A 220660-nucleotide genomic window follows, 5' to 3' on the forward strand; every position below is an offset into this window, starting at 1 on the left:
CACTATTTTGGCACCTGCCTCTTCATAAGCTCGGCACAATTTCCCTCCAGCATTGGAATGGCCCTCTGCTTTTCCGGTTCAGTGCTAGATAAAGGAAAAGATGTTTGTTCTGTCGGGAAATGAGACCAAATGTGATTCATGATGTCCCTGATTCTTGCTTTAGGATATATACTCAGTGAGTAGAATATCAGACTGAATTGATTGCATCATTTATATGCTATTTTTCTATTTTGTCTATTTCTTCTCCTTTTTTCTGTTTACCAAAATTTACAGAAATGATTGAAGTCACTGAAGTTAAATGCGCCCTCTGAACATTTAGGAGTAAACTGGGGCCTCTTGGTCAGCAAGTGCTATCTTTTGGTCCGTAGTTTCTATGACTATTCCCTGGCCCCTAGAGATGCACTTTGTTTATCCAGAACCCTCCTTTCTGGGAAAGGCATCCCTTCTTTAGGGGAATAACCCTCCACTTTACAGTCGGTGATTCTAAGGTGTTCCCAACCAGTGTTTCACTGGCCACCCAGGTGGGCATGTGGCCTAAGCCCGGCCAACCAGAAGTCTTTGCTGGGATTTCTTCACTTACAACCAGACTGTAGCTCTCAGTTGTCTTCCGAGGGCAAGGCTATGCCGCATCTTGAGCCTTCACCAGCTGTGTACCCAGACTCTGGTGTGAATGAAGAAAACAAGCAGAGAGAGGCAGTGTTGGGAAAAGGAGACTCCTAGCTCCATTCTTGTTCCCCTTCCAGTGATCTCTAGGGTATGTAATCTCTTTGCCCCTGCCCTTTTTGTACTGGTTCAATAAATATCTTCTTTCTGCTTCATTGAGTTTACATCACCTGCAATAAAAAGAATTTCAATACAGCCCTCAAGAGTTTGCTTCACTGACCTGTATCAATATTTATGTTTTCTAGGCAAATGAGAGAGTACACAGGAACAGGCTTGGGTGCCGGGCCCCAGATGTGTTACAGCACACATTTAGAAACATGTTCACTTTCAGGTAAGCTCCATAGAGCCCTACCAAATGTGAAGAGCCATTTTTGATTCTTTCAAATCATTCAGATTATTTAAGGCAGGCAGGCAGGCAGGCAGGCAGGAAGGAAGGAAGGAAGGAAGGCAAAAAGGAAGGAGAGGGGAGGGGAAAATTAAATAAAACCCTGTCTGTTAATGAGACGCTCTGCTTTTTGCCTCTGTCTTTCAAAGACATGTGGGGAAATGCTCTCATTCAACCACAACAAACATTTATGGAGTGCATATTAGGTGCCAGATGCTGACATGGAGTGGAGGATACTGCAAATGAATAAATGTAGTCCCTGCTCTTGGGGGGTTAAATGCCTAAAGAATTATAGAAGTTTGAACCTCCTCAAAACGTCTCTCTTTCCCCCTATTTATCAGAAGTTGAGATAATTTGATATTTCATATGATTCTTAAGAGGCAAGCTCCCACCCTCCCCTAGGATTACGTACACACAGACACACACACAAAACCAAAATAATCATCTTGCCATTTCTGAGGGTTGATAGATATTTCCTTATAACTTAAATAAATTTCTCATTTTAAAAGCTGTCCCTCTGGACTAAAAAAAAATCTGAATTAGAAACTTTACCACAGTCAATTCATATCATTTACTTTGTAAGGAAAAAGTCTTCACGTTCCACTTCTATATGCAGCCCTTGTTCTGCTGTAGCCACAATATCCCGGTGAGGCTGCCGGGAGGTCATTCAATCCACCTCCTTTCCATGGGGAACGGCTGGGAAGCTTTGGTTAAATGAGTGGTCCAAGGTCACATGGTAACAAGTTCCGGTCCAGGGTCCTAATCTGAAAACCCTAGCCTTTTCCTCTCTCTGCTAGCATTCACAGGCCCTCATTGGTCTGAGAATTAGCAGAACAGAACCCACGCTGAAGAAATTTTCAAATCATCAGCCACTGACTACAGCCTCAACATCCCCTTAATATATTTAAAAGAAAAAAAAAAAACACCCTAAGCAATTCAATCAGGAGAAATTCTTTAAGTTTCATTTGTATGGATAAGAATCCTAAATCTTATCTATCTAGCACATCATGTCAAAAAATTACAAGTTAGCCAAGCAAGAATTCTGTGAAGCTACCTGGTCAGACCAGCAGAGCTGAGAACAGTACCCTGGGCATGCAGGGTTAGGGATGTTCTGTACTCGGGATGCAGTATTACCACCTGGGATGGGGAGGAAGTGAGCCTTTTTAGACACTCTATCTTTGATAGTCCAGGTGATTTGCCTACACCCATCCAATGCCAACTGCATGTAAACTGGGGTGACTTGTTAGTTCCTGGATGACAAGGGTATGATCCAGGACGGGCAGACACACGGACTCTTTCCCACCAGTGCCCTTGGCGGACATTTTCCATTTATCAAAGCTCAGAGTAAAGTTCTTTTACAACAGACAAGACCAAGCAGTTGTCACTGAGAAGAAACTTGATTGCTATCCTTGCAATGATCCTTTCAGCACTAAATATCTAATCCCATTGTAAGACAGAGAAAGTCACCAAGTGTGTTGTATCGGAGCAGGAAATCTATTGGAAGACAGTTTTAATAACAAGATAAATAGAAGTTTCAAAGGGTAGGAAAGGATTTCCTTAAGTGAGAACATAAATAACTCATCATTAAAATCTGGGTATGATGGAAGTTTGGCTGAAAGCAAGACTGTGGATTGGCTAGCTCAGAGGGAGTTCTCAAACCTCCCTGTAAAACTTTTTCACAGATTTCCTGTTCATGAGACTTGAGCTGGGATTGGAGGTAACAGCTATAGTTTATGAAAGGATGCAGGATCAGAAACTTAGAAAATCAGATCTGGAGACCCAACTTAAGTGTAGTTATTGGCTAGACTGTCCTCAGGGACTGCACTTTTTGTATACACCAGGACTTTGTGTTTCTGTAATGTGCTTATTGCATAATATCTATTAGCTGGTGATTTTGGTTGCTTTTTTTTTTTTAAATCATGCTCCTATTTTCATATATTATGAGCAAAGTGCTGTTACCTGAGCGTATCAGCTGACTCAGACCATTCAGTTCAGCGATTCCTCCAGGCTCCTGAGTAGGGGCTCAGATAAGGTAAATTCTAATGGTCTTGCAAGGGAACCCCAGTCCTTCATGCCATAAGAGCATCTCTGCCTATAGCTTCATCTGATCTCAACACAGAGAACTAATAGGGTAGGAATATGGCATGATTTGGACTTCAGAAATATTACTTTCCTAGTTGGAAGGATGGATAATAGGAGCAATATTACAGTCTAGAAAACATGTTACAAAGATATTGCAATTGACCAGGCTAGAGAGGAAGAGGAACTGAACAGGAGAAATGATGGAGAAGAGATATACATTTGAGTAATAATAGGACGTAAAGTCAGTATCCTTGGTGATTGACTAACCATAGTGGGTGAAGGAGCAGAAAGACTCTGTGGTGACTTCAAAGAAGGACCACAACCCACTTTCCCTCTAAGTCTCTCAGTCTACTGCTAGTTTCACACACTAACCAGACTCTCAATCTCTCTCATTATCTTTGTTTTATTATGAAGTATCATTTCTGGTTATTAGATATGGCTTCGCATGTAATCATTTCCCATGCCAGGCCCTGTGTCGACAGTTGAGCTTTCTACCCACCTGGAGTTTGAGAACACATCAAGACCAGCTTATGCCTAATATCTCAAATTAATTACTTACCTCCTAAAATAGTAACAGGCAAGTGAGACTGATAAGTCTATCCTAGCTTAGAAGAAAGACCACCTACTTGACTTCTCAACATGACTTTAAATAATAAAATTAAATTTGGCAATAGGAAGTCTACACCCAGACAAGTCTCAGCTTGAGTTTATATAGTTTTTAGACATAAAATCCAACACTGACTGATACTGCAAACCAAGAAACATTAACCAAGAAATCTTTCATATCCTCTGCTCTATTGGAATAAAACCCAAGCCACTGAGGAGTTTAAGGGCAAGGGACAATTAGAAAACCTGGAAGCAATGGTCAATGTGTTCATTAGAAGTTCTAAAGGAAATAATAATAATTATAATAACAATAACATTCTGAAGACCAGAGCCCAAGGGAGCCTCAGAGAACAATGGAAATTTCCACTGTGTTGAAAATCATGGAATCAGCCTCTCTTCTCTTGTTTGGTTTTCATTTTCTTCCTTCCTTCCTTCCTTCCTTCTTTTCTTTTTTTTCAGACAACTCATTATGTCATCCAGGCTGGAGTGCAGTGGCACCATCCTGGCTCACTGTAGCCTCAACTTCCTGGACTCAACTGATCCTTCTGCCTCAGGCTCCTGAGTAGCTAGGACTACAGGCACATGCCACAATATCCAGCTAAATTTTTTTTTTTTTTTTCTGAGACAGTCTTGTTCTGTCATCAAGGCTGGAGTACAGAGGCATGATCTTGGCTCACTGCAACTTCTACTTCTTGGGTTCAAGCAATTCTCCTGCCTCAGCCTCCCGAGTAGTTGGGATTACAGGCTTCCGGCACTATGCCTGGCTAATTTTTGTATCTGTAGTAGAGACAGAGTTTGACCATTTTGGCCAGGCTAGTCTCGAACTCCTGACCTCAAGCAATCTGCCCACCTCAGCCTCCCAAAGTGTTGGAATTACAGGTGTGAGTCACCGCACCTTAACTTTTTTTAACAAATGGGGTCTCACTATGTTTCCCAGGCTGGTCTTGAACTCCTGGGCTTAAGTGATACTCCTGCTTTGGCCTTCCAATGTGCTGTGATTACAGATGTGAGCCTCTACACCCAGCTTATTTTCTTTCTTGAGCCAAGTATTTTCTCTTCTATCTTCCTTCATTGTCTTCTTCTCTTTCCCTATATTTCATTTTTAATTTTAATTGAATTTTACATGTTTAATATACTTATTGAATAAAGTTTCATGCTTCATATATTATTGAGATGTAATTCACATATCATAAAATTAAATCTACATACTATAAAATTCACCCTTTTTCATTGAATAGTTCATTGGCTTATAGTATATTTACAGAGTTGTGCAACTAGGACTGCTATCTAATTTCAGAACATTTTCATCATCCCAAAAGAGACTTCATATCCACTAGCAGTCCTATTCCATTCTCTTCTATACCAAACCAGCCCCTAGCAGCCACTGATCTACTTTATATTTCTATGGATTTCCCTGTTCTGGGCATTTCATATAAATGGAATCATGCAATATGTGGCCTTTGGTGTCTGCCTTCTTTCAGTGAGCATGTTTTTCAAGGTTTCTCCACATTGCAGCATGTATCAGTACATCATTCCTTTTTGTGGCTAAATAATATTCCATTATATTGATATACCACATTTAATTTATTCACCATCAGTTAACAAAAATGTGGGTTTCTCCACTTTTTGGCTATCATGAATAATGCTACTATGAACATTTGTTTGGATGTATGTTTTCATTTTTCTTGGGTATTTACCTAGGACTGCAATTCCTGGCCACATGGTAAGTTCATGTTTAACTTTTTGAGAAACTTCCAAACTGTTTTCCAGAGTGGCTGAAAATTGTTATTATGCTTCATATTTTTTACTTAAACCAGTGAATGGCTTAACATTTTTTCAGTCAATTAAGTTGCTTTTTGCTTCCCTTTAGGCTTTGATTTATTTTAATGTAGGTCATTGGTCCTCAATAAACTCAAGAGTTCTACCCCTACTCCAGGAACTGTAGCAGCAGAACATCTTAAGTGATAAGTTAATAACTATAAAACGTACGTCATTTTTTAAAGATCAATGTCTGACCCATATAAGAAAAATCAAAGTCCCAAGTCCTCTAGCCTCCTCCTCTATCCTCAGAATTTTCTCAGTGCCTACCAGCTAAGGTCAGAGATATTATCTCTGCGGGCATTTGCTAATGACAATGATGTCATTTTCTTTTAAAGGCTTTTCTGCCACAATTACCCAGTTCTTGCTTCCTGCTTAAAGCTTACTACCAGTAAATGCGATCAGTGAGACAGAAGTATTATTTTTTGGCCAGGCACAGTGGCTCACGCCTGTAATCCCAGTGCTTTGGGAGGCTGAGATGGGTGGGTCACCTGAGGTCAGGAGTTCGAGCCCAGCCTGACCAACATGGTAAAACCCCGTCTCTACTAAAAATACAAAAATTAGCTGGGTGTGGTGGCAGGTGCCTGTAGTCCCAGCTACGTGGGAGGCTGAGACATGAGAATTGCTTGAACCTGGGAGGCAGAGGTTGCAGTGAGCCAATATCATGCAAGCCCGGGTGACAGAGCAATACTCTGTCTCAAAAAAAAAAAAAAAAAAAGTATTATTTTCTCCTCAAACATTAGAATTAGAACCAGCAACCAGCTTCCCCTTCTCCCACACTCAGCCTGAACAGCTTTCCTTGTGGTTAGCTGGCATTGTCTCCCTTTCAGAGTCTAAAGCATACATGCAAAACCTCTGATAGGGAGTCATGAAAGGCCCAACAGTAGAACAGTTCCACGGAGGGACCTTTGAAGTCAAAGGAAAGGAAGGATGAGTCTTTGACACAAAGTTAACCTGCTGCTCCCACTCCCAGATGGAAGCTGGAAGCCCTGTATCCATGGAGGGTAACTTAGCACCATGGCAGGCCTGAGATGGGTGGCACGGGGCAAGCATCAAAGCATTTCACAAGATTTGTTCGTGCAGATGTGGGTGCATTCCACAGTTTGGGTACTTTTATGACATTGTCAAGGAAGCTAGTTATGATCCAACCCACCTTGTTTCTTTCCTGTATTTCAGCAAAACACTAACTATTTTCTACCCTAGTTCTTCCTTAAAGCTCACCCCAGTTGGTCATACCTTGGGTCTGTGATAAGGCCTTTACCAAATTTTCTGCTAACTGTCCCTCTGTGGGAGCACCTCATCAAGTTGAAAGAGAAATGTGTGATTCCACACTCACTGCAGTATCTGATCCCTACCCCAAGTCCCTTAGGGCCAGGTTAGTGTTTCTTTCCCCTTTCCATCCCTAATCATTTTGGAAGTAATTTAGATAGTAACCGCCAAAAAGGCCACCAGTTTAAAGGTTAAAACATTTTCCCTCCTTGTCTCTTGATCCCCAAGCACCCTGCAGAGGGTGTGACCCCTAAAGCAGGTAGAATCCTGGGAAAGTAAAGAAGCTCACATTGTGGTAAGAAAATGGCCCACATTCCAGATCTGCCAGTTTCTTCTGCTGCTTTCTTTAATGATTTTCTGCTCTTACCACTTAGCAGGAAGAAAAGAAAAGAAGGAAGAGGATCCTCTCTGAAAAACAAGACTCCGTTTATAACCTGCCCTCCTTCCTCTCCTCTGGAGGTCCCCTCTGCTTTGGAATCTCAGGATATGAGCCCAATGCCATTTCAGTTTCCAGTTGCTCAAGTCATGTGGCATCCTCAGAATCATTAAACATCTTCTTCCTGGTACTTGTGTCAATTTCCTTCTAGTCTACATGTCAATCCTTTAACTTGACCTTTGGCCCTATCTTTTTTAGCCCTTCCATTCTACTCCCACTGCCTCACTTAGGTCAACTTCTGCCTGGAAATCCCCAAGGTCCCTGAAGAAAGAATATCTTTCTTTTTTTTTTTTTTTTTTTGAGACTGAGTCTTGCTCTGTCGCCCGGGCTAGAGTGCAATGGCCAGATCTCAGCTCACTGCAAGCTCCGCCGCCGGGTTTACGCCATTCTCCTGCCTCAGCCTCCCAAGTAGCTGGGACTACAGGCGCCCGCCACCTCGCCCGGCTAGTTTTTTTATATTTTTAGTAGAGACGGGGTTTCACCGTGTTAGCCAGGATGGTCTGGATCTCCTGACCTCGTGATCCGCCCGTCTCGGCCTCCCAAAGTGCTGGGATTACAGGTTTGAGCCACCACGCCCGGCCAAGAATATCTTTCTATTTAGGCCTCATGCCCACTTCCTCTGGCCTCAGGTTGAAAATCTCCTGAGGGTTGCCTCACCTGTATCTCAGCTGGGCCCCTGGCCTCTTCCCTAGGGATCTTCAGAACAACCTTCTTTAGATTCTAAGGACAGATCCCTCACTCCGTTTCTGCAATGGGGTTTCCCATCTCACTTCATGGTCTGTCTCCCACTTTCTCACCACCCTTTTCCAGCCCCACCTGGCCAGGAGTGACCAGCTCCAACCAAGGATCACAGAGACCAAATCCACAGATCATCAAGATTTCCTACTATTGTTTATAACTGGAACATATTTGAATAGACTGGCAACACATGGGTGTTTTATTTGAAATTTATTCCCTGGGACAGCACTACAAAGCCCCCATACTGCAAATCCTCCCCGATCCTGGAAGACAGAAGTTGTTTTTATCTTGTAAAGCACATAGCTGTCATTCTGCCAGCAAGACCCCTGCTTATCACAGGTGAAAACTTGAAGGGTATTTTTCCAAGAAGCAGTAGAAGTGATAGAAAAAACCTTGGAGAAATCGTAGGCGGAGGTGTTGTTGAGTGGTGGCTTCAGTGGATGTATTGAAAGAGTAGGGCAATTCCGATTACAGCGATAGAAGCATACTTCTAGGGACATTAAACCTTGGCCTCACAGAAACCACTAACAGCAGGTAGTGATCTTAAGTCGTCTAGATCTTTTACTTTATAACATAGTGTAAATTAAAGAATACCGTCTTACCCTGCTGGTTTTAGCAAATGGCAACCAAGAGCCTTATCTTTTGCTGCCACCTTGTGTTTAGGAGAAGAAAGTCTAAAATCACAGTTGCTTTGGCATTGATAATTTTTTTTTTTTTTTTTTTTTTTTTCAGCTGGCGTTTCCCTCGTTGCCCAGGCTGGAGCAGGCTGGAGTGCAGTGGTGTGATCTCGGCTCACTGCAACCTCCACCTCCCAGGTTCAAGCGATTCTCCCACCTCAGCCTCCCGAGTAGCTGGGATTACAGGCGCCAACTACCACTCAGCTCACTGCAAGCTCCGCCTCCCGGGTTCCCGCCATTCTCCTGCCTCAGCCTCCGGAGTCGCTGGGACTACAGGCGCCCGCCACCTCGCCTGGCTAGATTTTTGTATTTTTTAGTAGAGACGGAGTTTCACCGTGTTAGCCAGAATGGTCTCGATCTCCTGACCTCGTGATCCGCCCGTCTCGGCCTCCCAAAGTGCTGGGATTACAGGCTTGAGCCACCGCGCCCGGCCTAACCCTCATACTTATGGTCAACTGATTTTCAACAAGGGAACCAAGAAAATTAAATGGGGAAAAGAATAATCTTTTCAACAAATGATGTCAGGACAGCTGGATATCCACAGATCAAAGAAAAAGCTGGACCCTTAGCTCATACCATAGACAAAAAGTTAAAATATCAAAAAAACCTGAATGTACGAGCTAAAGGTATAAACTTACAGAGGAAAATATTGGCATAAATCTTCATGGCCTGGAATTAGACAATGGTTTCTCGAGTATGATTACAAAAGCACAAGTAATAAAAGAAAAAAAATTGGACATCATCAAAATTAAAAACTGTGTTTCAAATGACAACATAAAGAGAATACAAAAAACAACCCTGATAATGGGAGAAAATTGTTGTAAAGCATATATCTGATAGGGGCTTGCATCTAGAATACAAGTCTTAGAATTCAATAATAATTCAACAATAAAAAGACAACTCAATTTTTAAAATGAGCAAAGAATATATATAGACATTTCTGATAAGAAGATATACAAATGACCAAAAGTGCATGAAAAGATGCTCAATATCATTAACTATTAAATAAGTGCCAGTCAAAATCACAATAAGATACCACTTTATACCTACTAGGGCAGCTATGACCAAAAAGACATAATAACAAGCATTGGTGAAGATGTAGAGAAATTGGCCCTGCTGATTAGAATGTCAAATGGTGCAGCTGCTTTGGAAAACAGTTTTCTTATAACCTGATATAAGGTCAATGTTCGCATGTGTTATTTGGTCAGATGAGTCTATCTGGAGACACATTTGAATTTATTTATTAAATTGTTTAGATACTTTATGTCCTTTTTAGTTTTCCTTTGCTTGATCAGACATGGACCAACAAAGGTGACTAAAGCCTTCTCCTTTTATTTCTTCTTCCTTGTTGCATAAAGTTATGTGATAACTCCATTATCAATGTAAATTATAATCTTTTTCATTATAAATTTTTTCTTTGCTTCATATAAGATGAGTTCAGTCTTATTTGACATTAATAATGTGAAACAAGGTTCCTTTTTTTTAGTATTCACCTTTTATGCCTTGGTCCATATTTTTGGTTATTATGGAGAGGACCAAATACACAAAATAGAATAAATTATTTTTACATACATGGGATCATAAATGGGGGAAAGGAAGTATGGAGGGAGTACTATAAGAGAGCTAAACATTCATTTTCCATAATAGAAAGTCAATAGGTAATACCTACATATGGACAAAAACAATTAAGAAAATCCATAAAACAAGTTATTAAAAATATGATGATAAATACAAAAAGAAATAGTTGAGAGTTGAGTGGTTGCTGCAGGGAATCAGGAATGAGATAGGATGGGATTGGGGAGGAGAAGGTACTAGTATCTGCAGCCACTCTGTTTTGGGATACTACATCCTTCATACCCTTCCCTTTCCTTTGGCTTCACCATTAAGATGATTGATACTAAACACGGATAACATTTATTGAGAGCCCACTATGTGCCAGGCTAAGATACATCCTGCAGTATCTCCGAGGGATTGCCCAACTCCCACTTATGAGTGAGAACATGCGGTGTTTGGTTTTCTGTTCTTGTGTTAGTTTGCTGAGAACGATGGTTTCCAGCTTCATCTATGTCCCTGCAAGGGACATGAACTCATCCTTTTTTATGGCTACGTAGTATTCCATGGTGTATATGTGCCACATTTTCTTTATCCAGTCCATCATTGATGACATCCTTCCATATACTTTAAATCATCTCTAGGCTGAGCATGGTGGCTCACACCTGTAATCCCAAGCACTTTGGGAGGAGGAGGCAGAAGGATCACTTGAGGCTAGGAGTTGGAGACACAGTGAGACCCTATCTCTACAAAAACTAATAATAATAATAAATTAACCAGGGATGGTGGCATGAGCCTGCAGTCTCAGCTACTTGGAAGGCTGAAGTGGAAGGATTATTTGAGCCCAGGAGTTCAAGATTGCAGTGAGCTATGATCATGCCACTGCACTCCAGCCTGGGCAACAGAGCTAGACCCTGTTTCAAAAAATAAATAAATAAATAGTCACAAGACCTAATGCAAGGTAAATGCTTTGTAAATAGTTGTTATACTGTATCATTTTAAAATTTGTATTATTTTTATTGTTGTATTATTTGTTATTATTTTTCCCCAAATATTTTCAATTTGTGGTTGGTTGAATCCACAGATGCGGAACCCACAGGTACAGAGGGCCAATTGTATGTATGGATGTATAAAGTAGGGGTACAGCCAGGAGAAGGGATGTAGTTTTGGGTCCCAGAGCTGAGTCAAAACAGAAGTGTACATCTTTAAAAATGCAGAAAAAACATATGATAAAATTCAATACCTATTTATGGTTTCAAACAAAATCTAGGAAAGTAGGAATGGAAGGGAATTTCCTTAAACCTTTAATCTCCTCAAGAACCTTAGTGAGGTGGGTACTATTGTTACTGCCATTATCAGATAAGGAATCTTAAGTTCACGGAGCTTATAACTGGCGACATTGTGCCTGGCTGTGTGACTTGAGATCTTCTACCTATTGTGTTACCGTAGGTTAATGGGACATGGGTACACAAAGTAATCCTTAAAATGAAAAGAACTTAAAGCTATACTCTTTGTACATTCTCTCATGTCCACAAGAGGGCACCAGGATTCATTAAATTCAAGCCCAATAGTCAAATGTTGAAGTAATTGTAGGGTATCAAACTGCTTAAATATTAGTAAATTTGAAAACCCACAAGTGTGTATTCTCCCAGGTACACCTGCAACTTGGGTCGGAATTGACCAGCTCTGCACTTTTCAATGATAAAATCCCATTGCCAGTTAGAGTCTTCACACAATTCTACCTACCCCAACCATCCTGGGACATCCAGATGACAGTAATGATAGATTGCATAACCAGCTTATCTGCCCCTCCATCATGCAGTGGTGTTGTATGCAGATGCTATTTCAATGAATTTCAATTAGGAGAAAGTGAGGGAGAAGAGTACCCTTTCAGGGAGGATGTATCGGACTTTAGGGGTGGGGGATTATAAAATGTGTAATTTTCTTTTACACATACTACATTATTAATCTATAATAAGGGTAATCTATATCTACAAGTTCAAAAAGCTTAATCAATATTAAAATTTCTATTTGGAAAATAGTTTATTGGTTCCATAATACATATATTAAACAAAGGTTTGATGTGGATTTTTTATGTTTATCAAAAGGAGGTAGAAGTTTAAAAAATTGGTAAGTTGGCTGGGCATTGTGGTGCACACCTGTAATTCCAGCACTTTGGGAGGCTGAGGCAGGTGGATTACCTGAGGTCAGGTGTTCACGACCAGCCTGACTAACATGGTGAAACCCTGTCCCCACTAAATACAAAAAATTAGCCGGGCACGGTGGCACATGACTGTAATCAAGCTACTTGGGAGGCTGAGACAGAAGAATCGCTTGTACCTGGGAGGCGCAGGTTGCAGTGAGCCAAGATCGTGCCATTGCATTCCAGCCTGGGCAACAAGAGTAAAACTCCATCTCAAAAAAAAACACACACACAAATTGAGAAGTCGGCTTCTCTCTCAACACATTGGGACTGTACAAAACATTTATATTGTGGAGCATCAAAATCTCTTACAGTTGTCTCTTCCTTTCCAAGTTTACTGGCACTTCTTTGGTTCAGGTCCTTGTTTGTCCCTTTTTGTTCATGCAGTTTTTGTGAATGTGGGGATAAAGCCAAGAGCAGGGAAAGGGCTGGAGAACTGGGTCCTAGAGCTGAGTCAAAACAGGATTGGATATCTTGAGAGATGGAAAAGCCTTTAATAAAAGTCAGCACACATTCATGGTTTTAAACAAAAGTGTAGAAAAACAGGAATAGAAGATAATTTTCTTAAACTAATAAAGGATCTACCAAATGCCTTCCACAGATATACTTTGCTGAGTTTACAAGATCACTAGACAAAGGGTGAACATACAAAAATCAATTATATGGCCAATCACTGTGGCTCACGCCTGTAATCCTAGCACTTCGGGAGGCCAAGGTAGGCGGATCACCTGAAGTCGGGAGTTTGAGACCTGCATGGCCAACATGGTGAAACCCTGTCTCCACTGAAGATACAAAAATTAGCTGGGCATGGTGGTCCAGGTCTGTAATCCCAGCTACTTGGGAGGCTGAGGCATGAGAATTGTTTGAACCTGGGAGGCAGAGGTTGCAGTGAGCTGAGATCCTGCCACTGTGCTCCAGCCTGGGTGACAGAGTGAGACTCTGTCTCAAAAATATATATATAATGCAACAAGCAAAAGACAACATTTTAAAAAGAATACTATTTACTATAGCAAATCTAACACAAAGGAATAAATCTAATGAAATATGTATAAGAACTTTACACTGATAACCACAAAATATTACTGGGCAAAATTAAAGAAGACCTAAACAAAGGGAGAGGTACATAATGTTCATGAATTGAAATGTTAAGATGTTAATTTTCCATGAATTTATAGATTCATCACAATCTCACCAAAATCTAGGGGGGTGTGTGTGTAAATCTTGTGTGTGTGTGTGTGTGTGTGTGTGGAAGTTAACAAACTATTTCTAAAATACATATGAAAATGCGAAGGACCAAGAACAGCTGAGGCAATCTTAAAGAACAAAGCTGAAAGATTTCCACTTCCAGTTATCAAGAGTCATTATAAAGCCATAATAATCAAGATTGTATAACATTGGCACGAGGATAGACAAGGTGACCAGTGGGATAGAACATAGCATACAAAAAAAGAACCATATGTATAGAGTCACCTGATTCATGAAAAGGATGACACTGCAGTGAACTGATGGAAAAGAGAATCTTTTAAATAAAAGGTTCTAGGTACACTGGATAGCCATATGACAAAAAAAAAAAAAAAATGTATCAGGACTCTAATCACATCACACACAAAAATCAATTCCAAATGAATTGCAGATTTTAAATAAAAGGTTCTAGGTACACTGGATAGCCATATGACAAAAAAAAAAAAAATGTATCAGGACTCTAATCACATCACACACAAAAATCAATTCCAAATGAATTGCAGATCCAAATATTAAAGATAAAACCAGAAAGCTTTTAGAATAAAGCAGAGGAAAACATTCTTGTGATATTGTAGTAGCAAACATGCCTTTTTAAAAACCATACAAAGCCATGTAAGAATATAGGCAAAACCAATGGTTCTTCAAATCTCTACTCTGACACAGTCGTTTAACACTTCTGATGCCAGAGTGTGGGGGATTTTCCCCACACATCAAGCAATTCTCTGGCAGATTCCACAATGGACGTGAGCTAAGTGTCCTCTAATTCAATTGAATTCTGTCACTATCTGCCTGGAGATAGTGTCAGGTCCCACAAGTTGAGGGTTCAGTCCCACAAGACTGTCCCGTCTTCAGATGCCAGTCACAAGCACAGGATGTGGCCTCTGCTTCTGAATAACCAGCTATCCATTGGATTTCCATAACTGCCACTTTGGTTTGATTAACTTGCTAGAGTGCCTCACAGAACTCAGGTGTCTTAGTGCATTTTCTGTTGGTTGTCACAGAATATCTGAAACTGCATAATTTATAAAGAAAAGGAAATTATTTCTTACAGTTAGGGAAGCTAAGGAGCCCAAGGTGTAGGGGCTGCATCTGGTGAGGGCTTTCTTGCTGGTGGGGACTCTGGAGAGTTCCGAGACGGCACAGGGCATCACGTGCCAGAGAGCTGAGTCTCTTTTCCTCTTCTTATAAAGCCCCCAGTTTCAGTACCGCGATAACCCATTAATCCATTGACCTATTAATCCATCAATGGATTAATTCATTCACAAGGGTAGAGCCCTCAAGACCTCTTAAAGACCCCACTTCTCAATACTGCCACATTGGGGATTAAGTTTTAACATAAGGTTTGGAGGGGATAAACATTCAACCCATAGCATCAGAGAAATACTTTACTTATGTTTACTGGGTATAATAAAGGATACAGAAGAACAGTCAGATGAAAAGATACATAGGGTGAGGTGTGAAAGGGTCCCATGTGCAGGAGCTCCTATGCCCATGAAGTTGGGGTGTAACACCCAGCTGGCATGCAGATGTGTTTGCCAACCCAGAAGCTCTCTGCATCCCATAGTTTAGGAATTTTTATGGAGGCTTTATCATGTAGACATGATCAATGATTAACTTTATTTCTAGCTCCTTTCCCTTCTCTGGAGAATTGTGGCAAGTTGGGGGTAAGGGCTGAAAGATCCCAGCTTATAATTATGGCTTAGTCTTTATGGTGACCAGTTCCCATCCAGGAGTCCACCAAGAGCTACCTTATTAAAAGATGCTCCTACAGCCCAGGAAATTCCTAAGGACCTTAAAAGCTCTAAAATTCCTAAGGACTTTAAAAGTCAGGAACCAGAGTCAAAGGTCAAATGCTAGAACAAAAGGTTCTCCCAGCATCCTTATTGCTTAGGAAATTACAAGTGTTTTAAGATCTCTGTATCAGGGACTGTGGGCCAAGAGCAATATGTGTATTTCTTATTATTTTTACAAATAGTAGCATAAAGAAATAAAATTATAGAGTACATTAAAATTAAGAACATCTCTTCATCAAAAGATATATGATTAAGTGAATGAAAAGGCAAGCCTCAGAGTGAAGATATTTGTAATACATATCTCTGCCAGTGGACTTTACTCATAATCCATAAATAACTTCATAAACCAATAAGAAAAGACAATCTAATTTAAAAATGGGCAAAAAAGGCAGGCACAGTTGCTCATACCTGTAATCCCAGCACTTTGGGAGGCTGAGGCAGGATGATTTCTGGAGGGCCAGGAGCTCAAGATTAGCCTGAGCAAATAGCAAGGCTCACCACCCCCCATCTCTACAAAATAATTTTAAAAATTAGCCAAGTGTGGTGGTGGGTGTTTGTAGTCCCAGCTACTACAGAGGCTGATGTGGGAGGATCTCTTGAGCCGAGGAGTTTGAAGTTACAGTGAGCTGTAATCACTCCACTGCACTCCAGCCTGGGCAATAGAGAGACACTGTCTCAAAAACAAAAACAAAAAAAGAGAGAGAGGGAGAAGAAAGAGAAAACAAAAGAAAAAGAAAGAAAGAAAAAGGGCAAATGATTTGGATACTTTACCAAAGATATTCAAATGGCCAAGAACACATGAAAAGGTATCCAACTTCCGTCGTTCTCAGAGAAATGAAAACTGAAATCACAAATGAGATACTACTATATACCCACTAGAATGGCTAAAAAGAAAAGGACAGAAAATACCAAGAGTTGGCAAAAGGGGGAAGCAACTAGAACTTTCCTACTGCTAGAACAACAACAACAAAAAAGTTATAACCACTTTGGGAAACTATTTGGTAGTACCTACTAAAGCTGAACACAAGATTATCCTATAACCCCCAAATTCCGATCTTCACTGAGACAGGGACAGGGTTAAAGGAACCAACAAGAGATGGTGAAGCATTCTGAGGCTAGCATTAGCTGTCCTAGGACAAGGAGACAGAAGAATTTTGCAACACAGGGAGACCTGTAGCTGTAGGAGCGGCTGGCCAACAGGAGCTGTGTCCTCTAACAGAGGCATGCAGCCCTGGCAAACCTGAGGCCCCATCTCCCATTTCCCTCCATTATTATGACGGGAAACCAGGGCCAAGGCAGCATGCTGATAGAGCCCAAACAGCTCAGCTCCCTGGGGCCCCAAGTGGCAGGGAGAAGAGGAGGTTATAGACCTGGAACGGCTAGCAGAAAAAGTCAAGCTCACTGTCTAACGTCCAAACTGGAGCATGGACTCTGGAGTCAGATGACCTGAGTTGAAGTTTGGTAGTGCTTACTATCTGTGAGGCCTTTAGGCAACACACTTAACCTACCCATGCCTCAGTCTCCTCGTCGCAAAATGGAGGTAATAATCTATCTCACAGAGTTGTACAACAAGCAAAAGAGTGAATACATGAGTGAATTCCATAAATGGTAGCTATCATTTTTATTTTAAGCTTTGCCCTTCACATATCCCATGCTCATTTGAACAGAGGAGTTGGTTAAATCTAAATATACTTTGTATTTGTGATTAAGGGGCCCCCTTCCACAAGAATGTCCCTCAGTCTGTTTTTCTAGACCCTTCTAAAAACCTCACGAATGTCACTTTCTCCATGAAGACTTCCCTGAGCTCCTCGTCCAGGAAGAACCTCTTCTGTGCACCCAGAGACCCACGTCCCCTCCTCCTCAGTGGCCAGTTTCACAGCCCTCACTGAAAGGCAGTCCAGTGTGCATGTCTACTCTCACTTCCTTGAAAGCAGAAACCGGATCTTGTTCTTATTTTTGAACTAACTCTAGTGTATAGCACAATATTTTATATAAATATGTTTGTTTCCCTGAATTACATTGAATTTCAGTATATTGAAAGTTACTTCAAACAAGTTTGCCATCGGTTGACATTTTAAAATCCTATTGTTATACTAAATATTTGCTGAGATGGTTTTTATTCTGTATTGTCACTGGCAACAAAATGGAGCTAATCATAACTACTATTTATTAACTATCTACTTTGTGTCAGGGCTTTATGTTTTACGTCATGTGATTCTTACAACCAGCCCATGAAGTAGGGACAGATGAGAGAAGGCTCAAAGAGATAATATAATTTGTCCAAAGACCACAGCAGCTAGGAAGTGGCAGAGCTATGATTCCCACACAGACTTCCACAAGGCCTGTGGTATTTCTGTGATGCCACGTTGCTTTCCATAATTAGTATATACTCAAGTGGTGTGAACAGGTACCTCTGAGCTTTAGTTACTTGCTTCATTTATATAATGAGGGAGAACTGGATGCTCTCTCAGATGGTTTCCAACTCTAGAATGTATGATTTTAAAGAAGCACCGCTGTCTGTTCCTATCATGTGCCTCTGCTGATTACTGCTGCAGACACTTCTTTTTTCCATGAAATTGGTTAGAAAAATACAGCTGTTCTCAGTTTCCATCACATAAATCCAAGAGGCAGGACTGGTGAAACTGCCCTCTATAGGACTCAAATTTCCCCTTCTTCAATTTCATGGGTTACAGTGAAATCAACACAAGTGTAATTTGTGTTTGCTTAAAACCAGAACACATAGGAAAAGAGCCAGACATTATTGAACATTCAGGAAAGAAAGAGTCCCACACCAAAAGGGCAAAGTTCAGTACTGTGAGCTACTCTCATTATTTAGCAAATATGCCTCTCATCTGCTCGTAATAGCACAGTGCCAGCTCTCTCTAGCTTTCCCATTGCCTTTGGGAGATAAGAAGGGATTCAGTTTCTATTTTGTCAAAATAGAATATATTTGATGATTAAGGTGGCATTAATGAAACCATACAACTTCTAAACTCTGTGATTCACAAAGAAAGAAAAAGTCAACCAGTCCTCCTTATACACTGCCTCAAAGAGGACGATCTCTCTCTCTTCCTCCTATCATCATCCATCTATTTATCTGTTATCCATCTGTTAATCTAACCATCCATCCATCCTTCCATCCATCCATTTAATCGATTCTTTCTCCCTCCCTCTCTCTGTTAATCTATCTTCCTTGAGCCATCTATCCATCTGAGCCTCAGTCCAGCTCTAGGAAAGCAGGCATACAGCATGACAATTGCAATTAGGACAAAGCAGTCACCCCATCTGTGTGAACTCCCTGGGAACTGAAAGTTCAAACTCTTAATCTACAAACATGAAATAAAAACCTGCCCAAAGCAACAGCCTATCTCTGATATATCTCTGATACAGAATTAGATTTTTCTGTCTCACAACTCAGGGAAATACAACTTTGCATGACTAGAGGCAAGAGAACAAACTAGAATTGACACAGAGGGAGAGGGCTGATTACTTCAAATTGCATTGCTTCCCTGCTAAAACCATCCAAGGGTTTCCCATTATATTCAGAGGAAAAGCCAAAGTCCTCACATTGGCCAGGGGCTCAACACACTTTGGGTGCTCTGCTCCAGCCATGCACGACCTCTTTCCTGATGTTTATTTTATTTTATCTTTTTATTATTTTATTGATTTATTTTTGAGACAGAGTCTTGCTCTGTCGCCCAGGCTAGAGTGCAGTGGCGCGATCTCAGCTCACTGCAACCTCCATCTCCCGGGTTCAAGCGATTCTCCTGCCTCAGCCCCACGAGTAGCTGGGATTACAGGCGCCTGCCATCACGCCCAGCTAATTTTTGTAATTTTAGTAGAGACAGCAGTTTCCCCATGTTGGCCAGGCTGGTCTCAAATTCCTGACCTCAGGTGATCTGCCCACCTCGGCCTCCCAAAGTGCTGGGATTACAGGCGTGAGCCACTGCGCCCAGCCTTCTTTCCTGATTTTAAAAAACATGTCAGGTATGCCCTGCTGTAGGACCTGTGGATTAGCAGTACCTCTGGCTTGAATATTCTTTTCCCAAACATTGCACAGTCTCTATGTCATGTTCCTCTGTTTTTATTTTTCTATTTTATTGATTTCCACTCTGACCTTTATTATTACTTTTTTCTTGTTTATTTGAGAGAGTAAATTATTGTTTTAAGCCACTAACTGTGGGAATTATTTTTTACTTAGCAAGAGATTACTGAAACACAAGGAAATATAGTTTCTCTAGGAACAAGCTACTTTAAGAAGTTCCAGATGAATGCTTTTAGTCAGCCCAGACATACTGTTGGGGTTAAGAGTTGTTAAGGTGTTTGGCTGATAGACCGTGAAATCAGAAATCATACGACGTTAAAGTGAGTAAGAAGGCATTTTGCTCAAAGAGCTGAAGTGATTTGTCCAAGATCACACAGCTAAGTAGAAACATGTCTTAAAACAGAGACCCTCAGTTCCATATACATCTCTTACTTGTTCTACAAATATTTATTGAGCACATTCTTTATGTAAGGCACCATGCCAGCAGCTAGGGATAACACAGACAGCCCTTATCCTTATAAAGGTTACGTGCCATAAAGTCAAATAGACCTTAAGCAATGAAATAATTTTTTGTTTGCTTAATTACAATTGTGATAAGAGTCACAAAGGGGAATGAGGTGCTTTGAGAGTATATAATACAGGAATGGACTCTGAAATACTCTGGGGAGAACAGACAGAGACATTTAAGCCAAATGGAAAGGATGAGTAAGGATTAACTGAGGTTGGGCACGGTGGCTCACACCTGTAATCCCAGCACTTTGGGAGGCCGAGGCAGGCAGATCACGAGGTCAGGAGATCGAGACCATCCTGGCTAACACGGTGAAGCCCCATCTCTACTAAAAACACAAAAAAATTAGCCGGGCATGGTGGCGGACACCTATAGTACCAGTTACTTGGGAGGCTGGGGCAGGAGAATGGTGTGAACCCAGGAGGTGGAGCTTGCAGTGAGCCGAGATGGCACCACTACACTCCAGTCTGGGCGACAGAGCGAGACTCCCTCTCAAAAAAAAAAAAAATAATTAACTGAATGACGAAGGGAATAGGGAACAATCCAGGCAGAAGGAAAAGCATGACCCTGTTTACTACAACAAACTGCTTCTCTTACAATATCATGGTGCTCTTCATTCTTCAATGCCTGGGTCACTGAGATGATTATGAGATAAGGACAGCAAGTCAAAATACATAGGAGGATAATGGGGCAAGATCCAATAAGGGTGGAGCTCTCCTGACTGGGAGATTTACCAGGAGGGTCAATGAGTCCAAGAACACCTACATCAGCATGAAAACAGAAAGATGGGAAATATTTAACCTGCTAACAAGTGGTTTGGTTTCTATACCGCCAAAAAAGGGAGTGTTTGGGAAATTCCATACCTCCAAATCATTTGTCTTTGCCCACCGCCTTCATTAGGGACACCTGCTCCACAAAGGCCTGACACAGGAAGTGATGGCACCTCTGTGATTTGGGGCAGGTAACAGCTGCATGTTCAGTGTGAATTCCTCAGGCCACTACTGCAGCTCAGTGCTGGCAGTGTCCAGGAGGATGGCCCATCCAGCTCCCCAATACTGCAGTTCCCTGCCCTCCTCACCCCAGAAACATCCCCTCCAATTCACTCAGGCACCTGTGCTGTGACATATCCTAGACCTGTCATTAGGCAGAAATACTCTAACCCTCAAATCTTAAGTTCTCCTGTTCCAAACTCTGAACACACTAGCCTAGCCTCCTAATCTTGACACGTGTCATCTGTGTTTTGCTCATCACACATATCCTTCCATCATATGAACAGCTTTGGTCCATTGACACCTCCATTTTCTCTCAAACTAGTCATTCCTTCCTATTGTCAAGTCCTTTCTTATCGCGCCTGCTTCCCTGACTTCCTGTGGCATCCACCTGCCAGAACTACAACCTTGTGTCATCTATGTCTGTGTTTTTATACCCCAGGCTGCTGAGTGCTGAAGAAAATGACACCACAATACAGACTGGTGCCATACACAAATGGTAGTCTCTCACCTAAGTTGATATCAAACACTGCTCCCATTCCCCACATTGCTCACATGCCTCACATCAGACCTTCACCAATGTTCTCAACCACTTCATCTATTCCCTCTCCCTACATCAGGAAAAATGAGCCCTTAACACCGGGATAGCTCAACTTTTGCTTCTCTGCTATCAGGGGTTTCCTAGAAGCAGAGTCAGAGACAGAGATTCATTATGAGTGATGTATTGAGGGATGTTCTTGGGAGAATCCTATAAGGCAATGAAGGAAGCAGGAAGGCACAGAAGTGAAAATGTGGTTCCAACTGAAGTCTGTTCTCAGCCTTATCTCATCAGATCTGGAGCAGAAAGGGCACACAGAGTTGTCCGCTTTGAGGCAAGAAGGCCAGATTTTTGTGCTTTCATATTGATCAGTCATTGGCTCTAGGCTCTAGACTATCCCTGGGGGGAAGGTACGTAACCTCATTTTTTGCTCCTTTCAGCAGAACACAATTTTCCACAAGAGAGTGCAGCTGTGAGCCTCAGCAGCCAATACAGCAGCTTAGAGCTGGGGACACCAATCCAGTTAAGGGGACCTGGGCATGGCACCAACAGCAGCTTTTACAGTGTCCACACTTACAATCTACCTGTGTCTATAGGCTTCTCTCTTTGCTGAAGTCCTCAGTGTACTGTACCCCTCCAGCAGGCTCCTAACCCAGTGTGATCTATCACCACACCTCTTGTTACACCGCATTTTAATTATCTGCTTAATTTTGTAAGCTCCCGGATGGTGGGGCCATCATTTTCTTTTTAGTAGCCTTGGTGCCTAAATAGAAAAAAGCTGTTCTGAGTAAATGTTCTGCATTTACTCATGGTTCAAGTAAAAGAAATTTCAAGTCAGGTAGGTAAGAGTTTGTTTTTTAACAGAACAGGCCTTTGAATTACATTGCATAGATGACAAACTTAGGCAGCCCCTTTAGAACCAACCTTGACAAACGACCTCTATTTGCCAAATTCTGTATCTTGCACATTGGACATCAAAGGCTACAACACAAGGACCACAGCAAGCACCATACAGAGGGCACCACAAATAAGAATTAACTGAGGTCGGGCGCGGTGGCTCACACCTGTAATCCCAGCACTTTGGGAGGCTGAGGCGGGCAGATCACGAGGTCAGGAGATCGAGACCATCCTGGCTAACACGGTGAAACCCCGTCTCTACTGAAAAATACAAAAAAATTAGCCGCTGCCTCCCACTACTCACCCTCAAGATAAATAACTAAAATACCAGGTTTTGTGGCAGCTCTCAACTTGCCAATATTTGGAGGGGATATCCCCGTACAATCAGGCACCTACCTCAGCAATTTCTTGTGCCACGCATGTGTCAGTATCAGTATGTTCTGTCTGATTCCCGTTCATTCTCTTGCTACTTTTAATATAATGACCTTGTGCCCTAAAACATTTACCATCTGGGAGAGGTCTCCTCCATTGCTCAAGCTCAGAAGTCCTCTCGCTTCACCGGAAAGCACGGTTACCCAATGCAGAGGTGTTAAGTGATCTTGTTTGACAAACATGAACAAAACTAGTAGCGCATAATGTTGACTCTGCTTCTGAAGTGCTCCATACAACTACATACCAGAGTAAAACCCTTCTGCAATTCTTTTACTTCCTAAAGATGTGCTATGTGAGCGAAGAATGTACAAACAACTGAATGATGAGCATAAATAAAACCTGAAAAGGTTCAGAAGTTTAGAAAAGAATTTCACAAATTTGGCAATCATTTTTCTGTTGAGAAATAACTAGTCCACAGAGGGCAAAAAAAAAAAATCAATCTGGGGCACACACCAGCAGATATTAATTGAATTAGGGAGGGGGCCATGAGCAGGGAGAATGAGAAAAATAAGGCCCACCCACTCATTTCAAAATTAGGAACAAGGATGGTAAAAAGATGCCAAAACGACAGCCTATCATAGAAAGTTAATATTTTCACTTTATTTCTCTATTTTGATTCTGAGTTTCACTCTTGTTGCCCAAACTGGAGTGCAGTGGCATAAACTCAGCTGACTGCAACCTCCGCCTTCCAGTTTCAAGCGATTTCTCCTGCCTCAGTCTTCTGAGTAGCTGGGATTACAGGTGCCCGCCACCAGGCCTGGCTAATTTTTGTATTTTTAATAGAGACAGGGTTTCACCATGTTGGCCAGGCTGGTCTCAAACTCCTGACTTCGTGATCTGCCCACCTCAGCCTCCCAAAATGTTGGGATTACAGGCATGAGCCATTGCACTCGGCCAATACTTTCACTTTACGTTGACGCTAATTAAGGGTTATAAAAGGAAAGTGGTTAGAAGGGATACTTAAAAATGTGTGAGGAAGAAAGGAAGGAGGGTTCTTGTCCTAGCCAGGCTCCTAATATGTATCTTAGTCCCTTTACTCCCCTCACTTTAGCTGAACCTACTCAGCCCCTCCCAGGACACCAGACCTATCAACACCTAAGAATCCTCTGCAGCTCCTCCTTTGCTTATTCTGAGCAATTTAGGCTCAGGCCATTACCATCGATTATTCTTCTCAGAATCAGGGTTGCCAGAGTTAGCCAATACAAATACAGGACTCCCAGCTAAATTCAAATTTCAACTAGACAATGAATAATGTTTTAGTATAAATATACCACATACAATGTTTGGGACATACTTATACTAAAAATAAAATTCTTGTTTATTTGAAATTCAAATGTAACTAGGCATCTTTTTTTTGTTTTTTTGTTTTTTTTTGAGATGGAGTTTTGCTCTTGCTGCTGCCCAGGCTGGAGTGCGGTGGCATGACCTTGGCTCACTGCAACCTCTGCCTTTTGGGTTCAAGTGATTCTCCTGCCTCAGTCTCCCGAGTAGCTGAGATTACAGGTGCCCACCACCATGCCCAGCTAATTTTTGTATTTTTAGTAGAGACGGGGTTTCACCATGTTGGTCAGGTTGGTCTTGAACTCCTGACCTCAGGTGATTCACCTGCCTCGGCCTCCCAAAGTGCTAGGATTACAGACGTGAGCCACCATGCTCAGCTACATCATCTTTTATCTAGCATCTCCACCCAGAATCCCACGATCAAAACAAAATTTTGTTGAGATTATGCCTCTAGCAAGAGGCTTCTTTGCCGGCTCTCTGTCTGCAGGAGTGTTTTCTCAGAGAGGAGCATAGGAAAGACCCCCAGCCCAACACCATGTAGAATATGAGAATCTGTGTCTTACCACAGAAAGTTTAAGTTCCCGTGTATAGGATCTCATGCATGATTTATTCAAACAATTTTATCAACCACAATGGGAGCTCAGAAAAGTTGAACAATTTGCCCGATTGAGTGGCAGTTATTAATGCAGAGTCAGGACAAGAATCTATGTAGCATTGGTGTTTTTTTTTTTTTTCCTTCTCATGAGAATTTATCATAAACTTTGCATGTATATAATACATCAAGCTTCAGGAATCAGATGGTGAAGTTGGTACTAAATTCTAAAATAATTTTGTAAACTTAAAAAGGATAAAATGAGCGAAAAGAAGAACATGACAAAGCTGGTTTTTGTGAAATCTAGTTTGTAATGTACCTTTTGAATCTCATTTTGAAATTCTGCTATCAATTACTTTTCAATCAACCAGTCATTCAGCCCTTCAGAGTAGCATACTTGCTCTGATTGAAAAGCTCCACAAAGCAGGCTAATTCTGGTTAGTGCACATCCATCACTGAGCTGAACATGCCTTCCTGCCAGCAGACACCAGTAAATGGCAAGGAAGGTGGGAGGAAGCAAGTGAAAAGAGCAGCAGTTCTGAAAGAGGAAAATACTTCTTTCGCCCAGTTTGTATCTAGGGGCTATGGGAATGTTTCAATTTTACTAATCGGCCTGTTGTCATTTGAGAAGCACATTGCACTACTGAAACCTAACAGAGGCTCTCACTTAGCAGCAAAGTGGGCCTAAGATCTGGGCCAGGCTGTTTGGCCTTTACAGACTTGTTAAAAAGCCCTCATTTTCGCTGAGCGCTGTGGCTCACGCCTGTAATCCCAGCACTTTGGGAGGCCGAGGCGGGCAGATCACGAGGTCAGGAGATTGAGACCACGATGAAACCCCGTCTCTACTAAAAATACAAAAAATTAGCCGGGAGCGGTGGTGGGGCCTGTAGTCCCAGCTGCACGGGAGGCTGAGGCAGGACAATGGCGTGAACCCAGGAGGCGGAGCTTGCAGTGAGCCGAGATTGCGCCACTGCACTCCAGCCTGGGAGACAGAGGGAGACTCCATCTTAAAAAAAATAAAAACCCTCATTTTCTAGAAATGGTATCGAAAGTGCGTTCTTTCTCTCTCTCTGGAACTCCTATTATTTTGGAGGCTTCAGTGGACAATTGTGAGGATCATTTCCCACATGGTTTTTCCAACATTAATATCCAAAATAGATAACATAGCAAAGCTTGAATCAAGGTGATCTATGACCTGCACAAAGTCTGCATCAATTTGGATGCTCTGGCTGCAAATCACAAAATACTCATCTAAAAATGGCTTGACCAGGGTTGGGGGGTGCTTTTTTCACATAAGAGAGGCAGATGGTCCCCCTGGTGTTGTTTCAGGGGCTCCCCAATGTCAGGGCTCTGAGTCAGTTTCCCCTCATTTTTCTTGGTCTGTCCCTCAAGATTGCAAAAGGGTTGCAGCAGCTCCCTGCATGACATCATGGTATCCTTGCATTTGAAATCCAAAGCAGGAAGAGGTTTTTCTTGCTAGACTTTTTATTATCGGAGAGAAAAATCTTTCCAGTAAGTATCCACCTGTGCCTCATGACCAGAACTCAGTCACATGCAAGGAGTCTAGGAAAGCAAGCATCCAGCGTTTTAAGCTTCTGTGTAGTGAGACAAAGGCTCCGACAACAAAGAAAGAGCTGCCACATTTCCCACTAACCGGTATACTTTGTGGGGCAGTGCCCTGCCACCAGCACAGGCCAAGAAGTCTTTCCAAACTGGCTTAATCTCCTATTTTCCCATTTCTATTCATGGCACAAGCATTCTAACACTACAATGGCGATCTTGGATTCATCTTTGACTCTCTCTTTTCCCTAATTCCCACATCTGGTCAGTGCCCATGTCTCAAGGATCACCCATTCCTCAGGGAGTCTTCCATCTTGTCTCTCCTTTTGACTCTAATTGAGCATATTAATTCAGACCCTTATCACCTCACAGCCAGACCACAGTTCAAAAGCTGCCAAACCATCCTGCCTTCCAACAGAGATACCACTTTTCCGTGACTTTCCTGTTCAGAAAACTTTCAAGAATTCCCCCGTTAACCCCAGAAGATATTCCAAAGCCTTATTCCAACCCCAATGGGCCACAGTGGTTAAGAAAGCTGACTCTGTAGTTAAAAGACTTGTGTAATATTGGGCTAGTGATTTCACCCTCCAGCATAATTCTTTCCCGCATAAAATGGAGGTGATGCTAGTCCAGGGCACACATGGTGTCAATAAGTTGTAACTACTGTTTTTTGCTATTGTTATTTTTATATATAGGCATTCTACATATTAGGAAGGGTAGGTGGGTAACATATATGAGGTGTCTGTCCTCAATTAGCTGATTTCAATTGCTGAAATACAATTCAACTGAGGCAGGAGAATAGGGTCTGGAGGTAGGGAACCTAAGGCTGTTTCACACAAACTTCCTAGAACTAAGTTGAAAGGAAAACCCTAACTTTTCATGCCTAAGTAACAAAAGGACCAGAAGTCCTCCCTTTGCAAACCCCCTGCCTTTTCTGCATGTCAGAAGGGAAACTGGCTGTCCACAACAAATCAGATTGATTCCCTGTCCAGTCTTCATTTGTAACTTTGTAACTTCACTGCAGCCTCTGAATGGTTGCTGTCCACAACCAATCAGACTGATGGCGGGCTAAGTCTTCCTTTGCATAGAAGTATATCTTTGTAACTTCACTCTAGCCTCTGATTGGTTGCTGTTTGCAACCAACCAGATGTTTGCACAGGAGTGTGACCTTTGTAACTTCACTTCAGCCTGTGGTTGGCTTTCTGCAACCAATCACACTGATCGTGGGCTACCACTTCATTTACACAAAGTGAGCATGAAGTGGCCAATGGGAAACTTCTAGGGAGTATTTGGACCCAAGAGGATTCTGTATCCATGCCCTTGAGCTGCTGCTCAGCCCACTCCCACTCTGTGGAGTGTACTTTTGTTTTCAATAAATCCTTGCTTTTGTTCTTTTGTTGCCTTATTCTTTCTTTGCTTTGCTGGGTGTTTTATCCAGTTCTTTGTTCAAAACATCAAGAACCTGGACAACTTGCAGTTACGACCATCTACTGGTGACACAACTATGCCCGTCTAATCTGCTACTTGATATCCATTTTATAAACAGGTCGTTTGTCTTTTACTACTTGACAAAAGAGAGTCCCAAGTGTAGCGCCATTTTTGGTTGTGCTCATTCTTTAAGAAAGCTTCCTCCAAAACCCCATGGCCTCATTTTGTCATCAGGAAAACCTCGACTTGCTCTAAGGCCATAAACCCTGGCTTGAGCCTTGACTCACTCTTTCAAAGCACATTATGCTTCCAGAAGCTGTTAACAGTATTTATTTATCTTCATCTGACATCTGCGCAACTTCAAAAAGCAGAAAGAAAAAAGATCTGGTGGTCTTTGTTTCATTATGACACAGTTAAGATTGCATCTGTAATTTTTAAGTAGCAGACATTGAAGGTCATGCCAGGGATTAAACAGACACACAAATTACCTTCTTCTCACTCTACTTTGGTCTTGTGACTTAACTTTTTCATCTTTAAGATTTAACTGCTCTTAATTTGACTTCTTTGTCAGTTTCTATGAACCAGCCATCATAAAGGACAATATTGTATACAGGAGCACTCATTATGTTAAGAAAAAAAATCGCACATCTTGAAAGATGAGCTAGATCTGTGCCTGTTGATATCTTCTAGCCACAAAGCAATTTCACATGACTGGGCTTCCTTTGCCCTCTGAAATTATTCAGGCAGCAAAGGTCATGACAGTGCCTCAGTTCACCAGTTCATTTTGGCAAAGTGTTGGCAGGGACCTGGGCGTTGCCCTGCCTACTTCCTCCAGAGTCCTGGTTAGGCACCATAGGCAGGAGTTGGAGTGTCTCCAAGTTTCTAGTAATCTGCACATTTAGTGGTTAGTACTTACTCTGGAACTAGACCACCTGGGCTCACATTGTGGCTGTGTGACCTTGAGCAATTGCCTTAACCTATTTGTGCCCTAATTCCCTCATCTAAATTGGGGATAAAAACAAGCTGACCTCATAGGATTGTTGTGAGAATCACATGAGTTAGTACATGAATGTGTTTAATGCAATGCCTGACATATGATTAAGAGCTATGTAAGGGTAAGCTGTTGTTATTACTAATGCTTTTTTCCTGGGCTTGGCCACCTGTCAACAGTCTTTATGGCTTCCTGGAACACTTCTTAAACATTTTCCTCAAAGCTCTCTTTTCAAACCCTCAGCCATGAATCAATCAATTTCATTCTGTGGAAAAGAGTCCAAGAAGAATTAAATGGAGGATGCTGGAAATGGTGGAGCTAACGCTTTATCACATTCTCGAGAAATCTGGCCAACAGAAATGCAAACCGCCTTGCTTAAAGAGAAGTCCATATTTTATTCCTCTCCAATGAAACAATGTTCCCTTTAAGAGTCAAACAGCATCATTCTCATTGTCTACTCTTTATAACCTTCTACTCAAGTATACATGCCACTAAGCAAATTGTTAATGCATGTACAGTTTAAATAGCTTTGGCTCATTAAAAATCAGCCTTAAGTCCATTAATTCTAGGACCTCAATTCTAAGGTGATATTTATTTTGCAAAGTCATAACCACGACAACCATGTGTAACGTTGCTAAAAATATGGTCTATTTAAAAAAATCTTTCTGATGGTCCTTATTCTCAGTCTCTTAGTGACCCCCCTTTAAAAAAAAGTTATAATTTACACACTTAAACAATTTGCCTCCAATACTACACACTCTTTTTATCATCCTCAATAATAACTCCAATAGCACAATACTAGAAGCTAAGATTAGGTGGAAGGAAGTCAACTGTAGGTTCTTCATAGTTTCAGGGTAAATGACATAATTTACAAGGGACACAGAAACCAAGATGACACACATATTAAAAGTTCTTTTCGCCTAAAGACTATAAAAATACTTTGGCTGAATTATATGTGTTCTCTTAGCTCTGTAAGTGACACTAATGAAATGCAAAAAGGCCAAAAGGAAGAAGGATGGCAAGCATCTAAGAGAGCAAGAGTCCTAGAATACTCAGAAATTGTCTCCATCCATCCTTTGAGAGTTGACTAATGAAAACAGGGAACCTCTGTTTCTAGTCTATAGTTCCAATTCTTAGTGAATACTGTCTGTGTTCCAAGTGCAGTAGCAAAATAATAAATCAGAGTGAATTCAATGTAAGTATGACCCTGTTCAAAGAGACTAACCCAGTATAGTACATTTCAATTTTCTGTGGTTCACCTACCAGCTCACAACATGGATGGGGATTGCGGAGTGGAGGTTTGGTGCAGGACCCAGAATTACCAGCCAAGCCAGATATATACCATTAATAAGATGACTTTAAATATAAAAGCTAATAATGTAGAGATTTCTAAATTAAAATTGCCTTTCTCTACAGCAAGTTCACTCCTACATATATGCCCAAGAGAATTAAAAGCTTATGTCCACACAAACAAATGTACATGAAATTCACAACAGCACTATTCATAAGAGCCAAAAAAGTAGAAGCAACTCAGATGTCCACCAACTAATGAATGAATAAATAAAATGTGGTATAGCCATACAATGGAATATAACTTGGCAATAAAAAGAAATGAAGTACTGATATATGCTACTTCAACATGGATAAATGTTGAAAACACTATGCTAAGTGCAAGAGGCTGGCCACCAAAGGCCACACAGTATATGATTCTATTTACATGAAATGTCCAGAATCAGCAAATCTGTAGGGACAGAAAGTAGATAAGTGGTTGCCAGGAGCTGGGGCAAGGGAGGAACAGAGAATGACTGTTAATGGGCATGAGGTTTATTTTTCTGGGGGTGGGGTGGTGATGACATGTTTCAAAATTGATCGTGGTGATAGTTGCACTACTCCATGAATATGCCAAAAATCATTGTATACTATAGGCAGGTGAATTTTATAATATGTGAATTATAATATGTGAATTTTATAATATGTGAATTTATAACATGTGAATTTTATAATATGTGAATTATGTCTCAAAAAGGTTTTTTTTTTAAGTTGTTTTTCTCTTATTTTAGCACTGAATAGATATTAAATAGTTACTCAGCACAAGTTACAGGGTTAATAATGAAATATGCAAGATACACAGTAGACCTTTGTCCCTCACAAGGGATACTTCTGGAAACATTTCCAGATTGCCAAATAAATGATTACCACTAGGGTTGAGATTGTACAACTATAGAGAGCCTCATTCCTTTGGGAATCTATGTGAATGATGGCCCCAGGAGTCATGCAGAGTACAAACTACATGTCCACAGAGGGTGGTCCTGGCTGCCACTAAGACACCAGCATGTAGCTTTCTTTCCTGGGACACTTTGTCCCTCCACCATCAAACAAACAGTTCCCTCTCCCTCTTTTTCTTTTTACTTTATAAAAATTATTGATGTGCTAGTGGATTGGGATATAGACATCAGTTGGCCAGCCAGGCTACAGGGTTTATTCCCAACAGGTATCACCAACACTCATGAGAATTGACAAGGTAAAGCTCCATGATCAACTTTACTGCCTTGACCCCATCTTATTCAAATATTTATGAAAGAGATTCAATCCATCATCTGATTATAAATTATTAATCTTGTTTATAAGCAAATAATCTTTTGTCTGCATATTTTAAACATTCTTTTCAAACTATATTAGCTGTCATCTACTGTTTGGCCTTTCTGAACTTTCAATTAAATATACAACTTTCTGTGTTTTTGAAATCGGGATGGTTAGCATTGCAAATATCTGTGCTTATTGACCAAATACATTGCATTCACTTCCTTCCTGGCCTGCAGAGATGGAAACTGATGATCTTTAAGCAAATGGCAGTACGCACTTATTTTTTTCTGTATCTCAAAAAAGGTGGGAAGCAACTAGTCCTATCCAAGATTGAAAAAGGCAAAAAAAAAAAAAAAAAGAATAAAATTATTTCCACTTGTGTTTAAGAAGTAGAAAAACAGAAAAAATGGAAATGGCCAAGCTATGACTATATTAGGATCTATGCAAATGAGTCATATGACTATGTGGGACTAATTCCCAAAACTATTTCTTCTGTTTAGTTTTTTAAAATATCATTTAATTATTATGACACATTTCAGGTGTGCAAGACATAAAGAATAAAGAAGCATCCCTGTATCTACTACAAACCTACATAAGCAATAAATACAATTAGAGCCCCTGATCACATTATTCTCTCTTATATTTATTTTCAAATGACTAGGGAAAGGACAAAGAGGTGATGCACAAAGCCTCTTTAGGGAGTGCAAAGCAAAGCATGAGTCACAGCCCAGCCAACATTCTGTAAAGGCGCTCCCTTTAATAGTCTGACGTGCAGAGATTACCTGGCCAAAGCTAACTCCACCCTCCCAAATCCATACTGCCACTGCTACTACTTCCTGTCAAAGCCTCTACAAAGAGGTGAATGAACACATCAAATGCATTCATAAGGGAGTTCATGAAAACGCCATGAATGGCTACATCCCTAAATATTTATTTCTAAAATAAAATGTTCTAAGCAACTAAACATGTAACTCTTCTCTCATAAATGTTCCACGAGTTTTTCTATTTGTATTTAGAGACAGGGAGAGAACCTCAATTAGGAACTAAGCTACTTTCTAATCCTTCTTATCAACTTTAGCCAAAAAGAGCTCAAAATCCTTCCTTTCACATGAAAAAAAGTACCCACAGTCCAGGTTATTTCCCTTCCCCCAGGTGCTCTGTCCCAGGGAGATGGGAGTTTTATTTATAAGCCCCTGCCTGGGGCTTCTGCCTTTCCTTCAGAAATGTCCTGCCCAGGAGATCGAGACTATCCTGGCTAACATGGTGAAACCCCATCTCTACTAAAAAATACAAAAAAAAAAAAACCTAGCCGGGTGAGGTGACAGGCGCCTGTAGTCCCAGCTACTCGGGAGGCTGAGGCAGGAGAATGGCGTGAACCCGGGAGGCGGAGCTTGTAATGAGCTGAGATCCGGCCACTGCACTCCAGCTCGGGTGACAGAGCGAGACTCCGTCTCAAAAAAAAAAAAAAAGAAAGAAATGTCCTGCCCAAAGAGGCAGAATCTAGAGAGGCAGTCTGGCTACAGTGGCTTTGTGAAACTGCAGTGGGCTCTGCCCAGTTCAAACTTCCCAGCGGCTTTGTTTACACTGTGAGAGGAAAACTGCCTACTCAAGCCTCAGTAATGGTGGATGCCCCTCCCTGCCAACAAACTCCAGTGTCCCAGATGGAGCTCAGACTGCTGTGCTCACAGTGAGAATTTCAAGCAAGTGGATCTTAGCTTGCTGGGGTCCATGGGGGTGGGATCTGCTGAACTAGACTACTTGGCTCCCTGGGTTTAGCCCCCTTTTCAGGTGAGTTAATGGTTCTGTTTCACTGGTGTTCCAGGCACCACTGGGGTATGAAAAATAAACTCCTGCAGCTAGCTCAGTGTCTGCCCAAACAACCACCCAGTTTTGTGCTTCAAACCCGGGGCCCTGGTGACATAGGCACCCAAGAGAGTCTCTTGGTCTGTGGATTGCAAAGACCGTGGGAAAAGCGTAGTGTCTGGGACAGAATGCACTATTCCTCACAGCACAGTCCCTCATGACTTCCCTTGGCTAGGGGAGGGAGTTCCCCATCCCCTTGCGCTTCTCAGGTGAGGTGATGCCCCACCCTGCTTCTGCTCACCCTCCATGGGCTGCACCCACTGTCTAACCAGTCCCAATGAGATGAGCTGGGTACCTCAGTTGGAAATGCAAAAATCACCTGCCTTCTGCATTGATCTTACTGGGACTTGCAGACCGGAGCTGTTCCTATTCAGCCACCTTGCCAGCCACAAAATCACATCATCTGTTCTTTACCATGTTCTTTATATCTCACTTGTTTCCAAAAGCAATATAGGTAAATGTGTATAGTTTCTCTATATATGCACACACATATATCACCTATACAAATAATACATATGTATATATGATTAAAAATCATGACAATAATTCCAAAATTTAAAAATTAATATAGTCACTGTGAACATTATGACTGGCTTTGAGCATCTGGGCAATTCAGGCAAAAACAGAAAGAGGATTATGTTATGTGCAGTCTTGAGGCAAGGGGCAATGGTATGAGTTTCCTAAGGGGGTCTGTCCTTGCTCTTACCACATACAAAGTTGAACCAAATCCTATTTTGGTTAGGAAATGTCGTTCCCAGTCTCTCTGTCTTATTTCAGCCATAAGAACTAGTTAAGATATAGTTCATGAACATTCTCTTATATCCTTTAATATGTATTTCTCCACACTCATAGGAACTCCAGCCTTAGAGAAATCATAGCCGAGCCTATCCCAGCTCATCAGCAGTCACACACATTGTTGAAACCCATAGCACACTCCCAAAAGCATTATCTTAATGCAACAGGTTATATGAGGGATTAAGAGAGGAAAGGAGAGACTGCATATTCTAATTCTTAGTCATTTGCTATTTCTGCTTAAGAAAAAGGAAAATGTTTCAGTAGACAAAAAATGAAATAAATTACACACAGCAAATATCTAAGAACAAAGGTTATACAGTCAGATCTTTTGACAGTCAGTAAAACTGATAACCAAATAGCTCCACAGACCTATTTGCAGCTCTTCTTTAACCAAGGGACAGAAAAATAGAAGAGCTCATCTAAGAAAACCCAATGTCTAGAGATGAACTGGATTTTGTTGCCACTAAGCTGATTTACAAGAAATGCAGTAATCTGATGCTCTGAAGCCAAGTCTCTTAATAATGAATGGATCAGCATTGGGAAGAGTAAAGAAAACATATCATACACCAGACCTTGAGTGCTTAGTGGAGGTCATATAATTAACATAAATGGCTTTGAGAGTCCAGGAAAAGCACAGAGATCATCTCTCCTTGTGTACAAAGCACACAAGCTTCTCTAACCTAATTAGGTAACCAAATCCTTCAAAACAAAGGATTTTCAAATTATTCTAAAAAATTGCTGCTGCCTCCAGATTCATTCCCCATAGTCCCCCAAGTCTCATTTTCTCTCACCTGCTAGTTCTCAGCATATTGTCTGATCATAGACATATTCTGCTGGCACAGTTGCCCTCATATTGTGTTGTATGCTCATGCAGTTCATCAGATTTAAATAAAATAAAATACAATTGCAGTTACAGGTAGGATTGTTTCATGTGATTTCTAGAACAGAATTTTTTTTAAAAAAACAGTATTGTGTTGTGATCCACACAGATCTCTTGCAATATTGTAGAAAACACCAGGATAATTAATTACAGAGTGTTTTCTCACTCATTGCAAAATTTTTTTTACCCACTGTGGAATGTTACATTAACGAAAGCTATTGTAAACAATGAATCTGCAGTTAACACAATTTACTGAAACTGTCTTCTGAAGAACTGTGTTGAGAAAATTGAGTGCTTGGTATAAATCAAGTGATTTGCTTTGGATTTCCTTAATATTCTTTTTTAGCTTGTAGTTTTCAATCTAAAGAGCCAACATTTGCTATAGGCTCTCAAATGTCCCTTAAGCATGTATTCAAAGAGCAACGTGAGAAACAGGTTTTATGCAACTTCTGCATTGAATATTTTATTTTACAATACATTTATTGGAGCTTTCAAGTACTAATTTGATTACATTTCTAAAAATTATGTAACTAGCTAACTCTTCCAATAACTAAAGCAGAAATCAACTGTGATAAAATGCAAAAGGCCTTTATCTCTGACCCAAAAGTCTTGTGTCTTCTACCAGCATTCATGAAACTATGGCAGGTTAATTTCTTAGCTTGCTGTTAAGGTCAATTCTCAGATCGTTCACAGTCCTTGACAACCCTTAGTGTATTCTTCTAATATAGCATCCCGTTGAGACTTAGACTGATACAGTTTTGTTTTCCCTTCCCAGTTCTCCAAATCAGGAATGTGTATTAGTAAACACAACCAAAATCTCACTTTTTCTCATTTTATCTATCACCTCTTTCCTATGAAACGAAGTAATGCTTGTATATATTCATATACTTTGTATTATTATAAAAGGACATATAATTCAATTTACCAGGCTAATATGATCCAGTTCTTTGAGGAAAAATTTCTAAAATCATATGTATTCCCTAAGACAAAACTAAGCTACAAAGTACATAATCACTGTCCTCTCTAGTATAAAGGCTAGGAAAGATGGAGAGATGTGCAGAGATGAATCAAAATGATGCTAAATTTCTTGAACCACACTCTAATCACATTCCTCACTTTCTCAAAAGCCTTTTTTTTTGAGCCAGAGTCTCACTGTGTCACCCAGGCAGGAGTGCAGTGGCATGATCTCAGCTCACTGCAACCTCCGCCTCCCAGGTTCAAGCGATTCTCCTGCCTCAGCCTCTCAAGTAGCTTGGATTACAGGCATGTACCACCATGTCCGGCTTTTCTTGTTGTTGTTTTTTGTATTTTTAGTAGAGATGGGCTTTCACCATGTTGACCAGACTAGTCTCAAACTCCCAACCTCAGTTGATCCACCTGCCTCAACCTCCTAAAGTGCTGGGATTACAGGTGTGAGCCACCACGCCTAGCCTCAGAAATCTTTAATGGTTCTCTACTGACAGCTTCCCACTAATAAAGCCCTTTATAATGTGATTTCAATTTATATTTTAAAATTTATTTCCTATTACTCTCTTTGTACAATCTATAATTTAGTCAAATATAACCATTACAAAACATGGAACTATCCCATACTTTGTATTTTATTTATTTGAGATAATAGTTCACCACCAGACTATTCAGCTTTTTAGAGTATACAAGTCAGTGTTTTTTAACATACTCAGTCTTACAACCATTACCACTATCTAATTTCATAATATTTTTAAATCACACTAAAATTAAGTCCTGTACCCTCTAGTAGTCACTCTCCCATCCCTCCTCCCCCATAGTCCCTGACAACCACTAACACACACTCTGTGTTCACGGATTTGCCTATTCTGAACATTTCTTATACATGGAATTATACAATGTGTGGCCTTTTACGGCTTCTTTCACATAGCATGATGTTTTTAATGTTCCTCTGTGCTGTAGCATGAATCAGTACTTCATTCTTTTATATGACTGAATAATATTTCATCAATGAGTACACCATATTTTTCCATCAGTTGATGAAAATTTTTTTCTACTTTTTTGTTATTGCTATAAACATTAATGTACAAGTTTTTGTGTGGACTTATGTTTTTATTTTTTCCTGGATAGAAATGGAATTGCTAGGACATATGGTAATTCTATGTTTAACTTTTTGAGGAAATAGCCAATCGTTTTCCAAAGTGGCTATACCATTTTACACTCACACCTGCAATGTATGAGGGTTCTAATTTCTTCACATCCTGGCCAACACTTTTTATTGTCTGTCCTTTTGAGTACAGCCATCCTAGAGGGTATAAAGTGATACTTTATTGTATTTTTGATTTGCATTTCCCTGGTGATTAATGATACTGAGCATCTTTTCATGTGCTTATCGACCATTTATATATCTTTTTTGGAAAAATGTTTATTCAAACCTCTTGTCCACTTTAAAATGCGGTTGTCTTTTTTTTTTTTTTTTTTTTCTTTTTTTTAAGGCAGTCTTGCTCTGTTGCCCAGGCTGGAGTGCAGTGGCATAATCACAGCTCACTGCAACCTTAAACTGCTGGGCTTAAGCAATCCTCTCACCTCAGCTTCCAGAGTAGCTAGGACTACAGGTACATGCCACCATGTCCAGCTAATTTTTAAAATTTTTCATAGAGATGAGGTCTCACTATGTTGCCCAGGCTGGTCTCAAATTCCTGGCCTCAAGCAATCCTTCCACCTCGTCTCCCAAAGCCCTGGGATTAAAGGCGTGAGCCACCAGACCCAGCCTTGTCTTTTCATTGTTGAGTCATAATAATTCTTCATATAGTCTAGATACCAGACTCTTATCAGATAGATAATTTGCAAATATTCCATTCTGTAGGTTATATTTTTACTTTCTCAATAGTATCCTTTGAAGCACAAGTCTTTAATTTTAATAAAGTCCATGTTGTCTATTTTTTCCTTTGATTGCTTGTGCTTTTTTTTTTTTTTAACTGATAAATAAAAATCGTATATATTGTACAACTTGTTGCTTTCAATATGTATACATTGTGGAATGGCTAAATCAAGCTAATTAACATATGCTGGTTGCTTGTGCTTTTGGTGTTTTGTCTAAGAAACATTCCTGGCCAGGCGCGGTGGCTCACACCTGTAATCCCAACATTTTGGGAAGCTGAGATGGGCGGATCACAGGAGTTTGAGACCAGACTGGCCAATATGGTGAAACCCTGTCTCTACTAAAAATACAAAAATTAGCTAGGCATGGTGGCGCATGTCTGTAATTCCAGCTACTTGGGAAGCTGAAGCAGAATAATCGCTTGAACCCAGGAGGCGGAGGTTGCAGTGAGCTGATATCGCACCACTGCGCTCCAGCCTGGGCGACAGAGTTAGACTCCATCACAAAAAAAAAAAAAAAAAAAGAAGAAACATTCCCCAAGGTTTATTCAGGAATATCCCATATAGTTTTTAAAAATTGAGATACAAATCACTTACGTACCACAATTAAAGATATTTTTATTGTGACTATAACACATACACCAAAAAGTGCATATAATATAGATGCAAAACTTTATTATGATTGAACTGCCACCCAGGTCAAGAAATGGAATTTTGTCAGTTCTCCAGAAGACCCACCCCTTCCAGTGCCCCACCACTGCTTCCCAATCACAACATCCTCTCCTCTCCATGACAAGACTGTGGTTCTTTTTTTTTTTTTTGAGACGGAGTCTCGCTCTGTCACCCAGGCTGGAGTGCAGTGGCCGGATCTCAGCTCACTGCAAGCTCCGCCTCCCGGGTTCACGCCATTCTCCTGCCTCAGCCTCCCAGGTAGCTGGGACTACAGGCGCCGCCACCTCGCCCGGCTAGTTTTTTGTAGTTTTTAGTAGAGACGGGGTTTCACCATGTTAGCCAGGATGGTCTTGATCTCCTGACCTCGCGATCCGCCGGTCTCGGCCTCCCAAAGTGCTAGGATTACAGGCTTGAGCCACCGCGCCCGGCCAAGACTGTGGTTCTTGAAGGCCAGTCACAAATCAGATTTGTACTTGGGCTCATACAGCATTTGTTATAATATTTGATAACAAATATCATTGAATTAATAAAGAATGAAAAGTCAGTACATTTTACTAATAGCAACTTCTCTACATTTTTTATTTAAGAGATTTAAATTATTGCACAAAACTGTGTTTCTCAATCTGTTTTTAGTTTTTGTTTGTTTTGCCCTAATCCACATGAGGTTATATGACACATTCTGATCAATTACTGTTTCACCCTGGGTAGGAGAAGAAACATAATAATACTACTACTAATAAATGAGCTAATGTTTATTTATTGCATGCTCACCGTATGCCTGAAACTATATCAAGCATTATATCAGTCCATCTTTACTTAATAAGATAGGTCTATTTGTATCCATTCCCCCTTTCATTTTCACAAACAGAAGCACTAGACTTACTGAGGCTAAATAACACCCTTGATCATACCACTAACAAACAGCAGAGACAGGATGTAAAATCAGGTAGTCTGACTCCAGAGCCTGCAAAATACAACCCCCAACTCTTCCTAGGTAACTCCAATGCCCAAAAGAACTGAGAGCTGCTCTTACATCTAATGAGTAAAAAGATTCTCGCTGCATCCTTGGTGTCTCTCAGATGTTTCTTCAGATGTTCGGAGCCTAGGAACAGTAAGAGTTCAAAAAATGGTGTTTAGGGAAACACATTTTTCTTGTTGTTAGATGTTGGGCCCATTCTTAATACATTCACACGTCACTTTCTGACTGGGATGTCAGACTCCCTGAGCGGTAAGGCTAAATTCCCTCCCACTTTGAGTAACATTGCAAACGTCCCTGCTTTTAGATTTGCTACATTAGGGAAAGCATGTGGCCTTGAAAGAACAAACTGGCCGGGCGTGGTGGCTCATGCCTGTAATCCCAGCACTTTGGGAAGCCAAGGCGGGTGTATCACAAGGTCAGGAGATGGAGACTATCCTGACTAATATGGTGAAACCCTGTCTTTACTAAAAATAAAAAAATTAGGCGGGCATGGTGGCGTGCACCTGTAGTCCCAGCTACTCAGGAGGCTGAGGCAGGAGAATCGCTTGAAGTCGGGAGGCGAAGGTTGTAGTGAGCTGAGATCACGCCACTGCACTCCAGCCTGGGCGAGACAGTGAGACTCCATCTCAAAAAAAAAAAAAAAAAAAAGAAAGAAAGAAAGAAAGAACAAACTAGTCCTTATAAGCAACAGCTATCTTCAGAGCTAAGCAATTCCATAAAAAGACATACATTTCCAGACAAAGGGTAACTCAGAGGTACTTTCTTTCATCAAGAAATTTACCTGTTCTTTTTTGGTATGAAAATAAGTGAGGTTTTATAACAAAAGTGGAGTTGAGTATCATAAAGTAATCGGACTATTTTATGCATGCCTCTCCTCACAATCTCTCTCTCACACACACACACACAGTCCCTAATTTTTGGACCAGCTTTTAATGGGGGTATGATTAAGAGGAATTCACCATTAACATTAATTTCTGTTTATGGCATTACTGACAGCTGTCACCTGATCATAGGGTATTTGTCTCATTCATGGCACACAGAGATGAATTAAATTCGGCTTGAAATGTGGCATGCTAAATTGCCCATGGTTGGCTTCGTGGCAATACTCGAACAAAATAATGAATTCAGCCTGAGCCTACAGAACACACCCTTGGCAAAAGGCTTCTTGGCATTTTAAGCCTCATTCGTTAAGTGGGGATACATTTTCCAAGGGCTTCATTAGCAGTTGAAGGTAGGGACAATCTATTAGGCCATGTAATTATCCTTTGATAGCCAGGTCAATCCTGTTCCAGAGACTGTTCTGTAAAATGTGGCAACGCAATCACAGCTTTCAGCTCTGTGAAAAACTCTCACCTCATCAAAAAAGGCCATTTTAAAAATTACAATTAGTTTTGTATCTTGATTGTATGTCATTTTTTTCTTTTTATTGTTGTATTTTCTTAGTACTTATTTTGTCACCTAAAAGTGCTCCTCTAATTTGAGGTTAATTTTATTTTAGTTTTGACAGTAGCTTGCTTTCCAAGTCCTGTTTTTAAAGAATTGTTCCACAGAGTAGAGTGAATAACATTTTCTACCTCTTGAGAACTGGTTTTCAAGTATCAAATGCTTTGTGGTTTTCAAAGTACTTTCACACACAAAACTCACTTGATTCTCACAGAAACCCTATGAGGTAGACAGAGAGACACAGTATAGTGAATAGCTGTGCATCTGGGGTCAAATCACTTAGTGTACAGGCCTCGTTCCTCAACTTTATGTTAAATGGGGATTATAATAGGACCTACTTGATAGAGGTGTAAGAAATAAGTGAGTTAATGCATATAAAGCATTAAGTTTGGGCATATATTAAGTACTTATTAAGAGTTTAGCTATAATTTTTGTTTAAATTGTTTTTTAAAATCTGTCCGTATGTCAATGAAGAGTGAAGCTTTAAAGAAGGAGATCTGCTCTACCAGATAGAACTTAACTGACCCATTCTTGACATATTTCATCTCAAACCTCAATCTTCCTTCCTATAAAGCTCTATCTCTTCAACTGTCTTCAACTGTCCATTATCTTGTCCCTTCAAATCAAACCCAGCTCTATTCTTTGATTTACCAGATTTTTTTCCTGACCCCAATCCTCTCATCCATCTACAGTACTACATTAACACATTGGGGGCCGGGCCCGGTGGCTCACGCCTGTAATCCCAGCACTTTGGGAGGCTGAGACGGGTGGATTGCCTGAGCTCAGGAGTTTGCGACCAGCCTGGGCAACCCGGTGAAACTCGGTGCCTACCAAAATACAAAAAATTAGCTGGGCGTGGCAACATGCGCCTGGAGTCCCAGCTACTCAGGAGGCTTAGGCAGGAGAACTGCTTGAACCCGGGAGGCAGAGGCTGCAGTGAGCCGAGATCGAGCCCCTGCACTCCAGCCTGGGCAACAGAGTGAGACTCTGTCTCAACAACAACAACAAAAAAGACATTAGGAACAAAAAGGAAAAAAGGGAAATGAAACAACTGGAAATTTAAGTAGGGGGACTTAGGTGGTCTTGCTCCTAACAGCTTACTACACACCCCTTAACCTGTAGCCCTCACTGGCTCCCCATCTTCTAACATCCACATTACTCAACAGAAGTTGGCCATATCACTTACGGAAAGAGTTGACTAAGACCTATAGTCAAAACCAAACTTTCCTTAATTTTAAAAATTGAAATGCTTATTAAATGCTTTTCTTTTCTTTTTTTTCTTTTCTTTTGAGATGGAGTCTCGCTCTGTGGCCTAGGCTGGAGTGCCGTGGTGTGATCTTGGTTCACTGCAATTCCGCCTCCCAGGTTCAAGCAATTCTCCTGCCTCAGCCTCCCGAGTAACTGGGTTTACAAGTCTGCACCACCATGTCCGGCTAATTTGTTTTTTTTTTTTTTTTTTTTTGGATACGGAGTCTCACTCTGTCACCCAGGCTGGAGTGCAGTGGCGCCATCTCAGCTCACTGCAAGCTCCACCTCCCAGGTTCATATCATTCTCCTGCCTCAGCCTCCCGAGTAACTGGGGCTACAGGCACCTGCCACCACTCCCAGCTAATTTTTTTTTTTTTTTTTTTTTTGTATTTTCAGTAGAGATGGGGTTTCACAGTGTTGGCCAGGCTGGTATCAAACTCCTGACTTCAGGTGATCCACCTGCCTTGGCCTCCCAAAGTGCTGGGATTACAGGCATGAGCTACCGCACCAGGCCATCAAATGCTTTTGATATGGCTATATGCCTTAAATGAATCACTATAACAAATAAAATACTGTACCACATTAAACTGAAAATAGCTTTAACAATATAATCTTGCTTACACTAATGTGTAAATATTTAGATATGTGTATATATTTATATATAATATAATTTTTTGGCTTTATCATAATAATTGTGAATTAACCTAGTAATTTACAAATGAACTCATTAATTATAAAAATGATAGCTAAGTGGTAACTACTGAAAGCCCTATGAGGGAATTATAAAACCTATACAAAAATCCTAGTCAAGAGATAAGGAATGCCTATAATTTGCTCTTTTCAAGAATGCTGCAGTAATGTCTTTGTATATACATGACTGTGTACATTGAGTATTTCTACAAGTTCAAAATCTAAAAGTGGTCTTGTTGGGTTAAAGAAAATGTGATTTTGTAATTCCAACAGATAATGCCAAGATACTCTCTCTGTACGTACTGTATTAATTTACATTTCCACTAGCAATACGTAGGAATGTCCCCTGCATGTAGAATGTTACCCCCTCCCTCACTCTTGTCAAATCTTGGTCAAGAGGATAGGCAAAAATTAGTTCCAGCCCTTTTGATGAAGTCCTATTACTCTGACTTGTAGTTGACAGCACACTTTCCCAGTGGGCTGAATCTTGCCTTTTAGCTCTTAACCGGTCTGGCTCCCAACAGGCTGCTTGCCATTCTACGCCTCTTACATTAATTCAAATGTCATCTGCTGTCTATATTTCCTTATGTCCCACCTCCTAGAATAATGAAGCTAGTTTAAATCAAGACTGAACTCTTCATTCCCATTTCCAGTATCAGATATTAGAAAGTTTTATGCACCCCTTGGAATCAGCCTTATAACCAAGGCCTTTCTCTGAGTTCTGGTACTAACTTCCCTCAAACCCAGGCAACTGAGGGCTCAACCTGTCTCAAAGGCAACAGAAATTATTGAAGTTATACCCAGATTTATGAAAGTTGGGACTACTTATCTTCATCTTGAGTCTTTCCATGCTTCCTCCTTTTCCTCACTTAGTTCCTGAAAGATCACCAATTGCAGTTTCAGTGACTTCATTTATAAGGGGCTGTCAGACTCTGGTTAGGATTGGGAAAGTACATAGGGAGTGATTACCACCAGCCTGGGTCTTTGCTTGCCCTAGACTGTATGTACCTCATTATTTAGCTGTCTCATGTGTGAGTTAGTCTCTCTCACCAGTATTTGCTTATCCTTCACAGTTCCAAAATCATTCTTTATCTACAACTTAAAGTCAGACAGAACTTGGTTTGAATCCCAGAGGGACCATGAACACATCATGTGATTTCAGGCAACTTATTTAACTTATCTAAGCCTCAGTTTACTCACTGATAAAATGACATGGGAGCTGGCTATGGTGGCTCATGCCTGTAATCTCAACACTTTAGGAGGCAGAGGCAGGCAGATTGCTTGAGCCTAGGAGTTCAAGAGTAGCCTGGGCAACATGGTGAAACCTCATCTCTACCAAAAATTAAAAAAAAAAAAATTAGCTGGATGTGATGACATGTACCTGAAGTCCCAGCTACTCAGGAGGCTGAGGTGGGAGGATCACTTGAGCTCAGAGGGTTGAGGTTGCAGTGAGCCGTGACTGAATCACTGCACTCTGACCTGGGTGACAGAGTGAGACGCTGTCAAAAAAAAAAAAAAAAAGATAACATATCTTTCTGGGTTCTGGGTTCTGGGGAGGGCCAAGATAATATATATAAAAAGCATCCAGCACAAGGGTTAGCACATAGCATAAATGCAAGAAATATTAGTTTCCTTCATTTACTCCCCAGCAGAGAAACAAAATACTGTTTTATTCGTATTTTACTTTCTCATAAGCCTATATTTTCATTGCATCTTCAGCCCAAACCTAAACTTATTCCTTCCTTATTTTTTAATTTTGCTAAAATGTAAAATTAAACACATACAAAAAAGGGATTCCTTTATGGCCCTTAGGATTTGGTTTTTGTCATTGTTCTTGGTAGTTTTGTGTAGTCTGAGTATTTTTTGCCAGGTTTCTATTGATTTGGGGCTTAAACTTATTGTTACTATTATAAGGTAAATGTTTTAAATTCTCCCATGATTAAATGCATTACATTGAATGAAAGGCTAAAGAATCCAGAAAACAGCAGGGCCCCTACTTCTGCATTAGGTTAAAAAGTATTACAGAGTTGGCAGTGACTTGTTACCCGAGGCTTACAGACACCGCTCTTAGTTCCTGAGAAAGTCTCTCTACAAGGCAGAAGACATTTGGTTCATACAATGGTTTCTGTAACCAACCTCTCTATCTCAGTAATAACAATAAAATCATATTATGTCTTGAAAATTCACAGGGCAAGTTAGAAAAGAATATAAAAGAGGAAGAAAGTGGAGGACCAGATTTTGTGGGAGAGACAAAAACAATTTTGCTTTCAGTTTATCTCATTAGGCTGTGATAATGTCCTCTACAGAACTGTCCATCATGGCTTCACTTAGGTCAGACAAGAGTGACTCAAATGCCTAGGCAACAAAGGGAAAACAATGCCAAATTCAATTTTAGCTGATTCTTGAGAGAAGAAAAACTATTTTTCAAGAAGCCTGTTGAGAACATCACACCAACCCTACATTTTTCATTTTTGACACATTAACACTTTATAACATAAAGCAGGAAGCAAAGAGGGCAAGATAAAGAAAGCAGAGACCAGCAAACATGTAAATGCTGTTCAGGTTCTTAGTTATTGCCCTTAATCCTGGGAATTTAATATCTTCCCTGGATTCACTTTAAAATTTTATATTTAAAAGTGATACTTTCCCATTAGGGCACAGATGTTTTTCTAGGGAAAAACCTAAATCTTAGGCCCTTTATGCATGGCCTATTTAATTTTTAAAAAAGTATTTTCAATGATTAGGAAAAAGTGAAATTATGCTTCCCCAAGGCCCAGCAATCTTATATTTATCAACAATCTAATAGTCAGTGAACTTCAGGCTTTTGTACATTATTACTTGATTTCTGTGTCTGTTTAGGTCCTCAAAGATACAGATGCCAAGGTTGAACCAGATGTGCAAGAGATGTATTAGGAGAAACACCTATGGAGGATAAACAAGCGAGGTATCAGAAAGAGGAGAAGCGAGCTCTTTGACCACAATGTGGATCTGACACCTGTGAAAGGGGAGAGTGAAAGCCAGGAGGGACAGCAGGAGGACTCAGGAAAAGGAACTTTGGCCTGCAGTGTGATTCTGAGAAAGTCTTGGCTAGGCTGATAGGAAGTCCTGGAACAAAGACTGCCGACTGTAAGAGGCATCAGGCAGGATGGCATGGCTTTCATACCCCAATATGTTCAGCTATTGGCTAGCAGTATCCTGGGGTGAGCATGGCCTTGGCATAAACACTGCAGCAGATCCAAAGGTGTAACAGCTGGAAACTGTCTGACAATTACCTTCCTTGAAGCAGTTTCTCCTGAAGTAAGATCTCAGCAGTATACCACCTTGGCTACTACAACTTCTTAGATAAGTGTACACTTTAAATCAGTTTTGGAATAAAATAGGTATGCATACATACATATGTACACATATGCTAGCTCTCCAGATAAACAAATAATGTGGATTAACCTTGCTAATAGGATTCAAGTGAAATCTTGACCTTTTTATTGAGAGAAATTAAAGATTCTATAGATCCTTGAAGAATTCTAGATAATGGTTCTGAATGAATGCTACTTCAGGCACTCAAAACACCACCGGAGATCAGTAGTCAAAGAGAACATTTATGGTACTCAGGTGGTGTATTAGTCCATTTTCACACTGCTATAAATAACTACTTGAGACTGGGTAATTTATGAAGAAAAGAAGTTTAGTTGACTCACAGTCCAGCAGGCTGTACAGGAAGCACAGCTGGGAGGCCTCAGGAAACTTACAATCATGGCAAAGGTGAAGGGGAAACAAGTACATCTTAACATGGTGGAGCAGGAGAGAGCAAGAAGGTGAAGAGGGAAGTGCTACACACTTTCAACAACCAGATCTCATGAGAATTCACTCACTATCATGAGAATAGAAATGGGGAAATCTGCCCCCATGATCCAATCACCTCCCATCAGGTTCCTCCCCCAACACTGGGAATTACAATAGGACATGAGATTTGGGTGGGGACACAAATACAAACAATATCGTTCTGCCCTGCCCTCTCCAAAATCTCATGTCCTTCTCATATTAAAACACAATCATGCCTTCCTAACAGTACCCCGGAGGTTTAACTAATTCCAGCATTAACTCAAAAGTCTAAGTCCAAAGTCTCATCTGAGACTAGGAAGTCCCTTCTGCCTATGAGCTTGTAAAATAAAAAAACAAGTTAGTTACTTCCAAGATACAATGGGGGTACAGGCATTGGGTAAATGCTCCCTTTCCAAATGGGAGAAATTGGCCAAAACAAAGAAGTTACAGGTCCCATGCAAGTCCAAAACCCAGCAGGGCAGTCATTAAATCTTAAAGCCCCAAAATAATCTCCTTTGACTCCATGTATCACATCCAAGGCATGCTGATGCAAGAGGTGAACTCTCAAGGCCTTGGGTAGCTCCACCCCTGTGGCTCTGCAGGTTATGGCCCCACAGCTGCTTTCACAGACTGGTGTTGAGTGACTGCGGCTTTTCTGGGCACACAATGCAGACTGTTGGTGGATCTACCATTCTGAGGTATGAAGGACAGTGACTTTCTTTTCACAGCTCCACTGGGCAGCGCACCAGTGGGGACTGTGTGTGGGGACTCTGATGCCACATTTCCCCTCTGCACTGCCCTAGTAGAGATTCTCCATAAGGGCTCCACCCCTGCAGCAGGCTTCTACCTGGACAGCCAGGCATTTTCATACATGCTCTGAAATCTAGGTGGAAGCTTTCAAGCTTCAACTCTTGTCCTCTGCGCACCCACAGGTCAAACACCATATAGAAGCTGCTAAGGCTTGGGGCTTGCACTCTCTGAAATAATGGCCTGAGCTTTACCCTCGCCCCATTTAGCCTTGGCTGCAGCTAGAGCAGCCACGATGCAAGGTGCCAGGTCCCAAGGCTTCACAGAGCAGTGGGGCTTTGGACCTGGCCCATGAAACCATTCTCTTCTTCTAGGACCCTAGGCCTGTGATAAGAGGGGCTGATGTAAAGGTCTCTCAAATGTCTTGGAGACATTTTCCCCACTGTCTTGGCTATTAACATTGGGCTCCTCCTTACTTATGCAAATTTCTGCAGCTGGCTTGAATTCCTTCCTAGAAAATGGGTTTTTTTTTCGTACCACATGATCAGGTTGCAAATTTTCCAATCTTTCGTGCTCTGCTTCCATTTTAAATATAAGTTCTAATTTCAGACCATCTCTTTGAGAACACATATGAGCCTAAGCTGTTAGAAGCAACCAGGCCACTTTCTGAATGCTTTGCTGCTTAGAAATTTCTTCGCCAGATACCCTAAGTCATCTCTCCTAAGAGTTCCAGCCATCTCTAGCGCAGGGGCACAATGCCACCAGCCTCTTTGCTAAAGCATAGAAAGAGTGACCTTTACTTCAGTTCCCAATAAGTTGCTCATTTCCATCTGAGACCTCCTCAGCCTGGACTTCATTGTCCATATCACATATCACTATCAGCATTTTGGTCAAAACCATTCACCAAGTCTCTAGGAAGTTCCAAACCTTCTCTCATCTTACTGTCTTTTGAGCCCTACAAACTGTTCCAACCCATGCCCATTACCCAGTTCCAAAGTCAATTCTACATTTTCAGGCATCTTTATAGGAATGCCCCCCTTCTCTACCAATTTTCCATATTAGTCCATCCTCGCACTGCTATAAAGAACTACCTGAAACTGGGTAATTTATGAAGAGAAGAGGTTTAATTGATCCGCAGTTCTGCAGGCTACATGGGAAGTGTGGCTGGGAGCCCTCATGAAACTTAAAATCATAGTGGCAGGCAAAAGGGAAGCAAGCATGACTTACCATGGCAGAGCAGGAGAGGGACAGAGAGAGAGAGAGAGAGAGAGAACAAAGAAAGAAGTGCTACACTTTCAAACAACCAGATCTCATGAGCACTCATTCACTATCATGAAAATAGCAACGGGAAATCCACCCCCATAATCCAGTTGCATCTCACCAGCACCTCCCCCAATATTGAGGATTATACTTCAACATGAGATTTGGGTGAGGACACAAAGCCAAACCATATCAAGTGGTAAATTAAGTTTGGGCTCAAGTCTGTCTTATAGGATCTACCCTATAGTTATTTCTGTAGTTTTAATGTATTCTATATGTAGACTGTATGTAGACATGCTTTTTTTTTTTTTTTTTTTTTGAGACTGAGTCTCATTCTGTCACCCAGGCTGGAGTGCAGTGGCATGATCTTAGCTCACTGCAACCCTCCGCCTCCTGGGTTCAAGCAATTCTCCTACCTCAGCCTCCCAAGTAACTGGGACTACAGGTGCACATTACTATGCCTGGCTAATTTTTTGTACGTTGAGTAGAGACAGGGTTTCATCATGTTGGCCAGGCTTGTCTTGAACTCCTGACCTCAAGTGATCTGCCCACCTTGGCTTCCCAAAGTGCTGAGATTACAAGTGTGAGTCACTGTGCCCAGCCAACATGCTTTAAAAATGGTCTAATTTCCACACTGGGATGTACAGAAAGAGCTAATACTGTAGGAGGGCCAAGTGGAAGTCCTTGGAACTCCTTTTCTCCTACCCTAATGGTAAACTAAAAGCAATTATCACATCCTTGGAAGAATTGTCAAGATTAATGCCACCACCAAAGACTTAAAAGATACAGGTGTGATTCCTGACATTCCCATTTAATTTGGTCTGTGCAGATTCACTCATCTTGGATAGTGTGTATGGATATTTGTAAACTTAATAAGGTAATGCCAATTGCAACTGTTGTTCCAGATGTGATAACTTGAGCAAATCAATACAAGTATCTGGCATGTAGTATTTAGCTACTGACCTTAAAAATTTTTTCCCCTTCAAAAAATTCTCAAGAATTACCATAAGCCTTTTGCTTTCACCTAATGGGGACAACAGCATACCTTCACACTGCTGTCTCAGAACTATGTCAACTCCTGCCCTGTCATATTCTTGATCACCTTGACATGCCACAAACTATCATGTGTCTACTTCATTTAGAATATCATGCAAAATTGCATCTGGTAAGCAGGTAGTAGTAAATATCTTTATACTTATTCTCTGTATTAAATTTCCTCTGCTGAAACAACTAGTGTGAATTCTTGTTTTCATATTCTGACACAACCCCAAATTCTAATTTCCAAGCTCTTTATGGACTAAGCCAAAAATTATTGCTGAATATCCATGATTTTCCATGAAAGTCTGAGTTTCTCCATAAGAGTCAGATGTCTTTTTTATGATTGATGTGAATACCACATGAGATATTCAAATGAATTTTACTACTAGACTCACAATTGCCTTTGACTCTTTTGTATGACACTAGAGTCAATCCTGGTGCCTTGGCGAATTTTGCATTATCTGTGGAGTAGAGAGCATTATGTCAGGAGATGAAATGTGTTCTCCCAAAATTCATATGTTGAGGCCCTAAATTCCAGTACCTCAGATGTGACTTTTTGGAGATAGGGCTTTTAAAGAGGTGATTAAGTTAAAATGAAGCCATTATGATGTGCCCTCATGCAATCTAATTGCTTTTTCTTCTCTCTTTTTTTTTTTTTTTTCCTGAAACAGGGTCTCACTCCAATACCAAGGCTGGAGTGTAGTGGTGGCATCATTATGGCTCACTGCTGCCTTGACTTCCCAGAATCAAGTGATTCTCCTACCTCAGCTCTCAAGTAACTGGGACTACAGGTGCATACTACCATGCCTGGCTAATTTTTTTTTTTTTTTTTGTAGAGATGGGTTTTCACTATGTTACCCAGGCTGGTCTTGACTCCTGGACTTAAACTATCCACCAGCCTCAGCCTCCCAAGGTGCTGGGATTACAGGTGTGAGCTACCACTCGTGGCTTCTTCTCCTCTTATAAAAGGAAATTAAGGAAATTTGGATATACAGAGACACGGGAGATGTGTGTCTCCCGTGCACAGAGGAAAGACCTGCTAGGATACAGAAAGAAGGCAGCCATCTGCAAACTCAGGACAAAGTCCTCAGGAAAAACCAAACCTGCTCACTCCTTGATCTTGGACTTCCAGCCTCCAGAATTGTGAAAAAATATTCTGTTGTTTAAGCTACCCAGTCTGTGGCATTTTGTTTTGCCAGCTCTAATAAACTAATAAATAACCGATGGTGTAAAGATGTAATATGGATATAAAAACCTTAGATAGTAAGATACATAAAGGTCGCAACAGTGGCAGTGTCTTTGTCTTTGTGCTGTTTTGTTGTGTTTGTGCATCTGGCTCTACAGCTTGTGCTTTTAATCACTATGCTATACCAGATTATACATAAGAGGGAAGGATGCCTGTTGACGTAGCCAATCACAAATATGCTGTTTTTACTGAATTGAAGGCAAATGGGGAGAGCATTTTATATCTAATGCCTAAGTTAAAATCACTTTTAAACTTATATAGCCCTCAACACTTTCCTTTGGGCAAACAATATTAAAAAAGTAATCTCTTTTGGTAATGTCTGAAGTCCACACACACATAATCCAGAAGCGATCACATATATACAACTTCTAAATTCAAATATAAAAACTCTGATGACAAGGAATAAGAATCATGCCTGGATAATGTAACAAACGTTTTCATATACATTAATCCTATTTGAGGCCGGCGCGGTGGCTCAAGCCTGTAATCCCAGCACTTTGGGAGGCCGAGACGGGTGGATCACGAGGTCAGGAGATCGAGACCATCCTGGCTAACACGGTGAAACCCCGTCTCTACTAAAAATACAAAAAACTAGCCGGGCGAGGTGGCGGGCGCCTGTAGTCCCAGCTACTCAGGAGGCTGAGGCAGGAGAATGGCGTGAACCCGGGAGGCGGAGCTTGCAGTGAGCTGAGATCCGGCCACTGCACTCCAGCCGGGCGACAGAGCAAGACTCCGTCTCAAAAAAAAAAAAAAAAAAAAAAAAAAACCTATTTGATCCTCACAAGAATCTTGTAAATAAGAAGCAGCACATTATCCATACTTTGTAGACGAGGAAACTGAGGCTAGGAAAAACTGAGAAGTAGGAAGATTGTAAGGCCTTGGGAGGTTATTTTGGTATCAACTGCAGGGCTCCCAGCTCTTTTGTGCCACTCTCGCTGCTTCTCAGAGAAGTCAAGTAAGCTGCAATACTAATGTTAGCATTTTCTTGACTGTTGTAGCATTACTTTAGCAAAGGCACCAAGAATCCTGAGGGACAACAATGCAGTTAGGACCAGAAATTTACAGTTTTCTGTGCCTTAGCCTAGACTGCATCATGACTCAGCATTAGTGAAAGGAAAAAGTGACCCATGGCGCCATATCTGGCTGTGCGAGATTTTCCTCTGTTGATTTTTTTTTTCTCCGTGTACTGCTCCAACTTGATCCTGTTTCGTGAATGAGGCCTGACGGCAAATCGGCAAATCGAAGACTGAATAAAAAGCTCCCTGCCGAAGTGCTGTCACAGCGGCTCAACCTAGGCTCCCTGGAACTTTGGCAAGCGGAAGAATCCTTTGTCTTCAGACTATGACAAGAGGGGGAAAAAATCCCAACTATTCCGCTGTGTAGCATCATTCAAGCATGCCTTAATGGGGAAGGTCTAATGAGGAATGTAGTCTTTGAAAAACCTAGCGTTAAAAACTCACAAAGCATTCTCACTGTACAATTCTACACAATTATAATTAATAGGATTCAAACTACAAATCAGAGATTATGTTACCATTTTACCCAGTTTGATGGCCACGGATGCTTCCTTCCTTTACTGGTTATGTTCAAAGAGATTTTGGCCTGTTATAATTGAATGTAGGAAAAAACATCCCTATTCTTCCTGGATTCTATGGAGGTAGCAGGAATAAGAGAATAAAAGAAAAGCCAATTTTAAACTCCCAAATGAACCGCAGCTGCTCCAGGCCCTTTCCAATCCCCGCCCCCCTGCTGCTGTTGACCTATTAATAGATTCCTGCTCTTTAGCTTAACTCAACTTTCACAGGGAGCTGGACCTAAAACCAGTTTTGAACGGTTTTTGAAGGTACACAGAGCTCCTGTCCAAATACAGGATGCAGGTTTATGGTAGGTTAAATTCACATATCATTATTCTTCTATAATTTGTCTCCAATAAATTTAAGAACATTCACTTCCAACGTTGTACTTTCTGCCTGGTAAAAATGCTTCCATCAAACAAACAAACTACAAAGAGGGTCACAGAACTTCCAAATTGTATGTGTGATAGGATAATTGTATGGCATTTGATTTATATCTCAATAAAACTGTTCTTTTCTTAAAAAGTATATGTGTAGTTGGATAGGGGAAAAAAGATAAAATTATTAAATGTAGAATTTTCTTGATTTAAAACAATTATCACTAAAGGAGGGGGCAAAGGGGAATTACTGTTTAATGAGTACAGAGTTTCAGTATGGGAAGATGAAAAAATTCTGGAACCAGATAGTGGTGATGGTTGCACAACAATGTACTTAACGCTACTGAAAAAGTAATATTATTGTTTAACAAAAAACATGACTCTAACAAGATTACATGTTCATTGTAGAGACTTCAGAAAAAGATACAAAAGAGGAAAATATGAATCACTTAAAATCCCACTACTGAGATACAATCAGTTTTAATACTTTTATATACATATTCTCCCAAATTTTGTCAAAAATAAATATTTAAACATGTAAGTAAATAAAACTGGGATTGTACTAGGCGTGTTATTGGCAACCTACTTCTCTTACTCAAAAATATGTGAATATGAATGTATAATATCTTTCCATGTTGTATTAGTCCGTTCTTGCACTGCTATGAAGAAATGCCAGAAACTGAGTAACATATAAAGAAAAGCTGGGCACGGCCGGGCGTGGTGGCTCACGCCTGTAATCCCAACACTTTGGGAGGCCAAGGCAGGCAGATCACGAGGTCAGGAGATCGAGACCATCCTGCCTAACACAGTGAAACCTGGTCTCTACTAAAAAGACAAAAAATTAGCCAGGCTTGGTGGCAGGCGCATGTAGTCCCAGCTATTTGGGAGGCTCCAGCAGGAGAATGGCGTGAACCCGAGAGGCGGAGCTTGCAGTGAACCTAGATCGTGCCGCTACACTCCAGCCTGGGCGATCGAGTGAGACTCTGTTCTCAAAAAAAAAAAAAAAAAAAGAAAAGAAAAGAAAAGAAAAAAGCCGGGCGTGGTGGCTCACGCCTGTAATCCCAGCATTTTGGGAGGCCAAGGCAAGCAGATCATGAGGTCAGGAGATGGAGACCATCCTGGCCAACATGGTGAAACCCCGTCTCCACTAAAACGACAAAAATTAGCTGGGTGTGGTGGTGCATGCCTGTAATTCCAGCTACTCGGGAGGCTGAGGCCGGAGAATCGCTTGAACCCAGGAGGCAGAGGCTGCAATGAGTCAAGATCCTGCCACTGCACTCCAGCCTGGTGACACAGCGAAACTCCATCTCAAAAAAAAAATATATATATATATACACATATAGAAAAGAGGTTTAATTGGCTCATGATTCTGCAGGCTGTACAGGAAGCATAGCAGCTTTTGCTTCTGTGGAGGCCTCAGGAAGCTTCTAATCATGGTGGAAGGCAGAAGAGGAATAAGGCATCTCACATGGAAGGAGCAGGAGAAGGAGAGAGTGAGGGAGGAGGTGCTGCACACTTTTAAACAACCAGATCTCACGAGAGCTCACTCACTCGCTATCATAAGAACAGCACCAAGGGGGTGGTGCTAAACCATTCATGAGAAATCCATTCCTGTGATCTAACCACCTCCCTCTACCTCCAACAGTGGAGAATACAATTTGACATGAAATTTGGTGGGGACACAGATCCAAAGCATATCACATGTATATATATAAATCAATAATCTGCATCATTATTTTCAGTGGCCCCATAGTTGATAGAGTTTTTGAAGTTTTTGCTTTTTCAGATATATCGCTAAACATCCTTGTATATATCTCTTGCACAATTATTTCCTTAGCATAAACCCAGAGGTACACACAGTATGTTCTTCATGTGCATCAGTCCTGCATCCATGGATTCAACCAACCTCAAATCAAAAACATTCAGAAAAAAAATTCCACAAATTTCTGAAAAGTAAAGCTTGAATTTGTTGTTTCTACTATGTGTACAAGTACTATGTTGAATCCAAGCAAATGAAGTGATGTGTGTGCATTGTATTAGTATCATGAGTAATCTAGAGAAGATTTAAAGTATACAAAAGGGCTGAGCACGGTGGCTTATGCCTATAATCCCAACACTTTGGGAGGCTGAGGCGGGTGGATTATGAGGTCAGGAGATCAAGACCATCCTAGCCAACATGGTGAAACCCGGTCTCTATTAAAAATACAAAAATTAGCCAGGCGTGGTGACATATGCCTGTAATTCCATTTACTCAGGAGGCTGAGGCAGGAGAATCGCTTGAACCAGAGGGTTGGAGCTTGCAGTGAGCCGAGATGGCACCACTGTACTCCAGCCTGGCGACAAAGTGAGACTCTGTCTCAAAAAAAATAAATAAATACATAAATAAATAAAAAATAAGGTATACACAAGAATATGTGTAGATTATATGCAAATACTATACCATTTTATATAAGAGACTTAAGCATCCATGGGTTTCGGTACCTGTGGGATACCAAATGGAACCAATTCCTCACTGATACTGAGGGACAACTGTAATTGCTGGGTATGCACATTTTCAAGAGTTAATGCTTGGTGTCTTCCAAAAAAGACTGAACCAATTTTTATTCCTACTGAAAGGATATGAAATTACTACATTGAGTGTATTTTATCACTCTTCCTCATCTTTGTCAGTCTTATACGTTAAAAAAATCTAATTTCATTTTTTTTTTTGTAATCACTAGAGAAGATAAACTCTTTTCCTATATATTCCTTGACCCTTGGTTATTCTTTTTTATGAATTTCATGTTCATGTCCTTTGCCAATGTAGCTTTTATGTGTGGATTTTTCCTTATGTATATATAAGAGTTCTTTTTTTTACAGTATTAACGATCTTATCCCTATTTATTATATCATTTTAGTTAATGAAGCTTTTGCTATGTAGATATTTTCAATTTTGTATTGAGTTAAATCTATCATCCTTTTCTTTCCCTTATAATTTTTGACTTTGGTTATTAAGATTCTCTTCCCCCAAATGATATAAATGTTTATTTATATTTATCTGTAAATATGTAAACATTTATCCATCTTTTGATACTTTTATAGATTTTTTTAAAGTGTGACATAATAAAGATCATATATAAAAAATCCAGACCTATTATCAGACTCAATGGCTAAAGACTAAAAGCTTTTCCTCTGAAATCAAGAATAAGACAGGGATATCCACTTTTACCACTTGTATTCAACATAGAACTGAAAGTTCTAGTCAGAGCAATTGGCAAGGAAAAGAAATAAAAGTCATCCAAACTGGAAAGGAAGAAGTAAAATTATCTCCGTTGACATTATACGTAGAAACCTCCAAAGATCCCACCAAAAAAAGCTGTTAGAATTAATAAACAAATTCAGTGATGTTTCCAGTTACAAAATCAACACACAAAAATTAGCATTTCTATACACTAACAATGAACAATCCAAAAAGGAAATCAAAAAACAATTCCATGTACAATAGCATCAAAAAGAATAAAATGCTTAGACATAAACTTAACCAAGGAGGCAAAAAGCATGCATGAAAACTGTAAATCATTGCTGAAAGAAAGTAGACACAAATTGAAAGGCACCCTGCATTTGTGGATTAGAAGACAATATTGTTAAGATGTCAATAGTAACGAAAACAATCTACAGATTCAATGTAATCTTCATGATAATCCCAATGACATTTACTGCAGAAATAAAACACCTATCCTAAAATTCATGTGGAATCTCAAAGGACCCCAAGTACTAAGAAAAAAAATCTTTAAAAAGCCAAATGTGTAGGTTTCACACTTCCTTGTGTCAAAATTTACTTAGTACAAAGCTACAGTAATCCAAACAGTGTTATAACGGCATACAGACAGACATTTAGACCAATACAATAGAACAGAGAGTCCAGAAATCAACTCTGGCTATAAATGGCCAAATAATTTTCTACAAGCATGCCAAACCATTCAGTAGGAAATATGTGTTGAAAAAACTGGATATCCACATACCAAATAATAAAGTTGGATCCTTACCTTATACCATATAAAAAAATTAGGCCGGGTGCAGTGGCTCACACCTGTAATCCCAGCACTTTGTAAGGCCGAGGCGGGTGGATCATCTGAGGTCAGAAGTCTGAGACCAGCATGGCCAATATGGTGAAACCCTGTCTCTACTAAAAATACAAAAATTAGCCAGGCATGGTGGTAGACGCCTATAATCTCAGCCACTCAGGAGGCTGAGGCAGAAGAATTGCTTGAACCCAGGAGGCGGAGGTTGCAGTGAGCCAAGATGGCGCCACTGCACTCCAGCCTGGGCAACAAGAGTGAAACTCCATCTCATAAAGAAAACACACAAACACAAAAATTAAAACTAGACCAAAGTCCTAAATGTCAAAGCTAAAACTAGAAAACTCTTAGAAAAAAATAGAGGAAAGTTTCATGACACTGGACGTGGCAATGATTTCTTGAATCTAACATCAAAAGCACAGATAACAAAAGAAAAAGTAGTGTGCTTTATCCAAATTTAAAACTTTCATGCATCAATAGACACTATCCGCAGAGTAAAAAGGCAGCCCACAGAATGGGAGAGAATATTTGCAAATCACACGTCTGATAGGTGGTAAATATCAAGGATACATAAAAAACTACAATACAACAACCAAAAGCAAACATTCCAATTTTAAAAATGAACAAAGGGCTGAAACAGACATTTCACCAAAGAAGACAGATGGCCAATAAGCACAAGAAAAGATACTCAGCAACACTAAATATTAGGGAAATGCAAATCAAAATCACAAAATGAGATACCACATCATACCTGTTAAGAATGCTATTATTGGTTGGGCACAGTGGCTCATCCCAGCACTTTGGGAGGATTACTTAAGGCCAGGAGTTCAAGACCAGCCTGGGAAATATAGTGAGACCCCCGTCACTACAAAAAATGAAAACAAATAGCCAGGCATTGTGGTATGCATCTGTAGTCCCAGCTACTCTGGAGGCTGAGGCAGGAGGATCACTTGAGCCCAAGAGGTCAAGACTACAGTGAACCATGATCATGTGACACCACTCTAGCCTGGGCAACACAGCAAGACCCTGTCTCTTAAAAAAAAAGAAGAAAAATAATTAGAGAAAAATTAAGACAGAAAATATCAAGCTTTTGCAAGGATGTGTATAAATTAGAACCCTTGCACATTGCTGGTGGGAAAGTAAAATGGTGCAGCCACTGTGGGAAACAGCATGGCAGGTCTTTCTAAAATTAAACTTAGAATTACCATATGATTCATCAATGCCTCTTCTAGGTATAGACCCCATGAAATTGAAAGAAGGAACTCACCGAAATATCTGTACACCCAAGTTATTATTATTATTATTAAAAACATATATCTAGGCTGGGCACGGTAGCTCATGCCTATAATCCCAGCACTTTGGGAGGCCGAGGCAGGTGGATCACCTGAGGTCAAGAGTTCGAGATCAGCCTGGCCAACATGGTGAAAACTTGTCTCTACTAAAAATACAAAAATTAGCCAGGTGTGGTGGCAGGCACCTGTAATCCCAGTTACTCGGGAGGCTGAGGCAGGAGAATTGCTTGAACCCGGGAGGTGGAGGTTGCAGTGAGCTGAGATCGTGCCATTGCACTCCAGCCTGGATGACAAGAGCGAAACTCTGTCTCAAAAACAAAAACATATCTATATGACGACTTAAACTCAAATGTACATAGCTCACTATTCACAATAGCTAAAAGGCAGAGACAACCTACATATCCATCAATGGATAAATAAATAAACAACATATGGTATACAGATACAATGGAATATTATTCACCCTTAAAATAAATGAAGTTCTGACACACGCTACAGTGTGAATGAATCTTGAAAAACACTGTGCTAAGTAAAATAGGCCAATCTCAAAAGAAAAAATATTGTATGATTCCATTCATATGAAGCACCTAGAGTAATCAAGTTTATGAAGACAGAAAGTAGAATGGCGGTTGCCAGGGGCTAAGGGCTAGGGACTGGAAGGAATGGGGAATTGGTTTTTAATGGGTAGAGTTTCAGTTTGGGAAGATGAAAACTTCCTGGAGGTGGATGTTGGTGATAAGTGCACACAATGTGAATGTGCTTGATGCCACTGAACTGTATACTTAAAAATGGCTTAAACGGTTAATTTTATGTTATGTATATTTTACCACAAAAAAATTAAAATTTATTTGCTATAAAAGTCTCCAAACAATACAAAAATATATGAAGTAAACTTATTTCACTTTTTCTATCTGAATCTTTTATTCATCTGACCTAATTTTGGTGTTAGGAATGAAATGACTCCAGCTTTTATTCTTCCTGGCCCCAGTATTATTATTTAAAAATCCCTTTTTGCCCTCACTGATTTAAAATTTCTGCTAGACATGGTGGTGCACGCCTCTAGTCCCAGCCACTCAGAGGCTGAGGCGGGAGGATGGCTTGAGCCCAAGAGTTCAAGGCTGCAGTGTACCACGATTGTGCCTGGGAATAACCACCGCACTCTAGCCTGGGCAACATAGTGAGACTCTGTTTCTAAAAAATACCTTAAAAAATTCTTCTTTCATCCTATACTAAATTATTATATATCTAATGGGTCCATTTCTAAACTTTCAATTCTGTTTTGTGCTACCAATGGCCAATTTCTTCCTGTCTCTCACTTTATTTAAGGTATCAGATTTTATTTAAGGTATAACTTACATGTAGTAAAATGTGCAGAGCTTAAAGAAACAGTTCAATGAGTTTTTGACAAATGCATGTATCCACATAGCACATATCACTATTAAGATATAGAACATTTCCATCATCCAAGAAATTTAAAACTTTCATGCATCAAAAGGGCACTAGTGCTCATCATCCCTTGTACTCTAGTCAGTCTCCAACCACAGAGGCAATGATTGGTCTGATTTCTTTCACCAATGACTAGTTTTAAAATTTTACACAAATGAAATAATTAAGAATATACGTTGTTGTGCCTGCTTTCTTTGATTTGGCACAAATTTTTTGCAGTTTATCTATTGAATGGTGTAAATCACATCTTTATGATTCTTTGAATAATTAGGACTCTGTGACATTTTTTGGAGCTTTATTTTGGTTATTTTCCTCTACATTAAATTTCAGTTAATTAAATCAATACTGGCAGGTGCAGTGGCTCACGTCTGTAATCCTAGCACTTTGGGAGGCTGAGGCAGGTGGATCAACTGAGGTCAGAAGTTCAAGACCAGTCTGGCCAACATGGTGAAGCCCCGTCTTTACTAAAAATACAAAAATAGCCAGGCATGGTGGCAGGTGCCTGTAATCCCAGCTACTCAAGAGGCTGAGGCAGGAGAATGGCGTGAACCTGGGGGCAGAGGTTGCAGTGAGCCAAGATCATGCCACTTCACTCCACCCTGTGCAAAAGAGCGAAACTCCATTGCAAAAAAAAAAAAAAAAAATCAATACTAAATGGTTAATGTGGTGGGTAATAATTTACTTTATGGTTTACTATAATTTCTGTCTTTTTTTGCTCTTTCCAATTTTTGTTACCAGAATAGAAGTAGTGTTTTTCTTTATGATTCATTGATTTTTACTATATTTACAGAGTTGGCAACTATCTACTTTCAGAACACCTAGTTTCAGAACATTTCCATTATCTCAGAAAGAAAACTTGTACCCATTTATAGTCACTCTCTATTCCTGTCCATAGCCTTAGGCAATCTTTCATCTACTTTCTGTCCCTTTAGAATAACCTTTTCTGGGTATCTCATATATATGGAGTTATACAATACGTGTTCCTTTGTGTCTGTTGTCTTTCACTGAGCATAATATTTTCAAAGTTCACACATGTTGTAACTCAGTTCCTTCTTATTGCCAAATAGCATTCCATTATATGGCTATACCACATTTTGTTTATTCAGTTGATGGGCATTTGGATTTTTCTATTTGTGGCTATTGTGAATAATGAGGCTATGAACATTTGAGTATGAGTCTTTGTACAGATAGATGTTTTTATTTCTCCTGGGCATATACCTCGGAGTAGAACTGTTGGGTGACATGGTAACTCTATGTTTAACTTTTTTTTTTTTTTTTTTGAGACGGAGTCTCGCTCTGTCGCCCGGGCTGGAGTGCAGTGGCCGGATCTCAGCTCACTGCAAGCTCCGCCTCCCGGGTTTACGCCATTCTCCTGCCTCAGCCTCCCGAGTAGCTGGGACTACAGGCGCCCGTCACCTCGCCCGGCTAGTTTTTTGTATTTTTTTTTTTAGTAGAGACGGAGTTTCACCGTGTTAGCCAGGATGGTCTCGATCTCCTGACCTCGTGATCCACCCGTCTCGGCCTCCCAAAGTGCTGGGATTACAGGCTTGAGCCACCGCGCCCGGCCTATGTTTAACATTTTAAGCCATGGCTAGCTGTTTCTCCAAAGTGGCTGCACCATTTTACATTCCCACTTGCAATGTATGAAAAGGTATACTTTTAATCTCTCTGAAATGACAGCATAAATAGGACAAACCAAGGAATTTTTACCAAAAAGAAAGCATATTTTCCTCTGCGTGGGAGATGGAAGGAGAGGACATGATTTTCTTCTGTGCTGCTTTTTGAATCTCTTACTTCCTGTTCCACAGCCTCCCTGGAGCTAGAGCAGGCATGAATGTGTTCAGCAATCAATGGAGTTAAAACGAACACTAAGTTGCCAAGGCCTCCCTCATTATGATGAAATACCCCTGCCTGTGCTCACACACACATACAAGCTCAATTTTTAAAACCACTTGTTAATTCTCATTAATACAAAGAGTCAAACACTTATCTTCCTCACCTTCTAATTTTTAATAAAGCATATGTTTATTATTCACAGTTCAGACTGCTACAAAAATGTTTTAACTAAAAGAAGGAACAATGCCTTTTGCATTATTATATTCAAATACAAATTTAGAAAAGAGAGGACTGGAAGCATATTTAGTTTCTCTTTAACTGCCAATTTCATATAACTGACAACATGAATTATATGACACAAAATCTATTCATTATTCTATCCATTCAAGATCAAGCTGAGGTTTAAAGCAGACTAATGGCTGTCATATGAAGCTACTCTTTGTCAGTCTTCAGTGAACTCAAGCAAAAAACAAGGAAATTGGAAATGGACAACATAGTGAGTCAAAGAATATTCACATTGTGGGGAAGCAGCCCCTGAAGAAAAGAAGCTTCTTGTGTGGAATTTGGCAGTGCTACAAGTTATTCAAGGAAACGCATGTTAGTGTTAAAAAGTTATTCCGTTATTTCAAGGGCAGGGTAGTTTGGAAACTATGTCATATTCTATTGCCTGCTTAGGTGCAAAACTTCACACCACTACCACATTATATTGTCAAATATCCTGGACTTTAACAACAGTATATATCCACTTTTCTTTTTAGTCTATGTTGTAGTATGAATTGAGTAAGAAAATAAGCAATATACATAAAATTCTAGAAAGGAATTTCTCTCCTCAGAGAGCCCCAAATGAATAATTTTCTGTGTCTATTCTGTTCAGGGGGGTCACATTTTCCTAAACCATTAACCTATAGAACCAAAGAGAACCTATAGAACAAGAGAGTGGATCCTACTCTCAGAGGGGAGGGAGAAAATCTTGATTTCATTCAGAGATGCTTGATTCATTCAGAGAAATGAAGTGATAATAAAAGCAGAATGAGACTTTTCAGTCAATTCCATGGAGAAAACAGAAGACACACCCATTCCACGAGAGGGTGAAGGCCTAAATACAGAATTACAAAATATCCTGTCTGGGGATGGATTTCCACTTTTCTTAGCACCCAAAAAAGATTAGGTGTAAGATTCTATGGGATTCCTTCTGCTTGAAGTTCATAGTACAGTGCAATAGTCCAAAGATCACAGATTTTGGAAACAGATAGATGTACGTTAGTCTTTAGGGTCTGGCTATCCCTCAGTAAGCATTCTCTAAATGGCGGTCATCTTAGTTTGGATTTCCTCAGAAACAGACCCTGAGACAAGACTTCAAATGCAAGTAGTTTACCTGGGAGGTAAAGAAAGCTGACAGGGAAGTGGGAACATGAGGTAGAAAAGGGAAGGCAGCTGACATAGATGTTTGATCAAGCCAGCTACAACTGTGGGCAACTGGAGTTGGACTCTGAAGAAACTCTAGGTGATAGTGGAAAACATATACATGAGAGTCATCCCATCTGAGAGATGAAAGAACTAAGCTGCTTACGTACCAACTCCAGTTGGTCATGGAGGGTTGCTCTTGGTGTCATTACTGTGGCAAAGGGCTTCAGGCAAAGAATTGCAGATGGTGACAGCTGGAAGTGCAGCCAATGCGCACAGAAATGAAGGTGAGGAAACGTGGATGGGTCAGTTGCAGTGCTATAAGAAGAAAAAAGGAGAACATGCTCCTTTGGGGTGCAGTGACCTCATCTTCTGTTGTTTCCCAGTGCTGTCAGATTTTAGGCACTCAATAAATGATGTGTTGACTAAATATGACAACTAATGAGTGAAATGAGTTAGCCTTAAATCTTGGCTCCATCTTTTATGAAAAACCTCTTTCCTCGTATATAAAAACAAATCTCATTCTACAAAACAATAAATAAAAGAACCTAACATAGTACCTGACCCACAGCAGAGACTGAGTACATATAAGTAATGTTCTGTAAATAATTTTATTTGTTTAAATATAAATAATGAATTTTTTTCTTTTTTATACCACAGAATCCTCCTCTTTATTTTGCCTTCTCTGTTAAAGAAGCAAGGTGGCAGTAGTAATTTGTAGTGCCTGAGTTCAGAAATTTGCAATATGTGTTGGCCCACTGGAGGGGGTCTACACCCACTGTCCTTCTTAAAGGTCAGATTTATTGACTTACATATGTAGGGAAAACTGTGATAGTAACGCTTTCAAGGGAGTGCCAACAACTGATTTAATTGTAGACTTTGAGCCAAGAGTACCATGCAACTATGAATGTAGTCCTAAAGAATAACACTCATTCTCTTAACCTTCCTTCTGCTGTCTTATACTTAGATCAATGGCTGCCTTGTTTTTGCCCTGCTACTCTCTAGCTGATACTCAAAAGTAAAAATATAAAAAACAAACAAAAGCAAAAGCAAGGCATGAGAAAAAAGAGTCTATTTTCTGCCTTCTCATTCTCAAAAGTTTGCTCATTCTCCTATTCTTTTAATTATCTGTCTCACCACCCAACATGTGTATTTATTTCTGGAATGCAGCCAGATCCTGGATCTGAATTCCAGAAGTTCATTTCCCAGTTTCTATGAGACAAGGTCTAAAAAATGTGAAACTCTCAGAGGACACATGCAAGATGATAAAAGCTTACATTGTACCCATACAACTTCTTGCATTAAAAATTTTAACTTTTCAAAGGAAAAGAGAAAGGCAATTGATTCTAGAGTCCAATTTTTCTTCTTACCTTCTAGCAAATATGTGGCTCGGGATACACTTTAATATACAAAGTACTAGGCACGTTGACTAACCTGAAGAATGTTTATTTCTACTTAAATTGCCTGGGTTTTGACTTCAAATTCACGTCACAATGATTTTTAAATTTTGAGATCTTTAGAATGCTAGGATCTGTCTGTACCAGGTTTCCAGGAACCAAGAGTGAGTGAGAGATGAGGCCAATTGAGCCAAGAACCTAGCAGGTAGCAGTGGCTTTGAGGGTAACAACTGTGCGTGGAGTTCCCAGGATCGTGCCAAGAGAGTGTACTATTAGGAAAGCCAGAAAGTAGACCTTGCAGGGAAAGTGAATGCTAGTGACCATCATGAAACCAGAGCAGACAGATTGAGCGTGGACACAGCCAACTCAGCAGTAGATGAAGCTGGACAAGCAGAGCAGATATACTACACTGTGAGCTAAGCAAGGGCTAGAAAGGGACAATCAAAATGAGATAAAGTTTGGTGTAACGAGCACTCCTTCATAAAAGACCATCAGTTGTGTTGCCCAGCTCATAACCGGGGTTCATCAGCATGTCGGGAGGCATGAACCTAATGTGCCCCAGCAGATCATTGTTCTCTCAGTTTGCAACTCATGTCTGATTCCCTCTTTTAACTGGTTTCAGTCCCTGTCAGCTTTAAACCATCTAATGTTCGTCTAATGTTTCTCCTTGAGTACCAGGCCTTGGGGTTGAGGTTTTGTCATGGTCTATCCATGTGATGGGATATACCCCGCCCAAACAATCAGAGTGGTCAGAGCCTGGGAGAAGTAAAAAGCAGCAGGAAGCAGCCCCTGGGAAGATGTGGAGAGTCCAGTTGAACTCCCAGTGTTAACAGAAGTAGATGTGACCCCTATTTCACCGAGCAGGGCACCTTAAGGATGCCACCAAGTTGCCTGACGGTTGCACACAGTTCATGCATTTCACTTTTTTTTTTACTAGTTTATCAAGATATGGGGCAACAGAGATGGAAGGGTTCTTTGGCATCACAAAGTGACAATACGGTTTTTACTTTAAAAGAAATTTTTCAGGCTGAAAGTTAAAAGGTCTTAAATGTGTACCTTACTAGTTTTGTGACCTTCAGCAAGCTTCCAGTCTCTCCATCTATAAAATGGAAACAATAGTACGACTTCTCAGAATTTTGTAACGCTTACATTAGCTAGCATGCCTGTTACAGAGCGGGACCTCAGTCAAGCTACTCACAGTACGGTGATAAAAGCAACCCAGCAAGTCTTGTCAATTGAGAGTGAAAAATAACCCAAGAGATCAAGAGTCATGGGGTGGAGGAGGAAAACTCTCCCAACAGCAAAGAGAGTATTTGCTGTTTCTTTGTGCATCATTCCATAAGTTACAATGATGTAGACAGTTGTCTTTTGGTTAACAGTTGTCTTTTGGGAAGCCCTGTACTGTTGTAGACCCAGGAAGTGCCTTAGAAGTGTACATGAGAGGGAGGACGAAGGTGGCTTTAAGAGCCAGTACTAAAAACTTCCCAGGGTATAAGTATCTGCCACGGGTCTGTCCACTTCACCATGAATAGAGAAAGTCTCTTGGTGCAATCTACCCTCACACTCTGCATTGAGATCCAGTCCAAGGTCCTTTCCACAGCCTGCAAGGCCTTCTGTGATCTGATCTCGGCCTACCTTTCCATTTCTCATACTACTCTCTTGCTTACTATACTCCAATAACACTGATTTTTTGTTTCTAGAACTTTCTAAGATTCTTCTGCCTCAGCCCAACTTAAAACCTCCTTGCGTGTCTGGCTTCTTATTTCTTATTAGGTCTTGGCTCAAATGTCATCTCCTCAGAAAACCCTTCTCTAATCACCATGTTGCGTACCTCTACCTCATAGACACTATCACTCTGGAACATATCATATTGGGTTTTTTTTTCTGAATAATACTTACCACAACCTGAAATTATCATATACAAACATATTTATTGCCAGTCCCTTTCTGTTGGAATATAAACTCTATGATGGCAGGGAATGAGCTGTTCAGTGTTTCAGTGTGAGGTAGCAACTGCTGGCCATGATACAGAAAATCAGCCAAGTATCATCTTTGCCATATGAGTTGCCTACTTATGCTGGATACCTGCAAAGCACTATTGCATAGCTTATACTATGTTGGATACTTACAACACCTTCATTAGGTAAGAATGTTCCTTTTTTTTTTTTCTGAGTCAGTGTCTGGCTCTGTCACCTGGCTACAGTGCCGTAGCACAATCTTGGCTCACTGTAACCTCTGCCTCCTGGGCTCAAGTGATCCTCCCACCTCAGCCCCCTGAGTAGCTGGGACCACAGGCACACACCACCATGCCTGGCAAAGTTTTGAACTTCTTGAAGAGACGGGGTTTTGCCATGTTGACCAAGCTGGTCTTAAACTCCTAGACTCAAATGATCCACCTGACTCATCCTCCCAAAGTGCCAGGATTACAGGTGTGAGCCACCATGCCTGCTGCCTTTGAAAGATTAGGAAACTGGCTGGGTGTAGTGGCTCAAACCTGTAGTCCCAGTATTTTGGGAGGCCGAGGTGGGCAGATCATGAGATCAGGAGTTCAAGACCAGCCTGACCAATACGGTGAAAACCCATCTCTACTAAAAATACAAAAATTAGCCAGGCATGGTGGCCCATGCCTGTAGTCCCAGCTACTTGGGAGGCTGAGGCAGGAGAATCACTTGAATCCGGGAGGTGGAGGTTGCAGTGAGCCAAGATCATCACGCACTGCACTCCAGCCTGGCGACAGAGCAAGACTCCGTCTCAAAAAAAAAAAAAAAAAAGAGAAAGAAAGAAAGATGAGGAAACTGGAAACTGAGGTTCAGGAAGGCTATTACTTGCCATGGTCACATAGCCAGTAAAAGCTACAGTAGAAATAAAACTTGTTTATTTCCACTCTGAGCCCTGTATTGTCTGGGATGTATGCTTTTTTCTATGCTGGAAAACCTCACCTAAAATGAAAAAAATATATACACACACACACACACACACACAGACACACATTCATATATACATATATGTGACATATATATAACATAGAAATTACAAATATAAATTAATATACATGTACCAAAGAGCATTCAAAAATAAAGGTTTAGGCCAGGCATGGTGGATCACTCCTGAAATCTCAGCACTTAGGGAGGTTGAGGCGGACAGATCACTTTAGCTCAGGAATTTGAGACCAGCCTGGGCAACATAGCAAAACCCCACCTCTACAAAAATTAGTTGGGTGCGGTGCTGTGCAACTTTAATCCCAGCTACTCAGGAGGCTGAGGTGAGAAGATCACCTGAGACCAGGGAGGTCAAGGTTGCAATGAGTTGTGATCACACCACTGCACTCCAGCCTAGGTGATGGAATGAAGCTTTGTCTAAAAAACAAAAAAGAAAAATTAAACAATCTCAAAAATCTCCAAGAAAAAAATACAACTCAAACTGGAGAAGAAGAAAACAAATAGATATTGAGGAATGAAAAAGTGTAGTTGACATAAGAGCAAATTCAGGCTCAGATACCCAGGACAGAGTGTTCTGCACATCAGTCTGCCAAGTCAGGAAAGCTTCCTCTGAAGGCAGAAGAGAATCACTTCCATTCTACAAATCAAGATCCACAGTGTACCAATGTAGCCTTTGTGGAGAAAGTCATTAGAAGAGGGGCAGAAACAGTGCTTAGATTTAGTAGAGAATCTTTGCCTCATTTTGTTTCATTGAGGAGTGCCTGGGATGTCAGAGCACAAGAGATGGATGGACTCCTGGGATGAACCAAGTCGGAGAACAAGGACTCTGCACCACAGCCCTTTGGATAAAATGTTCACTGTTTGGAACTACATCAAAGGGAGAGATGTGGAAGAGTCTGCCTATGGACTAGTTAAGATCCAGCATGTCCTTTGAGGTTTTGTTTTTTCAAAAATTGATAGAAAGTCTCTCATTATACCTCTCCAATCATACTGTGGGCTCACTAAAATGAGATGAATATTTCTTAAATTAAATTGTGCCCCCTGCATAGGAGGCAAAGCCTTAGGAATCTATTAGCTGTGAGAGAAAGCAGAGTTCTTACTGATGCTAAGACCCATTTGGTACAGCATGTCAGCTTGCTACTTGAATAAAAGTTATTTCCAACAACATTCATAGGAAATACCAAAATTAATTTGTCTAAAAATGTGTAAGACTTTAACTAAAATTTAATTTTTAAAGGTTTAAAAATTAAAGAAAAACATGAGTTTTCCTTTTTTCCCAATCTAATTCAACTCAACAAACATTACATTACATATGTGCATATGAAAGACATGGTCAAACTCAGCCCAACTTAACCTGCTTGCCTTATGTTTCTAAACAGGTTTTTCTAGTAACCTGTGTGTACACTGGCCTAGATAGCTTCTAACAAAGATTTGTAAGAATATCCTCTCTAATACTTATCTTCCTCTTTACTCATCCACATTTTCATTTTCATAATTGTTATGCATAGTTTAAGCACCATGAATAATGAAAAGGAGGAAGGAAAGAAGGGTAGGGGAAAGAGAGAGAGAAAAGGAATCAATGAAGGGTTAACTTTAGCTTCTGAAAGGTAACAGTCTAACAGGGGAGCTAGTATTCATAGAAAAGTATAAAGGGCAGGGCTGGGCGCGGTGGCTCACGCCTGTAATGCCAGCACTTTGGGAGGCTGAGGCGGGCGGATCACAAGGTCTGGACCATCCTGGCTAACGTTGTGAAACCCTGTCTCCACTAAAAATACAAAAAATTAGCTCGGCGTGGTGGCGGGCGCCTGTAGTCCCAGCTATTCGGGAGGCTGAGGCAGGAGAATGGCGTGAACCTGGGAGGCGGAGCTTGCAGTGAGCCGAGATCGCACCCCCACACTCCGACCTGGGCGACCGAGCAAGACTCCATCTCAAAAAACAAACAAAAAAAAAGTATAAAGGGCACAATCAGAGAAAGCAATTACTTCCTTGCTAGTTGGGGCTTTACATACACACAGATACATACTCTCAATTTGCTAAGACTGAAGCCATCTTCCATCTTGGCAAATAAGCAAACTTTTTTGCATCTCAGTTTTCTCTCTGTGTATGAAGGAAGTTATTACATAATTGGTAGTATTTCCTATAGCTGTACAATCCTATTAATCATTTAACATTTATTGAGCATTTGCTCTGTGAAAATGAGAAAGATTTTGCTAAGAGAAGGATATACACCATGAGTAAAACCCATCTGGCCTCAACAACGAGTACAATTTATTGGCAGGATGCCAAATGCAAACAACTACCTTTATAGGACCTTTATATACCTGTATAATCAAAGGCCACTGGGGAGCTGGGTGGGGAGGCTCACACCTGTAATCTCGGAATTTTGGGAGGCTGAGGTGGGCAGATCACCTGAGGTTGGGAGTTCGAGACCAGCCTGACCAACATGGAGAAATGCCGTCTGTACTAAAAATACAAAATTAACCGGGTGTGGTGGCACATGCCTGTAATCCCAGCTACTCCGGAAGCTGAGGCAGGAGAATCGCTTGAACCCAGGAGGTGGAGGTTGTAATGAGCCGAGATCGTGCCATTGCTCTCCAGCCCAGGCAACAAGAGCGAAACTCCATCTCAAAAAAATAAATAAATAAATAAATAAATAAAATTAAAATAAAAAATAAAGCCACTGGGGAGATAAGAAGAAAGAAGAATGAATGCAAAGGCAGGACAAAGATAGATTGAACAATGAGGGAAGAAACAAACAAACTAGCTGAAAAGCAACAGAGAGATGAGGCTACCCTAGCAGGAAGGGCAAAGGATGTTAAAGGAAAAAGCAAGAAAGGGAAAAAGTCAGAGAGGATTGTCTGTTTTAAAAGGTCAGAATAACAAGTTGATCTAATGTGGTAGTTGGAAGGAGACGAAAAAGATGACTTTGGGTTATCAACCAGATCCAGGTCTTGGGGAACTGCCTAAAAATCCATTTCAAATTGAACTCAGGAGTTCTGAAGAGTAGGTAAAATGAGCCTTAAGCACCTCCCCCTCACCTCCATAAATGAAGAATGGAAAGTTGTTGATGAAATAGAGTCAGTGAGTCAAGCCTTGGTGGACAAAGAGGCTAAGATTTGGATTGATAGGAAAAGGGTGGTGATATTGCAGGTGGAGGAAGCAGTTTTGGAGAAGGAGGGGTGACAGTGTGGAAGATGGAACCAACAAGATTTATAATGAGATGGCACAGAGATAGTCCAGCTAGAGCACAGATACCTGTCAGGGGAGTAGAAATCAGAAATATAAGCACTGATGGAGGAGTGTTTCTACCAGCACATTACTGCATTACTGAGTGTTGATGATGTAAGAGACAAAAGAGACCAGGGCTTGCTTTAAATTCTGAAGTCCACGTTTGAAAAGCACAGAGAAATGCCTCTACAGGTGGAGACACCATGAACATACTTGCCAAGAACAGCAGGTGTCCCCTTATTTTATGGGTCTTGAACTACTTAAAGGGGATGACTGAGCAGTAGTCAGACCTATTTTATGGAACCTTATTGGATTATGTATTTTTTTTAAAAAATTTCCCCAAATAGATTTAAAAACTTATATAACGAAATATCAATCCCATATTTCACTCAGATAATAATTCTAGAATCTAGAGAGAGTCAAATGTTTAGTAGGCAATGGAGACTGAATGGCATAGGGTGTGAAGCGCATGGACTCTGGAACCAGAATGCATGAGTTCAAATCCTGACTTTATCACTTAGTAGCTATGAGAGCTTCAGCAAGTTACTCAAATTAATTCTGGGTCCGTGTCCCACATATAACATTGGGATAAGAGTGTTACCCTCTCCGTGAAGTTGTGGAAATTAAATGGGTGAACATATGTAGATCTCTTGGAATAGAGCCTGGAACATCATAAGCACTAAGTAAGTACCGGCAGTTGCTGCTGTTGTTGTTTATTGTTGTCACCTGGCTTATGAGCCCTGGGAGCAGGTGCATCCACTCTGCAGGTGGAACTGCTTTTCTGAGCCACAATACAGAGTAAGTGAGTCATCATAAAATCATGCCACCAACTTCCTGGACTATTGAATTACCTGAGCATCCATTTACAATGACAATTTTTTAAAAGGTACCCTTTCTTTTTGAAGTTCACAGTACAGAGGCTCTTTCTACAACCCCACCTTTCCTTTCCAAGGATATTAAATCCCAAAGAAACCAATTCAAAAATGATTTATTCTATTGTTACCCTTCGTAGATCCTTTATGCCCATTCATTCTCCTGCTTCATTTATATCTAAAGAAAAATGATATTTCATTTATTATATTGTCATTCATAACCTGGCAGTTTATAGCTGCTTTGTATAATGCGTATGTGCCTTTCATAAGTGTGACTCAATGTGTACTATCCCTTCCCTTCCCCTACAATGGAGGGTCACTCTAACTTGGGAGAATAGCAGACATCTGGTTAGCAGTGTATAAGCTAATGTGCATTTTCTTTCATTGTCTTAGAGAGAAGATGTAGTATATGCATGACCAGCCACCACTTTAGTCTCATCCCTGGTACTGCCTTAATTACACAGACTTCTACCAATGCTCAAATCCCTGGTGGTAGGCAAAATAATACCCTGTCTCCCCTAAGACGTCTGCATTCTAATCCCTGAAACCTGTGAATATGTTAGGTTATTCAGCAAAGGTGAATTAAGGTTGCAAATACAATTAAGGCTATTAACCAGCTGATTTTAAAATAGGGAGATTATTGAGGATTATCCTGGTAGGTCCAAGGTAATCACAAGATGTTTTAAAAGTGAAAGAGAGAGGCAGAGTCACAGGTCAGTTGCAGGGTGAGAAGGACTCAACCTGCTGTTGCAGACTTTGAAGACAGAGGAAGGGGACCATGAGCCAGGGAATGTGGGCAGCCTCTAGAAGTTAGGGCAAGAAAACACATTTTCCCCTAGAGCCTCCAGCAAGGAACACAGCCCTGCTGACACATTGACTTTAGCTCAGTGAGACCTGTGTGAGGTGTGTCACCTACAGAACTATATGTTGTGTTGTTTTTAAGCCATAAGTTTGTAGTAATTTGTTACAGCAGCAACAGGAAATGAATACATGCCCCAAGTGGAGGTCTGCCTGGCATCCTCATGGGTTCTGTCTTTTGCTTATTAATTCAGTAAAAGTTAGTGAGTGCCTACTCTGTGCCAGGCACTGTGCTAGATCCTGAAAATGCAAAATGAGTACGACACAGCCATGCCCTTTCATTTACTCAACAAATATTTGTGTACCTAGGCTCTGATTTAGATGCGATAGAGATGGAAAAAAAAAAAAAAGTCCCTGCCCTAGAAAGGGTCACAGACTTCTGAGAAGGCAATCAATAGAAATAAAATTTTATGATTCAATGTGATACATGCATAATATAGAAGTGTAGAAGGGAGACCAAGGAACTCAACTTGGGTGACATCAGGAAAACCTCAGAGAGAAGAAGAAATGGAGCTTTAATGAGTTTGCTAGACAGACAACATGGGGGAAGATGTTCAAGAGCTTCCGAACAATGCAACTCTTGGAATGCAACAAGTGCAAATTAGGAACATTTAAACAGAGTTGAAAATGTTTTACCTCATTTTAGTTACCTTTAATTGAAATAGAAATAGTCACATGTGACTGTGGGCTACCATATTGGACAAAGCACATTGGACCAGATTGGATCCTTGAAAGAAAGGAGATTGCCTTCTCTTTTCCCTCTTCCCTGCTTCTTACTGACTGGAAAGCAGATGTGGTGGCAAGTCACTTGGATGATGCAGATGAGATATCACTCCAGGATGGAAGTAAGAAAATAGAATAAACTTGGCTCCCTGACACCATAGAGTCATCTTTTGGTTTGGCTTATGTTCAGATTGTTATGTTAGAGATATAAATTACTATATTTTTGTTATTTTGGATCTCTTTACAGCAGCCAGACCCATCTCCTACTACACATGTCTGCTAGAATAATGAAAAGCAATAATCATAATCTTTGCTAAGATTTTTTTTGAGCTCCTTCTACGTACCAGGCACTAAGCTAAATGCATGGTTGCATTTAAACACAATCCATTAAAGTAGATAGTAGGATAGCTCCATTCTGCAGGTAAAATGGAGGCTTAGAGAAGCTGGCTCATTCGTGGCAGGATTAGACCTTTCTGACAGCAAGCTGTCAAATACTATATAGTGTACAGATACAGAATATTTCATCATTAAGGGCCAGACAAATTGTGTACAACTAGACTTTTTAAATGCCGAGACAATATTTATGTTCATTGCAGAATTCTCAGTTGTTATGCAGCAACCATGCCCTCTTTTTTCCTGCAAAAAGAACCTCAAATCATTCAAACAGTGGCCAACGATTCCTTGACTTCAGGAAGAGTAGGTCCTTATTGCAGAACCTGTGAAAGAAATCCTAATCAGTCTGTATTAATCACTGGCATTTTTTGCCAGTGATTGGCCTAAAGATAGGCATAGGGTACAGTTCTGGTTAATGAGATATAAGCAAAGGTCTAATGAGAAACAAAAAGCCAAAAACCTGTCTGGAATGAAGAGGCAATGCTGGAGTTGTGGGATCCATCACGCAACCATGAAGACAAAGCCAACATCATAAGAATGGCAGAGTGGAGAGGTAAGTGGGGTCCCTGATCACATTATTGAGCTGCTGCTTTCCTTGCCTGTAAAATCTACCTCCAAACTTCTTGTAATATGAGAAAAACAAACCCCAATTTACTGAGAGCCACTATAAACTCGGTTTTGAATTTTTTCACAGGGGGAGGGCTTCCTAACTGACACATACGTATGCACATCCTTTTGTTTTACTTAAGAAAGTTAAGGAAAAGTCATACAACTTACAATGGTGTCCTTTGCACTCGTGGCTTACCTCTGTGAAACTCAGTTCTCCCTGGCTCATCCACAGTAAGAATTACTTCAGTAATTTGAAAACTAACCTTTTGGAATTATTTCTGGGGATATGAAAAATAACGTGAACCGATAACAGAGCTCAAATGCAATCCATGTTACCTTCTTCTCACCCTCAAACTAGACATTTTTCTCCCTTAATTACAAATGTTTCTTGATGAATGCACATGTGTGAAAAGCCATTATAATCTATTGTATCAGACTATTAAATATTCTAAAAATGTAAAAGTAATATTAGAACAAGTAATGTTAATCTGTAGTTTAAGAGAAAAATAAAAATATTAACCCTAGTACATAAAAATTTCATTGGTATGACTATCCACACCAAAAGATAAATGAAGAATTGAGATATGCTGCAAGATGACTAAGGTTTAAAAAGGGATTCAAATATACAGATAAATAAGAGGGGTAGAAATGTTTTGATCTTGAGTTATGCTGAAAGCTGATTTAATTCTCCTTTCTGAGTGTGGGGAAAAAAGCAACACATGGTATTTACGCGATCTATTATCCAGAATTATAAGCAAATTTAAAATATTTTTAGATGCTGTTTTCAGTTAAAGAGAGAAAAAGCAGATATTTTTGTATGCACAAATATATACCATGCCATCATCTTAATCATGTTATTAATCTTTAATCTGATTTATAACTGAAAAGCTCATGTGGTAACTGATTGTATGCGATTTCATTCACAAAAGAGAAGATTATCCATCAAATAGGCACATTTTTCTTGGGATTTCACAGAATAAATGAGCTAGACACATTTTTCTTTCAAATACCAGGCTATCTAAAATATTTCCAGATAATCAGAAAGGCATGAAACAGCAAATTAAGTTATATTAAGGCAGTTATCATTATTTTGCATTTTTGACAAATCTGACAAATTGAAAAAAAATTTGAATAAAGGCAATATTGGAAAAAGAAACATACCTTAGAGATGATTAATGGTTCTCCGTGCTCCAGGCCACCTTTCAGAGTAAAACCCCAGGGAGCTCCTCCCTCCAGGAATGCCTCCAGATAAATGTACCTTCCCCTGGGGGCCGTGTTAGAGTTTAATGTGGCACTAGGCTTGTGGAAGTTTTCAGTGGTCCTCATCATGCCAACACATCCCTCAAGTTAAATTTAAAATGCCTGAAGCAAATTCAGGCAAGCAGTGCTTCTACAGCACAAATTGTCCCATCCTTCAGGATACACAATGGCCAAAAGAGAGGTCTGGAGAAGCAAATTCTTCCATACGTAAAATGTTCTTCCAAGCTGAACTCCAAGATGCTGAACCAGAAGGAATTTTCACTTCAATATTTCTGAATGTAAATCCTCCTTCAGGAATTCTGGGTTTTCACTGAAGCCCCCAAGTGGTATACATCTCTACTCCGTTCTTAAAAACTTCCTTCAGTGGCACTCTGAAGATTGCTTTTTTGAGCTCTTATTTCACACATACACACACTAAAACTATTTCTGCCTATTTTACAGAGAAAATTAAAGGCATCTTACAATATAGTAAGAAAATAACAAATACTCAAAGGAATACCTCATTTTTGATTGATTATCAACCCTTTCTTCCTCTCGGAGTGAAATTTACCATTACAATAGCCTCCTCCCTCCCCAGAAGTAGCTTAAAAAGAAAGAAAGCACTTACTATGCTTCGGATCACTTCAGAATTTTCTAACTTGTCCCAAAGAGACAGAGAAGCTGTGCTAAAACTTTTTACTTCTTTTTTTCAACAATAAGTTCATAGTTTGTTTCTTAGGAGAGAAAAAAAAGCTTTTGCAGGATGTAGAGAAAATGAAAAAGCACGGTAAATTAGTCCTTAATGGAAAAAATATGAAGGTGGCAGCGCAGTTCTTTTCTTTGGTATTTTCAGTGACAATCAGCCACCGCTGTTGCCGCCACAGCCACTTGCCTCCTCTGAGAGAAAGAGTAAGGAAGTTAGAGGAACATGGATTAAGGCAAAGTGAGGCACTGCAACCTTTCTGCACACTAAGCACTGCCATGCAGAATTCAGCTCACCACAAAGACCTGACAATCCAAACAGTCTTACAGTTGATAACACGTAGAAAGTTAAAAATACTATACGATGGCTAATTACCAAGGGATAGAAAATAGTTCCTAGAATAGCCCTGCCTGGTACCAATTAAAGGAGAATTTCAGGGAGTGAGAAACAGGCATTTGTGTGTTTAAAAACCCTCCAGGCAATTCTGCTGTGCAGCCAAGTTTGAGAAGCAATGCCTAAGTGATTTGGGTAAACATTTAAGTACATGTCAAGGTGGTGGCACAAGGGCTTTATTTTTTCATTAGAAGAAAATACTACCAAGTGTAATATATGAAATGGGACTTTCCAATAAAATTTCTGCTTGTTTGACTCGATAAAAACAGGAGGCAGGTTTTCTTTTTTCTAGGTTTTCATTGTTATCTACTCCAAGATTGTTATCCACTCTTTAAATGAAAAGAAATCTACAATGCCTTGTGGGTAAGTACTAGGTATTCGGGAAGGAATGTTGTTCTGATTTCATGTTATCAATGTAATTTTGTAATAATGTTACATAAAATTTAACATTCATATTTTGTATTAAAAATTTGAACAGTAGAAGATAACCATATCTAACCCAGAAGAAGCCTCAGCTATTTAGTTATTGGAGCAGATTAGAATTACTTCCAGGGAATATATGTACTAAAACTTTTTTCTGTTTAAAAGTATGGGATAATGAGAATTCAGTTGAAAACTGAAGTTAAAAACTACTGTGGGGCTTGATAACAATTATTTTGGTGTTTGTACTTACAATTAATGAAAGGCTGATACAGAAAAGCAGGTATATAATATTAAACTACATGATATTTAATTTATAACACTGGAGAGGTGTTGTTTGATTTTCAATGGTAACTCCACTTAAAGGGCTCAAAGACAAAAAAAAAAAAAAGTAAAACCTCATGTAATGGCAGTATGTGAGTGGAAACATGAGGAAACCTAAGGTGTACCAAATGAAAGTATGTGGTAAAAATTGGCTGATTCTTACAGGTAATTTATGCAATTTCTATTGTGGCTTTCTTTTACAGCTTAATTTGTAAATTAGAATAAATGGAGAAACATTAACTTTTCTTTCATTTCAAAGAACATATGTATTTCAAATAAAATTCCTAGGTAAATAAACGGCTTTTTTTCTGAAAAATTATTTTTTGAGGCTCTTATGTTACTCCTAACACATTTTGTAAAAACTGGGATTTTACAGAATCCACATTTAATATTAAAAGTAACACAGCTATACAAAATTTCAGTTAGACAGGAGGCATAAGCTCAAGAGATCTATTGTACAGCATGATGACTATAGTTATAATAATGTATTGTATATTTGGAAATTGCTAAGATTAGATTTTAAGTTCTCTCACCACAAAAAAGTTAATATGTGAGGTAATAGGTTAGTTCCTTGATTTAGCCATTTTACAATGTATACTGATATCAAAACATCATGTGGTACACTATAAGTATATATAATTTTTAGTTATCAATTTAAAAAATAATAAACAAAAAAAATCAGTGTAATGAAGCTAAAGGCAAAGGAAATAAGGAAAAGATAATATGAACCCAGTGCTTGTAGACTGATGAAACCTCCATTTTAGATTATCACCAAAAATATTGAAGAAACAAATATATAACTGAAATTGATACATAATCTGAAAAAAATACGTAAAACTTCATTTTATGGACCTTCAGTATAGCAGCTGATAGACCAGGGTTGGAAGAACTTTTTCGTCCATCTTCTTCCATTGATCAGATTCAAAGAATGTTAAAGCTGCAAGAGAAAATCCTCCTACACCCTTGATTTTAGAGGTAAGGACACAGAGGCCACCAGAAGGTTAAATGATCTGACCAGAGTGATCCTGCAAGCAACACAGGCAGGCATGAAATTTAAATCTTCAGATGTTTAGGAATGAAATCTCAGCTTAAGTCAGGTGTTTTGCATAGTTTATGGTGAAAAGACAACTTTCTTTTGGTACAGCATTGCTAATTCATAAGGAGAACTTCTGTTAGGGTATGTGATTTGGACGCAAACTCTTAATTACAGAATGCAATCAGACTCTCCTCCCCAAAAAGAGAAAGTCAACCCTATTGTCTCAGGATGCTGACAGTGGAAAGAAAGGTTAGGATTCTAATTGAGAACAGCATAGGATTCAGGCTGATAGAGGATGTCTTTTATGCCCATTCAACATCCCTCTAGGGAAGCACTTCTTCCTCCATCCTGTGGTGCTGGTGGGCTGTCCCTGTCCCGGGCTCCAGGGTGGACATAATGACCCAGGAATCAAACAACCCCTGGCTCAAATGACTGATATGTGGATGGGCAGGAGACTTAAGTGTGACCAATGTTATAACTAGAAATGTTACCAGTGCTGTCAAAAAAGGGCATTTTCTCCTATGGGTTGCTAGGTTGGTAGATAAAATTTTGGAGTTGCTGGAAGTCTTTTTTTTTTTTTTTTTTTTTTTTTTTTGAGACAGAGTCTTGCTTTGTCACCCAGGCTGGAGTGCAGGGTGTGATGGTGGCCTACTGTAGCCTCAACCTCCCAGGCTCAAGCAGTCCTCCCACCTCAGCCCCGCAAGTAGCTGGGACTACAGGTGCATGCCACCATGGCCAGCTAATTTAAAAAATTGTTTTGTACAGACAGGGTCTCACTCTGTTGCCCAGGCTGGTCTCAAACTCCTGGGCTCAAGGGATCCTTCCGCCTCAGTCTCCCAATGTGCTAAGATTACAGGTGTGAGCTGCCACGCCCCAGCTGGAAGTCATCTTCGATATCACATGCCTGAGAAGGAAACCAGCTCTGAGAAAAGGAGTCCATGATAAGGGTGAGACAGTTCTGGTGATACCATTGAGCCTTGTGCCCAACTGTACCTTACTTAAGCTGGCAATTCTCAAGCTTTTTGGTTTCAGGAACCCTTACATGCTTAAAAATTCTTGAAGACTCCAAAGAAATTTTATGTGTTTTGTATCGACCAATATTTGCTATATTAGAAAATAGAAAAGAACATTTTAAAATACTTATGTATTAATTCATGTAAAAATAATGATAAATCATTTACATGTTAAAGTAACATATTAATATTTTTATGAAACATAATTACATTGTCTCAAACAAAAAATATTACCTAGAAGAATGGCATTGTTTCACATATTTGCAACTCTCTTTAATGGTCAGGTTAGTAGAAGGTGGTTGGATTCTACTATCTGCTTCTGTATTCAATTTGTTCGATATCATATGGCATATAGCCACTGGAAAATTCCACTACACATTTTTGAGAGAGCAAGTGGGAAAGGTAAACAATGTCTTAGTATTATTATGAAAGTGGTTTTAGCCCTGAGGACTCTTACCCTCCCAAGTTCCTATGGGGTCATAAAACTGGTAATTGTAGGAGTGGGGTGGCTTTAGGCCACCATGGGCAGACACAGCCAGGCCTAAAGCCACCCTACTCCTACAATTACCAGTTTTATGACCCCATAGGTACCTGTTTATTTTTTCCTTAAACCAGCTGGGGTTGAGTTTCTGCTTCTTGCAACTGAAAGAGTTTGGAGTAACACACCAGGAAACCCCTTCATGGTTTTTCCTGGTTTGGGAGAAAATTTAGAGAAGCTTAGCACAGTATCACAAATGAAGCTTCACATTGTGTTTTTCTCTCCATTACTTCTCTCCTTCCTTCTGCCTTTAACTTAGAATTACTCCTACTTTCTTGATCAGATTATTCCCTTCATGACAAATAGATGCAATGTAGTTTACAACTTTATTTTCTGTCTCTATACGAAAAATTCCCACTGTGAGTTATTGAGCTCATATTGCTGTTATTGTGAATATGGCCCCAAAACAGAAAAATACATCAGTCATATTGACTCTACCACTTGTTGAGCATCCCTACACCAAACAGTCTGTTAAACATCATCTTCCTAATCACTGTTTTGACTTTTCAGCAATTATACATCATTGTATTTGTTAACAGCACTGAAGGAAAAATTAAGTAGATCTTTTAAAATTCCCATTTCTTATTTTAATTTGTCTTAGTATTCCCTAATGTTTTTCTCTTTATTTTTTGCTAAAACTTTTAATGTGATTATTAACTTATTGGATTTTTAAAAATGCTTCTAGATTGAATATTTGAGAGATTGAAAAGTCACTGGGTTATCTCTGAAAATAAAACCACAGCGACATCTACTGGCTATTCTGGCTCACTCACTAACAGTGAAGTAAATTAACTGTAGACAATAAATTGCTTTTTTTTATTATTTGTATTTTTTTTTTTTTTTTGACACAGAGTCTCACTTTGTCACCCAGGCTGGAGTGCAATGTTGATCTCGGCTCACTGCAACCTCTGCCTCCCGGGTTCAAGTGATTCTCCTGTCACAGCCTCCCAAGTAGCTGGGATTACAGGCACACACTGCCACACCCGACTACTTTTTTTTTTGTATTTTAGTAGAGTCCCAGCTACTCAACAGGCTAAAGCAGAAGACTCACTTGAACCTGGGAGGCAGAGGTTGCAGTGAGGGGAGATCATGCCCCTGTACTCCAGCCTGGGTGACAGAGTGAGACTCTGTCTCAAAGCAAAAAAAGAAAAGAAAGATTGAGGAAAACTTTCCCAGCTGATATTCCCTCATTTCTCAACACCATGAAGTGGATTAAAGGCTTTCTCTGAAAACAGTCACTCGGAAGAGGAATGAAAAAGCACAAAGATTAGACTTAAACGAATCAAGATCTACCTACTAGAACTTCCCCTGAAGCACAGGGCTCTGTAGAATGTTGTGTTCAATACCGGGGTTCTCGAGAAAGGAGGAAAGGGGGATAGACGCTGAATATGCAATTTATAGCATTTGCTTCACCAAATGTCATAAGTTGGTTGCAAAACTATAAAAACACAATCAATTCAAATTATTTGGGAGTGATCTAAATGCTCCATGTCTTGATTGAAGCAGTAGTTTCACAGGTGCATATATGTATGCCAAAACTCATCATATGGTACACTTTAAATGTATACAGTTTATTGGATGGAAATTATAGCTCAATAAAGTTAGTTTTTAAACAACTGAAGGACTTCATGGACAAATGAATAGATAGCCCAAATGTAGAATATACATGCAATGAAATATTATCCAGATTTAAAAATCAATGAAATCTGTGATCTATTGAAAGTCAGCCCAGGGCCGGGCGTGGTGGCTCAAGCCTGTAATCCCAGCACTTTGGGAGGCCGAGACGGGCGGATCACGAGATCGAGACCATCCTGGCTAACACGGTGAAACCCCTTCTCTACTAAAAATACAAAAAACTAGCCGGGCGAGGTGGCAGGCGCCTGTAGTCCCAGCTACTTGGGAGGCTGAGGCAGGAGAATGGCGTAAACCCAGGAGGCGGAGCTTGCAGTGAGCTGAGATCCGGCCACTGTACTCCAGCCTGGGAGACAGAGCCAGACTCCGTCTCAAAAAAAAAAAAAAAAAAAAAGAAAGCCCTTGACACAAGGATTTGTAATAGTTTTTTATTTATAAAAATGAATGAAATTCTGATATATGCTACTACATAGATGAACCCTGAAGACACTATGTTAAACCAGACACAAAAGGACAAATATTGTATAATTCCATTTATATGAGATACCTAGAGTAGTCAAACTGACAGAAAGCAAAAGTAGTATTGTGCTTTCCCGGGATGAGGGATGAGGGAATAAGGAGTTAGTGTTTAATGGGTACAGAGTTTCAGTCTGGAAAAATGAAAAAGTTCTGGAGATGGATGGTGGTAATGGTGGCATAACAGTATGCCTATGTGAATGCCACGGAATTATACAATTGAAAATAGTTAAAAAGATAAATTTTATGCTATGTATATTTTACCACAGTAAGTTTAAAAAGTGCCTGTAAAAGGTAAAGAAATGTTAAACATGACACTATGATTAATTAGATCATTATTCATCACTTAATCATGGCAAGCATGGTTGTAGTGAAAAGTCACAAAACTGCCAGATGCATAAAGATCCAGAAAATAATAATATCTGATGGCACATACTTGATATTAGATCCCTGACAGAAGTCATAACTGTTATAGAAGTCATTGTAGTAGGTTATTATTTTAAAACTGGTAGAAATATATCCATAAACTCACACTATTTCTTCCTAAATAGAAGTAAAAGATCTTAATAAGAATGTAACTCAGCAAAAGCAACGGTATTAAGATCTTAAACAAAAGATGGTTATGATAAAGGATAAGTTGGCTTCAAAGATGCTAATGACAATGATCTCAATGGCAGGAACAAGACCTAGAGGAGAACAGGCAATCTCCCTTTATTAGCTATCTGACTTCCATCTCCTACTTCTATCCTCTTTTTTCATCAGTCTGTAAAAGAGTTTGTCAATTAAAAAAAAAAAAAAAAGACTTGTACTTTTAAAAACCCATATCAGTGTTGGGGGAGAGAATGATTCCAAGGAACACAAGGAACTTTCCAGGGAGACAGAAATCTTGATTGGAGTGTTCGTTACTGGGTGTATACATTTCCCAAAATTCATCACTTAAAGCACACTTAAACTCTCTCCCAGGCTGGGATATCATCTTCTCCTGCCCTGGGACAGTGTCTCCCCTCGCTCTCAGGCCTTTAAATTTAGACTAAATTACAACACCAGCTTTCCCGGGTCATCAGCTTGTAGAGGGCATGTCATGGAATTTAGCCTCCAAAACTGTGTGAACCAATTCCTATAATAAATCCCCCTTCCCCATCTCTCTGTCTCTGTCCCTCTCTGTGTCTTTTTCTCTCTCTCCTCACTCTGTAATAAATACCCCCACCTCTGTCTCTCTCTCTCTCTCTCAATTTATATGCACATAAAATTGAGGGTCTTTCAGACCTTTGAAAGAAACAAACCACAGATTCAAAAAGCCCAATAAATTATAGACAGGACAGTAAAAATAATTACACACTAATACAACACAAAGAAAAGAACTTACATGTGTTTTCTTGCTTTATTCATCTGTTTATTTTTCGGTTGTTTACTCATTGATTTTCTTGTTATAAAACATGTATTTTGTTTGCTATTGAAGGTTTCCATCATGTTTATACCTCTACTAATGTTACCTTTATTTAAGCATTCCAAAACAATCTATGAATCAAAATTTATATGCTGTCAATTTGAATATTTTCCCTTCATAGAAAATAAATGGTTTATCTTGTACTACTTCCATTTTCTAAACCCATATCTAAAAGGGCATTTGCTGGTTTTGTCTAGGATTGTAAACTATACCATTGTGATAACAATATAAACGATTTTACTGAAGATTGTTATTTATTTATTTATTTATTTATTTTGAGACAGAGTCTCACTCTGTCACCCAAGCTGGAGTGTAGTGGCGCAACTTCAGCTCACTGCAACCTCCACCTACCGGGTTCAAGCAATTCTCCTGCCTGAGTAGCTGGGATTACAGGCACACACCACCTCACCCAGCTAATTTTTTGTATTTTTGGTAGAGATGGGGTTTCACCATGTTGGCCAGGCTGGTCTCAAACTCCTGACTTCAAGTGATCCAACTGCCTTAGCCTCCCAAAGTACTGGCCGGTATTATAGGCATGAGCCACTGCGCCCAGCCTGTTATTCTTCTTTTAAATTTTTATTTTTAAAAGAAAATAGAGACAGAGTCTCTCTCTGTTGCCCGAGCTGGTCTCAAACTCCTGGTTTCAAGCAATCCTCCTGCTTCAGCCTCCCAAAGTGTTGGGATTATAGGTGTGAGCCACTAGGCCCAGCCAAGATTGTCTTTAGCATTCTATTAAATATTTTGTCATCATATCAACAAGAAAAAAATTTGATTTTTATGATTTCCGCACACAAAAAGTACACTTAAAATGAATGAATTGGCTGGCTGCAGTGGCTCATGCCTGTAATCCCAGCACTTTGGGAGGCTGAGGCAGGCGGATCACGAGGTCAGGAGATTGAGACCATCCTGGCTAACACGGTGAAACGCCGTCTCTAATAAAAGTAAAGAGAAAAAAGAAAAAAAAATTAGCTGGGCATGGTGGCGGACGCCTGTAGTCCCAGCTACTCGGGAGACTGTAGCAGGAGAATGGCATGAACCCGGGAGGCGGAGCTTGCAGTGAGCCGAGATCACACCACGGGCACTCCAGCCTGGGCGACAGAGCAAGACTCAGTCTCCCCCCTAAAAAAACTGTATTGGAAGTGAAGTATAACTCAAAAAAGTTGATTTTTAAAACTGCAATCAGCTCCAAAGAACAGAAACATTTCTACTCTTTAAATTAAGATGGCATATGAAAAGTCTTCTTTTAAAACTAATTCAAAAGTAGTCCCATATTAGAAATTACTCACGCTGCCAAGATAGGTTCCCAGAAATACAATCACAATTCCTCCTGGAAATGCTGTTCCTCAGAGAGTCACGTGGCTGCTCCCCGTATCCTTCAAGGTTCTGCTCACACCTGGAGGGGCTCTTCTCTGCTCTGTTTGTTTCCATACTGCAACAGTGAAACAGCAAAAGAACTAACATGACTAACTCCATTTTTTATTTAAGGGGATACCCATTCCTGCACATGGGCTAGGATAATTTTAGAACACTAAGATACAATGCAAAAACTGCAATCGTGTAGTCTTGGAAACTAACCCTAGGATTAAAGACGAAGTATATAAACAACTATGTTTTGTTAAAGATTTGCAGAAACAAGGAGGTTTGGTTATTGTTACATAAGAGAATGTTACCGGAGGACAAAGAAGTTTCACAAACTTCCCCTGGACCCTTGTTGCTGCCCAGATGTCTGCGGTTCCCTGTCACTTAAACATAAAAGACAAGGCAAAGCTCGCATAATTCTAAGATGGTTCTTTAGGACATTGGTCTGCATCTTCTTTGTTTCCTGGCTCCCCAAAATAAAGTCGTTTTCCTTCCTCCACCTCCTTGTCTCTTGACTTATTGATGTCATGTGGCAAGAAGAACAAGTTTGGACTCAGTCACAATCCATCCCACACTTCCTCTTCTCCTTCCCTGCTTCCTTTGTCCCCATGGCATTTACCACCTTCTAGTACATTAATTCTGTCACAGTGATTATTTATGATCTGTCCTCCACCACTGAAATGTAAGTAACATGAAGGCAGAGTTTTGGTCCGTTTTGTTCACTGATGTTCCTGATACACAGTTGGTGCTCAATAAATATTTGTTGATTGAACTCAAGCTTTCTAATTAGATATATTTCTCTCCTTGTGTTGCTGGTAGAGAGAAGAAAGTCAGAACATTAACTACATGGTCTTTTAATATTTTATGCTCCATGTACTTGCAAAGTGTATTAGAGATGACTTGCCACTTATACCCTCCACAATATATAGTGATGACTTCTACATGTCCAACTCTGTACTGGGCACTGGGGAAAAGTAGTTGCCCAATAAAATGTACAACAGAAAGTTTTAAACCATAGTCAGGAAAGGAAAATATCTATCCCCCTAATCCAGGCTGCTATGTAACTCTGCTTTAACACTGTATTTAGTTTTGCAGATCTTTGGCCAAAGAAAGTTTCAAGGTCTAAATCATAAAGGAAACACAATGGTTAAAGTAATTTCATATAATCTATACCATATGCTAAATTAAAATGTTTTTTTCCTAAGTACCACCTGTTTACAAAGCTGGTTGTGTCGGGTGAACCAAGACTTTTTTTGAACTTAGCAAATTGCGAATTAAATTTTAAGTGAGCCTATATATGCATCATGTATACGACGTCTGAAGTACTTTTCTGACACAATTTTAACAGAAGTTTTTGTACTAAGATAGTTCTACGCTTTGATTTTATAGAGTCATAGGGTTTTGTGGGTTTTTTTCCATTAGAAAAGCCCCTTCTGGTATTTCTACATCTCACATTTTGCAGATGAAAATACTAACACTTTGAAAGTTCAAATGGCTTGCCCAAGCTAGTGCCAAAGCTCAGATCAGGCCTGGGTTCTAGGTTCCTGAGCCTTCCGTAAATTGACAGAGTCTTAACTGCATCCTCACAAAGCCCAGCCACCATTTGAATTGACATTAGGAGGGACACTGGTGCCTTGAGGGCAGAAACTGGAGCTTCTTTGTATCTCCCCATTGTCCAGCACAGGGTCTACTGCACAGTAGGAACCAGTGAGGGGAGACACAACAACCTTGGACCTAGGTGAGGACTCTTACTAAAAGAGCTCTTGGTGACTTGGGCCCTAAATGACCACAATGCCCCAACCTCTGCTTGTTCATCCACTCTGCTCAGTCCTCACTGGCCTCTGGGTTGATTTTTCAAACCAACCAACCAAATGCCTGAAAAGCTCTGTCCCACAATATCCACACAGATCCCTTTCCCCAGCCCTACAAGTCACTTTTGAACGTCCCTTTATCAATGAGGTCTTCTCAAGACCACACTATGAAATGGCAACTCCACACTCCCTAACCTCCTACCTCTGTCTCCACAACACTTATCCCCATCTGGCATATTTGAACTTATCTATTCGTGCATTGCTCATCTTCCTCTACAAGGATGTAAGCACTACTAGGGTAGGGACTGTATTTGTTCCCTGCTTTATTTTTGCAACCTACACATAGCGTGTTGTAGGTGCCCTATAAATATGGGTGGAATGAATGAATGAATGGAAAAAGACTTTGGATTCCTTTCTTGATCTTTTAATTCTTTATTTAAAAAGCTAAGAAGCTGTTTTTAATGCAATATTTAAAAAACCTTGTAAAACTGCAGGACACTTCAAAATGTGATGAATTTTATATTAAAATCAGGGGCACACAACTTTTCGTACACATATGTGGTTTTAGATAATTTCATACTACATTAATTAACACACCTTTTAATTAAAGACGTTGAAAAGAAAAAAAACCTTTCTGTGTGTGTCCAGGGTATAAGCACAAAATGAGACACCAATGGAAACCATGTATTAGGTATGGAAAATATTTTTATGTCATTGAACACTCATGTTTTGATATAAAAAAGAAAAAATTAGAAATTGCTTTTTGTGTAACCACAAAACCTAAATTATTTACCTTTCCATCTAATACTTATTGTTTTATTTCCTGTTAAAACGCTCGATTCTACAGGTAATCCTAGATCTCTCTGAGCCAATATATGGATTAACTTAAATTACAAAGATATGATAAACAATTTTTAATGTCATTTAATCTATTTTTATTAAAATTTGTAGCTACATTTAATGTAAAACTAATATTTCTAATTAACTTATACATAAAAAGTTATTTGCTGTAGGTGTCTGCACAATGTGATTGCTAGTAGAATTAAACGCCTCAGGCTGCATCTATCAGACACTGGCCTTTCTGGACGCGTTCCATTTGATCGATAATTTGGGCAGCAAAAATCTGATACATTTTATATTAGAGTTAACAACAGAGGGTAACTGTAGCACAGCGGAGGGAACAAGTCTCCAGAGGCAGAAGGGTCAGCTATGCCGAGAACACGTTTGAACTTGAAAAACATTCGGGGACTGAGAAAACAGAGCTGCAAAATGTGAATTCTGTTAACTTGAAATGGTCAAACTGGAATGCGAGGAGTGGGAATGGCAGGTGGGGGTGAGGAGGGGTGGGGTGGGGGTGTCAGAGGAGGAGGCCCGGTGGGCAACGCCAGATTGGGCTTGACTCTTAGGTAAGAGCTCGGACTGGTGCGGGTCAGTGAGTTATCTGGGAAGACGACGGTGGGGACAGCTACGACAGTGGCCCAAGGCGCTGGGGTGGGGGCAGGAGTAGGGCCGGAGACCAGTTAGGAGGCTGTGGGAGAAGCGGCAGAAGGCGCCGGGTGCAGGCCCGAACCCAGGGTAGTTTCTGGGGCAGGGCTCCAGGATTTGTCTACGGGCTGGGTCCACCCCCGCTCCTTAGGGCGCCCGGGCGGTGGTGGGGACTTTGGCGCTCGGTTGCCCCGGCGACGGCGTCCGGCGGGCGGAGTCGCAGGCGCGGGATGGGGTCACCGCCCGGTAGCGACCAAGAACCCCCCAAACACTCCCCTCCTGCCCTCCTCCGACTACGAAGCCTCGCAGAGCGTCCTAACCGTCGCCCACGCGGCTCGTGAAGACCTGGCAGCGTCCCGAGCGCCACAGCCGCGAGGAAGGACGGGCGCGGGGGAGGGGCGCGGACTGCTTCCGGCGCCGCAGCCGAGGAGGAGGAGGAGGAGCCGCCCCCGCCGCCTCCGCAGGTCTTAGGGGCGGAGAGTGGGGAGCCGCGGCGTCCCAGCCGCCAGGTCGACGCAGGTGGGGCCGCTGCGCCAGCCGGAGCCCCGCGGAGATGCGGCCGGTGTCTTAGGATTAGGTGTTGGTTGCAGGTACAAGCGGGGCGCGGCCCGTGAGACGAGGATGGTGGGGTGGGAGTGGGGTTCTTCTGAGGACCCGGAGCGACTCGTGTTCATTTTCTGGAATCTTCCAGTGCCTCGTGTTTGTTCTGCACATGGTAGATGCCCAATAAATTGTTTCTTTTTTTTTTTTTTTTAAGACGGAGTCTCGCTCTGTCGCCCGGGCTGGAGTGCAGTGGCCGGATCTCAGCTCACTGCAAGCTCCGCCTCCCGGGTTCACGCCATTCTCCTGCCTCAGCCTCCCGAGTAGCTGGGACTACAGGCGCCCGCCACCTCGCCCGGCTAGTTTTTTTTGTATTTTTTTTTAGTAGAGACGGGGTTTCACCGGGTTAGCCAGGATGGTCTCGATCTCCTGACCTCGTGATCCGCCCACCTCGGCCTCCCAAAGTACTGGGATTACAGGCTTGAGCCACCGCGCCCGGCCAATTGTTTCTTTACCGGAATGAACTGCTGTTGTTTTCGGGGATCGCAAGACCCCTGGGGACGGTGGCGCTGAAACCTGGACCTTGAAGAACCAAAATAATTTGATTTGTGGGGAAGAGAATCACTGAGTAACCTGTCCCAACATGACTGCCAGCTGTATCTGGCGCGCCGCCGCAAACAGGGGGAGGAGATGGGGAAGACTTGGCGGTAAAGAGGACAGCCTCGCATCCAAGACGGAATGGTGTTAAACGCCGGCGCGAGGTCCCTTAGAGCTTGAGCCTTGTCTATAAACCACATGTGTGGGTCAGAGCTTTCCCCCATTATCAGCATCAATCAGCAGCACAATGAATTCTGGAAAGTCTCCATCCTTTTCCACAGCACTCTGCTCCAGGCCCCACTCAGGCTGCTCCAGGTTTTGCTTGTGCCTCATGCTGAACTCCAAGGTCAGGGGAAAGTAGGTCGGCTGTTGCCCAGGTTTTTTGACCGGCAACCAGTTCTTGGTGCTTCTCTCAGCAGCCGATTAAAGTCGGGGGGGGGGGGGGGGCGCGGGGGCGGTCGGCGGGGAAGGACCAGGGCTTCCACATATCCCAGAGACGTGCTAGGTAGTACTGTTTCTCTGCGGAAACTCATCAGGTAGGGGTGGAGGAGAGATGTGGTCCTCCTATCTCCGTACTGCGCTGTTTTTAATCTTAGTATGGTTATCTTACTTGTGTTGTGGGTGAAATGGTTTCCATGCCATAGAGATAATATTATACTCCCAAAACAAATTGAAGACAGCAATTTATTTGTATGTATGCAAAGCTCTTACTGTTGTTGTGCCTTTACAATGAGTACTCAGTGTTATCTAGAATGTTATGAGTGAGCCACTTTAGACCTCCACCATTTATTAAACAGAGCCTCTTGTGATCCACCCGTCCCCCAGCTAGGTGGCCCCAAATTATATGGTAGGCTGAGCAGTGGCCACTCAAATAGATCAGGTCCTAATCCCTGAAACCCGTTTATGTTACCTTATAAGGGAAAAGTGCCTTTGCATATGTGATTAAGTAGCTTGAAATGGAGAGATTATCGTGAATTATCTAGGTGGATCCTAAATGCAAACGCAAAGGTCCTGAGAGAGAGAAGCAGACTTGATATAGGCCAAAGAGAAGGCAATATGACCACAGAGGCAGATACTGGAGTGATGTGACCACAAGTCACCAAATGCCCGGCAGCCAATAGAACTAGAAGAGACAAGGAACTGATTCTCTTGCAGAGCCTCCAAAGGTGGAGGGAGCCCTGCCAACGCTATGCTTTCTTCCCCATGAGATTGATTTTGGACTCCTGGCCTCCATAATTATGAAAGAATAAGTTGCTGCTGTTTTAAGCTACCGAGTTTGTGATAATTTGTTATGGAAACTGTAGGGAACTAATACATATAAGCGTGCTCATAAATCACATAGCATACTGTACTGATGAATAGTTTACAGGTCTTCAGCTGGGGCAGTAGTGGGGTGCAATAGTGGAGATCACTGTATATTTATCTGAATCCTGTAAATCCTAAAGAAAGGATTTGAATAGGGAATTTGGTAAGAAAAGAAATTTAAGTGGTGCATAGGAAGGAGGTAGTCAGCCATTTAAAGCAATTTTTTAAGAGTATTCCTATTAAAATATCACTATTTACTCTGGCTAAACAGAGTAAAGATAAAAAGTGGCAAAGGCTTTGTCCTTACCTTAGCTGAATCATTATTGATTATCCATCATATGTATATTAAATAAAAGTTGCAGACCCCTGGGGATTGAGGTCCAGGCCTGGGGAAAAGAGGGAATGCAGAAGTGTTTCCATGTGTTAAAATATTGCTAAAAGCAACCACTAGTCGTCTGGAATACAGACACTTTGGAGTTTTCAGGATACAGGAAAATTCAGTGTTCAAGTTTAGTGATTCACTTCGGGGACCCAGGCAGCTAATTTACACTTCCCACTTTCCTTGATATGGTTTGGCTGTATCCCCACCCAAATCTCATCTTGAATTGTAGCTCCCACAATTCCCTGTGGGAAGGACCCAGTGAAAGGTAATTGAATCATGGGGGCAGGTCTTTCCTGTGCTGTTCTCGTGATAGTGAATAAGCCCCACAAGATCTGATGGTTTTATAAAGGGGAGTTCCCCCGCACAAGCTCTTTCTTGCCTGCCGCCACATAAGACTTCCCTTGCTCTTCCTCCATGATCGTGAGGCCTCCCCAGCCATGTGAAACTGAGTCCATTAAACCTCTTTTTTCTTTATAAATTACCCAGTCTTGGGAATGTGTCTATCAGCAGTGTGAAAACAGACTAATGCACTCCCCACATCTGCTTGCTTTTCAAACTACTTTATAAGGTATAATTTACATAGCATAAAATTCACCTGTTTTAAGTGGACAGTCCAGTGATTTTTAATAAACTTACTGAATTGTACAGTCAGCACACAGTTCAGTTTTAGAACATTTCCATCATCCAAAAATGATCCCTCGTACCCATCTGTAGTCAATCTCCATTCTCAACCCCAGCACCATCTACTTTTAATGTCTGACCCGCTTCAGAATTAGGTTTTAGTCCCTTTGTTGGACGGCTCCAGTGAATTTATGACTACTGGCCCCAGCTTCTCCTAGTGTATTCTCTACTCAGCCGCTGGAGGATCATATGCCCTTGATTAAAATCCTCCAGCGCTTTGCGTTGCATTTAGAATAAGCCCCAAGGTCTTCAGTATGTGGCCTTTTCAAGGACCCATGAGCTCTACCTCCACCAACCTCACTAACATCTTCTCAGGATAGTTTAGGAAAGGAAGTGATAAGCACAGTGTTCCTTTTGGCATGACACACAGTTGGCCTCCATTAGAAGCCCTTTCATCCCCACTTAGCTACCCTGCAACCTCGTTAGCCTTCTTCATTGGGAGTCAGTGAACACTGAGCTCTTCTCATCTTTGGGCCTTTGTGATGGCATTTCCTTTTAAGAAGTTACCCCTGGCCCCTGTGAGGCTGACTCCTTTCTGTCATTCAGTTCAATGCCACCTCCTTAGAAAGGCCTTCCCTCACCCAGCTTAACTAGAGGAGCTGTGTTAGTCTGTTTTCGCGCTGCTAAGACATACCCGAGAGTGGGAAGAAAAAGAGGTTTAATTGGACTTACAGTTCCACATGACTGTGGAGGCCTCAGAATCATGGTGGGAGGCGAAAGGCACTTCTTACATGGCAGCAGTAAGAGAAAATTACCTCCCCCTGGGTCCCTCCCACAACACGTGGGAATTCTGGGAGATACAATTCAAGTTGAGATTTGGGTGGGGACACAGGCAAACCATATCATTCCACCCCTGGCCCCTCCAAATCTCATGTCCTCATATGCCTTACCAGCAGTCCCCCAAAGTCTTAACTTATTTCAGCATTAACCCAAGTCTGCAGTCCAAAGTCTCATCTGAGATGAGCCAAGTCCCTTCTGCCTACAAGCCTGTAAAATAAAAAACAAGCTAGTTACTTCCTCAATACAATGAAGGCTGTGTTGGGTAAATACAGCCATTCCAAATGGGAGAAATTGGCCAAAACAAAGGAGTTACAGGGCCCATACAAATCCGAAATCCAGCAGGGCAGTCAAATTTTAAAGCTTCAAAATGATCTCCTTTGACTCCAGGTCTCACATCAAGGTCAACCTGATGCAAAAGGTGGGTTCCCATGGTCTTGGACAGCTCCAACCCCTGTGGCTTTGCAGGGTACAGCCTTCCTCCCAGACACTTTCATGGGCTGGTGTTGAGTGTCTGCAGCTTTTCAGGTGCATGGTGCAAGGTGTTGGTGGATCTACCATTCTGGGGTCTGGAGGATGGTGGCCCTCTTCTTACAACTCCACTAGGCAGTGCCCCAGTAAGGACTCTGTGTGGGGGTTCCAACCCCACATTTCCCTTCAGCACTGCCCTAGCTGAGGTTCTCCATAAGGGCCCCACCCCTACAGCAAACTTTTGCCTGGGCATCCAGGCATTTCCATACATCTTCTGAAATACAGGCAGAGGTTCCCAAACCTCAATTCTTGAGGCCTATGCACCTGCAGGCTTAATACCACATGGAAGCTGCCAAGGCTTGGGGCTTCCACTCTCTGAAGCCACAGCCCGAGTTGCACATTGTCTCCTTTCAGCCATGATTGGAGCAGCTGGGACACAGGGCACCAAGTCCCTAGGCTGCACACAGCACAGGGACCCTGGGCTCAGCCCACAAAACCACTTTTTTCTCCTAGGCCTCTGGGCCTGTGTTGGGATGGGCTGCCATGAAGGTCTCCGACATGTCCTGGAGACATGTTCCCATGGTCTTGGGGATTAACATTACACTACTTGCTACTTATGCAAATTTCTGCAGCCGGCTTGAATTTCTCCCCAGAAAATGGATTTTTCCTTTCTATCACATAGTCAGGCTGCAAATTTTCCAAACTTTTGTGCTCTGCATCCCTTATAAAACTGAATGGCTTTTAACAGTACCCAGGTCATCTCTCGAATGGTTTGCTGCTTAGAAATTTATCCTGCCAGATACCCTAAATCATCTCTCTCAAGATCAGAGTTCCACAGATCTTTAGAGAAGGGGCAAAATGCTACCAGCCTCTTTGCTAAAGAATAGCAAGAGTGACCTTTGCTCTAGTTCCCAATAAGTTACTCATCTCCATCTGAAACCACCTCAGCCTGGACCTTATTGTCCATATTGTTATTGGCATCTTGGGCAAAGCCATTCGACAAGTCTCTAGGAAGTTCACATTTTCCTGTCTTCTTCTGAGCCCTCAAAACTGTTCCAGTCTCTTCCTGTTACCCGGTTCCAAAGTCGCGCCCACATTTTCGGGTATCTTTTCAGCAATGCCCCACACTACTAGTACCAATTTACTGTATTAGTCCGTTTTTATGCTGCTGATAAAGATATATTGGGAAAAAGAGAAAGAGGTTTAATTGGAGTTATAGTTCCACATGGCTGGGGAGGTCTCAGAATCATGGTGGGAGGCGAAAGGCACTTCTTACATGGCAGCAGCAAGAGAAGATGAAGAAGCAAAAGTGGAAACCCTGATAACCCCATCTGATCTCATGAAATTTAGTCACTATCACAAGAATAGCACAGGAAAGACTGGCCTCCATGATTCAATTACCTCCTCCTTGGTCCCTCCCACGCACGTGGGAATTCTGGGAGATGCTGTTCAAGTTGAGATTTGGGTGGGGACACAGCCAAACCATATCAGGAGTCTCAACTCCATCTCTCTGTATACCACTATCCTGTGTTATTTTCTTTATTGTACTTGACAACTCCCCAAAATTATATTTGTGATTTTTTTGCCCCTTAGTGCCTTTCTTTCCCCATTGGAATGTAAATTCATGAGGATAGAAACTTGATTGGTCTTGATTTTAAACAGCTCTATTTCTAGTATGTATAGAAACACTATATTCATAGCAATAACATATTGTAAACTATCTAAATGCCAGCAACAGTAATTAATAGTTATCAAAGGCTTGCTGTGTGCACAGCTCCATGTGCTAAGTGCTTTGTATGCATGAATTCTTTAGTTGAAGCTTGCCACTTTTGATATGGGAAGAGTAAGGGGAGCATGTCCTTCAAATATAGTCCTCTGCATTATTTTTTCAGAGACATTGGGTAGTTTTCTTTTTTTCTTATTAGAATGCTGAAATTTAAAACTGGATCAATGTGCATTGCCACCAGTAATATCCCTAAAAGCCAAACTGGAGAGGTTTTTGCTGAGAGGGTAAGGAGGGACGAAAAGAACAGTACAAATAAAAGCAGAGTCCTAAAAGAGCATGACCCACTGAGGGCACAGCAAGTAAGACATCTATTGGGGCACAGTGTATGTCAGGGAGTGGCCAGAGAATGAACTGGTAAGTGGGTTAGGCCACATCTAAAGGGCAAGCCTAAGAGTGCTAGTCTTAGTTCAAACCTTAGTCTTTGAGCAAGACAGCAAGATGGCTCTGGTTTTATAGGAAACTTTTAATGATTTTAAGAGACTAAAACTAGAAAGATCATTTTGAGATACTTTGTAGTAGGCCTGTTAAGAACAGATGAAAGCATGAAAATACAATGGGAGTAAAATGAACTAAGTTGCATATTCAAAGATTCTGTCCTTATGACTTGTGACCCCACCTAAGTCTTCTTTACTGAGTTAAAAGATATTACATATTTAAACCTAACAGAATATGGTGATTAATTGGATATGGAATTTGAATTGATGAAGATATTTGAAATACCCAAGAAAGAAGGTTTAGTGAGGAGATGAAGAGAGCAGATTTGGGATAAGATGAATTTAATACTACTGTAAATATATATGCAGAAATGTTAAAGGAAAAAAACTTAGCTGGGAATGGTGGCTCATCCCTGTCCTAGCACTTTGGGAGGCTGAAACAGACAGATCCCCTGAGTTCAGGAGTTCAAGACCAGCCTGGCAACATGGCAAAACCCCGTCTCTACTAAAAATACAAAAATTAGCCAGGCGTGGTGGTGTGCGGCTGTAGTCCCAGCTACTTGGGGGGCTGAGGTGGGAGGATCGCTTGAGCCACAACTGCACTGCAGCCCGGGTGACAAAGTGAGACCCTATCTCAAAAGAAAGAAAGAAAGAAAAAAAAGTAAAAACTGTATTATAATTTATCTAGAGCCAAACATTTTTAACAAAATAGCATGAGACTTGCTGGAAGCAGTAGAATTGTTCCTGTCTGGCTTTGCTGTTGACTGACATCACCTGTGAGAAGTCATATTTTGGGTCAGTTTTTTGTTGGATGTTTTCCATGGGAAATCATAGAATGTCCAAATTGGAGAAGATTTTAGAGATTTTCTAGTCCAACACTCTACCCAAGAAAGCATACCAGTGGCAGTTGCCGTTTCAACAAGTGCTCATCCATTCTTATCTTCAGCACCTCTCAAGGAAGCCCTCTAGGTACATATTCTGGGTACTGTAGTTTTTAGAAAATCCATCTCCACCTTGAACTAAACTCTGCCTCTCATTACTTCTGTTCATTAGTCTGAGTTCTGCACATAGAATATATTCATTTTTTTTCTTTTTCTTTCTTTCTTTTTTTTTTTTTTTTGAGACGGACTCTCGCTTTGTCGCCCAGGCTGGAGTGCAGTGGCGCATCTCGGCTCACTGCAAGCTCCGCCTCCCGGGTTCACGCCATTCTCCTGCCTCAGCCTCCGAGTAGCTGGGACTACAGGCCCGTACCACCAGGCCTGGCTAATTTTTTGTATTTTTAGTAGAGACAGGGTTTCACCGTGTTAGCCAGGATGGTCTCGATCTCCTGACCTCGTGATCCGCCCTCCTCGGCTTCCCAAAGTGCTGGGATTACAGGCGTGAGCCACCGCGCCCGGCTTCTTTTTCTTTTTTTTGAGACAAGGTCTCACTCTGTTGCCCAAGCTGGAGTGCAGTGGTGTGATCATGGCCCACTGTGGCCTCAACCTCCTGGGCTGAGGCGATACTCCCACCTCAGACTCCTGAGGAGCTGGGACTACAGGTATGGCCCACCATACCCAGCTAATTTTTAAAATTTTTTGTAGAGGCAGGATCTCACTATATTGTCCAGGCTGGTCTCAAACTCCTGAGCTTAAGCAATTCTCCCTCCTTGGCCTCCCAAAGCGCTGGGATTACAGGCTCATTCATTTTTTAAATGTGGGAAAGCTGCTTACATTCCACCAAGATATTCCAAAAATTTTGGTTGTTTATCATTTCGGTATACCTGCTTAAAATATATAGACCTGTTTTGACTCACCAGACAGAAGTTTCTCTACCCAATTACTCCTCTAACCAAGCACAAGTGATGTTGCCTGGTCAAAAGCATTTCCAAACAGTGAAACACAGTTAAAATGGTCAGAAGATATTTACCTGGTCTATTTAAGTCAGTTTGGACTGTATCTGGAGAAAGGTCAGGTCTGAGAATATTTTTTTTTTTAATTTTTTTTTTTATTTTTTTTTTTTTGAGACGGAGTCTCGCTCTGTCGCCCAGGCTGGAGTGCAGTGGCCGGATCTCAGCTCACTGCAAGCTCCTCCTCCCGGGTTTACGCCATTCTCTCGCCTCAGCCTCCCGAGTAGCTGGGACTACAGGCGCCCGCCATCTCGCCCGGCTAATTTTTTGTATTTTTTTTTTAGTAGAGACGGGGTTTCACCGTGTTAGCCAGGATGGTCTCGATCTCCTGACCTCGTGATCCGCCCGTCTCGGCCTCCCAAAGTGCTGGGATTACAGGCTTGAGCCACCGCGCCCGGCCAGGTCTGAGAATATTGTTATTAGGTCATATGTGCCTATAGGTTTACTTGCTACATTATCTTGATAGTGCCAGTGAGATCTGTACCAGTAAAATTAGAATTGGGCCAATAGAGAGCGTATAATTAAACACATTTTGTTGTAAAAACGTGATTTAGATAAGTGCTATAGGCTATATTTTTCTTTGAGATGGCGTCTCCTTCTGTTCTCCTGCCTCAGCCTCCGAAGTAGCTGGGATTACAAGCATATGCCACCACACCCAGCTAATTTTGTATTTTTAGTAGAGATGGGGTTTCCCCATGTTGGTCTCAAATTCCTGGCCTCTAGTGATGCGCCCACCTCAGCTTCCCAAAGTACTGGGATAACAGGCGTAAGCCACCACGCCTGGCCTATAGGCTGTTTTTTAAAATTTTTTTTTGTAGAGGCAAAGTCTTACTATGTGGCCCAGGCTGATCTCAAACTCCTGGCCTCAAGCAATCTTCCTACCTCAACCTCCCAAAGTGTTGGGATTACAGGTATTAGCCACCATGCCTGGCCTGCTGTAGGCTATTAAAATGTACTTTCACGTAAAAGGAAAAAAATAACACTTCTTTTGCCATTGTTATATGTGTGTTTTACATATTGTCAGGATCTTCAGTGATGAACATGAATTTGTAAATTGAACTTTTGAAATAATAAATTTCAGTTAATGAAATATATATAAATGAGCAGATTTTAAATATTTTGTTTTTTCAGGTATTAATAGAATAAGTGAAAATAAGAATATCCAGAAGTTAAGGTAACTTTTGTTTTACTTCTAGTTATATTTAAGAATTGTGAACATATACAACTGATACACTATTTTATCTGTATCTATATCTGATTTATTTTAGAAAACCTAAAGCCTTGAACTTGATGGATGCCTGGGCCAGAATATAAATATATCATAGGCCTTCAATATAAAAGCTGCAAGAGCTTTATCTTTGTGGTTTTCAGACGATGTTCAGTGGAGCCCTCTGTGTTTCATAGAGGTGTTTCTGGGGCAAAGAGGAGGGTATGTGGGGCTCAGAAGATTTAAAGAAACATTTCCACTGCTTAAGAAGGGTTTGAAAAACACAACTATAATTTCATTTAGTAAGCGTGGAAATTGACGCTCAGAGATATGAAAAGGTCTGCCCATGCCCTCACAGTTAACTGATGACAGAATTAAGTTTCCTGATTCTAAGTTCTGTGCTTCTTCCATATTGCCTCCCTACTAGATGGTATTATGTATGGGTGAAATGTGATCGTAAATAGCTTAATTCCGTATTACATTATACTAGTCCCTGTGTTCAGTCAATGCAGATTAAACCCATTTTCTTTTCTGTTAGTGGGCCTATATGTAGCGTAATATAGCGCTTTATTATGGGAAAGTGAGTTAGTTTACATACACTGCTTAAGTTATAAAGATAGTATTGGGATTTGGGGGTGTTTTTTTGCTTTTGTTTTTTTGAGATGGGATCTTGCTCTGTCACCCAGGCTGGAGTGAAGTGGTGATCATGGCTCATTACAGCCTTGAACTCCTGGGCTCAAGGGATCCTCTCACCTCACCCTTCCATGTAGCTGGGACTACAGGCAAGTACCACCGTGCCCGGCTAATTTTTTCATTTTTTGTAAAGACAGAGTCTCACTCTGTTGACCAGGCTGGTCTCTAACTCTTGGACTCAAGGGGTCCCTGCCCACCTTGGCTTCCCAAAGTGTTGGGATTACAGGCGTGAGCCACTGCACCCTGCCAGATAGTATTGTTATTCATGTTATTGCTATCCAATTGTTTGGTATTTTATATGTGTTGAGGCAGTTACTATATAGGAAGGCCTGCAGTTACTATGTAGGAAGGCCTGTGCGTGAGTTATCTCAGTTAACTCTTATTCTTTTAAGGTATATACCCTTTTACCTTTTAAACTGTATACTTTTTATCTCCCCCATATAGTCATAAGAGGTTAAATATTGTTCTCAATGTAACACAGCTAGTAGATCACAGAGCTAGGATTGCAACATCCAGAGACTTGAAAAAGTGTGATTGAGAAAACAGACACTGAGAGCATGTGAAGTTAATAAGCAGCTAACAGCAATTCAGGTAGTACAATGCTGTTCAGCATGAATGGCTCTCCTTATTGTGTTTCTGAGATTGTACCAGCCCAGATATGTTTATTTGAATCAGTCTTGAGGTACCTCAGAATTTCCCAAGGAAAACATACCTGCAGACTGGTTCTGGAAGAATACAGACCAGTTCTGTAAGATCCCCAGTCTCAGGTTTCTGTGGAAGGTAGGGTGGTTCATCATCCTAGGAGCTTGAGTCAGTTGAAGAATCCAGGAGTATAAATAGAACATACATTATAAGTCATCTGTACCCAATCAAAATAGAGCTTGGGCCAGGCATGGTGACTCACGCCTGTAATCCCAGCACTTTGGGAGGCCAAGGCAGGCGATCACTTGAGGCCAGGAGTTGAAGACCAGCCTGGCCAACACGGTGAAACCCTGTCTCTACTAAAAATACAAAAATTAGTTGGGCATGGTGCCACATCCCTATAATCTCAGCTACTCAGGAGGCAGAGGTGGGAGAATTGCTTGAACCCAGGAGGTGGAGGTTGCAGTGAGCCGAGATCGCACCACTGCACTCCAGCCTGGCGACAGAGCAAGACTCTGTCTCAAAAAAAAAAAAAAAAAAAAAAAAACGGATTCTAAATCAGTTATTCATTCTATGATAGTCACAAGAGAGGTCTGCCTTAACTAGTAGCCATACGAAAAGAAATCAAGGTGAGGATTATTCACACTAGGAAAAGTATAAGTGCATACCTACCAGGGTCTTTCGAATCCAAGGAGGAGGAGTCAGAACCCAGGAGATACTTTTAAATGTTTTATCTCAACTATATAACAAAGCCTAAGGCTTTAGGTAATTTTCCTCCAAAAGTTCCCTCTTTGTGGTCTGTGGTTTCTTAGACTCTTTTTTTTTTTTCCTGCAACATTCCAATCAAATAACTAGAGTAGAATAGTTACATAGATATTACTTTTTATTTTATTTTATTTTATTTTTTGAGACAGAGTCTTGCTCTCTTGCCCAGGCTGAGTGCAGTGGCACGATCTCTGCTCCCCACAAGCCCCGCCTCCCGGGTTCACTCCATTCTCCTGCCTCAGCCTCCCAAGTAGCTGGGACTACAGGTGCCCACCACCACGCCCGGCTAATTTTTTGTATTTTTAGTAGAGATGGGGTTTCACCATGTTAGCCAGGATGGTCTCTATCTCCTGACCGCGTGATCTGCCCACCTTGGCCTCCCAAAGTGCTGGGATTACAGGTGTAAGCCACTGCACCTGACCTAGATATTACTTTTTAGAAATGTAAGGCTCCTTTTAATGTGAACTTGTTCATAATTTTAAATCAGGCAGAACTGTTCAAAATAGACCTTGGGCATATCACAAGAGGCCAAGGTCTCACCTCTGTATTTTACTCAGAGATTTAAAATAAGCACATGTAAGTTCATGTTGTGATCCCCAGTTCAACCAAGTGCAGAGCTTTTTTTAGACAGTTTTATGATTTAACAAAGCAAAAAACCTTGCTTTTTCTAGAAATCTTTAATCATTTCATAAGCTTTATGCCTGAAAATAGGAAAAATATTTCAATTCCTATAGTGTCACAAAAGTAGAGAAACACTGATGTCTTGACCAAATTGAGGATATATGGTCAGTCTAAAATAGTGAAAATGAATTACAAATATTATTTAAATGCAGATTTTCACTACTCTAGAATACACACACAAAATAACTACCAGCATTGGCAACAGAGGTACTAAGCCTCCTCTTCACAAATGAATGGTTGCTTTAAAACTCTATTTTAAGTGAATAAACCTGTGCTGTCTTCTATACACTACTAATTTTCTAAGAAAAAAATTCCCCTTTGAAGGACTGCTGCTTTCCAACAGCCTGTTATGAATAACACAAGCATTCATACTGAGTTATGATAACACAAGCATTCATCATCTTACATCGAAGTAAACAAGTGTGGTTTCAACATCAGAATATTCTAAAGCCAAATCTTCCTCTTTCTTCTTTTCTCTACTCTCTAACTTCTAGTTTCAGTTCTGCCTCGGTCTTAGATTCTGTTTCCTGCTTAATACTAAAGTCTTTGATAGTGAATTACTATATGATTTGCCAGTATTTGGTTGTGGTTCTATACCTCTCCTACTCATTTCTTTGTGCTTCTGATTGATCTCTAATTCATGATAACATTACTCAGCAATTTGAACTTTCTTAGTGTCATTCGTTATCCTGAAGAATCCCAAAATGTATCATTTTAGTGTATCAATAAAATTATACAATAAATATTCACAGTGAAACTCGTTTAAATGAGAAGTCATGCTTCTTGTACACAGCATAGAGTCGTTTTTTATAAGCCAATTTGAAAATCCTTTTCTTTCAATAGGCAAGGTTTTTTTTTCTCAAGTAGCAGTCTCTTCTATTTAGAACATTTAAATTGCCTAGCAATCTTGACTAACATTCTATTTGTTATAATTCTTTATGGAATATCTCCCTGCCTACTACTTCCTAAAAAATGATAGCACGAAACATATTAAGGTAGATATGTTCTATCGTTGATTGTAGTTTTGACAGGTGGCATCTCAGTAATCAAAAGGAAGAAAATATGAGTATAACAAAAATGAATTCAGTTTAATAAAAACTGTTATGCTCAGGGTTTTTTAAAAAAATTTTTAAGCACTTTATGCTTATAATCATGAATTAATGTAAAAATGATAAGCAGTGTGTTACCTGATCTTCTTCTTCCCATCACGTTAGTGGTCCTCATCCACATCTGTTTTGTTTTGTTTTTTAAAGAATCAAGATTTTGATTCATGAATTTGACCAATTGTTTTTCTTTTTTCTATATTAATTTCTGCTTTTGCATTTATTATTTCCTACTTGTGCTTTCTTTTAGTTCACCCATTTTTCTATGTTTTTGTGTTAGAGACTTAATTTACTTTTATTATTTCATTTTTATTGACATATGTGTCCAGGGCTGGGAATTTTCATCTTTTTACTATTTTAATGTATGTCACAGATTGATATGTACTATTTTCCTTATTATTTGTTATTTTTCAGAAATTATTTAATTTCAGCTTGTATTTCCCTTATCACACAGTTGTTTAATAGAAGGCCTTTTAATTTCCAAGTGGAAAGACCTTTTTAATTTGGAGATTTTGACTTTAATTTTTAGCTTTATTATACTGTGACCAGAAGGTGTAGTTTGTAACATTTCTACTTTATGGAGCCTACCAACCTTTTATTTGTGCCCTAGAATGTGACTGATTTTTGTGAATGTGTCATGTGCCCTTGGTGAGGAAAGTATGTTGTCTGTTATCAAAGTATAGTGTTTAATATATAGCCAAAAGGTCTACGTTAGTGATTAGTTCTTCTAAATCTTTTATATCTCTACTTATTTTTTGGCCACTTGGCCTATGTAATACTAATTGTCTGTTAAAGCCTCCCATTATTACTGTGTTTGCAGTTCTTAGCATATCTTCTGTGGATTTATGCTTTATCCAAGTGATTGCTGTGTTATATGGTACATATCTTTATTGTGGAATGTGGCTTTTAACTTCAAGGGCACTGCATTTTGTTTTAGTTAATGCTCTCTGGCTTGAAGTCTGCTTAGTCTGGTATCAGGATTTTAACCGGTGCTTTCTTATTGTTTTCATTTGCCTGGAAAATTTTTGTTCATCCCTTTATTTTTAATCTTTTTGAATCTGTATGATTTTAGGCATACTTTTTTGTACTTAGAAGAGTTGTTTTTTTTAAAAGCCAATTTGAAAATCCTTGTCTTCCAATAGGCAAGTTAAGTCCTCTGACATTTATCAACATGACTGGTCTAAATTCTGTGGTTTTTTTTCACACCATTATATTATCTTGTGGGTGTAATTACTGAATGTGTGATATTTGCTAGAGTTTATTTGGTGTTTCTTCTTTATGTTTCCCTTTAGAACTCTTTGTCATTTAAGAAGGTTTGTATTTTTACTCTAGTGGTTACTTTTGTACTTATGCTTTTTATAGTGCACTTTTAAAACCCCTTTTTCTTACTTGACCTTTTACTTTTTGTCAGTTTTAAGTGGTGTCCTTCGACTACTGTCTATTCCATTTATAACAGTCAATGGTCTTTTACTTTCTGCTTTTCTTCCTCTTCCTTCCGTTTTTAGTTACATTTATTCTCCTTTGTCATGCACATAATATTTATATCACTACTCATTACCTCATCTTTGTTTTTCTCAGCTCTATAACTGAATATTTAAATATTCACCATCAGTCCCCTTGCAGTTTTTGCAGTCTTGTTTTTTAAATGTTTGTATTTATCCTTTTTTTCCAAATTTACTTTTGAAAATTTAGAACCTACACGAAACCTTGAAGATCTTCACCAGTTGCCACATTTTACAGTGGTCTTTTGGGTGTATGAGGCTCATCTTCTCTAGCAGAATCCTCAGCAGAGGCACACGGCACAGTATTCCGGTACGGTCAAAACTGCTTTTTTTGTGGCTTCAGACCTTTTGAAGGACATCTTGGCTGGCTGTAACATCCTTGGTTTGTCCTTTCTTTTCTTTCTTGAAAGTACTAATACACTCTTGCCTTACTGTGTGTGTTGCTTTTTAATAACCTGGTGCCAGTCTAATCTTCTTGCCTTTGTAAATTATTTCATCTTTTTTGCCTGGAGGTACTGAGGATTTTTTCATTATCTTTAAAGTCTTAATATTGTTTTAATAGTGTAAGTCTCAGAGCTGATCATTCTTGGTCACCTTTCCCTAGTATAGAAAATGTGTAGATTCAGGTCTTTGTATCTAGAAAATTTTCTCGGATTATAGTTTTAAATAATAGTTCTGTTTCATTGTTCTATGTTTTTCCTTTAGGAAACCCAGTTATATTCAACCTTATTTACCTGTCTTCCATTTCAATCCTCTCTCATTCTTTTTTTTTTTGGTCTTTTCTTCCTTTTTGTGGAGAATGGGGTCTTTCTTGTTGCCCAGATAGGTCTTGAACTCCTGGGTTCAAGCTGTCATCCTGCTTCTGCCTCCCTAAGTGCTGGGATTACAGGCGTGAGCCACCAGGCCCGGCTTTCACCCTTTTTACTTCTTTATTTTATTTTTTATTCTAATGGTGGCTTTCCTGATTTTCTTCAGTGCCTTTACTAAATTTTTATTACAACCTGTCATTGCTTGTATACTTTGTGATTCAGTCTTTATTTCTGATATAATTTTGTTTTTTATTTCTCTGTCTTTCCTAACTTTAATCAACTCTCATTTAATCTCTTCCTGTTTGTTTGTTTTCTTGTTTTATTTCTTGTCCATTTTTATTCTTTGACTTTACATTTCTAATTCAGGGGTGATTTTTCATACCCCTAAATGCTTTTTTGAGCATACTGGATTCAGTTTGGAGTATTATGTTACAGTTTTCTTTGGCTTCATGTTTATTGTTTGTGGGAGAGACTTTTCATCATCAGAAAAGATTTTATTCATGTTTTCTGACATTTTGCAGTAGATGTAGTCTGCTTTTATCTATTCCTATTCATTTTGTGGACAAGGTTCTTACTTTGAGACTGCCTTCTGCCATGCAATTTCTTTATGGTTAGTGGTATTGGGTGGGAAGGGTGGAAGGTGGGTGGTATATCTAGCTTGTGCTTTGTTTCTGCTGGTTCCTTAGTGTTTCTCTTTCATTTCCTTCTTTCCCTTGACTGCCGTGTCCCTAGGGTAGACTATCTTTTCTCTCTGTATCTCATTCGCCCCAAGAAACACTGCTTCTCTGAGGCCGCTACTTCTTCAAATACCTACTCCACTGTCAGGGCTGTGGACTATCAGGTTCTAACCTGTGCTTAATATTTTGACCTTTACTTTTTCACATCTGGGGGTGAATTTACCTGTACTTTTTCTGTCTTCTGCTTACCTCTTTCCTCCCATTTTCTGTACCCTTAGGCTTGTAGTGTTGGTAGATGGGCTGCAGGAATCATTCTGGAAAAAGCTTTTCCATCTACTTGCAGATTATTTGAAGGTTGTAGTACTCTCTGTCTTCTAGTGATGCTAGGGGTGTGGAGTGCCTGGTTGACTTTATGGCCATTTGGGAGGATGAGAGGAAGATTTGAAATCAGACCACCACCATTGTTCTCCACATTTAGAATTCTCTTAGCTCAAACGAAAATTGTGAGCACTATTTGACATCAAAGAAGTTCTTCAACTTTTACTACTGACTTCTATTTTGATGATTTGTGGTGTTTGCTAAGGAGATATTTTCTTCCATTATTCGATGGTGTAACTTTATGAGAAACCTCTACCCCAAATCAGAGCACTAATTACCGCAATAATGATTAGTTTCTTATTTTCAGATTGTCTTTAATAATTTACTTGGTCATTAAAATCAATAACTTTCACCATAAGATTGTATTCACTTATTAATTTTATGTAATATAATGTATGTCTATATAATTATTTTTCTGGAGAAGAAATTATTACTAAATTTCAAATGTTAAAAAGTCAGTTCCTGTTCCTCTATGAACTTTTTTCACATAGTACCTTATTAATAAAGATTGAATCTCTGTCTTTCATAGACAGGAACCAAAAGAACCAAAGAGGGAACCATTCATACTTCAAGATCTCTAAGAAGAAGTGGCAATATTTAATATGGAATCAAAAGCTTGTGAATCAAATAATGAAGATATATTATCAAGTAGTGGTATCACATCTAATGAAGGTATGTGCTGTTTATAAAACAAAATGGGAAAAAATTAGAATTAACCAATCTTCATGATATTCATTCAAGCTGCTGTTTCCAGTATGTTTTGTTTTTAACCATGTAGGTTGCAGACCATGGTCATGAATGTCTACCATATTGTTTATAATTCTACTTTTTGAAGAAGAAATTCCTTTGTCTTTTAAGGAATTTTTTGTTTTAAAAAATGTTTCTACACTGAGGTACTTCAGCCTCAACATGCACCATGCCTTCCTAATGCCTTCTCTTCCTCCTGTGTCTCTTGGTCTACCCTGTCAGAATTTTGTATCATTTCACTTCTTTTTCCTTACCTGCTGCTACATCCAGTCAGGTACTGAGGCCCTGCTGATTTTACCTTTGAAATGTCTCTTGAATTCATTTTTTCCCTCTCCATTTCTGTTACTGGTATTCTGGTTCAGGCCCCCATCACCTCTGATCCAAATTATTTCAATCAGAAAGTGATTCCTATGTCAGGAAAACAGACACAGATGGAATAAATAGTTGGAATTTAATACAGGGAATGGTTACATGGGTGCTGAAAGAGCTACAAATCCTAAAGGGATGAAACAACACAGAAATTACCAACTGCGGGAAGCTGCTACCAATCATGCCTTTGGCTAGAAGGACAATGAGAAAAGCAGCTGTTGCAAAGGCATGGAAGCTAGAGGTAGAACTACGGAGAGGGCTGCGTGGAAGGAGCTGAAGCCACCACTAACTACCAGATCCCCGTTTGAGACAGTGAGAGGACCATGACCTTGGTTTCCCCCTTTCTGCTGCCTCTGGCTCTTCTGCCAGCTCTTCCCATTGCAAACCTACCTGGAAGAGAACTAGAAAGGGAACATACAACACTCAACAGAGAAGGGAAAGGACAGCGAATGCATTCAAGGGCAATCAGGCAAATGACCTGCACTTTCCCTTCCTTGCCCATCTCTCCTCATTCTTTTTTTCGTTTCAATTTGATGGTCTATCTCAGAAGCCAGAATCATGCAAGTTTCTTTTTCTAGTAGAAATTCAGATTCAAAATGGGATAATCACAGATGTAACTCATTCTTTTAGTGCATGCAGAGGTTATTCTCGATACTGATCTGTTGTTTTACTGGTCTGCTTAGAAACATTTCTTTCAGCACCCTTATTGTATAAACATTTCTGCTTTTCACTACATCCTCATACATCCTAAAATGCCATTGTCATCTCCACCTTACTACACCCATCTCCCCTGCCCACCTCCGCTTGCTCACTTCCTACATAGCCACATCCTCATACTCATTATTGGCACTGGCATTTAGATCATGGGTTGTCCCTCCCTGCTCAGGTGCATCATCATCCTGTAATACCGTTCTCATGGGTGACCCATCTAAGATCTTAGACTTACAGCTTTTTGACCTCTTAAATTCTTACTATTTTAACCTTTACTATAGTTACCCACTCTCTTATTTTGGATCTTATTACCAAGAACTGATAGACTTCTGAAATTCAACCTCTTGTCTTTTATTTTTTTAACATAAACTCAAGATTTTATTGTCTTCATAATAAAACAGAAGATGACACTGAAAACTGGATTGCTTGGCCCTTTCTCTTCATATCTCAAGCCAGTTCAAGAGGCTTCCATCTCTTGGTTGCCAGCATTCTCTTAGATCTGCAGCTGGGTTCAATGCACTCAGGGCATCAGCACAATCTTCTTGATCGTTTTAGTCTTTTTCCAGAAAATCGACTTAGTCTGCCCACCATAGCCACTCTGCTTCCTGTCATCATGCTGCTTTCTCTGGGCATAAAAATAATCCTTGCCCTTCTTGTACTGTGTCATTTTGTGGAGTTGGTGCTTGTCACACTTTTTACAGAAAGTCTGTGGGTTTTAGGAACATTTACTATCCTTGTGGGAGTGCTATTGGCAAAGAAAGGAAGTTTGTTTTTCTTTTAACCTCCTATCTTTCAACAATCTCACTCTCTTATTCCTAGAGTACACCTGTTTTCTGCACATGAAGATAGTGGACCCATGTCAAAAATCACTTTTTGAGATTTTAAACACTTAAATGGCTTAGATCCACGCCTTGAGACTCTGATTCAGTAGGTCTAGAGTGGAGATCAGGCACCGCTGGATTGTTTTTAAAGCTCCCCAGGTGATCCTGATTTATAGCAAAGGTTGAGAACTGCTGCTTTAGGTTCTGCCATTTTCTCCAAAATTATCGGCCTCTTTCTATCTTCACTTTCTTTTGTATCATTCCTTATTTCAGCCAGTCACTTGCCAGTATTCTCAACTTCCTTTCCCCTTTATTATTCTCTTGCACTCTTAACCGGAAAAACCAAATCCTTATCAGGCTGACTGCCTTCCCCGTTATTCAGTGGGCTGCTGCAAGATTTTGAATTTGCTAGGGTCAGTCTCTTATCTCAATTGGATGCTGCTAAGAAATTTTTCTCACGATCTTAGCCAGGTATCTTTCCAGTTTTCCATAATACTTATTTCAAAATCACACCATTCTTTTTTTTTGTTTGTTTTTTTGGTTGTGAGGGGTAGTGCAGAGGGAGGAGTATGAGATTTTTTTATTATTATACTTTAAGTTCTAGGGTACATGTGCACAATGTGCAGGTTTGTTACATATGTATACATGTGCCATGTTGGTGTGCTGCGCCCATTAACTCGTCGTTTACATTATGTATATCTCCTAATGCTAACCCTCCCCTATCACCCAACCCCACGACAGGCCCCAGTGTGTGATGTTCCCCACCCTGTGTCCAAGTGTTCTCATTGTTCAATTCCCACCTATGAGTGAGAACATGCAGTGTTTGGTTTTCTGTTCTTGCTATAGTTTGCTCAGAATGATGGTTTCCAGCTTCATCCATGTCCCTACAAAAGACATGAACTCATCCTTTTTTATGACTACATAGTATTCCATGGTGTATATGTGCCACATTTTCTTAATCCAGTCTATCATTGATGGACATTTGGGTTGGTTTCAAGTCTTTGCTATTGTGAATAGTGCCGCAATAAACATACGAAAATCACACCATTCTTAACTACCTTTCCCTGTCTTCTTCTTTCTCACTCTCAGATAGCATTATTGCCTAATTTCTAGAGAAAACAGAAGCCCTATGCTGGTCCTCTCTTTTCTCCTCATATCCTGTGCTGAAGGCCCACTATTTTTCTCAGTCCATGCCTCCTTCTCCCATAGCTCAGTGGAAGAGTCAGCTTCTTAATTCACTAACCATGTTTTTCTTTTCGCTCCCCACTGTCAACTCCTCTGCCCCTTCAGAGATCTGGCTCAGAAATTACCCCTGCTGATTTGTATCTTCAGCCTCTTTCTCTCCGTTTGTGCCTTTCCATCAATAAAACCATGCCACGTCTCTCCCAATCTAAAAACACTAACAAATACATAGAACACACAAACCAAAATGACAAAAACCCTTTTCCCCGACCTATCCCTTTCTGATCTCTCCTTCATAGTTGTGCCTTCTAAAAGAAAAATCTGTATTCCCTAGCTACGTTTCCTAACCATCCGTTCACTCTACAAGCAACCGCCTTACGGCTTTTGCGCCCAGTATTCCAATGAAATCACTCTGGTCAATGTGGCCAGATTCCCCCTCTTTGCTAAGTCCGATGAACTGCTTTTTATTTATTTATCTTGTTTGAGACGGAGTCTCGCTCTGTCGGCGCCCAGGCTGGAGTGCAGTGGCACGATCTAGGCTCACTGCAAGCTCCGCCTTCCGGATTCATGCCTTTCTCCTGCCTCAGCCTCCCGAGTAGCTGGGACTACAGGCGCCCACAACCATTCCCGGCTAATTTTTTGTATTTTTAGTAGAGGTGGGGTTTCATCGTGTTGCCCAGGCTGGTCTTGAACTCCTGAACTCAGGCAATCCACCTGTCTTGGCCTCCCAAAGTGCTGAGATTACATGCGTGAGCCACGGCGCCCGGCCTATATATTTTTAATTTAACTTAATTTAATTTAATTTAATTTTAATTTCTGGGATACATGTGCAGGATATGCAGGTGTGTTGCATAGGTAAATGTGTGCCATCGTGGTTTGCGGCATCTATCAACCCATCACCTAGGTATTAAGCCCTGTATGCATTAGCCATGTATCCTGATGCTCTCCCTCCTTCTGCACCCCTATAGGCCCCAGTGTGCGATGTTCCACACCCAAACAGTTTTTTATTTGAAATTTTCTCAAGTTGCAGAAAAATGGAAAGAACAATACAGTGCTTACCTTATATACCCTCCAACTGGATTCACCAGTTGTCCACATTTTGTCATATTTGCCTTATCTGTATACCTATAATATGTATCTCATTTTGCCAGACTATTTGAAAATTAGTTGAAAGCATCATGATTCTTGCTTTAAAACCTGAATGTGCATCTCCTAAGATTAAGGATGATTTTCTCAAACCACATTATTATATCTAAGATAAATACTGTCAATACAGTATCATCTAATGTGTTCATATTTAAATTTCTCGGCTGGGCGCGGTGGCTCAAGCCTGTAATCCCAGCACTTTGGGAGGCCGAGACGGGCGGATCACAAGGTCAGGAGATCGAGACCATCCTGGCTAACATGGTGAAACCCCGTCTCTACTAAAAAATACAAAAAACTAGCCGGGCGAGGTGGCGGGCGCCTGTAGTCCCAGCTACTCGGGAGGCTGAGGCAGGAGAATGGCGTGAACCCGGGAGGCGGAGCTTGCAGTGAGCTGAGATCCGGCCACTGCACTCCAGCCCGGGCGACAGAGCGAGACTCCGTCTCAATAAATAAATAAATAAATAAATAAATAAATAAATAAATTTCTCCAATTGTCCTCCCAAAAAGTCTTAGGTATTTTTACTAATCTAGGAGCAAATCAAAGATCATGAATTGTATTTAGTTGTTTGATCTCCTTATTCTCTTTAAATTTATAACCATTCTCTCTCTCTCTGCATGTTTCTTATGGCATTGGCCTTAAGAGTTCAGAAGAGTTTTTACAGAATGTACCATAGAATGTCCCCATTCTAGAATTTTAAAAATTGTTTCTCATGTTCAGATTTAGATTATACTCATTTGACAAGAGTTTTACATAAGCGATGTATACATTTTTTTTTTTTTTGGTCTCGCTCTGTCACCCAAGCTGGAGTGCAGTGGCATGATCTCAGCTCACTGTCACCTCCGCCTTCCAGGTTCAAATGATTCTTGTGCCTCAGCCTCCCAAATAGCTGGGATTATAGGCACGCACTACCACGCTTGGCTAATTTTTTGTATTTTTAGTAGAGACGGGGTTTCACCATGTTGCCCAGGCTGGTCTTGAACTCCTGAACTCAGGCACTCCACCTGCCTTGGCCTCCCAAAGTGCTAGGATTACAGCCATGAGCCACCATGCCCAGCCAAGTGATGTATACTTTTACAGCATACCCCCAGGGAACACATAATGCCACATCCCACTAACTGAAAGTTACATTTCCCCCTTTATAATTAATATGTAATCTTTAGCGTATCTTTTGAAACTCTGTGAATATCCTGCTACTAAATAATCCTTCATCCAGTGGCTTTAGTGTCAACTAAAGATCCGTGCCTAAATCAATTATTACATTGATGATTTTCTAATTTTATCATAGTTATTAGCTGACATTCTTCAGGAATAAAACAGCTTTCCCTGTTATCATTATAGAACCATCTTTTGTTTTTTTAATTTGAAGTGCTATGATGCATTGCTGTCACTACTGTTTTTGATTCTTAGTTGTATCAAATTTGACCAGCCCCTTAAAGCTGGCTTCTGTGTCTTTTTAAAGGCATTACCCCAATTTATTGCTTTCTGGCATATCAAAACGTTTTCAGGCTCACCTTGTATTTTCCCTGTTCCCTCAGACCTGGATTCAACCATTTTGCTAGGAATCCCTTGTTCGTTTTAGGAGGGAATCATTCAGAAATCAAGATCTGGCATGCATATTGCTACTGAGGTGCCATTGTGTCTCGGACCGTTCAGTGGCTAAAGCTTGGAAGTCAATTTTTAAAAATCATAAGTTAGAAGCACTGATAACTCAAATTCAAATCGGATACCATAGAGTTCTTCCTTATCATTCGTATTTGTGTCTTTCCTACAGTGAAAACCCTAATTTCCAAAGACTTCGGTACATTTACTCATTTTCTCTCTTCTATAATACACATGAATTAGTTTCAGAATTATAACAACACTACCAACATTAACCGCTTACTAAGTAACCAAGGCTGGCTGTACAGTGTTCTAACATTAGCACTGTGTTCTAATGTTATTTGAAGGAACAATCTTCTTTTCTCTGTGAGATGGTTATCAATTTCCTTATTTACTTAGGTTTACTTGTTGTTGTTAATATTTAATTTATTTTCATTTGTTTTTAATTTTATTTTTGAATACATGTAACATTTACATGGCTCAGAAATAAAAACTTTGTGAACAGTATGCTCTAAATAGAGTCTTGCTCCCATCCCTATCTGCACCACTCTGTTTCCACTTATCCCTATACCCCATAGATAACTGCTTTTATGAGTTTCTGTTTTATTCTTCCAGGTTTTTGTTTATTTGTTTGTTTTTTGCAAAATTAAGCAAATGCTACAAATACACATAAACACATACACCCTTCCTTCCCCTTTCTTACAAAGAGGAGGGAAATTAACCTCTACCTCCTCAAGGGAGAAATATCAAAGAATTTTTGGACATATTTTAAAACCACCACCAGTTTGCCCCTGATCACAAATTATTTACTTTTCACTCACATGCAAAATATATTCACCTCCTCCCAAGAAGGCCCCTAACAATCTCATCCTGCTACAGCATCAGCTTAAGGCCAAAATTGCTTTATCCCTTCACATGCATATTTTCCCCCAAGACCTTGAGCTTCTTCAGAGTTCAATAAGGGAATCAGTTAGCATAATTATGCACAAAATTATTTTATGAAAAAGTTAATTAATGGCCCAGGCCCGGTGGCTCATACCTGTAATCCCAGCACTTTGGGAGGCCGAGGTGGGCAGATCACCTGAGGTCAGGAGGTCAGGAGTTCAAGACCGGACCATGGTTTCACCATGGCTAACATGGTGAAACCCTGTTTCTACTAAAAATACAAAAAATTAGCCAGGCATGATGACTTGTTCCTATATTCCCAGCTACTTGGGAGGCTGAGGCAGGAGAATCGCTTAAACTGGGAGGCAGAGGTTGCAATGAGCGAGATCGCGTCATTGCACTCCAGCTTGGGCAACAAGAGTGAAACTCCTTCTCAAAAAAAAAAAAAAGTTAATTAATGAATTCTTTAATATTTAGGTTCTTCAAGTCCATTTTTTGTGTCATCTATTCGTGGTACAATAATTGAAAACACATCTTCAGCTGGGACTTTGACACAGGTTCCTTTTTTCCCTAAATATGAAGTGGAACTTGATTCTCCTAGAAAAATCATCCAATATCCTGGAAAGGAACACTTTGAACGTGTTTTAGAAGAATATTCACATCAAGTCAAAGATTTACAGAGAAGACTAAATGAAGTGAGTTGCCTTCTCTTCTAGTACCTGATGCTATTTGGGGGACAACAGGGAGGCCCAATATGTAGTTGTAAAGCCAGTTATACAACTTCCTGGAAGAAAAAACTAACAATGGGTTTATTGGTTAAATGTGTTAATTTGACCTGTGCCTTCTATTTTCAGTATTAAAACTGGGCTAATGAAAAGTCTACATATTTATTTTTCTTTTTTTAATAATTATTCAAAGCAGCTTGGTTTCACGATGTAAATTTTAATAAAACTTGAATAACTCAAAATTATAAGTAGCATTTATCTGCAGTTACAATTAATGATTGGCGTAGACCTATTGTCCTGCTAGCATAATACCTGATTTCTCTTTACAAAGCAATGGTAGAGGGTAGGTTTTTAGATATGTGTGTATGCACCATAGCTAAATAGCATCTAGAAGTTATTTGCTAAAAATTTCAAGTGGACATTATGTAGAATCAAACTGGTTTTATAATTGCATGTTGGGTCCCAGTAGTTAACAGTCTAAAAGCCAGACTCCTTACTGTCACATCCAAAGCTCTTCATGCTCTAACCTTGCCCTGGTACATTTTAGCCTCATATGCTACCCATTCTCCATAGGTACCTCTATTCTGGCAGTATCGGGCCACTTGCTCGTCCCTGGATACCACGCTATTCCAGACCTGCATGCCTTTGCCCAGGCCGTTTTCTCTTCTCTACTTTGTCTGCCTGGCAAACTCTTATTATGCACCAAGACTCAGCCCAGGCATTTTCTTCTCTGAAGCCTTTCCTCTAGTTGACATTAGGTCTGCTCTCCTCTGTACAGTTACTACCATTTGTACACATTTATTGTAGTATTTAGTACATCTGATTTTTCTCATTACCACATTACCTCATCAGATTGTGTGAGCATTTTTAGGAAAAAAAAATCTACAATTTTATTTAGTGTTGAAAATTATGTACCCCAGTATGCACAGGGATAAAAAAATGAATAAGATAGGACTTAAAAGGAATTCATAGTCTGGGAGGGGAGCTTGTCATATAAACAGTGGAATTACCCTATGATAAGTACACTAATGAAGTTGTATATATAGACAAAGGAAGCACAGAGGTACCAGTGAGGAGAAGAAACAGTGTCTTAATTTGTTTTCTATGTCTATCCCCTAACAGTATATGACACTTTATTGGCCTTCAGTAAATATGTGTTAAATCAGTACATTTCCTTTCTTGTGTAGGTGTTTGTTTTTACTGGGGCTCCTAACTGCCTTTCTTTTTCCTTATACTATTTGCCTTTATCATATCCTTATTAGAAAAAAACACATCATATAGGTTTTCTATATCCTCCTTTGACCCAGGACACTCCAAGCATCTTCTGACCTTTTGCTCAGTCTAGATTAGTTTCTCTTAGGTCTCTTGTATAACTCTTTTCCTAAGACTTCTGCCACTACTTTCCAGGTTGGATCCATGGTTTCCAGGAATCACTGTTTTCTCTCTTCTTTCTTTTTTTTTTTTTTTTTTTTTTTGATTAAACAAAAAGGCGTATGTATTTATGGAGTATATGAGCTATTTTGGTCAGGCATGCAATGTGTAAAAAACCACATAATGGAAAATTGGGTATCCATCCTCTCAAGCATTTATACTTCATGTTACAAACAAACAAATTATATTTTTTTAGTTATTTGAAAATGTACAATTGAATTATTATTGACGATAGTCACCCTATTGTACTATCAAATACTAGGTCTTATTCGTTGTATTTTTTTGTACCCATTAACCGTCCCCACCTCCCCTTGGCACTCCCCTACTACCCTTCCCACCCTCTCTGGTAACCATCCCTCTACTCTCTATCTCCATGAGTTCAATTGTTTTGATTTTTAGATCCCACAAATAAGCAAGAACATGTGATGTCTGTCTTTCTGTGCCTGGCTTATTTCACTTAACATAATGACCTCCAGTTCCATCCATGTTGTTGCAAATGACAGTATCTCATTCTTTTTTTATAGCAAATGGTACTCCACTGTTTGTAAGTACCACATTTTCTATATCCATTCATCTGTGGTGGTTGGACACTAAGGTTGCTTCCAAATCTTGGCTATTGTGAACAGTCTGCAACAAACATGGGAGTGCAGATACCTCTTTGGTATATTGATTTCCTTTTTGGGGGGTATATACCCAACAATGGGATTGCTGGATCGTATGGTAGCTCTATTTTCAGTTTTTTGTGGGACCTCCAAACTGTTCTTTATAGTGGTTGTACTAATTCACATTCCCACCAACAGTGTACAAGGGTTCCCTTTTCTCCATATCCTTGCCAGCATTTGTTATTGCCTAACTTTTGAATAAAAACTATCTTAACTGGGGTGAATTGATATCTCATTGTAGTTCAGATTTGCATTTCTCTAATGATCAGTGATATTGAGCACTTTCTCATATACCTGTTTGCCATTTGTATTTGTTCTTTGAGAAATGTCTATTCAAATCATTTCCCTATTTTTAATCAAATTACTAGATTTTTTCCTATAGAGTTGTTTGAGCTCCTTATATATTCTGGTTATTAATCCCTTGTCAAATGAGTAGTTTGCAGATATTTCCTCCCATTCTGGGGGTTTTCTCTTCACTTTGTTGATTGTTTCCTTTGCTGTGTAGAAGCTTTCTAACTTGATGTGATCCCATTGGTCCATTTTTGCGTTGGTTGCCTGTGCATGTGGGGTATTACTCAAGAAATTTTTGCCTAGACCAGTGTCCTAGGAAGTTTCCCCCAATGTTTTCTCATAGAGTTTCATAGTTTGAGGTCTTATATATAAGTCTTTAACCCATTTTGATTTGATTTTTAAATATGGTGAGAGATAGGGATCTAGTTTCATTCTTCTGCATATGGATATCCAGTTTTCCCAGTACCATTTATTGAAAAGACTGTCTTTTCCCTAATATATGTTCTTGGCACCTCTGTTCAAAATAAATTCACTGTATGTGAGTGGATTCATTTCTGGGTTCTCTATTCTATTCTATTGTTCTATGTGTTTGTTTTTATGCCAGTACCATGCTGTTCTGGTTACTGTAGCTCTGTAGTGTAATTTGAAGTCAGATAATGGGTTCCCCCAGTTTTATTCTTTTTGTTCAGGATAGCTTTGGCCATTCTGCATCTTTTGTGACTCCATATGAATTTTAAGATTGTTTTTTCTATTTCTGTGAAGAATACCATTAGTATTTTGATAGAGATTACATTGAATCTGTAGATTGCTTTGGATTTTATGGACATTTTAACAATATTGATTTTTCTATTCCATGATTTTTCTAATCTTTCTGATTTTTGGTGTCCTTTTCCATTTCTTTCATCAGTATTTTATAGTTTTCATTGTTGAGGTCTTTCACTTCTTTGGTTAATTCCTAGTTATTTCATTTTGTTTGTGGAACTTATAATGGGATTACTTTTTTAATTTCTTTTTCAGATTGTTCACTGTTGGCATATAGAAATGCTATTGATTTTTATATGTTGACTGTATCCTGCAATGTGACTGAATTTGCTTATTAGTTCTAATAGTTTTTTGGTGGAGTCTTTAGATTTTTCCAAATATAAGATTATATCATAGATGCAAACAAGGATAATTTGACTTCTTCCATTCCAGTTTGAATGTCATTTCTTTCTTTCTCTATGTGATTGCTCAAGCTAGGACTTCCAGTACTATGTTGAATAACAATGGTGAAAATGGGCATCTTTGTCATGTTCCAGATCTTGCAGGAAAGGCTTTTAGTTTTTCTCCATTAAGTATAATACTAGCTGTGGTTCTGTCATATATGGCTTTTATTATGTTGATCTTGTAGGTGTGCTTCATTGTTTTCTATTCTATACCCATTTTTTTGAGAGTTTTATCCTGAAGAGATGTTTAACTTTATCAAATGCTTTTTGGGCCTCAATTGAAATAATCATATGGTTTTTGTTTTTCATTATGTTGATATGATGTATCACATTGATTAATTTACATATGTTTAACCATCCTTGCATCCCAGGGATAAATCCTACTTGGTCATGATATATGAACTCTTTAATGCATTGCTGAATTCAGTTTGCTAGTATTTTGTTAAGAATTTCTGCATCAATATTCATCAGAGATACTGACCTGTAGTTTTCTTTTTCTGATGTGTCTTTGTCTGGTTTTGGTATCAGGGTAATAACTGCCATCGTAGAATGAGTTTGGAAGAAGTTCCTCTTCCTCGATTATTTGAACAGTTGAGTATAATTAGTGTTGGTTCTTTAAATGTTTGGTATTCAGCAGTGAAGCCATCAGGTTCTGGGCTTTTCTTTACTGGAACTTGTTCAGGTTTTAGATTTCTTCAGGGTTCAATCCTGGTAAGTTATATGTGTCTAGGAATTTGTCCTTTTTTTCTAGATGTTTCCAGTTCATTGGCATGTAATCACTCATAGTAGCTACTAATGATCCTTTGAATTTATGCAGTATCAGTTGTAATGTATCCTTTTTTGTCTCTGAATATATTTATTTGGGTCTTCTCTCTTTTTTTCTTAGTCTGGCTAAAGATTTGTCAAATTTGTTTATCTTGTCAAAAAAACAACTTTTTGTTTCATTGATCTTTTGTATTATTTTCTTCATTTTAATTTTATTTCTGCTCTGATCTTTATTATTTTTTTCTTGTACTAATATTGGGTTCAGTTTGCTCTTGCTTTTCTGGTTCTTTAAAGTACATTGTTTAAATTGTTTATTTGAAGTTTTTCTTCTTTTTTGAAGTAGACGCTTAATAGATATATATTTCCCTCTTGGTACTGCTTTCACTATATCCCATAGGTTTTGAGATGTTGTGTTTCCATTATCATCTGTTTCAATAAAATTTTTAATTTCCTTCTTAATTTCTTCATTGACTCACTGGTCATTCAGGAGCATATTGTTTAATTTTGTGTATGTGTATGCTTTCCAAAATTCCCCTTGTTATTGATTTGTAGTTTTATTCCCTTGTTGTCAGAAAAGATGGTTGATATTATTTCAGGTTTTCTTGGATGTTTTAAGACTTATTTTGTGACCTAACGTATGGTCTCTCCTTGAGAATCATCCATGTGCTGAGGAATGTATTCTGCCCAGAACATTCCTGTGTCTATTGCTGTGTGTACACAAGGCTGTGTATTCTGCAGCCTTTGGATGAAAAGTTCTGTAAATATCTATTGGCTCCATTTGGTCTATGGTGCAGATTAGGTTTTATGTTTCTTTGTAGATTTTCTGTCTGGACGATCTATCCAGTCCTGAAAGTGGGGTGTTGATGTATCTTGCTATTATTGTGTTGAGGCTTATCTTTTATTTCTGATAATATTTGCTTTATATATCTGGATGCCCCAGTCATGGCTGCATATGTATTTTAAATTGTTACCTCCTCTTACTGAATTGACCCATTTATCATTATATTGTGACTTCTTTGTTTCTTCTTATAGTTTTTGTCTTGAAATCTATTTTGTCTGATATAAGTATAGCTACCTCTGCTCTTTTTTGGTTTCCATTGGTATGGAATATCTTTTTCCATCCCTTTATTTTCAGACTGTGTGTGTCTTTGTAGGTGTAGTGTGTTTCTTGTTGGCAACAGATCAGTGAGTCTTGTCTTTTAATCCATTCAGCCACTCTGTGTCTTTTAATTAGACAGTTTAGTCCATTTATGTTCAATGTTATTATTGATGAGTAAGGACTTACTCCTGCCATTTTTGTTATTTGTTTTCTGGTTGCTTTGTAGGCTTCTCTTCCTTCTTCTTTTCCTTCCTGTATTCATCCTAGTGAAGGTGATTTTTCTCTGTTGGTGTGCTTTGATTTCTTTATTTTTAAGCCAGTCAAATTTAGCAGTTGGTTTTATACCGACTCTAGTGACACTAATGTTAGTAAGTTCTGATAACCAACTACCATGCTTTGATTTCTTGCTTTTATTTTCTGCATATCTGTTGTATGTTTTTCACCTTTGAGGTTACCATGAGGCTTACAATACTCTCTTATAAGCCATTATTTTAAACCCATCACTTTTTAAGTGATGACAGTTTAATGCTGATTGCATAAACAAACATACAAAAACAAAACTAATACAAACTCTGCACTTTGACTTTGTGCCCCCACTTTTTAACTTTTAGTTGTTTCTATTTGAATCTTATTGTAATATCTATGGCTTAAAAAGTTGTTACGATTATTTTTGATTGGTTTATCATTTAGCCTTTCTACTTAAGAGAAGTTTACACATCACAATTACAGTGTTATATTATTCTGTGTTTTTCTGTGTGCTTACTATTACCAATGAGTTTTGTACCTTTGGATGATTTATTCTTGCTTATTAACAACATCCTTCTCTTTCAGATTGAAGAACTCCCTTTAGCATTTCTTGTAGGACGGGTCTGGTCTGGTGTTGATGAAATTCCTCATCTTTTGTTTTCTAGAAAAGTGTTTATTTCTCCTTCATGTTTGAAGGATATTTTCACTAGATATACTATTCTGTGGTAGATGATTTTTTGCCTTCAGCACTTTAAATATGTCATGCCACTCTCTCCTGGCATGCAAGGTTTCCACTGAAAAGCCTGCTGCCAGATGTACTGGAGCTTCATTGTATGTTGTTTCTTTTCTCTTGCTGCTTTCAGGATCCTTTATCCTTGACCTTTAGGAGTTTGGTTATTAATTGCCTTGAGATAGTCTTCTTCGAGTTAAATCTGCTTGATGTTCTGTAACCTTGCACTTGAATGTTGGTATTTTTCTCTAGGGTTGGGAAGTTCTCTGATACTTTCCCTTTGAATAAACTTTCTACCCCATCTCTTTCTCTAACTCCCTTTTAAGGCCAATAAGTTAGATTTGTCCTTTTGAGGCCATTTTCTAGATCTTGTAGGTGTGCTTCATTGTTTTCTTTTCTTTTTTATTTTGTTTCCTCTGACTGTATATTTTCAAATAGCCTGTCTTCTGACTAATTCTTTCTTCTGCTTGATCATTTCTGATATTAAGAGACTCTGATGCATTCTTCAGCACATCAATTGCATTTTTCAATTCTAATATTTCTGCTTGATTCTTTGTAATTATTTTAATCTCTTTGTTAAATTTATCTGATAGAATTCTGAATTCTTTTTCTGAGTTGTCTTTAATTTCTTTGAATTTCCTCAAAACAGATATTTTGAATTATCTGTCTGAAAAGTCATATATCTCTGTTTTTTCAGGATTGGTCCCTGGTACCTTACTTAGTTCATTTAGTGAGGTCATGTTTTCCTGGATGGTGTTGATGCTTGTAGATGTACTTCGGTGTCTGGGCATTGAAGTTAGTTATTTGTGGTAGTCTTCATAGTTGAGCTTATTTGTGCCTGTCCTTCTCAGGAAGGCTTTCCAGGTATTCAAAACCCCAAGCCTAATAACGCTGTGGTTTTTGCAGACTCATAGAGGTACTGCCTTGGTGGTCTTGGATAAGATCTGGAAGAATTCTCTGGATTACCAGGCAGAGACTCTTGTTCTTTTCTCTTACCTTTCTCCCAAACATATGGAGTTTCTCTGTCTCTCTCCCTCTCTGTGCTGACCCACGTGGAACTGGGGGTGTGGTTATGCAAGCACTCCTGTGGCTGCCAGCACTGGGAATGTGATGGGTCAGACCTGAAGTCAGCACTGCACTGAGTCTTGTCCAAGGTCCTTCCCTTCAGGGTGGTGAGATCCCCCAGGTCCTGTGCATGTCTGGACATGCTGTCAGGGAGTCAGGGATTGGAGCCAAATACCTTAGCAGTTTACCTTATGTTCTATTCTACTGCAGCTAAGCTGGCAGTCAAACCACAATACAAAGTCCTTCCCATTCTTTCCTCCCCTTTCCAAAGGCAGAGGAGCTTCTCCCTGTGGCTACGACCACCACTAGTCCATGGGGTTTCTGCCCTGCCACCAGTGATGTTTACTTAAAGCCAAGGGCTCTTTGATTAGCTTGTGGTGAATGTTGCCAGGCCTGGGACTCATCCTTTAGGGCACTGGGTTCCCTTCTGACACAGGACAGGTCCAGAAATGCTGCCTTGCCCAGATCCAAATGCATAGTCCTAGACTTGGAGACTCCAAGAGCCTGCTTGTTGCTCTACCCACTGTGGCTGAGCTGGTATCTAGGGTGTAAGACAAAGTCTCCTTTACTTTTCCCTCTGCTTTTCTCAAACAGAAGGAGTCTTTCACTGTAGCTACCATAGCTGGGAATGTGCTAGGTCACTCCTGAAGCCAGCACATCTCAGAGCCCAAGGTCCAAAGCATACTCTCAGGGTATCACTGCTGGTTATTCAGGGCCCAAGTGCTCTTTATTTTTATTATTTTTATGTTTATTATTTTTTGAGATGGAGTCATGTTCTGTCACCCAGGCTGGAGTGCAGTGGTGGCATCTTGGCTCACTGCAACTTCTGCCTCCCAGGTTCAAATGATTCTCCTGCCTCAGCCCCCTAAGTACCTGAGACTACAGGCATGCGCCACCATGCCAGGCTAATTTTTTTGTTTTGGTTTTTTTTTTTTTTTTTTTTTTTTTTTTTGAGACGGAGTCTCTCTCTGTCACCCAGGCTGGAGTGCAGTGGCGCAATCTCAGCTCACTGCAACCTCTGCCTCCCAGGTGCAAGCAATTCTCCTGCCTCAGCCTCCTCAGTAGCTGAGACTACAGGCACATGCTACCACGCCTGGCTAATTTTTGTATTTTTAGTAGAGACAGGGTTTCACCATCTTGGCCAGGCTGGTCTCAAACTCCTGACCTCATGATGCTCGCCTCGACCTCCCAAAGTGCTGGGATTACAGGCGTGAGCTACCGCGCCCTGCCTATTTTTTTGGATTTTAGTAGAGACAGGGTTTCACCATGTTGGTCAGGCTGGTCTCAAACACCTGAGCTCAAATGATCTGCCCACCACGGCTTCTCAAAGTGCTGGAATTACAGGTGTGAGCCACCATGCCTGGTCCCCAAGGACTCTTTAGTCAGCAGGTAATGAACCCTTCCAGGACTGCGTTCTTCCCTTCAAGGCAATGGGTTCCCTTTTGGCCCAGGGTGTATCTTGAATTGTTGTCCAGGAGGTAGGTCTTGGAATGGGGACCTCATGACTCTGCCCACTGCCCTACCCTGCTGTGGCTGAACTGGTATCTAACATGCAAGACAAAGTCCTTTTCACGCTTTGCTCTCCTCTCCTCAAGTAGAAGGAAGGAGTCACTTTTGTTGCTGCAAGCTGCACTGTCTGGGGTTGGGAAAGGGATTGTGCAAGCACTCCCTTAACCACACCAACTTGGGTCTCCTTAGGTCACATGCCACCCTAGTTTACTGGCTCTAAGCCCAGCCTAGCACTAGGAATTGCCTAAGAATTGCAGTCCTTGTGTCCTAGGCTGCCTTTCAAATTTACCTAGGACCCCAGTGCACTTCAGCATGTGGTGGTGAGGCTTGCTAAGAAACTTGAGTTCTGACCACTGAAATGGACGATTTCCCTCTGACTAGGGCTGGTTCAAATGCTCCCTCTAAGCCCAGCATGGCTTGATTCTCCCCTCTGATGGGGCAGCACTGAATTAAATATAAAATCCCCCCCTTTGCTGTGATCTCCCTCCGCTACGCAGATCCTCTGCATAGCCACTGCTGGGGGATGGTGAAAGGGGTGGCGTTGGAGATTCGAGACTGTCTCTCCTGCCCTCCTCAATGCCTCTTTCCACCATATGAATTAAAACCAAGTACTATTTTTAATAGTAGAGGGTGTCCAGGTTCTTGGTGTCTTGAACAAAGAATTGGACAAAACACACAAACCAAGGAAGGAATGAAGGAATTTATTGAAAATGAAAGTACACTCCACAGTGTGGGAGTGGGCCTGAGCATAGGAACTCAAAAGCCCCATTAGAGAATTTTGGGGAGTTTAAATACTCCCTAGAGGATTCCATTGGTTACTTGGGGGTATGCCCTATGTAAATGGGGAAAATGAAATAAAGTTACAAAGTCATTTACATCCTACACCCTAAGGAGAGGATATTTCCTGTCACAGCTGAAGTGTGAATCAGCCTTATGTTCCCTGCCTCCAGACCCTATTTTCCTGCCTCACTATTTTTCACTTGACTTTTGTGTTCTTATGATGATGCTTTTCTGTGTGCAGATAGTTTGTAAAATTTGATGTTCCCATCGGGGGTGGCAGGTGTGAGGGAATGAATGGTGTAGGCTTCTATTCCGCCACCTTGCTCTGCCTCCAGCCTCTCCTGTCTTCTTTCTTGATCTATTCCTTCATTTAGTCAAAACACGTCTTCGTTAAATTCTTAATAAACTGTTAAATTCTTAAGAAAGAGACACATTTTATGAATCTTTGCATGTCTGAGAATGACTCTATTTTACACTCACACTTGATTGATAATTGGTTCGGTAAAGTTGAAAGTAATTTCTCTCAATCTTTTGAAGATATTGTGCTTTTGCATTCAGTATCGCTATTGAGATGTATATCTGGTTCTTGTTCCTTTGTAGATTATTTTTTATTTTTTACTTACTTGAATTTCATCTTTAACATCTTTTCTTTGTCTCTGAAATGCCACTATAATGTACTTAGGTATGAATTTTTGTTTTTTCATTCACCATGCTAGGGCCTCAGTCGACCTATTGGTCTGTAGATGTGTGCCTTTCAGTTTGGAGGAATTCAGTTGCGTTTTTTCTTTGGCAGTTTCCCTTCTTCTGTTTTTTCAGTTCTGTCTTTCCAAAGTTCCTGTTGGAAACATACTTTCACCTCAGTCAAATCTCTACATCTCTTACTTTTTGTTTCAAAAATTTGTCTACTTTTTCTACCTTTGGAGGACATTTCTTGACTTGCAACATTTCTATTGAATTGAACTTTTTCACTTACAACCATATTTTTAATTTTCATGACCCTTTCTCCTCTGATCACTTCTGTGGCATAGCATCTTATTCTTGCTTTATGCTGATAATGTCTCTTGAATTTCTCTGTAAATACAGGTTTTTGAAGTGTTCTTCTATTCCTTGCATTATCTTTCTTTGTTTCCTCTGGTTCTTCTTTTTTTTCTGGGTGTTTGCTTGTTTATTGATATTGATCTATTTATTACTCTGATTTTTCTTCAAGTGTTCAGCAGTTTTTGGTTTTCTGTTTATATTCAAGAGTTAGGCAATAAAAAGACTGATGGCAGACTCTCTATTCATGGGCAGAACTTGATGGCTTTGCTGTGGGAGGATTAGGTACGGCATCAACTATGTACGGGAGCATCTCCTACAGTATCTCCTGTGCTGGGAGATCCCTCAGTGCCTGATCTTAGAAATCTTTGTGTATTTTTCTGTAGTAGGACACCTGGAGTTTTGGGTGGTGGTATCTGCTGCCAGGTATTTTAAGTGGGTAGGAGGTAGGGATTGACTTTTTTATGTACAGAATTTCAACCAATTCTCATGTTTTCGTGTAAAAAATGTATTCCTATCTCCATGTTGAGCTGGAAGTAAGATTTGTTTTAGAAGCAGAGTTTTGGTTGTAGAGAATGGATTAAACAGGGTCAAGCTTGATACAGGGAGACTAATTAAGGTATTCTCGTAATCTAAGTGAGAAATTATTAATTAGGCTTTGAACTGCAGCAGTAAGGGAAGGAAGTAGACATAAAAATGAAGATATATGTAGAGTTTTGGAACTTATTAGCTATAAGGAAATGTGTTTCTCTAATGAGGATTAATTTGCATGGCTTTTTTTCCAGAGCAATGAATTGCATGAGAAACAGAAGTTTTATTTGAGGCAGTCAGTCATTGATTTACAAACAAAACTTCAGGAGATGCAAATGGAGAGAGATGCTATGGCTGACATCAGGTTGGGATTTGTGAAATTATTTTGAAGTCACATTTTCATTATGTGAAATTATTTTAAAGTTTTACTCTTTGTAGTAAAACTAGTTGTGTGAATATGAGTTTTATCAATGTTATTTATTTTCTTTCATTTATTTCATAGACGAAGGGAGAGTCAGTCCCAGGAGGATTTAAGAAATCAGCTTCAAAATACAGTTCATGAACTTGAAGCTGCCAAATGCCTTAAGGAGGACATGCTGAAAGACAGCAACACACAAATAGAGCAGCTACGAAAAATGATGCTTAGTCATGAGGGAGTGCTTCAAGAAATCCGGTCAATCCTGGTTGACTTTGAAGAAGCCTCAGGCAAAAAAATATATGAACATGACAGCATGTCTACTCTGCACTTCCGCAGCTTGGGCTCAGCTATTAGTAAAATCCTAAGAGAATTAGACACAGAGATTTCTTTTCTTAAAGGGAGGATATTTCCAGTAAGTGGTGAGAATGCTACTTAAATAATTTTATATTAAAATGCATTAAGAGAATAGCATTAGATGTGTAATTTTTAAAATTCTTAAAATAAGCCAAGTTCTCGTTTTTCTGAAATAACAGAAGTTACTTCCACAATAATCTCTCATAATAGAAACTACCTTGGTTTACCTGTATAGCTTCATGAGAGTATAGACAAAGTAAAAGATCTAATAAAATATGAGGATAGAATGTATTTGATTTTAGTATTATTTCTATTTGCATTAAAGCATTCCTTTACTTGAAAATATCCAGATTTTCCAAGCCTTATATTTACCAGTAACTAAATCAGGGTCTTTTTAAAAACCAGGTAGAGGATCAACTTGAAGCACTGAAATCTGAATCACAGAACAAAATGGAACTACTTCTGCAACAACATCAAGATAGGTAGGTTTCTGACTAAGGTATGGAAAAGCCTAGTGAAACTAAACCACAGTTTTACAGTGTTTCAGCCACAATTCCAAAATCTAAACCGCTCTGAAACACATACTTTTTTTTATAGATTTATAGGAAACTCATGTTACAATTTTGTTTTCCTGACCCTGGTTAAAATGGTAAGGAGGGTGTTATTCGAGACAATTACAGTAGGAGTATTGCTGTAGGAGAGAGAGAGATTAAGCTCAGCTTCCAGTACAAGGCCAAATAGGGATTTATAGCCACGGGGCATGGTGAGGGGGTCTGTGGATGGAAAATTACTGAGAAAAGGCATCAAGAGTAGGGGGATTCTTGCTAAACTCAGGCCAAGGGCTTAGATACCAAAGTCAGAATGAAGATGAAGAACTTGACCAGATATTGAGGGTGGGAGGACTAAACAGACTCAGCAAGATTCTTGCTAAGTCTGGGCTAGACAGGCCAAAGGTTGAGGCATAGTTGAAAAGAGGCCTCAGAAGAGCCTGACTAAAGTTTGGTGAAGGAGACAGTTTTTGTCACTCATTTGTTGGAAAAACCTGACCAGAGCTAATGTAAACCTTTCCATAGTCTATGATTTAGTGTGAATACTTGCAAATTGTTGCCTTCATAATATGTTTGGTTAAATGAGACACTTCCCTACATCTCACTTGGGGTGTCATATAATATATAGTACTTGCAATTTATTACCATGGTAAACTAAAAAAAAATCTGAATTCCAAAACTAGATGACTCCCAAAAGATTTGGATAAAGGCTTTTGGACCTGTTGTAGACACTTGTTATTAAAAGAGTAGCATGTACAAAAGCAAAGCAAAATACTAAATTTGAGAGTATTGAAAATCATTCATTTTTAAAATAATTCATAGGAAAATCTTCTGTATCAAATAACAATCACCACATTCTTTTTATAGGATTGAGCAGTTAATAAGTGAACATGAAGTTGAAATAACAGGACTTACTGAGAAAGCTAGCAGTGCTCGAAGCCAAGCCAATAGTATCCAGAGTCAAATGGAAATCATTCAGTATGTGGTTTAAACTGTTAGTCATTCATCTTCATTTTAGAGATATTATTTTCATTAACTTTCTGTTCTATAATCTTTTAGAATTTGCTTGGTAAGATTTCATAAGAAAGTAAAACTTTTTTTCTAACATTTAAATGAACAGAAAATATTGCTTAACATAGGTAACATTATCTGACCATATAAGAAGTATTGTTGCAAGTATTTGGAGCTCCTGGGATTGGCTGTTTTAAGTATTTGTACTAGTCCATTCTTACACTGCTATAAAGAACTACCTGAGACTGGGTAATTTATGAAGAAAAGAGATTTAATTGACTCAGAGTTCCACAGGCTTAACAGGAGTCATGAGTGGAAGACCTCAGGAAACTTACAATTATGATGGAAAGCAAAGGGGAAGCAAGCACATCATACCATGGCAAAGCAAGCGAGAGAGAGAGTGGGGACATGCCACACTTTTAAACCATCAGATCTCATGAGAACTCACTCACTATCATGGCAAAAATCATGGGGGAAATCTGCCGCCATGATCCAGTTACCTGCCACCAGGCCCCTCCCCGACACGTGATTACAATTCAGATTTGTAATCTCCCAAATACCATGTCCTTCTCACGTTTTAAAATATAATTATTGGCCATGCACGGTGGCTCATGCCTGTAATCCCAGCACTTTGGGAGGCTGAGGCGGCCAGATCACAAGGTCAGGAGATCAAGACCATCCTGGCTAACACAGTGAAACCCTGTCTCCACTAAAAATACAAAAAATTAGCTGGACTTGGTGGCGGGCACCTGTAGTCCCAGCTACTCAGGAGGCTAAGGCAGGAGAATGGCATTAACCTGGGAGGCAGAGCTTGCAGTGAGCCAAGACTGCACTCCAACCTGGGTGACAGAGCAAGACTCTGTCTCAAAAAAAATACAATTATCCCTTCTCAACAGTCCCCCAGTCTTAACTCATTTAAGCATTAACTCAAAAATCCACAACCCAAAGTCTCATCTGAGACAAGGTAAGTCCCTTCTGCCTATGAGCCTGTAAAATAAAAAACAAGTTTGTTACTTCCAAGATACGATTGGATTACAGGCATTGGGTAAATGCTCTTATTCCAAATGGGAGAAATAAGCCAAAACAAAGGGGCTGCAGGACCCGTGCAAGTCCAAAATCCAGCTGGGCAGTCATTAAATCTTAAAGCTCTAAAATAATCTCCTTTGATTCCATGTCTCACATCCAGGGCACACTGATGCAAGGTGGGGGCTTCCAAGGCCTTGGGCAGCTCTGCCTCTGTTGCTCTGCATTGTACAGCCTCTGCAGCTGCTTTCACAGGCTGGCATTGAGTATCTGTGGCTTTTCCATGTGCACAGTGCAAGCTCCCTGTGGATCTACTATTCTGGGGTCTGGAGGATAGTGGCCCTCTTCTCACAGCTCCACTAGGCAGTGCCCCAGTGGGGACTCTGTGTGGGGGTTCCAACCCCACATTTCCCCTCCACATTACCCTAGTAGAGATTCCCCATGAGGGCTCTACTCCTGCAGCAGACGTCTGCCTGAACATCCAGGCATTTCCATACATGCTATGAAATCTAGGCAGAGGTTCCCAAACCTCAACTCTTGCTTTCCATGCACCTGCAGGCTCAACACCATATGGAAGCTGCCTAGTCTTGGGGCTTGCACCCTCTGAAGCAACAGCCCGAGTGTACCTTGGCTCCTTTTAGCCACAGCTGGAGCTGGAGCAGCTGGGACACAGGGTGCCATGTACTGAGGATGCACAGAGCAGTGGAGTGGGCCCTGGCTCACAAAACCATTTTTTCCTCCTAAGTCACCAGGCCTGTGATGGAAGGGGCTGCCTAAAGATCTCTGACATGCCCTGGAGACATTTTCCCCATTGTCTTGCACCTCTTCTTTACTTAGGCAAATTTCTACAGCCAGCAGCTGGAATTTGTCCACAGAAAATGGGTTTTTCTTTTCCGTCAGGCTGCAAATTTTCCAAACTTTTACACTGTGCTTCCCTTTTAAACATAAGTTCCAGTTTCAGACCTCTCTTTGTGAATACATATGACTATGCTTTCAGAAACAGCCAGGTGACATCTTGAATGCTTTGCTGCTTAGAAATTTCTTCTGCCAGATACCCTGAATCATCTCTGTCATGATCAAAGTTCCACAGATCTTTAGGGCAGGGGCAAAATGCTACCAGTCTCTTTGCTAAAGCATAGTGAGAGTGATCTTTACTCCAGTTCCCAAGAAGTTCCTCATCTCCATCTGAGACCACCTCAGCCTGGACTCATTGTCCATATCACTATCAGCATTTTGGTCACAACCATTCAACAAGTCTCTAGGAAGTTCCAAACTTTCCCTCATCGTTCTGTCTTCTTCTGATCCCTCCAACCTGTTCCAACCTCTGTCTGTTACCTAGTTCCAAAGTCACTTTCATATTTTCAGGTGTCTTTGTAGCAGTGCCCCACTCTCCTGGTACCAGTTTTCTGTATTAATCCATTCTTACACTACTATAAAGAACTGCGCAAGACTGGGTAATTTATGAAGAAAAAAAGTTTAGTTGACTCACAGTTCCACAAGTTTAACAGGAATCATGACTGGGAGGCCTCAGGAAACTTACAATCATGGGAAAAGCAAGCACGTCTTACCATGATGGAGCAGGAAAGCAGGGAAGTGCCATATAAACTATCAGATGTTGTGAGAACTCACTCACTAGCATGAGAACAGCATGGGGAAAGTCTGTCCCCACGATCCAATCACCTCCCACCAGGTCCCTCCCACGACGTATGGGGATTACAATTTGACATGAGATTTGGGTGGGGACACAGAACCAAACCATATCTCTGTGTTTGTGTGTGTGTGTATGTATGTATGTGTGTGTGTGTGTAATATATATGAATATAAGTAAAATGTGTGTATATGCATAGAAATAATTTTATTTGAGTTGTATGTTAAAACTTTTTATATGGACATTTTCCATCATATACAAAAGTAGAGAGAAAATAGTGTAATGCACTCCCATACAGCTGTCACCCAGCTTCTGCGGTTTACAATATATTTGAGCAGAAGCTTTTGAGTCAATTTTGGAAAATAAAAGACTATTGGCTTAATAATGCCATATAAAATAACTAGTGGTAGTGTCAAAAAGCTAGAATACTCAGGTGTTACTCTTATTCTTAGTTTGCTATTTGCATTTATTCTCCTTCTAAACTCTTCTTAGAGAGCAAGCAAGAAATCAAAACTCTATGTATATGCGTCAGCTCAGCGATCTGGAATCTACTGTTTCTCAGCTACGTTCTGAATTAAGGGAAGCCAAAAGGATGTATGAAGACAAGGTGAGTTAAGGTTTTGCTGCTCTGCTTCTAGAGACTATAATAGCCAGAATCAATATTATTTTATTAATAGTTTATTTGAAAATAAGGAATCAAAGTAATTTCACATTAAAAGCAGTTTATAAGCTGGAGTAAGAGCATGCTAAATTATATTTTAAGCTATAAACAATTTTTATTTAAATTATGTACTCTCATTCTTAGCAAAACATTTTTTGCATAGTTCAAGTAAGTTTCTAAAAAAATACATTAAACATAAGACCATCTTAATTATTTTTACTTATCTAACCTTTAGCATATACTTCCATACCAGCTCTGATCCCCCTGCTACTCAATATTTTTGGGGCCTAACTCCTCTCTTACTTCAACTCCTAACTCTTAATCATTGTGAAGTTACCAAACTGAATTAACTTTAAGAATAATTAAATGAATTAATTACATAAAAATTATTAGGAAGATAAGTCTTCATCTCTCATCATGTAATTCACTTTAAAACCACATTAATTAACATTTGATATTCTGTTTTTTTCTTTCACTTTCCATAGCTAATGAGAAGCTATTCAGTATCATTGTCATCTATTTATCCAGAGCTTAGGATTTTGTTGATTTCAATCATTTGTATAACAGTAAGACCCTAAAAAACAAACAAGGAGTTGCCATTAAGAGGAGTGGTGTTCTTCATTCCCTGTAAGAAGGGTGATCACCCAAGGCTACTTGCCTGGGACAGTCTCGGTTTACACCTGCTAGCCCAGTGTCCTGTTTTATGAATGCTACCTCTCATCTCCACAGTGTCCCCATTTGGAAGATAAAGTCCATATTTAGTCATCCTACCTGTAAGAGACCCTTAGATAGCCGTGCAGAAACAATTTACGTACAGTTCTGTCACTTGTAGTCAGTTTCTCACACCTTAGCTATTTGGAGCAGTAGGTTAGAAGAAAGAGAGTATAAGGAAGCTGCCATATACCCTTTATAAAATGAAACCAATTCTATAGGGTAACAGTACATGGAGGAAAGCTCCATATGGGAAGAATTATATATTGCAGCACGAATTCTTCCAGACGTTTGCCCTTTTTTGGGCAACCCCTCATTTTAATTATCACTCCGGCCGGCCACAGGAGGGGGCTGTTTCTCCTTGGTTCAAGCATGGAAATAAGATACCTCAACCTTTATCTAAGCTGAGGGTGGAATTTAGACATGACTTTACTAAAGTCTAAGCCATAGAGAGTAACACGAAACTGTATAATCTCAGTTATAGGTGTGGGTCCTTTACAGCAGTGTCTTCCAAATATTTTCCATTGCTACTCACAGTAAGAAATATAGTTCATCTTATGATCCAATACACACATGCAACTGAAGCAAGATTCATAAAGCAATATTTACTCCTATTACATGTGATGCTGGCTATTTTCTCTTCCCTTCAGATGCTGATTTGAAGCTCACTAAATTGATTTCATAATTTATTGGTGGGTTGCAGTTTGAATAACACTGCCTCCTTTTGTAAACCTCCTTTTGTAAACCTCCCTTAACCTAAATCCTTGCGGCAATGTTATTTCAACCAGTGCTACCTCTGAGCAACCTTAAGAGACCTTAGACCGCTTAAAGGGTACACTCGACAAACAAAAGGTCAGAGAGGAGCATACGCTTTTCTCCGTCTCTCTGAAGCCTGCTTTTTGTGTTCTAGTTTCTTTTCTCAGGACAAGCTTTTCCCCTGATGATTGATAGCAGTCTGGGCAGACCAAGCCTATACCAAAAGGTCATGACTGCACCCTGCAGACAACAGCAGGAGGGGCTGATTTCAGTGCACCATGGGGTGGAAGGGTGCTTTTTCACTTGGGTCTAGTGGAGGTAGCCACTCTGGCAGAAGTGAGAGCTGACATTCTGACAGTGAGAGAGGAAATAAGAGAGCTGTTGTGTTACAGTCCAATGTAGTAATGCATATTCATGAATAATCACAAATCATTTTGGAAAAATTAAGTACCCATTGTCTATTGACAAACTTTATGAAAAGCCACCAAAGTACTAAATAAAGCTCAACTCACCTGTGGTTTCTTACATGATTGGTAACTGGTATAGCTTTCTATTATACTGTTGTTTGGAAAAATTATCCTTTCAGAAGCCTCACCCATTGTTTGCTAATTTGCATTTGGCCCAATATATAGTATCATGCTGATTTGGACATATTGGGAAATTTTTTCACAAATTCTGAAATATCCATCTAAAATATATAAAAGAATTTCTAAGTTTTTATAAGCATTTAAATCTCTGGCATTGTAGAAGCACGAGATCCAAATGAATGACTGCAGGCTTTTTACATGAATGTTTTGGAGTCATATAGATACAAACATGATATTAGAATCATTCTCTGATTTTGCTCTAATGTAAATAGTGGCTCAGCAAGAATTTTTTTTTTTTTTTTTTTTTTGAGACGGAGTCTCGCTCTGTCACCCAGGCTGGAGTGCAGTGGCCGGATCTCGGCTCACTACAACCTCCGCCTCCTGGGTTTACGCCATTCTCCTGCCTCAGCCTCCCTAGTAGCTGGGATTACAGGCGCCCATCACCTCGCCCGGCTAGTTTTTTTTTTTTTTTTTTGTATTTTTTTAGTAGAGACGGGGTTTCACCGTGTTAGCCAGGGTGGTCTCGATCTCCTGACCTCGTGATCCGCCCGCCTCGGCCTCCCAAAGTGCTGGGATTACAGGCTTGAGCCACCGTGCCCGGCCAAGAATTTTTGACAGTCTTAAATAGTAAACAGCTAACGGAAATAAGGAGGGCATATCAGCTTCATTAGTTTTAATAAATCACTGAGATTTATAATACACCACAGTGACCCTAAATAGAGTTGGCACCTAGTTGATGGTTAACTAGACTGCCTTAACAGTAACTCCCTTTGATTTGGTCAGGGAGCACTGAGAGATGACTGCCATGTAAATATAGCTAAGTACACTCTGGCCTAAGGTGACGTTAATTACATGGTGTAGCTGAGCAAGGAAAATCAAACAAGTGAATAACAAGGATTTCACTTTGGCTCATAAAAAATTGTATTGTTATAAAATACAATATAATGAATTGAACATAAAATCTAAAAACAAATTATTCTGCTTAATTTTTATTTTCATATGACTTGATATTGCTAAAGCTTATGAAAACCTTAAAATCTATTTTTCTCTGTTGCTTCAGTGCATATTTCGGTATGTACTATTCAAATAACAATAAGGAAAAATATCAAAGGAAATAATACATAAAAGCTGTGATTAAAATGAAATTCATGGCCAGGTGCAGTGGCTTACACCCATAATCCCAGCACTTTGGAAGGCTGAGACAGGAGGATCACTTGAGCCCAGGAGCTTGAGACAAACCTGGGCAACATAGTGGGACTCTGTCTTTACAAAAATAAAAACAAAAATAAAAAGTTAGCTGGGCATGGTAGCGTGAGCCTGTAGTCCTCGCTACTAGAAAGGCTAAAATGGGAGGATAGCTTGAGGCTGGGAGATTGAGGCTGCAGTAAGCCATGATCACACCACTAACTTTAGCCTGGGCAACAGAGTGCGACCCTGTCTCAGAAAAAAAAAAAAAAAAAAGGTGAGATTTGTGTGAAAGAAAACTAATAAAGGTGTGTTGATATTAAACATCAACATGTTTTATGAGGGGCGGTATTAGTATTTTCTCCTGAGGTCAGATTTCTTCATTTTAAAAAGTGTTTTTACTTTTAAAAATTGATGACATGGTGGTCTAAACAAAACTTTTCCAACTAGAATGCATAAATTAAGACAAAACTTGTTTTGGAAGTTAATATTTCTCTTCAGATTAACACAATTATTTTATGCTGGTAAACATAGAAATGGTACTTCAGAAAAAAATGTGAGATGTAGCTTTTGTAGCTTACAAAAGTGTTTTACTGTAATGCTGTTTTCTATTCTTCTCTTTCCATTTTAGGAGAACCTCCAGAATTCCCCTTTACGAATTTGGACCAGTAGAAGCTGTCACTATTGGCTCTGTAGATTTGGCTTTACTCTTAACTTTCGCTTTTTGACAACAAGTGTCCTGATCTTGACTAGCCTAGTGTCCTGTTTTATGAATGCTACCTCTCATCTCCATAGTGTCCCCGTTTGGAAGATAAAGCCTATATTTAGTCATCCTACCTGTAAGAGACCCTTAGATAGCCGTGCAGAGACAATTTACGTACAGTTCTAGCACTTGTAGTCAGTTTCTCACACCTTAGCTGTTTGGAGCAGTAGGTTAGAAGAAAGAGAGGAAAACAGGACACTGACTTTCGCTCATGATCTTGATTCAACGTTTATTTTTACTACTTTGAAAGCAGTTGGGGCTGAATTTTCTATTAAAAAAGTGATGATTTAGTAGCACTGGCTGGAGCTATATACTGTGCAGGAAGATTCTGTGCAAACCTCTGCATAGTTATGCCAATGCACCGCCATGCTGGCCTGTAGCATCCCTTATTACTCCATAGCTGTGTCTTTTTGAGCACAGAAAAACAGAAAACACCACCAACAACAGTCAAACCAAACCTCATGTGATTTGATATGATTGGCAATATCTCTAAAATCAATGTGAGATTAGAATGAAATCCCAATACTCATTTGTCCAGTGATCCAAACCAAAAAGTGCATTCATAGATGGTGAAAGGGAAAACCAGTGCTACTATGTAAAAATAAAAGCAAAAGAAAAAAATCTTTAATACATCTCAGATGTCAGTATTTATTCTGGATATTTTTAAAGGCTTTTCTTTATAGTGTTTTTTACAGCTGTTTATATCAACTCAGCTGCTACTTCAATGGTTTTCCCTTTCACTCTCTATTTATCTTTTTAATTGATTAATATAAATGTTTTTACTCTAAAAAGTGAAAGGTAAAAGCAGAGCTATAGCAGCTGAGTCAGTACTGACAACCACAAAACAAATGTTCCTGCAGGGGGCTGGAGGAACTTCTTATACTTAATAAACAGACGGAAAGATAAGACTTGGCTCTTTTCTTTTTCTTTGTTTTTTTTTAATTTGGTCTCATGTCAAGTTTGATGTTATGAAATGATTATCCAGAAGTTTTTTTTAAGTGAAAGCAGACAAAAGAGAAAATCTTAATTTAAGCTTTTAAAGCATATATACAAATTATTTTCTTTGCTCAAGGATAGAAATGGTTTATGCCAGGCTAGGAGTAGAAAACATTTATTTTAATCATATGATTAATTCAAATTGGAAATGTTCTTGTTGAATTTATAGCTCAAAAGACAGGTGGAAAATAAATTATTTCAGCTTTATTAATACTGTTCTCGTGGAAAAAAAGCATTAGAATTGAAAGGAACATGAGAGATCATCTAGAATACTCTTTCCAGTGATAGATTAAAAAAATGGAAACACAGAGAAGTTATGTAACAGAAACCAGACAAGAACCTAAGGTGTTTGGCTCTCCGCCTGATCATGTTGCCCTTCGGATCGTGTTCATGTACCCATTCCTTGCCAGGCAAACATGATAACTGTGTAACAGTAAAGTTTGTGGTTCTTCCCCTTACTGTATTTACTAAGTGTGTGCTGATTTAGTCTTTCCTGATAATAAAAGTGAAGAGATTTTATCAACTGATACTGTTCCTTCATTTTTCTTAGGAAGTTACCTGTGTTACAGAACTTGAATTTTTATGGGGCTTTTTCATTTATTTTCCTATATATGCCCCAAAAGGAGCACAAGAAGTCCTTTTTTGTTTTTTTCTAAGAGGGTCTCACTCCGTTGCCATGGCTGGAGTGCAGTGGCAAGATCATGACGCACTACAGCTTCAAACTCCCAGGCTCAAGCGAGCCTCCCACCTCAGCCTCCTGACTAGCCAAAACTATAGGCATGCACCACCATGCCACACTAATTTTCTTTTTATTTTTGTAGAGATGGGGTCTCACTATGCAACCCAGGCTGGTCTCAAACTCCTGGTCTCAAGTGATCCTCCCACCTCAGCCTCCTGGAAAGTACTTTATTGGATTATTAGAGTCTAGGAATACATTTTAGACAGTAATCTAATATTTTATGTGTACCTAATTCTTGTGAACTACTTTTTATACTTAGCATGCAGCCAGATACAAAGTCAGTTTAGGAATATAGCCAATATAAATATTAAAGTCTATATTCTGATTTCTGTAGGTAAATGGGAAACTTATAGTCCTATATTAGTACTTTCTTAGTCATATGTGTATATGTAGATATATATGTATAACTTCTATTATTTGATTATTAAAGAGAGACGTGTATATGTATGTATAGATAATATAATTCAATATATGTTGAATAAGTGAAGATCTTTAAAAATAAATAATAGTAAAACTAGAAAGTTGTCAAGAAAAAGTTAGTCTTAGTCAAATGTTCTCTAGTTAAGAAAGTTTTATCATAGTACATCATCCAAACCAGGTTTTATTATTGACAGTAGATTGGAAACCTACTACATAGACACCTTAAAGGTAAGAAGGAATATGTAGCATTTATGCAGAAGTGAAAGATTTCCTGTTACTAGAAAGTAGATGATAAAATAGTAATGGTAGATACCTAGTTAAAGATAAGGTATCACCATATAACTAAGTATCAACATGTTCTCATTGTTTTAATATCTTATTATCTAAGTTATGATATTGTGTGGCTCAGCTAAAATATAAACCCTTAGTCTCCACAGTCTGAGATCCTAGCCTCTTAGCATACACTGAACCTAGATGTTAAGAGCTATAGAGGCCGGGCACGGTGGCTCACGCCTGTAATGCCAGCACTTTGGGAGGCCGAGGCGGGTGGATCATCTGAGGTTGGGAGTTCGAGACCAGCCCGGCCAACATGGCGAAACCCCATCTCTACTAAAAATACAAAAATTAGCTGAACGTGGTGGTGGGGACCTGTAATCCCAGCTACTTGGGAGGCTGAGGCAGGAGAATCATTTGAACCCGGGAGGTGGAGGTTGCAGTGAGCCGAGATCGTGCCATTGCCCTCCAGCCTGGGTGACAGGGTGAGACTCCATCTCAAAAAAAAAAAAAAAAAAAAACTAGAAATGCTATTAACAGTGATGCGTTTTATGGCATGTGTCATAGAAATGCGTATTTAAACAGATCAAACAGCTGCCTTGTCGGAATAAAATGCACTTCAACATCCTCTAAAATTGGTACTTTTATTCCCATTTTACATTAATAGTTGAACAAAATGAGGGTTAGAATGGTTAAATTGTCCGACTGTAAATGTAAATATATATAAATTCATCCTTTAAAAAAGTAGTGAATATAAAATAATGACAATAGCTAATAACTTATTACCATTCATTCTTTTATATTCAATGCCTTTTATTACCGAAACTTTGATATTCTGAAGCAAAATAGCTCTTCTAAGTATAATACAGTTCATTTGTGTAGGCTCTGCAGCATGTTATTTATGCCATATCAAGCTTCCTTTTTTTTTTGAAACAGTTTTGCTCTGTCACCCAGGCTGGAGTGCAGGGATGCAGTCATGGCTCACTGCAGCCTTAACCACCCAGGCTCAAGCAGTCCTCCCACTTTAGCCTCCCAAGTAGCTGGGACCCCAGGTGTGCACCACCATACCCAGCTAATCTTTTAAAAAATATTTTTTGTGGAGATGGGGTCTCCCTATGTTGCCTAGGTTAGTCTTGAACTCCTGGGCTCGAGGGATCCTCCTGTCTTGGCCTCCCAAAGGATTACAGGCATAGGCCAACCCTCAAGCTTTCTTAAATACCAAATTATAGAACATGTCTTCACAGAAAATAAATCTTGAATGGTATGGAAACAGGAGACAGATGTATTACAGGTAGTTCCCAAATTCAACAGTACTAAATATTTCATTTTGTCTAATTTCCCTGGCTAAATACAGCATAGATTTTCTAAAAAAAAAAAAAAAAAAAAAAACTTTAAAACACATCACAATACACTTTTTTTTTTTTTTTTTTTTTGAGATGTAGTTTCACTTTTTCACCCAGGCTGAAGTGCAATGGCATGATCTTGACTCACTGCAACCTCTGCCTCCCGGATTCAAGCGGTTCTCCTCTCAGCCTCCCAAGTAGCTGGGATTACAGGTGCCCGCCACCATGCCTGGCCAATTTTTGTATTTTTAGTAGAGATGGGTTTTTGCCGTGTTGGCCAGGCTGGTCTTAAAATCCTGACCTCAGGTGATCCACCTGCCTCGGCCTCCCAAAGTGCTGGGATTACAGGCGTGAGCCATTGCACCCAGCCTCACAATAAACTTTTATTTTTGTTCTCAAAATAATACCGTTTATTTTCCAAAGTCTATATTTATTTTATATTACCCACTGTCATAATCAGGCACTGTTCAATTTGTACTTTCCTTTCAGATAGAAGAGCTGGAAAAGCAGTTAGTCCTTGCCAGCTCAGAGCTAACTGAAGCCCGGACAGAGCGTGATCAATTCAGTCAGGAATCTGGAAATTTAGATGATCAACTTCAAAAGCTGTTGGTAAGATTATGCTTTAAAATATGAATAAGATTAATTCTGGCAAGTTTTTTACCAAAATATATCACAAAACTTGTTTCCTTTATAAAATTACCAATTTATAAAATGTTTGTGCATACATGCAACAGATTATTTTAGACACAATTCAAGTTTTGCATATAAAATATATTCTGTATACTTAATTTTTTTCTTAAGCAGAGCTATTACAGTATTAGGTGAAGGAGATCTTGACATAGTCATAGTCTTTCAAGTAGATGCCATATTCCATTAAATTGAAGTCGTGTCACATGTTCATTTTAAGGCCAAATAACATTCAAAACACATACAAATTGTGTATATAGAAATTTGGAATGGACGGTTAGGTGAAGTTGTTTTAAAAGAAAAGGACGGTATGATGGTGCTCATAATGAAGCAACTCTGTCCTCTGTTGGAGGAACTATAGGATGAGATTTTAGGAAAGGAAATGTTTGGAACCCCCTTTTGTGGTATTAGTGGTATAACAGAATAAATTTCTCAGCTTACCAAACTCCATTGCAGGGAATTGTGCTCTTTGCTGTTAAAGCCATCCTTCGCAGGCTGACAAGGGTTTGATGAGCTGAGGTAAGGATAGAACTGAGAGCTGTGTAGAGAAGCTCTTAACCTTGGCGTAATTCTTCAGTTCTTTATCTAACATTTGCATGTTTCTCAGTGTTCTTCTATCTAATTTGAAAATCTTGGAGACTGAATGTCTGAAGGATCCTCAAACCTGGCCTCCCTTTTCATTCTTACCGTCACCACCCCTCTTTCAACCCTTCATTACTCATCGCCTAGAGTACGGCAGTCTCCTTACTGATGTTCCCAACTCCAGTTTTTCTCCTCTTCACTCCTTCCTGTAAAGGGCTGCCGCATACATCTCTCTAAAATATAGCTCCAGTGATGTCACTCTTCAACTCAAAATTACTTTCTCCGTAAAATCAGACACTCTCCCTTTCAGTACTGTTCATGATCCATAACCCTGCTAACCTTTCCAATCCTTTCTCTCTACCTGGACCCGGTGCACCATGCAAACACACAGGCCCCTTTCCTGTCCCTTCTTCCTAATTTCTGCATCTTCAGGTCTAACTCAAATACTATCCTGAAGCATTTTGATCCCTTTAGTGAGATTCTGTCTGTTATTCCCTATCTTTGTCCTTTTAATGAAAAACCACTTCCAGTTACTTATGTCTATGTCTTAACTTTCTCTTGGATCATAAGTCATTTGAGCGTAGATAGATCTTTGCTTTTACTAGTCTGACTGTAGAGTTTTTGCTCCTATTCAACACTGTATTTTTTAAGCGACTGAAAAGGGAGGTAATTCTATTCACAGCCCAGATGCTACTCCAATTCCAGTACCAGCCACTATTCTGCCATTTCTCCATTACTTATCATTTTTCCTTTATGCTTTTGAGCATTTCTTTATTATAGGAGCATACTTGATGTGAGGTATAATGTCTTTCTTAGAAAATGCAAGACTTAAAAACAGGACACTTTTAAAATCTACTGTATTTTCCTTTTCGTTGTATATTATTTGAGGTCTAGTCCCTCGAGATAGACTTGTAATGCTAGAAATTTTAAGCAAAATGTTAACTTATTTTTCTTGGAAATAATTGCTCTTAAGCCATTAAAAAGGAATCAGATTCCAAAATCAAAGGTGTCTGAAATCACATAAAAACTCCAAACATGATACAAACACAATATGTTTTATCTTAATTATTTAATAGCAGGGAGGAAAAAAGCATTCCTCTCTTTTTTTAGGCTGATCTACACAAAAGGGAGAAGGAGCTGAGTCTGGAGAAGGAGCAGAATAAGCGTCTGTGGGACCGAGACACAGGCAACAGCATCACCATTGACCATCTACGGCGGGAACTGGACGACCGGAACATGGAGGTGCAGCGCCTGGAAGCCCTGCTCAAGGCCTTGAAGAGCGAGTGTCAGGGCCAGATGGAGCGGCAGGTCAGCACCTGCACAGGCTGTGCCATCGCCAAACAGTCTCCTCTGGGGGAAAAATATATTTTATGTCTAAATAGAGCTTTTTATTTTTAACATATATGGACGTAAAATGGCTCCTAAAATAAAGCTATGGATTCTGTGAGCAATTTATGAAAACCTGACACTTATTTTTTTATTTTATTTTATTTTTTGTTTATTTATTTATTTATTTTTAGATCGCACCTCCCTCTGTCACCCAGGCTGGAGTGCAGTGGCGCGATCTCAGCTCACTGCAACCTCCGCCTCCAGGGTTCAAGCGATTCTCCTACCTTAGCCTCCCAAGTAGCTGGGATTACAGGCGCGTGCCACCACGCCCAGCTGATTTTTTGAATTTTTAATAGAGATGGGGTTTCACCATGTTAGCCAGGATGGTCTTGATCTCCTGGCCTCATGATCTGCCCACCTCAGCCTCCCAAGGTGCTGGGATTACAGGCGTGAGCCACTGCGCCCGGCCTACATATGCGTGTGTGTGTGTGTGTGTGTGTTTGTGTGTGTGTGTATACATATTTTTTTTTTGAGACACAGTCTCACTTTATTGCCCGGGGTGGAGTGCAGTGGCACAATCTCAGCTCACTGTAACCTCTGCCTCCCGGGTTCAAGCAATTCTCCTGCCTCAGCCTCCCAAGTAGCTGGGATTACAGGCATGCACCACCACGCCCAGCTAATTTTTGTATTTTTAATAGAGATGGGGTTTCACCATGTTGGCCAGGCTGGTCGTGAACTTCTGACCTCAGGTGATACACCTGCCTCGGCCTCCCAAAGGGCTGGGATTACAGGCATGAGCCACCGTGCTGGGTTTTTATATATATATATATATATATATATATATATATATATATCTCCACTAATTAAACTAAATGTGTCAAGCTTTATCTCACTTGTACATTGTTGAAAAACTAAACTCCTATCCAATTGTCTTTTCACTTTTACCTAAAAATTGGTAACCTAATAATTGCTTATTTCTGCTGCATAGAAGCATCACATTATTGGGCAGCCTGAGGAGCAACAGGGTTGAAGATTTCTAACAGATTTTTTTGCTTTATTTTTCTCCCAAAAGAGACTTTCCTCTCTTCCCCCGAGCCTCAGCACTGATTGAGACTGATGAGTGCATTCCATTCCGGTGCACCCACCAAAAGCAAAACATGGAAATGCCTTCTTAATAGCAGTGTACTTTCTGTGCTAGGAATACATGGTTCTAATGCTAGTTACTGCCACAGGGACATAAAAAGCATCTCATAAAAGTGTAAGCTTCTCAGAATGTGAAAGCAAACCAAGGGACCAGTCTGGTCCTAGGACCAGACCAGGCAAAGCCATTAACCTACTTTCTGGCTTAACCTGGGCAAGAAGAAAGATGAAAGGACCAACTAGAAGTCAGAATTTTCAGCTTTTCCAAACAAGGATCAGAGAATATGAATGTGTGTGTGGATAAAAGCCATTATTCATTTTTTTTCCTCAGAGGTATAATTAGAGGTAAAGTTGGAGGGAAATTAAAAGTAAAGGGGTAGTTATTGTAAATTCCACCACCTTTCCCCCCATTGCCAGGGTTATCTTAATCTAAATCAGTACAGAAAACATCCACAGAAGAAACTTCCCAAGACCACACTCTAGAACACCATTGTGGAGGAGCATTATTATTTAATTAAGCCATCTCCACCTTGGTCTAATTAGCGTATGTCAGTCTTACATATGTTATAAGAGCTAGAGTTCTGACAGCAAAATGATTGAGTTAATTTAACTAGACATGGTTGGGTACAGTGGCTCATGCCTGAAATCCCAGCACTTTGGGAGGCCAAAGCAGGAGATCACTTGAGGCTGGGAATTTGAGAAGACCAACCTGGGGAACATAGTGAGACCCCCATCTCTTAAAAAAAAAAAATCTTACTAAACATTGCCTATTTCATGATTTCATGCTTTTAAGTTAACTTGTATCTCTCGAGGTTGCCTATACCTATCCTCCCAAATCTATGAAATTCTCTTTTCTTTAACAATCAGATGGTGGCAATTCAAGGAAAGAATGAAAGTCTAGAAAAAGTATCTTCCTTGACTGCTCAGCTTGAATCCACCAAAGAGATGCTGCGCAAAGTAGTAGAAGAGTTGACAGCCAAGAAGATGACTCTGGAGTGCTCAGAGAGGACAATATCAGACCTGACCACTTCTCTCCAGGAAAAAGAGAGAGCCATCGAGGCTACCAATGCAGAGATCACAAAGCTCCGCTCTCGGGTGGACTTGAAATTGCAGGAGCTGCAACACTTGAAAAATGAAGGGGATCACCTCAGAAATGTGCAGACAGAATGCGAGGCCCTCAAACTGCAGATGACAGAGAAGGACAAGGTGATCGAGATTCTACGACAGCAGATTGAGAACATGACGCAGCTGGTGGGCCAGCATGGACGAACTGCTGGAGCTATGCAAGTAGAAAAAGCTCAACTGGAGAAAGAAATTAATGATAGGCGGATGGAACTGAAGGAACTTAAGGTCTGTTGAGTTTTTTCGTGGTTTAACTTCTGAAATATCATTTCTCTTATGACCAGGTATGACCTGTACTGGAAAGTGGTTCTTGGTATCTGTGGACACCCTGAAACTGTTGGAAGGTGTTTGTTTCTATGTGCATATGTGTGTTTTTGTGAGAAAGGATAAATACTTTTTATCAGATTACAGAAGGAGTGGATGACTTGAAAACGGCTCAAAATCATGGGTACGAGAGAAAAAAGATCAGAAAGTCTATGAAGTCTTGCCTGATACCACAGTGTGAAGTATTTTCTCCCTCTTCAGACAGACCTAAATTTGAACCCCGTCTCTCACTGCTTAGTTACGGTGAAACACTGGACTGTGTGCTGAATCTTGGGTTCTATATCTGATAAACAAAACCAAACCAAAAAGTAAACAAAACAAAAAACCCCCAACAACCTGTTGGGTTACTGTGAGGCTTAACTCAGAAAATACATATCAAGGAATGAGCCTATTAATAGTTTCTGGCTATTTAATAATTTAAAATTTAAATAACTTAATAATTTAAAATTTAATAAATATTAGTTTCTTTCCCGTTTTGGTCTCCTTCTGAACTTTCTCATACTGTATTTGTACCTGATAAAACCTGGTTCACATTCTATATTGCCGTATCTGTGTGTGTGTGTGTGTGTGTGTCTGTGTCTGTATGAGTGTGTTTACGTAGCAGTGTCTCCTTTTCCCTACAAGATTGTAGACTTCTTCAACCAGGGTACACATCTTATTAGTCTTTGTACCTCCTGCCCCATATTTTTGTGCCTTGCACCCAGAAGGTGCTCGATAAATATTTATCAAAATTTAACATGATTTTATGTTTTTTTACATTGATTTCATAGGATTTATGTCACCTTTATGTCTGACTTCGTGAGTAGTAGGAGACAAATCACATATACTGTAGATGCCTCAATTTCCTGCTTCTAAAAATAGGGCCAGCAATAGATAATTATGCATCTTATGGAAATACACAAGTTCATTGCATTAAAAAAATAGCATTTTCTATTGCTTAAGTTTTTACTTGATTATATACATTTTTTTTTTTTTTTTGAGATGGAGTCTCGCTCTGTCACCCAGGCTGGAGTGCAGTGGCGTGATCTCGGCTCACTGCAAGCTCCGCCTCCTGGGTTCATGCCATTCTCCTGCCTCAGTCTCCCGAGTAGCTGGGACTACAAGCATGTGCCACCACGCCCAACTAATTTTTGTGTGTGTGTTTTTAGTAGAGATGGGGTTTCACCGTGTTAGCCAGGGTGGTCTCGATCTCCTGACCTTGTGATCCACCTGCCTCGGCCTCCCAAAGTGCTGGGATTACAGGCATGAGCCACCACACCTGGCGATTATATACATTTTTAAATGGCCAAACTCACCATGAAAAGGGACATAGAAAGAATTCTCAATGGTCAGTCCTACAATGAAACCCTTAGAATAGGTGTGATGCGGGGCAGAGCATATCAGAGGAGAAAGGATGGTTCTACCTTGCTTAGGAAGATCGCTAGTGGATTGCTAGTGTGTTAAGGTTCTAAACAGGAGAATCCCACTCTTATACTCTAAAATTTAAATCAATTTAATCCTCACAAAACTTTATGAGGGAGGCACTATTATTATCCCATTTTACAGCTAAGGAAACTGAGACACAGAGAGTTTAACTTGCTGGAGAGCAGCACTACCTTGTGGTTTGAACCTAGGCAGCCTAAGTAGATGTTACTGTGTGCAGTGCTTCTCAGTGAGAACCAGAATCACCTGGAAGACTTTTTAAAGCACAGACTGCTGGCCTGCTCCCAGAGTTTCTGATTCAGTAGGACTAGGATGGGGTTTGAGATTTGGTGTTTCTGAACAAGTTTCCAGACGATGTGGATACTGCTGGTCCTGAGAGCATCCATCAGGATCTGTGTTAGTGCCTCAAAGGAATGTGGAGCTCATGACTCGAGGGCCAGTGAAAGCTTCAGAGAGAGCTGGGAACCTGAAATGGGCAAAAACTAGGCAAAGAGAAGGAAGGACGGCGTTCCAAGCCAGGGGAGAAGCCTAGTCTGTAATTTAGCCTAGAGATGGTGTGGGAGAAATGAAAGGTTTAGGGGTAGGAAGGAGGGGGTAACATGAAGAAGGCAGTGTTGGAAGCAGATGAATCTGGCATCAGTATGCAGAAGTGGCTTGGAGGGAGTAAAACTAATTTTCAGTTCCTGAACATGGAGCTGGAGCAGCTTCAGGGAATAATTTCCTAGGTAAGTAGAGTTTCACATGGACACAGAGAACTTAAGTTTAAAACTCAAGTCCTAAAGCCACATCCACTTCCTTCTGTGATCTGGTAAGGAAAAAAGGTGGGGGAATTATAGCCCTAGAAGATTTGGTTTCTCTCCTTGTTGCTGTCACCTCTTCAGAGTAGGTACTGCGCACACTGACAGCAGAGAAGCAGAGTGACTTTTATTTTAATAACTGTGGGCCCCAGAGCTAGACCTTTCTTAAAAACAAATAAATAATAAGACTAAGAAAGGATGAATTCTATCAGCTGGCCTCAAGAGGTGGAACAGGAGCAGCACTCATCCTATGTGTGTTGTGATGCCTTAGGTTGTCCCAGGGAAATCCCTCCCCTCCCTTACTGCATGAGGCCAGCTGGATTTAGTGTGACAGTTGCCAGGAGTAGCTAGGCAGAGATCAGATAGCCCAGATTAGGGCCCTTACTTCCCAAACCCATCACAGGTGGGTAGTGAGACAAGCCTGGAGCTCCCCGCCAATCCTTTTTGAACAGCCAAAAGCTTGTCATGTGGCTATATTTCAGATGTATCATTGGTCTCCGCAGTTAAACTGCTGCTATAGCAGTCAAATCGCATCTGTCAGGATACTAAGGCCAGTAGGGGGATAATTTGGGGAAACAATCTGATGACCAAAAAAGTCCATTTTTTTTTCAAATGTCACTTATTTGGAAGGATCTAGGTCAGTTCTGTCTACCAGAAATACAGTGTAAGTGACATATATAATTTAAGTTTTCTAGTAGACACATAAAAAGAAATGTGAAAGTTAGGAGGCACTGTGGCAGTCCATATGCAAAGTGATGACAATCCAGACCTGGAGGTTGGGCAGGATTTGGTCAATAGCTGGGTATGAGGGGTAAGGGACAGGGAAAGACATGGCAACTTTGTGAGTTCAAACTTAGACTGGCAACATGGTAGTGCCTCTAACAAAGAAGAGTCAGAAAGGACTGTAGGGGAAAGCCCTCTGAAGAAGGAATAGGAATGTTTGGGTCAGCGTCTGCAGAAGCATGCCATGCTGGGGGTTTCTGACAGTTGGAAATGCCGAATTAGAGTTGTCATATTCACATTCCCTACTCTATTCAAAGGACCAGATACTTTCACCACCACAAACCACCCCAGTCTAAGCTCCCACCTCTCTTGTTTGGTCTTCCAGTTGCCTTCTCACTGGTCTGCATGTTTCTCCTCCTACCCCCACACCAACCACTGTTTTCCTTCATACTAGAGCCAGAGTTGTATTTTTAAATCGTTACACTACATCACTCTCATACTCAAAACTGTCCAATGACTTCTTGACTCACAATGAATGCTCAAGTTCTTACATTGCCTCTAAGCAACCTGATCTTTCCCTTGGTCCCTCTCTGACTTCATCTCCTACTTACCCCAAACTCACTTCACTCCAGTCTTACTGATGTCCCTGCTGTTCCCCAGACACATTACCTGTACCCAGAGCTCTTCCCAGACTGTCCATGTGGCTTGTCCTTATGCTCCTTGAGCATCTGCTTAGATGTTATGTCATCAGAGAGGCCTTTCCTTGCCAACTGTGGCAGGGTCCCCGAGGCTGACCCCAGATTTGATGATTCCCTAGGAGGACTCGCCAGACTCAGCATATAATCATACACAAGGCTAGGATTTATTACAGTGAAAGGATACAAAGCAAAATCAGCAAAAGGAAAAGGCACATGGGGCAAAATCCAGATAAGGCCAGGCTGAGCTTCCAAGAGCCCTCTCCTAGTAGAGTTATGCAGGACATGCTTACTTCTCACTCCACTCCCTGCCCCAGCAAGACACTGTGACAACACCTGTCAAGTGTTGCTAACCAGAGAAACTCATTAAAGCCTCAGTGCCCGGGTTTTTATATTGGAGGTTGGTCCCATAGGCCCCTCTACCTGGCAGGTCTCCAGATTCCAGGCTCCCAGAAGGAAAACAGGGGTTCAGCATAAACCACATTGTTTGCACAAACAGTTTAGGCACACTGAGCCACTCTTATTAGGGTGGTGGGAACCCTCCCAAAATCCAAGTTCCCAGATGACAGTCAAGGGCCAACCTTGTAAGCTGGTCTTTCTAAGGAGAGCCCCCAAACTTGCTGTATGAACTCTTTCTGCACACCAGCTTACCTCGAGTAGCAACCCCTCCCTTGCATTCATTCTGTACCCCTCACCAACTTTTATTATTATTCTTGCCACTCCTCTTACCTGACATATTAAATATTTGTTTTTCTTCTCTTCTTACTAGAGGAGGCCGTGAAGACAAAGACATTGTTTTGTTTATTGCTATCCAGGGCCAGGACTAGGGTAAGGTAAGTCAGATGCCCAGATTGGAGGCCCTTACCTGGCTGCCTCACTTGCATTACCCTGGTCATAGCCCTGCTTCTGTATCCCTTGCATGTAAAATAGTTCCTGCCACAAAGAAGGTTCTTAATATGTATTTTTTGAATGAATGGAGATAGCATAGGAATAATGAAGGGCTGTTTCAAGCAATACTAGGAATTGACATCTAAGGTTAAAAGAAAGTGAAATATTTTTCCCACTTTCTATTGATGCTTTATAATAAAATACAAATTTAGTGTCCTGAGAAGTAATGAAAAGATAATAAATATAGATGGAATACAGATAGAGGGCAGAAAAGGATATTAAGTAGGAGACTGTTGTCAGATTTTAGGACTGTGTTAGCAGATATCAATTATAACTATACATGTCCATATTTTTTACTTCTATATCTATCATTTGTATTTATCCATATATTTAGATTTTAAAAGATAAAAAAGATGCAAAGATCCGGGAGCTTGAGGCCAGAGTGAGTGACTTGGAGCTGGAAAAGGTGAAGCTGGTGAATGCAGGCTCTGAGCGACTCCGTGCAGTGAAGGACATCAAACAAGAGAGAGATCAATTATTAAATGAGGTGAAAACAAGTAGGAATGAATTAAACAGTCTTTCAGGTATGTTGCTTCAGTGCAAATCCTACTAAAAAATAAGAGTCTTATCAGTGAAGCCAATGTAGACCCTAGCACAATTGCAAAAGAAGGGTGTCTCACTCACATGACAAACATAAATTGTTATGTTGCCCCCATGGAGTTATTTATAGCATGAAAGCTCATAGTTCTCATGAAGAGCTTCCACATCTTACACTTACTGACCTTAACTTTAGTCAGCCCTCAGTATACTGGAAATTCTGTACTGAATTTCCAAGAGAAGTGTAAGGTATCCAGAGTCCAGGCTTCCAAAAGGAAAACAGGTGTTCACATAAATCACATTGTTTGCACAGTTTTGTGTTTATGAAAGTGGAAACCTTGAGTCCTTTGAGTCAAATAGCTTGATTAGAGGTTTACTAAGTGACATGTGAAAATAGACATGTGAATTTATTGAAAGGAAAAATCCATGGCCTTACGTTAAACAGTGAAACACTCCAGTTTGTGATTGATATGTGTATTAGTCCCTTCTTGCATTGCTGTAAAGAACTACCTCAGACTGGGTAATTTATTTCATTTTTTTTTTTTTTTTGAGACAGAGTCTCGCTCTGTCGTCCAGGCTGGAGTGCAGTGGTGCGATCTCAGCTCACTGCAAGCTCCGCCTCCCGGGTTCATGCCATTCTCCTGCCTCAGCCTCCGAGTAACTGGGACAACAGGTGCCCACCACCACCCCTGGCTAATTTTTTGTATTTTTAGTAGATATGGGGTTTCACCATGTTAACCAGGATGGTCTCCATTTCCTGACCTCGTGATCCACCTGCCTTGGCCTCCCAAAGTGCTGGGACTACAGGCATGAGCCACTGCATCCAGCCCAGACTGGGTAATTTATAAAGAAACGAGGTTTAATTGACTCACAGTTCTGCAGGCTGTGCAGGAAGCATGGCTTGGAGGCCTCAGGAAACTTGAAATCATGGAAGATGATGGAGAAGCAAGCACATATTCACATGGCAGCAGGAGAGAGAGAGAGAGAGAGAGAGAGCACACAAAGGGGGAGGTGCTACACACTTTGAAACAACCAGATCACGTGAGAACTCACTGTCACGAGAACAGCAAGGGGGAAATCCGCCCCCTTGAGCCAGTCACCTTCCACAAGGCCCCTCCTCCAACACTGGGAATTATAGCAGGACATGAGATTTGAGTCGGGACACCGAGCCAAACCATATCATTCTGCCCCTGGGCCCTCCCAAATCTCGTGTCCTTCTTACATTTCAAAACACAATCATGCCTTCCCAATAGTCCCCCAAAGTCTTTACTCATTCCAGCATTAACTCAAAAGTCCAAGTCCAAAGTCTCATCTGAGACAAGGCAAATCGCTTCTACCTATGAGCCTGTAAAATAAAAAACAAGTTAGTTACTTCCAAGATATATTGAGGGTACAGGCATTGGGTAGATGTTCCTGTTCCAAAAGAGATAAATTGGCCAAAGCAAAGGGGCTACAGGGCCCATGCGAGTCCGAAACCCTACAGGGCAGTCATTAAATTTCTAAGCTTTAAAATAATCTCCTTTGACTCCATGTCTCACATTCAGGGCATGCTGCTGTAAGGGGTGGGCTTCCAAAGCCTTGGGCAGCTCTGCCTCTGTGACTCTGCAGGGTACAGCTCCCGTGGCTGCTTTCATGGGCTGGCACTGAGTGCCTGTGACTTTTCCAGGCACACAGTGCAAAGCTGTCAGTGGATCTATGGATCTACCATTCTGGGGTGTGGAGGACAGTGGCCCTCTTCTCATGGCTCCACTGGGCAGTGCTCCAGTGCAGGCTCTGTGTGGGGGTCCCAACCCCACATTTCCCCTCTGCACTTCCCTAGTAGAGGTTCTCCATGAGGGCTCTGTTCCTGCAGCAGACTTATGCCTGGACATCCAGGCATTTACATATATCCTCTGAAATATAGGTGGAGGCTCCCAAGCCTCAACTCTTGCCCTCTGTACACCCACAGCCCCAACACCACATGGGAGCTGCCAAGGCTTGGGGCTTGCACTCTCTGAAGCAACAGCCCGAGCTGGACCTTGGCCACTGTTAACCACAGTTGGAATTGGAGCAGCTGAAATGCCGGCACCATGTCCCAAGGCTGCACAGAGCAGCAGGGCTCTGGATCCCGCCCACGAAATGATTTTTCCCTTCTAGGCCTCCAGGCAAGTGATGGGAGTGGCTTCTGAGAAGGTCTCTGAAATGACCTGGAGGCATTTTCCCCATTGTCTTGGCTATGAACATTTGGCTCCTCTTATGCAAATTTCTGCAGCCCTGAATTTCTCCCCAGAAAATTGATTTTTCTTTTGAACTGCATGGTTGGGCTGCAAATTTTCTCAACTTTTATGCTCTACTTTCCTTTTAAATATAAGTTCTAGCTTCAGGTTATTTCTTTTTTAATGCAAATGAGCATAGGCTTTTAGGAGCAGCCAGGTCACATCTTGAACACTTTGCTGCTTAGAAATTTCTTCTGCTAGATACCCTAAATCATCTCTCTCAAGTTCGAAGTTCCATAGATTCCTAGAGCAGGGGCACAATGCTGCCAGTCTCTTTGCTAAAGCATAGCAAGAATGATCTTTACTTCAGTTCCCAATAAGTTCCTCATCTCCATCTGAGACTTCTTCAGCCTGGACTTCATTGTTCATATCACTGTCAGCATTTTGGTCACAACAATTTAACAAGTTTCTGGGAAGTTCCAAACTTTCCCACATCTTCCTGTCTTCTTCTGATCTCTCCAAACTGTTACAACCTGTATCTGTTACCCAGTTCCAAAGCTACTTTCACATTTTCAGGTATCTGTAGAGCAGTATCCTACTTCTCTGGTACCAATTTTCTGTATTAGTTCATTTTTGCATTGCTATAAAGAACTACCTGAGAATGAGTAATTTGTGACGAAAAGAGGTTTAATTGACTCACAGTTCTGCAGGCTGCACAGGAAGCATGGCTGGGAGGTCTCAGAAAACATAATCATGGTAGAAGGTGAAGGGGAAGCAAGCACATCTTCACATGGTAGCAAGAGAAAGAGAGAGAGAGCAAAGAGGAAGGTGCTACACACTTTCAAACAACCAGATCTCGAGAACTCACACACTATCACAGGAACAGCAAGGGGGAAATCCTTCCCCATGATCCAATCACCTCCTACAAGGCCCCTCCTCCAACACTGAGAATTACAATAGGACATGAGATTTGGGTCAGAACACAGAGCCAAACCATATTAGTATGGTATGAAGTATCATGTACTTCATAAAGTCAGAAGTTACTGAGCATTTACTATGTGCAAGACACTGTGATAGAACCTGGAAACCCCGCAATGAAGCTCACAGTCTAGTGGGGCGATAAACCTAGATAGAAATGGGTGAATAACCAGTGTGTGAGGCACAATGAAAGCGTATTGAGTACAAAGATAGCACAGAGGATACAGAATTTACCTCCTGTAGGAAGTGACGTCTGTACTGGGCTTGAAAGAGGAAAAGGAATTCAGCAGGTGAAAAAGAAGTGCAAGGGACATTACAGGCAGAGAGAACATTATGGGCAAATGCATGAAGCCATGAAATATCAAAATGTGACCTGAGAAGTATTAGCTGGAGCAAAAGTACAAATGAATGAGGGCTTAGAAAGGCAGAATAGATAGGTAGAGCTGGGTAATGTGGAGCCCACAAAGGGTATTAAGTAGCAGATTTTTTGTCAGATTTTAGATGGACTGTGTTAGTAAGCAAATTAGAGAAAAGAAAAGCAGACCAAGCAGTTAAGGAGGATTTTTGCAGTAGTCCCAGATAAATAGAATGAGGACTTGAACAAAGGCAGTGGCAGTGAGAATGGAAGGAAAGAATTAAGAATATTTTTGGAGGTTAAATCAACAGGACTTAGTTGTTGCAGGGATTAAGTGTAGGTTTCAGGATTTTAGTTTGTGGTATTGGAAAATCAATGTCAGCAACTAGGAGAGGGAACCAGAAGGAAAGGCAGGCTTGAGGGCTGGAGGATGAGATGTAGTCACTGTGAGGCAGTTGGTTTCAGGTGGCACGAGGACATCTACATGGAGATGTCTGGACAAAGGGAGCTGGAGCTTTGATCCTTTTACATATAAATCTGATCATATAAGTAGATACATATAAATAAATGTGTGTGTGTGTGTGTGTGTGTATTCTAGTATATCAAATGATGAGCTTGTGCCAGGTATTTTCATAGATACTGGAGATAAGTCAGATAAAACAGATGGCAGCCTCAGGTTACTTATAGTGTCATGGAGATTCATCTACCAGCAGATAGTGGTTAAATCTACTCTAGTGGACATGGTCATCCAAGAAGAAGGTTTAAGATGAAATAATTGCAAACTAATTACAATGTTTGGGAAAAAACAATGAGTAGTAAGTGGATAAAGGAAGAATAGGATCCACCCAAGCAGGTTAAAAAGAAGGAGTCATATCCCTGGAATTGTGTATGTACATCTCATTTCTGTAACAAAGGAAGATGTAATTAAATGAGTTCTCTTCCAGTTCTAAAATTCTGTGATCATTAATTACAGATAAAATGTACTTAATTAACAATGGGATAGAAAAAAGTAACCATCTGTTATTGATTATCACATTGTATAGAGGAGTATGAAGTCTTAAAAAGGAATTTCCGAAACAAAAGTGAAGAAATGGAAATGACTACAAATAAGCTGAAAATGCAGTTAAAATCTGCACAGTCTGAACTAGAACAGACAAGAAATACATTAAAGTCAATGGAAGGATCTGACGGTCATGGTATGCTCTGTTAGATGTAAAATTTTTTCTTCTGTTTTTAATTTAATAGTCTAAATTCATTAAAACACAAACCCAAATACATACCTACCACCTCTTCACAATGCTAAATGATATGAGAAATATACAATAGTAGGTATTGATGATAGATGTTATGTAGCAGTAGTTAATTGTTTTTAGGGAAATCGCCATGGAGTTAATTTAATCCCTAAACTATCTGAACCTTTCCTTTCCTGTGGCTATTTCAGTAATTTCTAACAGATCTCAGTATCTATTAATGTCAAATAATTATTTTTAAGGATATAAATACAAGTTACCAGTAATTTCCATTCAACCCTTTATTTTTCAACATGTACATTATATAAACTGTAGGTCTGTGGCTAGTTGGCAGTTCTTGATTCCTTCACTGTGATAAAAATGAGAAGGAATCCTGGAAATTGAATTGGTAGGTGAGGGGACTCTTCTCACCACCTATACTTATTCCCCTTTTACCTTGCTGCCAATACTAATGCAGAGAGATAAAAAGGTTATCTTCCAGTTCATGTTATTCATATAATTGTTGACATGACCATATTAGTTGACCATAGGAATTAATATTTATCTAATTAAAGTGTACATTTTTCCATTTCTCAATATTTCTTAATATCAAAATATTTATTTTTGTGCTCGCTTTGGCAGCACTTATACTAAAATTAGAACAATATAAAGAAGATTACCATAGTCTCTGTGCAAGGACGACCACAAATTCTTGATATGTTTCATATTTTGTGTGGTTTGGCCCTTTACTGGTTAACACAGATAAACTCGTTGGGTTTGGAGAAGTCGTTCAAGAGGTCTTTTGGGGTCTGCTGCCCCTACTCCCCAGACAGCAACCCTGCCTCACTGTCGGGCATCTTCACAACCACCCCAGGGACATTACAATTATTAAGTTACTTAGAGAACCCTTGTATTCTCATTCAAATTCCTGTTTTTATTTTTTAAATCAACTTTAAATTAAAAAAAAACATTTGTTTGAGAAAATTACCTTTCAGCCGGGCGCGGTGGCTCAAGCCTGTAATCCCAGCACTTTGGAGGCCGAGGCGGGCGGATCACGAGGTCAGAGATCGAGACCATCCTGGCTAACACGGTGAAACCCCGTCTCTACTAAAAATACAAAAAACTAGCCGGCGAGGTGGCGGGCGCCTGTAGTCCCAGTACTCGGAGGCTGAGGCGGGAGAATGGCGGGAACCCGGAGGCGGAGCTTGCAGTGAGCCGAGATCGCGCCACTGCACTCCAGCCTGGGCGACACAGCGAGACTCCGTCTCAAAAAAAAAAAAAAAAAAAAAAAAAAGAGAAAATTACCTTTCAAGGCCAACCATAATCCACTTAATCAGCCGATAATTCTTCAAGTGGTGAGCAAATGATGTCAGACTTTTAACCTATTAATAAATCAATATACAGCTCCTGTTTTGACAGTTTAGATAGAAGAACTATATCTTGTTAATGAGAAGTCAGACCTTTCATTCTGATGGCTTGTTTATAATGAATGGTATATTTTCATTTTTCTTTTTAACCTCTAAGTTATAGCCAGACTGGACTCTAAGCTGTGGCATTTTCAGTCCTTTTTCCTCAGCTGAATATAAGAAAAAAAAAAAATCACATATGCTTATGCTGGCAGTTTGGTTGCTGAGAGGGTAGTGAGTTCCAAGCACATGACAACAATCATGAGAATAAAAATTGGAGGGTTTGTGATATCACGGACCCTTTATAAAGATACACTAGATGTCTCATGCAGTATTTTAAGTATGGGTTTCTGGAAAAATCATTTTAGTAATAAAACAATATATGTTATTCTTTATGTGACACCCCCCATATCTACACACACACACACGTATTATATATTATGTATTTCCCTACGTGTGTAAGTATGAGTTTAGTCAATGTTATTGTTATTACTGGAAAGGTGGCAACGTATCATGGTCAATGAAATTAATCCCAGTGGCAAAAACCCTGTAAAACATGATTATATGTATGTTTCCCAGCTAAAAATCTCTAGTAGTAGTTAAAAGTTATTATATTCCAATATTATGAAAACTGAAGACATTTGTCCATGATCTTTTCCTTGAAACTGCCCAGATACCTTGGAGGATCTTACTTGTTACTTTCTCATAAAGTTTAACCATCAAATTACCATAGTCTCTCAAACTTAAGAACCTAAGGCATAGTTTGCCTCTTTTTTTTTTCCAGCTATGAAAGTGGCAATGGGGATGCAAAAGCAAATCACAGCCAAAAGAGGTCAGATAGATGCCCTTCAGAGCAAGATACAGTTTTTGGAAGAGGCAATGACAAATGCAAATAAGGTGGGTCGCTGTCCTCGGAATGGGGAAACCAACATGTTCACTCACGGACAGGCCACAAGACAGAATAAGATGAAGCAGAGATGCAAAGTGCAAGGGGAAAAGGAAAGCTTATTTCTAGGTGAGAGAACAAGGGAAAAGTTCCTAGAAAAGCAGAATGTTGAAAGACAGCTACTATTTTAAACGTGGTGGTGGGGGGATGGTCGTGCCCAAGATGCCCGAATAGGAACAGCTCCAGCCTCCAGCTCCCAGCGTGAGCGACACAGAAGACGGGTGATTTCTGCATTTTCAACTGAGATACCGGGTTCATCTCACTGGGGTGTGTCGGACAGTTGGTGCTGGTCTGCGGGTGCAGCCTGACCAGTGAGAGCTGAAGCAGGGCGAGGCATCGCCTCATCTGGGAAGTGCAAGGGGGAAAGGAATTCCTTTTCCTAGCAAAAGGAAAGTGAGACACAACACCTGGAAACTCGGGTAACTCCCACCCTAATACTGCGCTTTACCAAGGGTCTTAGCAAATGGCACACCAGGAGATTATATCCCACATCTGGCCCGGAGGGTCCCACGCCCACGGAGCCTCTCTCATTCCTAGCACAGCAGTCTGAAATCTAACTGCAAGGCAGCAGCGAGGCTGGGGGAGGGCTGTCCACCATTGCTGAGGCTTAAGTAGGTAAACAAAGCCGCTGGGAAGCTCGAATTGGGTGGAGCCCACCACAGTTCAAGGAGGCCTGCCTGCCTCCTTAGACTCCACCTCTGGAGACAGAGCATAGCTAAACAAAAAGTAGCAGAAAGCTCGGCAGAGGTAAACGTCCCTATCTGACAGCTTTGAAGAGAGCAGTGGATCTCCCAGCACAGAGATTGAGATATGAGAACGGACAGACTGCCTGCTCAAGTGGGTCCCTGACCCCTGAGTAGCCTATCTGGGAGACATCCTCCACTAGGTGCAGACCGACACCTCATACCTCACATGGCTGGGTACATCCCTGAGACGAAGCTTCCAGAGCAAGAATAAGACAGCAACACTTCCTGTTCAGCAATATTCTATCTTCTGCAGCCTCCACTGCTGATACCCAGGCAAACAGGGTCTGGAGTAAACCTCAAGCAAACTCCAACAGACCTGCAGCTGAGGGTCCTGACTGTTAGAAGGAAAACTAACAAACAGAAAGGACAAACACACCAAAACCCCATCAGTATGTCAGCATCATCAAAGACCAAAGGCAGATAAAACCACAAAGATGGGGAAAAAGCAGTGCAGAAAAGCTGGAAATTCAAAAAATCAGAGCGCATCTCCCCCCCAAAGGAATGCAGCTCATTGCCAGCAACGGAACAAAGCTGGACCGAGAATGACTTTGACGAGTTGAGAGAAGAAAGCTTCAGTCGATCAAACTTCTCAGAGCTAAAGGAGGACCTATGTAACCAGCGCAAAGAAATTAAAAACCTTGAAAAAAGATTTGACGAATGGCTAAGTAGAATAACCAATGTAGAGAAGTCCTTGAAAGAACTGATAGAGATGAAAACCATAACACGAGAACTATGTGACAAATGCACAAGCTTCAGTAACTGACTTGATCAACTGGAAGAAAGAGTATCAGAGATTGAAGATCAAATGAATGAAATGAAGTGAGAAGAGAAGCATAGAGAAAAAAGAGAAAAAAAAATGAACAAAGTCTCCAAGAAATATGGGATTATGTGAAAACACCAAATCTACATCTGATCGGTGTGCCTGAAAGTGACGGGGAAAATGGAACCAAGTTGGAAAACACTCTGCAGGATATCATCCAGGAGAACTTCCCCAACCTAGTAAGGCAGGCCAACATTCAAATTCAGGAAATACGGAGAATACCACAAAGCTACTCCTCGAGAAGAGCAACTCCAAGACACATAACTGTCAGATTCACCAAAGTTGAAATGAAGGAAAAATGTTAAGGGCAGCCAGAGAGAAAGGTCGGGTTACCCACAAAGGGAAGCCCATCAGACTACAGCAGATCTCTCAGCAGAAACTCTCCAGGCCAGAAGAGAGTGGGGGCCAATATTCAACATTCTTAAAGAAAAGAATTTTCAACCCAGAATTTCATATCCAGCCAAACTAAGTTTCATCAGTGAAGGAGAAATAAAATCCTTTACAGACAAGCAAATGCTTAGAGATTTTGTCACCACCAGGCCTGCCCTACAAGAGATCCTGAAGGAAGCACTAAACATGGAAAGGAACAGCAGGTACCAGCCATTGCCAAAACATGCCAAAATGTAAAGTCCATCGATGCTAGGAAGAAACTGCATCAACTAACGAGCAAAATAACCAGCTAATGTCATAATGACAGCATTAAGTTCACATGTAACAATATTAACCTTAAATGTAAATGGACTAAATGGTCCAATTAAAAGACACAGACTGGCAAATTAGGTAAAGAGTCAAGACCCATCAGTTTGCTGTATTCGGGAGACCCATCTCACATGCAGAGACACACATAGGCTCAAAATAAAGGGATGGAGGAAGATCTACCAAGCAAATGGAAAACAAAAAAAAGCAAGGGTTGCAATCCTAGTCTCTGATAAAACAGACTTTAAACCATCAAAGATCAAAAGAGACAAGGCCATTACATAATGGTAAAGGGATCAATTCATCAGGAAGAGCTAACTATCCTAAATATATATGCACCCAATACAGGAGCACCCAGATTCATAGAGCATGTCCTTAGAGACTTACAAAGAGACTTAGACTCCCATACAATAATAATGGGAGACTTGAACACCCCACTGTCAACATTAGACAGATCAAGGAGACAGAAAGTTAACAAGGATATCCAGGAATTGAACTCAACTCTGCATCAAATGGACCTAATAGACATCTATAGAACTCTCCACCCCAAAGCAACAGAGTATACATTCTTCTCAGCACCACATCGCACTTATTCCAAAATTGACCACATAATTGGAAGTAAAGCACTCCTCAGCAAATGTAAAAGAACAGAAATTATAACAAACTGTTTCTCAGACCACAGTGCAATCAAACTAGAACTCAGGACTAAGAAACTCAATCAAAACCGCTCAACTACATGGAAACTGAACAACCTGCTCCTGAATGACTACTGGGTACATAACGAAATGAAGGCAGAAATAAAGATGTTCTTTGAAACCAATGAGAACAAAGATACAAGAGACCAGAATCTCTGGGACACATTTAAAGCAGTGTGTAGAGGGAAATTTATAGCACTAAATGCCCACAAGAGAAAGCAGGAAAGATCTAAAATTGACACCCTAACATCACAATTAAAAGAACTAGAGAAGCAAGAGCAAACACATTCAAAAGCTAGCAGAAGGCAAGAAATAACTAAGATCAGAGCAGAACTGAAGGAGACGGAGATGCAAAAAACCCTCCAAAAAATCAATGAATCCAGGAGCTGGATTTTTGGAAACATCAACAAAATGGATAGACCGCTAGCAGACTAATAAGGAAGAAAAGAGAGAAGAATCAAATAGATGCAATAAAAAATGATAAAGGGGATATCACCACCAACCCCAGAGAAATACAAACTACCATCAGAGAATACTGTAAACACCTCTATGCAAATAAACTAGAAAACCTAGGAGAAATGGATAATTTCCTGGACACTTACACTCTCCCAAGACTAAACCAGGAAGAAGTTGAATCCCTGAATAGAACAATAGCAGGCTCTGAAATTGAGGCAATAATTAATAGCCTAGCAACCAAAAAAAGTCCAGGACCAGACGGATTCACAGCCGAATTCTACCAGAGGTACAAGGAGGAGTTGATACCACTCCTTCTGAAACTATTCCAATCAATAGAAAAAATGGGAATCCTCCCTAACTCATTTTACAAGGCCAACATCATCCTGATACCAAAGCCTGGCAGAGATACAACAAAAAAAGAGAATTTTAGACCAATATCCCTGATGAACATCGATGCAAAAATCCTGAATAAAATACTGGCAAACCAAATCTCCAGCAGCACATCAAAAAGCTTATCCACCATGATCAAGTGGGCTTCATCCCTGGGATGCAAGCCTGGTTCAACATATGCAAATCAATAAACGTAATCTAGCATATAAACAGAACCAAAGACAAAAACCACATGATTATCTCAATAGATGCAGAAAAGGCCTTTGACAAAATTCAACAGCCCTTCATGCTAAAAACTCTCAATAAATTCGGTACTGATGAAACATATCTCAAAATAATAAGAGCTATTTATGACAAACCCACAGCCAATATCATAGTGAATGGGCAAAAACTGGAAGCATTCCCTTTGAAAACTGGCACAAGACAGGGATGCCCTCTCTCACCACTCCTATTCAACATAGTGTTGGAAGTTCTGGCTAGGGCAATCAGGCAAGAGAAAGAAATCAAGGGTATCCAGTTAGGAAAAGAAGATGTCAAATTGTCCCTGTTTGCAGATGACATGATTGTATATTTAGAAAACCCCATTGTCTCAGCCCAAAATCTCCTTAAGCTGATAAGCAACTTCCGCAAAGTCTCAGGATACAAAATCAATGTGCAAAAATCACAAGCATTCTTATACATCAGTAACAGACAAACAGAGAGCCAAATCATGAATGAACTTCATTCACAATAGCTTCAAAGAGAATAGAATACCTAGGAATCCAACTTACAAGGGATGTAAAGGACCTCTTCAAGGAAAACTACAAACCACTGCTCAGTGAAATCAAAGAGGACACAAACAAATGGAAGAACATACCATGCTCATGGATAGGAAGAATCAATATCGTGAAAATGGCCATACTGCCCAAGGTTATTTATAGATTCAATGCCATCCTCATCAAGCTACCAATGACTTTCTTCACAGAATTGGAAAAAACTGCTTTAAAGTTCATATGGAACCAAAAAAGACCTCACATTGCCAAGACAATCCTAAGCCAAAAGAACCAAGCTGGAGGCATCACACTACCTGACTTCAAACTATACTACAAGGCTACAGTAACCAAAACAGCATGGTACTGGTACCAAAACAGAGATATAGACCAATGGAACAGAACAGAGTCCTCAGAAATAATACCACACATCTACAGCCATCTGATCTTTGACAAACCTGACAAAAACAAGAAATGGGGAAAGGATTCCCTATTTAATAAATGGTGCTGGGAAAATTGGTTAGCCATAAGTAGAAAGCTGAAACTGGATCCTTTCCTTACTCCTTATATGAAAATTAATTCAAGATGGATTAGAGACTTAAATGTTAGACCTAAAACCATAAAAACCCTAGAAGAAAACCTAGGTAATACCATTCAGGACATAGGCATGGGCAAGGACTTCATGTCTAAAACACCAAAAGCAATGGCAACAAAAGCCAAAATTGACAAAATGGGATCTAATTAAACTAAAGAGCTTCTGCACAGCAAAAGAAACTACCATCAGAGTGAACAGGCAACCTACAGAATGGGAGAAAATTTTTGCAATCTACTCATCTGACAAAGAGCTAATATCCAGAACCTACAAAGAACTCAATCAAATTGACAAGAAAAAAACAAACAACCCCATCAAAAAGTGGGCAAAGGATATGAACAGACATTTCTCAAAAGAAGACATTCATACAGCCAACAGACACATGAAAAAATGCTCATCATCACTCGCCATCAGAGAAATGCAAATCAAAACCACAATGAGATACCATCTTACACCAGTTAGAATGGCAGTCATTAAGAAGTCAGGAAACAACAGGTGCTGGAGAGGATGTGGAGAAATAGAAACACTCTTACACTGTTGGTGGGACTGTATACTAGTTCAAGCATTGTGGAAAACTGTGGCAATTCCTCAAGGATTTAGAACTAGAAATACCATTTGATCCAGCCATCCCATTACTGGATATATACCCAGAGGATTATAAGTCATGCTGCTATAAAGACATATGCACACATATGTTTATTGCAGCACTATTCACAGTAGCAAAGACTTGGAATCAACCCAAATGTCCATCAGTGACAGATTGGATTAAGAAAATGTGGCACATATACTATGGAATACTATGCACCCATAAAAAAGGATGAGTTCGTGTCCTTTGTAGGGACATGGATGCAGCTGGAAGCCATCATTCTCAGCAAACTATCGCGAGAACAGAACACCAAATACCGCATGTTCTCACTCATAGGTGGGAATTGAACAATGAGATCACTTGGACACAAGAAGGGAACATCACACACCAGGTCATATTGTGGGGAGGGGGTAGGGGGGAAGGATAGCATTAGAAGAAATACCTAATGTAAATGACGAGTTAATGGGTGCACCACATCAACATGGCACATGTATAGATATGTAACAAACCTGCACATTGTGCACATGTACCCTAGAACTTAAAGTATAAAAAAAAAATAAAAGGAAAGCATTATTTACTAGGAAAGGCAAGTTAATGAATGCCAAATAGAAAAAAAAATCTACATCTGTTTAACGGCAAAATGATCCTGTCTACAATCGCTTGTCTCATTATTTTTCTCTGCTACGGGTCTGTGATCAACTTGACAGTAGAAACAGCAGCTTATTGTTATATCTCCCAGTGCCTATGAGAATGTTTGAGTTTGAACATGTAATAGAAGCCTGATGAATGGTGGCTAAGTGGATGAATAAAACAAGTAGTGAATCAGTTCAAATAAGAACCAACCAGAATCAACACTTGTATAATATTTTAAAGCTCTCAGAATATTCTTATACTTGAATCAGGATAAAATCAGCATTTGATTTGGCCTTAAAAATCAATTTAAAAAAGGACTAATAATGCAAATGATCAAAAAACATGAATGGAAAGTTTATAAAAGAAGAAATACAAATATATCAATATACATATGAAAATCTGTTAACATTGCTAGCTGCTTAATTATAAAACGCAAAATAAAGTAAATATGAGACACTGTCAGATTCCATGGAATCTAGTTCAAATCTGGGCACACAATGTTTATATAATAACCATTCCATGTATTGAATATTCTCTTTATTGGATAAAAGAACGACACAATTCAAAACAAAACAAAACAAAAAAAGTGGGAAATGGGAAAAAGAACATTCTTGGTAGAGGCAAGAAATGATTATAAACAAAATACAGTGAGTTCCATTATAATGTGACATACATGTTTCTAAAATCGCTGTGCTATGCAAAATTGTGTAATAAAAACCACAGGGCTTATGGGAACAATGGGATCAGGAGCACCACACTAACAAATTTCATTTGTGATGCATAAAAAAATAGGAACCTAATAAAAACAATAGCAGTTTTACACATACTAAATTGTTAAGAAATATATAAATACAACAATAAGTATAGCTCTTTGTCTTGAAAATGACCAGAAGTTTTCTTAAGTGTATATGCAGCTTGTATGTTATTGTGGAGGAGTAAAAGGAGAGTTTCCTGTAACACCACATGTGCATGGATGTGGTTCATAACACGTGGTAAAATTGAGGTAGCCAGTAGGTGGGTGTTGGTGTGCATGTATGCTTCTTGTGTATTCCTGTGCAGCTGTGTTTAGCTAGGTTGAGTTTTCTGCATTGACCTAGTGTTTGTCATGAATGAGACTCATTCACGAATAAGCAACCATGAAATTTGCCTAATACTCAAATGTTCCCTGGTATATCCATTACTTTGGGAAAAGTGTGTATTTTGGAAGAAGATTTATAACAGAACAGACTATAACAGAGGTGATAAAGTAAATAACAAGTAGAAAATAAGTGCAACCAAAGTAATTGCTAATTTACTCTCCATGATGAGCTATCAAAATACTTCAGAGTATTTGCAACTAAATATTAACAAGTATAAACCTACATTTGTGCATACCCCTTATCATGTAGACTTATTTCTTCTTTCCAATTTTTTCTTCCCTTCCTTTCTCTTATCCTGAATTCATTTTTTTCTTTCTCCTTTTTTTTTTTTTTTTTTTTTTGCCTTTGGGAACCTAAAGCAGTGCTTATCCTTCCTGATGGCACTTAAGGCTTTAAGAGGTTACTGCCTGCTGTCGACAAAGATGCCTGCCCTGCTGAAAAGAAAATATTCATCATAGCTCTATGATATTCCCTCCAAACGAAAAGGAGAAAGCCTATACAGTTAGTCCCTCTTTCCTTCTGAAGCCTTTTCTGCCTAATCTAATCAGAAAAGGAAAGCTGTTTTGCATTTTACAGTAGCAACACCTCCTACCTTACTTACAATAAACGTTTTTCGCTATGAAAAAATACATATTTAAAGAAATGTAGACTCAGCGAACTGATGTCTGTATTTTAACTTGACAAATATACATTTATTATTTTTGTATGCATATTCCATGGTGCTTTTTTGGAGGGATGAACTAATTTTAATGAAATGTTGTTTAATAGCAGAGACTATTAGATCAGTAAGCTCACTGTCATCATTGGGCTGTTAAGTGACTTGCGGGCAGGAACTATATGTCTCATTTGTTTTTCTGTCACAGGGTCTGCGGTAGGTATTTGTGAAATGAATATTCAACCTTGAAACAAAATAGAAATCCATAAAACTTTCAAGGAATGTATATTTTAAAAATCTCTGTTGTTTAAAATAAATTTTAGTAAAATTCGATATACGAGTATTTGATCCCAATTCACTAAAACACTGTCTTTTTAGGACAATATAGTTGTTTCATATTTTGTAGATTTTATCAAAGATGTGTTAAGACGAGAAAGAAGTAATAATACCAGCAATGATTAAAATAGGAGAGAGTACATAATAACATACTCCCATCAGCTCCCAACCACAACTCAGAAGCAATTAAATGGCCTATAAATTAAACTTATCTAGTTTAGGGTCCTTTAAACAAATATTTTATATTTCTGTTACCTTTCAGCATCTACATCAGCAGGTGATTTCTGATATTTTTCTCTCATATAATTGTAGGAGAAACATTTTCTGAAAGAAGAGAAGAGTAAACTCAGTCAGGAATTGAGTACTGTTGCCACAGAAAAAAACAAGATGGCTGGGGAGTTGGAAGTTCTGCGATCTCAGGAACGCCGTTTGAAAGAAAAGGTTACTAATATGGAAGTTGCTCTGGATAAGGTAATTATTAACTAAACATATAAAGTAATTATCCACCAAATAGTTATTAACCAAATAGAATTGTTCTGAACAAAAGCTCTGTGTAGACAGGAACTGAATGTATCAATTTGTGTTGTATCCCAATCACCTAGCACAAAGGAAATACCTATCCTATAGTGAAGGCGTTTCTGAATTTTAAAATGTCATCATAATGCATGCTTTTTGCCAAGTTTTCTTTTTCAGGCTAACATAGTCACAGGGCAGTAAGATCAAAGATGTAAGATGTTCCTGATACCCTTAGTGATCTGAATAAGTAAAAATGTCTCCATGAGCACCTGACTTACCACCAAAAAGTGACTTGGGCACTTGGTAGAAGACAGTCTCTTAATAATGTCAATAAAATGATACAGTAATGCTAATGGCTGGCACTTCGTGGGGTCCAGAAAGTACATGTAGGAAACATAGCTTAAAGAATGAGAAGGATCAGTGATACTGTTTTTCATTGCCATTTACTGTAGAAAAATAAATATCTCTTCCTGTCACCTAGAAAGTCTGGAAGCCTAAAATTGTTCCAAAGCCACCCTTGATTGCTAAGAAGGCAGCGCCTTTATGATTAGATACAACAATTTGCGATCTCACCTCTGCTGCCTTTGTTTCTTAAAACATGCTATATTGACTCTGTGAATTTCAGTTGTGGTTATTTTATTTTATTTTATTTTGAGACAGAGTCTTGCTCTGTCGCCAGGATGGAGTGCAGTGGCACGATCTCAGCTCACTGCAACCTCTGCCTCCCGGGTTCAAATGATTCTCCTGCCTCAGCCTCCCAAGTAACTGGGACTACAGGTGTGCACCACCACGCCCAGCTAATTTTTGTCTTTTTAGTAGAGATGCGGTTTCACTGTGTTAGCCAGGATGGTCTCGATCTCCTGACTTCAAGATCTGCCTGCCTCGGCCTCCCAAAGTGCTGGGATTACAGGCGTGAGCCACCATGCCCAGCCAGTTGTGGTTATTTTAATATAAATTTGTATACTTTGGTAAAACTGTTTGCTCATTCCATCCTTCATTCATTGTTTGCCCTTCACATACTAAAAGCTATGTATTTGCTGGGGGAATAGAGGATAAAAATGTGGCCTCCAGTTGCTCACAGTTCACTGAATAAAACAGATAAGTAGATCATTGTAATATAGTTTGGTGGAAGGGCAGGAAGATTTCTTGAAGAGATGGCAGCTCTGCATTTATAGGTTAATAAAATATAAGTGCATAAAGAAAGGAAGATAAGCCATTTATGATTGCTCCTTTGTAGGCATCTTTGCAGTTTGCAGAATGTCAAGATATAATACAGCGTCAGGAGCAAGAATCAGTGCGCTTAAAACTTCAACACACTTTGGATATAAAAGTAAGGTCATCATAAATAGTAGTTTAAGCAAAAATAATGCCTTTCTTTGATATGCTTTTATATTCTCTCTTGTACCATAGATACACATTCAAGTATATTTCAACATTACCTGATACTGTTAATAGCAATGATAAGCTCTGTGCGTTGTTATATACGATACCTATCCTTTTCGTATATGGTAACAGATAGAAGCACCACTATCCTTAGTTTAAAATAAGTGAGTGAAATACAAACAAGTTTACTAGTACCTGCGTGGGAATACCCAAAGCAAGAGTTTTCCATGCCCAGGAGTCAAGCGAGTACAAAACCCTAAGTGCAAATATATTTGCTTGTTTGGGGAATAGCAAAAGTGATGTAATCTACATGACAAAACATGTTTTTTTTGAATCATACATTTTACACTGAAATATATGTTTATTTTAAGAAGTATAGTTTAAAGCTACAGACATAGTTTAAAATCTCAATAATGGATTTTGTTTGTGAAATCAAAAAATACATTTCGATTTCACAATTCTTTATAATTGTAGCCTGGCAGTTATTTTGTTCACCTCTATATTGTTTTCCAGGAACTTCAGGGCCCTGGATACACCTCAAATTCTTCATTGAAACCACACCTTCTCCAGCCAGCATCTGTTACTCGTTCTCATTCTAATGTACCATCTTCCCAGTCTACAGCCAGCTTCTTGTCTCATGTAAGTAACCAGTCTTATGATCCATTATGCAAATGACATATATGTAAGTAATTTTAAATTGGAAATAATTACACTAAAAATAATATCTCTATATCCATAGCATTTTCAATTACTAGATTTTAGATTTATACATTTTCCTATAAATTCAGTGGAGTCCAAGTGAATAAAAATATTTTCTTCACTATTTAGTGTTTTCTTATCTTCAATTCTTTGGCTGTTTCCATCACAAGAATTTCCAAATTACAAAGCAAATAGTGAGATGGCTAAAATAAACATCACTTCAAAAGGCAAAGGCAAGTTGGTAGTATATTTAATATTCTACCAAAATGAAAATTATTTGCTATATGTAGTTTCTTTGTTAACTTATTTATGACAGTTTTATTAATTGTAAGACACTTTTATTCCCTTTAATTAAAATATTAGAAACTTTGGAAATTTTTTAGTTTAACCTTTTATGCTTTTAATGCTCATAAAAAATATGTGCAATGTAAAATTCAAGCCTTGTCTTCTCTGAAGATATGTATTTATGAAATCACAAATCCCTTGCAACCAGTATTCAACTGTAAAGAAATAAGATATTCCATAAATCACACATGAAAATCAATTAAATTAGTTAAAAGTCCTATCTTACATATGGCAACAGGATCACCAGTAATCTATTGTTTCACCTGTACCATTTAAATGAAAAGTGTATACTGTTTAAATGACTAAAATGGAGTCCTCTCACACACTTAAGATGTGTGCACTGAAAAATAAGCTATCATACAACAAAGAGTAGTCTATCAAACAATAGAATAATAATATTAGTGTTAGAAGTTAAGCATGTTTCTCTCTGGAGACTGGAATTCAGAGATGCGCAGGAAAAGGGCAGGAGACTGCTGCTTTTTAAGTGTTATGAAATCATTTTATTTTTTAAAATATGTACATGTTCCATTGATAAAAATTAAATTACCCTCCCCTTTCCAAAATTAATTTTGCAAATCAAACAACAACAAAGAACATTTGACCAGGAGTCATTGGAACCATGTTTTTAACTCTTTGTGTGACCTTGGGCAAGTCAGTTAAACATATTGCACCTTGATCTTTTCCTCTCTAATGAGCAGTCTGGACAAGATGACCTCTAGGGTCACCAAGAAAGATTAGCTATGAAATTCCGTGATTTTTAATTACCCAAAATCTATTAGATTTTTCCTAGCAGCTTAATATATAGATTGTGCTTGATTATAAAGAATGTCATCCATCACTGAAAAAGTACTAGTCATTAGCTTGTTTAACTTTAAATTTCAACTTAAATATTTACTTGTTTATTTATTTTTTCCTGAGTCAGAGTCTTGCTCTGTCACTCATTCTGGAGTGCAATGGTGCAATCATGCTCACTGCACCTTGAACCAGCCAGGCTCAAGCAATCCTCCTACCTTAGCCTCCCTAGTAGCTGGGACTACAGGTGCATGCCACCACTTCTGGCTAATTTTTGTATTTCTTGTAGAGACAGAGTTTCACCATGTTGCCCAGGCTTGTCTCAAACTCCTGGGCTCAAGCAATCCTCCCACCTTGGCTTCCCAAAGTGCTGGGATTACAGGTGGGGGCCACTGCTCTTGGCCTCAACCTAAGTTTTTAAATAATAATTCTAACAGCAAAAATGAACTAGATTTTAAAAATGTACCATCAGACATGCTTTATATAATTAATTCCTTCTCTTAAAAATGTTTATTATATAATTTTACACAATAAAAGTAATATTCATTCTTTGTTTTGTTCACTGATGTTTGCTGAGTACCTGTAACAGTGTCTAGCATATATTCAATAAATATTTATCTCATGGATGAATGAATTCACTGTAGAACATTGTCTTCAGGTTTCCATTACTTCCACTGAGAAGTCAATCGTAAATCTTGTTGCTGTTTTGGAGGTAGTTTTTTCTCTGACTGTTTTCAAGATTTTCTCTTTGTTTTGGTGTATAACAGTTTGCCTATTATGTGCCTAGATGTGCTGGTCTTTGTATCTATCTTTCTTAAGGGTGGTGGTCTTCCTGATGCATGGATTGAAATCTCCATCAATTTGAGAAAATTTTCATCACTTATCTACTCAGTTTGTTTTCTTTACTTTCTTTTTTCCCTCTGGGACTCTAATCACATGTATTAATTGTCTTTCATCATTCCTTATATGTCTTTATATTCTTTTCACTTTTGCCCATCCTTTTGTCTCTGTGCTTTTCTGGCCTATTTTCCAGATAATTAATTCTCCCTTCACCTGAGTCTAATGTATTAAACCCGTCAATTAAGTTCTTCATTTTAGAAATTGTGGTATTTAGTACTAGATTTCCATTTAATTCATGTTTTTTAACAAGATCCTTACAGAAATTCTCAATATTATCTTTTACTTTTTTGTATTGTTAAGTATATGTTATGGTCCAAATGTTTGTGTTTTCCCATAGATTCATATGTTGAAACCTAAACCCCAAGGTGGAACCTGTGGGAGGTGATTGGTCATAAGGGCTTTGCCCTCACAAATGGTATTAGTGTCTTTTTTTTTTTTTTTTTTTGAGACAGAGTATCGCTCTGTTGCCCAGGCTGGAGTACAGTGGTGCGATTTTGGCTCACCGCAAGCTCCACCTTCTGGGTTCATGCCATTCTTCTGCCTCAGCCTCCTGAGCAGCTGGGACTACAGGTACCCGCCACCTCACCTGGCTAATTTTTTTTTTTTTAGTAGAGACGGGGTTTCACCGTGTTAGCCAGGATAGTCTCGATTTCCCGACGTCGTGATCCGCCTACTTCGGCCTCCCAAAGTGCTGGGATTACAGGCATGAGCCACCATGCCTGGCATTAGTGCACTTTTATGAAAGAGGCTTGAGAGAGCTTGTTTGCCCCTTCTCCCATGTGAGTACACGTAGAAGATGCCATCTATGAGGAAGAGCTCCTCACCAAATGCTGAATCTGCTGGCATCTTGATCTTGCACTTCCCAGCCTGAACCGTGAACAATAAATTTCTGTTGTTTATAAATTACCCAGTCTAAGATACTTCCCTATAACAACCCAGAGTAAGAAAATAGCTGTTTTAAAAATTGGCACATGATGATTATATTATTTGAATCCCCTCTGAGCCTGTGTCGATTTTTCCCCTTGGTTTCTAGTCACGTTGTTGTTTGGTCTCTGCTTCCTCTTTAAATAATTGAGTCTGGACACTGTATGTGAAAAAATTACAGGATAATTTTGGGTTCTAGACAATTTTTTTTCTTCTTTTAATTTTTTAAAATTATACTTTAACTTCTGGGATACATGTGCAGAATGTGCAGGTTTGTTACATAGGTATACATGTGCCATGGTGGTTTGCTGCACCCATCAACCTGCCATCTACACTAGGTATTTCTCCTAATGCTATCCCTCCCCTAGACCCCCACCCCTGGACAGGCCCTAGTGTGTAATGTTCCCCTCCCTGTGTCTATGTGTTTCCATTGTTCAACTCCCACTTATGAGTGAGAACATGTGGTGTTTGGTTTTCTGTTCTTGTGTTAGTTTGCTGAGAATGATGGTTTCCAGCTTCATTCATGTCCCTGCAAAGGACATGAACTCATCCTTTTTTATGGCTGCATAGTATTCCATGGTGTGTATGTGCCATATTTTCTTCATCCAGTCTCTCATTGCTGGGCATTTCGGTTGGTTCCAAGTCTTTGCTATTGTGAATTGTGCTGCAGTAAACATACGTGTGCATGTGTCTTTGTAGTAGAATGATTTATGATCCTTTGGGTATACACCCAATAATGGGATTGCTAGATCAAGTGGTATTTCTGGTTCTAGATCCCTGAGGAATTGCCTTACTGTCTTCCACAATGGTTGAACTAATTTACACTCCCACCACCAGTGTAAAAGCATTCCTATTTCTCCACATCCTCTCCAGCATCTGTTGTTTCCTGACTTTTTAATAATCGCCATTCTAACTGGCATGAGATGGTATCTCATTGTGGTTTTGATTTGCATTTCTCTAATGACCGATGATGATGAGCTTCTTTTCATGTTTGTTGGCTGCATAAATGTCTTCTTTTGAGAAGTGTCTGTTCATATCCTTCACCCACCTTTTGATGGAGTTGTTTTTTTCTTGTAAATTTGTTGAAGCTGTTTGTAGATTCTGGAGATTAGCCCTTTGTCAGATAGATAGATTGCAAAAATTTTCTCCCATTCTGTGTGTTGCCTGTTCACCCTGATGATAGTTTCTTTTTTTTTTTTTTTTTTTTTTTGAGACAGAGTCTTGTTCTGTCACCAGGCTAGAGTGCAGCGACATGATCTCTGCCCACTACAACCTCCGTCTCCTGGGTTCAAGTGATTCTCCTGCCTCAGCCTCCCAAGTAGCTGGGACTACAGGCGTGTGCCCCCACACCCAGCTAATTTTTGTATTTTTAGGAGAGACAGAGTTTCACCATGTTGGCCAGGATGGTCTCAATTGCTTGACCTTGTGATCCATCCAGCTTGGCCTCCCAAAATGCTGGGATAACAGGTGTGAGCCACTGCGTCCAGCCTAGTTTATTTTGTTGTGCAGAAGCTCTTTAGTTTAATTAGATCCCATTTGTCAATTTTGGCTTTTGTTGTCATTACTTTTGGTGTTTCAGTCGTGAAGTCTTTGCCCATGCCTACGTCCTGAATGGTATTGCCTAGGTTCTCTTCTAGGGTTTTTAAGGTTTTAGATCTTATGTTTAAGTCTTTAATCCGTCTTGAGTTAATTTTTGTATAAAATGTAAGGAAAGGGTCCAGTTTCAGTTTTTTGCGTATGGCTAGCCGGTTTTCCCAACGTCATTTATTAAATAGGGAATCCTTTCCCTATTGCTTGTTTTTGTCAGGTTTGTCAAAGATCAGATGGTTGTAGATGTGTGGCATTATTTCTGAAGCCTCTGTTCTGTTCCATTGGTCTATATATCTGTTTTAGTATCAGTACTATGCTGTTTTGGTTACTGTAGACTTGTAATATAGTTTGAAGTCAGGTAGCATGATGCCTCCAGCTTTGTTCTTTTTGTTTAGGATTGTTTTGACAATGTGGGCTCCTTTTTGGTTCCATATGAAATTTAAAGTAGTTCTTTCTAATTTTGTGAAGAAAGTGAATGGTAGTTTGATGGGGATATCATTGAATCTACCAATTACTTTGGGCAATATGGCCATTTTCACGATATTGATTCTTCCTATCCATGAGCATCAAATGTTTTTCCATTTGTTTGTGTCCTCTTTTTTTTTTTTAAGATTTGCAGAAATCAAAATATTAATTCACGTAATTTTAAACTAAAGTTAAAGCTAATATATCTTCCATGGTAATGCCTTAAGTGTAAGTGATGCTTGGTTTTCTTTCACATTCATTTCTTCTGAGTGAAGGCATATCAGTTATTCTTGAACAAGTCAATACAGCTCTGCAAAAGGGAGACATAGTTCCTGGCATGTTTTATTTCCAGTTCAGACATTTCAATTAGAATCTTCCTAAATGCTGCCACTCTCTTTGGTTTGAAATGTATCAGTTCTTCTTTTGCAGATTGGGAAAGCTGTTCAAATTTCTGGCAGCACTCCTGCTGGTGTGCCTCAGCCAACTTGACGTCTTTGCTCTCTAACCGGGTGTTATCCAGAGCTTTGTTTGAGTTCTCATAATCAATGAGGGCTTTGGTGCATCTGTATGAGAGATCCTTAGCAGCTTCGATGTTGAGCATGTAGTATCAGAGGAGCTCTCTTAGCTTCAAATCTTCATCTGATGAAACTTGATCCTCTACTTTCCTAAGTTTTTCAAATAGCTCAGCAACCTTCAGTAGGTACTTTTTGATGACTGTGGGCTCTTATAAAGCCAGGCTATGTAAGCAGGCTGCAGTGTGGATATAGACATCGGCAACATTTTTATGAGATCTGGTCATTTTGTCAACTTTCACACAAGAATATTTGATCCTATTGTAATAGTTAATAAGGAAGTTCTTCTCTTGGTCAAAGAAGTCATCTGCCTCCCTGACTCCAGTAAAAAGGACTTCATCAGCACTTTTCACCACACTTTTAAAGAAGCCACCAAACATCTCTTTAGTATTTTTCCACCCAACACGTAGGCTTCCAGTTCTTGTTTCATCTTGGCAAATTCTTCTTTGGTCATAGACCCTTCATCTTCTCCCAGTTTCTGCATCTTCTCTCGAGGACCACTGAAGTTAGGCTTCATAGGAGCAGGTGGAATAATAAGCCCAGCATAGTCTGTTGTTTCAATAAGACTGTCATGTAGCCACACAAAGTCTTCATGTTGCCTTGTAACATAAAACTCTGGGCTCTGAAACGTGGGCAGTGTGGTCTTTGTGTGCACTGTAAATGTGACTATATCTCTCTCACTGAGTGCATCAGGTATGTCAATCTGAAGCGAGGGATCAACATTCAGGTCCACAGATACAGATCTCAGCTATTCATCAGCTTCCCAGCTGGGGCACATCAGACACTGGCTGCAGGACAACCCTGCAGTTCTTGAGCTCCTGCCCACCGGTCTTCATAAACTCACTTTTGATTCAGATCTCACTTACGACTCACTGTGGCACAAGACAATACCACCAGCAAAGCTGCCTCTTCAGGTTTAATGGGTTACATGTTTGTGTCCTCTCTTATTTCCTCGAGCAGTGGTTTGTAGTTCTCCTTGAAGAGGTCCTTCACGTCCCTTGTAAGTTGTATTCCTAGGTAATTTATTATCTTTGAAGTAATTGTGAATGGGAGTTCACTCATGGTTTGGCTCTCTGTGTGTTATTGGTGTATAGGAATGCTTGTGATTTTTGCACATTGATTTTGTATCCTGAGACTTTGCTGAAGTTGCTTATCAGCTTAAGGAGATTTTGGACTGAGGCAGTGGGGTTTTCTAAATATACAATCATGTCATCTGCAAACAGGGACAATTTGACTTCCTCTCTTCCTATTTGAATATCCTTTATTTCTTTCTCTTGCCTGATTGCCCTGGCCAGAACTTCCAATACTATGTTGAGTAGGAGTGGTGAGAGAGGGCATCCTTGTCTTGTGCCAGTTTTCAAAGGGAATGTTTCCAGCTTTTGCTCATTTTTTGTGTTGTTGTTTTCTAAAGTCTTCTCTTTATGTAGCTTTCTGTTCTTTCATGAATACAACACTTTGTTTGTTTGTTTTGTTTTTTGAGATGTAGTCTTACTGTGTCACCTAGGTTGGAGTACAGTTGCGCAATCTCGGCTCACTACAACCTCCATTTCCTGGGTTCAAGCAATTCTCATGCCTTAGCCTCCTGAGCAGCTGGGATTACAGGCACCCCCCACCACATCTGGCTAATTTTGTGTTTTTAGTAGAGATGGGGTTTCGCCATGTTGGACAGGTTGGTCTCGAACTCCTGACCGCAAGTGATCTGCCTACCTCAGCCTCCCAAACTATTCGAATTACAAGCATGAGCCACCATGTCCAGTCAATACTTTCTTGTTTCTCTTTAAGGATATTAACTTTGCTTTTTAAATAATTTTTTGTGTCACTTGAATTATCAATGTTTCTTGGAATTCATTGTTTTGTTTTTGTAGAGACTTTCTTTTAATGCTGGGTGACCTTGGATATCCATTCATATTTAAGACTGAGGCCCTAAAAAGCTATTGAAAGCTTTGTGTAAGGTTGTCGGGGCTTTTCAACTGGTAGATGGTTAGGTATTGCTTTTTTATTGAGGGACCCAAAAGTTATCTATAGGTCTTTAGTCTTGGGCTGATCAGTTTCCCCAAAGAGGGATCTCTTATTCCTGACTTAGAGGTATAAGTCTGTCAGAATTCTGTTAAGTGAGTGGGAGAGGAAGTCTAGGGTAACTATTAATATATATCTATCTATGCAGTCTCACTTAATACTCATATTTAACATTTGCAACCTTACTCCTGCTATACAAGATAGATATCTCTATGGAGTCCAAAGTCCTTTGGTTCAACCTTACCCAAAGGTTAAGCCTCTAAATTCATTTGGGGGAAAGAATGAGTAATCACCTGAGTATATGGAGACAGCTTCTGGGATTCTAACAGCTTCTCCTATGGACTTAGCCAGTCCTCCAATTTTTCTGCCCTATTTCTTACCCTGGACTTTGAAATACATGAGACCTCCAATTCCTGAGCCTTCCTGGAATACTCAGAGGCAGAGTAGCTTGCTTCACATTGGCAGCTTCTGTGCAGGTACTTTAAGTTTTAACTTTGTTTTGCTAAATTAATTATGAATTATCCATTTGCCTGCCACCTCCCAAAATTTTGTTAGCATTACTAATCTAATGTTATCTGTCCTTTCCTCTTTATCCTTCTTAATTCCTTTAGTGTCATTAAAATGGGGCTTAGGATAGTACAGAAGTTAATGCCAAGTTTAGAAGCAGAATATTAATGTTTGCATTGTTCTACATTGCCCCTTCATTTATTATTTATCTTGATTTTAGTCTCTTTATTTTACAATTCTAATAATAGCTTAGATTTACTGAAAACTCCTTTGCCAGGCACTGTGCAAAGTACTTATGGAGATTAGTTCATTTCCCACAACTACTTAACATGAGGTAAGTGCTATTATTATCCCTATTTTATAGACAGGGAAACTGAGGCTTGAAGAAGCTAAGTGACTTACACATGGTTTACACAGCAAAAATACACTTGAGTTTGGGCACTGTGGTTAATGCTTGAAATTCCAACACTTTGTGGGGACTGAGGATGGAGGGTTACTTGAGACCAGGAGTTTGAGACTAGCCTGGGCAAAGTAGTGAGACCTCGTCTCTACAAAGTTAAAAAAAATTAATCAGGCATATTGGCATTTGCTTGTAGTCCTAGTCAGGAGACCGAGGCAGAAGGATTGCTTGAGCCAATGAGTACAAAGTTGCAGTACCTGGGCAGCAGAGTAGGACTCTCTCTCTCAAAAAATAATAATAGTAATAATAATTTCGGCAAGACTTACCCAGACAGCCTGAGTCCAGAACTTATGTCCTTAACTGTTATACTGTACTATTTCTCTACATTATACAGATGATTGATGTTTATAAAAATAATTTTAAGTTGATGATGTAAATAGATACCCTATATGAACTATTATTGTGTTTCATTAGTCTTTGTGAATGAGGATCACACAGTTTTAAAGATTCAAAGACAGTTGAAATTATCCAGGTGATTTTCCTGTGTTAAAAGTAAGAAAGTAGGAAAACCAGAAAAGTAATATTGTGTAATTTGGCCCAAACTCAAACACCTAGAACATGTATGTACTGTATCTTTGTGTGTGTACACACATAGACATATACATACATATGCACATATGTATAACTGATAGTTTGATATAGGAGCATTTTAGATTAATATTTCAAATAGTGGCTATTTTAACATAAGAAGTAAAATATATCTAGGATGCTAGAATTGATTTTGGTTGTGTATCAGATTCTATTCCTATGCACTACCATTTGTTATTGCTGCACTTGATCTTTGCCAATGGAATACACATGATGTGGGCAAGATTTTTAGCAACGCTTCCTAACTTTTTTCCTGTTTCCTGCCCATCTATTCCTAATATATTATGTAAATAGTGTACTTATATTCCATTTTATAACTATGCTCTAAAAGGAATATAAATACAAGAGATGGGTTTGGGGCAGACATTCTCAAAATAGAGTGGTTGAATTCAAACTGAATGAGATCAAGCTGTTATTTTTAGCTTTTTCGTTTATCTTCTGTCTTTGGAGAATGGAGACAGAACTGGTTGAGGAGTACACTCTCCCTAGGCCTTACTTATCTTACATCATGACTTATAAGTTTGCCTGTAATAGACTTAAGGCCATTAGAAAAAGCAGTATTGGAGAAGATAGAAGTACATTAAAGATATAATTTATGAAAAATTTTAGAAACAAGTCTAACATAAAATGATTTCAAAGTCAATGATTTCAGAGTCAGAATGTAATAGGAAACTAACCAAACCACAAAATAAACCTTAAACTTCACAACTTAATGTATAAGCTTATATTCTTCCCATAGCACAAAAAGCTTGTATAAGTTTTACCCTGCAAATATATGTGCCCTAGAAATAGCCTTAATGTGTATCCTAAGGCAGCAGTTCCCAACCTTTTTGGCACCAGTGACCAGTTTCATGAAAGACAGTTTTTCCATGGAACAGGTTGAGGCGGGGAATGATTTTGGGATGATTCAAGTGCATTACATTTATTGTGCACTTTATTTCTATTATTATTACATTGTAATATATAATGAAATAATTATACAGCTCACCATATTGTGGAATCAGTGGTATCTCTGAGCTTGTTTTCCTGCAACTAGATGGTCCCATCTGGAGGTGATGGGAGACAGTGACACCGGAAGTGTGTTGCTTATGTCCAGTCTACTCCCTAATCTCGTCTGGTTGCTGTCACTGCAGAAAACGCTGCTTCACAAAGATAGGATGTTGGAAATGGAAGCAGGCTTTTCCATGCTTTTGTAGCAATCTCAGGATATTCTGCCTTGACTTTAATCCAGAACATAGGGAGATTTGAAGTTGTCTCAAACATAACTTTTAAAGCCACTGTCATTTGCAATCTAAAGCAGTTGATCCTCTTCTAGCATGGACAAAGCCAATGCACCTGGTTTATTGACAAATTGGTGACGGATCCATTCCTTTCCAGTTTGGGGGTCTTTTGTGGTTGGGAAGTAATGCTTACACTCTTTCGAAAGCCGAGATAGGTGATCATGCACTAGCTGGGAGAAAGGAGGCCTTGGCAGAGCCTCTTTCAAAATCTCTGATAATTTTGACACATGTCAAAAATTCCAGTGTTAACTCGTTGCTCCCATAATTCCAGTTTGACTTTGAATGCAGCCCCTTTATCTGCCAACTTGAACACAGTTGTTATTCTCCCCTGAAGTGACAGATTTTGTTGAGTAAGTTGAATATGTCACACAAGTAAGCAAGTTTTGTGACCCATTCTGTGTCACTGAAATGTGCTGCCAGTGGTGACTTTTTCCTAAAAGAAATCTCTGGAGTGGCTCTCATAACCCAAAAACTCTAGTCAGTGATCTACCTTTAGAAAGCCATCTCACTTCTGTGTATAAGAGAAGACGTATATGCTCTGTGTCCATCTCCTCACAGAGCTGTGTGAACAGACGAGTTAAAGGCATGTACTTTACTGTGGTTAATAATTGTAATCACATCCTGCAAAACATTGTTAAGTTCAGGTGACATTTTTCGGTTAGCCAGCATCTCTCTATGGATGACACAGTGCATAGACTCACATTCAGAATCAACCTCTTTGACCTGAGTAGTGAAACCAGAAAGCTGTCCAGTCATGGCAACCGCTCTGTCCATGCATATACCAACACAAAATGACTAGTTTCCCTGATATGTAATCATTCAAAGACTTGAATAGTTCTGCAGCTGTGGTGTTGTTTGGCAGCAAAAGCACATATAACATGTGCTCCTGCACATCCTCCTGAAAAATATGTAGCACAAAAACAAGCATTATTGCCTTGTTGTCAAAATCAATAGACTTGTCAATCTGGATTGTGTACCATGGTGATTCGTTAACCCTCTAACAATTGTGCTTCACTATCCTCTGCTATTTCATCTATATATCTAGTTATGGTGCTAGCTGAAAGAGGAACACATGTCACCTTTTGAACTGCAGCTTCTCCTGAAAGTTCACGACAAACATGCTTAGCAGTAGGCAGGATCAGCTCTTCGCCAATAGTAAGGGGCTTCTTCACTTTCTCAATGCGTTTAGCCACTAAGAATGATGCTCTCGGTGCAGACACATTTGACGGAGTGGTGGTGTTCAATAAATGCTTCTGTTCTTCATGTTCGCCATTTGTTTTTCTATTTTTCTTTTTTTTGAAAAACTCCAAAGGCTTGTCTTTTAATGCAGGGTGCTTTGTCTCCATGTGATAAAGCAGTTTTGAAGGTTTCATGGTTTCATTGGATAGCTCGTCACCACATATTATTAAAAAAGGGCTTGGAGAATGTGAATCACCTATTGCAATGAACCTGTAATTTAAGTAGGACTCTTGGTATTTTCTTTCAAATGCAGCTTTCTTTTCAATGCAGCTTTCTTTTTGTTGGCAGTCTTAGAGCCTTCTGCTGTCTCATCATTCGGACTTTCCCCCTTTTCAAAGAAGCTTTCCAGTGATGATTGTTTTTATCCATTTTGGCTAGGGTTAGCTTGTGGGCTTACCAAAACTGACTGAGACAAGTGTGCAGTGCAGGAAAGAGGTGCAGGCAAAGTGGTAAATCAAATAATGGGCAGGACACACATGGACTAAAATCAGTGTCTAGTTCTGACTTAAAGCCTGCCACCAGGTGTAGCTGTACAGTTGAGTACATCAACTCACTCACCACTATAAAACCAGCCACCAGATGCAGCTTAATTGTTACTTGCCACATACTGATAGGGTTTTGATAAGTCTGCAAGCAATTGATTTATTATGGTCTTTGTGCAGTCAACCCTCTCTGCTAATGTTTTTTGTTTTGTTTTTGTTTTTTTGAGACGGAGTCTCACTCTGTTGCTCAGGCCGGAGTGCAGAGGCACGATCTTGGCCCACCACAACCTCTGCCTCCCAGGTTCAAGCGATTCTTCTGCCTCAGCCCCCCGAGTAGCTGGGACTACAGACATATGCCACCATGTCCAGCTAATTTTTGTATTTTTAGTAGAGACGGGGTTTTGCTATGTTGGCCAGGCTGGTCTCACTCCTCACCTCGTGATCCACCCACCTCAGCCTCCCTAAATGCTGGGATTACAGGTGTGAGCCACTGCACCCGGCTTCTGCTAATATTAATCTGTATTTGCAGTCACTCCCCAGCACTAGCATCACTGCCTTAGCTCCACCTCAGATCATCAGGCATTAGATTCCCATAAGGAGTGCGCAACCTAGATCTCCTGCTTGTGCAGTTCACAAGAGGGTTCACACTCCTATGAGAATCTAATGCCACCCCTGATCTGACAGGAGGCGGAGCTCAGGCGGTAAGGTGAGTGATGGGGAGCAGCTACCAATACAGATGAAGCTTCACCCACTGTCCCATCACTCACCTCCTGCTGTGCGGCCTCATTCCTCACAGACCATGGGCCGGTACCCGTCCAGGGTTTGGGGACCCTTGTTCTAAGGGTCAAAGGACGGGTGGGGGAGAGCAGGATCCTTTGTTGGGCTCTGGTAACTTCAGGAAGAGCATGTGTTTATTTCTTTATAAGCCTGATAAGAGTTGTATGTAACTGTATTTTAGAACTATTTCCTAGCTGTTTTCTTTTCTTCTTTTTTTTTTTTTCTTGAGATGGAGTTTTGCTCTTGTTGCCCAGGCTGGAGTGCCATGGCACGATCTCTGCTCACTGCAACCTCCGCCTCCCGGTTTCAAGCGATTCTCCTCCCTCAGCCTCCTATGTAGCTGGAATTACAGGTGTGCACTATGACATCCAGCTAATTTTTTGTATTTTTAGTAAAGATGGGGTTTCACCATGTTGGCCAGGCTGGTCTCAAACTCCTGACCTGGGTGATCCACCCACCTTGGCCTCCCAGAGTGTGAGGATTACAGGCATGAGCCACCGCACCCAGCAGTGCTATTTTCTAATTTTAAAAAGTGTATTTTGCTCATGTTATAAATCAAAGTGTATTTCCTATGAATTAACCAATGAAGTATTTAACATGAATTAATAAAACCATTATAAGCTATACAAACATTAAAAAGAAAGATTGATAATTTTGACTAAATAAAACGTAAATCGGCCAGGCATGGTGGTTCACATGCGAGCACTTTGGGAGGCCGAGGCAGGCAGATTGCTTGAGCCCAGGAATTGGAGACTAGCCTGGCCAACATGGCAAAACCCCATCCCTACAAAAAATACAAACAAACAAAAAAATAGCCGGGTGTGGTGGCGTGCACCTATAGTCCCAGCTACTCAGGAGACTGAGGCAGAATGATCAATTGAACCTGAGAGGTCAAGGCGGCAGTGATCCATGATCGCATCACCACACTCCAGCTTGGGTGAAAGAATGAAACTCTGTCTCAGAGAAAGGAAAGAAAGACATTTCTATTGTTATAGTAAATACCCCAAAGTACAAGGTATCAGACACAGAAGAGGAAGCTTATTGAGAACTTCTGGAAAAGACATAAGGATTCTCAGTTGACTGCCTGCTCAGTCTCAGTTGGTGTTATTGTGTGGCAACCAAAAAAGGTTTTAATGATTGCATCCAGATCAAGCAAGGGGGACAGCTCTCTGCTCTGCTCAGACTTTTCCTGAGTAAATTTAGCCTGAGGTGTGTGTTGGGAAGTAAGGAGGGGGTGTATGAGTATATGATAAAATAAGTATCATTTTTAAAGGGTTATGTTATGCTCATTTCTTATGATCCTAGGTGTTAGAACTGTGACAAGGGTTGGAAAGTGTATGGGTATGGAGGGAAGGTTTTCTTTAAAAGATGTGAAACTATATAAATATTAAACTGCCTTCCTTGATCTTTGGTGATCAAGCAAAGGCCAGATAAGCACATTACTGGAATGCCATAAAGAGAATTCTTCATCACTTCTGATATGGGAGTTGGACTAGAACCAAATGATTTTCAGGACCCCTCCAGCCTTGATATTTTTGTGATTTTTATACCCAACCAAAGTATGGGTTATATGTAATGGAATATATAAAGACAATGATGATCAAATCAAGTCCTTGCCTCTGTGGAGCTTACATTTTCGTTGGAGGAGAAACACACATAGAAGTTTGAAAGGTAAGTATTGGGATAAAGTCAATAAAAGAATGTCATAGGACTAATTATAATTAATTTCTAAGTGAATGGTAAATTGAAATGCTTTTTTTTTTTTCTTTTTTGTGAAGGAGTCTCACTCTGTCTCCCAGGCTGGATTGCAGTGGCACAATCGCAGCTCACTGCAATCTCCGCCTCCCAGGTTCACGCCATTCTCCTGCCTCAGCCTCCCAAGTAGCTGGGACTACAGGCACCCGCCACCACACCTGGCTAATTTTTTGTATTTTTAGTAGAGACGGGGTTTCACCATGTTAGCCAGGATGGTCTCAATCTCGTGACCTTGTGATCCACCCGCCTCGGCCTCCCGAAGTGCTGGGATTACAGACGTGAGCCACTGTACCTGGCCAATTGAATGCTTTTTCAAACCTCATGTCAGCCAGCACAGTGGCTCATGCCTGTGATCCCAGCACTTTGGTAAACCAAGATGCGTGGATCGCCTGAGTCTAGGAGTTTGAGCTCATCTAGGGCAATATGGCAAAACCCCATTCTACAAAAAAGTTAGCTAGTCATGGTGGTGCATGCCTGTAGTCCTCAGCTACTGGAGGTGCTGAGGCAGAAGGATTGCTTGAGCCTGGGAGATGGAAGTTGCAGTAAAAAGAGCCTGGGAGATGGAAGTTGCAGTAAACTGAGATCATGTCACTGCACTCCAGCCTAGGTGACAGAGTGGGACTCTGTCTCAAAAACAAGCAAACAAAACTTACATATTGTAAAACATCAGTCACTCTCAAAGAACCTAGGTGTCACAATGACAGGGGAGAACAGCATATTTATATATGTTTATGGGTTTTACATTGCTTATTTATAATAAATGTCAATGGCTCAAAAATTTTAACAGTAATTGCCAAAGCTTATTTGATAAACTTTCTGGTGGGCAGAAGATGGGAAGATAAGAAGTCCAGGTTATAACTAAGGTGAGTGAATATTGCCATAGGATAAGATTTTCTTTATAAACTTTGTGAGGTTTAATCCCATATTGGGTATTATGCATATTACGGTGAGGGCAAGAACAAAACCAGTGTTTGGTAAAATTGGATCATCTTTTTAGAGACAGATGTTTTTATTCACAATTGAGAAAGTGATTCACATCCTTATATTTTTAAGCAAATGGAGTCAAATTTAATAATTGAGTGGGGTGTAATTTATGAAACTTTAGACTGCCTCATCATGACAATTTCCAGGTAAGATAGCCATCAGTAAACTGGGAAGACATACTTAGCACACATTCAGTTAGTCAGAACTCTTCATATCTTCAGCTGGATATTATATTGGTTTATTAGTGGAGGTGAGAAGAGGAGAATATGAAGATTATATTATACCAGTAACATCAGCTCTTCGTTGGCATAAACCCTAGAAAATCAAAGCCCAACGAATAAAAAATCTGCAGTGTTCATCCCTCAGCAGCCAATCTGTGTGACAGGTGTAACTTTTCAGTGGGATGGACTCCTTCAGCTACAATAGCTCAGGGATAGCCCGAGTCTACCTGCTCCTCAGTGCACTCTGATCGTTTGGTTTCCCCTCTTGATGTGCCTGTTGAAAATGTCTGTATTCCTTATTATATTATAAAGATTTATTGGGGAACACTATCATTCTGAAAATCTCATATTATTCTTAAACACCAACTAATACAGTTAGAAAATATTGGATGTTTCTTTCCTCATCAGTAAAATGTGGGGGGTAGATTAACTCATCTCTAAAGAGCTTCTTACTTCTCAAGTTCCACTGCTCTATCAAATTAGCTTAGCTTTAAACAAAGTATTGAAAATTATTTTGTCCATGTGTAAATATTTGAAAATATTTAATGACATAGTAAGGATATTCATACTAAATTGTTAACGTTTTAAAACAAAAGTAGTTTAAAAATAAACGTATGTAGTTTGGCCCCACATGTGTATATGTGTCCACGCACATATAAATTAGATATAGTACTCTATTGATTATTTCCTGGTTATTATTGATTATCTCTGTGTAATAAACTTATGGGTGATGTTTTTGTTTTCCTCTTCTTGCTTTTCCATAATTTCTGTTTACCAGTTGTATTAATTTTGTGATAGGAAATAGCATAGGAATCTGAAAAAATAAGTGTCTTTGTTTGTAAATTGTTTTAATTCAGCACTCTACGAAAGCTAACACACTGAAGGAAGATCCAACAAGGGACCTGAAACAGCTTCTCCAAGAGTTGAGAAGTGTGATCAATGAGGAGCCAGCTGTGTCTCTGAGCAAGACAGAGGAAGATGGAAGAACATCTCTGGGAGCCTTGTATGTGGCTGTGTAAGGCTGTGTGCACACAGAATGGGAAAGCTCATCTCTTGAATGGTTTGCCATTGAGTTATTCACATGTTACTCTCTGGGAGGGTGAGGTTTAAATAACTTTAAAAGGTATCTGAAGTTACCACATAAAACAATATGAAAATGGAGGAGTTAAGCAAATGTAAAACAACTTGACATTAAGAGAAAACAATACAGTCATTCTATTCAGAAAATACTTAGTGCAAGGTGTCACCCAAAGTTATGTTTGTAAATCTTATATCCATAATCTTATTGGTTGAGACAAGGCAGAGCAGGGTTTATTTATCCCATTTTGTAAATGAGAAAAACACATCTCAAAAGGTCGACATGTCTGCAGCCACACAGTTCAATGGTGAAGATAAAACTAGAACGTTGAGCCGGGCGCGGTGGCTCAAGCCTGTAATCCCAGCACTTTGGGAGGCCGAGACGGGCGGATCACGAGGTCAGGAGATCGAGACCATCCTGGCTAACACGGTGAAACCCCGTCTCTACTAAAAAATACAAAAAACTAGCCGGGCGAGGTAGCGGGCGCCTGTAGTCCCAGCTACTCGGGAGGCTGAGGCAGGAGAATGGCGTGAACCCGGGAGGCGGAGCTTGCAGTGAGCTGAGATCCGGCCACTGCACTCCAGCCCGGGCGACAGAGCGAGACTCCGTCTCAAAAAAAAAAAAAAAAAAAAAAAACAAAAAAACAAAAAAAAAACTAGAACGTTGAGAACTACATACTCTCCAAGTAGAAGATAATAGGAAATACTTCGTTTTCTCTGCATTTATGCCAATGACTTGATTTGATTATATCATATTAGTAAAAGATTAGATCCAAAAAGGATTCAGCCAGTTCAGCAGCCCTTCCTTGCACACAGCTACAGACATCAATGAGAGTCTCCTATTCTTTCAGAGAGTGGGTTTTACTTTTGTGTGTTATCATTTAGCTTAGCTTATCTTAAAGCATTTTCATATGGTATATATATTTTAGAGTTATAATAGCCCATTATTGTAATATTCATTTTCTGATTATATGACAAATACCTAAAAGTAATAGTTCCTGAAATAATACCTATATATAAATAATCTCCAGCTTCTTATGATGTCCAATTGTGTATATTTACCTGAGGTAGCAAAATATTAGCTGAGTTTATCTAATTGTTAATTATTAGTAATAATAGTAAAACATTAGTAACAGCCCAGTTGCCTTAGTATAACATTACATTATCTGAAGCACATAACGTCGGAAGTGTTCCACTAGCAACTCCAATGAACATTTTCATTTTCAGAGCACTTCCATTTTTGTCATAACTATAATATGCCTTCCAATCCAGGGCAGTATTATTACACTTATTTGACAGATTTGTAAATTTAGGCATAGATTAACATTCCTCCTCCTACGAAGCAGAGGAAAAGCCAGAAGTAAAAGTTGGAGACCCCGCTCCCAGCACTGATCATTCTGAGGGATTACCAGGTCTTCCCTGATCAGCTTCCACCACTCTAGCCACTAATGATGGGCTTGGACGCTATTGGACTGTAGTATTGAACATGAATAGATTTGGTCCCTACCTTTAGACAGTTTATGTTAATTTGCTATAATCCTATAAATGACCTTGTCACTAAAGCCTAAACTCAGCCTAAAGCTTGTAAGAATTCATGGGAGGGGCCGGGCGCAGTGGCTCAAGCCTGTAATCCCAGCACTTTGGGAGGCCGAGACGGGCGGATCACGAGGTCAGGAGATCAAGACCATCCTGGCTAACATGGTGAAACCCTGTCTCTACTAAAAAATACAAAAAACTAGCCGGGCGAGATGGTGGGCGCCTGTAGTCCCAGCTACTCTGGAGGCTGAGGCAGGAGAATGGCAAACCCAGGAGGCGGAGCTTGCAGTGAGCTGAGATCCGGCCACTGCACTCCAGCCCGGGCGACAGAGCGAGACTCTGTCTCGAGAAAAAAAAAAAAGAATTCATGGGAGGAAAGCATTTCTCAGTTGATGAACTCCAGAGCCTTTTGCAAAATTTGCTTGGAGGCCTAAAATCCACAGCTGTCACTAAAAGAAAAATTGAATATATGTAAGCAATTGATTAGTCTAAAAAGACATGGATGAAATTGTGCTTTATATGATTAACTGAGAGTTGTATTTTCTATACAGAGAGGATAGGGTAAGAGATTGCATCACTGAATCCAGCCTGAGATCAGACATGTGCCATAGGTAAGAAGAATCTGAGATTCTGGATCAAGTTAATTGTCCAACTATTTTATATGTGGCTTTGTAATTTGAGAAGTCTGTTTGGACATAAGTTTACATGACACTTAATGGGCATATTGGGTTCATTGTTTAACTGACTTTAAGAAAGATTTCAGTGAAATGTACTGAAGTAATTTAGTTTCTAGAAATCAACTCAATAGACATTTTTTCTTTAAAATTTGCTGATATTGATCCATATGAAGCTATTAATATGGTATGCCATACCAAAAAATGGAAGATTTTTTCTACATTTACACATATTTACAATGGCTTACATAACTTTTGAGAAAAGTATGGTTCAGAAGGAAACTATAAAAATTTCAGTTTAGGACTATAAGCACCTTATCGAAAACAATCCTATTTTCATCAATAATGGAATAGCTGAATTCTTAAATGAAAAATTTTTAAAGCAAAAAGAAATGAAATCCATAACTCCAAATAAGACCGTAATCAAAGACAGCTTTCAAAAATTGACTTTAGCCAAAAAAGAAAAAAGGCTAATGTTAATTCATTATTTATCATGGTATAAGACTCTATGGCCATTACTCAAAAATCTTCAGTAGCTCCTCACTGCCTGCTACATTAAGTACATGTCCCTCAGTCTGACACTGAAGAATCTCCCAGAGTGGTCACACAAATCTCCCTTGTGACCCCTCTGCTTTCACTCCTGTATTATCCTCTAATCAAACCAGACTCCTCCTGATTCCCAAAAGTTCATTTATTTTTATCTTCAAGCTTTTTCTCCATTCTGTTTCCTCCACCTGGAAGAGCCAATGCCCCAGTCTCACTCTTTTGAATCCATATCTATCTAAAAGTAATGTTGAGAGAAGCAATTTTATCATTAAGTTAATGTTTATGATTTATTTATCCAGCTGTCAAATGATATCATTTCACCCTACATAAGAATACATTATTTTTCTCACAAACTTTTGTTACATTGGTAAGAAAATAACATTGTGTAAACTGTGATTTCTCCCATCCCTCTACCAACAGAAGCAACAACTCGTTGAGGGACTCCACTGAAGGAAGCAAATCAAGTGAAACTCTTAGTAGGTAGGAAACACCAGCCCCCATTTTCAAAATGTCCCTTTTACGATTATTCGTTATTAATTGAAAAGATCTTTAACTGTCTGTAATGTGCCATGCACTGCAGTAGACCCTTAGAATATAGTGAGCAAGACAGATATGGGCCCTGTCCTCAAGTTACTTAAAATCATGAGGTCTGTCTTTTGACGGACGGCCTGGAAAAACTTATTTTTATCTTTTCTGTTTTCACCACCTAAATAAACAGAGATATCCGAGCCCTCTGTATATATTAAAAATTATGAACGTGAATTCTACGTTAAGATCTAGTTAGAGTAGGGACTAATTCATTGCTGTGTCTTCAGCGCCAAGTGTAATGCCTGCCACCTAGTAGCCATGCAGTAAATATTTGTTTAGTGAATGGATTAAGATAGTATTATAAATATTTTCTTACTGTCTCTGCTACTTGATCAAAATACAGTGAATTTGAATCTTTCTAAACACAGTTGTCCCTTGGTATCCATGGGGGCATTTGTTCCAGGATCCCTGCAGAGACTAAAATTTACAGATGCCCAAGTCCCTTATATAAAATGGCATAGTATTTGCATATGACCTACACACATCTTCCCATATTCTTTAAACCATCCTTAGATTACTTATAATACCTAATACAATGTAAATGCTATGTAAATAGTTGTTATATTGTATAGTTTAGGGAATAATGACAAGAAAAAAAAGCCTGTACATGTTCAGTACAGATACAACCATCTTCTTTTTCCCCAAGTATTTTCAATTCTCATTTGGTTGAATCTGTGATTGCAGAACCCATGGATGCAGACTGACCAAGTGTAAATCTTTCTTGTAGCCTAAAAGAAATGATGTTTTTATTTCCTTCTCTCCTGGGTATATGATACTACATCATACCTATTAATAACCACAACTATCAACTGCATATGTTTTATTCTTATTATTCTTAATAAAAATTCTTATTTTCCAGTTGATTTAGACTTGTCTTATTAGTCTAATCTCATGTATGAGGCAAGCATTATTTTCCCATAGAAATGAAGACTCAGATTGCTTAGCAACTTGTCAAAGTCATACTGCTTGAAAACAATGGAGGTCAGATTTGAACTCAGGTTTAGCTGGTTCCTGAGCCCGTGTTTATGACCACTGTGTACTGCCTCTGGGTACCCACACTGAGCTACTGGGGTTGGAGCCCAGTCCTAGGCATGGGAAAAAGAGAAGCTACTTCCCTGAGATAATTAAAGCTCTGCAGTAGTTTCTTCATGACTAGAAAAATCTGCTTCCTTCAGCAATGAAAGTACTGTAATACTTCTTTATTCTGAAATTATGAAAAATAACTTTTTCTTTATTATAAAAAATAACTATATGCTCCAAAAAGTCATTGAGAAAACATGTTTTACATTTCAGTAGCTGGGTTAATAAAATACAGCTAGATTCCCATATGCATATCAACTATCATGGAGCTTCTGGGGAACTCCACTGTACATTTGTGAGAGACTGAAAGTTACGAAGCAAATAACAACTTAATATCATAATGAAAATAATTTGACCTCACAAACCTCCTGAAAGGGAACCACCTTGAGAACTGCTGCCATATTATTCTCATATTGGTACCCAACTCACAGAGAACTATGTAGTTTACTTCAACTTATATGTCTTATAGTTTTGTACACTGATACTACTAATGTTATGAGTTGTTTTATTTATTTATTTATTTATTTATTTATTTATTTGAGACAGAGTCTCTCTCTGTCACCCAGGCTGGAGTGCAAAGGCGTGATACCGGCTCACTGCAACCTCTGCCTCCTGGGTTCAAGTGGTTTCCCTGCCTCAGCCTCCCGAGTAGCTGGGACTACAGGTGCATGCCACCACACCCAGCTAATTTTTGTATTTTTAGTAGAGACGGAGTTTCACCAAGTTGGCCAAATGGTCTCGATCTCTTAACTTCGTGATCCACCAGCCTCAGCCTCCCAAAGTGCTGGGATTGTAGGCGTGAGCCACCATGCCCGGTCTGATTTCTTTATTTCTAAATGAGTCATTAAGATTGCAACTCTTAGAATCCATGAACAGATGTTGTGGATTTTATAGCTATTAGCACACAAAAATGGATTTTCTAATGAAGATTATATATTTTCATTCTGTAAAATATTCATGGATTCTGAATACAAAAAGATAATGCGACTTTGAACCTACCTCTTAGAGTATTTTAGGACTTTAGGATTATGATTGCCATCTTGAGGTTATATTTTAAGCCATCACATGTGCCTGTGTTCGCTTGCTTCTATTTATGAATTTTAGTACTGTGTTTGTGAAATGGAATGCTTGCATTACCATTCTTATGCTTCCAGAGAGCCGGTCACATTGCATGCAGGAGACATGGAAGATCCCTCTGGTTGCTTCACATTCGCATCTGCAGGTGAGTTTCCAACGAAAGCACAGAAATAGAGCCTACAATGTCTCCCCATTTCCACAAGGGTAAAAGCCAAAGTCATTGCAGTGTCTTCCAACTCCTTGTTAACTCTCTGGCCTCATTTCCTGCTACTCCCTCTTTCATGCATTTTGTTTTATCCACCCTCAAACTGTTCCTTGAACATGTCAGGCAGCTTCCATGTTAGGGCTTTTATGCCGTGTTAACTTGCGTTGCTAAAACCTCAGCTCAGCCTTTGCCCAGGTGTCACTTTCCCAGTGGGACTTAATTGTCATCACTGCATTTAAACATCACAACCAGCCGGTGTGATGGCTCATGCCTGTTATTCCAGCACTTTGGGAGGCCAAGGTGAGTGGATTGCTTGAGCCTAGGAGTTCGAGACCAGTCTGGACAACATGGCGAAACCCTGTCTCTAAAAGTAAATTAAAATAAAAATCACAATTTTCCCACGCTTCCAGTGCTCCTTCTTCCTTTTATCAGTTACTCTTAGCATCTTCTCACATACTGTGTCACCCCTGTGAGACAAGAGCTGTGCAAGGGCAGATGTCTTATAGCCATTCGGTTCCTGGATATATCCCAGGTGCCTGGAGACTTCCTGGCACATAGCAAGTGCTGAATAAATATTGAATAGACGAAAGGAAAAGGAGAAGAATCGAGATGGACAGTTCTCCATAAAATTTCCAAAGAATTATAGATAAGATGATCTCATTTTAAAAAAAAAGCTCCAGAAAGAAGAGATTGAAAGTCAACACAATTTGTTTTTTTTGTTTTTTTTGTTTTTAATACTTTAAGTTCTGGCCGGGCGCGTGGTCAAGCCTGAATCCCAGCACTTTGGGAGGCCGAGACGGGCGGATCACGAGGTCAGGAGATCGGACCATCCTGGCTGGCACGGTGAAACCCCGTCTCTACTAAAAAATACAAAAAACTAGCCGGGCGAGGTGGCGGCGCCTGTGGTCCCAGCTACTCGGGAGGCTGAGACGGGAGAATGGGTAAACCGGGAGGCGGAGCTTGCAGTGAGCTGAGATCTGGCACTGCACTCCAGCCTGGGCGACAGAGCGAGACTCCGTCTCAAAAAAAAAAAAAAAAAAATACTTTAAGTTCTAGGGTACGTGTGCATAACGTGCAGGTTTGTTACATATGTATACTTGTGCCATGTTGGTGTGCTGCACCCATCAACTCGTCAGCACCCATCAATTCATCATTTCTATCAGGTTAACTCCCAATGCAATCCCTCCCCCCTCCCCCCTCCCCATGATACGCCCCGGTGTGTGATGTTCCCCTTCCCGAGTCCGAGTGATCTCATTGTTCAGTTCCCACCTATGAGTGAGAACATGCGGTGTTTGGTTTTCTGTTCTTGTGATAGTTTGCTAAGAATGATGGCTTCCAGCTGCATCTATGTCCCTACAAAGGACGCAAACTCATCCTTTGTAATGGCTGCATAGTATTCCATCGTGTATATGTGCCACATTTTCTTAATCCAGTCTGTCACAGATGGACATTTGGGTTGATTCCAAGTCTTTGCTATTGTGAATAGTGCCACAATAAACATACATGTGCATGTGTCTTTATAGCAGTATGATGTATAATCCTTTGGGTATATACCCAGTAGTGGGATGGCTGGGTCATATGGTACATCTAGTTCTAGATCCTTGAGGAATTGCCATACTGTTTTCCATAATGGTTGAACTAGTTTACAATCCCACCAACAGTGTAAAAGTGTTCCTATTTCTCCACATCCTCTCCAACAACTGTTGTTTCCTGACTTTTTAATGATTGCCATTCTAACTGGTGTGAGATGGTATCTCATTGTGGTTTTGATTTGCATTTCTCTGATGGCGAGTGATGATGAGCATTTTTTCATGTGTCTGTTGGCTGTATGAATGTCTTCTTTTGAGAAATGTCTGTTCATATCCTTTGCCCACTTTTTGATGGGGTTGTTTGTTTTTTTCTTGTTATTTGTTTGAGTTCTTTGTAGATTCTGGATATTAGCCCTTTGTCAGATGAGTAGATTGCAAAAATTTTCTCCCATTCTGTAGGTTGCCTGTTCACTCTGATGGTAGTTTCTTTTGCTGTGCAGAAGCTCTTTAGTTTAATTAGATCCCATTTGTCAATTTTGGCTTTTGCTGCCGTTGCTTTTGGTGTTTTAGACATGAAGTCCTTGCCCATGTGTCCTGAATGGTATTACCTAGGTTTTCTTCTAGGGTTTTTATGGTATTAGGTCTAACATTTAAGTCTCTAATCCATCTTGAATTAATCTTCGTATAAGGAGTAAGGAAAGGATCCAGTTTCAGCTTTCTACTTATGGCTAGCCAATTTCCCAGCACCATTTATTACATAGGGAATCCTTTCCCCATTTCTTGTTTTTGTCTGGTTTGTCAAAGATCAGATGGCTGTAGATGTGTGGTATTATTTCTGAGGACTCTGTTCTGTTCCATTGGTCTATATCTCTGTTTTGGTACCAGTACCATGCTGTTTTGGTTACTGTAGCCTTGTAGTATAGTTTGAAGTCAGGTAGCGTGACGCCTCCAGCTTTGTCTTTTGACTTAGGATTGTCTTGGCAATGCGGGCTCTTTTTTGGTTCCATGTGAACTTTAAAGCAGTTTTTTCCAATTCTGTGAAGAAACTGATTGGTAGCTTGATGGGGATGGCATTGAATCTATAAATAACCTTGGGCAGTATGGCCATTTTCATGATATTGATGCTTCCTATCCATGAGCATGGTATGTTCTTCCATTTGTTTGTGTCCTCTTTTATTTCATTGAGCAGTGGTTTGTAGTTCTCCTTGAAGAGGTCCTTTACATCCCTTGTAAGTTGGATTCCTAGGTATTTGATTCTCTTTGAAGCAATTGTGAATGGAAGTTTATTCATGATTTGGCTCTCTGTCTGTTACTGGTGTATAAGAATGCTTGTGATTTTTGCACATTAATTTTGTATCCTGAGACTTTGCTGAAGTTGCTTATCAGCTTAAGGAGATTTTGGGCTGAGACAATGGGGTTTTCTAAATATACAATCATGTCATCTGCAAACAGAGACAATTTGACTTCTTCTTTTCCTAACTGAATACCCTTGATTTCTTTCTCTTGCCTGATTGCCCTAGCCAGAATTTCCAACACTATGTTGAATAGGAGTGGGGAGAGAGGGCATCCCTGTCTTGTGCCAGTTTTCAAAGGGAATTTTTCCAGTTTTTGCCCATTCACTATGATATTAGCTGTGGGTTTGTCATAAATAGCTCTTATTATTTTGAGGTACGTTCCATCAATACCGAATTTATTGAGCGTTTTTAGCATGAAGGGCTGTTGAATTTTGTCAAAAGCCTTTTCTGCGTCTATTGAGATAATCATGTGGTTGTTGTCTTTGGTTCTGTTTATATGCTGGATTACGTTTATTGATTTGCGAATGTTGAACCAGCCTTGCATCCCAGGGATGAAGCCCACTTGATCATGGTGGATAAGCTTTTTGATGTGCTGCTGGAGATTTGGTTTGCCAGTATTTTATTGAGGATTTTTGCATCGATGTTCATCAGGGATATTGGTCTAAAATTCTCTTTTTTGTTGTGTCTCTTCCAGGCTTTGGTATCAGGATGATGTTGGCCTCATAAAATGAGTTAGGGAGGATTCCCTCTTTTTCTATTGATTGGAATAGTTTCTGAAGGAATGGTACCAGCTCCTCCTTGTACCTCTGGTAGAATTCGGCTGTGAATCCATCTGGTCCTGGACTTTTTTTGGTTGGTAGGCTATTAATTATTGCCTCAATTTCAGAGCCTGCTATTGGTCTATTCAGGGATTCAACTGCTTCCTGGTTTAGTCTTGGAAGAGTGTAAGTGCCCAGGAAATTATCCATTTCTTCTAGATTTTCTAGTTGATTTGCGTAGAGGTGTTTATAGTATTCTCTGATGATGGTTTGTATTTCTTTGGGGTCGGTGGTGATATCCCCTTTATCATTTTGCATTGCATCTATTTGATTCCTCTCTCTTTTCTTCTTTATTAGTCTTGCTAGCAGTCTGTCAATTTTGTTGATCTTTTCAAAAAACCAACTCCTGGATTCATTGATTTTTTGGAGGGTTTTTTGTGTCTCTATCTCCTTCAGTTCTGCTCTGATCTTAGTTATTTCTTGCCTTCTGCTAGCTTTTGAATGTGTTTGCTCTTGCTTCTCTAGTTCTTTTAATTGTGATGTTAGGGTGTCAATTTTAGATCCTTCCTGCTTTCTCTTGTGGGCATTTAGTGCTATAAATTTCCCTCTACACACTGCTTTAAATGTGTCCCAGAGATTCTGGTATGTTGTATTTGTTCTCATTGGTTTCGAAGAACATCTTTATTTCTGCCTTCATTTCGTTATGTACCCAGTAGTCATTCAGGAGCAGGTTGTTCAGTTTCCATGTAGTTGAGCGGTTTTGATTTTCTTAGTCCTGAGTTCTAGTTTGATTGCACTGTGGTCTGAGAGACAGTTTGTTATATTTCTGTTCTTTTACATTTGCTGAGGAGTGCTTTACTTCCAATTATGTGGTCAATTTTGGAATAAGTGCGATGTGGTGCTGAGAAGAATGTATATTCTGTTGATTTGGGGTGGACAGTTCTGTAGATGTCTATTAGGTCCACTTGATGCAGAGTTGAGTTCAATTCCTGGATATCCTTGTTAACTTTCTGTCTCGTTGATCTGTCTAATGTTGACAGTGGGCTGTTAAAGTCTCCCATTATTATTGTATGGGAGTCTAAGTCTCTTTGTAAGTCTCTAAGGACATGCTTTATGAATCTGGGTGCTCCTGTATGGGATGCATATATATTTGGGATAGTTAGCTCTTCCTGTTGAATTGATCCCTTTACCATGTAATGGCCTTCTTTGTCTCTTTTGATCTTTGATGGTTAAAGTCTGTTTTATCAGAGACTAGGATTGCAACCCCTGCTTTTTTTTGTTCTCCATTTGCTTGGTAAATCTTCCTCCATCCCTTTATTTTGAGCCTGTGTATGTCTCTGCATGTGAGATGGGTCTCCTGAATACAGCAGACTGATGAGTCTTGACTCTTTATCCAGTTTGCCAGTCTGTGTCTTTTAATTGGAGCATTTAGTCCATTACATTTAAGGTTAATATTGTTATGTGTGAACTTGATCCTGCCATTATATATCAACTGGTATTTTGCTCGTTAGTTGATGCAGTTTCTTCCTAGCCTGATGGTCTTTACATTTTGGTATGTTTTTGCAATGGCTGGTACCGGTTGTTTCTTTCCATGTTTAGGGCTTCCTTCAGGGTCTCTTGTAAGGCAGGCCTGGTGGTGACAAAATCTCTAAGCATTTGCTTATCTGTAAAGGATTTTATTTCTCCTTCACTTATGAAACTTAGTTTGGCTGGATATGAAATTCTGGGTTTAAATTCTTTCCTTTAAGAACGTTGAATATTGGCCCCCACTCTCTTCTGGCTTGTAGAGTTTCTGCCGAGAGATCTGCTGTGAGTCTGATGGGCTTCCCTTTGTGGGTAACCCGACCTTTCTCTCGCTGCCCTTAAGATTTTTTCCTTCATTTCAACTTTGGTGAATCTGGCAATTATGTGTCTTGGAGTTGCTCTTCTGGAGGAGTATCTTTGTGGCGTTCTCTGTATTTCCTGAATTTGAATGTTAGCCTGCCCTACTAGGTGGGGAAGTTCTCCTGGATGATATCCTGAAGAGTGTTTTCCAACTTGGTTCCATTTTCCCCCTCACTTTCAGGCACCCCAATCAGACGTAGATTTGGTCTTTTTACATAATCCCATACTTCTTGCAGGGTTTGTTCATTTCTTTTTCTTCTTTTTCTTTTGGTTTCTCTTCTCGCTTCATTCATTCATTTGATCCTCAATTGCTGATACTCTTTCTTCCAGTTGATCGAGTCGGTTACTGAAGCTTGTGCATTTGTCACGTATTTCTCGTGTCATGGTTTTCATCTCTATCATTTCGTTTATGACCCTCTCTGCATTAATTAGTCTAGCTGTCAATTCTTCCACTCTTTTTTCAAGATTTTTAGTTTCTTTGCGCTGGGTACGTAATTCCTCCTTTAGCTCTGAGAAGTTTGATGGACTGAAGCCTTCTTCTCTCATCTCGTCTAAGTCATTCTCTGACCAGTTTTGATCCGTTGCTGGTGATGGGCTGCGCCCCTTTGCAGGGAGAGATGCGCTCTTATTTTTTGAATTTCCAGCTTTTTGCCCTGCCTTTTCCCCATCTTTGTGGTTTTATCTGTCTCTGGTCTTTGATGATGGTGATGTACTGATGGGGTTTTGGTATAGGTGTCCTTCCTGTTTGATAGTTTTCCTTCTGATAGTCAGGACCCTCAGCTGTAGGTCTGTTGGAGATTGCTTGAGGTCCACTCCAGACCCGTTTGCCTGGGTATCAGCAGCAGAGGTGCGGAAGATAGAATATTGCTGAACAGCGAGTGTACCTGTCTGATTCTTACTTTGGAAGCTTCCTCTCAGGGGTGTACTCCACCCTGTGAGGTGTGGGGTGTCAGACTGCCCCTGGTGGGGGATGTCTTCCAGTTATGCTACTCAGGGGTCAGGGACCGCTTGAGCAGGCAGTCTGTCCCTTCTCAGATCTCAACCTCTGTGCTGGGAGATCCACTGCTCTCTTCAAAGCTGTCAGACAGAGTTGTTTGCGTCTGCAAAGGTTTCTGCTGCTTTTGTTGTTGTTGTTGTTAACTGTGCCCTGTCCCCAGAGGTGGAGTCTACAGAGACAGGCAGGTTTCCTTGAGCTGCTGTGAGCTCCACCCAGTTCGAGCTTCCCAGCGGCTTTGTTTACCTATTTAAGCCTCAGCAATGGTAGGCGCCCCTCCCCCAGCCTCGCTGCTGCCTTGCAGTTAGATCGCAGACTGCTGTGTTAGCAATGAGGGAGGCTCCGTGGGCGTGGGACCCTCCCGGCCAGGTGTGGGATATATTCTCCTGGTGTGCCCGTTTGCTTAAAGCACAGTATTGGGGTGGGAGTTACCCGATTTTCCAGGTGTTGTGTGTCTCAGTTCCCCTGGCTAGGGAAAGGGATTCCCTTCCCCCTTGCGCTTCCCAGGTGAGGCGATGCCTCGCCCTGCTTCAGCTCTCACTGGTCGGGCTGCAGCAACTGACCAGCACCGATTGTCTGGCACTCCCTAGTGAGATGACCCCAGTACCTCAGTTTAAAATGCAGAAATCACCGGTCTTCTGTGATCTCTCTGCGGTCTCCTGCTCGCGCTAGGAGTTGGAGACTGGAGCTGTTCCTATTCGGCCATCTTGCTCCGCCCCCCCAACACAATTTGTTGACAAGCAAAGTGGCATAACTCAAACTAGAAGTGGAAGAGAAAGATTAAAAACATCACAGGGAAAAGCTTTAGAAAATGAAAAGTAAAATAGATGTGACTGAAATTATAGCCGTGGAGAAAATTACACAAAAGGAATTTTTAAAAATAAGTACCAAAAATACTTACACAGAATATGTTATATTTGGAAGGCAGAGGCAAACCAACAGATACATAATCGGTCTTCCTATGGAAGAGAACAAAATAAATGAGAAAGAATGAAACTGCGATGATTATTCAACAAAAATGTAGTTATAAATCTGGACAGTATTGCAAATAGAGAAATTTGAGGTAAGCTGAAAAGAGATGGGAGAAAGATAATTTTTCATTTTTTTTCTTAGTGTCAGTATACAGTCACGTGCTGCATAATGTTTTGGTCAATGACCATGACATAAACAACAGAGGTCCCATAAGATTATAATAGAGCTGAAAAATTCTTGTTACCTAGTGATGTTGTAGCTATGATAATGTCATACCACAGTGTGTTACCTTTTCTATGTTTAGACATATTTAGATAAATACTTACCATTATGTTACAGTTGCGTACAGTATTCAGTACAGTAACATGCTCTACAGGTTTGTAGCCTAGAAGCAATAAGCTATACCATATAGCCTGTATACCATCTAGGTTTGTGAAAGTGTATTCTATGATGGTCGCACAATGACAAAATTAACTAACAGCACAATTCTCAGAACATATCCCCATTGTTAATTATGACTGTATATGTATAATCAAAATGTAATATTCTTAAATAAAATAATTGCAAATTCTTAATTTTTAAATAATCTTTGGCTTGGGGGAAATCTTTCAGGAACTAACATTTTGAAGAAAAGAACATTTATGTAAAGTTAATTCCTTCAGGTTTACTTCGTTTATATGTTTTTTACTATTGTTTCAGTGATTACCCAGGACAGTAAAACATTTATCCTTGCCTTATTAGATTGATATAAATGAATGCTTTTACCTTTTGTCATACATTGGCAGTACCTTAGAATATATTAACTCCATTAACTATCCTTCCAACTTTCATACAATTATCACATTTTAATTAAAAATATGAATTATAGAAATATAAATACCACATTTAATTATTTTTATTGTTTTCTACAGTTAATATTCATTTAGATGTACCCACATATTTACACTTAACTTTCTGGTATCATTTTACTTATGCCTTTAAGGCTTCTTTTAATGTAAACCTGCTGGTGATAAATTCTCTCCATTTTTATTTTTCTGAAATGTGTTTATTTCATCCTGATTTTTGAAGAATATTTTTGCTGAGTATGGAATTCTAAATTGGCATTTTTTGCTTCACTTTGAAGATATCACTTTCCATTGTTTTCTTTCTTTCATTGTTTCTACTAAGAAGTCAGCTGTAAGTTTATTGTTTATTTAAACACAGTCTGTTCCTTTTTTTCCCCTTTTGCTTTAAGATTGTTTTTGTTTTTGATTGGTTTGTTTTAGCAGTTTTTATTCATTTCTGCAGATATTTTTTTTTATGCATGTAAGAATTCACTTGGAGTCTGAAGTAATGCTGCTTGAATCTATGGGAGTCTATGCCTGATAAGCCCATTGTCTGGACCCTATAGATCTATATCATTATTTGTATTTTTTTCCTCTTGGTTTTCTGCCATATCATCTTACCTCCTTATATGCCTGGTTATTTTTATTGTATGACATGTTATATATGAAAAGTTGTACAGATGATGTACATAGTGATGCTATGAATGAGACTACCTTCCTCTAGAGAGCATTCATGCTTGCATTTGGTAGACAACTAAGGCATCCAGGTCAATTTAATCACATTAGAAAGAGGATTTGAAGCTAGACCTCAGGATCCCAAGGGCAGGTCTAGTTCCTGTTCACCCTTAACTGAGGCATAACCCTTTTCAGTTCCAACCCCAAATCTTGGGTATTTAGAAGAATGTCTGCCTGTCCCTCCACCATTGGGAACATTTTCTCATGAAAGCTTGACTTTTTGAGAAGTGCAGTGTACTACTTTTAATTAATTCTGTCCTTTTACTTTTGTTCTTGCAAACTTTTAGCAACTCCATCTGTGAAAAACTCAGCTTCTCGTTCATTCAATTCTTCTCCTAAAAAGTCTCCAGTGCACTCGCTCCTAACTAGTTCAGTTGAAGGTTCAATAGGTTCTGCATCACAGTATAGGTCCGCCAAGCCTATTCATTCATCTGATTCTGTTAAAGGTAAGAAAGATCTGATATCATTGATGTGATTAATTGATTTCCTACACTACTGAACTCTTAAGTTCTTTTGACTCAGAATTAAGATTTTGCGTGCTGCTGTTATGTGTAAGCTCTAACTGATTCTGTGTAACTTAAACAGGTCTTATTTAAATAGAACAGCTATTGTGTACCATGCGAGCCTTAGTAAATGTACATTGGTATTATATGTAAACATTTTCTCTCTTTTTCTCTAAATGAATAATGAATGTCTTTGCCTCTATTTTATTAAAAGATTTTGGATCCTCTTTTAAATGCTGTGAGTTACTTTTCTTTCTTATTTACATTCTTTAAAATCATAACTCTTCTTCAGTCTCTGCTTTAGTCACTATAAGTGCATACCGTACAAACTTTTCAAAATTTTCTCATTTTTAATATTTTAAGTTTGTTATTTGATAAGACAAATGAGAAAAAAATGTTTGATTTAGAATAAATGCCTGGTAAGTAAGTGAGAGTTAAATATTATGTGTTAAATGAACTTGAAATATTTCTCATCATGTATGACAGTGACCAAACAACCCCGGTGTTTTATAACATCATTCCCTTTTGTAAGAGAGAAACTAGACAAAGTTGTATTATCATCAAGTTATTTCTTAGTCTTTTGAAATTCTACACCTTATACATTTCTAGATCCTAAAAAATACCTAATCACACATTAGTACATTTTTTACATCTTTTTTTCTGTACTTGTGTCCTCTTTCATCTCTTATGTTTCTAAGCTATTCATTTACTATCTTTTTTAATTTTAAGTATAAAATTACTTTCCTGTTCTGTGGTGGGCAAGTCGGTGCAAACCTCCCCACAAAGACTGAGGAAGCTGAGAGGCTGAAGAAAGAGGCTAACAAATCCAATTTCTCAGAAAGAAACATTTAATAGGGACTTAAGAATGGAGCCATGTCTGTGCCTCCGCAACAGTCACACAAGGTGGTGGATCCTTGTACCACTATCCCCCCATACCCAGGGCCTGTATACCATAGGTAAAGGGTATACATGCCTCAGAAAGGATGAACAGGACAATTGCTTAAGGGTAGAATTTATGGCAGGTACTTGCTACCTACCATATAAGGAAGCTGGCAATCTTGGATGCCTTCCTGGAACTGGGACTAATCAGAAGTCAACTTGGCAGATTAGCATCCAAGATGCAGTTGCTTTGGCCTCCATGTTACCTTTTAACGCTGTGGTTATTGCAGGAATAGAGCAATACTGCTTGGCACTTCTTCTCACCCCCAGCCCCCCGCTTATTGTCATACTCATCAAACATATTTTATGTTATTTATGTTAAAAACCTCTGGCCGGGTGCTGTGGCTCATGTCTGTAATCCCAACACTTGGGGAGGCTGAGGCGGGCGGCTCACCTGAGGTCGGGAGTTCGAGACCAGCCTGACCAACATGGAGAAACCCTATCTCTATTAAAAATACAAAATTAACCGGGTGTGGTGGCGCATGCCTGTAATCCTAGCTACTCAGGAGGCTGAGGCAGGAGAATCGCTTGAATCGGGAGGCAGAGGTTGCGATGAGCCGAGATCCCATGATTGCACTCCAGCCTGGGCAACAAGAGCGAAACTCTGTCTCCAAAAAAAAAAAAACTCTCCAAGAAAATGTTTCTCATTCTCTTAAACTGAAGTAATTCCTAGATAATTGCCTTGAATGAAAAGGGTATTTTTTGATAGAAAAATTAGCCATTAAAAATAGTATCAAAATTATGCAGCTAGGCAGGGATTAAGATCAAAATTTAAGTCTTCAGATTGCCAATTAAGTACTTTTAGAGGTTGACAAAACAGCACACTGATAAGAGAATAGCTTACATGCTCCTAGGCCCTCTTTAGTTGCCACTGCCACATTCGTTCTAGGTTCAGTGTGATCATGTTGGCATCCATGCCACCCTCTGCCATCATATAATACCATTCCCATTAGGTGACAGAACTGACATGGGCACTGGCCTCACATACCTTGAAAATGGTGCAGTTTCTGTATTAGATCATAGTCCTTCAAACCCCAAGTTAGTGGAACTACTCAGGCTTGGTACGAAAAGCTGTCATTTATAATGCAGAATGTATCATGAAACTTGAAGTGTTCTTTTTACCCATCTTATTTAATATTATGTAGTTAAATAATGATACATCAGATTGGTTTGAACAAAATCAAAGAGGCTAGCGTTGCAATATTTAGATAAAACTCATTTTTCTCTGGTTTAAAATCATGTTTTAGAGTTTCCTTTAAGTGTTACAGCTCTTTTAGAATTTGTCATGAAAAAAAGATCTCTTTATTTTAAAGAAAAGTTGTTTAACCTTTAATTGAAAGATTTCTAAAAGGAAATGTTGAATAGACTTTTAATATTACATCTAAGCAATTTTCTAATAGATTCACAGTCTCCGCCAATAGAAACAACAGGAAAAACATGCAGGAAGCTTCAGAACAGGCTAGAAAGCTTGCAAACTCTGGTAGAAGATTTACAGATGAAGAACCAAGGTACAGTGTGTGTTTTTGAAGAGATCTGCCTTGCTCATTAGAATGTTCACCTTCCTTTCAGATTAAGCCTCCACTCTATAGACCTACTGAAAGGGTATTGAATTAGCAACTATAAACTGAAGTCTAAATATAAGGGTCTTAACCATTAATAGCCCCCTGGATTAATCGTGTGACCATGGGTAGGTCACTCTTGCCCTGCTGTACTCTCTTATCTAATGGGGATGACAATCCTGCTGGCCATCCCTCAGGAGTGGTTTTGAGGTTCTGGGTGATTTTTCACATGGGACTTTCCCACACACTGTCTTTCTTGTTGCTATTAGGTCTGTAGACAAGCATTTATACGATAATAGCCTAGGCAAGAGCATAGTCAATAGCAAGGAAGCAAAATAATGGTATTTATTCTTACACAGGATTTAAATTAGCATAGCACTATAAGACACAATGCCACCCAATGAATCACAAAATAAAAAGAATCCACTTCTAAAAATGCTAAAACTGTTTGAATAAGAAACTGTTCTAATCTGCAGAAGACCGGCAGCTTTTTGGGCATAAGTTCTAAGTACCGTGAATATGGGGGAGCCTTCATGGTTCATACTTTTCTAACCCGCATTCATGACTCCAGGGGCCTTTATCAGAGAGAAATGAATTTTGAAGTACATTTGTTATTCTATCTTTTCTATCCCTAGAAAACAATAAATTGCTGGGCAAAGGAAAATACATTTCTAAGAACAAATCTTCATAAAATAAACAACTTTGTTAGTAATAATAGTTACTATTAACACTTAATTGAGCACTTCCCAACTGTGTGCCAGGCCTTGTACTAGGAGCTTCACTTACGTTTTCTTCATGTGATCTTCACAACAACATTGGGAAATGGGTACTGTTATTACAGCATTTGAAAATGAGGAAACTGAAGATAGAAGAATAGTCAATAAATTCCAAGTCACAGTGAAGAGTAGAGCAAGGACTTGGCCTCTGCAATTTCTGACTCCAGAATCCACGTGTTTTTAATATAGTAAGGCTTTAGCGAATTGTTGTTGAAGAAAATTCCAGGTCCCTGTGATAACCCAAGACTCCTATGTATATAAACATTAGGAAAAATATTTGGTTTTAAGTTTATTGTGAATTTGTGGGGTTTAGCATTTTTTAAAATTTCAATAGTTTGTAGGGAGCATGTGGTGTTTAGTTGCAGGGAAGAGTTCTTCAGTGATGATTTCTGAGATTTGGTGCACCCATCACCCAAGCAGTATACAGTGTATCTTTTTTCCCTCACCTGCCTCCCATCCTTCCCCCCAAGTCCTCAAAGTCCATCATATTATTCTTATGCCTTTGCATCCTCATAGCTTAGCTCCCACGTATGAGTGAGAACATACAATGTTTTTTTTTTTTTCCTGAGTTACCTTACTTAGAATAATGGTCTCCAACTCCATGCAGGTTGCTACAAATGCCATTATTTTATTCCTTTTTATGGCTGAGTAGTATTACATGGTTGTATACACATATATATACACAAACACCATGTAAATATATATATACCATGTAAATATACATGGTGTGTGTGTGTGTATATATATATGGGGGAAGGATGAGATGGGTGAGGTGTGTGTGTATATATATAATGTAATACTATATACACACACACACACACACACACACACACCATGTAATACTGTCTATAGATAGATAGATAGATAATAATTTTCATTCTTTTTTTTTTTTTTTTTGAGACAGAGTCTGGCTCTGTCACCCAGGCTGGAGTGCAGTGGCGTTATCTTGGCTCACTGCAAGCTCCACCTCCCAGGTTCACACCATTCTCCTGCCTCAGCTTCCTAAGTAGCTGGGACTACAGGCACCCGCCACCACGCCCAGCTAATTTTTTGTATTTTTAGTAGAGATGGGGTTTCACCGTGTTAGCCAGGATGACCTCATGATCCACCCGCCTTGTCCTCCCAAAGTGCTGGGATTACAGGCATGAGCCATAGTGCCCGGCCTAATTTTCTTTATCCACTAGTTGGTTGATGAGCATTTAGGCTGGTTCCATATTTTTGCAATTGTGAATTTTGCTGCTATAAACATGTGTGTGCAAGTGTCTTTTACACATAATGACTTCTTTTCCTCCAGTAGTGGGATTGCAGCATCAAATGGTAGTTCTACTTTTAGTTCTTTAAGAAATCTCTGTACTGCTTTCCATAGTTGTTGTACTAGTTTACATTCCCACCAGCAGTGTAAAAGTGTTCCCTTTTTTTTTTTTTTTTTGAGACGGAGTCTCGCTCTGTCGCCCAGGCTGGAGTGCAGTGGCCGGATCTCAGCTCACTGCAAGCTCCGCCTCCCAGGTTTACGCCATTCTCTCGCCTCAGCCTCCCGAGTAGCTGGGACCACAGGTGCCCGCCATCTCGCCCAGCTAATTTTTTGTATTTTTTTAGTAGAGACGGGGTTTCACCGTGTTAGCCAGGATGGTCTCGATCTCCTGACCTCGTGATCCGCCCATCTCGGCCTTCCAAAGTGCTGGGATTACAGGCTTGAGCCACCGCGCCCGGCCTAAAAGTGTTCCCTTTTTACCACATCCACACCAACATCTGTTGGTCATATTTTTCACTTATGTTATATTTTTAAATTATGACCATTCTTGCAGGAGTAAGGTAATATCACATTGTTTTGATTTACATTTCCCTGATCATTACTGTTGTTGAGCATTTCTTCATATGTTTGTTGGCCATTTGTATATCTTCCTTCCTTTGAGAATTTTCTATTCATATACTTAGCCCACTTTTTAATGGGATTATTTGTTTGTTTTTTTCTTTTTTTTTTTTTTTTTTTTTTTTTTTTTTTTTTTTTTTTTTGAGGCGGAGTCTCGCTCTGTCGCCCGGACTGGACTGCAGTGGCCGGATCTCAGCTCACTGCAAGCTCCGCCTCCCGGGTTTCCGCCATTCTCCTGCCTCAGCCTCCGAGTAGCTGGGACTACAGGCGCCCGCCACCTCACCCGGCTAGTTTTGTATTTTTAGTAGAGACGGGGTTTCACCGTGTTAGCCAGGATGGTCTCGATCTCCTGACCTCGTGATCCGCCCATCTCGGCCTTCCAAAGTGCTGGGATTACAGGCTTGAGCCACCGCGCCCGGCCTAAAAGTGTTCCCTTTTTACCACATCCACACCAACATCTGTTGGTCATATTTTTCACTTATGTTATATTTTTAAATTATGACCATTCTTGCAGGAGTAAGGTAATATCACATTGTTTTGATTTACATTTCCCTGATCATTACTGTTGTTGAGCATTTCTTCATATGTTTGTTGGCCATTTGTATATCTTCCTTCCTTTGAGAATTTTCTATTCATATACTTAGCCCACTTTTTAATGGGATTATTTGTTTGTTTTTTTCTTTTTTTTTTTTTTTTTTTTTTTTTTTTTTTTTTTTTTTTTGAGGCGGAGTCTCGCTCTGTCGCCCGGACTGGACTGCAGTGGCCGGATCTCAGCTCACTGCAAGCTCCGCCTCCCGGGTTTCCGCCATTCTCCTGCCTCAGCCTCCCGAGTAGCTGGGACTACAGGCGCCCGCCACCTCACCCGGCTAGTTTTGTATTTTAGTAGAGACGGGGTTCACCGTGTTAGCCAGGATGGTCTCGATCTCCTGACCTCGTGATCCGCCCGTTTCGGCCTCCCAAAGTGCTGGGATTACAGGCTTGAGCCACCGCGCCGGCCTTGTTTGTTTTTTTCTTACTGATTCGATTGAGTTCCTTGTAGATTCTGGATATTAGTCCTTTGTCAGATGCACAGTTTGCAGATATTTTCTCTCACTCTGTGGGTTGTCTGTTTACTCTGCTGCTTATTTCTTTTGCTATGCAGAAGCTTTTAAATTTAATTAGGTCCCATCTATTTATCTTTGTGTTTGTTGCATTTGCTTTTGGGTTCTTGGTCATGAATTCTTGTCTAACCCAATGTCTAGAAGAGTTTTTCTGATGTTATCTTCTAGAATTTTTGTGGTTTCAAGTCTTAGATTTAAGTCTTTGACCCATCTTGAGTTGAAGTTTCATTCTTCTACATGCCACTTGCCAATTATTCCAGCACCACTTGTTGAATAGGGTGTCCTTTCCCCACTTCATGTTTTGTTTGCTTTGTCGAAGATCAGTTGGCTGTAAATATTTGGCTTTCTTCCTGGGTTCTCTATTCTGTTCCATTGGTCTATGTGCCTATTTTTATACCAGTACTGTGCTGTTTTGGTGATGATAGCCTTGTAGTATAGTTTGAAGTCAAGTAATGTGATGCCTCCAGATTTCTTCTTTTTGCATAGTCTTGCTTTGGCTATGTGGGATCTTTTTTTTGTTCCATATGAATTTTAGGAATGTTTTTTCCAGTTCTGTGAAGAATGATAATGGTGTTTTGATAGGAATTGCATTGAATTTGTAGATTGCTTTTGACAGTATGATCATTTCCACAATACTGATTCTACCTATCCATGAGCATGAAATGTGTTTCCATTTGTGTGTGTTATCCATGATTTCCTTCAGCAGCATTTGTAGTTTTTCCTGTAGAGATTGTTCATCTCCTTGGTTAGATATATTCCCAAGTATTTTATTTTTGTTGCAGCTGTTGTAAAAGGGGCTGGGTTCTTGATTTGATTCTAAGCTTGGTCATTGTTGGTGTATAGCAATGCTACTGATTTGTGTACGTTGATTTTGTATCCTGAAACTTTACGGAATTCATTTATCAGATCTAGGAGCTTTGTGGATGAGTCTTTAAGGTTTTCTAGGCATAGGATCATGTCATCGGCAAACAGCAATAGTTTGACTTCCTCTTCAATGAAGGATGCCCTTTATTTCTTTCTCTTGTCTGACTGCTCTCACTAGGACTTCCAGTACAATGTTGAATAGCAGTGGTGAAAGTGGGCATCCTTGTTTTGTACCAGTTCTCATGGAGAATGCTTTCAACTTTTCCCCTTTCAGTATAATATTGGCTGTGAGTTTGTCATAGATGGTTTTGGTTACTTTGAGGTATGTCCCATCTGTGCCGATTTTGCCAAGGGTTTTCATTATAAAGTAATGCTGGATTTTGTCAAATGCTTTCTCTGCATTTTTTGAGATGATCATATGATTATTGTTTTCAATTCTGTTTGTGTGATGTATCACATTTATTGACTTGAGTATGTTAAACCATCCCTGTATCCCTGGTATGAAACCCACTTAATCATGGTGTTTTATCTTTTTGATATGGTATTGTATTCAGTTAGCTAATATTTTGTTGTGGATTTTTGCATCTATGTTTATCATGGATATATATATATATATAAAATATGTATACACACACACATATATATATATTTCAAGACAGAGTCTTGCTCTGTCACCCACGCTGGAGTGCAGTGGCATGATCTCGGCTCACTGCAACCTCCACCTGCCAGGTTCAAATGATTCTCCTGTCTCAGCTTCTCGAGTAGCTGGGATTACAGGCACATGCCACCATGCCCGGCTAATTTTTTTTTTTTTTTTTTTTGAGATGGAGTCTTGCTCTGTCACCCAGGCTAGAGTGCAGTGGTGCAATCTCAGCTCACTGCCAGCTCCGCCTCCCGGATTCACGCCATTCTCCTGCCTCAGCTTCCCAAGTGGCTGGGACTACAGGCACCCACCACCACGCCCAGCTACTTTTTTGTATTTTTTAGTAGAGACGGGGTTTCACCGTGTTAGCCAGGATGGTCTTGATCTCCTGACCTCGTGATCCACCCGCCCTGGCCTCCCAAAGTGCTGGGATTACGGGTGTAAGCCACCATGCCCGGCCACATCCGGCTCATTTTTGTATTCTTAGTAGAGATGGGGTTTCATCATGTTGGCCAGGCTGTTCTCGAACTCTTGACCTCATGATACGCCCACCTTGGCCTCCCAAAGTGCTGGGATTACAGGTGTGACCCACTGTGCCTGGCATCATCATGGATATTGGTCTGTAGTTTTCTTTTTTTTTATGTCCTTTCCTGGTTTTAGTATTAGGGTGATACTGACTTCATAGAATATGTGGATTTTTGCATCTATGTTCATCATGGATATTGCTCTGTAGTTTTCTTTTTTTGTTATGTCCTTTCCTGGTTTTAGTATTAGGGTGATACTGACTTCATAGAATGATTTAGGGAAGATTCCATATTTCTCTATGTTTGAAACAGTTTCAGTAAGATTGGTACCAGTTATTTTTGAATGCCTGATAGAATTCAGCTGTGAATCCATCTGGTCTTGGACTTCTTTTTGCTGGTATTCTTTAAAGTACTGTTTCAATCTCACTACTTGTTGTTAGTCTCTTCAGAGTTTCTGTTTTTTTCCTGGCTTAATCAGGAGGATTATATGTCTCCAGGAATTTATCCATCTCCTCTAGATTCTCTAGTTTGTGCATATAAAGGTGTTCATAGTAGCCCTAAATGATCTTTTGTATTTCTGTGGTATAAGTTGTAAAATCTCTGATTTCATTTCTAATTGAGCTTATTTGGATCTTCTATCTTCCTTTCTTAGTTAATATCACTAATGGTCTAATAATTTTATCTTTTTAAAGAACAAACTTTTTGTTTCATTTGTCTTTTGTATTGTTTTTTATTTGTTTATTTCAATTTCATTTAATTCTGCTGTGATCTTTGTTATTTCTTTTCTTCTGCTGGGTTTGGGTTTGGTTTGTTCTTGTTTCTCTAGTTCCTTGGGTGTGACCTTAGAGTGTCTATTTGTGCTCTTTCAGACTTTTTTATGTAGGCATTTAAGGCTTTGAACTTTCCTTTTAGCACCACTTTTGCTGTATCCCAGAGGGTTCAATAAATTGTGTCATGAATTTCATTCAGTTCAAAGAATTTTAAAATTTTCGTCTTGATTTCATTATTGATCCAAAGATGATTCCAGAGTAGATTATTCAATTTCCATGTATTTATATAGTTTGAGGGTTCCTTTTGGAGTTAATTTTCAGTTTTATTCCTCTGTGGTCTGAGAGAGTACTTGATATCATTTTGATTTTCTTAAATTTATTTAGACTTGTTTTGTGGCCTATCATATGATTTATCTTGGAGAATGTTCCATGGGCTAATGAAAAGAATGTATATTCTGCAGTTGTTGGGTAGAATGTTCTGTAAATATCTGTTGAGTCTGTTTGTTCTAGGGTATAGTTTAAGTTCATTGCATTAAGTGCATTGTTTTTCTTTTTCTTTTTCTTTTTTTTTGCTGTTGTTGACTTTCTGTCTTGATGACCTGTCTAGTGCTATCAGTGGAATATTGAAGTCCTCCACTATTATTGTGTTAGCATCTATCGCATTTCTTAGGTCTGGTAGTAATCATTTTATAAATTTGGGAATTCCAGTGTTAAGTACATATATATTTAGGATTGTGATATTTTCCTGTTGGACTGATCCTTTATCATTATATAATATCCCTCTTTGTCTTTCTGAACTGTTGTTGCTTTAAAGTATGTTTTGTCTGATATAAGACTAGCTACCCCTGTTCATTTGTGGTATCCATTTGCATGGAATATCTTTTTCCATCCCTTTACCTTAAGTTTATGTGAGTCCTTGTGCATTAGGTGAGTCTCTTGAAGACAGCAGATACTTGGTTGGTGGATTTTTATCCTTTCTGCCATTCTGTATCTTTTAAGTGGCACATTTAGGCCATTTACATTCAATGTTAGGCCTAAAGAGATACAAGGTACTGTTTTGTTCGTTCTACTAGTTGGTGCCTGAATACCTTGTGTTTTTTTTTTTCTTTGTGTTATTGTTTTATAGGCCCTGTGAGATTTATGCTTTAGGATGGTTCTATTTTGGTGTGTTTTGAGGTTTTGTTTCAAGATTTAGAATTCCTTTTAGCATTTTTTAGTGATGGCTTGGTACTGGTGAATTCTCTCAGCATTTTTTTTTTTTTTTTGGTCTGCAAAATACTTCATCTGTCCTTCATTCATGAAGCTTAGTTTTGCTGGGTACAAAATTCTTGGCTGGCAATTACTTTGTTGCAGGAGGCTAAAAATATGACCCCAATTCCTTCTGGCTTGTAGGGTTTCTGCTGACAAATCTGCTGTTCATCTGATAGGTTTTCCTTTGTAGATTACCTGATACTTTTGCCTTGCAGCTCTTAAGATTCTTTCCATCATCTTGACATTAGATAACCTGATGACCATGTGCCTAGGTGAAGATCTTTTTGCAGTGAATTTCACGGCTATTCTTTGAACTTCTTGTATTTGAATGTCTAGGTCACTAGTGAGACCAGGGAAATTTTCCTCAATTGTTCCCTCAAATAAGTTTTCTAGACTTTTAGATTCATTTTCTTCCTTATGAACACCAGTTATTCTTGGGTTTGGCTGTTTAACATAATCCCAGACTTCTTGGAGGCTTTGTTCAATTTTATTAAATTGTTTTTTCTTTGTCTGATTAGGCTAATTTGAAAGCCTTGTCTTCGAGCTCTGAAGGTTTCTCTTCTGCTTGTTCTAGTCTGTTGTTGACACTTTCCAATGCATTTTGTATTTCTATAAGTGTGTCTTTTATTTCCAGAAATTGTGATTGTTTTTCTTTATATCTATTCCTCTGGAGAATTTTTCATCCATATTCTGTATTGTTTTTTAAATTTCTTTAAGTTGGTTTTTACCTTTCTCTGGTATCTCCATGAGTAGCTTAATCAACCTTCTGAATTCTTCATCTGGCAATTCAGAGATTTCTTCTTTGTTTGGCTACATTGCTGGCAAGCTAGTGTGGCCTTTCAGGGATGTTATCGAACCTTGTTTTGTCATATTTCCAGAATTGCTTTTCTGATTCCTTCTAATTTGGGTAAACTATTTCAGTGGAAAAACCTGGAATTCAAGGTTCAGATTCTTTTGTCCCACAGGGTGACCCCTTAAGTGGTGTCCTCCCCAAGGCCCAAGGGTTGGGCCTTCCTGAGAGCTGGACTGCAATGATCGTTATTGTTCTTGGGTTTCTAGTCACTGAATGGGTCTACCAGGCTCAGGGTTGGTGCTGGGAAATGTCTGCAAAGAGTCCTGTGATGTGATTCATCTTCAGGTCTCCCAGTCGTGGATACCAGCACCTCCTCTGGTAGAGGATGTAGGGGAGTAAAGTATACTCTGTGAGAGTCCTTGGTTATAGATATATTTAGTGTCCTGGCTTTATCAAATACTGGTTTTGCTAGCAGTGGTATGTTCACATGGACAGACTCAGGACCTCTGGTTAGCCAGAATGTTGCAGGCAGTGGAATTAGCTGCTGCTTTCTCCTTCCTTAGTACAGGGTTATTCTATCATTTCTATCATGAGTTACTATAATGTCCTGAGTTCGTTGGCCTCCAGCCAGGAGGCGGCACTTTCAAGAGAGCACAAGCTGTGATAGTAGACAGGGGAATGTAAGCCTCCCCTAAGTTGGCCAGGATAAGTATTTGGGTTTGTCAGGTAATGTGTGGGGCCATCAAGCTCTCAATAGTTTGTGTGTTTTGTGATCAGCTACCAGTGCAGGTTAAAAAATACCATCGGGGCCGGGCGCGGTGGCTCAAGCCTGTAATCCCAGCACTTTGGGAGGCCGAGACGGGCGGATCACGAGGTCAGGAGATCGAGACCATCCTGGCTAATACGCTGAAACCCCGTCTCTACTAAAAATACAAAAACTAGCCGGGCGAGGTGGCTGGCGCCTGTAGTCCCAGCTACTCGGGAGGCTGAGGCAGGAGAATGGCGTAAACCCAGGAGGCAGAGCTTGCAGTGAGCTGAGATCTGGCCACTGCACTCCAGTCCGGGCGACAGAGCGAGACTCCGTCTCAAAAAAAAAAAAAAAAAAAAAAAAAAATACCATCGGATTGGGGCAGAGTTAGGTGGGTCTGAGCTCAGACTCTCCTTGGGTGAGGCCTGCTGTGGCCACTGTGAGGTATGCGTTGTGGTTCTTGGGCCAGTGGGGTTATGTTCCAGCGGTGAATTGGCTGCCTCTGTTGCCAAGGAAGTTCGGGAAAGCCTGTGCAGTAGGCCTCACCTAGCCTCCCACACAGTTGGCAAGGCCAGTCTTGCTCCCACCATGCCCTGCTAACGGCGCCAGTGTCTCCAGGCAGCCCGTGCAGGGCAGTGGTTGGGGTTTGCAGGCAGATCAGACCTTGCCCCTGTTATAAACTTGCCCACTGAGAAAGCAAGTATGGCTTTCAGGTCTCACCTGCCCCTTCCTCTCTGCCCACACTGTCAGCAGTGGCTTCTGTGCTCCTTTCTGTAGCCTTTCCCATTCACCACCCAGATTCTGCTCAAAAGAGTTTGTGCCCAGTTGAAATTATGACAGAGTTCGGTTGGAAGCTTCTTTCACTCTGCGGCCACTCCACATTCTGCCAGCCACCTTGCCCAAGGGCCTGTGAGATACAGTGAGGGGTGGCTTCCCTGGGCTCAAGCTGGAGAATGGTAGTGCCTCCAAGGCGCCTCCCACTGCTCCTTCTACTTTTATGTTTTTCACTAAATTTGTTCCAGTTCTAGGTAAGGTTAAATCCTTCTCCCATAATCTGGATTTTCAGGTTCCCCAATGGGGTATATGTTGAGAGGCAGGATTTCCCCCTCTCACACTTTGGAAACTCACAGTTTTTTACTTGTGTTGTGGAATTTGCAGTGGCATGCTGCTGCTTTTAAAGGATCTGTCAATTCTTTTGGTTTTCTTGTTATGTGCCTGCAGTGGCTCTTGGAGCAAAAGTCAACAGTCTCCACACGTTTCTCTGTCCATCCAAGTTGGGGCTACATGTCAGCCCTATCTCCTATCTGCCATCTTCCTTTCCACATCTATTGTGAGTTTTTTGAAGGAAGATGTATTATCTTATTGATCATATTTTTATTCGCACCATAACATATGTTTCTGAGTTTATCCGATGTATGCCACCAAATAATAATCCACATGGAAGACATATATTTGTTTACAAAATAAAAAGACCTGTTTGCTGAATGCAGTGTCTGGATGGGACATCTCTTGAAAATTCTAAAACAAGTATTTTTAGGGGGAATTTTGGGAGGACTGTCAAAACTTGAAGTGCATTTACGCTTTGACCCAGAAATTTCACTTCTGGCAATTTATTCTATAAGAAATGATTGTACAAATGCACAGAAGTGTTTATACAAAAGTATTTATGAAAGAAAGAAAAAGAAAGAAAGAAAGAAAAGGATGTAACCTTTTTTAGTCTGTTTACTAACATTCTAATAATTTGTATAATGAAATATTAGTAAATACTATACAGTTATAACACAACATAAGCTGAACTGGAAAATTATTGACATTTTGTTATATGAAAAAGGGAAGCTACTGAACAATCTATACCATATATTTTCATTTGTGTAAAGAATAAAACATATGCACATGCATGTATATGTGCAGATATTCACCAAATTGCTGGTAATGACCTCTCAGGCAGAGGCAGATTCCAGCAGATTGAGGGAGCAGAGGCAAAGACTGACCTTCATCTTTCTTTGTGTCCTTCTGAGGTGTTTGAATTATTTACAATTAGTATTACTTTTACAATTCTCATGCCCATTTAAAACAACTGAGGCTGGGCACAGTGGCTTATGCCTGTAATCCTGACACTTTGGGAGACCGAGGCAGGAGGATTGCGTGAGGCCAGGAGTCTGAGACCACCCTGGGCAACATAGAGAGACCTTGTATCTACAAAATAAATAAGTAAATAAAACACCTGAAACACTAAAGATTTACCCTTAGCTCTCTTCTGTAACACCAACCTTTTCAAAAATATGCTACATCACAATTTTTTAAGAATGTCTTGAGCTCAGAACATGTCTATTCTATACTAACAAGCTAATCTTTTAAGTAGCACATTGTAGAATTAAAGCCTGAGTGGATTTTGTTATTCTAACTGTTTTATCAACATTTTCAGCGATGTCTTCAATGATCAGAAATCAAGAAAAGAGGATACAGAAAGTAAAAGACCAGGAAAAAATGTTACTAAAATGACTTGTTGCTTGCCTATTCTTTACAGAGGAATGAGGCCCAATTAATTGTGGTGTTACTTGTAATTAGTGCCCTGTGTACTTTTTCTTTTTATGTGAAAATTTAATAAAAGATACCCTGTCTTGTAAACTCTATTTTGAAATAAACTATTCTTGAATCCCTCACGGTAAAACTTCAAACATCTACTAGCTAGTATTCATACATTATAACAATTAATACCTATAAAGTATTCATACATAATAAAGTATTATAATTACCTTATAAGGTAATTAATCATAAGATATAATTTGTGGTTATTCAAATATATTGGAATAATTGTAGTTTTTTATTGTTGTTACTGGTCCCAAGACAATAGAATCTATTTTATTTTATTTTATTCTACTTAAATTTTAATTTAATTTAAGTGTTTTATTCAATCTAATTTAGCTTTAAAAAATTGCTGGGGGAAAAGCTACTTTCACATGAAAGTGAAAGATGTGGTGTAATATCAAGGACAGAGGACAAACTTCAGCATACTAACGGGACTCATTTTGAGACTATGAACTCACTGTTCTGTCAGTATCAGTGAGGGTAAACAGATAACCAAACATCAGGGCCCCCAGTCAAAACTTTTACAAAAGTTTCCCTTTTTTGCTTATTAATAATAGTAAAGAAAGAAAAGGATTTTGTTACTCTTTAGCAAGTTAGTAACTTCTAGATTATATCTATTCAGTCTGCTTTAATTACATTTTAATAAATTAGGGGAGTTTATATGTGAACCAAATAAAATGAGAGAAGAACAGATACAAAAATGAATCCGTTGTGTCAAAACATTAGGGACAATGTGGCAGATGGCTAGCTGTCCAAAACAAATCTTATGTTCCTGTGGTATAATCTGGAATTGTCACTGAGAAACAGCTGCCCAGCAACAGTCTTTGTTTCCCAGTCCTGCCTCCCCTTGTATGTGGCTGTGGCCTGAGGGTTCTCATTAACAGAATGTGGACAGAGCAATATGTGGCACTTTCAGATCAAAGTATTAACATGCATGGGTGTTCTTCCTCACTTTACTTTCCCCTCCATGGGCTGGATGCAGAGGACGAGAGGGTTATAGGGGATGGTAGAGCCACAGGGCAGAAGGGAGTCTGGGTAACTGAATCTCTGCAAGGAGGGGAGCTGCCCTCCTGCCAGGAAGACTCACTGCTGACAGTTACATGAGCAAGAAATCGGCCTCTGGTGCTGTAGCCTTCTTAAATGGATGGTGTCTGTTACAGCAGCTAGCAGCAGCCCTAACCTATGCAGACAACAAATGGAGTAGGGCATACATGCTGTCACCAGAAGATCCTCACGCTTCTGCTCTCAAGGACAATGTTAGAACTGTAAGCACATCCAATTTTAAGTGAATTTTTAAAATATAAAGTGTAATATTTATCTCTTAGATTAGTTGGCTTTACTGAAAGATTAATTTTAATTTTACCAGCTATAAAATAGCCAGTAATAGAATTCTAGAGAGACTTTTACTTAAATTGTTTTACCTTTAATTTTCCTCATGGGCATGTTTGGGCATTCCACGCAGTAATGGTGAATGCCTTCTGCAGAGCTTATTAGTACAATATAAAACCATTATGAAGTCTGTAAACAGTACACATGAATTTAACATAAAAGTACCATGAGCCAAAAACTGTTAAACATAGTTCTTTTAAGCACTTTCTTATGCTATTTTCAGTTGGATTTATTCTTTTCAGCAAAGACCATCTTTTTAACAGGATTAAACATTATTTCACTGATAGATATTAAACTTATTAAAAGTTATTTTAACATGTAAGAATTCATTTTCAAGTACAGGCATACTGAATTTCCCTCCAGTCAAAGGTGAACTTTGAAAATAAATATTGTAAACTTTTTCTCGAAAGGGAGGAGAAAAACAGAATCTTCATGTCTTCTGTACCTTTTGATATTTGCTTTTCTGTATGTGTCTGTTATTAGTGGAGGAAAATATTTGTATTTTATTTTACATCTAGGCTATTATGATACTAAAATTTAGACAAATAGTTGAGACATCGAATGAAGATATTAAAATTCAGGTTTTATTATTTGTTCAGTTATAATAACTTAAAGTTTAAATATTTGCTGTCTTCTTAGGGCAAAGATGTACTTCTGTACCACTGTCCTGTATAAATGTGTTAGCCAAGATAGTGAGTGCTATGAAAGGAGAGGCAAGAGGGTGACAGATGGAAACGATTGCTGTAGGACAGTCCATCTATCCAGATGTGGTGGGGGAGGGGAGGAGAAGTGGAAGAGAGATGGTCCTACAGATGCTCCCATGGGTAAATGATGGGTGTATCTGTCCCTGTAGTCGGGCTGTGCCTGTACTTCACAGTCCTCTAAGAGGTGTCATTCAGGCTACCTCACTCAGCCTACCCCCACCCCCACTCATGTTCCCTTTCCTCATGGGCTGCCCCCGCGACTGACTTCCATGACGACTGGTTCTCATTAGGCCCCTTGTTTCTACACCAGCCTTAGATCATTAAGACAAAGACATACTTGCTACCCTCATAGCACATAACCACACCTGGCAGATGAAAATCAAACAAAAAGCATTAGGCAGTCTTAGAGCATTATCTTGTACCCTTACTAATCACATCCAGACCAGATATTTTCTCATCACAGTTTTTTATCATGTTAACTTTTTAAGCATAAAATATGTATGTAGTAAAAAGTGCTTCTCAAGCTGTACCAATAGGAAGTCAGCTATGTTTGAGCGAGGCTTATTTTGCTACCATGGTTTAAAGATCACCTAAAGGCTCAAGCTTGAACCCTGGGCAGCTGGTTAATTTTTTTGCTCCATGACCACAGTTCACACCTGAAGCTTAGCCAAGTCACTCCCCAAGAGAAGCCCTAAAGTAATAATGGATCAGCACAAGTCCGTCAGTCCGTGCCACAGGGAAGAAAAGTTCACACTCACTGGAAGCATTATACACACACATATATATATTTCTGCACATTAGACAACGGCCACTAGCAAATTTGAAACAATTCGGATGGCTGAATTTGGAGTCGCACTGCCTTTATTTTATTCAGTGTGTTCCACAACCTCAGCCTCTTCCACATTGTTCTACAGCTTCTCCAATACTTTGCAAACTGAATCAGTGAATCCCCCACCATGCGTGAACCACTTTATCCTCATGGCCAGTTTCTAGGAATCTATTGCTGCATTCTTCCCAGCGGGTAACCCCCCCATTCTCTACCAATACAAACTTCCACTCCACCACTGTATCTGCAGGCAGGAAAATGGAATGAGACCAGAACCCATCCTTGTTATAGTGGAGTGGGATGTAAGTGTTCCATCTCCCAAGACACTCATGGTCTCCAGTTACTGCAATGAATTGCACATCAGTGCTTGTGACATAATGGACCTGGAACCTGACACTAACTTGCTGAGACCCTGCAGGCATCACTGCTACCCTTTCTGCTTTCTCATGCACTTGCTGACCTCTTGCTTCCACCAGAGTGCTTCTTCCATTGTCCATTCCCTGGTTTAGGCTTAACACTGGAGCCTTAAGACTGCCACCCACACCAACATCCCCCCAAGATGAGTGCCTAGACACCATTTCCCACTCCTTGTGGTCAACCCGGTCCTGACTGTTCAAATGAGAGAGGCTCGCTGCTTCTTTAGCTCTGTTCATGAGCAGGTTGCTAGAAGGCAACTTCTCTGCAAAACATGTAGCTGCTTTAGCAGATATCTCTTGTCCTTTTTGGAATCCCCATTCTCCCATAGGAGATTTGAGGCTTTCATTTCTTGAAACTTCAGAGTAACTCCTAGAGTTACTGGTCTCAGAGGTAGCTGAAGCTTCTGTGTCTGGAAACTGCCCAGAAGGAACATGTTCTCTTGAATTGTCACAGACTTCTCTGGAAGGATTCTGCAGTCTCCATGATGCTGCTTGCAGGTTACCAAGGTCTTTGGTCTTAGAAATCAAATGTCCATTGCTTTCTTGAAGATGCTCTAAGAAATCAAAGGAAAAATGTAATAGAGTCAGGTAGTTCATTTAAGAAAAATGTTAGGCTGAGAAAATAGATTTAGTTACTGAAAGCTTTACTACTAATCAATCTGCAATTCACAAAGTCCCCCTCTATTAAAGTACTGCTTAATTAACCAGTATGCTCCCAACACTGTGCTCTAAGAATACACATGTATATCTGACAATAAAAGGGACAGCCAGGAGTATCAATGTGCTAACACAAGTGTAAATGAAGTGGTAAGCTGTAGAGGCAGACATGTAACCCCGTCATAGTCCCCAGTCTCCACAGTCCAGACCATATTGGCATGCAGCCAAGTTAAGTTGCTTGGCTCCTATCATCAAAGAATGTTGTCCAGGCTGTGTGGCAAAGGGCTGCGTGGCTACCTTACAACCAGAAGAGTACACTTGTACTCCCAGGGGAGGCGTGCAGGGCAGGGATTGGCTCTTGCAGATCTGCGGGCAGATCAGCAGGAGCCATCGCTGTGGGGAGATACAAAGAACAGTAGTGCAACCCTGGGCAGGAGTGGAGGGAGAACTGGGGGAAGGGGCTGGTTTCTCCTTGCCAATCCCATATGCATTAGGAACCTCCTCAACAAAATAGTGTTTTGTACCCCCTTCCATGGTAAGCACTTTTTAAAAATGTTCTTAAAAATACAAAATCCAAGTCCTCTAAAAATGCAGTTTCCTTCTTGGCCACGCCAGTGGTAGTCCAAATAGCTCCCTACAAGATTGAAATCTCCAAATCATACATAAAATCAGCACAGCTGCGGTTTTATGTGGGGGTGGTGGTGGTTATGGGGACAACAGTCTTGTTTCATTGTATCCTTTTTTTTTTTTTTTTTTTTTTTTTGAGATGGAGTCTCGCTCTGTCGCCCAGGCTGGAGTACAGTGGTGGGATCTCGGCTCACTGCAACCTCTGCCTCCCAGGTTCAAGCGATTCTCCTGCCATAACCTCTCAAGTAGCTGGGACTACCGGTGCCTGCCACCATGGCCGGCTAATTTTTGTATTTTTAGTAGAGACAGGGTTTCACCATATTGGCCAGGCTGGTCTCGAACTCCTGACCTTGTGATTTGCCCGCCTCGATGATGGTGAGTTGGAAGTGAGAATGAACAAATATTATTCTGGATTCCCAACTTTTCAACCTAAAGCATGAGATTGGTCTTCAGAAAAAAGATAAGTGAACTGTCTAGGCATCCCAGACCAATCACAGTATAGGCACACGGGCAGATTTTCATGTGGCTGCACATGAACACCACTGGGCTAAAAATAAAGTTCACAGATGTCATTTTCACCATTAGGCTTCTGTCCAGGCATGGGCAGCTTGCCAAGGGAAAGCACTGGATGGTAATGTTTTCTGCCAGTGTTCGCTCTCTGCTTAGCAAACAGTGCCTAACATATAGAAATTTAAACCCAGATGACAATTCTACTCATCAGGGTTGGGTCCCCTATTTAAGTAGTCCCTAGGGATGACCGTCCGGCCCTATTCTGGGGCAGCGTGGGGGGGACTGCCCACAGTGCTGAAACGGGCGACTAAGGCACAGCCCCAGGGCCTCAGCCACAGCCTTCATGGCCAGAGTCCAACCTGAACTTTGCATTCCTAAAGAAGCGTCCAGATAGCAGGAGGCGCCCGCAGCTCGGTTGTTTCCAAACCCAGCTCTTCATGGGCTGTGCGATGGTAGGATGTGAGACTACCAGGATTGGGACTGAGAAAATGTCCCTGCTTGGGCAGAGATCGAAGAGGCTTGTAGGATCCCCTAAACCTAAGCCCTCCTTTCCAAAGGCCGGGAAGGGGCGCCGCCACTGCAGCCACCCGCACTGCACCAAGCGCCGCCAAGCGGAGGAGCTCGTCCCCGCCAGAGGGGCAGGACCAAGTCCTCAAGGCGCGGGCGCTGAGGGACTCGGCAAGGGCGCTGCCCTTGGAGGACCAGCCAAGAAACCTGCCCGCGCGTACCAACCAGCCTGGGAAACCGAGGGGCGTGGGGACGGCCCAGTTCCCTTAGGGAAGCCAGTCCTCAGGAGGAAAGCTCCAGGTGGGTTTGTCTCTTTCCTCCCTCGATTAACCTCAAAGCTCAGGCAGATGTGCCCTGGAGTCACGGGGGGAAGAATACCTGGTTTGGTGACCAGCTCCTGCCCGGAAGGTCCAGGGCTCAGTCCGCCGCTGCCACTCTGATGGCCTCCCGGAACCGCAGCTCCCCCACGAGGGGCGTCCTTCTCTTGCTCCGCGTCCCCGTCCTTCCCGGTGTCTCCAGGGTCGCCCCGCAGCAACCAAACGAAAAGTGCTCCGGCCAGACCCCCTCCAACCAGCAGGGCGGACCAGACGGCGCCCATGGCTGAGAGGCTGCGGCCGCGGGAGACGACAGAGACTGGGACCGGGGCTCAGGTCACGCAGGCAGAGCCACACCTACCCCGCCCGCTCCAGCCTTTTACGGTTTCTGCGCCGGGCGCTTCGGCGCAGCCCGGCCCTGCGCGACCAGTACTCAACTTTCCCAGCCCCGCCCCGCTCCCCGCCCCTGGGCTGCGGCCCCGGGCTCCCTCCCGGGGAAGACTCCAGCGCTCTTCTGTCCCTACACTTTCTGTTCCCGGCCCTGCCAGTTGCCAGCGGCCGGGGCGCAGGGGTCGGCGTTCCACGTGTGTCCCGCGTGAAGAACCCAAGTGCGCACAACTGCCGCGCGCAGCCGGGACTTGCCCACAGCCCTTCCTTCTCCCGCCTGCTGCCCGCGAGGCCTAGCCCTGCCTCGGCCAGCGCCGGGCACCTCGGCGCCTCCTCCCCAGGGAAGCTCAGCAGCAAACGGTCAGCTAGAGGCCGAGAGCTTCCTGGAACTTAAGAGGTGGGAGCGGCCGCGGGCGTCGGTGACGCGCGGGCTGGAGCGCTGGCTAGAGCTGTGGCGCGTTCGGGTGGGACGGGTGGCCCGGAGGACAGCGGGCGCGGTGCAGGGAAACTGGGAGCCCTAGTGGAAACTCCGCTTCGCCGCTAGCTCACCGCGCTTAGCCTCCCCAAGCCTCCGCCTCCCCGCCTGTAAAATGAAAGGATTGGACTGAGGACCATCCATCTAAAGATGCCAGTCAGCTCAACCTCATCCAGTCTCGTCCTCTTTGGGCGTGTATGGCTACTGTGAAATGCGCGCCCATCTGTGTGAACTGGATGTTGTCCATGGACGAGCTCCTACAGATAAGTTTGTTAATAAAAACAGCAGCTCTCTATTAAGCAGTGTCTGTATTCCAGATGTTTTATGTGTGTATTTAATTTAATCCTCACAAGACAACAACCCTGTGGGGTGTTACATACATTTCTTTGTAAATCCATTCCTCTGCTGATCTGATGACTTTGCACAACAGCTTCAAGCTGATGGTCCCCATGTCTGTGTCTGCAGCTCCCATCTTTCCCTTGGACTCTGATACTCAACTGCTAAAGGCCACAGATGCCAAACACCTGCCTTGGAGTAATTACTATAATTGCTCTCTCTAGTAGGACAAATTATCAAGTGTGCCCCTTGTTCCGAATGGACAGTAGCCCTTAACGGGGTGCAAGGTTCTGCCAGTTGGGTTACTGGAGGGCTGATGCACACCTTGATGCGGCCACAACTTCTGTAATCGTAAGAGAGG

The 220660-nt window shown here is 40.1% G+C and overlaps 2 protein-coding genes, 2 non-coding genes and 1 pseudogene across 22 annotated transcripts; 2 read left to right on the plus strand and 3 right to left on the minus strand.

Moving 5' to 3' along the window:
- Positions 1–87910: 87910 nt before the first annotated feature.
- Positions 87911–213194, plus strand: CCDC158 (coiled-coil domain containing 158). 19 transcript variants are annotated; one of them, XM_033214364.1, is made up of 26 exons: positions 87913–88346; positions 97749–97791; positions 103401–103592; positions 105604–105746; positions 113013–113230; positions 124864–124973; positions 125112–125439; positions 125787–125863; positions 126797–126907; positions 130104–130218; positions 138535–138654; positions 140425–140622; positions 142651–143133; positions 148149–148338; positions 152923–153075; positions 155299–155411; positions 164266–164424; positions 165707–165799; positions 166366–166491; positions 183306–183463; positions 185613–185672; positions 186702–186761; positions 189104–189171; positions 198510–198668; positions 201065–201172; positions 212988–213194. In XM_033214364.1, the coding sequence occupies exons 4-26, from the start codon at positions 105677–105679 to the stop codon at positions 213062–213064; spliced, it is 3354 nt and encodes a 1117-aa protein (XP_033070255.1). In that variant the 5' UTR covers positions 87913–88346; positions 97749–97791; positions 103401–103592; positions 105604–105676; the 3' UTR covers positions 213065–213194. The 19 variants fall into 19 exon arrangements, with proteins under 19 accessions (XP_033070272.1, XP_033070263.1, XP_033070270.1 ...); XM_033214363.1 differs by having other exon boundaries at positions 103401–103520; XM_033214367.1 differs by having other exon boundaries at positions 87913–88275; positions 103401–103520.
- Positions 106731–106804, minus strand: LOC117086510. Its single transcript, XR_004438408.1, has one exon. It is a non-coding gene; the product is annotated as a small nucleolar RNA SNORD50 (small nucleolar RNA).
- LOC117086464 lies at positions 153735–153840 on the plus strand. Its single transcript, XR_004438374.1, has one exon. It is a non-coding gene; the product is annotated as a U6 spliceosomal RNA (small nuclear RNA).
- LOC117085451 lies at positions 171827–172884 on the minus strand (annotated as a pseudogene).
- Positions 213195–215102: 1908 nt separating the features above from the next.
- On the minus strand, positions 215103–220263 carry STBD1 (starch binding domain 1). The gene is made up of 2 exons (XM_033214382.1): positions 219166–220263; positions 215103–217040 (listed from the first exon to the last, which is right to left on the minus strand). The coding sequence occupies exons 1-2, from the start codon at positions 219383–219385 to the stop codon at positions 216184–216186; spliced, it is 1077 nt and encodes a 358-aa protein (XP_033070273.1). The 5' UTR covers positions 219386–220263; the 3' UTR covers positions 215103–216183.
- Between the last annotated feature and the right edge of the window lie 397 nt (positions 220264–220660).

This window comes from Trachypithecus francoisi, unplaced genomic scaffold (genome assembly GCF_009764315.1).
Source record: "Trachypithecus francoisi isolate TF-2019V2 unplaced genomic scaffold, Tfra_2.0 Lachesis_group1, whole genome shotgun sequence".
NCBI lineage: Eukaryota > Metazoa > Chordata > Mammalia > Primates > Cercopithecidae > Trachypithecus > Trachypithecus francoisi.

Coding starts and splice junctions, on each gene's coding strand:
- STBD1 (XM_033214382.1), bottom strand. CDS start 219,385: ATGGGCGCCGTCTGGTCCGCCCTGCTGGTTGGAGGGGGTCTGGCCGGA. Junction 217,041..219,165: donor GGAGCTGGTCACCAAACCAG/GTATTCTTCCCC, acceptor TTGATTTCTTAG/AGCATCTTCAAGAAAGCAAT.
- CCDC158 (XM_033214364.1), top strand. CDS start 105,677: ATGGAATCAAAAGCTTGTGAATCAAATAATGAAGATATATTATCAAGT. Junction 183,464..185,612: donor GGAGCCTTGTATGTGGCTGT/GTAAGGCTGTGT, acceptor TTTTCTATACAG/AGAGGATAGGGTAAGAGATT. Junction 189,172..198,509: donor CTTCACATTCGCATCTGCAG/GTGAGTTTCCAA, acceptor GCAAACTTTTAG/CAACTCCATCTGTGAAAAAC.